The following is a 288358-nucleotide window of genomic DNA, read 5'->3' as shown; positions in this document are numbered from 1 at the left end:
CCTTTCAACTCGGGGATCTCTAGAAAGCTTACTAGCACTTTTCCCATCAGCTATCAGAAGGCTTTAAATCATCAAGAGATTAACAAAGAAAATTATGACAGAAATAGATGAACGGGGTTTTACAGTTGCAGCTTAGCTTGGGCAGGTTGTGTTTTTCTGTCTTCAAACAAAAAGTTGACATGGCATTGATATTCCAGGTTAAGTTCAGAAGGAATTTAAAGCAAGGCCACAGTGTCCTGCAGGGACTTCTATGTTCTTTCCCTTTGCTGTGTGCATTTGCCAACTTATATCTCTCCCCAACATTTGTCTATATGAAACTGACAGACTCCTATTTTTAAATTCTTTCTGAATTTGATGTAGACCCTATCCTTTAGAAGACACGTTGTGCATTTGAGCTGCTGAATTGGAACTTGTTCGCAGCAGACCCACTCATAAGCAAACATTGCTTTTGCATCTGACATATTAGCTTATGTGTCTAATAACACAGCTACAGTGAGGCACTGAGCACTTTGGAGCTGACAGGCTGCTAACTTTTTAAGCTGTCTCTCAGCTGTAACTGAGAACCTGACTGCTCTTAGTCAACTTTTAGGGCAAAGTTTATCTGAAGTCCTACTGTGGCTTCAGTAAACCTCTTTGACATGACCCACAATAAGTAGAAAGACTCAATGAATCAATTCTTCTGTGTTCTGTTAGCTACAGGTGAAAACAGGCAAGGTCAGATCTGATTCCTTACCTTCATCACCTCAGAACAAGAATGAAAGGTTGAGTTCCCTGTTACATTCTCTCCAGCAACCTGCCTTGCCTCAATTCAATGATGAATTTTCTACTGTGGAACATTTGTTGGGTGGATGTGTGAGCTCAGCCCCGAGGCTGGCACACACAGCAGCTAGACATGCTTAGGACTGGCACAGTTCCTCTGACTGCAGGGACAGAAAAAGAGCAGGAGGAGGAGGAATGGGATAGCAGGAAAATGTGCCTCTTCAAATGTCACACACCATTTTAGCTCTCACCTTTTCACAACGTTTGTGTTACATCACTTGAGGCACAGGGTGAAAGGAACACAGCAAAGGAAGGACAGTGGCCAACATCACCTCTGAATTAGAGCCCCTGTGCTTCACACCGCTCAAGGACACATTGCCCCAGCGAGGAATTTCCGCCAGAGTATAATGTTTGGATAAAATCAAATGTGCCTACAGAACACTTACTTGCAGTGAAAATAGAGAACTTACGAAGGTTTAAAATTTCCCTTCATATTTAGACAATGTATGTAAATAAAAAGATTTTTGCTTAATTCTTTCTTGGCACATGTTACATTTAAATTATGACATGTGACAGGATAAAATTAACAATGTGAACTGGCAGTGCTGTCTTCCAGTTCCCCTTTGAGGAAACTGTAGGACACCGTAGCAAAGTGCCATGTCAGTACCCATTCTGGGACACTGCTCAGAGACACCACAAAGCCTCTGAGATGCAGAGCCTCTAGCTCAACTTAATTCCTAGCCTGGCATCCATTTTTTCCATAACCATTTTCTCCTGCTTTCTGCCTCCTACTCCAAGTTAGACCAACTTTAATAGCTAATTCCAGATGTTCTTATTCAAAAGTGTTCCCTGGCAGGAAATCAGTACCCTGTTTTTCAGATGGAGAAAAAAGAAACCAAACTAAACATTTTCTCAGAAGGAATGCTTGCATCTCTCTTACCCACTCTAAATCCATGCATACATCAGTCATCCCACCACCTGCCTTCTGAGCCAGGCTACCAAAGACAAATTTAAGATGGATGAGTAGTCAATTATCTGCAAGAATGAAGTCTCAGTGGGTAATTGAACTCACCTACTCATAACACTTAAAAAGGAAGAAAACTGGTTTTAGATATGATGCTGTGTGTCAGCAATGGAGTCATAACACGTTTCAGTAGTCTTACCCTGCTAACAGTATGCTGACTCAACAGTTAAGGTATTGTACTGCATAACAGCGGCTCAAAGAATTCTGTAGTAGCTTGGCTATATGTTCTTGGAATGTACATGGTATGGTGTATCTGTGAGGCTCCTTCCCCTCCTGCTGGAAAGTTTTGCTCTAGTTCCTTGTTTCAGATCTTTGATCATATGACTCTCTTGATAAGGCATGAGAACATCATCATTCAGCTGTGAAACTTTCACCAATATTAATCTGCAGGGGGTAGCAGATTTGCTCAGCTGTTCTGATGAACCACTTCAGCAGATGAAATAAATATTAGGCATCACTTCTTGAATCTATCCTAGGTTTTTTTATGGTGTTTCTTTTCAGCACTGCAACAGATGGGTGTTGGTTATCACCATTCAAGCTGATTAAATTCTACTGGCACAGAAGTACAGAAACCCACGTATCCAAAGGGATCTTGTGCTCCATTAAGTAGTTGCAAACTAGTGTGGCTGTGGAGATGATGCACAGTGGAAGTAGAATTGTCTCAAAGCTCAGAACACATCCCACTAAATGGCTTTCTAAGCATCTCCTTGCTCCATCCAAAAAAGACTGGTAGTAGGAGTTTCAAGTGGGAGTTTCCACCCTTGTTATTACTTGCATTGTAGGGGTTACACACTGAGTGTGGTAACATTGTTCAGGGAAAGATCTTCAGGAGTATAATTATTCTTTCAAATCCATATGGGTAAAGAAAGGAAATGATTCTAAGAACAGAGGACCTCAAAGACCTACAATGCAGGAGGAATATCTCTGTTGACTTAGCTGAGAACCTATCATTAGAAACGTCAGCCAGAGAATCATGGCAGGGACTTTCTTTATTGATATGGTAACAAGTTATTCATCACTTCTCACTAGTCAGATGTGCTTACTCTGGAGTAGGTCTCTTCTTTTTTATTTTTTTTTTCCAGAAAATCTGCAGGTTCATTAGGCACAGTTGTCTTTAATCAACATTGCATCTATAAGTTCATAGAGTTTAAACACCATAGAGATGAATGCCTTTTGATAAAAATGATAGAAAGAAGGTTTTGCTAATGCTGCCTTGGACAGAATGACCTTGGCCTGCAACAGGGAGTGATTTGACTTCATTTTTGTATATGGTTTTAGTGAAAAAAACAGGTCACAGACATGAATTTGGAATGCAATTTACAAAAGCTGTAGTGTGCTATAGGCTATATTATATATTTTTGAAGTTCTATATGCCATTGAAAAACACAGAGAACAAAACTAATGCTATATTACCTGTAAAGCTTACAGAAAGGTATGCTAAAAGTAGGTCATACTAGAAGAGACATTACATACCAGTAAGTCTAAAGCTGATCAAGACCTTCTGATTTAGAGCAAGAGCAATGACAGAAAACATGATCATGCTCCTATGCACAGCATCTTTTTATAGAGATTAGTCAAGAATACGTTTAGACTTGTGAAGCTTTCGGATGTAGCATATGAATCAGCGATCTTGGGTTTTGGATGAACAGATAATGAATCATCAGTTCTCTTCCTCTATCTGTACCTACATTGTGTTACATAAAGGGGCCAGGTACACTATTTGACTTTCTGGTATTATACCTGCAGGGCATTCATAATTTGATTTTGGAGCCAGTAGCCCTGATAATAAAGTGTCATTTCTGAAACAGAGACATTCCATTGACCAACACCTTATCCCACTTTCAACATTGCTATGCTGTGACTAGCAGAGAAGTTGCTTCTTAAATACCTTCTTTTTGGGATATTAAATACAGACTGCATGAATTATGAATATGGTTATTATCTGAAGAAGCCAAATGTGTAATGCGTGATGGCAGTAATAAAATGCATGCATCATTTCTATGCTACCATTTTTATACAGAGCTAGAATTAAGTTTTCCTCATGCTCTATGTCCTTATGACTACCCTGAGAAAAAAGCTACAAATTGAGAAACTTTCTTTCCCTTGAGGGATGGAGAGTTTAAAAAAGTTAGCATTCTCGTTTGGATGGAAACAGATTTATTAAGCTTTATTTTGTAAAGTATTTACTTCCTTCCATTCCTTCTCATGTTCCCGAAGGACAGAATTGCAACTTCCTCTCCCAGAGCCATTTGATATGGCTAGGCACTCACTGGCTCAGGAGATAGCTTGCTCCTGCCCTGTCAGAGGCTGCAAACTACCTTTGCTGGAATCCACCTCTCTCAGCCTTCCCTGTTAAGAGCTGTACAGCTTTGCATACATAGATAAGCTGCAGAAAAACATGCAGGCTCAGGAACTTAAGGATGGGTTTTCCCTAACCCATCAGAAGGACATGAATGCCATGTCACCCATGCTATATGTTATTTTGCGTCCCATCTCATTCTCTGGGAAAGGATCCCTGGTAGAACTTCTAGCCTGGTAGAAGTTTGGGGTTGTTTATTTTTGTTTGGTTGGATGTTTGTTTGTTTTTTAAACCCTTTTGTTTTCGAGAAGCACTATCATGAATATTTATTCCTCTGATTCCTCTGAACTTTCCAATTTTGTAACAAAAATTTCTAACTACACCTTGTTAAGAGAAGCTTTTTTCTTTTTATTAGTTCGGGAAGAAGAACAGATTTCCTTTTCCTCTCCAACACACTCTCATTCAAAGAAAAGTCCTCAAATAACTACTCCTACCTTTAAATAGTGCATTTTCACTAGTAAATATGTCACTGATGTGAGATCTATGCCTTTGCAGTAGAGTGCATGTGAGATGAAGTTAGTGCATGAGCTGTGTTTTACTCAATGAACAAAGTCCATCCAGTTGCCTGATTAACACAAGGTGCCCAAAAAGAACTGGCCAGGAAGAATATGTGTGGGTTAGATTAGCATATGAGCAACCTTAGGTGGTTTGAAGCAAAGTTTTGTTGGTGTGGTGTAGAAACAGTGTGGTGAAAGAGCAGCTGTGATTTTTTTGCATTAGCTGACCTTTTAATGGGCTTCAGAAAGAAAACCAGAAAAGCTGCCAGCCTGAATGCTTAAGCGGCATGAGGTTAAAGTAGTAGTGAAAATCTTAGTGGCTTTTGCTAAGCTAACAGGGCAATAAGCCTTTGGTAATAGTTTGGGAGAACTGTGATGAGCCAGTTTAGTAGACTTGGAGCCAGAAAGGATGAGAATGTGAAGTGGAAATTGACAGCATGAGAAGTCACACAACCAAAATTGATTAGAATAAATGATAGGAAGATGGAAGCAGCAACATGTGTGGAAACAGTGATGTGGAAGATATTAAGATGTGGTGTCAGAGCAGAAGTCTCCAAAGAGGTGTGAAGTTCGCCTATCCATGACAGCAAGCAAAGCAATTGGTTTGTATATCAGCATTCTGAGGAAAACTTTTTTTCAGTTTTACATGTAAGTGTGAGCAGCTGTCATTTGGAAATGGAGACAGATGTTAAATCAAAAGTTCTGAAGGCCTGAGGGAAAGATTGCAATAGTCTGTTTACAGAAGTCCAATATCCATTCCATAGATGACTGAAATCATGTATGAGAGAATGATTTCCAAACCTGCCAGATTTGGAACAATGAATGATAAGAAGAGAATCCCCAATCTACAAATAAAGTGTAATTTATTGTATGCCAAAATAGCAGTGTCCAGTTTTGGGTCTCTCAATAAGAAAGCTTCATGGACTAACTGGGGTGAAAGCAGTGGTAAGTCATCAAGATGGTTAGGGGACTGGAACATCCTCAAGGTGAGAGGCTGAGGGAGCTGAGCTTGCTTAACTTGCAGAAGAAAATGCTAAGTAACAGTGGGTCAGAGTGCAGTCTCCCACTGCTGAAAGGGGGAGCAAAGAGCCAGGTTTTCCCCAAAAATGTACAGCGAAAGAGGCAGTGGTCACAAGCTGCAGCAAAGGAATTCCAGATAGATAAATGGAAAAAATTACAAGAGTCATTTAGCACTGGCACAGGTTGCCTAGAGAAGCTGTGGACTCTCTGTCCTTGGAGGTATTAAAAGCTCAGCTGGATAAGCAACCTGAGCAGCCAGATCTAACTTTGAAGTTAGTCCTGTTTTGAGGAGGAGACTGGATCAGATGACCTCAAAAGGCCCCTTGCAACCTCTGTTATTCTATGAGTAATTCTCCAGAGAACCATGCAATATTTTTCTCACTGATTAAACCCATTTTAAAGATTGCAGACTTACTGTGAGCATTATTGCATATATGAAGCAAGCACATTTTGACAGTAAATTCTCTGTGTTCTGGGAAGCAGCATCCAAGAATAACCCAAGGAAACCAATTTATTGCAAATATGTTATTTAGGCCACAGATCTTTCTACACTGAGGGCCCAAACTACTTTGCCTCCCATTATAGCGTGAAACAAGACTGAGGCTGTTACAGTACTTGGATTTAACAGCTTTATTCCTTCCAGCAAATCTAAAAATGAAACTAATCTCTGCATGAAATCTGATCCCTGTGAAACTGGGGAATATATACACACAGACACACATATATGATGTGCACCCAGAAAGGATAACTAGGCCAGATCCTAGGAAACTGATTTTATGACTGAAGTGATTAGAAATTAGGCTAAATATGAAAAAGAAAAGGTTCATTCATTTCTTAGACCTATGTCATAGGAGAGCTTATTCCCTCCACACAGCAAATCCAAGAAAAACTTGGAACAGAATGTCACTGTACTGATATCCAAGCCCTGTCTTCCCTTGACATACACAAGACAAAAAGAACCGTGTAAGAAAACCTAAAATACAGGAATGGATCATGTCTCTTGGGTGATGGAACAAGAAAAGGAGCATTATCCAGACCCTTTAAAAGCTTCTAAACATGCTGGATGAGCATATTTTGCAGATGTTAGCTGGGCTGCTGTCAGACAGAGCAATGCTCATTCAGGACGAAGGTTTTCATTCAGCATAAGTGTGATGGGAATGATGATCATATTGAAAAATCATGTGGCTCCTGCAAGGCTGTAGAGAATTATTCACATATGGATAAAGAAATCACTTTTTTGCTTGAAAGATTGCAAAGAAAGAGAATACTACCCACGTAGCTGATGGAAGAGCCTTCAACCAACATTTGCTTTGTCACATAGGGCTAAACATGAACCCAAATGCACAGAGCATCATTTCACTTACTGTTTTCTTTGGAAAAGACTCAGAAGAGGTAATTCCTCCACCTGCAGCTAGGAAAAAGAATAGAGAATAAACACTGATTATCTATACACAGAAACATGGTTTATATTTATGAAATGTTTGGCCACAGAATCTCAAAGTTTAGTCTTCTTGGGTGAGTGGTTGAAAAAAAAAATACAAAAAAGAAACCAACCTAAAAAAAAGATAAAAAGAAATGTATTTTCAAAGAAATTTTGCATCTCTTTAAAACATTTAGGAGGGTCTTTGCACTCTCAAAAACTGGCCTATACTCATAAGCCAGATTTATACTCATGTATAGAATATATACTCATATAAAATACATGTATGCATTCTGGACTCTCTTATTAATCCTTCATTGGAAGTTCAGATTATTCCAAGAATGAATATTTACATTCATGTTCTTCCTTCATTCAGTTTTTCCTTCCCTTTTTACTCTAAGTAACATGGCATTGTCTTTATTTCATCTGTTGCTTACTATGTACAACCAAAGTAACTATACTTTTAAAAGGCTTCATTTTGCATAAAAGCTGTTTAAGGGAATCTTGCTCAAAATATAATGAATTTAATATAATCACATTACACAAAACATTTGAACAGCCTGAGATACATTTTCTTGCTTTTTCTATGTCAGTTGTTTCAGAAGGCAATGCACTTCTCTTGCGCTATACATTTCCAAAGTGATGACTCACCTACCATTTGCTAATCTATCATTAATCAGTCTTAATAAGATTAGACATTTTACATCAATTTCTAGCTTCTAATTCAGTCAAAAAGTTTCAGTTTACAGGAATTTAAATGCCTTAAATTTAAATGCCTTTGACTTTAACCTTCCAAAGTTCTGAGACTCAGTGACTAGCAAGAACTTTTGATATTGACTTAAAAAGAACCAGACTTCTAGCCCCTGCCAGTGCTTGAAGAGTTAGGCCTACACTGTATCTTGGTGAGACTGATTATCCTTGTAACTGCTGTAAGAGAGCATAAACTGCATCCATCTCTGCATAATTTCTCAGTGAGTTTGGCTGCAGGCCCCTTGCCCATTCTCTAGGGTGTGGGTGCATTCTGGTGGGCAGATCTGCGTGATTTCTGCAAGCAGGAAATGAATTTACTGTCCTGTCCTGTCCAAGTCTGAGTTTTCTAATATTGTCTAATAATGCAGTATCTAGAAAAGTTAAACATTTCTGAAAAATTACTATTCCCATTCCCAACTTTATGTAATTTTGTCTTTGTTTTTTAAATCTTTCTTTCTTTTTTTTTTTTTTAACCTTCTTTCTTTCAGAATTTAAAGTTTATTCCAAAGGCAGCATATACCAAACAAGCATGATTTAGCAGCAATTTTATCCTAAATGATACCCACAAAAAATTTTCTTGGAGTCTCCCAAAGTGTAACAGTATCATCAGATAAAAAGGAGTTTTGTGGGCATTGGAATATTCTTTCCCAGACTTTCTCTGATTTGTCTGTTAAGAAGTATTCACAAGTTACTGATGTCCTCTTGGTGAGGATATTCTAAAGGCAGGGGCATGTTAAGCCTGGTTGAACCATGAGGAATGGGGTAATAAAAATTCTGAAAATATAAAAAAATTATTTGTTCCTCATATGGACTGTGCCAATACCAAAGAAATCCCTAAAACAACAACGGAGTTTCCTAGGACAAGTTTCCTCAGTTTATATTTGTAACCATCAGGAATTTGCAAAGTTCACCAATGCTCTGAGAATCAGATAAAGAAAATAACCTTCTATGAAGACTATGTAAGACTTCTCACTGTATTGCATTAGATAAATCACCAACTTTAAATTTTCAAAGGCTCACAGGCTCAACTCAGTTTGTACTTTACTAGCCTTGCTATGTACCTGAATAATTACTATTTACATCACAGTCACACTGATAGAAGCCTGCTGCTCAGCTTCAGAGGTAATACATGTTTACAAAGATTAGTCTTAGTAGCAGAGAGCAAATACTGAACAGAAGAGCTCAATTCAAGAAGAGGAAAAAAAAGGCTGTTGTAAATCTTGTGTGAGAGCACTGTCCCCTGACTAATGGACCATGACTATTATCACAGATATTCTTTCATTAACGCTGTGCTTCACTCGCAGGTGTTGAGTGATGCTGCAGGAGCCAAATATGTGCAACCCAAAAGAAGGCGGATGTTCTCTGTTTTCTGGTTACCCCAGTATTTTGCCTTTGGCACAGCAATTGATTTTAGTCTCAAGCCCAAAACAAAGTCAAAACCTTCCTTGTTAAATTGCATACTATAACTGCCTTGAGCTAGCATTGCTCTCCTACCCTGCAAACAGCAATGATTTTTCAAGGGATGTGTTACTATGCAAGTGAAACAGAGACTTAATTTTTTTTCTCTCTGGACTTTTTTTCCTATGAATATGGTCATGATTTAACTTTGCTCTGAGGAAATGCTTATCTTTGCTTCAGAAAGATTCAGTTACATGCCAAAGGCTGTTCAACTCTTTCTCAATCCTCAACTGCAATATACCTCTTTTCTTTCCTTTCCTCCTGGAGCTGTGCGGGAGGACAGCAGAGAAGCACAACAGCCTGAAAGTAATAAATTCAGAGTAAACCACAAAAACCTTAACTAATTACTCAATTTCAAAACATGGAGTGAAAAGAGTAGCTCTTTCATTCTACTCTGCCATAAAATGACCAGAGCCAACAAACAAATGACCAAAGCAGCCGAATGCTACCCGATAGCTGACAGAAATACACAGTCACCCATTATCTGCTCTCAGAGATGCTGATTGAAAAGCATTGGTTAATTCAAACAGGTGAAGAACAGTGAGACCTGGAGGGCTGGCTGCATATAAAAGCATTCACTGTGGAGCTAATTCCATATATTTGTCTTTGAACAGAACAATGCAATCTCAATTGCCTGCTTGTCACCAAGCAGGCTCTGTGAACTCCTTGCAAAGTGAGCCTGTGCCTCACATCACCTCCAGATCATCTAGGCTGCAACTATTTTTGAAAACATACATTTAGAGTTTACTGACACTGTGGTGACTATGCTGAAACTGTATTTACTATAACTAACTTGTTGCAATTAGCTTCTTACTATTAAAGTACAATGTTTTCAGGAAAAAAAACAAAGAACTAGTCTAGGTACTGAATTTGCTTTTCCTTGTTACAGAAGCAGCTAGAGGTACAACCCCCTTTATGGGGCTTGATTTTATAATCAACCCTGCCTCTTCTGGGAATATATTTCTGCCATTGCTTCTATGTGCACCTACAAATGTCAGGAAAGCTGATATGCCACAAAGTGCTGTCACATGCACAGTAAGACAATGATTTATTTTTTTTTTAACTCCAGTGCTCCCATTTTAGCAGCCCTATTTGAAAGGTAAGACAGACAGATCTACCTTTTAAGCTGCCAGTGACACAAGAGCTGCTGAACCAAAGTAACTGGAAACCTGAGTCCTCTATAAAAAGCGCAACTAGGGAACCATCACTTACAGAGCAAACTGGGGTGCTACCTCAGATAACCCTGTCAGTTTGCCTCAACGTGGAGACATCTCCTTGGATGAGGAAAGAGCTATCCTGGCTCACCACAATGCTCTCTGCTTGTATTGGCAACCGGAAGCTGGGACACCAGTCCATGGCCATGAACGTGCTCCAGGTTTAACAAGCAGGCACGAAGCTGCTGTATCCAGTCCATATTTACTGAGTTGGGCAATGATCTGCCCATGAAAGGCTCTGTATCTTACTACTGGTTTGTTGTTTTTTTTTCTAAGCATATTACCTTAAATAATCTTTCATGATGTTTTCCAAGTCAGGCAAAACAGGTATTTTAACACAATAGGAACAAAATGTTTCATAGCGGTAAACAGTGCCATGAACTACTACATGGTAGCAGAAATACGCGTAGCAAAGCCTTGAGGTGACTCCTTTTGTGCAGGTTTCAAGCATAGAATAAAATAATTTCCCAGGTCTTATTTAATGCCTGCACATAGGTAGTGTGATACAGCAGCCCCAGCTGCTGCATGTGCTCCCCAATAATGCAGCAGCCGAGCTAAGTGACAATGAGAGGGAAGCAGAATGAACAAAGATTCAAGTATCAAAGGCTCATAAAACATTTCCAGAGTTATTCACTCATCTTTTATAATGGGTAAATAGAGGAGATTTGTTATGTGCCAGCCATGTGCCCAATCCTCCCTTATGCCCATGGGGAATGTTGGGCCCTGCTTACTGCTGCCACACAAGTGGCTGCAGTTGGAAGTTACTTGTAGCTCTTCCTAAAGAGAAATAAACCCTTTGCAACTAGCAAGGCTTCCAGAGCACAGGTACTGTTTTCTAGCTCTTTCCCCAGGCAAACTGTGAGAAAATATTATCTGCGTTTGAGAGGAAGCTGGCAGTCACCAAGAGAGAAGAAAGATGGAGAAGGGAAAGGAGAGAAAAAGAATGTGAGCAGCAGTGATGTGACTTGAGAAGTGGAGGACCGGGGAAGGTCGTCCTGAATAACTGGCGCCAGAAAACAGAACAGTACCTTCCAAAACCTTGTCTGCATTGGCAGCTAGTGCTCCAGGCTGCATCTGTGTGACAGTGTCACGTACTGGCATGAAAGGCAGGAGCTTCAGTCACCAAGGGACTGAGTTAAGAAACTGGAGCCTTACTGTCTTATGAATACTCTCATTATATGTGCAGAGCCAGTGTACAGATCCATGAGCCATGTGTCAGTCAGCAGAACTCATCCTTCTCTATCCCTGTCATGACTGGTTTTTCTCTCTACCTCCGTGTAGCTTGAATCCAAAATGGAGGTGTCCTCATCACCACCTGCCATGCTCACATGCTCCCACACTATCTCCTAATAAACTCTCACACAAAGCAGTGGAGCTTTTAATACTTTTTTTCCTCAAAAACCAAGAGAAAAATAATGTGTGTGAGCCACAAAGATCCTGTGTGAACTGTTCATCACTGTAAACCCCTTTGCTTCACAGAGAGCACCGGGCTTTCAGCTTTTTCTTTGTGTATGGTCTCATCTACTGGTAAAAACTATGCACTCAGAAAATCACAGTTCACAGGCTCCATGTCATAGAATCATAGAATAGTTAGGGTTGGAAAGGACCTTAAGATCATCAAGTTCCAACCCCCTGCCATGGGCAGGGACACCTCACACTAAACCATGTCACCCAGGGCTCTGTCCAGCCTGGCCTTGAACACCACAGGGATGGAGCATTCACAACTTCCCTGGGCAACCCATTCCAGTGCCTCACCACCCTTACAGTAAAGAACTTCTTCTTATGTCTAACCTGAATATGTATCGCATCTTCTAGAGTGACTGCAAGTCATCTGTTTGCCCTTGGGAAAGAGCAGATGGACCAGCAAGGTGACAGTGAAACTGTCAATCCACAGAAGACCCAGAGAGCCAGTCAGCAGCCAGGGCATAGTCTTTGAAGAGCAGTAACTCAAGGATGGACCTTCTCTGGGCAACTCACAGCCTGCACAAAACAGTATGTGCTGCCGTGGGCGGTCGACCCCTCCAGCATCCGCAAGGGGCTTGTCAGCCTAGCGGATCCTGCACCTAGGGAGGCAGGGAGCGAGCAGCAGCACGGCGTCGCTATTGCTAACGCTGCCGGCGCTGCGTCCTACTGACTTCTGTCCCCTTGCTCCGGAATCAGGCAGTAGATAGAATGCAGGACCTACGGCAGGGCCTGTCGCATCCTCTGCCGGTGCACAGGTCACCAGGGGGAGAGAGGGAAAGGATACCCCGGGTGTCCCTGCGGGGAGAGCGGCACTCAGCGCTCCGCCGCCAGGCCCGCCGCGACACGTGAACCGGCCGCAGCCACCGCCCCGCGGCGCGGGCTCGACCAGCGGAGGGGGCCGCCCCTTGGCCGCCCGCCGCGGGCAGGGCACATAAAGGCGGCGGCGAGGGTGAGCCGCGGAGCAGACCCGAGAGCAGCAGCGGCTGCGCGGCCCCATGCACTGCAGCAGGTAAGCGCCGCCCGGCTCGACTGCGCTCAGGTCCCCGCGTTATCCCGTACTTCTGCTCCGGTTTGTCTCTAGGTGCGCTCCCCCAGCCCCTCGGAGACTGCTCTGCTCTCCTGCCCTGCGCCCGGTTTACAGCGCCTGCAAAAGCGTCCTTGTATAGCGCCTGTCAGCACTGCTGAACCCTCTGCATCCCGTGCTGCCGGTTCATTTGTGCCTCCCCTAGCAGCCTGCCTTTTCCAGGTTGTGCTGTTGGCGTTTGCTGGCGTTTTGCTGGGTATTGTCTCTTTTTTTTTTTTTTTGTCTCCTCCCTCTCTCTTCCGTACTGCAAAAGCTTAGGAGCAGTTGCCCTAGGACCTGGTCACAGAAATTAAGAGTATTGTTGAAGCCATTGTTTTTTTTTCCTGTTAAAGCAAAGCAAAATGTGGTTAATTTGATGCTGGTGCTCCCCTTGCCCTACTTACTATGGCAAATACTGCCACAGGGAGGGGAAAAAAAAAGAAGGCAAAGAGAAGAAGTAAGAGGCCAGTGCAGTTTCTGCCTTTTTTTGGCAGGGCTCTGGAATACCAGTGGGAACCCTGGGAAGGAGAAAGCCGTTTATTTAAGTGACGAAGCAAATGCTCTGCCTTCCCATGACTCAACAGAAGTCTGCATTTCTAGCAAGGGCTGCATCCTTCTCAGGAGTAATGTGCTGCAGTTGAAGCCCCTTTTTTCAAATAGTCAAGCTAGCTGGCTTTGAATGGGCCATGCTCTTGCACAGTAATTGTCATTTTCAACATCGAAGAGGCTGGGTTGTGAACAAATCTTTAAAAATAAAGCTGTAGCATTCTCACTGAATACTTGCAGTAGGCTTTTGCCATGGGCTTTGGAGATTATAGAAAGATGTTTTTAAACCAGTTCTTGAAGCACAATGAGGTGAAAAAATAGTGTGTGACTTCTGCCCTTTTTCCATACCCCCCCCCCCCTCCCCCTTTCACTCAACAGTCAAAGTTAACAGTGCAGGAGTTTTGTTACCTAGATCTGGGTTAACAGCTCATAGAAAAATACTTCCAAAGGTGCTTTAGCTTTTTATTCATCCAAATTAATCAAAACCCAGAGTGCCTAACAAATGCACTTATGGTTGTTCAGAGCCACAGCATGATGGTTCTGCATCAAGGTACATAGTATCCCATTTGATGCCCTGATGGGATAGGTGGCCTGCTTAATACAGTGCTGTCTCTACTCAGAGATGAAGCAACTGTTCCAGCTTGCTGGAACTTTTAAGACCTGTCTCAGAGTCTCTAAAAGGGAACCTGAAGTGGATGAGCACTTCTACTGCAACCGTTTTGCTTGTTACTAGGATGTTATTTTCTGTATTTTCAAGGAAATGTGTTTAATTAGCTATCACTAAAAGCTGTTTCAGAGATTTGGAAAAAGTTGAATTGAAATTGAAAGAGTTCAGCATTAGCAAGAAATGACTGAATAATGTCACCCTAGTTCCTTAGCTTGAACAGTCAATTTTAATTTAGGCTGCATTACTTAAAGCCATTCAAAGACAAGGTCATGAATAATTAAGACAGTTGAGGGAGCAAATAGCATTCTTCAGAAGCTTCTTACCTGATGTAACAAATAACATCCTGCCTTTCTGCTCATTTCAGAATGATACAGATTTTGGACCCAAGACCTTTGCCAAGTTCCATCATGCCCGTGGACGTGGCCATGAGAATTTGCTTAGCGCATTCTCCACCGCTGAAGAGTTTTCTTGGCCCCCTTGAGGACTGCCAAAGAAACAACTTTGTGAACAGATTGAAACCCCTCAGACCATGTCTTCATGTGAAACGTGACTCCGAAGCTCAGAAGAGTGACTGGAACCGCTCAGCAGCCCGAGCCAAGAAGCGAGTTGTGTTTGCAGACTCGAAAGGGCTATCCCTGACAGCAATACACACCTTCTCCGAGGTCCAGGAGCACTCTGGGTGGGATCTTCAGTTTGACCTCTTAGGGATTGAAAGCATAACATCTGGCTTAAAGCTACATGAGGAAGAAAACTTGATTCTGGGTTTCCCTCGGCCCTCAGCTGACTACCTGGACTTCAGGAACCGCCTGCAGAAGAACTTGGTCTGCCTGGAGAACTGCACCCTGAAAGAGAAGGTGCTGTCGGGCACTGTGAAAGTAAAAAACGTGAGCTTCGAAAAGAAAGTTCAGGTTCGAATCACCTTCGATACATGGAAGGCCTACACAGACGTTGAGTGTGTGTACATGAACAATGTTTATGGCGATTCTGAAAATGATACCTTCTCATTTACCATTGACTTGCCTCCTGCCATTTCCTCTGAAGACAGGGTAGAGTTTTGTGTTTCTTACCAAAGTGGAGGTCATACCTTCTGGGACAATAATGAGGGTCAGAATTACAAGATTCTCCATGCAGAGTGGAAGCCCGATGGTGTTCAGATACCGTCTGCCAACAAAGACTGTGGAGATCCTCAGCCTCCTAGGAGAGGACAAGAGAGAGTGCTTGATCAACTTGGTAGTCCAAGGCTGTCAAGGGGTCTCTTTCCCCAGTGGCAGAGCTTGGGTCAGTTTGAAAATTCATCAGCATATTGGTGATCAATATTAGCAAGGAAGCATTCTTTCATTTGGCAGTGGTGTTATCTGGTTCACACACTACATAACAAAACCATCTGGCAGGTTTTGTTGGCTGGCTGAACAAATCAAATTCACTTGTCTGTGGGACTTGTTAAACCATGTTATGCTACCGAAGTTCGTAGCCAAACCTTATCCTTGTAAGGAAGGCAAACTAGGATACAACCAGTGCATATGCCACCTACTATAGAAATAGCATGTCCGTATCTTAAGTATATGCTGCTGTCTTTCTGCTGTTGACTATCCTGAGTCACTAGAAGAGAGACTTGTGTGGAAGTATGGAAGGCAATGGTATCTTAGCAAGCTGTAGTAACTGCATGTGTTAGTACGTGCGTGTGTGCACACAGGGATGTTACATGAACGGAACATAATGAAATTTACACCTATTAGGTGTGCAGTAGAGACGGGGTGATGCTATCAGGATGGAGACTTGCTATGACTCTATATGCCTGTAGCAGAGGCAGATAAGAATGCATGGCTAGGATCTGTGGCTTCGATACAGGTTAAGAGACTAGGAGAGAGTAATGGGAAAGTGGGAAAAGAAGAGGTAGGATGTGCTGTATAACTTGGAGATGTGCAGTGTTCTAATTTGTACTTTCCAAAGCTGGTCTTCTAAATCCCAGAGGATGTTTTATGGGATAAAAAGGAGGATACAAAAAATGATGCAAAGTGAGTGTTGGAAGTGACTGCTGCTTTGGGAAGACAGCTCTGTCCTCATTGGCTTTGTGAATAATAAATGTCTTGCATCTGAGAACAAATCTAACCTCAACTTCATCATTCTACTCATCAGGCAGATGGTTACCTTCTAATGTTAAAGAAAAACATGCCTTTTAAGATTTAAAAACCACCTTACATGCCAAAAATAGGGTCAGGTGACAAAAAGTGATTTGTGAACTTCCCAGTCTGTAGCAGCATTAGATGATTTGATTCATCACCTGATCTTGCAGCTTCTGATGGGTGAGTGTCCTGCTCTCTTTTGCAAAGTCAGTGATGACTTTTCACAAGTGTGTAACATAGGCAGGGTCCTTCATATTGAAGACAGTGAGTTAGCTGCACTTTGTGAAAGCTATTTTCTTTAAAAGGGTAGGGTTGCTACTAGTTTTTTTTCTAGACTGAATATAGGCTTGCACATAAATAGAAAACTATTTTATTGTACCTCATTTTTTGAAGTGTTTCCTTTCTTAGATTTCAGTAAATGTATGTTTTATATCTGTATGCTTATAATTTAGCTTTCTGAAGTGTCAAACTGTAATGGTGATCTATGTTTCATGCAAGACTTGTGTGAGAAATTGTCCAAAACATACTCAGCAGGTGTGAATACTGGCACACATTTTAGCTGTACAGAAATGGTATTAACATCAAAATATAAATCACATTTTTGCCCATTGCTAAGTATAATATCTTGAGTCTGAAGCTACTCGCGGTGCAGCAAGATGATAAATATTAACGTGAAACAAACCTCCTCCACTAGTTGCACTTTCTCCCTACATAACCCCTGCTGTTATGTGAAAACTACCCATTTTAAAAATAAATTGTATTTTGATACACCTGGTTGTTACGGTGTCAGCTCAATCTGTTTTATCAACTTCTTTAAACAACTTTAGTTGTGATACAATGCTCAACTAGTTCTTTGCCATGGGATGTTGCTATGGTATATCTCAGGTTGGCAGCTGACGTTATTCTGAAGATTAAGTCCAAGCTCTTCACTAAATGAGAGGTCCTCAAAAGTATTCACCTCATAAGTTGTGTTATCTAAAAAAGCCAACCCCGTATCTCACCTGCTCTAACTGGAATATTATTGGTTTGACAGATTCTGTCCGGAGTCTTGCTGTGGCGTGGGATTCTGGCAGGAGCCTGTCTGGTAGGTGCTATAGCACATGTGATGTTTTTATAGGTGCATCTACACAGCAGCACCTTGTGTTTACTGCCTTACTTTCACCTGGTACTTGGGTCATTGTGGTTTGGGGCTGTTTGGGGCACTGGGAAGTTGGGTTTTCTCATCTTACACCCAGGAACCCAGCTGAACCAAACAACTCCATGCAAAATAGAGTGTCTGTCTTTGAGCCAGCCATTCACCTTTGATGCTACAGTGTGGATCTACCCTTGCAGTTGCTTAGAATGTCAAAAATGGTACCTAGTCTGCAGGTGGCAGAGGGGTTTGGTTACACCCCTGCTGCTCATTGGTGACAATTTAGATCAGCACAGAGCAAGAGCAGGCTAGCCAGAATCAGTTGCACACCAGATACGTTATGTGGGATTTCTTAACACAGCTCAGTGACAAGATTCAGTTTAGTTCAATCTGTTTCAAATGGTTTCAAAGCAAGAAACCTATTTTTAATTATGAAAAAGCAATTCCCAAAGGGCAAAATTGTGCTAACAGCATGTTTATGAGCTGGGGAATGAATTCAGAACTTCCACATTGCAAAGCCTGCACTAGACACAGAGCCCTTCCTTTTGCAATGCCATCTACCAATTTCAAACTCTACTCAGTAGACACTTTGGCCAGAGTGCTGGAACATCTAGTCTAGGTCATGTTTTCACAAGGAAGGTTGGACCAGATGATCCTCAACATCCCTTCCAGCATGGGATTCTATGGTAAGTACTACACTCTGTCTTGCTGTGCAGAAGCTCTTATGATCTATACTGCACCACCAGCTCCCTGCTCTAGAAAAAAAGTGAACTGAAGAGAGATTTCTAACTTTGGTGGGTTGAAGGCTCCTCTGCCTCAATGTGGGACTTTGCTTCATCAGAGATAAATGGCAACTGGGTAAAGCCAAACCTCCTAGCATGAGGAAAGCAGCATTTCTTATCTTCCAGCCAAGTTTTGTGACCGGCCATCACAACTGAAAATGCTTACTTGTTATCCTCTTGACTGAAACATAAATCACCTAAAAATACCAAGAGACAGATTCCTTCGACCAAGCTTTAGTTTTAAGTCAGTTTCTTTAAGATGTCTTGTAAGATCTTATTTGCCTAGCAGAGAAGCAATGTGGTGCTGCAGTTTCACTCAGCAGCTCCAAAGCCCTCCCTCAGTTGAGGGAGCAAAGGATTTCTCCTTTCTCCACTTCCTACCAGATCAATGCAATATCACTCCTTCCCCTTTTAAAACAGAACTTGTGTTTAACACTACAGCTCACATCCATCAAAAAGGGAACAAGTTCCTAGAGAAAGGTATTAGCAACACCAAGGTATATTAACTGGAGAAAAAAAAAAAAAGAAAATAGTCTTACAAATGTATTTATCAGACACTGGGGAAAAAAAAGCATCACTCTTAGAAAACTGCCTTATCCAGGGGATTCAAACATGCATCTTAGATGCTGCTCTTTCAGACACATCCTGTTTTAAAACTGAAGCTATAAAGCAGCTGCAGTCCTTGAAACACAGCTTGCAACCCTACAGCATAATCTCATTCCCATAGAAAGTCACTTTTACAGCTGCATTGTAGATTTGTATCTCCAGCAGTAAGGTGGCAGAATGGATGGCTGGATTCACTCCTATACCTCTGTATAACTTTCCTATAAGTTTCAATTATAGCCTATGGGTGGCACAGTATTTACAGATTTTATTCGTCAAACCTAAGTGTTTCAGGTTGGGTTCTTAATAATTGTAATCATTTTTGTGAAGGTAGGCCTCGTCTTACAATGCAAAATTAAAGTGAGATTTGCCAATGCTTCATATTAACAAGGATCTGTCACCCTGGAAGATCAGCATCTGAACATTTCCTGAGAACATAATTAGAATTTTCACAGGCAATTAATGAATGTCTTTTTCTGTAACTATACAGATCTAAACAAATTACCATAATTTATGTAGTAAATCTGGTAAATTAATGGTAATATGTTACAGTATTTACATATACATAAAGCAACAACTTACATCCCTCCCAGACACTTCCAAGCTTTAAAGTGAAATACAATCAAGAATAAAATGTTTTAGGAAGGCTGAAATAGAAGGAAGTAAGGCTGTGCTAAACCATCTCAAGAGGCCTCGCCTCCTGTTTTAAGATTCACCTGTACTTCAGCCACTCCTGACTGGCACTTTCTTAACCTGTTCTTACAGCCCTCCGGTGATGGAGGCTCCACAAGCTTTCCAACCATTCTTTCCTATCCTTAATTTAAAAGAGGCTGCTGAAGTCTTATCCCAATACAGATTAAGCTTCTAGTTGCTTGTTTTATTCTGTGTAGACAAGAGGAGGAAACTTGCTTTCTTATTGCAATAGCCAGCAAGTGCTTGAGAGCAAAGCACAGTTTTTGCTCCTCTCCCCACATCCCTTCTCTAGGCTATGTCACACTTCATTTCATGAAGAATTGGTATTTCAGCTTTTCATCCTTGTTTGGAAAGGAACTCGTTAGACCTTTGGATTTTCCTTAAGGCAGAAATATCATTCTTGGCTGGCTCTGGTAAAAGCTTTGTGGTGTGGTCCTCAACTTCACCAGTGAAAACTTAATACAGCTCAGTCCCATCTTTCATTGCTCAACTGACCTCATCTGTCTCATACAATAAGGCCTCAGGAATGTACGTATTGTTTCTGTAGCACTCTGTAGACTGTCTCTGAAGCTTATGACGGCAGGGCAGATTGAATCAGTGATATGCTTCACTGACGATTTAGCCTAAGGATGGCATTTCCTCCATTAAAAATACTCACCTTTTTCCTGCTCCTCCTTCCTGTATTGCAAACTGCTTCCAACAACCCAGCCTTTGACTAGTCCAGGAAAGAAATAAACATTATGTTGATTACTTTCATTTCTTCCACGTGAAGAAAAGTGTTTTCTGCTTCAGTGACAAAATCACAGCATCTTGATAGGATTTGTGCAGAAAAGGCAGACTGACTTTTAGTTTTGAAGTGTTCACTGCAGGTGGCCCAGTGTTGATCTCTGTAAATGCATCTTTCAAACAGCAAGGTAGAAAATACCAGGGTTAATTCTGGTGAGGCGTAGCATGAATAGAAGCTCTGTGGGTCAGCTCAGTTGCTGATAACATTGTAAGATACTCTAGGCGTTACAGTACACTAAGCATACAGCAGTCATGTGCCTGTGTTGTCCTCAGCTTTCTTTGAGCACAGGGGTAAAAATAACGTTGCTCAACAGCCAAAGACTGGGCTTTCTGACAGGAGTGACTGTCAGTAAGATTATGTTACAATAAGTTAACAACCAGAATTGACTCAGGGGAAAGGAACGAGTATCAAACAAGCAATCAAACATCATATACCAGAAAGCAGCAGTCTGCAAGAAAAGAAAATGGTCCATAATTTACTGTACTGTAAAAGAAATAAATGGGGAAAAATAAAAAACTAAATTATTTGTTTCAGAGGTGTTGTTGGTGAAATAGCTCTGCTATCTCTTCATATTTCCGGTAATCATAGTATTTTAAATACTTCTGGACTTGCTTTTAGGAGCAGTATGAAAGTGCCTTCCTTCTAAACAGCTTTCCAATACCTAGAGAGGGCCTACAAGAAAGCTGGAGAGGGACATTTTACAAGCATAGTTAGCAACAGGACAAGAAGGAATGGCTTTAAGATGAAAGTTGGTAGATTTAGATTTGATAATAGAAAGAAATTCTTCACTGTGAGGGTTGTGAGACACTAGAACAGGTTTCCCATAGAAGCTGTGGCTTTCCCATCGCTGACAGTGTTCAGGGTCAGGTTGGATGGGGCTCTGAGCAACCTGGTCTTGTAGAAATGGTCTCTGCCTGTGGCAGGAGGTTGGAACTGGATGAGCTTTAAGGTCCCTCCCAACCCAAACCATTCTGTGAATCTGTAAATGGCCACCATTCCACACTTGACTAGGTGGCAGTGGGACTGTTATGGCAACTCCTCTCTCATGCAGAAATGGTAAAACAAAATGCTTCTCACAGCACAGCTTCTGTCTTAAATAATCCTCCTTCCCTCAATCACGTACACAACAGTAGTTAAACATGAAATGAAATCTGTGAAATTGTAATATCAAAAGCAAATACCTGATTTTTTTTTAAGAATGTGTCTTACTGATATTCCTGTGATAAAATATTGTTTTAACAGATGAATCCGTAGTATGCAGCAAATATTATTAACCAAAATGAGGAAAAGCTCAGGGTGAGGTGGTTTTGTGTGTGTGTGTGTGTGTGTGTGTGCATTTGGTTTTTCAAAAGGCATTTCTTTGCAAGGCTTTGCTTTTGTCTGCTGCCTTCACACCCACAATCTCCCCTGAGTTTCCTATGCCTGGAGCTAATTCAAGAGCTAACCAGAAGACAGACAGCTTCTGAAAGCATCCGGCTGCCTTACTTTAACCCAACAGTTACAATAGAGTTTATAGAGATTTGCAAAAAACCTCCAACACAAAACCACAACATGCCAAACAAGCAAGGAAACCCCCTAGTTCTATTCCTCATTTTAAAGCTAATTACATACTGCAGGTCCATCAGGTCAGGTCAGTCAGGTCAAGAATATTATGGTATGGTACAGCAGAGATGTCTTTGACTTGGCTCTGAGCACTGCAGCAAATCCAGGAAAACAGATCTGTCTGTAAACCCGGAGTCGAGCCACAGCCATTACTATTCTCCCCTCAGCTACCCATAAAAAGCTCAGGCCACACACTGATACAGTGCAGAAGCACACAACAAATGGGTAACATTGTACAGTTAAACATGACTTTGTGTTCAGATGACAATAGTATGTCATATATGAATACCCTTTAAACTCTGCATCTAGCAAAGTGATAGAAGAGCTCCTAACATTTCCTGCTCCACTTTGTTGTTCCCTTGGAAGAGTCCCATCCTCCCTTTTGCCCTCAAAGCTGCACAGCCAAGACCAGCATATGGTCTCTGTGTCTGTAAATACCACCTCCGCAGCTGGACCAGCAAAAGGATTTACCCTTTGCTCTGCATCAGGAAGTCAAGAAATGTTAATTTCCAAGTCATTCCCCCCCCCCCCAATAGAGTGTCCTCTTTTTTTCTATCAGGCTATAAGATCCTCCTTTTCTTACCTAGCAGAATCTTCTGAAAGAATGTAGGTGGCTGAATTGCTGGACAATATCTATTTTCAGAGGTATATCATTGTCTTTGTTCAGGAAGGGCAGTAGGGCAATATGTAATTGCAGTGCACAGGAAGAGTCTGCTGATAGAAGACACACCAGCAATAGATCCTTAAGACAGAAGCTAAGAACCATCCCCAGCAGTAGGAGATGGAAATGATGTTTTAGGGATAGGTGTTATTGCTGAAGTGAATCTTCTGCAGGCCTGATGTCAGTTTGGGAGTGGCAGGTTGGTGCCGAGTGCTGCATTAGTAACAGCTGAGAAAAGGAGAGAAGCAGATGCTGATTGTATGGTATACATGGCAGCTATTTGCTAAATAACTGAATGACATTCATTCCCCTCCAAATCAAACTTTTACCATGCTGGAGAAAAACAAAAGAGGCATCAATTGTACTGGGACCAGGTGCCCAACTTACTACGTTGGTTCATACAGAAGCATAACATCAAGGCACATCTGAAGAAATACCTGGCCCTGTGCTGAATGCAGTGTGGACCTTGTTAGTGCAACAGGTGTGGGTACAGGGTGTTTCTGCTCAGGTGCAAGAGAGAGTGATAGGCCGATATAATCTGTGATGAGTATCAGTGAAGACTCTACTCCTCTATTTCAAAATCCATGAGGAGCTGATTACCGAAGAACTCAACTCTCATATTCCTTCTAGCTAGTAATTAGAAAAACATAGCATTTTGATATTTTCAGTGGACAGCAAATGTCAAATATTATGTTCTTATTCTCAAGATCAGTTACATACGTAACACTGCATTTTATTCTATCCAGTGAAAAATATGCTACTTCTTAAGTATAAAATGTCACACAAATGCTACAAATGTACATTCTGAGCATGTGCAGCTTAAGGTGTCATGTAGTTATAACCTCAAGCAGCTGACAGTGGAGGTTGTACTGGTTTTCCCATTCTCACACCTCAGTCATTGTTCAGAGAGGGAAAAAAGAAAGATGAAATTTGTTTCCAAGATCACACCTTGCTAGCTAGATATTAGAGCTCATGTCTTGCTCCTGACTGCTCTGGGAGGTTGCCCAGGGCATATACCTAATCAGAGTTCAGGGTCATGGTGGCTGTGAAGTTGTTTGCCCTGGTAGGTGCAGTCTTTCTTGTCTCTTGCTGTAATATGGGAAAGAATTGCTTTCTATTGGCATAGCAGTGATGGGGAAAGAGAAGCTGGTGTAGTAATTTTCAATAATCAGTCACCTTCTCTGGGCTAAAAGCTCCTTAGAAAAGGCAAAATGTTAGCCTTCAGGACCTATGGTTCACAGGTGTGGACTAATGCCTTCCTCTAATGAAGCCACTGACAAACATTCAGCAGAAATGCTTTTACAAGGAACAGTTAGGCAGAGATATATATTTATAGTTAATTATCATGTTAGGACAGCGGGAGCAGAGCAGAGTGAATTCCAAATGCAAAATACTTCCCTCCCCTTCCTTTTCCATATGGATTATATTAGCCGCTCTGGTGTTTGCTTATCCCTCTTGGGAGCCTTTTCAAAGAGTTCTCAGCCCTGGGATTTAATGCCAGGCACCGCTGACGTGAGGAATTAAAAATGTAAAGCGTATTTGCCACCTTCTGTTTTTAGATTAGCAACAGAGAAAATAGTCCTTGGCCTGCACGTAAAGCCCAGAGGACCCAAGGGATGCAGCTGCTGTGCGAGTGGAGTGGGGAGAGGAGAGCCCACTGCAGGCAGCCCAGAGGGAGTGAGGCAAAAGTCCCTCTGGAGCTACAGGAGCAGCCGGAGGAGGGCGAAACCATGGATAGAAGCTCTGTCAAATGCTCACTGCTGTATGTTATCTGGCAGGGAAATCTGTTCAAGTGTTATTTCAGGAGACAAGAGGAAAATGTTTTTCTCTATAGCCCTTTGGCCAGGAAAAGAACTGGGTAATAGCTTAGTTGATATCTGCACTTGTTAGCAGTCACAGTGGTTTGAAAACAGACGGGAAAATTATTTTCACTGAATGGTCCTGATGCACAACCAAAAATCTATAATTAAAACAAAAAAGAGAATGGGGAGTGTGTTTTCTCCACTCCTAACAGAACATTATTAACAGCTCTAGCCTTTGCTCTGTGAAGTGGCCCATGGACATTTTCCAGACACTATTCTACCTATTTTCCAATTCATCTTGTTTACTGAGTATTTTTTAAACCCTCAAGGCATAGCTATTAAAGTGGTACTTACAAAAATGGTCTCTCGTAACATTTGTGAAGGATCTTCTCAGACGTCAGGGTTACCACCACTCTGGCGTGACTAGAAACCAGTATAAATTCCTAATATTTTAACTTTATTTTTGCACTCTTCTTTTGTAAATAGAGCAGTGCAATTCATAGGCACGTAACCTGTGGTTTACGTGCCACAGGGTCATTTGCCACAGGTTTAAAATAACCTTGAGACAGTGGTGGGCTTTTTTTTTTATCTATGGTTTCAATTTTTGTCAGAGCAACTTCTTGCCTTTCCTGCTCTGACTCACAAGTTTGTGCAGAACAGCATGGGAGTCCCTGCAGTATTTTATGTAAGCATTTATTTGTGTGCCTTTATGGAGACAAATCTGCACAGTGGTTTGCAATGTATTTTTCCCAATTGATTTTAAATTCCAGCTTCCTGCAAATAATCTTTGATGTTACTACGCATATGCTGGTTTTGTGACTACACAATGGACTTGGTCTGACACTGCTGGTGAGGTTGAAGTGCCTGTAGAGCAATTCCTCTTGACCTGATGCCAGTCCTGCCAGAGTGACTTTGGCCCATTATGTCCAAGCATCCTTTCTTCTCCAAAGGGCATTCCTTTTCAATGCTAAGAGCCCACATGGTTTCCTGGACAGTGTGGATTTCCCTTCACATAATGATACAAATTAAGTGTGTCCGTCCTTCTATAAATGTGGGACGTGTGTGACTGACTGCCTCTCAAACTGGCAAGCAGCACTGAAGTGAAAAAGGACAGAGCATGGACTGGAGTCCCTGGATATTTTCCACCATCCGGTCCTTAATGTTTGCCATAGCTCCTCACTTCCCACACTGGCTGCCAAGCAGAGCCCAGCCAGCTCCAGACACTGGGTTAAGGGGATAGCTGGGTCAGTGAGGGTTGGGCTGCAGCTTAGCACTGATAAAGGAAATACCCCTCTACTCTAAGGAGACACTGAAATAGTTGTACTGCCAGCATCTGCTTCCTCTTAAACATCCATTTTACTCCTACATTTGACAGATGGTCCAGCGATGGGGAGATGAGTGCTGAGAGCCTCCAGATAATTTCACTGATTTGGAAACATAACTGAGAAATACATATATTTTTATCCCTTGCTATTTTCACAGGGGGGGTTACTCCATTCAGCAAGGGCCAGAGCTACAAATCAAATTTGAATTCTGTTCAGCAAGGAGTGGAGTAAAAGATGGAGGTGTAAAGGTGTAGCTGATCTAAACCATTTCACCCATTTTCATGTTTCTGCAGGCCTGCTGAATGTTTCAAACACAATTAACAAACATATTCTTACTGCAAAGATTGCTTCTGGAGTAGAAGGAGCTGGTTTTGATTTCCATCTGGATTTGCCACCCCATGCTGAACATGCTGCAAATAGTTAAGATTTCTCTCGGATAGCCCTTGTTGGTCAGATGACACAGTAATTCTGCAATCGTGCTCATTTCCTGTCCTGGACTCCAATTTTTCCTCTCATGCATCCCCAAATTCCCACACTTGAGCTATTCTCACCTTATGCCCTGCCTGGAATTCACAGGCTGAATGTACTCATGTGAGTCAGCAGTAATTACTCTTCATTTTTAGGAAAGACAACTGGTGAAGGAGTTGAAGGTGATTCAGCAGAACACTTTATTAGCAATATCACACTGGAAGTCATCACACCTGAGTCACCAGGTCCCATTTTCACAGTCACAAGTGATCCTGTAATAGGTAGTTATCCTGAAGGCTTTCTGAGGTGGCCTGAAATATGCTATCCCATTATACTTACAGACTGCAAATTAAAGCAGTATGGAAGGGTAAAGACGGCACCTAAGCACTCTAAGCAATTTCACATTTGTCTATCCTGTCAAATGTTCTTTTCTCAATTCTCACAAAACATAACACTGTAGCTAGAAATTGGTTTATTCTGATAAGTGCTTGTAGTATGTTATCCTGGCACAATTGAGACTCTAGCAATTAAACCTTTGCTCCAGTTTTCTGCCTTTTTCCTGCTTTCTCACTGTTTCTGGCTTATTACTTGCTCTGAAGAAGCTGGAGGCAGATGGACGATTAGGTATCACAGAGACATGCCACACTGATGTCAGTCTAACTGCAGAGTTAAAATCTACTGTCTGAACAAAAGAGATCGGATTTATATAATGAATCCACTATGGGGTTATGTAGCAGAATCCATTAAAACAAGAGCAAAATAGCACTGCATACCGGTATCGTAAAAGGACCCAGCAGTAAATTGTGTGATTGTCTTAGCAAATGTTTGTTATAAATTACAGTAATTAGCAATGCAAACTAAAGTCAAAAGCATTTCTCCCAAAATGTAACTATTTCTAATTTAGTTTTAAAATTGTATAGCTTAAGGGTAGCTATTTATGAGGCTGAGGATAAAACATCATGGGACTGAGCTGCACAGAGTAGACTGTTCTGCAGGATGTGTAAGTCTGCAGGCTTCCTCTACAGCACACTGACCCTGTCTGCCGATATCTTCCCCTTCTGGTCTACCTTCCCAAACAAAGCCTACTAATTATGTGATAATCAGTACGAATCAGTAAAGGGTCAGCATGAGCCTGACAAACTCCTAGCTCGTGGCAATGCTTAACATACTTTGCCTGTAAGTAGTTTACAGCAACTATGTGCTGTCTTCTCAATGTTTTCTAAGGCCAAGTGGATAATTTTTCCTTATGACCTGAATATGTGTTGTGTAATACCCTGAACAGCATTTGCAGCCGCTAATAAATACAGTATTTTTTATGGATATTCTAATTTTGCAAAATCACATTTCATTATTTGTTTACTTAAGTACAAAGATGTTACATTCTGCAAATATTTTAAGGCTGACAATAATTTGAAGGCATGTCAGAACGAAAGTGCTGGGTTTTCATGTAAGCAGAAGAGACCATCTGAATGCCAAGTAGGGAAAGATGCGAGTGGAATGAGAGTTTTGCAGCCATGCAGGGGAAGTCAGATATAAGAGCAGACATGAAGGGTCCTAAGCCTGGAGCTGGGTCTTGATCATGCAGTAACTTTTCTGAATTCAGAACTGAGACTGCATGTGCTCTTGTTAAGGGGAAATAAGGCTTTTCAAAAATCCCTCAGTAAAAGCTACATGGTTGTGTAAATCATTTAAGTTAGCCAATATGAAAGTGTGTGTCAAGCCTTGCTCCACAAACTTATTTTGCATTTTACTTAACTGTACTTTAAAATTGTTTCTTAATTCAGCACTGCCAAATGCCTTGATGCTTGTGGGGTTTCCCCTTTTGATTCCTTTCTCAAAAGTCTGAATTAAAACCTACTTACCTCCTTTCAAGATTCCAGTTTCTGTTAAAAGAATCAGAAAGAGGGATATAAAGAAAGACAGCAGAGAGAGAATAAGATTACATGGAAATGGGATTTTGGTAGCCTGGCTGTGATAACTCCACTGTTTCCTCCCTCTTTGCCTCTCAAAGACTGAATTGCAAATGTTGAAGGCATCAAGGCACCTTGATAACATAGTTATTGAGTTTTCCGCTTGGTACATTTCCTTCCTCCAAGACTGGCAAAACTGCAGGCATTACATACTGTATGAAGCATCTGTGATGCATGAATCTAATCAGTGCCCTCATCACCAGTTCAGGGTTAGCACTTCACTGAGACCACATAGAATGGTGAATAATTCAGATGACAAACTTGCCAGGTGGAACATAGGCTGTGGGAGCTCTTATGGCCACTGGTGTCTTAGACCTTCCATTCTGTGGCAGATTGTCACTAGCTCAACTTCAACCCAAATGGAGGAGGTTAAGTTTGGTTCCCTTTCACATCTGACAAAATTTAAACTAATGGCATTAACTGTGTTGCCCGTGAGCTAATATTCCCTCTGGCTCTGAGAGGAAATGCTTGGAAACACCTTTTGCAAGATATTCCACTCTGCACCACAGACATAAAGCTTCCTTGTACATAATTTAAAAAAATGGATATATCTTAACAGCCTGGTGTTAAAAGTACTAACCTGGCTGGTGTAGCCCAATGAATACCTAAATATTTTTAAATTGCCATTGGATAAAATGCACAAGCAATTCCTGAAGCTATCTGAGGGGAGTGTACTTATCCACTTACCTGCAACAGAAATGAGTTGGGAGTAGATGCTCAGTTGCTGGGGTTTCTCACAACTGAGGTACCTTTGGGGCAATCAGTTCCAGAACTAGACATTTGGGAAACATTTAACAACAGAAGCTGAAGCTGCTGCAAACTGCATGTGCCTGTGGGCTTAAGCAGCAGCTAAATGGAGTTAGGGAAGCAGAGGGATTTAGATGCCTGGATCTGGACCTTAAATGCAATGAAGCTTGCACTGGATTTCAGCAAGGGGTCTGTTGTTTGATCTCTGGTTCTCCCTTCACTTTTGAAAGAAAGGTAGATGCATAATAGGATTACCATATGCCCTTGATAATACCTGAAGTAGCAGTTAAAGAGATAAAGGGGATTCACGGATAGCTTCTATACACTCAGAGGAAATTGATTTTCACAGAGAAAATGGCAGAATCCTTTTCTGAAATGTGTACAGTATTTGTCTTTTCCAGAAAAAAATGCAGCTAATTTATTTACACGGTTTTACAGAGTTCTTAAACATTTTTCAGTGTGAGAAGTTTTTTCCAAGCATGCGTAGATTTATTGAGCATTTAACAATGCCTAGAAATAGTCTACTCTCATATATTTGTCCAAACTCTATTGATAAATATCTTGTTCTAAATGTAGTCAAGATGCCACACATCATTTTCCATAACAAGAAATAAAGCGTTATCTGATTTCAGCAATGCTGGTATAACAAAATATTCATAAATTCACTTTACTGGACAGTACCATAAGGACACAATTACCTTTCCAAGAAGATCCTGCAACAGATCCCATACTAAACAATGTTCCAGCTTCATTTTCAATGAACAGGGTTTTCTTTTTCATTTAAAAATGGGGCATCGTCTGGAATGTACATACACTTACCTAAGCTGTGGATTAATCAGGCCTTGCCTTCAGCTGATGCCTTTATTATGGAGCTCATAAGTGAAAATGTTTTATGCTCATCTAGACATAGCTTTACCTAATTTTAGTAAAAGCTCTTCTTCTCTTTAGAGAGCTGATGGTAAAGGTGAACACACTCAGTGTGTTCTTATAGCCTCATTTACATATGTTTTATATTGTCTTCTGCTATATCTAGGTTATCCCACCTCATCTTTACTCTGGATAATAGAGCAGTGAGCTACAACAGAATCGGGTAACAAAGAAGAAATTACATCTCTGGCAAAGACTGAACCCCAGGTGGCTTCCCACCCTTCCCAGCGAGGCTGAAAGGAGCTAAAAGTGCGCTAAGACAGCCTTGCACTGTCTGGATCTGGCCTCAGGGTAAAACCCCTCAGCCAGGTGACGAGGGGCTCTTGTTAACCGTGGCTTTGAGCAGCAGAGTAGGTTGCTCTGAAGTTACAGGTTGTTGGCCCACTGTGCCCTCATTTCTGGCTATCCAGCTTGTTTTCCAGACCTTTCCCGAGGTCAGTCTGGGGCCCAGCCTTACACATGGGACTGGAGGGGCAGTGCGGACAGGCAGACTGCCAGGCACTGTGGCTATATAAGGTTTCACAAACAGGGGAGGGAAGTGGAGGTTGGATCTTCTGCCAGGCCCCTATATAGCACAAAGGCTCCCCCCAGAATATGCGGGGTCAGGTTGCGGGTTTAGAAGCACAGATGTGAAGAGCAGGAGAAGGAATGTCAATTTTAACTTCTTGCAGGCTCAGAAGACAGATGCGGTTCTTTGGAAAATGAAGGGTATGAAGCCTTGCAGTTTGCCCTTTATACTCTGTGTGCTTCTGGGATCTAATGCTCATGAGCCTTTAAAAAAAAAGAAATAAAAGTCATTTAAGAGCTGAGGAGAAATGCCAGAAATGTCAGTAATAGACACAGTGATAGGCACCCTTCCCTACCCGCTGCCCCCCAGCCGTGCTCAGTGAGAGGTTTTCCTTGCTGGAGCTCATTGAAAACATGCTGTCCCAGGCTTGCTGTCTAGCAGGAGAAGGATTCCACATGCCCATGTGAGAGGTTGACCCCAAGCTTACATTTCTACTGCCAGAAAGTACTCTTCCATGCACAATGCACAACTTCATTTCAACCTGCAAACCACACACAGGCCAGTATCACGTCTGTGCTACACACAGAGTCCTAAGTGCTCCATGTTTCTTGGGACAGCACTGCTTAGAAGACCTTAAATAGAGGACAGCCAGCACTAACACTGACACTCTGCTGCAACCTTTTTTCATGGCAGCAAGCACAGTTGCATCTCAGCCATCCATCATACATACTCATCTCATCAGCATGACAACATAAGTTAGGATTGAATAACTGTGAGTAAGCCCTTATGCTCCCCTCCCCTTCTGAAAATTTCCCCTATGTATCACTAAGCTCAGTGCACACAAGTCTAATCCCTCTCTCCTCTCTTTTGAACCCCAGATGCACTTTTTTGGAGTTGTGGAGCTTTTCTTGCTTTTAATGAGGGAGTGAATGCATGTGAAAAAGAAGTGCTATGCTACGAGAAACATTCCAGTATCTGAAGGGGGCCTATAGGGATGCTGGGGAGGAACTCTTCATTAGGGACTGTAGTGATAGGACAAGGGGTAACTGGTTAAAACTTAAACAGGGGAAGTTTAGATTGGATATAAGGAGGAAATTCTTTCCTGTAAGGGTGGTGAGGCACTGGAATGGGTTGCCCAGGGAGGTTGTGAATGCTCCATCCCTGGCGGTGTTCAAGGCCAGGTTGGACAGAGCCTTGGGTGATATGGTTTAGTGTGAGGTGTCCCTGCCCATGGCAGGGGGGTTGGAACTAGACGATCTTAAGGTCCTTTCCAACCCTAACTATTCTATGATTCACTCTCTGTAGAGAAAATCAAGAAAGGGCCAGTGAGACAGCAGCATTCAGGGAAGCACTTTTGTAGAAGCCTGTGCTAACCTCCTCATAACTTGGAAAAATATCTTTTTGGGTAGTTCTGTGAAGAATTCATAGTTCCACCCAGTGACTTGAATTTATCCCATGTAAACCAGATATATATAGAAAAAGTTGCAGTCAAAACCATATGACACTATCATTGATTTATGTACAGAGCAACAAATAAGCAATAAAGTTAAAAAGTAATAAGAGAGGTCTAGCAGATGGGCAAAGCACCAAAATAAACATGTTTATAAAAACACAGATTCAGCAAACCACCAAACTCAACAGTTCTTGGGAGTTTGGGTTTATCTGGGTTAACTAAGTAAATTTGCTAAGAATATTGTCAAACTATTATAATACTAAGGCACAGAACACAACCAAGGACAGTTCAGGACAGTCTGGATATCAGAGTATCAGGATATCTGAGAGAAAATGCAGATCTAATTGTAGCTCAGTTACACTTCGCCCCCATCATGCAAGCTTAAAAATCCTTCTAGGAGAGCTGCCCTTTCCCACAATCTGTGTCACTAAAACTAGATCCAGCTATGGTATTTGTGCACCCAGAAAGCTCAGCTGCTGCTCCTCACATTGCCGCTTCACATTTTGTGTGAAATTGCTTTCATTTCAGGAAACTGGGCTCAGACTTGGGGAAAAGTACAGTAATGCAAGTGTTTACAATACTGTGCTGTCTTAATGGGACATGGCAACTTGGCAAATAACTTCTCATTAACCAGGTCTTTGGTCAACTTGGTTCCCATTTTCTGCTGCAGGATAGGAAATGTTAGCTAAACAATACTTCTGCTTTGCAGGATGTGGCCTCATTATAACTGGGCAATCCAATGCCATTACTGCTAGGGGCTTGGGTGCAGATTCTGAAAGTCAGCCGCTCCCTTCTTTCCCATATCCCGGTTTGAACCTGCTCACAGATAAGGGAAGTGGGTAACCGCTCCTTCTGATCAGAAAATGAGAGTCCCATGCTCTATTCTGTGATAATAAAAAATGATTTTAAGTGGGCAACAGTATTGCACAATCCATTGCAATCTGCAAATGGCATAAGGATTTTCAGCAGCATGGTCTTCTTGTATATACAGCCTGCATATAGAACTAACATTTAAATGTATCTTTTTAGGTTACGAACAACTGAAAATAGCCTCCAACTGCAATTATAACCTGTGGATGGCAGATGTATTTCCTGAGATAATCATCTGGCCTGGGCAGAAAATGAGACCAAGATCAAGTTTTAAAAACACTTTTAAAGAAATCATTTCTAGGATGATGTTTCTCAACAGCCCTAAGTCAATCCAAGTGAAAGGCGCCACTAAAAATTTGCCCTGTCCTACTCCTCATCTGTATGTTTCCTCCTGCGTGACCATATAGTGATAGGAGGAGGACACCTATCCAGCAAGAAAACAGACTTACTCGTTACTGGATTCAATTTTCAGCAGTCCAGGTTGGAATAATCCCAGAGCAAGTCTTAGTTACAAAAGCGCTTTTGAACCATGTACAATCCAAATACATTATTTACTGCTGTAAATAAGCAATTTGGTTTCTATTGCAGCAGCAGCTCAGGAGGATGGGAGTGCCAGTGTGCTAACCACACAATCTGTTGCCTATAACTCACTGCCTGAAGCCCTGCATCTGCTGATTGACTCTTGGTCTTGTGTAGAAACCCTTTGGGACAAGGTCTGAAAAGACCTGTCTGTATGCTTCCAGCTGTAACATCTGGGCCTGAGCAAATTTCCAGCATTTTCAGCATGAAAAGTCATGATGAATACAGTTATAAAAATATATAGCAGGCGAATCAGAAACAAAAGCTGAATGCTGTACAAATGGGAAAACTTGGGTCACGGGAGACTGTATAGTGGTTTTCTCAAGTATATGTTTGTGGGCTATGTCTGTCTCAGTCTATCAAATCAGTATTTTCTAAATTAAGAAGGATTTATATAAACAGAGAGTAGTCTCTAAGGTGCTGTTTAGGGTCTGTCTCGTATAACTATTTATAATCATTCTAAAAGTAGCCATTTTTCTAAAGAGTGCTTTTGTTTAATGTAGCTCATGAGAGTTTCTATGGTAAATATGCAGTTTTGTTTTTTAAGAGAGAAACAGAGGCAGCATAGAAACCAACTGTAAACAGTGCTACAATGGTGACCAATTAGCAGAGAGTTGTTCTTGTTTAATACTAAGCCTGCTTCTTGAGCACAGCCTATTTGATTCAGCCATAACTGGGAAGACTTAGTCTTGGATATGGGAAGTGCTCTAAATGCTTAGAGAAACAGTAGACTTCCATCTGACATATCTTAGTTAAAGAGCTGCTGTTACGGCATAACTTTGTATGAAAATACTGATAAATAAAGTAAATAATACACTTACATGGAAACAGTTTTCCTGCATGGAACCCTCTTTAGGCTGAGTGATCAGCTCCACCTTTCTGTTTGAAGGGGAAAAAAAAACCCAAACAACCTTAAAATTATAAAATTAATCATTCTGTGGTGTGCTGTGATATGATGATTAAAACTGGGCTGATCTGAAACAGCCCTTAGCATTATTTAGAGCTGAGTTTAATGTGAGGAGGGTAGGTACTTTTGCAGCTGCAGTTGTTGGGATTTTACCTGAGAATTCTCATTTATGGCAGTCCAGGGTCCTGCCATCAGCACTGCAGATATTCCATTCCCTTGAAAGTAAAATGTTTTTATGTAATATGTCCACAGAATAAACTCCGGCAAAAACTACCTTGACACAGGTTCTTTCTTTCCAGCTGTATATTCTACACTTTGCTTCTTGGGTCTTTTTCATGACCATGTAATTCAAAAGAAACAGTAGGAGCTGTCTTAACAGGGACAACAGGGACACAGGTTTTCCTTGAAGGGGTTTGAAACATGGAGTTCATTTTGCATCTCCCTTTGCTTTAACAGGTTGCTGCTTTGTGCAGTTCTGGATCTTTCTGAATTTACCTTTTGGATAGCAGTCTGCAGTGTTTAATGAGCTGTAGGCTGGCTGACATGATTGTCTGTCCTTAACAGCTGCTTAGGTCAGAACATTTAAAGAGCCGTATTTTGGTTTTCTTTCTAATCTGTATTTAAATATCTTGGTAAAAAACACACTCCAAATACTCTGACAGCAATAGCTTACATGTCCTATGTACAAATATAAAGGTACACCTAAATATTTGTCAAAACCCAGAAATATGGACTGTGCTGCCACATGTACACTGCACTTGCTGACCGTATAATTCAGCACTTGTGTGGTAAAATTAGATGGAAGTTTCACCTGTCTCTTCTGTCGCCTATCTGTAAACACAGCATTTGCATGCTCATGGTTTTACTATTTGACAAAAAAGGTCCACCTTTATTCTCTGTTTGTTAACTATACATTCATAAAGCAACCTATAATAACTTGAAAGTATATATAACTCCTGAGAAGCTGTTGTGGGTAGGATGCTTCCAAGTAATATAAGCAGTGTAGTTTCTGCTGCAAAATTGACAGATGTGTCTCAGATGTGCTGAGAAGCAGAAGCTACCTTTGACTGTACAGTACCAGGTTAGGGTTTCACCTTGCTGCAATAGAGAACACACCTTGCTCTAACATTGAGCCATGGCCAGGGTGCCTGGGTCTTGAAAAGTAATGCAGGATTGCTAAAATTAACTGTGCAAACTTTATTCTTGTCTTTCAGCCTCGTGGATTCTTTTCTGCCCCCAAAAAGTAAATTACTGTTGGCATTTTCATTCTTACCGTCATCACACTAGCAAAGGAAAAGTAGCTATAGATCATACCTTTGCTTGAAATTTTACTGGTGGCTTGTACAATTAGTTTTCACAAGATTATTCCTTAGTACTTTTGTCATTATTGCTGAAGAAATTTTGTTCCAGGAAAAACTGACAGATGTTTGCCAAACTGTCCACAACACTATGAAATTAGCTCTGAGCTTTGCTGGAGTCATGAAAAAAAGTTTATCTTTAATTACAATTCAAACATTGTGAATCAAATTACAAATAAAACACCGCACAGCTTCCCTGTCTGATCTCAGCAGCTTACCATCTCTCCCAAAGCCAAACAAATCACCTATGCTTCAGGTAACTGAGATTAATCTTGGGCCATTTTCTGCAGATAGCAATTACTAGATAATACAAAGAAAGTTGCTGAGCTTATGGAAGCTTGGCCATAAAATGAATTCCTGCTCCCATCACCTTTGCAGCTACTGGATCTAATCCAAATTTTATCCATGTGTGGTGCTGCAATACCATGCTGGACTAACTCTGGAAAGAAAGGACATTGCATTCTGCTCTTTTCCTCCTCTGGCAGGCACTGTGTGTACAGAGCTAATTCAGTCTGTTAACTTGCTGCTTCTTTCACGCTGCCTTCTCCCTTACCTGCCTTCTTTTTAAAGCTCTTTCTCCTTTTTATAGCACATGTACAATTTTCAATTGATTATACTCATCTTCATCTCTTTTCCCTCTGATCTCTTGTAGCAATTCTTTTGCCATGAGTTGCATTTTGCAGTGTTTCTCTCTCTTTGCTTGTTAGCAAGCTCTGTCAAGGCTTGCTGTTGCCACTGCGCTGCTGCTCAGCTCACTCTGTGAAGTGCACTTGTTATTACATGGGTATTAGTCAGACCTGGAGAGAAGGGCTGCATTGTGCTACCAATCAAGTTGAACCCTGAACAAATAAATCAAGGTCCATTTTGCTCCCTTTCAGAGATCAATTTGTTTCACTGCAGCCTGCAGCAGATCTAAAGGAATGGAGTCTCAAGCCCACTGGTAGACATGGAGATATCTGGAGTTTGTGTGCTTTAGCTGGCTCAGCATTACTCTCTTAAAATGGGACAAACACCAGAAAACCTCTTACGAACAGCAGCAAAATATTATGCAAGTAGAGGGAAAGCCCAGTTGAGAATTAGCTTTTACTGATTTGACTAGATGATGATTGATTGATGCCCAGCATCAGGAGAAATGTCTGGAGCTGACAGCAGAATTGAAATCCCCTTTCTGGGACATCACAAAAGAAACTGTGAAAGAAAAAGCTAGCAACTACTCAGAGAAGTGGTAAGAAAGGCATAAAAGTCACTCAGGCTTGAAAAAAATACTTCTGCTTTCTTGGAGATCAGCTCTTCCATTTTTAGAAGCAGCTCTGTCACCTGGTTGTGTTCAGTTCCTACCATTGAGTGATTCTGGATGCTGTGCACTCCCCACTTTGCCCTTCTTTCATTTTATTCCCTGTTACTCAATGTCAGTGGGCACATTATCTAGGGAAAGCATATATCAGGTTGGTTCTGCAAGCTCTAGGGAAAGAAACTGGGGAAGTAAGATGAAGGATATTGAGCATCTCCTAAAAGTACCTAGGCATTCTGCCCCAGTTCCATGCCTGAACCATAGTAGCTGAAACATCCTTCCCTGTTACCTTTCCTTAGCTTCTGAGTTGCTACCCCTCCAATATTAGCATGTAAAGCAATGGTTTATAATTACATCTTGCCTGCCTGGTTAAAACCAGGTCACAAGGGCTGCCCTGGTAAGTCCAAGGAACACTCCTTTTACTGAGCCGAGTTCACTTGAAGTACATCCCATCTGACAACAATGGCTTTCCTGACAGCTGACTAAATGAGCAGCATTGCAACACTTTCTATTAGGCTTTAGACCTCCAAGAAGGTTTCTGTTCCTTCATTTGCTAAAGATACAGTGACCATCACAGAAACAAGTCTCACACTGCTGCTTTGAGGAGGGGAGAAAGAGTTGCCACCTTCCTTCCCTTGAGATTCTACTGCGGACTGAAAACCAAGATACCAGAGAGACAGCACTAGCCCAAATCCCAGCAAGGAGGCTCCATTCTTCTTGACATGAAGGAAACGTGGAAAGCAAAGTTCCTGAACTTGGGGAACGAGATCAGAGTCTTGAAACTCAGGTTTGGAGAAGGGCTGGAAATAGTCTCAGTCCACTATTTATGTGTGAGAGTGAGACTGCTACCCATAAAAACTGCCTTTCATTTGTGTCTGAACCAAAATATTGGGTATTTTTGGGAACCAGTATCTTTTCTTCGTTGTTACTGCAGGTAGCATAAGAGACTGTATGCAACTCATGCAATTTATTTTCAGCAAGGACCTGCCAACTTTGCTCAGCTGTGAACTCCTGTGGACTCTTTCTGAGAATGATTTACTCTTACATACTTTTCCTCAAGCTACATGATACTTTTCCCACATGACCATGGAAGCATACCCATGCCACAGAGCAATATATATATATAGGAGCAGAGTACTGAGAGGAAGCACTGGAGTTTACTGCTGCCTCCTGCAACAGAAAGAATGTGATCACATGGAGTGCATCTACTTACTCAGATCCAGTGTCAAAGGATAATTCATGTCTTCTCTTCAGGAGTAAAAATAAATAGGGTTCAGGCTGAGTTCAACAACCTAAGGTTGCACATTAGCAGCTCACAGCTTTCCTGGGAGATGAGGCACTTTTCGAGTTCCCACCAACAGGAAAGCAGTCAGATTAAAGCCCATTGCATGGATGAAGGACAGAGGGATCACACTGACGTGACTCATACTTTTTGGTCGTGACTTTAGTGGGCTTTTGTGAGCCATGACGACAGCATCTTTTTAGCAGGGTTGCCTTGAGTCACTGGCCTATCTATTTAAGATCTATAGATTAGTGGAACCTGAGCATGTTTATAGAATAGACTATTCTGTTCATGCACTGCACTATGAATCGTAAAGTGCAACTGTGGGTAGACTGTCAGTTAATTTCTATCTTAATCTCTCGTTTGAATAAGTAGTATTAAAAGCTGTATTAATAAGCAGTAATCATCCCTTTGCCAGATCTTGTAAGTAAAATCTGCTTGTAGTGCAGAAATACCAAATGAGAAGAGTAAACAACTGCAAATTATTATGAGTCCCTGACCAAATTAGGTCATCCAATCAGCATCCCTTCTTCCTCTGCCTCTTTTCCATTCCTACTCTTCTCTCTTGTTACACTGCATAGAAACACGGACTTCAGAGGAAGCACAAAAACAAGTTTGGTACAGTCCTCCACTCGAACCACTTCAGCAAAAATTTCAAACACAGAAACAATTTAAATTCATGTATGACAATTTACCACGAAGATGGAGAGCTGGCAAACTGTAAAGCAACCATCCCATTGCTACAATTCAATCTGCATGAGCTGACAAGCTGAATGATTAATGTACATTTGCAAACGGAAGTAAATTTGTTCAAAACAGAAGAAGCTAGGCAGTAGTCACTGAATGGGGGAAGAAGCAGATTCTAGAAAGGACTTGACATCACAGAGAGTAATTAATAGAACATTGTATCATTATTTATAAATACCTGATGGTTGTGGTGTGGAGTAAAGAAGAATGAACCAAGCCCTTCCCTGCAGTGACAGGACTGCGACAGGACAAGAGGCAATGAGCAAAACCTGAAACTCAGGAAATTTCCCTTTAACATAATAAAACAGTTTTTCACTGCAGGGCAATTGAACCAGAGAGGTTTTGGAGTCTCCTTGGAGACTGACAGAGGCTAAATTTAGATCATGTATTAGGCAGAAATTCTTTACTGTGAGGATGCTGAGGCACTGGCACAGGTTCGCCCAGGGAAGCTGTGGCTGCCCCATCATTGGCTCTGTTCAAGGCCAGGTTGGATGGGGCTTGGAGCAACCTGCTCTAGTGGAAGGTGTCCCTACCTGTGGCAAGGAGGTTGGACCTAGATGATGTTTGAAGTCCCTTCCAACCCAACCCATTCTATGATTCTATGTTTTTTCAACTGGGAGCTAATTCAGTAAAGTCTCTGGCTTAAGCTGTAGCTTGTTTGTATTAGATTCTTTTTAATATTTTTTTAATTAATGGTCTATTCTATATAAAGCATATTCTTATACTTTATAAAAGCACATTGCTGTATGGGACCTATGTTACAATGAACTTAAGTATCTTAGCGCATCTTTTAGCTCATGATTTTCATCACGTTCATTTAGCTTCAGAAAATTTAAAATATTACCAAATACATGGGTTTTGCTTAGCATTGTCACCGTGTAGGAAAATCCTACAGTGAGAAGACCAGCTGATGCATCTTGTTAAATTCTTTCAACAAATTGTGTTTGAAGAAATAAAAATACCTTTGAAAAAGAATATGTAGCACAAAAGAGCCCTGTACAATCCTTATATATCCCTAGAGTGTTCTGCTGTATTGGCCTTCACAGAGGAAAAAAGTATGGGTACATCTTATAGACTGTGGTTTTACAAAGTTTTTAAGAATGAAGAAATCTCCTGAAGTACAACTGCAACCGTGATGCCAAACTTCAGTAATACTTGTAAATATGCGGAAAATGTGCCTACCTACTGGGACTGACTACAGGGGAAGATTTGGGTGTCATGGGCACAGAACTGAAGTTTACAAACATGTTTTGAATTTTAATTTAGGTCAAAAAGTGAGGGCATGTGCACCTGAGTGGCGCATGTTCTAGTTCACTGTGTCACTGGGGCATCAGTCAGTGTATGTAGTGTGCTGCACATGAACAGAGTGCCTTAAGAGACCTGCTTTGGTTTGAGTACTTATCTTGTTGATTGTACATTGATTAGGTCTGTGCAGCCTCTTTGTCCATCTACAGGGTGCTGCAAGCATTCAGGTCACAATGCCCACTTTGCTGCCTTTTCTGCTTCTGTGGAAACCAAAATATCCTCCCCACCCCCTCCCAGTCTTTTCCTTTGACTCTGGCAGTTTTCAGAAGTGAAGGTGCTGCAGGTTGTCAGCACTTTCCATCAGATACCTGGGCAGTGGGAGCGTGGGCTCCACACAGCATATGGCAGAATGAGAGGGAGCTGGGAGCTGTTTTTTGCAGCCTTTTGTCAGGCAGCCAGGCTAAATCCCTTTAGACACAAAGAGGACACTTTTAGAATAACAAATGCTCAATCAGTGACAGGCCAAAGTGATGTGTTTCAGAAAACTGCTGCTCAGGAAGGAAGACTGAAGATACTGCAGAAAGAGGATGCTCAGCTTTACAGAGCCATGTTAAATACATGCTAAATCTTTCCTGAAAGAAAATAAGTAAAACTAAGTTGGCTAAACCCACCAATGACTTCTTTTGTCATTGACATTTTTGTTGATTTCTTTTCCCTATAAGCGAAATCTTAGACTTATGCTGAGGTCTTCTTCATGTGAAAAAAATAAGAAAGAACTTGTTCCCTGTGGTACATTATTCCTTTCTAGAGATAGGGAGGGTGATGTTTGTAATGTACGTGATCCCAGCCTTCCACCCTAACTCAGATAGCCAGATACAGGAGTGCATGGCAGATCCACTTCCCCACAGAAGCAAACCTCTGCATTGCTAATGCTTTGGAGCACCCTGGACTATACCTTTGAATCTGTAAGGATCTGGGCTCAGAAATGGCCAACCCCTCCCCACCCCTTTCACTCAACTTTCATTAACAGAAAACCAAACAAAAATATTACACACACACAGAGGACTATAAAGAGCAGTTATCACTGTTACAATTGCAATGAAATTCTCAGATCCCCTCTTCCCCCCACACTCCCCAGCTCCTACACAAGAGATACTGAAGAGGCTGCAGAAACCCTAGTGCAAGAATGCAGAAAGGGTACAACTCTCTCACACAGATAAGTTTCTAAATACCCAGAGAGAGTAAATTAAATGCCAGAACTGGTGCTTTGTTTATGTGGTTCACCTGCAAATTTCATTTTGTAAAAGAAGTGCAAACAAGTACCACCATTTCTTGTTTTAGATCCGAGTTTGATGACTGGCAGAGCTCTGTACCAGCTTCTCCCGTTTATGGGAGAATAGAATAAAAGAAAGTAAAAAAACATTGCTGACTTTTAAAGTTTGCTGATTTTCTAAAACACACCAGCATAATGCTTAGCTAGCAATAGGGAAAGAATTCTTACAATCCATTAATGATGAAACCATTCCCATTTTTTACTAAAAAAGCTTCATTCAAAACTCAGGGGAGCAGAAGTTTCCCAGTCATCCTCCATATGTTTACTATACGTGCAGATATCTAAAAATATGTGTTTACCAATCACAGGTTACCCAAGTTTAATAGATTAGAAAGAAACTAATGTCAGTTAAAATTTAACAATCATCTTCTAGCTTGTGTGTCTGCAGACTTTGAAGCTATGACCAAAACAAAGTAGGAGTTCTTTGTGGGACTGACCTGATTTGAGCATAGTTAGAGGGTAACCTTTGGAGGGCTGCCAATACAAATGATCCCTCTTGATAACGTCTGCCTCGAGCATGGTGAAATGTTTCTTGGATCAAATTCACTAAAAGTTTCTGTCCTCTTTGAGCACCTTTCAAGTTAGAAGAAAAAAAATGAGTGAAAAGTTTACCCTAATGATAAGTGGAGATTGTTGACATAAAATGGGAATTGCCCAAGCCCTTTTTATGTTTTACTAAATAAAGATATTTACTCTAGTGTGGGGTTAATAACTATCTGATGGGCTGGACAACACAGGATGGGACTGAACAATCAAAAGCTGAATTTTTTTCTCATTCAAGTCTGCATTTGCTGCTGAAATCAATCCTCTGCTTCAGCTCTCTTAAGATGAATGCTGTTTTCAAAAATAGTGAGACTTGCTTGCTGGACCTGGGATATAAAGGCACTGACATTCTCATTCCTCTTTTTTCTCCTTCCTTTCCTAGTACAATAGTACCATTTTTTAAGCATGCAGCTTATGCTGAAAGTACCACAGAGCCCAGATGTGGACAGCTACAACTATGGAAGAGAGAATTTTAGTCCACACTAAGCTTTAAATGTCTGCTTTAGATAGTACCTTGTCAAATGGGAGCCTGAATGTGCACTGTATACACCTTTCTCTGCAGCTGGGAAGGTGAAGGTAAACACTAGGTACATTGTTTCAGGCCATTATTGTCAATGTAGTTTGTGCTAGTGCACAGATTTGGGAAGGTTTCATCTGGAAGACCAGGACAATCATTTCCCTTAATTTGCATTAGGATTTCCTAAACTTCTGAAGGCTGTTCCTCCTGCTTCAGGAAAAGGAGCAGGGTCCTTGAACATGGCAATTTTGCTGTTGACTGCTGGGGCCCTGCATGCTTCCTCCCCACCCCTGGGTCACCTTGGGTAATCTCCAGGCATGTCACCACTGCTTCGTGCTTTGTTTTTCATTCAGAAACACCACCTCAGATTGTCCTTTCAGAAAATGAAAATCCCTGAGATTTCCTCTCATGCCAATATTTTAGGAGATTACTTGTTGCCAGTGTCAACATCAGTGTTCACCCTATTTACGTGCCTTGTGTATGACACAGATTTCTCCTGCTATCCTATTAGTGAAATCTTATCACATTTAAATCCAATTATCATTAATTCAAAAGACAGCCAGCAGTGGATAGCTTTCCTATGTTTTTAGAGCTGGAGTGTAAGTATCATGAGTTCAACTCTGTTTCTTTGAAAGGATAAACCCTCCCCTATAGCTCAGGTACAGAGGCCCTATGCATCACCTACATTTTACAGGGATCTCTGAAGCCCTGCAGTGAATTTCAGCCTCTGCTCCATACTGGAGATACCACAAAGCAAATTTCCAGCAGACTGAAGAAGCTCTGCTTTCAGTAAAACGGTCCCTAACCACCAAAGCCTGTCAACATGTACACAGTGCTTCAATTCCATCTGCCCTGTTCAGTAGCATGTGTAAACTTGGAGTTTGTGATATGACACTTAACAACTAATGTAACAACACAAACCACTTATGAAATACAAGATTCTTCTTCCTCTTAATATATTTTAGAAGACATTTGCCCATAATGTCTTCCAGAAACACAGGACTACCCTTGCTGCAGCTTAATAAGCCATTCTTTTGCTTTGTGCTCTTTGAATTTCAACACACTTTCCCAGATGCCACTCCCAGCTGAGAGATGGGCTGTTTCTACATTTAGCAAACAAAAATGTAAACAGTCTGCAGTTTAATGAACTAATGTCATGAACTAGAGGTCTTCCCTTCCTCTCCTGCCTCCCCAACCAAGAATTTCAATTGGACTCTAAGCAAGTATTTAAAATTCTCTAAAGACAGTATTGCCAAAAATGAAATCGAAGTGGCCTTCGTTCTGCCTTCATCCCTACTAGCTATTAAATATGGAAGTATTCTGGAAATCATTAACTGAGAGGCAGTCCTATTGTCATTTCAGTCCCACGAGAATGTTTAGTTTTTCCAATCTCAAAGAACAGTAAAAAAAGATAGATTTTGTTTAGTAAATGTGTGTATGTTGTTCAAAACTTTCATAGTGAAGGTAGGAAAATATATAATCTTCACAGCTCATATATTATGGTTATTTAGCTAAGAGCCATGAGTTCAGGTGGCCATAGTTTTCCAGAAAGCTGGTATGTACTCAAATAGAGGTACCCACTTTCTGGGTACAGAAAACACAGACTCATCTGCAAACAGTCAAAGTACTGCCTAGTGCTGCTTTTAACACCCTGTCAGTCTCACCAGCCAACACTGGAACCAAAGCCAACCTTGGGTAGTTTATACTACATAATAAATTTTCACTAGCATGTTACCAATGAATATTCATATCCCAGAGGTACTCAGCTCTGATATGGACTCAGACACAGAGGGGATCCACACCAACACAAACACAAAACACAGAAGCTGAGTGTTATGGCCCTTCCAAATGCAGCCTGTCAGAGCATCCCTGAATTTTGAAGGATGCCAGTTAGAACCCATCTGTTGACTCTGAGTTTGATCAGAGCTGTTAGCCCTCATGGTTAAATGAACAGAGGCAGTTGTTTGCCATCCAAAAGCAAATGCCTTACCTGATTTGCCCTGAACTGTAAGGAGTAAGAAAACAGTACAATGTGTTTTTGCTTCAGTGGCCAAAATATTCATTCTGCATAATTTGTATGGCTAGAAATTACTGCCTTATCCAGTAGTGGACTAATGTAGCTTTGACTGGGATTAATTGTCTGGGTTGGAAAGATAAGACTTGATTGATAAGGCTTATGTTATGTAAACAAGCTATTTTGTATACTTTAATGTGAGGTAAATGGATATTGCTGAAAGAAAGGAAAAGACAGAGCTAGGGCAAATGTTCAACCATTTCAGGCAAAGAAGAGCTGGATGGGATTACCTATGCCATAACTTTGGTATCAAAATGTCTTTGCTTTCAGCAGGCAGATAAACCTGATTGTGGGCTGAGCCAGCCTGCTCACACATTGTTACTGGTTCATGGTGTCTCTCTTCCTTTTCCCCTAGTCATTGAGGGCATGGAAAGCACAGAAATCTGGTGCGAATTGCCAATACAGAAAGTCCACGAGCTCCTGATAAACAGGGGCTGCCCCCAGGAGCTGGAATCTTTCCTGACTGCAGTTTTCCCCTTTTGAAGCAGCTTTAGGGTTTTCTTCCCCAGACATTCCCAGCCCTTTCTGCCCTTTGCTGCCTTTGGCAACCTTGTTTTCTGGTTCTGTTAAACCCTCTTCAGGGAATTTTGTGACCACAAAGAGGGAATTTCGTGACTACAAAGAGGGAATTTCAGTGGTGTTAACAATCCTAGCAGCAGTGCCAGGGCTGCAGCAAGTGGGATGCCAGACCATCCAAACTTGACTGCACCTTACCGGTTGCTGTTGAAGAGAAAGAAGGGCTGTTGTGGTGAAGAAGGGGTGGCAGGCAAAAGGCAACCTTGTAAAATGGAAGGAGAGCAACTCCTGGCACCCCAGCACCGTGCTTTAACCCAAGAATAATGAAGGTTGAGGCTGGCTGGAAATGTGCGGTATTACGATGCTGACTCTTGCAGACTCAGGACATTATTCTATGTGCTCTCTGCAAAGCTTCACATGGAGAAATAAAAAAGTCTCCTGAGATAATGCTGGTTTATAGTAGAAACCCAGAATCAAATATAAAGAGGTAGGCTGAACTTTCTTACTATACAAACTATGTACTTGCCTGCAATGACTTCTAAAATAAAAGAGGGCAAGCTAGTGCTTGGAATGGAAGGAAGCATTTCCAAATCAGAGGATTTTAATACTTTACTTTGGCCAATATGTTATTTTGCTCTTACTTCCTGACTAATTTGTCTTGGATTTTAAAGGTTATTGTGAGTTACAAGAATGCGTCCAGGATTTTAATGGATTTCAGCTAAAATAATTTTGTGTAAAACATACCTGAATTAGGAAAATGCCACAAAAGGAAATCTTTTGAGAGTACCAGTCTTTAGAACTGATAAATAAGAAAATCTAACACATGCCAGACAAATACACATAGTGTGTAATGGTACACGTCATCCTTGTGTTATCCTGGTTTGCACAGAAAGAGTCTTTTCATGGGCACTGGTATGGGACTACACTGATATCATGAGGATGGAAAAAATAACAATTATTATTGCGAGCAGAATACACTGGTGACAAATACTGGTGCTGATTACATTATATTAACATTTCCCAGTACATTTTCCTCACCTGCTTTTGTTGCCTCTTTTGCTTGACTGTACCTCTGCTTCCATCTATTGCATCTGTCAAAGGGGTTTAACCACTGAACTTCTAATGCTGGAGAAAAAAACCCTGTGTTTAGTGGCACTTGTCATTGCAGAGAGTGGAAATGAAAGGTCATTGGTAGTCATTGCATGTGGCTTAATAGTCATGTACCATTTTGCACGTCTATTTGTCCTGGGTAAAGAGAGAAGTCATTAGTACAGAAAATGTGTGTTCCAGCTTCCAGACTTGTTCTACTTATGCAATGTTAACAGAGCACGTCCTGGAGAAAACTCTTTCTTTAGGGATATGAACACCCTTCTGCTTAAAAATGGTGAAGATTTGAACAAAGAATTATTCCATGTGTGAAAAAAAGTCTGCTGCTTATTTAAGAATAAAAAAGCTGGATATGGATCAATCTTAGGGGAGAATTATCAATAACAACATACTTCTCAGGGTGAAAAGAGGGCTGCTGTAGTACTTGTGCAGCATCACTCTTTTTTTATTGGCACTATCAGATTTCAAAACCCACTGACTAAAAGTCATTGGTTTAGCACCCCTTAAGCATAAAATTGTCAGTGCCACACTATTTTAAAAAATGACAAAGGATGCCCAAAACCACAAAGCTTGTTTCTTAATCTATGAAGACAAAACTGGGAGTAGGCTGAGCTAGACGCAGAGAAATATGAAACAACCATATAAAGGCAAAGAAAGTCTATTGTAATCTCTGGCTGAGTTAAATCTGCATTTGTAAGAAGCATGTCAACTCAGCCAGCAGAAGTTGGCAGCTGTATGTGCACAGCTAGTTTTCCAAAGGAAGGCCAAAGGAAAACTAGAGTGTGTTTATTTTGGATTCAAGACACTCTCACCCCAGCTGAAAGCTCAGCTATGTTTGCTATAAGACCAGAACGATCTTTGTTCTACTCAGTGCACTCTCATTCGTTTCAGATACATGTATGTTCTTAGAACAAATAATAATCTGCATCCAGAGGTAATGTTTCTGAGGAAGGTTAATACCGGTGAGGTTATCTGACTACTCAGCAAGCAAGAGGGCATCTTCCCCAGTTCTCCACCATCTTTCAGTATCCAGAATTTTCACCAAACCCCTACACTGGTCTCACTTTTTCAGATGGGGAAACCAAAGCGTAAGGAGATTATTTGATTTACTGTAGAGCTGATAAATTCCAATCTTGTTGCAGCCTCATTTGAGAAAATTGACAACACACTAATTCCCAGGTAAAGGCCTTTGGCTTTCAAAACAGAGTGATAATGAAGCACATGGATGTTTACAAAAGTAATGTTGCACACAACATTGCACCACAACATTGCAATTCCGGGAATCAGAGAATCACAGAATCAACTAGGTTGAAAAAGACCTTGAAGATCATCAAGCCCGTGATGAATAGATTGCCCATTCTAAGCCTGAAAGCAGAGTAATCGTGTTTGCCTTATTACAGAGAGATGTGTGGCTGCCTCCCTTGATGCAGGTGTTATCTGGATGACTTAGCTCAGAGCTGCAATGAAATGTGCTTTGAGATTAGAAGAGCATTCCTGGAGCTTTGGGAAAGGCTATGGGAGGGTGGTGGGAATATTGCTGCAGTTGGGATGAATTCCAGGGGGAGGGACAGAGCTAAAGGGGCCCCCACTGAGGGTGGGTGGGTGCTGCTGTGGGTGGGTCTGTGGCTCCTGGGGGTGTCCTACATGAGGAGTGTGGGTCTGCTCGCCAGCTAAACAGGAGCTGGGTCAGTGGAATGCTGGTGAGGCTGCCTAAATCAGGGTTAACATCAGTGGTGGTCCTGCCTGGCACAGCTCAGAGTCTCTGGGCATCACTGGGCTGCTGCTGCATCTCCCAGCTGGCAGGAGGGGTAAAGTGGAGCCATGGAGCCCTGCCCAGAGCCCCACTCCATGTCCAACATGTCCTGTCTGCTCTGCGCGCCCTGCAGGGCTGTGCCTGGGTGCCAGCTGCTGCCTGCTTTAAGTCACACAAAAGCTCTGGTACAGAGCCAGGTGCTGATTCCAGATCTCCAGAGCTTCAGACCAGTGACTTCATCACTGAAATGCTTCATTTCTTGTCAAACCACTCACGCTTGCTCTCCAAGGTGTACTTACGGCTGTGAACAATAAAAAAAAGAACAGAAAGAAACTTAAAAACTGTGATTACTTTATGAAAAAATCTCTCAGAATACAAAAAAGAAGCTGTAATTTTATAGAAACAGTCCCACAGAAATGATAATGTCTGCGGAATTTTACCAGGAATTACTACTCATTCTTTTCATTCAGACCTGTATACCTGCTGGAGAGTTCTGCACCAAGCCTGAAAAGCCTACTTACAAAGCATTAAATTATCATTTGAACTTTACATAAAGATTGCCAGGGAAATTATTTCCTTCTGCAAATCGGCAATTTCATACTTGAACTAGAATTCACCTTTAATAAAGTCCACTATTATTGTTATAATTGAACAGCTGTATGAAACATACTCTTTTTCTACCTTATAAATGCACTTCAGTGAAGTACTGCAAGATGGCAAAGATTACTACCTTTGTATCTTTAGATGTTTGCCCATTAAACACACCTGAAAACATTTTTTTTCCCAGGATATCTTAATAACTGATATATCATGTAATGTGAATGCACGCTGTCATACCAAGTTCCCACAAACATGGTTTTTGCTTATGGTATGAAATGAGTTAAATTCAGAGCCAGATTTGTATCTTAATTCATAAAAATGACAGCTGCAGTGGAAGCATTAGAATTAGTAACCAATTGTCAGTCCCAGAATACCAGTGAATTTCTCAGCCTACTAGGTGGGCATAAATAGTTAGATGCTTTACCAGCTTTGGTTGACATAGCCACAGACTGTGTGTGGTTGCTGGAAAGAAGAACTTTGGCATCTCAATGGTCCACAAGAGACTTCTCCCCTACAGAAGGCAGACACACAAAATGTATCAGGGCCTGCATCTAAAGTACAGTATCATTTTGCAAATTGTATTACCCAGACTTATCATGCATGTATCAGTTTTGCATTTAATCTTTGCATTAACTGACTTTCCTGCAGAGGATGCACCCTCCCAGGAAGATGTATTTTCATTACCTTCCTATTTGATTTTTGTAATACTATTTCGGAGGCAAGCTTGAAAAAGCAGAACAGCAGTTAGATCTCCATCTGGGTTTTGCAGAAAGTTTGTGGAGGTTAGAAAAGATAAGTTAGCATCAGATACATACCTTTTAGATCAGATTTAGCAAGTCTGCTATGAGAACTGGCCTTAGGGAAACAGGACAGGCCTTGCTAATGAAGTCCTTGCATAGTTACTGCTATATCCAAGACCTTACAATCTGCATGAAATGCTGCCTGTTGCCATAGGCCACTCAAGATGCTGATGCTTTGCTCATCAGTGGTAAATTTGCAGCAGAGGAATGAGCAGACTCCTACCACATGCTGTGGCTGATGTGTCAGATTAGCCATTTCCATCTGATGGGTTGTTTTTTCTTTCCTTGGCACCTGATAGAGGAGCTGGTTTTTGTTACCTTCTGAATCTTGTGGCCACGTGCAGTGTTACTGAACTGGTAACAATACAGGACCTGGGAATGCACAAGGAAAGAAAAGGGTATTTTACCTTGCCTGCCATTTTCCTCCTGGTTTGCCTATGCTTGCTCAGGAAGTCCTGCTGCTGCAGAGAGAAAAAGCATGTAAGGAGGCTCAGCCAAATACACTTTGCTCACAGGAGACTCAGGAGTAGTCACTGTCAGAGTCAGGGCCTAATGTGAATCTAAATTTACAGAGTAAGAAATTTTATGTAAAAAGAAAGTAAAATCTGGTTTGCTTCACCTCTTTGTAAGCTGTTTGCATGCTAGCCTCTGAGAGAAGCATCTGAAGTAAGCTGTGACAGTGAAAATATCTGAAAGGTGCTTCAAGAAAGTCTGAAATTGCATTTTCACCCGCCTAAAGTGTGCCCAGTGATTGCCAAATCACACAAACGCTGCTGGCAGAGCCTTGTTACTGAGAGGGCAGACAGACACCAGAGCTTGCACCTTCAGCTGCAAATCCAATCCAGCTCACAAAGAGGCTTTGGCCCCATCCTGGAGCAGCCATGGTGGGTCACCTCCATCTCTTCCCAGCAGATTGTTGCCAGACGACTTGGAGGAGTGCAGCAGTGCTGCGAAGAGAGCAACCCCTGGGATGGGGACCGAAGATGCAGCCCTCTGCCAGAAGAAAGCTTCTGCTGATGGACCTGATGGGACAGGGGAGGCAGAGCCCAACAACCCATCTTTATATAGTGGATGCCAGAGTCTGATGTCCATAATGCACAAATTCCAATATTAAGTGGAATCTCTACGGTGTTTCAAGAATGCACTAATTACAAGGTGAGGTAATTAGGTGGTGAATTGGCCTTAGATAATGGAATAGAAAACATTTCACAGTGATTTAAAAATGTGTAATGCAAGACTGCGTATGTTTCCATAGATGAAATCCTTTCAGGAGCTTTTAAGCACAGATTTATTTAACTGTCAATGCTCCTCTGAGCAAACACTCTTTCACATTAGAATGAGGGTTTAATGCGGAGGTAAAAGCTTGGGGCAGATTCTTGCCCAGCATGAACTCACACCTTTAGGATGGCTCTGCTTGTTTAAATAGCTGTCTTTCTGCTAATGCTGTGAATCACAGCTTTTGCTGCTGACAATATACATGACCTGAGCAATGAACATGATTTCCATATCAACCTATCAAGAACATTTCTTGCCTTGGACAGAATCCAAGTTCTTCAACAAGTTTAGAGGACAACTGGCCAACACCTAATCTCCTATTAAGAAAGGAGGGAAAAAGAGCAACAGACTAGGTGATTAGTGGCCCAAAAAAATCAGAATAAATAAATAAGTCTTTTAGCATTAGAAGCATTTACAAAACATGGTTTTGATGAAGTCAAAGGTGACTAATTCAGATACCAATGCAAACACCTACCTGCTGAAACTGCGAAGATTGCATGTTCTGGACATTGATTTACTTTATCAATTCAGACTGATCATTCGACACTTGCAACACTCAAAAGTAGACGGTTTTGGAAGTTAGTGTTCATATGCATGTTTATTGCCTGCAGATGAGTGACTGGGTCTGTACACCCTGCAGCAGCCACATCCTCGGGGTAATTGTGCAGAAGACAGTCATGTAGTATTGGTGTTTAAGAAATGCTCAAATTCATCTCAGCAGAATTTCATCTGCACCTAGGGAAGTTATATCAGAAAGGGATTAGGCACAATGCAGCCCTAACATAGAACTGCTGCAGCTAATTTATGGTACTATTAGTTCTTACTGAATAGGATATATGTAAAAAAGTTTAAATACATGCTGCATATATACCCACAGGAAACAGATGCACAATTGCTCATGCTGATTTTCTTTTTTCTGTTTTGATGACGTTTCCCTTAGTATACTCAGAACCACAGTGTTCCTGAAGCTGATTATGATCCCTCCCTCAGACTGCAGAGTTATAAGAGCATTTCAATCTATTTTACTTGTCTTGATAAAAACCAGTTCATTAAAGAATGAGACGTCCCTTGAAAAAGATGCATAATATTTGGTGTAGTAGTACTTCAATGCAGGGAGGAAAATCTACAGAAGCACATTTTACCTTCTGATATCTGAAAAATCCCACCGCCTCAATTAAAACGGACGGTATTTGTGTTTCAAGGGTATCCTAAGAGTAACTTAATAATAACGTAATTTAGGAATATTCAGAGGGGTAATGGCTTTATGTGTTTCTGGTGTGCTCTGTGTTTTGGGTATAAACCCAAAACATCCAAACATGATAAAGGGAGAAAATATTAGAAATTAAAGCTTCAGAAATGTCTTTTCATTGTGCAGATTGCAATTCTGTAGACAAAGTTATGATTTTCAAAAATAAGGAAAGAATAAATGATCAAGTTGTTAAGTTTGGGGAACATATTTTGTAAACTAGTGAGCATATAAATAGTTGTATTAAAGTCTTTGCCAATCAGGTTGTCAAACTGGAATTTCCACAGTCAAACACGAGTTGTACATTGACACATTTTTACAAGTTGGCAAATACGGGATTCATCCAAAGACTGCTTAAATCAGTGAGCATTTTCATGGGCTTCAATAGGACATGCTATGCTTCATAATGCAAATGACACAGTGTTCTCAATAGCTATCTCTGCAAAAGTGCTTCAAGCTTTATAATCAAAATGGATTAGTTTCAGTTTAGGAAGCTTATTAAAAATTCAGAGTTTCATGAAGATTCCAAATCCCTATTTTTCAACACATTATTCTTCAATACTGTCTATATCTCATTTACCTATATGAAAAAAAACCAACAAACCAACCCAAAACCAGCTAACAGGTAGAACAGAGAACCAGAATTCAGGAAATCCAGGCTGGGTTCAATCCTGTTTGTGATTCTGTTCAATAATTTCAGAATGCCATAGACATCTCTCCTCTAGCACTTGAAGTGCAAAGTTTTCCTGCTAACAAAAATCTGCAAAAACCATTCATCAAACTGAACAATTAAACTTCTTTCTTTAAATATCTGCAATCCAGAACAGAATTTTGCAGACAAAAAATGGCCTAGAAAGCATTCATAAGCATCCATTGGCTTGCATGGCTTTTGCAAGCACCCACTAAACAATTACATTTACAGATGTCTCCATATGCTATAGAAGGGGAAATTTTAGGATTACAATTGCTTACACAGACTTACTATACACTGTGCGGGATGCAGACCAGGATATTGAAAAGTAGCAGCAAGTAAGAACTGGTGATAAGGTCTGTTGCTCTCACACAAGAAAATGCTTGCAAATAAACTGGCATGAAGAAATAAACCCCACACCTGATGTAAAGGGCAGTTGAGCCTGGGAAACAGATGTTCCCTGCCTGTTCCACTTAGTGGCTTTCCAGCTCAAAGCCTGACTCTGCCCAGTCCTCCCCAGACAGAAGGCAGGATCCCCAGAGAAAAAAAAAAAGCCCTCTGATGGTCCCAGAGGCCAGGCCAGGCCTTATTTGAACGCTTATGATGTTATATAAACCAGTTAAATACAGCCCAAAGAATATAGTGTTAATAGTACAGTAAACCATGATGTTTTCTGAGTTTGATAATAAAAAAGAAGTTAGTTTACCATGATGGTTTTCACAGTGTTCTCTGTATTTTCAGCCAGTAGGTTCTTTCTGGCTTGTTATTTTTGCACATTGCTGAGGAAAATGTCATACTAAGACTCGAAGAATGATGGTACTTTAGTTACTGGACGTACCACACTGCAGAATACTTCCCATTCTCAGCCCCTTCTGTCCTCCTCTTAGGTCAGGACTGCCTTGCATGCAGGAAGGAGGTTTCCAGGCACGACTCCTGAACATGATCAGAATTTTGTTTTAACCACCAAACCACATTTTCAGAAAACACAGATTGAGATCAAATCAAGATAAAAGAGCAGTGGGGGCTGTTTTAGAGGACAGGGACTGGAGGAATGGAGAACTACCTGCTGTAAGATAAAATCAGTTTTGAGACCATCTAAGGAACCTGAAGGTGCACAAGTCCATGGGACCTGATGAGGTGCATTAGCATGTCCTGAGGGAACTGGCAGATGAAGTTACCAAGGCATTATCCATCGTATCTGAGAAGTCATGGCAGCCCACTGCTGAAGTTCCTACTGACTGGAAAAGGGGAAACACAATCCCCATTAGCCAAGCCCCACCCAGTGCCAAATGCAAGGTCCTGCATGTGGGTCAGGGCAATCCCAAGCACAAATACAGGCTGGGGGAGACTGGATTGAGAGCCTCCCTGAGAGGGACTTGGGCTTGGGGTATCAGTCGATGAGAAGCTCAACATGACCCAGCAGCGTGCACTCGCAGCCCAGAAAGCCAACCATAGGTGGGCTTCATTCAAACGAGTATGATCAGCAGGTTGAGGAACGTAATTTTTGCCCCTCTACTCTGCTCTTATGAGACCCCAACTTGCCGTACTGTGTTCATCTCTGGGGACCACAACATAAGAAGGACAAGGACCTGTTGGGAGCAAGTCCAGAGGAGGCCACAACGATGATCGAGGGCTGGAGCACCTCTGGAGACAGGCTGAGAGAGCTGGGCTTGCTCAGCCTGGAGAAGGTCCCAGGGGTACCTTAGAGCAGATTTTCAGTACCTAAGGGGCCTATAAGAAATCATAGAATCATAGAACAGTTAGGGTTGGAAGGGACCTTAACATCATCAAGTTCCAATCCCCTGCCCATAGGCAGGGACACCTCACACTAAACCATATCACCCAAGGCCTCGTCCAACCTGGTCTTGAACACTGCCAGGGATGGAGCATTCACAACCTCCCTGGGCAACCCATTCCAGTGCCTCACCACCCTTACAGTAAAGAATTTCCTCCTTATATCCAATCTAAACTTCCCCTGTTTAAGTTTTAACCTGTTACCCTTCTCTGCCCAACCTGTAGCTGTGCCAGGGATTGCTCTGACCCAGGCATAGGACCTTGCACTTGGCATGGTTAAACTTCATGAGGTTGGCATCAGCCCACCTCACAAGCGTGTCGAGGTCCCTCTGGATGGCATTCCTATCTTGAGAGAGACTTCTTACAAAGACATCTAGTGACAGCACAAGGCGGAATGGCTTTAACTGAAAGAACATCGATTTAGATCAGATATGAGGAAGAAGTTCTACCACGTGGATGGTGAGACACTGGAACAGTTGCCCAGAGAAGCTGTGGCTGCCCCATCCCTGGAAGTGCTCAAGGTCAGGTTTGACTGGGCCTTCAGTTCCCCATGGCAGGGGCTGGAACTGGATGAGCTTTAAGGTCCCTTCCAACAGTAACCATTCTATGATTCTATGGTTTATTTTCCTGAGGTGAGGAAGCAGAAGGCCCCAGTTCACACTGAACTCAGTGCGCTTACCTGGAATAGGAGGGGGTCAAGCTCCCTCTGCCTTATGCAAACCACGTATTTGGGAGCTTATGGCTTCAAGCAACACAAGTTCAAATCCTGCCCTCAGAAGACTTGAATGCCAATTCCCCCATGCCGGTAAACGCTCTGACCACCTGCGTGCTGAATGAAGAGGATGGAAAGCCATGACACCTCCCGCGCTTAGTGAATCAAATATTTCTCCCCACAAAGCTCATGAGTTGAAAGTAGCCATTAAATTTTACATGCAATTTGGAGCAAACAAAATCTCAGGTAGGTTCTGAAGAGGCAAAGAAGGATTGCTAAAGGTTTGAATAACTGCAAGTATGCGAGTATGTAAGTATGTAGCTGTATTTTATGGACACTCTATTTATCAAGTATATATATGTATATTAGCTTATCTTGCTGCAAAAATCAGACACATTTTCTATAACACTAAGCCACTAGTGAAATAAGCACTTACACTACCGGCTAGACATCTACTGAAGGTAGGGAGTAGTTACAAACTATAACATTGCCCTGGAGTTACCTCTTGTTTTTTATTTCCCTTCAGCCAAAGCCACCCTGGGCTCTGCTTGTGGGCAGTCTGGGAACCCCACCAATAAAACCACCAAAATAAAACAAATCCATCTACTGCCTTCAAGACACAAAAACAAACAAACCTCTTTTTGCTATGAGCAAGTTACCAATATGTGGTTCAGCGTTTTCTGTGGCTCTCTCTTTACAATCCACCTATGCTAAAAAAGTAGTTGAGGGAGACTGGAAAGGCCGTTACTCAATTTCACAAGATACAATGGACATATATCGCCCATTAGAGCATATTATCGTAACATCATAAATGTTAGGGTAATATGTGAAGTTTCTTTAGCTGCTCTGGACTTGTAATATTCAATAATTGTGACGAAGCTCTGTTCTAAGCAATACATTTACAGATTCTTTTTATATCACTGCTTTTAGGATTGATAAGCTATGTGAAAAATTCTTTACTAACAAAAAGCTCTAAGATAGTGCTTGTTACCTGTTGGCTTTTAATCTACTATATTTGAATTAAAGCTATGATTTCAACACTGCACATTTCCAAAACTGCCTTGATTGAAAAAGCTTAAAAAAAGTCACCACCTGGCTGACAACTTGGCAATGGCATCAGATCTGCCCAAAACACAAAAGTCTTCTGCTGTCTGGTTTTCTCCTTTGAACCCCAAGCCAAAAAGACACTGGGGTGCACACTGTGTGAAGTTATCACAGAGATACCTACATGCATCCAATTAAGGAAAAATGCTAATTGCAGAAATTAAGCACATCAAGATTTTGCATTTACTACACTCTCAGGACAGCTGTATGTCTATATGCTAAAAAGCATGAAAACTGAAACCTAAAAAATGCAGATTGATAATTTTTTTCGCATAATTATTTTCTTCAAAAGAAATGGCTGATATTTGACCTACTAATCCTACCAATTTGGTAATAAACCAAAATTTCAAGTTTATTTGCTAACATCCACTTACTAATTTCTACCACAACGTGGGGCACAAGGTTGGGAAATCAACCATGGAATACAGTGGCAAGATATTGAGGTTCAGCAGTGATCAAGCCTGCATTCACTGGCTCACACTCACAAGTGGTAACAACTCCAAAGTGAAAAAGCTGAGAAGCTTTTAGAGAGCTGAAGCGAAGGGCTGCAGCCTCCGCAAAGAGACAGCCAGCTTGTTTTGCCCTGGCACAGCTCTGCTGAATGCCAGCAGCCTGTGCCGTGGCTCTGCTGCAGCACAAGCAGTCTGTGGCATTCACTGAGTGAAGACAAAGATCTCCCAGTAGCACTGGGATCGGACTTGGTTAAACATTGGTGCACCTAGACAGACTTGTGATAAGACACTGTTAACTCTTTAGCTTTCGAAATATTGTCAAATAGAGAAGGATTTAGAATCATAGAATCATAGAACAGTTAGGGTTGGAAAGGACCTTAAGATCATCTAGTTCCAACCTCCCTGCCGTGGGCAGGGACACCTCACACTAAACCATCTCACCCAAGGCCTTGTCCAACCTGGCCTTGAACGCTGCCAGGGATGGAGCATTCACAGCTTCCCTGGGCAACCCATTCCAGTGCCTCACCACCCTAACAGGAAAGAATTTCTTCCTTATATCCAGTCTAAACTTCCCGTTTAAGTTTTAACCCATTACCCCTTGTTCTGTCACTACAGTCTCTAATGAATAGTCCCTCTCCAGCATCCCTACAGGCCCCCTTCAGATACTGGAAGGCTGCTATGAGGTCTATTTCATATGGTCCAAGACAAATCTTGGCTGATTTCTCATAAGTGGAGCTCAATTTAAAATTGATTCCTGACAATCTGAGAGCATATGAAAGCCATCACTAGTGGAAATTAAGTAAGCATAGGCTATGACAAGATCAACAGGAAAAAAGGCAAGCATCTCCAAGGTAATTCAAATAAGCAGCTAACTGCAAGAAAAAGGAAGAGGAGATCAATTTGAAATGACTGATCTGAAATGTGTAGTGCTATCTCATAGGGATTTTTCTCCCAGAAACGTTGTCTTCTGTATGTAACCTCTGTGTAGAAGTGAGAGATGAAGCACAGGAATTCTTTGTGCTCCGCTTGTCACTACCTTGAACCATTTAACCAGTCCTTGTTTTTTTTTTAAAGTCAAAGACACATTTGCAAGTTGCACCCTTAACACACAACACCTCATTGTCCTTTCTTGGCAGCTTTATCTGTGTTTTCTTCATTAATATTAGAATAACTTTGATTTATGAAAATGCGCTGCAAATAGAGGATTGACATTGCATGTGGCTATGATAAGGACTGCAAGAGACGTAGACAAATAATACATCTAAGTGACAACTCAGTTCTAAAATTTCTGTGAAAGTTTCTGTAAGTTATCCTATGTCTGTATAAAATATAAAATAAAAATGAGGTCTGGTTAAGAAAAAAAATGTGCATGTGAAATTTGTCACAAATAGCCAAAGGGATGAATAATTTTGTAATCTAGGGAAATTCAACATGAAAGCTTCCATTTCTTATCATTCTGCAATTACATATACATTTTATTCTGAATGGCAGTAGGTCTTAAGCATACCGAAAGGCTGCATCGCTATGCAAAGAATGCAGATTGTTGCTGCAAGTAATGACAGGAGAAATTAGCCAGGGATTGATTGTGCTGTGTGAAAGCAGTAATTTCTTCTTCACAGTACACCTACAAGCATGAAAATGCTAACCGAATTCATGATTAAGCATAACAGCCTTGCTTATGTCATACATAATTAATAAGCTCTACTAATAAAGTTAGCAACAAAAAAATTGAGAAGAAATTCAAGGGCAAAATAGAAACTGGGAGCACCTTTAGCACCATAAAATGTTGAAGCCTCAATGCATCAATTGGTGCCCCAGAGACAAGGAAGGGAAACCCAGGAAGCTCATTTTTTCTTTAGAAATACTAATGATATGAAACACAACACAAGTAGCTAACTTTCAGATTCACAGTTGCAGTGTACCCATTGTAAACAGATACTAATGAAAAACACAACTACAGCTAGCAAATGGGGATGAGAATTTAAGCAAAGAGCTCTAATTCCAACATTATCACTTTAATATAAATACTCCCTCCTATTGCATCTCTTACATTTTGGTTACATGCCAACAGTAGTTTAAACAAAAAAACATGGAATGAGAAACAGAAGAAACACCTCTCAGCATAGCTGAGTTGGTGCTGCCCGATCAGCTTTGATTATAGGATGATGTTAAACTCCTAAAATCAAGTATAGGAAAACAAAACTGGGTTCTTCTAAACTAATTTCATGGAGAATTTATTTCTGTACCTGTGAGTTCGTGGCCAACATCACAGACTACTGAAGAAACCAGGTTCACTTTTTGAAAGGAAGAATTCATGGGTATTGAATATTTCAGTGTAAGAAACACATTAAAAAAATCTGTCAGCATGTGAAACCCATCACCAGTAGAAACCGGGCAAGCATGTGCTCGGAGATGATCAACAGGACAAAACCAAACATCCCCAAGGCAATTCAAACACAGCTTGGTTGTAATACCTTAGGAGATTTCAGCCCCTGTCTGGCAACTAACAGAGCAAAGTAAGAAAATATTAACTTGGATCCTCTTCACAGATTTTCAGTAAAAAGTCTGGCTACTGGAACAAGAGTTTTCATCTTCCAGAATGTGCCATTTGGGGCAATAGCTTAATGGATTCCAACCAATATGCATAAATAGGATATTGACTAGATTCTGAATCCTAAAACAAAACCACCCAAAACAGAAAGAGATGAGGTTGTTTATATGCAACAGGAACAAATGTTATATTATTACTTCAAAAGCTGCAGTTTGAACGAATACCAAGTGCTTTCAGTGCTTGGGAAAGCTTTTCTTTCATTGTAAAAGAAATTCTAACATTGCCAGAAATTTTAGAATTCTGAAGGAAAAGTGATGCAGAACATTTTATTGATTTAAATTGAAAAATGCAGTAAGCACTCTACAGTGATGCACACAGGAAAATGTTACAGTTTACTCCAGTTTTAGCTTTCTCTTACATGGTAACTGAACTAAAGAAAAATAATTTCAGTTCTTAAAGTCTCTAAGATATTAATCACTAGAAAAAGAATTAAACTTCATCAGTGAAGGGAATTAGATTTCTGCAACTCAAAAGCAATTTAAAAGAACTACTGTATAAGAAAGTAGATTTTCCTTTTGCAACTGACCAAATCTTTGCTATGTTCATCTCTGTTTTACATAGGTCACATTTATTTGTCATGATTAATTTATTATTCTATGAATGAAGTGAAACATTTAAGAATTAATATGATGCATTTAGTATCACAGAACATGTTTTTGTAAGAGAATTTTAAAATCTGAGTAGGATACTCCTCCACCTTGGAATCCAGAAAGATCTGGGCAAAGATCCCTCTATAAAGTAGATGAGTGAGATGACAAAATAAAGTGCCTTCTCTGCTCACTGTGGCATATTACTGGCCCATCTACGAATTCCTTTCTACTAATCGAGGCCAACTATCAGCCCTGCCAAACAGTATACGTGCTGCCACCACAGTCCTTGAAAGTAAAGTGTGAGAGGTTACTTAAAATCACCAGAAGGCAACCAAAACCAAGACCCACAGGTCTGAGTTTAAATCAGACTTTTCAAAATGGCTACTTAATATCTAGCTAGATTGATCTTCCAGCGGACAAAACACAGTTCTTGCCTCCTGCAGTATTGCTGCTGACACAAAATGAATAGCAAAATAAATGAATATTCTATCTTTCTGCTAGAGCAAAGAGACTGAATGTACATTGAGTAAACTCACTCACTGACAAGGTGAGTTGGAATAATTTACACATGGCTATGAATAGCTCTGCTCTGATAATGCCTTGACTCATGCCTACAGAGACCAGCAGAGCCTGGATTGCTATTATCCATAGTGTGGTAGCCACCAGAGATGCTAGTGTAAAGATATTAAGGACTCCGTGAGAACAGATGCATTTCTCATGATTTATATGAAAGCATGCTATACAGTTAAAACACCGTATAAACACAAAGCCCATAAATTAAACCTGACCATTATACATCTACATAATCTAGGACAACTCTCATGGGAAAAAAACACTGTATGAAAAAGTCTGTTCATCATTCTACACATACAAAATCATAAAAGTTGATACCAAAGAGAAATATGGTAAATGAAACCTTGCTGTGGTAGAACATAAAACTCCTGAAAATGCAGTAAACCCATTCATCTATCTATCCTATTCTTACTCATATACATGTTATTTAACATTAGTACTGCAGAACAGTTCGGAAATGAACTTATGTTAGGTGCTGCCTGACTTACATGAATTTCTCCCACCCTTTCAGAGTTTAATGTGTAAGTACTCTATCAGGTCCTCAGTGACAAAATCTCTCCATCTTCTTTGACCTCAAGAGTTCTTTCTATATGCAGTTTGTTGAAAAAGCTATTTTTGAATCAAATATCCATCACACAGTTATGAATGCACTAACAATACCAAACTATATTAACCCTTGCCATACCTGTTCCCCTGTTACAGAAAGCTATTGAGATTTAAAGACTTTAATAAGAATTTGATTAACAATTTGAAAGGTGCAGTTCTTTGAAGGCCCATTTTTTTTTTTCTGATTAATTTAACAACAAAATCCCACCAGATTATGAATTAGAACATTTCTAACACAAGAAAAATAGCTGTGGTAGTTGAAACCATCGTGTTACCATTTTCCTAGTGTGAACGCTTAAAAATGCAAGCAACTTCAACAACAAATGCAACAGCACATATCCTTCAGCAAAACAAGTCCAAACAGAATTGAAAATTACTTGATCCAAAGGAAAACGAGATCTTCTTGAGAGAGAACTAGGTGTTCTAGAAGGTAAAACACATGCTCTCACAGTCAGTCAGTCAGGACACGCAAACAGGAGCTTTGAGGGACCTTTAATCAGTTTTTTCAGGGAACAGTCCTGAAAGAATATTATATACCAGAACTATGAAAAGTAACAACAGTTACAGCATTTCCTTTTGGAAGAAGTCAAGCAGTACCACCACCAACTACAACTACAGAGAAGGAACTTCACCACTTCTGGCCAAAATAATCAATTTCAAATTTAAGCCCCAGCCATCCGATCCCTAGATGGAACAGGATCAAGCAGTCTAGGTTTTATAACCTCTTTCTAATTATCAGTCTTGAGGCTATTGACTGTTTAGAGATCAGTAACAATAAGCCTCCTCTTCCTGAGGCTTCGGCAGAGTCTCTGTTTGACAATAACAAGACATTAGGGAAGCCCTCATGGAAAAAGAAAACATTTTTAAAACCTAACAGATAAAACAAACTGCTTCTCCCTCCTCCATATCCATTTGCTAGAAGGCAATTTGTATTTACTGATTTTGTGAATCTGCTATTATTTGTGATATACAAACTGTCCCCTCTAAGGACAGACTGGCATCTAATTAAGTGGTTTCAATCCTCATCTTTGCTGCCATCTGTAGGTAACGTGGAGTGGTACAAAGGAGACAAGAAGCAAGTTTTAACCTGGCCAGGTATCAGTCCTGTGATCAGGACCTGTGTCCATAAGAAAGCATGGTGTTCCTGTTACCTGTCCCTCCCGATGTTAGTGTTAAAATTAGTCAGAAAAAGAGAAAACATTTAAGAACTTGGCTTTGTCTCCCCTTGTACCTCAAAGAAACTCTGCAACTGAAGAAATAAAAAAATAAAGAAGAAAAATCAAGCTGAGGATCCATGCTATTTTACAGCACTGTTACACCATGGTACGCACTGGAACACCTGCAGTTTTGACTATAAATATGGACTATAAATATTACTGGGAATATGTCTGGTAGCTGAAACTATCTTTTTCAGTGGGATATGCAATATTTTAGCAAAACTGTTACTGTAAAGAAAACTCTGCATAAGAAAGATAAGACAAAAGCAAATAAGTTGATCTTGTTTTTAAATCCATTATGATGGATTACGGAAGTCTGAAATTAAACAAGTGAGGCCAGAAATTTAAATATTTTATTTAATGACTGCACAAATCTAATACATAAAAATAGATACTTAGTAATGAACAAGTTTATACAAACCAGATTTCTTTTGTACGGTACAAAACAATGATGGAGATAAAAAAAGATTTGCTGGATTACAGGGCAAGACAAGAACAGCAAAACATCATTGAATAAAAGTTTTAAAATGATCAGAGCTTATTTCATAAATACAGTGCAATGCTTTCATTTAACAAATACAAAATTTACTATTTAATTTATCAACATCAGGAAATATATAAAATGTCATTGAATGACAATCTTATTTAAAAACTGATGCGAATACAATAGCCTTTTTAGAATTCTGAGGTAATATTACACAGTAAACCAAAAAAGCTTCCATAAATAAAACTAAACCCAAGGCAAAGTGCAATTCAGTGAAAATAAGAAGATAAAAGCTTTATTTTAACAATAATAGATAAATAGTTATTAAAAGTGGGCTTATGCCATAAAAAAATATTTTGGCTAATTTGCCATGTTTTCAGATAAACTGTATAGCTATTTATTCATAAGCCAAACACCCATGAAACCAATTCTACAGAGAGGGGAAGGGGGACATGCCTTTGTTTCCAGATTTCTTACCTACTTCCACATTTTGCTATTAAAAATTTAACACTGCTTGAAGCCATTTAGTTCATTCAGTGCAATGGTGAAAGATTCATTTATTTCTAAATATCTGACATCTGATGAATCAAAATTTATTAAAAAAAATCTACATTTGGGAAACCAATATAAAATGCACAAGTGCAAAGTGCTGCTTTTAACACCCTCCATGCTAACCTAGTTTTCTTCCAGGCTAAAGTCAATGGAAGCTTTCAGATCAGTTTCAAAGAGAGCACAATGAATACAATGACAAATATTTTAAAATATCCTACTATTTATCTCTGCTTTAATAAAACAGTAAAATCACCAGTACCTTCTCTATGAAAAAGAATAAAATTTACATTTAGCTATTGCAGAAAATCCACAATGGCTTTGAAAATATGAATTAGGAAGATTAATTTGTTCATCATATATAAATATGTTGGTTATATGCAAATAATACAGAAAGGGAAAACAAGAATAGTAAGATATTTTACTCTTATTGCAAATAAGTAATTGAGTATAGACTCCACAAGATACTTAAGCATCCATACCCCAGAAGATCAATGTGGATAGCTGACAGATGCCAAAGTGCCTTGAATGATCCGGGCCTCATTCAGCTAAAAGAAAAATCTATAGAACACACAGCAGCTATTCATATTTAAGAAAGTACTGTACTGCATGCTGATAAATTCTTTCCATTTAATGAATAAAACCCAGACTTATAATTACATCTGCATTTTAGAACCAGTTTTTTTCCCAGCTCCTAATCACTAACTCAGAGCAGGCACACCAAGAATTCTTTTCATGTAGCTTATGCAGTGAAAACCACAAAACATTGTCTTTAAATGCTGGCCTTCAAGTTAGTGAAAGCTTCAACATTCTTCAGAAATGTTATTGTACTCACTTTTGTCACAGCTTACTTAAGACTTTTAAGAAAGTTGCTGAAAAAAAAAAAAGCATGATATACTTTCAGTTTTCCATGTGTTGTAGATTTAATTCTTTTCCTGAAGTATTTCACCATATGTAGAATGTATTTTAAATATCTAGTTCCGTTTACTATAACGCTACAGTAGATCTGGTTAGTTTGCTGTCAAAGAATGAACACACAAGCTGCTTAACACCTGTAGTTTGAATCTGAATCCCCTCAAACTGAAAAAAGTTTTCACTTTTAACACTCTTGTACAGCCAAGTGTAAAAGCTGAATATAGAACATCCAAAACCTCTTATTTATAAAAAAAATGATTTTTTAGCAGTAAATGGCACTATCAAAACCCTATTTTTTTCACAGGCAGTTATTTACATGCTTCTTAGATAGCCTGTTTTGTTGAGAAGGAAAACCAGAATATTAAAACTGCATACATTTTATAAAGACTAAAATTCCTACTTGCCTTTGTGAAAATATGGCTACATGCTGTATGTCGTATTTTTTCTTATTATTCATGTTAATTGAAAACATTCTACCACTGGGATTAGCTAATAAAGAAATATTCTGTATACTATATCCCAGTAGGATACCTGCAATATAAAGCAATTATGATTAATGATAAAGTGCTATTAAATAAAACCAGAAATAAACTATAACTTAGAAATTGTCTTAGGTTTCGTTTATCAAACTGACTAGCTTTTTGTACAAAGAAAGCTACTTTCTGTGACAAAGCAAGCAGTAAATGTATTGCCATTCAGGAAAAAAATACACTTCATATTTAATTAAAAGAAAAAATCTACACTAGGTAAGACTGGCACAGTATCAAGAGACATAACAACAAAAAGCTTAAAGGCACAATCAGAAGAGTGAATGCTACATAAAAATGCTGTTCTTGAAGTATTTCATTTTATTCTAGACCAAACCCCTCAGCATTTGAAATTCCAATGATCAACTTCTGCTTCAGTTCCTTCTTGTTCTTGTAAGGAGGGAGACAAAGCTGGTTGAAGCAGGTATGGGCCACAGGTAACCTAAGATCATTAAAACAAGCCCCAGTAAAACAGATATCATAATAATACAACAGTAGCAGAACACTGCCAACTGCCTACATGTTTTCAGTTAAACATTACTTGAATAAGAAGCCCTGTAAAAGGGAACATTTATCCTTATGTTGTTGGTTCAAGTTCTGTTGAACACAAATAACATTGCTGGTGGCCATATGCATCTCAAGTGAGTTTGCCTGGAACTGCCTGCCTTTCTTTTTTTTGTAAGTCAGCAACATCTCCTTCAAGGTTTTGGAAACTTCTGGTACCACATGACTTCAAAATCAGTTTTTTCTCCAAACACAAAATCTGAGTATAATCAGAACCCACAACATGAAGAAAGAAGGTGGGTCCTGCATTAGGAATAAAGGCACCTAGATGAAACAAGGATATGAAACTCCAAGTTCAGGTTGGTAAAACACTCCCCTACAGACACATGCCTCAGTGCAAAGTACTGAGGAGCTGATTAAAGCCCTGGAAAAACAACAGTTCATAAATTTTCATCTTAGCCATATCAACACCTTCAGCTGTGAGTTTTTTCTGAGAGCTGAGTTTGGATACATATTGCAGATACCTCTTAGGATTGCCTGACAAACACTAGAAACTACACTCACTTGAATGGATTAGTTTGACGAGAACTGTTCTTCACTAGCAGAAGCATTTGTTTTGCTATCAGTATGAGATGCCACTAACATCCTGCTTCATAGCTACAGGCAATAACCTATGTGATCTTTTTGCCCTTTATATTCTCAAGTGACATACAGAACAACACTGAGGATATAGACTTGTCCTTGTCCTACAACTGATTACTTGTGGGGAGAGAGGAGAAAGACAGTGACCTGGATCTCAACCTGAGATTTGGAATTAACCCAACACTGAACGATTTCTAAAACTTGGACACTTAAAACTTTTTAGTAGGTGACTCAAAATCTACTTCTGTTTTCATTAAAGCTCTTAAATCTTTTGAATGGCAGCATCTTGGCCTTTGGTCATTAGCAGATGTTCTTGAAAGCGGGTGGAAGTCCCGCAGATTTGGATACCCAATCTACTTCCCCCCTCCTCGCCCCTTAAACAAGCAAGCAAAAATCTATTATCAGACTGGAGTCACGTGCTTCAGAATTTGGAAAACTGAGAAACTGGATATTCATTTGGCAATTCTTATTGCTGTTATATTACTTGATCCTATTGTGCGAGCAATGCAATGCCACCATGCCTACATTCATCCCTGCACAGGCAGTCTGACTGCAACAATTATCTTGCAAAATACAGACCCTACATGATTTTAAAATGCATGCTAGTTCAAAACACTCTTTCCCATTTTTAAGAAAAAGAACAATTTACAGGAGAATGGACTTAACAGATTCAAGTTGGTTGATTTTTCTTTATTTTTCATTAGATATTAATGTTCCTTTAACATGTTACTGGAACCAGTTATTAGCTCATTGAATAAAGCATTATAAATACCACAGTAATGAGATAAATCAAATTTAAAAACAACCCCAAAATTTATTTTGTTTATGCATTTAATTCAGCTCCCCACAGAAAACCCAACAAAATTTTGTCTAAAAATATAGTTCCATTTAAGTATTTTGATTACCCTAAATGTTTGAGAACTCTAGGTAAAGCCAGTAATTACTGCTTAGCAGCAATTACTGCTTAGCAGTGGGCTTTTCTATACAGCTTTCCAGATTACTTAAACTGACTTTCTAGAATCTTGAGAAGGAAAACAGTAGCTGGGACATACATAGAATTTCTTGAGTCAATTCAATACAAAATAAACCACTACCAGAAACATGAGAACTTGGCACGAACAATTAAACCTTCACAACAAAATTACAAGGCTACTTTGATGCTGTTTCTTTGGAGCAACCTGTGTATCAGGTGTATACTCAGCAGAGACCCTAAAGAAATGCTACAACTTCTCAGCCATACATGTTAAAACTCTTCTTTAGACCATCAAGAAGGAATGCAAGCATTTTCTGCATCTTCGGGGGCTACTATACATAGTGATAGACTTGAATTCAGAAAAATTCATGGTGATTCACAGTATATTTCCATTAGCTCAGCAGTCATGTTAGAAATAATAAAAGAAGGGATCTCTACAAATAAAGAATTCCCAGCCTCAAATGTGAACACTGACTGAAGAATCAATATTGTAATAGATGGTCACCTGCAGAATTTATGCAATCAATAATAACATTCTGAAGACAAACTAAAGAAGTCCATGCAGTTTCTTCCTTATATATTAGCTTCCTGCTCTTTAAAAAACACATTCAAGAGCAATAAGGGTTCTCAGGAAATAATGTAACAAAAAATATTTAAACATCCAGAATATTACTTACCAATTAGTGGATGTTTCACTCTTTGAAATTTTGAAATTCAAGTCAGCCATTCCTCCCACAGGTACTCTATCACTTCCAGTAGCAAAATGTAGCAGCTTCTTTTGAAGGTCAAGAGAAAATCCAAGCACTACATCCCAAAAGTATCTATGTTCAGGGCAGAGGGAGAAGAAAATGGTGTAAGATGCAATATCATGACAAAACGCTATGAGGATAATACAACCACAAGTACTACATGATGAATGTCACTTACTGAGAACTTATTATAATATATAGGACATCAGTATTATACTAAAATGTAAGGTTAAATGAATCCCTAGGGACTGGACAAGTAAAATGTTTTAAAAATTCTGGAATGTTTTCTTGTCAAACGATGCCCAAGCCTGTTTTTCTATAAAAATACAAATGCCTTCTACTAACTAATACAAGCATCCTTAGTATTAAATAGACTTGGAAGAGAACAAGCATTTTTAGAAGTCTGAGTTTTATTTCTGTTATCCAGACTTCACTAGGCAGGATTTAAAGCTACTCTTTTCAAACTGTCTCCATTTCAATCTCATTATAGCCTTTTAAAGGTATCCAGCAACACATTATGCCATGAAGGATCTAACTCTTCCTACTTGCAGATAATTTGTGTCTTTGTCTTATTTGGAAATAGTTTATAAAACTTCAATCATTCTCAGATTATTCTTGCGGAGATTATTCCCAACCTAGTCTACCATTCTATGATGTTTTTAAACTCAGTAATTACAAAGAAAAAAATTAAGCCTACCGTATAGTGAGATCAGTTTTTTGGTAGCCCTCATATTGGGTACTCCTCTGTAAAGCAGACATATCCAGTTCAGGACTGCCACAGACAAGAATTTCAACCTCTTCTGGACGAAGTAACTGCCAGAATTAATTTATTTTTTTTTAAACGAGAAATGATTCTACCAGATTCAGATACTAGATCTCATAGCAGCCTTCCAGTATCTGAAGGGGGCCTATAGGGATGCTGGAGAGGGACGCTTCATTAGGGACTGTAGTGACAGGACAAGGGGTAACAGGTTAAAACTTAAAGAGGGGAAGTTTAGATTGGTTATAAGGAGGAAATTCTTTCCTGAAAGGGTGGTGAGGCACTGGAATAGGTTGCCAAGGGAGGTTATGAATGCTCCGTCCCTGGCGGTGTTCAAGACCAGGTCAGACAAAGCCTTAGGTGATATGGTTTAGTGTGAGGTGTCCCTGGCCATGGCAGGGGGGTTGGAACTAGATGATCTAAAGGTCCTTTCCAACCCTAATCATTCTGTGATTCTATGATTCAATTTTTCTTTTGGCATTACAGAAAAAAATAATCTCATTCAATATAAATCTATAACATAAACTGTTTTATAGAAAAATTAATTCCTTTGTACTTTAAAGAATCTTACTACTGTATATAGTAAAAAGCAAATTACTGGATAACATAATATTTTAATACATTTCTTTTTTTCCTCACTGTTTCATTCTAACCTTTATCACACTGACTCAATTGCTGTATGATTAGATTACAAATGGGTCAGGAAGAAAATTAAGTTTGTACACATATGGAATGCAGATGGAGAGTCCTGATCTCAATTTCAGCTACAACTCCCATTCCATTTACACTGAAAAGTCCCAGTGTAGGTTGCTTAATAGTGGTGGTTGACAGAACTTGACTTTTAGTTGTACACACTGCTGCGCAGAGCAAACACACATAACAATAAACTGTGTTTAACAACTGCTAAAGGTACACCTGCAGAATCTATTTATTAATTTATTACAACATTGTTAAATTGCATGGGAACACATAATGGCACTTCAGTGGATTTTCATTCTCCTTCCAGAACCTTCCCTGCAGTTAGTCCCATTTCACTTTGCTGAAAGTGTGTCATATGCGGCTAATTTCACAGGAATGAAGCAAATCTCATGGAAATTGCAATTTTCTTTCTCTTCTTACTGTACAGGGCATGATGTAAATTACAGAAGGCATTCCAACCACCAAACAGAACTGAATACAGAAGAATGTTTAATCTCAACCTCACTGTGTGCTCTGCCTGCAAAAAATAATATGCTTTTTCAGAGGAGTCACTTAAGAGCACAGACACAGTTGCTCTGCTGTTTATAACTGTAGGGAATACAGAGAATCCTTGTAAACATGCACATGAAGTGTCTGTGAATGCATACTAATAAATCTAACCTGTGGAGCTTTATTTATCTGCTTTCAATGGAACACTATGGAGAACAGCTGGATTACCTGCTTAATTTCTTCTGTTTACGTTGAATTAATGAACTACGTTGATTAATCAAAATTATTCATGAATCCTAAAATTATCCAGTGTAATTTGTGTAATTTAGATGTCATTGTCACATATTTGAAATAGAAAAGTTACATTTAATTTTATTCTTACCAGTAATGCATATGAAGCACAGACACTATGAAATCCGTAATAGAAAGCTGCAAATTGTTTGTAGATTGATTTGTTGATAAGAAAATCAACATAGAGCTGCACATACTCTAAAAAAGAAAAAACATTTTATTTTGTTTTACAATATAATAATTTTCAATAATCATTTGTTGTGCTCTCTCAAATTATACTGCATTAAGAAAAATGGATACATTCCATTTTAGTTACTACAAAATTGGTAGGCATACCAGAAAGGGCCTACAGTAATTTCATTTTCACACTTTGTTAAAGAAAACCTAGGCTTATAAAGAAGGAAAAAAAGGACAAACTTAAACCTGACAAATATGTGTAATTAATATGTACTGAAGTACCTTTCCTATTCTGATTTGTGACTGGGATTTTATCTCCATTTGGCTTTAAGTTGTAAGATTTTATAACACCAAATTCTTCCTGAAAAACCTGGAGAAAAAGAGGAGGCAAGTTCAATACTGGAAAATACATTTGTATACCCACAAATTACAAAGCTTGTATTTATTATTTCATGTATTTCCTCCACCTCTCTCTTTAGCACAAGCTGTAATTCTGAGGGTTGTGGGGTTTTTAAAAGTTAAATATTACAATTTTCAAAAATTGCTCAAGAAATTGGTATTCAAAGTAGAAAAACTGACCCTGTTACACAGTGCCATATCAAACCAACCTGCAGGCTCTGAAGCCACAGAGTTTTTAACAGAAAAGAACAATTTTGAAGCATCACATACAATTAAGAAGGTACTTGTTGCACTGCAGCTCACCTAGGAACTCAAAAGTACCCACTTAAAAATTCTCATATGGTCTGATAATAATGTAATTCAAAGCCAAGGTAAAAAAAAGGTCAGTACTAGTCCAATAAACATTCACTAACCAGCAGGAAATTTTACTAACTGGTATGTGTTCTAAAACAATGAATAAATGAAAAAGGCTTTCTTGATTGAAGTAGCAGTTAGACATACAGGTCAGGCAAAATTACTGTAATTTGAACAAGCTATTGTTCAAGGCAGATTTCCAGGAAAAAAGTATGTAAAATAACCAGAGCAAGCTTTGGCTAGCATCTCAGTTCGGGAAAGGAGTTGTTTTGCAGCCAAATAATTCCACAGACAAGGTCATCAACTGCAAGGCAATTTCAGATCAAGCAAAGAGCTGGAAAAGCACCAGCAGCTGGCCATGCGACCCTGGCAGTCAGCACTCAGATCAACCTGCACTGCCAGGGAACAACAGCTTAAAGCCTCTAAAGGGAACCAGCATCTATATGCCTTGATGCTCCAGGACTAGACTAGTCATGAAGGAAGCTTTAACGTCCATGCAATTATATTCCAAACAATCAGCAATCACAGAGTCGTAGGCCACTCCACTGCAGAAACATTGGTAAAAATTACTGACCGAGTTTGAGAATCACTTATAATTGTGTATTTAATGACCTGAAAGGTTGAGTAAAAGTCCTCTTCAACATTGCCCTCATAGGATAGAAGTTCACTTAGTCCATGAGCCAGTTCCTACAACATGAATAAAAACTCTTCAGTAAATCTACAAAACTAAGTGATGCACTTTGCAAGGATGTGCCAGAATCACTACTTTATACAGAAAGGATTTTGGGAAAAGCTGTATATTCAAAACATGTACACAAATAAAATTCACTGCTTAATTAATGTATTTGTTTATTTTTATTTAAGTACAAACTCACACTTTTACTATGGAAAATGTACCTAGAATACTTGTATCATATTTTGGTATTCTAACTTCAAGCAGATCAACAAAAATTCTGCTATGCTAGAAAACATGAAGGATTTCAGAAGAAAAGGCAACTATCAGCCTGCACTGGAAAAAAAAGATGTTTTCAAACAGATTATAATTCAAACATTGAATACAAATAAAACAGGTTTCAAATCAGTAATTTTTAGCCTCTTAAAAACATTATACTTACAGGCATAATCTGAAACAGGTCATCTAATGTGACAGCACAGATGCCTACAAGTGTGTTATGATCACAGGGAACAATGGGAGGACTCAATAATTTCTTGTAACAGCAAGGTGGAAAACGGATATCCAAAGTGATGCTATTATACACAGCAAGTCCCATAAGCTATACAAGTGAAACGTTAAGGGCAAACTCCACACATCTTTATTATAGTTAATATTTTAATGAACTTGGAAAAATATTTTAAGATTTTACTTAGCATACTCTAATACACGCTAAACAGAAGGAATTGCATTTATATTTGTTTATGACTGATAATTCTAACTGCAGTTCTGTACTATAATTAAGTAGTTGTTGAAGTGGTCAAATGATGCACGTTGACAGAACACTTGATAATCTTTTTCATAATATTCTATACAAGCATTTCCAGAATAAATTATTAAAAGTATTGTTATGAAAAAGGTTTTTAAGCAGAACTTCAGATATCTATTTTTTATCCCAAAATTCTAGAGAGAGCTCAATATAGTATGTTTATGAAAATAAATCTAAAAGCATAAAGACAAACCCGCACTGGCACTACAGCTCATCAGCTAGCACATTTAAGTGTACTCATGAAACAAATCTGAAATTATACCAAAAAATTATACTGACTAGATATAGTCACATAGATATAGATACACTAGAAGTGAATAGTTCAGTTGGAAGAGACCTACAATGATCACTTGGTCCAACTACGATCAGTAAAGCTGGGACATCACCATCTCATCTTGATGTAGTTATAATAATATCATTAATCATTTGTGTCTGAGAACTTAATATATGAGTGCAACAGAAAACCTATGAAATAAACTTGCTTTCAAAATAACACATGGCTTCCATTCAGTTACAAAAAAAAGAGGTGTAAGTACATACATCTTGATTTTCTGACTGTAAAATGTACCATGTACCCACATACCACCATTTGCTTCCTATTTTTAGTTCACTTGCTTCTATGACATTCTTTTTATACATTTAAAATGGAACACGCTTGTATATACAAAACTGAATGAGCTTTAATTGATGCCTTATTTCTCCCCTGCACCAAGTCATTTAACGACTGTGTGCTTAGTACTGTTTAGCACACATAAAAGGATACAGCTCCAACCAGTCTGAATTCAGAATAGTTATCACACTTAAAGCTGCTGAACCAATGGCAGTGTGAGTCCTTGTGGTAGGTGAACATGCCTGCAGAACAGGAACAGTGGTCTTTACAGAGCCTGAGCTTCCATAAAAAGTCATACAAAACCTCACCTTTCTCAAACAAGCAACTTTAAGAGTGCTTCTAGGAGCACCCTTATCTCCACACTTGTTCTGAGCCCATCTTCCCACCCACATCAGGAGCCTGCAGGTGCTTGGGTGAGAACCATGAAGCGTAGTGCCAAGACACCAAAGCAGGCTCAAGCCCTTCAGCCCTTTGGGGTGAAAGAAACCAAAGTTCTTCAGTGCCTCCAGTCGTGCATATTCTGCACTGTCTCTGTGCAATCCGTTTCTTCACTGTACTTCATCATCAGGGCAGCCAGAAATGTTAACTGTCTAACCAAAAATTTTCTTGCTGCAATGTAAACCATTTCTTCTTCCCTTTCTGGGTCAATAGCAGATGACAGTCTTTAAAAATGCTGGCTGGAGCACCATAGTACAAATACCATAAGATTTACCTTCTTAGAATAGAAAGCTCTAAAAGGTTTATCTTATACATACACTAGCAGCAAAGGGGTATGTTTCATATTTTCTGTCAAAAAATATCAGAGAAGTAAAAAAAAAATTACAAAAAATCAAAACACAAATACCCTAGAAAAGCCACTCACTGGTCTAAATGACAAGCTACATCTTATTGAAATCATCACTATAGACTAGTCTGACTGCTATTTGTGGACCATTCTGTTTTAAAGAGTGATAGAAAGTAAAAACCTATGTAATGAAACCACATACCAGCTTTCCGATGCCTAGATGTACTGGTCAGAGAAGCAAGAAACACTAGTTAAGTGAGCACTAACAGTGAAATTAACTTCAGAAGTGCAGTATATTGGATAAAATGTGATAAGTGGTTTTAATTTGTTGGGACTGAATGGCACAACAGTTTATTATTGTTTCCACAGTCAGTGTACAAACCAAAGCACTGAACAGCTCTAAGAACATATTGTAAGCAGTAGCTCACTGCATCTGTGTTTGAAGATGAAGTTGGGGAAAAATAATATTTAAATGAAAAATCAAACTCCTTTGGATTAAAAAAAAAGAAAAAAGAATAAAAATCCAAATGATGACTCAAGGACATCTAGGTCTTATGAAAATTTACAGGTAAAACTCTGCCTTCATATTCCCTCCTCCGCTACTCTCCTGAACTTCATCTTTTGAACTTTAGCTCAAAAAGGTGCTCATCATAAAAGCTTTAGACAATGCCTTTACAAGAAGCAACAAAACAGTTCCATATAAGGACGAGCAAGGTTCACATATACTGAAAGATGGCAGTGATGCTGGAACAAAACAGATCTCATATACCACTTATTAATTGTCCACACTGAGACAAAGAAAGCACTGTAACAAACAGGAGGGCAGACAAATAAGTTAATTGGGAGTTCTTTAATTTTAGGAGTTATATCTGCAGCTAACCTGCAAAGGATAATAACAGTGATGTTTTTCTATGGTTTTCCTTCCAAGCTTCTGACATACATTATTTGCAACTTAAACATTAAAGACAGCAGAGTATACAGTCCTTTTCCAAGGGACGAGAACATTTCTGAACTCCTCCTACACTTGGCTGATAGATGTATCAATGAAAGAATTTACACTTTAAACAAGGAAGTCTGCCAGAGCAGGTGAAAAAAAATAATTACTCACAAGCGTTTCCAAACTCATCAGTTGCCAAGCTCTGTTGACAACACGTTTTTACTAACAGAAATGTAAAACTTACAAAATGCTTTCTCCAGGATAAATTATTTCCTATAAAGGTTATCACCAATGTCATTTCTCCACACAGCAACCTTTTTACTAGAAAAAGGGTTATAGGCAAATAATGACCTCAGCAGATTTGAGGATACATTTATGACTTAAAGCTCTGGACCTTTAAAAGGAGTCCTATAAACAACAGAGTACCACGCATTCAAGGGACATAAACACTTCCAGCAAAGACAGACAAGCTCTTGCATTCTGCCAATGACTATCAGGTGTTATGCTGAAGTCCCTGGAAATCAATGCTTCTAATTTAAGAGCCAGCCTGGAAGTACTTTAACCCATTATAACATCAGTAATTTCTCCATGCACAGCTGAGGAAAGCTGACTCATTTGAGAAATATTAGAGTGGGGAAAAAGCCCTGACCCAAATCCATCTAGAACAATATAAAACAAGAAGATTGAACTGCTGATTTGTGAATGCTAATTCATGTCTTCCCATCTCCTACCTACTCAGAAAATCCTTTTTTTTTTTTTTTCATTATGGGCTCACAGGTCCTGGTAACAGCAGAGGCAGGCTATTTCATTCTGTCTCACATCAGCCTATACCATCCTTGTACCTGACTGAAGGTCCTTTCTCTTCTGAGAGCATCTCAGACCACTTTTAAGAATACTGGCTATACAGATACCCCAAGCAGAATATATCACATCAAAGGTTAAACCTCTACCGATACTAATCACAGAAATAGTGCTAGAACTTGCAGACTATCAGTGCAAATGGAAACCATTGATACATGGGAAGCCAGAGTCAGCAGTTTACCAGAACTGAGCACAGAAACAGCATCCAACTGTGGCTACTTACAAAAACAAGGAAAACTAGCAATATGAAGACAGTTGAGGGCAATGTAAAAACAGAAAATGCAGTATGAGAAGAAAGAGGCAAGGATGGCAGTGGCATACAAATAATTTTGGTCTTATCTCCACTTCAAAATTTGATAAACCATTGTGTTGCTTTTGGCTGGGATAGAGTTAATTTTCTTCATGGTAGCTAGCGCGAGGCCATGTCTTGTATCTGTGCTGAAAATGGTGTTTAGTTTAGTTACTGCTGAGCAGTGCTTACAGGGTCTAAGTCTTTTCTGCTCCTCACACCACCCCACAGTGAGTAGGCTGGGGGTGCACAAGAAGCTGGGAGAGGACACATTCAGGACAGCTGGCCTCAACTGACAAAGGGATATTTGATGCCATATAATGTCTTCTCAGCATATAAAGCTGGGGGAAGTAGGAGGAAGGGGAAGGTTTTCAGAGTGATGGCGTTTTGTTTTCCCAAGTAACCTTTACATGTGATGGAGTTTTGCTTTTCTGGGGATTGCTGAGCACCTGCCTGATGACTGGAAGTATGAATGAATTCCTTGTGTTGCTTTGCTTGCATGCATGGCTTTTGCTTTACTTATTAAATGGTCTTTATCTCAACCCACAAGTTTTCTCACTTTTACACTTGTGATTCTCTCCCCCATCCCACTGGGAAGGGGGGGGGGGGGCAGTGAGTGAGTGGCTGTGTGGGGCTTCGTTTCTGGATGAGGTTAAACCATGACAACCATCTATTTCAAAGGCTGCTGTATGTCTCTTCCTATTTTGGAACAAGAACATCATATTCCAATTGCAACCAGACAACATATTAAGCTAAATGGAATAAGCTTATTTTTAAATCCTAACATATGAATTCACACATATATTCTAGAATATTTCCAAGGGCAGACAATTGTCAGTGATTCAGTGGCTTGCATTTTGCTTATCCTTTTTAGCTTGTTATTAGGTCTAGCAATTCACTAAAACTCATAGAAAACTTTAATAAATTTTCTATTCAGAAGAGATATGGAAACAACCCTTTCAAAGTCCTGATTCCATCTGAATTAAACAGATTAAAATTATCCTTGACCTACTCCATGAAATTATGTCCTTCTCACATTTGCCCAAAGGTAAATCAAGATCCTGCCTCTGATAGAGATAGAAACACTGTAACCACACATATATTTGGGAAAAACTTCAAGGAAAAATCTACTGCTAGTCTCAAATCCCCCTGCTTCATATCCAATATTCTCACTAGCCTAGGGACACTAATAAACAATGAACATTGGAGCTTCTGATTTCTGAAACAAGGTTTAACATGACTAAAGTTTTGAAGAGCTGAATCCTAATTCTAAACCCTTCAATTGATCAGAAATTTGTCCACCCTCTAATTTTGCCACAACACTGAAGCAAAATCTCACTTTTTCAGCAATGCTTGAACCTCCTTGTCCAAAGCCAGCATCTTCAAAGCTCTTCAAAGACTTTCCAGTCTCTTCTACCTTCCTCTATGCTAAAACTTCTTGTCTATATGCAATTCTAACTTGCCTGCTTGGTTTTCTCATAAATTAATAACAGGTCTGCTTAATACCAAATTAATGAAGAATTCTTATCCATCACTGTTTTTTTTTAAAATGAAAAAAATATTTTCATGTGGCATTTTAGAACATGTATGACTCACCATAATCTGGATGAAAAATCTGGCGAATCAGAAGAAGAAACCATTCTTTTGTCAGGCCACCCATATCAAGACCAGCCTCCCCTACAAATGTGACTTTCAACTTCTTTTTCAGATCTGCTCTCTTCCTTGCTAGCTATTGCAAAATAGGTAGGGAAGAAGAAAAAGGACATTTAACTTATTATCACTACCTGTAGCCATAGAGAATGTATCTTTGTCACTACCACTCTCACTTTGTTTAAACTAGTAATTGGCATCATCTCCTACTAATAGGTCTAAACTATATTAAAACAATGACTGAACTGCAGAAGCAAGATGATCATGTGGACTGGAGCACCTCCCGTATGAAGACAGGCTGAGGGAGTTGGGGCTGGTCAGCCTGGAGAAGAGAAGGCTGCATGGAGACCTCATAGCAGCCTTCCAGTATTTGAAGGGGGCCTATAGGGATGCTGGGGAGGACCTTTTCATTAGGGACCATAGTGACAGGACAAGGGGTAACGGGTTGAAACTTAAACAGGGGAAGTTTAGGTTGGATATAAGAAGGAAATTCTTTCCTGTAAGGGTGGTAAGGCACTGGAACGGGTTGCCCAGGGAGGTTGTGAATGCTCCATCCCTGGCAGTGTTCAAGGCCAGGTTGGACGAGGCCTTGGGTGATATGGTTTAGCATAAGGTGTCCCTGCCCATGGCAGGGGGGTTGGAACTAGATGATCTTAAGGTCCTTTCCAACCCTAACAATTCTATGATTCTATGACTACTTGATATCATAAACTACCTTGCACATGGTGCTGCTCTCCAGGTTTCAAAAGAATGATGTGCAAGCAGACTTAATAAGCTACTAGATGCAGAAGACATTCTGCCAGGAAGAAATGATAGATTAAAAAAAAAAAATTATGAAAATTAGACAACTTTTGGAGATATTTAGAAATAAGGAGCAATCTAAAACTTTCAATATTTGGACAGCCTTACTTTCAGCTTAAGATACCTGACAGCAAGTTTGGGAAATACATAAAAATAAAACTGTTTTTTAGACAATGGCACCAAGTTCTTTTCATTTCTTTATCCTAAAATACTGGATTACAACCAGGTGTGCAAAAGACCTGCAATGAAATAGATTATAGCCTTTCACAATTAGCAGTGATCCTTCAGATCAAGTCCCTACAAGTTTTTTCTCTAAACCACTAATTACTATCCAGCTCTACAGAAAGTGTTTACATCAGTCAGGACGATGCATGTGCTAAAATAATTTCTATATTAGCAGCTCAAGAAAATCCCTGTTCAACAAATTTTATGACACAGGTATTTGTATTACCTGTCATAAGCTATTTATTAGCTAAAGTCATTTTCCTTTGCAATTTTTTTTTTTAAATTTGAAATACAAATAAGACATCTTTCCCCATCTTCCATTCTCCACACTTTTGAGAATATGGATAATATAATGCATTCTTACACATCCCCAAGATGGGCAAAGGAAGTATCAAAAATAAGTATGAGAATATTTTGGCTATCAAAGCTCTTAAAGTGGCTCCTGGTAATTCCAGTGGGGTAAAAAAAACAACCCACAATGCCCAAGAGAAAGCAGTATTACCACTTATATTTCTTCTAACTTTGGAAAGGAGGCCAAAATAGGCTTTAATCTAGGAAAATGTTAGTTTAAATTTATGTTTTCTAAAGATTAGCAATCAGAACTTGTTCGGTCTTGTTTTTGCCACCTGGACAAAAGGTGAGCACTAGATTTTATTATGTAATGTTAATTAGCAAGATCCAGTGGATACTGAAGAACTGCCTACTTTAATGGACACATCTGTTTCATTTCTAAAAAAGGAAAAGATTACATGAAGAATGTGAGGAATTAGTTAAAATCAAGATAAGAACTTAAGAAAGCCTAAAATAATTCTTTTAGGACAGAGAAGTTTGTGAAAAGAATAAAAATGTTCCAAAAACTGGAACAGAACTAAGTCATTAGTGATTAGTCACTATTCCTGCTCCTATCATGGAACCAAGTCCTACATCACCTAATAATTATTCATTGTACTCTTAAAACAAAAATTGCAAACACAGACTGCATGGCATGCAAACATGTATGTTTATTATGGGCTTCGCTATGGAGCATTGTGAGAGTGCAAATAAAGTTAATGTCTGACCCAATTTATTCTGTGGCACTGCTATTGTGACAGTGATGCAGTTCTTTTTATTTAGCATTATATAGTCATATTCCCAATCTCTTAGCACAGAAAGATTTAAATATGACTTATCAAACTGAAATCCAAGTGCAACAGCTATTCTGCAGCAACACACCATTTAATTACATTTTTGTTACCTCATCAAGTGAATCACTAACAAGGTGCGTCCTCCTCACTTTCACATTTAGGAACAACATGTTCATGTCAGGTTTCTGTCTGCGAGATACTTTATCCACAAGGCTTTGCTATTTGAATGAAGAAGAAATGTCACACATGCAGTACCTTCTTTTATAAGCCAAAGTGCTGCACTTCTTAAATGTAAAAAGGCCTGAGTATCTTGCATAAAAGACATTATCCTAACATGCTAGCTGCTTCGGTACGTTCTAAGGGATGGAGAGCAATTTCTTTTCTAGTATTTATACCATATTTGAACTAACTTATCGGGAAGTTTAACAAGAACATGGCAACTGTACAGCCACCTATAAAACTCCACAAAGTTAAAAATATACCCATAGGACTTCAGAGACTGGCATGTGCCTTAATTAGCTATTCACAAAACACATCCACCAAGACAGGAATGATGCCACAGGTGGTGGTGCTACATTCAGCACCAAGGAAAGCAGTATCACCTAGCACCTGAACAAAATGACCACTGAAAGAGGCAGGCAGTGTCTCCTTCAAAACAGAAGAGGCTGGCCAGAAGCAATACCTCTCCTATGACTTGTGGACATAGTCTTACATCTTGGTTTGCCATGACAACATATCTTCATGGAATTATATAGGTAACAGTCCAAAATTCTCATGGAATTTCTCTTCCTTAATTATCCTGTTAATTTAAGATGCTAGAACATTATGCTGGTTTCTCAAAAAAAAAAAGAAGAAAAAGTAATTACAGTCATTTTCTCCACAGCACTGGCATTTAGAAATATCCTGAAACTGAGAACATTAAAATAAAAAAGCCTGAGAGAATCCAGCACGGACAGTTATAGACTGGTAAGAGTAAAATTGCTCAAGTTCTTTTTCAGGGTAGTCCAAAATTCTAGAAGTTGTGATGAAAGGTTGTATGTAATATCGATCTAACAAAAACTTATAAAATACCAATTGGATGAGACAAACATTTATCACTAAATGACTTACCCGTGCAATACTTATCATCTGTTGTTCTGAGTCCCTTTGAATAATAACTTTTTTTGCCGCTATAGAAATAATAAATGGGTATTGACAGAAAGAAAACCTAACAAGAGAAAAGAAAATAGAGTATTTCCTTTTTTTTTGCATCTAGCATATTATTTACTTTTTAAGAGTACAGGAGTGAATCGTTGCATTATGATTCCCGAACTACTTCCCTCCACTGTTAGTAATTTGCAAATAGCTGCTGGGTTTTTTTGCATTGCATACATAACTCAGTAGAACAAACTTATCTGCAAATACTACTAGAAATTGTATTCGGTAATAATACTTATTCTCAATAAAGCTCTTTCTTATTGTTTATCATTATCAACAGACCTAATAAAAAGTCACCTGCTTTAAATACTAAATTTTAATTGCTACACTGAATTAAAGAAAATTATAATATGTTATTAAATACAAGAAAAGCAGCTATCTCAGTGCAGCATGTTTAGGTACTGAGTAGAAATAATGTTGGTTTGGCTTATTTACTGCAGAACTGACTTTCAAAGGAACTGATTTTCCACAGGTTCTTTAGATTTAACTTGAAGTTACAACCATCTAGGGCTTCTAAAATATCAGATCCCACATTCCACTGCAATCAAATAATACAAATAAATCTCAAAAACTGTAGAAATCGCCAAGGTAAAAGATTTTTTTTATTGGTTACTTTGGTAAGTTGTTTGTTTTTGGTGATTCAGCTCATGCATCACCTAGCAGAAGTTCATACTTAAATACACAGAGCTTCAGACTCTGTGTGTGCGTCTTATATCCAAACTGCATGTGCACCCTGAATCCTACCTGTTAGAAGCTCGGGATTCAGATGTTGCTAGGAAAGAAAGGAAAATGAGCAAAATATTCTCATTTGGTCTCCTGGATATCCTAATCCAATCCAAAATGTTTTACCAAGGAGTGTTAACTTAGTTTGAATAATTATGTATTTCAAAATATTTCATGTGGAAGGTAAACCAGGACTTGCTCCTAACTTGACCTTCTTAGTTCTAAGCATATAGACTTGACTGTGATTCTTTGTTGGTTTGTTGTTTTGTCTGTTTGGTTTTTTTTAATGGAATGACACAGAGTTAAAAGATGTTAAAATTAGAATAAAGTGTGGCTGCAACAAAGTAAAAGAATTAAATTTACTTTAAGAATAATACAGCTAGTCTGCATTTCAGCTACTCCAGAAATTATGTACCAAGCAAATTTTGTTTTGACATATATTGAATTCCCAGTGTCCCAGCTAACTGAAAAGAACTGGAGCAGGTGGAAATCTTGCAGCCCTTTTGTAAGTTTGGATGTGGGTGCCAAAACAGCCAGATGGTGCCAGTGGAAAAAAAGTAAATCTGAAGCTCAGCAGTATCCAGATTCCAATACTTGTACTGAGACTATGCAAAACCTACTGAACATTTACTGCTATCATGTGTCATGGGGTTTGATGGGGCATTTTTTTGCCTTCTTTTCCATTTATTTGTTTTTAATTCCTTCCCAAGCAGAATATCAGGTATCAGACACAAACCTAGCCTACAATACCTGCTTTAGTGGAGCAAATTATGCGAAGTTTTCCTCAACTGCTGCTAAAGACAAGGAAAACCGCACATGGAATAAGCAAAAAGCTACATTTGGTTGGCTGTTGTCTTATATTAGCTTACTGAAAAGTCTTGAAATATGAGGAATTTTAATTGATCTTGTGATTCAAGCTGTAAAGACTGAGTGATACATACTAATATGCTAAAAGATACAGCTATACAAAACATTTTTATTAAGAAAATGTCACTGAGATTTTAAATTTTAGCAGTAAAATGAAATGCCTGTTTCTCTAGATGTTTCTAAATCACACTGCTGGCTGCCTCTTACAAGAAGAGAAATACCTTTGTAAGCTTTGAGTCTGTAAAGATTTAACTTGTATGTTATCTTCATGTAACAGAAATAGTGCTATTGATTTTAGTGGAGCAAATAGGATTGGAGCCACATATATACAGGTAGAGACATTTTCATCATTAAGTAGTAAGTATGCACACAGCACTTTCTAGGAACATATTTGAGGTTATATTTTTGTAGTAAGACACAATTAGAAGTCTATGCCAGTAAATAATAAACTCATATTATCATCTATATTTCACATCTTTTCTCCAGTTTGCAAAGTCAGAATGAGATCTGTTGCATGCAGTCTCGCACCCATGCAATACCAAGTATATCAAGTAGCAGCTATACAATGTTTTTCCAATAAAATACAGTATTTAATGTGGTTATATATACACACTACATACATGCTATAAGATAGATATACATGATATACATAGTGTAGACACAGTGCTTTGAAATACTAATTAACAAGAAACAACCACTTATTTTACCTGTGAGAATTTCCGTAACATTGCCAGTTATGATATTCTTCCATAAGATCAATATGATCAAGTGTAGAATTGTAGAAATCCGTATATGAAATAATAGGAGGACTGATCAGACAATTTGCAGCATCTACAAAGAAAACACAAAAGTCTTTTAAAATACTGCCTGGATTCAGCACGTTTGTTGTCTAGGTATCCTGGGCACCCGCACCCTCAGAAACTTTAAGCCAAGTCGGATACTAATAACTTTGTCTCAGTCTTACCTGCAGGTTAACAAGTGTAACATGACATCACACTAACTGTTGTGGAAAACAATACCTAGTTCAGCCCATTTATGATAAGAGAACGTCCATTTGATGCTTAATGACACTTAATGACATAAGCTAAGTTAAGGTTTCATGCATAGAGTTCTTTTCTGCTGAAATCGATGAAAAAACAGTTTGATAGATGGATTTCTTAATTATTGTTGTTTAATTTTAAACTTAGCTATGGATACAACATCTACATGCTTTTCAGGTAACAATTATCTCTCTGAGTTTGATGCCTGTTTGTAAAAGAGATGGAAAGAGAGTGGCATAAAACATAGTACTCAAAGATACACCTATTTCCTCAGGTAACTACTATACCATCTAGCCTCACCAATACAAAAATGACCATATCAAGAAAACCAATTCACATTCAAGCTGCCTATCTCATTATTTAATATTCGTATAACAACATGTGTTTCATTCACACAATGACAAATATCTAATAAGTTTTCTGTAAATCCACTTAAACATGATTAATTTTTGATCAGTCAGAAAGTAATGTATTTTGAATTACTAAATATTTCTTTTCCCAGAAATATGGAACTACAAACTCTTTCACAGATGACTAGACAACACATGTTTTTTTTCAGATACAGGTGAGCTTTATCTAAGCTGTCACTCTGGACAGGCAGGACTGTGCAGAATGCTTTTAAGCAGTTTTAAGTTGACAGTGAAATGAAAATGTCCTCACTCCAATCTTAATTTTCACTTGGTGGTTTCATCTTCTCTTAGAGAGAAGAAAATGTTTTTACCTCTAAAGAAAAGCGGACTGACCTTAAGCCTTTCATCTCCATAGCAAATGCTCTAATCACTAAGCTGTTTGGGATGAGTGGAGGAGAAGGGTTGCATTTGCAATTGTCGTATTTTCTGTGTTCTATGGTTGAACTGGACAAGGATTTACTTTTTCTAAGCTGTAGTTTTGGACATATGCACTGCCAAGCTTCTCTTGGATGCCAAATATTTCTGTGGGGCTAAGCCACTTACAGAAGAAATTCTGGGAATTACACACTTAAACCAGTTTCTTTTACAAAACTAAGGGAAACCCTAAGCATCGGTTACTTCCATGGACTTTTGTTTGAATGATGAGCACTTGTTACAGGAAAATTATGCATAGCAATTACCCTTTACCAGAAAACAACTACAAATACTTCCCAATAGAAGATGCCTTTTGTTGTTTATTACTTTTTGGCATATTATTCTAGTTTGTACTGTGCCACTATCATTGTCAATCTCACCCAGAAGAGGAATAAACTATTCCTCCTCATATGTATACACATACAAAGAAATATACATATATATCCACATACATATGCATATACAGTTCAAGCAAAATACCTACTAAATAAACCCAAGACTTTGGCTGCTGATGGAATCCACCAGGTACATTTCACCATAGGTGGAAACTCTTCAGGTTTTGCAGGAAACAAGCGTAAAGAAATAAATTGCAGTAACCTGTCCACCAGCTGCTTGAACCTCTTCTGCGAAATCCTAAAACAAATGTGTTGCAGTTACTCTCACGTGATCACTGCCCACACTAGGGCTTTTATTATCAGATTGCAATTTTATTTTTTAAAGAACATGCCCTATACGTAAAAACAAATGCCAAATATAAAGTTTAAGAAGCATGCTTTTAAACACTGATACACAGCAGTGCTCTTCATCAGTGCACCGCTAAGCTTTTTAATGCCTGTGACTTGAAAAAAAAAACACCAAAATGCAGTAGAATCATTAGTTCTTGACTTTTAGTAAACAAAAAGAAAACAAAACTCCTTAGCTATTTCAATCCACAATCTGAATAGTGAAGAAGTCTGATTTTTTTTTTTTGAGACACTTGGTCCTATTGAACAAAGAACGGAAAGTACTGAAGCTTGTGACAAGTGCACATTTTAAATTATGTGCACCAGTTCCATATCACAACAATACACATGTGTACATGTATTAGAGAATGCTTTTGTAAATAAGAGCTCTCTTATTTTAATGGTTTAGACTTCTGATACATGTTTTAAAAATAAAAATATTGATATGCCTATTGCATCCCTAATCAAGAGGGTAAACATTATTTGTAAACACTGATACAAATGAAATAATATCACATATTTAAGCAAATCTAGACATATTAGAGGGTAGGGAGAGGGGAATATAATTTCCAACCTTGCAGGTAAGAAAATCCTTTATTAACAGATTCCCTTAAAGGTCAGGGAATTGTGAATATGGCCATTCAAATTTTTCATTTTTACACCACACTGAAATTTTTGCACAATTATTATGAGGAAGGCAACCAGCATACCAATTCTTAAAACCTGCTCTTTGGGTAGTTACCCCATATGACTTTGTTAGTGACATGCTATTAAGAATTACTTGAATTAATTAAAAAAATCTAATGCCCTAACTACAGTCTCTCACCACTTCCATTACACTATGAAGCAGGGACTTGATTTGATTTGTGAATTTCATAAAACACAGTAAAGTTACAGTATCTTCTGCAAATTATCCAAGACATACCTTTATTTACACAAAGATCATAAAGATGTTTGTATTTATAATAGCATTTAAACATATACCTAAAAAATTTACATACATAAGTATTTTGCATGTGTTACAGAAAAATAACTTTAAAAAGTTATTTTGGAATGAAGGCTATTTTGCATAAAGATATTCATTTTTATACATTATATACAGTTTGCATCTATAAATCAGTATCACTTAGTGGACTATGCCCAAATGTACTTTGAAAACAACAAAAACAATCTCTGTACTCAATTAAATTAACTTCCATGTAATTTATAAAACAGTCAACATCAATGGAAATACAGTAACAATTGTAATCCTAAAAATGGAATTTTTATTTTTATTTTTTTAATTTTTTTTACTTTTTAGACCAGTGCACTAGGAAATGATGGTCAGCTTCTGTTAAGGCTGCTATCTGTCTTAGCAAGTGAGCATAGATGACATAAGTAGAAGTGTTACTAAATTGAGGATTCTGAAAAAGATTAAAAAAATGTGTTAGGTTAATAAACTGCAGAAAGGGAAAGAAGTCATTAGGAATTTTTCTTATGTTTGTTCTTGTTCAAATGAAAAGTACATATCTTCTATCTTGTAAAAGTGTGATTTTTTTTTTCTTTTCTTGTTTTAGTTTCAAAAGAAAGCCCAAAGGTAATAAAGGCAGTACCCAATAGATTTTTCTGGATTATCATTTAATGCATAGCACATAAATTATACTCCTTTGAGTGATGTGCTTTCCATCTAAGTAATAAGGATTCTCATAGCTCCTGTCTTCCTGCATATCAGTCCAAACCTATTTCCTCTTATGTATGAGTTAACACATTCCTACTTTTCAGCAGGATATATCCCTTATAATTCACAGCTAGCATACCACCCCAGAAAACTATTGTCTCAAAAAATTAAATTACCATCTAATCATCTCAAATAGCAGCAGAAATCTCTCCTTGTGTGGAGAGATGTTATCTACACTTGTAAAATTTAAAGGGCAAATTTGCTACAAACGCAAATCAAATATAATAGTAAAGGTAATACCCTAACACAGGCAGAAATCAGACAATGTAGCCAGTCAGACTGGGGAGAGTCTACTGGATATAATGCAATTCTGGAGAAAGTTACAGCAATATAAAAAAGTGCATATACTGAAACTTTCTGGAAAGATCAGTGTTACAGAATAACAGTAAGGCAAATCTAGGAACAAGGAAAAAAGAACAAATAATCTGCTAAAACATTTGTTTTTCCAACCCACAAAATGACAGGAAACAAATACATGTCTGTTACTTCATAGTTTTAACCTATGTAACATTTCCCCATCAACTATATTCCATCAAGCTCCCATTCCCATCATGCATACCCTAAACTTCTTCTCTATTTTAATGCATTCTTATAACAGGAAATTAAATGTGAAGTATCTTTTTTTGCAGAGTATACTGGTTTATAGATTATACACTAAGCAGACATACACTTAAATAAAAATATTGTATTTTTCTTACCTGTAGAAGTATACAGTATGCTCTAAGATCATCTTTTGTTCGTGGCCTATGAACGAACGAAATAATAAGCAGAACTATATGTATACATGATATACACAAAGAGCCATGAAATCATGCACCTACAATTTAACTTTGCTTTGCAGAAGTGTTTATTTGCCTTATGCTTGATATTTCCTGTCAGAATTATTATACACTTCTTCCACTGCAGACTCTGTACTTCTTGGTGTTTATCTGTTTCAAGGCTTTTACATTACCAAATGCAGCAACAGCACAGAAAAAGGACTATAAGGTAGAGAAAGGAACAGCCAAAGGTTGGGTCACAGGCGAGTCACAACAAGGCACTGACGCTTGCCATATCTTTTCATGAATCAAACTCCATTCTCACTTCTCTTGCTTCTTGCTAAAATGTTGTCACCTCCAAATCATCTGCCTTTGGGCTATCCCTTTCTGCATCCTGCACTGCCTTTTCTATGCTGGTGTCACACATGAACAGTATTGTGAAGTAAACTTTGGATCAAGGAATTACCTAGGTTAAAATCACCTAGTTGCTGTTGGAGGGTGAGCAGGGAGAATATATTTTACTTTAGATAAATTCCTTAACTCATCTCACAGTTCAGATGCTCAAAAGATTGCCCTGGCAACAGGCAGCTGAGATTTTGTGGAGGAATGTATTGCTGGGCCTGGGTCTGCCTCTCAGGGGTTGAATGTCAGCTTAGAGAGTTCAAGATATATTTCAGCATATTTGCCTGCCAAAAGGAGACAAGTTCTTAAGAGTCAAACAAGTTGTATCAAATCATATTATTTCTTTAGCTAAAAGAATAAAAACAAAATGTGTATCAACTTTAAGTGCTGACACGGCACTGAAGCAAGCACTTGTTATAATTACCCTGTCCATTCTTGTAGCAGACCATTAATTACTCCTTTTAGGACTGATTTCTGAACATCTTGAGGCTATGGAAGAAAGAAAGGAAAAATCATATCTCATGTAATTATATATATGCTATACAATGTACTGTATGAACAAGCAAGCTTGTTTTGCTTGTGATTCAAGCCAGCCAAGAAATCTTTGCATTATGATACCGTACTCCTAAGTATCTTTCCTCGCAGACTATTAGCTGAGGCCTGGAGTTGTGTCAATGACTGCTTTCAATGATTTAAACAACTTCAAAAATGTAAATATAATTTCTAAATTACTCCCATCCTTTGTTGAGTAGGCACAGTACCTACTTTTTACTACCACATCCTCACTTTTTCCTTATTTCCCAACATGCAGTGTCCCATCAGTCATGTTATATCCTGCAAGCAGTCTTCGAGATCTAGCACAGTATAAACTGTTCATTACTAGTAGCAAAAATATCCCCTTTACTATAGCCGTTTTCACGACTCTGGTCATTCTCATGGGGCCATTTTAAGTATGTTTTGAGAGATTCTTCAGAAAAACTTTTGGTATAAATTGCTTCTTAGCATATTTCTTTGCTGAAATAATTGCTACAATGTTTTAGAACATGAACTCTTTCCTTCTACTTACAGTATTTAATAAGGCATCATAAACAACATTCACAAAATTTGCATCGATTCCAGAGTCTTCAGTGGTATTAAATGGAGAATTGGCATCTTTCTGTAAGTTAGACAATACATGAAGCAATTTGATTTTGAAATGTTTTGAATATTTTAGCTATCTTTGAGAAATAAAAGTTTAACAGCAAGCTTAAACAAAACACAGATGTAATTATTTTTCTTATCAAACCCTTAAGAATCTAAGATGCTTTTATTAATATGTGAAGGATGTAACTAAACAACAGTAATCATACACATTGGCAATATTAATGTAACACCATTATCATATCATTCTATTTTAATAAAGTAACAGGGTTTCAAATAATGAATTACATAAAATTTTCATTTTTTGTCTTTATTGTTGATCTATTATCAGACAAGAGCAATAAAGTCATAAGCATTCAATATTTGTTAAGTAACTAGAAGTCACAGGTTATTTTGTCTAGGGTCAGGCACTACTGTCCATATTAAATACCATAAGCATATTTTGCTCTGTAACAGGCAGGAAATATTAATTTAGCATGAATTCAGAAAGTTTTCAGACATGAATATGATCTTTCCCAAGGAAAACTGAGGATGCCATCACAACACAAGAACAGCTATATTACTTGAACCCATATCACATGTGTTTTGGCAACAGGGAATTTCTATTTCCAGATTTGCCTGGGTCTCCATATTTGCTGCATGTTTTTAAACTGTAGTTTGTGCAAAAATCATCTACACAGCCATACTGCCACAAAATGAACTACATACTGGAATTTTAAAGTTCCACATATATTTGAAATAGAGTCGCTTAAACTGGAATCTATAAATCAATGCAATAACAATTGTCTACCAAAGACAGGTGAGATTGTGACAAAACGATCTTAGCAGCCTTGAATAAGTTAGCTACAAGCCCTTAACTGACATTTTTGTAAACAATTCAAAGATACAAAGCACTGCAAGTACTAAAGAGTATTATGAATTATTTTCTACCTTAAATGCAGCGTTTATCTCCAAGAAAGAATCAAATGTTGTAGTATAAAAATCGTGTACAGCTTTCCAATCTCCTGATGACTTAGCCTTTTCAACATCATCCCTAGAAAGGATATAGTAAAATATTGATAATAAAAGGGTTCAATCTTTCCAACCTTCCCACTTAGACTTTACACTGCACTGTAACTCTAAGCTTTCCTCAGTAAGTACACTTAGAAGAGAGACAGGTATAATATCACTACTTTGCTAACATCTTCCTTGTCATTTTAAGATCATGGTATTACAAGAGAACAAAAGCATAGTTTGTGTTTGATACACCTGAGCAATGTCTTTTATTCAAAATGTTAATTCATGGTGTCACAGTTCAGTATGTCAAGACAAATAATTAGCAAAACAGAATTATGCTGAAAACACACTGACATGATAAAATTTCTAACTAGTTTATTAAAAGCTCCTTAAGTAGTCAAATCAACTCTCATTTGTTCAAAATATTATTTCTCTTCTTTGTATGCAACTGTACACATCTACTAAGGGACTCTTTAAGTATTGGACCTTAAAGTAAGTATCTGTATATGAACTTTTGTATAATACCATGCATTTAAAATAAACAAACAATCCCCAAACAACCTTTAATGCAGATTTTTTTAGCTATCTACAGTGCTGGTGATACAAATCCCAGTTGGATTCCCCCAGGTAATTTCTTAGTACTAGATATTAGTATCTAGATACTAGATATTAAAAGTACTAGATACTTAGTACTAGATACTAAGCACTAGATACTTAGTACTAGATCTAGTATCTAGATACTAAAAAATAAATATCAGTGTACATACCAAAGATGTTAATAACTTTTTAATACTTTATTTGAAAGAATAAAATTCTTGGTAATTACTTAATTAAGCAGCAGTCAATCAATAAAAAAAGCCTGAATATAGAAAAAACATCAGCTCTTCAGATCACTCAAATACCAACATAGGATCACCTCTTACCAAGCTGTGATACCCATTTCCTTTTCCACCAAATACACACACACACTGAGTAATCAAAAAGCATTCCTTTCCTCACTGACGGCACAAAATTTCAAACACGGAAAAGAGCAGTAAAGAGTATATGCTCATACGCTTCTTAAAGCAACTGTGATATTTTCTTAAATTTTTTTTTTGTCCCCATCTGTTTGAAAAAATAGAAGAATCAGGCTTCTTCCTGGGAATACTTCTCCCCATTCTTTGATGAAGATAATTCTACTGTAAAACACTTGAGGGTATTACAGAGCATAATGCTGCTCTGTGGGTGCTAAGGCTAAAAAAAAAAAAAAAACCAAAACAAACACCATACTTCCAATGAATTAGTAAATACTCACCTAAGAATACTCTAAGAACATATCCACACTAAAGAAACACTGCCAATGTATGTCCATGTATTGCAGGCAGGATTCCCTAGTACAGACACACTTGATGCCCTTTTGTTTTCCACAAAGTTACACCATTTCCACAAATGACAGTGCCAACATCATAATTTTGGGGGATTTATGTGAAACAGAGAAAAAAAGTTCCCTATTGCCTTGCGTCCACAACAAATCAAGCAAAGCTAGCAAAACTCTCTAGTGTACACCTGACATCATGGAAACAAGCTCTACTAGTTAAGAGCAACTCAGGTGATTTCACTGGGGACTCATGCTAGCCCAGCTCAGCCAATCAAGCATCATTGCTGAGTATCATCAACAGAGCTGAAAGAAATCTAATGCAGATACAGTTTTGATTAAGGGTCTGTACTGATTTGGAAAAACAGAAGTGGAACACCAGACACTATTTCACATCAATTTTACTTCTAGCTAAATCACTGTTATAAGGCAGCAGCATAAATATTGTGTACACAGACTAGTTGATCTTAAAACTTTTTACTTAGACAAACTTAAAGCATAGGGAATCTCAAAAGTGCTAGAATAGCTTACACTGCTTATGTGATCACAAAAGCAGCAAGGATATGTGAAAAAAAGTTTTTGCCATAAAACTAATATTGAAAATTAACCCTCTAACATAAAGCATGAACAGTGCAGTCCATGTAATCACCACTCGGTCCTCAAGTACATTGTTATACATTCAAGTAACTGATGTGCAGTGCTTCAAAGACTGAGAATGCCCAGTACCTCAAAGGACACACCAAACTGGCAGTGCAAATAAAACATTAGGATTGAAAGGGATTTTCTAGCCCACAATAAGCCATACATGGGTTTTTTTTTAAACTAAACATCCCCTGAATGTCAGTAACTGAATTTCTAACTCTGAAATACAACCTTTGCCATTTCTTGAACAGAACAACACTTCAAACTACAGAAAGTATTTTGGTAATTTTCACAGTAAGTTATCAATCCCACCATCACAACCCAACTACCTGTCAGCCTTACTAAACTGTTTCCTCATTTGAGATTAACAAAATCTAGTGTATGAATCAGGACAACACAAAGCAAGTTCAAAGGGATAAAGTATGCTTTCAGAAACACAGGGTGACTTACTGAAAATCCTTCACAGTTTTGGTTCGGATAGGAAGGGAACGTTCAGGAGGAATTGGTGCTTTCAGTTCTTGGGGTAGTGTGTCTATAGAGATGCGCTGCTTTTGTCGTACATCGAGGCATATAGGTGGTAAGTCTCTCACTTGTAAAAAATAACCCAATAAATAAAATGCAATCATATGCAGTTAGTAAAATACAGATATAAAGAAACTAGGAAAAAAAAGAAAATGCACACTGATTAATTCTACAACTTTAAACTCCAACTCATTCAGATACTTTCCGTACTATGTGCTCAGACCAGACATGCTAGAAACTTCAACTAATTGAATGGAAATACAAACTTCGAAACAAAAACCATGCCCTGAGTTTGTAGCTGTATCTTTGTGAACAATGGGTGGAGAAAACTGGCCAGTCTGTCTCCTACCTAAGGTCTTCTGAAAGAAGGGACTCTACTATTTTATAAATGAGCTTTTCCACCCAGTTGCAAACAAATGATTTGCTTATTACAAAAAAAAAAAAGAAAACTGAGACACATTTTCACAACAGAATTGCTGACATGCTGCTGCCAAAAAAGAAAAAAAAGGGGGGGGGGGGAAGGCTGGTGGTCTGTGTTCCAACTCATTATTTGGAAAAATAGCAAAATATTGTACTTACATAAACTTACGTAAGACACATAGATATTACACCAGTAACACACACTGGTATGCATACAGCAGTACTCATATCACACGAGAAAACCTCAAGTTTCTTTCACATATACTTTTCCCATGTATACTTTCACTTTTAGAAATGAGTGGTGCAGGATTTTCTTTAAATCTATTGTAGCTGCAGATACTCAACCTTCTGAACATAAAGCCAAGTGCCTTCTAAGTCAAATGCATAACGTGCCTATTCTAAACATCACATCTACCTGTGAATATGAGGAAGTCAAGCAAAGCAAGTTACAATACAATTACAATAAAATAAATTTAAAAAAAAAGAAAAAAGGATGTTATGAACTACAGCGTTAACCCAGACTGATCCTGTTATGTTTGCTATCTGAAAGGCAAACAGAGCAATCCATGAGTGATAGCTATTAGTCATGAATAATAGCGTTGTCCATTATTGCATTTATAATATGCATTGTAAACATTGTAACACACAAACTGTAACACCTAACGAAAATCTCAAGCACAACTACACCAAAGTCCAACTATTTTCTGAGGTAAAAGTTTGTCTACACTGATATATTAATTTTACCTAGAGCTGACTGTGGATCATCTAAAACCTCCTAAAGCAATCTCTCCAATAAATTAAACGGGAAATATAAGTTTTCTGTCCTGCAGAGAATTACTGCTGAAACAGAAGCATCTGGAAACAATTCTCAATAAATCTGTCTGCCTATTCTAAGTACAAATAGCAGTGCTTTAAAAGATCTTTCTATTCTACACCTTTCTATTTGATTTGAGAATGTCGTATTAGGTTTATCTAGGTTTATGTGGCAAGGTTTTGGCAGCAGGGTGGCTGCAGGGGTGGCCTACGTGAGAGGACATGGGGCTGCCTCTACATGAGACACAGCCACCTACAAAACACTTTGGCTACCAGTGGCCAAAGCTGAGCCCCTCAGCTTTGAGGGGCTCAGCTCAGCCTTCTTTTTCAGTGGTACTCATAGGACCTCTGTGATAATAAGAGTAAAAAACATTGCACAGCAGCTGAAAGAGAGGAAGAATTGGGGGGAAGGCGGGCCAGAGGGGATAAACCTCCCTGCAGACACCTAGCTCAGCGGAGAAGGGGAGGAGGTTTTCCAGGCACTGGAGGCAGGGATTTCTGTGGAGAAGACCACACTGAAGCAGACTGCCTCCCTGCAGCCCATGGAGGACCACAGTGGAGCATACAACCAACTGCAGCCCATGGAGAGCCCATGCCTGCACAGGCTGCTGGCAGGAACTGTGGCACATGGGGAACCCACACTGCAGCAGTCTGTTTCCGAAGGAGTGTACCCTGTGGAAAGGGCCCACATTGGAGCAGCTAGTTAGAAGGACCTGTGTTAGAAAAGTCTGGTAAAAGACTCTATCCCATGGGAGAAACCCCATGCTGGGCAAGGGTAACTGTGTGAGAAGTGAGTCACAGAGATGAAATTTTATGAGCTGACTGCAACACCCATTCCTCACCTCCTTGTGCTTTTCCCTTGGCAGAAAGGAAGTAAAAGAATGGGAAACAAAGGGCTAAAGCCTGGGAAGAAGGAATTTTCAGTTTTGTTTAACTGGCAATAAATTCATATCCTCAAGTTAACTCTGTTTTGCCTGTGACAGTAATTGGAAAGTGGACTCCCTATATTGACCTCAACTCATGAGCTTTTTCATCTTATTTTCTCCACACATCCTGATTAGGAGGGGAAGTGATAGAGCAGCTTGGTGGGTGTCTAGCAGCCAGCCAAGGTAAACCCACCAAAACCATGAAAAAATATTCCAATACAGTATACACAAACATCCATTTTTTACTGACAGTGTCTTCCCAAATATCCTTAAAATGCTTTTTTAGTCTGATTTATGCTGCATGTTTTAAAAGTATTTATATGAATTATGACATATGCTTGGGATAAAAGGCACTATATAAAATAAAGATGTCTTCAGAAGTCAAACATACTAAACTAAAATCCTGTATGAATTTCTAAGAACCCTCTAAGCCTTTTTCAAGAGTTGTTTTTTAAAATTAACATCAAAGTAGTATTACTACTCTCCTGCCTCCTCCTTTTATCACAGTGGGGAAATAAATGCTAACAAAATCCCCAAACCCAAAGGCAGATTCTTTTCACTCATGCTAATGACAGGGATACTGCCATTGTGACTTAACACAGACACCATTCATCAGATGATAATAGATCAGAGCTGCCCTCAATCCCATGAGTATGGCATCAATTATAGATATGGAACCTTGCCCACTCTCACAGCAGGAATTTAAAGCTATTTAAAGAGAAGAGCAGCAATTTAAAAAACAAAGTGGACATATAGGTACTAGATTAATTCAAAGTGTCAAACAATCCTGCCATGCAAGTGCTGGCTATTGCACAACATTATCTGAAAGCAGGATGGGCTGACTTAAAAGAAATGAATACTACATTCTATTTTCATACTCTGAAAAACATAACTAATTTCCATTTAGCTCTCATTCTGTCTTCTCAATTTTAAATTTATTAAACACTGAATTATAACCAGCTGAATACACTGAAATGAGGAAAATATTCTCTCCACATCTGTAGAAGAGAGAGCTGCTGACAGAAGCTGCTTCTCATTTCAGTAAATTGAGGCTGCAGGTGCTAAGCTGGCAACATGCACCCTGCCAGTGATGCAATTTTCTTAGAAATATATTCAGCTTAAATTAGATAGACTAAAATGGAATTTTAATAGTATGTTAAATAAATACTGACAACTTCAGTATGTTTTGCCATTATTCAGGTTTATTTGTAAATAGATTTATTTGTTCATCTGACATTCAAAAATGTTAATTAAGATCTGTCACTTGAGTTCCATTGAGGAGAAACTTGAAACTTCGTGTATTAAGCTAATAAGAGCAGTAACACAACATTACAAGACAAGAAAAAGCAGTCATTGCTGGCTGTTTGCCTGGTTATATCAACTAAAAAGATTCAGCAATGAATGACTTCTTAGGGAACAATCAAAAACGTTGAGGAAGAAAATCTCATTGATACAAAGCAGAATTGACTGATACAAAGAAATTTAGGTTGAATGAATTTAGAACAGCAGTTATTTTCAGTGACCAACACAGCTGCTGAGAGATGAAAATTTTCAAAGTAAAGCAAACAAATCTTACAAATAAATTTGTAACATTATAAAAGAACTAGATCAATCTAGTTTATATACAAATTTCATACCAGATCACTGTTGCATTAAATTGCTATAACAAGTCTTCTAATCTCTGTGGAAGATGCATAGCAAACAAACATCACCCTAGCCTTCATGCTGTATTTACCAGTACTACTTTTTCTACATTTGTGCTTTTCAATGAAATTAACATTCTTTGAACTCAAGCCTAAAGTATTACCAGTACGTGTACATATATATACACACATATTGAGAGAGATAGCATGTGTATAAACCCCACCAACCACGCATCATTCCTCAATTTCAGAATAGCAGAAGCAGCATTTTTAGCCAAGAAGTCTGTTTCAGTAATTATTTTCTCCATAGAATACACATATCTCCTCAATAAATTTGAGTGCACCTTGGGCTGTTAGTAAAATAATTAATTTCTATATAGGCAGGTTACCTGGCCTTAGTCTTGTTTCAAACTCACAACAGTCTCTTAATTAATGCCATCTCTTTCTAGCCTCAAATTCATTGAGTGCTATAGAGACTTAGAGAACCAGAGAATAATGAGGCTGAGAGGGATCTGCTCAAAGGTAAGATCAATACAAAACTGACAAATGCTTGTGCAGTCTTTTATCAAAAGTCCCAAGTTACTGAAATTCTGTATCTTAGCCCAAAAATCTAATGAAAAATTCAGGTCTAACCACAACATCATCTAATCAGGCTTCCTGACTCTAGCCTTTCCTAATGATTACACAGCTCCACTTTCTATCTTTTCATCAATTACTGTTACTTCATCATACCACAACCACCTTCTTTCTTGCTTTTAAAGCTCTTCAGAAATTAACAATCTTTGCCTGTGAATTTTATTTTGTGTCATCACTGGCCTTCATTTTCAGTGAAGAACAGCAATTCTCAGCAACTGTCTCGCTTAAAAGCCCTAGATCCCTCATCCCTGCCATCCTTCAGAATGTGATGTAAAGATTTTCTTCACTTAACTTCTGACACAATTTTTAGGGAAATTGTCATCTGCCTGCAGTTAGACAAACTGCAGATGCACTCCTGAATCTGTAACTTTCTTTAAACTTCAGATGATTATTTCATCCTGCAGGTCTATTTCTTTTTCTTATCCAAATTGTCTCTATGACATAAACTTTACAGAGGATGAACTATCACATTTATCACTTCCGGTACACCATACAGCACACGTACATTAATAAAATCTATATTTATAGATTTTTCTGGCACTACAATACAAATATTGGCAGAACACCGAGCACCTTCTTAAATTGGTAACTAAGTAACACAGGGCTTTTATTCTCTTACCATTTTTGATGTTGGGTATAACAAGTTGCGTAGGAGAATTTCTGTTTCCGATGCCTTCTTTCTTTTGGTTGATAGTTGTGATGAAATTGCTGAAAGTCGAAAACTGATTTTTGGCTCCTCTCTCCAACCCCTGTAATTAAGATGACAGCATGCTATAAAAGGCTAATACATGACTACAAGGGTAATCTTACTCATGAGGTATTACACAGAATACTTAAATACTTTTTATCTCGCAATCAGTGTGGTAATACTTAAATAAGACATAAATAATGATTCTGCAAGTTTGTTTCAAATTGAATCAGGAGAAATACCATAAAATTCCCTTTTACTACATTCAAAAACTTAAATATTAGTTTGCAGGATACGAAGATATCCTTGGATTACTGTGAGGAAAACACAACACAATTAAAATGCTTTCAACAGCATCCTAACTTTCTGTATCCTAATTTCTAACTACTTTTATATTCCTCACTACATCCAGCTCAGTTTATACTGATGAAAGCGTTACATACTCCTTTTCCCAAATAACCCTAATACACTGAAGTAGTTAAGACAAATTTCCCAAGACTTGAAATGTGGGGCCACAAATTCTCTGTGAGCTAACTCGATAATAAAATTTAAATACTAGCTACCTGTGTAAACACCCCTAATTGTTCAAAATTAGCAGCACCAGCTGCCACTGAAAAAAGGCCAGTCAACAAACATTCACCAACACTGCTAAAAACACCTGCTTGAGTATCTCTGTGCGCTGCCACCAAGGAGTCTCTGCACAAGCCTTTGCTAAGAAGTGTTGAGCCCTAATATGTTTTAATATATAGAAGTGAAATCACACAACAGTCTTCCAGAGGATAATCAGTCTGTTTGATACTGACTGCTATTAGATACAGCTATTTACTCTGGAGAATTTGCTAAGCATTGGAGGGTTAAGGGGGTTGCCCAAGATGACAGAAGTCACATGATGGAGATTTCAATTTCCACCTCAGCTCCAAGTCATCAGGTTGATATCAGGCAAAGGCAGATCAACTCAAGAATATATACAGACTCTCCCCGCACATCATGATTTTCAGCCTTACAATAAGGTAAAGATTCATTTGCTTGATATCTACTATCTGTGCTCCCAGATAGGGAAAAAAAAAAAAGTTTTCATGCAAATCAAAACTGTAATTCCCCAAATGAGAATAAAAAATCTAGAATAATTAACATAATATTCTATCATTTTTTTAAACCCATACATTTCCCTTTTCCCTTAAGTGTAGTAAATTTAGACTAAGACATGCCATCAGAGCTCTGAGGAAAGTACTTCACTTCCACCAGAACATCCTGAAATATGACCAGGAAGGTAATAACACAGCCCATAAACCTGCCACACCACAGTGTACGCAAGCTGGTACACTGCCAGGAATTTTAAATTACTGTGGCATAAACAACCATTTTTCCATGGCTTATAACTCTGCAAATTAGAAATTTGAGCAACCAGCAGGACTTCTGCCTTTAAAAATCCCAAGTTTCAATTTTTAGCTCCAAATTCCTTGTATGCAACAAACATTCAAAAATAAAATGTAATTACTGCTATAATTTTCACATTTTTTTAATTATTATTATTCTATAACCTTTGAAAATGTCACTAAGATGCTTCTGAGAAAAAAAAAATCATGTGGCACATGACTGGAGAAAACCAGACCCTGAATAAACATGCCACGACATGACTGACTAAAAGAGGACTTTTAAATTCAGATCTGAGGTTAGTCTGCTGTGTCATAAAATGTATCCCCTAGGTAAAACCCCCCTGGAGCGCAGACTAGTCTAATTGTGATTAACAGGGAAGAGTTATCACAGATAATTGAGAAAAGGAGCTTTTATGTAACAGACTTACTGTAACAGACCTTTTTGACTGACTCTAGAGGTTTTACTCCAGCCACCAAAATAGTATAGACCAGAAAGAACAAAAATTGCACATGCTATTTACCTCCATCATCCTGCTCCAAGTGCAGTTCCAACAATATTAAACAAACACATGGACAAAGGCTGTACTGGAAAGCCCTGGAGGAATACTGGGAAGCTACATGCTCATTAGTGAGGATCTCTGACATCTCTTGGGAGAGTAATCTAGGACAGGTGTACAGCACAATGCCATACTTCAAAATTTTGTAGGAGGTCAGTGAGCCTCTAGAGTCCAAGACTCTACATACTGCCATCAGGAAACTGAGCCCCCGCATGAAGAATGAGTATGCTTAAGGGAGTAAGTGGATCAAAGTAATGTTAATGCTCTGTTAATAGCATATTAATAACTCGCAACTCTGATGGCTTTTTAGTGGAAGTTTCCCAAAACATTAAACCCTCCATAACACTGACAAGGGACTAGCATTATACTTCATAAACCTATGCTTTCTATTATTGAAGTTAAACTTGATAGTGAAAGTAAGTCACACAGAAACTGTGTGCCAAAAGCACGTACAGAGTGCTTTCTGGAAAAAGGCAAAAGACCACCTAGAAGAGTTTCTTGAAAATCCTACTCTTTAGCCCTAACGTAACTCCCTCAAGACCCATTTACAGGTAGCAAGCAAAGGCCAGTGAGTAGTAAAAGGCTTCCTGTGCAAGCAGACTTGGGGGCTACTCAAGATTACCTAAAGGCAGCTGTCAATGCAACAGCCTATGCAAGAAACAGGATTGTTCCCTTTCATTTTTATCTTGAAAGGTGTAACATAGGACCGGTTTTGCTTTACAGAAGCCTCTACTTATCCCTGCTTACTAGGGGGCAAGTTACTTAGCTTCCTACAAGTTTCTTTTCAGAATCTGAATACTGACCTCGAATCCATTACCCCTTAGGGCACTGTCTCTAATCACCATCTGGCCCATAAGAAAAGCCTGAACTCCTTGCAGGAGCATCATGTTAATTTATTCATGGACTAATTGAATCTCCACAACTTTCCTTAGAAATAAAAGCCCTCAACCCCACCCCCAATCCTCAATGGCCCTTGGCCCGAAAAAGCCACAGTATGAATGATAATATCAACAGTCACATAATCCCTTTATTCCATCTTGCAGCTAGATGAGACATCTTTCTTGCACATGAACTTCGAAGAAAAGGATTACCACTATTATCTACTGACTTACTAAAATTCTGATTTTTTCCATAGCTATTGTGGAAAAATGGAAACTGCTTAAAGGATGTGTCATACCTTCATGTTGCTTTTGAGGAAGCTCTAGTCATGCTATGTCAGTGCACAAATCCATGGTCTTTAGTGCACTGTCAAATACACAAAGCCCAGGGAGATGTTCAAAGACCAGGATATCTGAGGCTCACTTCACATATAAACAGGGTATAGTATCTGTATCACCATAGTCATCATGTGTGGCTATACATTTAGAAATAATAGGCAGAGAGAATATGAAAATTAAGGTCACCTGGCATATCACTGTATTTGAACTAGGCATATATTTTTAAAGGAAAGGAAAGGGGGAGGGAAAAAAACATGGACAAGCAAAAATACTTTTTTAAAAAGACAGGAATTTCCCTCTGTTGTCATCATATTATAAACTCTTCCCTAACTTAACAAGAAGGAAGCTAAGAACGTATTTCCCTCTTTAAAAGTGTTTGAGAGGACTAAGTAACACTCATTTTTTGATGTTCAATCAGAACTTCTAACACAAGAACTTGTGTTGAGATCATGCTATGTATGATGAATCACACAACATACTTCACAAAGCTCTGAAACTGGATGTGTAGGTTGGTCACAACTAGGGTTTAGCAGACCGGTAGTCCAACATCTTCTTTGCAGCAACTCCTAAAGGTCTGGCAAAAGTATACCTACATTCCTTTTTTGGTATATTCGGATCAAAACCCTCATTTGCTACAAACACAGAAATCCAGGGCTATGGAGATGTCTATCACATCTGCCGACAGAACTCTCTCTCTCTGTAACATACTGTTAAAACCCATACAGAGCCCTTAACATATCAAAGATCCCACACGCATTAGACAAGCAACTGTGCCTAGCCAGACCTGTGCTCCTCTCCAAAAGGAGAATTTCAACAGCTTATGTCTGTGGACAGCAGCTCAGAGGTACATGAAGGATGGTCAGCTACAAACAAGGTTTCCCGATTCTTTAAGGCAGGGGGAATTTCACACAGCTGCCCTCTTGCACTCATTTTCATTAGCTGAGATAAGCCTAACACATTTTAGACCAGCAATTATATCTCAATTCTAAGGGACTGCCATTTGCCATTCAAAATCTGAACTGGAGATTTTCAAAGGTAAAAATAACTCCTGGGCACTTGTCCATTACCGACTTCTCCCACCGAATCTGTGTGTGAATCACAAGAACAAACACATTCTTCCACATTCAGACAGATCTGCAAAGCTGAAAGTCTTTCAAAAAATTGGAAGGTTGTAGGCAAAACACAAAATTGGCAGAGCTGCTCAAAGCAGTTTGCAGTTTGCCTATGATTACTTCGTTTAACATTGCAATGATTCCATGACAGTCAAACATCAGGCGCTGAATCTTTAAAATTCAAATTATGTAAAATGATAATTTCTAGGAAGTCGGACACTTATCAGAACCGCTGAATTAAAATCTCCTAACTGCATTACTTACTACAGGATTGGTAAAATTTTTATGTTGTTGAACTGAAGTAACTTGCAGGAAGCTTTAACACTGAGCTATGCAAGATATTCAACTCATGCCAGGAAAATTTTATGTTTTGTAATATTGTATGGTCAGCAGAAAGAAAAATCATAACCCCAGTAAAATTAAAAATCTCAGACGAGGTTTCCGAAATGAGATTATTCTGGCAAACATCCTTCTCAGAGTCTTTTACCCGTGTTAACTCATTCACCAGTTATCAGTGTTTTCTCATCTGTTTCAACACAAAGCAAAAACCAGAAAAAACCTCTAAAGAAAAAGTTAAAAATACACAAGTATTTTGCAGTTAGCTGTCTTGCTATTAAGTGTGCTGAGAGCTGAAGTCCTCCGCCACCGAGAACCCTTAACGAACACAGAGCTGCAAACCCTCAGTCATGACTAACCCAAAAGAGCAGACCGTTGTAAAATGTTAAAGAACTATAAGTAGATGGAGAATTTATAGCTTCATTATGTCACTAGTTACAGACGCACTTGTTATTTTTAAGAAACTTGAATGAGAGCCTCTCGACGGAAAAGAACATGAAAGAAAAGGAACACGATGATCTCCCACCACCGCGAATAAAGCGGCAAACACAGTAGATGCCACCGCGGACCGCAAAGCCGGTCCCGCTCCCCGGGGCCAGGCCCGGGGCTACCCCGGGGGGGCTGACGGGTCGCCCGGCCCCGCCGGCAGCAGCAGACCTACCCCAGCAGCCGCGCTGGACGCCGACGGGATGGGCAGCAGTTTCTCTCGCTCTTTCTCTCCTTCTTCCTCCTGCTCCTCCGCACACCCGCCGCCCTCCTCGGCTGACGGGGGCTCCGCGCTGCCATGGTTCAGCTCCGCGCCCGGCGGTAGCTCCGCACCGCTCTGGTTCAGCTCCGCGCCCGGCGGTAGCTCCGCGCCGCCCTGGTTCAGCTCCGCGCCCGGCGGTAGCTCCGCGCCCGGGTCGGGGGGTAGGTCGGCAGTCGCCGTGGCCGCCGAAGGGCTCTGCAGCGACATGGCCCTGCTGCCCTCTGCTCACGGCAGCCCCTCAACTCCCGCCGGACACCCGAGCCCTCTTCCTCTTCTTCTCCTCCCTCCGGCCGCCGGCTCCTAGGAGCCCGCACGGGTACTCCCTGCACCGCCGCTCCGCCCGGCTCGCCACGGGGCCGCCGCGGCAATGCAGCAGCCGCGCTGCTCCCGGGCGCTCAGACACCCCCGCGCGGCGGGGCGGAGCGCAGCCCTGCCGCCCCCGCCGCGGCCCGGCGAGGAGAGGGAGCGCGGGATGCACGGAACGGAGGCGGCCGGCGCCGCCGGACAGCGCTGCCCTAGCGCCCCCTCAGCCACCGCGCCACCTACAGACCGCGGGCGGAAAAGGGGCCGCCACCGCCATGTTGTTTATAGGCGGCTCATAGAAACGCGCTTGGCGACCTGAGGCGCCGCGCGGGGGCAGCGGAGGACACGGCTACGGAAACTCCGTAGCGCAGAGAGAGCCGAGGTGCCCGCCGGGCATACGGCGGCGGGAGCTGACTGCCGAGCTCTGCGCAGCCGCTGCAACCGCGGCGCCGCCGGGCTGGCCGGGGTTGGGGCACCACTAGGGGCGCCCTGCGGCACCTACCTTCCGCACCCCGGTAGCGGTGCTTCTGCAGGGGGGGAGCGGCTGCCTCCCGCTGAAGTCGTGCGGGCGGCCTCCTGCGGGGCGAGGGCGGGGGGGCAGGCCGGTCACGGCAACAAGTAAACGCAAGAGTAGAATAGAACACTGCGGAGAAAGGACCTCGGTGTGGGGACCGGCGGGATACTCCCGCTCCTCCTTCACGTTGAGACAGGGTTGTGTGCTGCATCGCTGGCAGGGGCTGCGCCATTAGTGACACCTCACACTGCCCCATCACCTCGTGGTACTTTCATCACGGCTTCAAGTCATGCTCTGACAGGGAAAATACGGGCGTGAAGTGAAAAACCTTAGTCCTGCCTGTTCCACTGGCAAAGCCAGAGTGGTGCCAGGGCCTGTGCAATGGTGGCAGGTCCTGGCCCTTCATTTGGACAGGTCTTGGGAACCCACTGTCAAAGCCCAGGCTTGCTGAAGCTTTGCCGCAATGATATATATTTAAAAATCGTCTTCACGAGGTGTGATATATTGAACTGGTTGAATACAACATCCAGACTAGATGTAATGCAGCATTTATCTGTGGGTACTGACCTACCACGTGGCTGTATATGTACAGGTATGGAAGTCCTTCTGCGTGTCAGGGATGCAATGCTTGTGTATGCTAAGCTACAGAAGATTTAAACCCTTTAAACCATTCTCTGCCAGAATGAAACAAGTTTCTCTAAAACCACTGTAATTTTGTGTCTGGAGAAGAATTCCCCTCCCAGCTTCAGGATCAAAGGAGTGTGAATAGCATTACAGACCACTTGAAACAAACCTCCAAAATTGTTTTTCAGATAGAGGTAAAGCCACATGATGGCTTTTCTCAGTATTGGCATTACACAAGTAAGCTCCTGCAGATTGGAGCTGTGGTAAAGATCTCTGTAAGCTGCATAAAAGCAAGGGCATAATAGGTACTGCAGAGTTAATCTAACACATAGAAAAATGCTTTCCTTTTTTGAGGGAACTGGCAGACCTGGAGTTTATTAGGTTTCATTAAGAAATCACTTTGTCTTCTTACCAAATTAAATACGAGAGCTGGTTTTCCAAGAAGTTCAGTCCTCACTGTGCGTACTTCTCGGTTGCTCTCAGTGGTTTGCATGAATAAGTGACCTGCTGTACTTAAACAAAGCCCTCCAAACACTCACTCATCTTTTTCCTCTCCATGCCAAGAAATAACATAATGATAGTAATTGCAACGACTTGAGTACAAGCAGCTATACATCCAGTGGCAGTCCCCAACTGGAAGTAATTGGCACAGCTGTTTGGTGGAGCTGTGCCAGTTTGAAACATGGAAGGATCTGCTCCCTTGAGCCTGCAGAGAGAGATGAAGCAAAGAGAGAGATGAAGCAAAGATGAAGCAAGTGTACAGATGCATTCATAATGCTTCTTTTTTTTTTTCTTTTTTAATTCCAATGAGCAATAAAGGCCTGATTTTTGATAGCATCAAAATGCTTTTCTACCAAGATTATTTCACAAAAAGCTAATGCATCATCAAAGACATCAGTTTTTACTGTCCATAATGTCCTGTGCTATTTGAAGCAGAAGTACTATGTTGAATTAAACTAATTCAGGTATTTTGACCCATGACAATTATGGAAATAAGCAAAAAAAAGTGCTGTTAAATTTTTTTCTTCCTATTTTTATAAGAGAGCAAAAAGACCACATACTGAAAGAAGCAAATGCGTTTTCCTACTTCTAATAAAGGTAGCATGCCTCTGGTGCCTAGGGTTTGTAGCTAAAAATATTTCAATTTAATTTATAGCTCCACAAGGCAGTCAAAGATGTAACCACAGCTGGGAAAGGCATGTCTAAACTGGCTTTCAATCTGCTAGCGCAGCTGGATGCTAGCTGGGTGCAGCAGTGCTACATGTAATGAGGCAATGCACATAAACCCTGCAATCATTTGTTGCCAAAGTGATAAACCAGGGTAGCGGGCAATGGAGAAGTCAGAAAAATAGGATAAAGATAGTCTGTCTTCTCACAGAAAAGGTTTGTGGGATATACAACATTTTGAAATACTAAACAGGTATGCAACTACCATTTTACAGGACTTCACCAGTATTTTTGGCCAGATGGCCTGGGAGCTTTGACAAAGGGTCATGCACGCTCAGTGTCTTTTTGAAAGTGCAGGCTTTTTGTTTGCATCACCTTTCATAATACTTCCAGTTCTTTCTTTGAGGCTAATAATGCTTTTGCTTACCTCAGTGGTTGCTTTTCCATCTCCAACTGTTACTGTATTCCCTACTTTATCCTTCCAAGGGCTCTTTCCTTTATTTTTTGTTCTTAATCTCTTCTGAGATGCTTAAAAATCTTAAATCACATGGTGCCAGCTACTTCACAGTATTTTTTGGTGAGTGGGGGAAAGGTGAAGTTCAACCCAAACCTGTTTCTCATGCTGCCTGGGCCTACACATCCACATGGGTTCCTGGATGAGTTTGCAGCCTGTGCTGGACCCCTCACTGTCATGCCATGCTACTGGCTCAGGTAAGCGTAAGTACACCCCTGAATGACTACAGAAGGGGTTGCAGGCAGTATGTGACCCTAAACATATTTTCTTGTACTTATGGGAGCACAGTTCTGCTTTAGCAGGGTGTTGATCCTTTCAACCAGAACAAAACCTTCCTGACAGCTTATTTTAAAGCCATTCATAAATATGTTCTATTCTGAAGAGTTTGAGCTGTCAGGAAGGGGAAGAAGTCAGCGACACATCTCTGTGCAATGACGTGGCCAGGCGCAGACCGCCACTAGGAATGACAGATGGAAACAAACCAAATGCTAACATTTTTTCACAAATGATTAGTAAATGCTTACAAGTAATAGATACACTCACAGAGACTGGCATTTGGGAGTGATGCACAAATGAAAAAAAATAAAAAGGGCTAAATTCCCTGGCTAGTATTTTCATGACAAATAATTGAGTGTACCTCACATGTTCCTCTGCAGTCAGAAGTCAAAATGCAGCTGTAGTCAAAATCAGACCTGGTTTAATTCAGAAGTTTTGGCCCATTACAGGTTTTTCCCTGGCCCTCAGATGCTTTACTAGTGGTTGCAGTCAAAGAGTGTCAAAGATCCCTGGTGCAAAGTGGCATTTTAGGAACTGAAGTAAGTGACCTGTGTCCTTGAGAAAAGGTAAGCTGAATTTCCTGTTCAGTTGATGATACGCTTTCATCATGCAGCAACACTGTGTCTCTCTCTTTTATCAAGTAGTACTGTTTCTTTCTCTTTATACTGTTTGAAGATCTTGTGCACTTCCGTGTACAAAATATTTGGGCCATTTAACAGATGTGTGCTTTGTGAGATGGACCCTCAGTGGGCTCAAGGGGAAGCACAGGATAGCTGAAATGTTGAAAGAACCAGCAATGGCTGGAGACAATCCATTTTCTCTCTGTGGGAGTAGGAGAGATAGATGGTTGGGAGTTTTCCAATACAACAGGTTTTCAGCAAAACATTTCAGTTTCACAGAAAGACCTGATTCATTGAACTGGAAATGTTTTACAAAGAAGCATCTTTTACAATGACCTTTTAGCAGAACTCAGGCAAGATGCCACTGAAATCCACCTGTTTATTCATCCAACTCAGTTGGAGAGCTTGTCACACTTGTGAATCAGAGACTGCATGACTTCTGGACTCCCTGGTCAGCTAACACCCAAGCTGCTCTACCCTTCTGTGTGCCACCTGCACACATCACCCATTAGGAAAGACGGAAATGCATGTCTGCCCACAAGTCATGACTGTTCTGAGAATGCATAGCCTCAGAGCTTGTAAGGGATGAGCCAGCCTTGTTCAACCTAGCCTGGCAGCCACCCACTTCCCTTGAAGCTGGACTAAGGTATAAATTTGGGGAGTTCTGTCCTAAGGAATCCAAATGATTGTGAATCCACCTACCACTGCTGGCAAGCTAGCCCAATTATGTTTATTATTCTTGCTAGGAATAGGAAATTATGTAAAAGTTGATCTTGTCTGTCTTTCAGTCCTTGGATCAGATGCCTTCATATGTTCCTGAAAATGTCCCTTTTTTTCAGGAGCATATGTGCAAGATGCACTCAAACTCTCCTGAGCTAGGTCCACATTATTTCCCCTATGACTAACATTAGATTAATTAATCTATAGCTCTCTCTATATAATCTATATATACTTACCCTTTGGCTGTCCTCCAGTACTTGGAAAGCCACATTTTTTAAAGAGTTTATAAACATTTAGAAAAGTGGTTCAAAGGACTCCTGAGCTAATTCACCAGAGGCACTTACATGCAAGTTACCTAGCTGTTGTTTTGTCTTGGCAGATACTCAATTACATCTTTCTCTTTGGCAAATGGTAAACTTCTGATTGAAGGTACATCATTAGCTGGGAAGCATCCTGCTTGGGCATTCCTAGTACAGAGAAGGAAAAGGTAATCAGAGGTAATCAGCAGTTATATCTTATCTGCATCATAATACTTGCACTTTGGGTTCCTTGTCATTGCTAACTGCTGCAATACAGCATCTGTGCCAGGTAACTTAAGAGGCTTATGGACACTGACGCCTAGGCAAGAGCTTAATTTTTATGTTAGTAATTAGCTCTTTTTTGTTTGCCTGAATAAGCTTGCCATAGAACAGGAACTTGGGGTTGAAAGAAAACATTATACTCTAGTTTAGAAACATTGTGGCTATTTTAGTGATGTCCAGAGTGAGGTTATCTGTGATAATGCAGTGTATGCAAAGACTGGAAGACAGACACAGGAAGAGAAAAATTCACCAAGTGAAGAGAATTAACATAGTGACCACACAATATTTACTACGATTTCCATTTCTTCTCTCCAGAAAGTTGGTGTTTGTTATTCTATCTTTAAACTTCAGTTAATTTCTCTTAAACTCTTATAAGATACATCAGTAGCATGATCTGCCCTGAGATATAGCAAAGGACAAAAGTTAAGGGTAGGAAATAACCCTCTGTCATGTCTGATCTGGAAATTGTTTTTAAGTGAGGTAGAGGCAGATATTACATACAGAGTTTTGTCCAATTTCTATTCAAACAAGTATGCCATGCTAAAGAAGGTTCAAATGAGGAGGCAGTATGTAACTGTCATGGTGTAAGCCCAGCTGGTTAAGTACCACAGAGCCACTAGCTCACACACGGTCACCTCCCACCCTGCCCCAGCTGGCATGGGGAGAAGACTTGGGAAAAGATAAAACCTGCAGGTTGAGATAAGAACTGTTCAATAGTTGAAATAAAGTAATTAGTAACAATAATAGGAAATACAGACGGAGAGGAATAAACCCCAAGAAAACCAAGTCATGCACAATACAGCTGCTCATCACCTGCTTGCCACTGCCCATCCCATCCCTGAGCAGCAAGTGGTTGCTTCCAGGTAACTGAGACAAGGGTGGCACAAAATCACAAAATGGAATGTATAAACCTTTAGAATCAGTTTTAAGTAATGTTAAGTTTGATGGCTTTGTAACAGTAGCAATGGAAAATTACTGAGGTGCATGATATACAGGAAAAAAAAGAGTACAACTAGAGAACACACTTAGAATTCTTGTACAAGCTAAATCGTTATAGTTGACATAGTTTTAAGAAAAACAGTCTAGAAGAACAGGACACAGGGACAAGGAGTATTTGGGAACCGCAGGTGTCCAGGATGGGCTACAGTTAAACTAACTGATAAGTAGGAGGACAGGAGCATTATTATGTCTCTGGTGCTAACGAACCAATTAAGCTGGTGTAAGCATCTACTGCGTGTGCTCCAAAGGCAGCCAGAAGTGATGAAGATTGTTGGAAGAAGTAAACAACCTTCAGAGACCACCACCACAATTCTGTACGCATGCAGGGAACTTTCTGGAAAATGATGTAATCCATATGTAGCCTCATGAATATGTATGTATGCCCGGGGACCATATAAGGACGGCTTGTGTACGGGGACACACGTTAGGAGGAGCTATCTCCTGTGTCTCCCGGCGCTGCAGTGAAGAATACTTGCTTGTCAGCGTGAAAACTTTGCTGGCAAGTTAGTTCCTGGAGTTTTCTCCGAATCATAACTCCCCCAGTTTATGTACTGGGCATGATGTGCTGTAGTATGGAATATCCCTTTGGCTAGTTTGGGTCAGGTGTCCTTTCTCTGCTTCCTCCTGGCTTCTTGTGCCCCTTCTAACTGGCAGAGCATGAGAGACTGGAAAGTCCTTAAGTCAGCACTACTTAGCGAGAACTAAAACATCGGTGTGTTATCAGCATTGTTCTGAGCCAAACACAGGAGTGTACCAGCTACTAAGAAAGAAAAAATAAATCTATTCCAGCTGAAACCAGGACAATAATGTTTAATTCAGAGAGTTGCTTCTGTACCTGTGTCATCATGTGACCCATAAAATTGTAAACCGCTGATAGAATTAACGTTTCTGGTTAGCATTGCTTTGTAATTCTTTAAAAAAATTGCCCAGTTGCTTTAAAAAGAGAACATTCTTGGACTGAAGTGACAACGAGGGATAATGTGTGTTTCCAAGATACTTCGCTTGCGTGGGCAGCGGGAGGGTGCTGGCGGCGGCGGTAGCCGGGGCTGCAGCTCCCTCCAGCGCCAGCCCGGCACAGCGCACGGGAGCGCTCCTGATCTTTGCGTTCGGAAACTGCTCATTAGCTCACAGACATGTTTGACATCGTAGAAATTCGTAGATTTAGAGCTTTAGAGATAATAAATGTGGGATCAGATCGTTTATACAATAATTTGTATATGTATCCAGGGAACTGATAGAGCAAATGGCATAGTCAAAATTAATCTCTTACGTTAGTTTGGGCAGGATTAAGAGCTGGATGTTTGAAGACTGTTGAGAATTTTACATCTTTAATGAAGTATGTGGTATTCCCTTTGTAATGTCTAAAGCAGACAGTCATCCCTGTGCTGTGCAGCGTGGATTCCAGTGGAACACCCTGAGCAGCTGGCACATCACTGCAGGCAGGGTGCTCCAGTGTGGGTCACACTGATGTACTCCCCAAGGGACTTCTGAAAAAAAATCCACCAATGTAAGTAGTATCTGGATATGTCTTACGGGTACTGGCTGGCTTCTCTTGCATAAATACTCACACTCACTCATAACTTGTACCTTCCTAAACCATTTTAGTAAAACCTCCTTGTCCAACACAGAGAACAAAAACCTCCAGTTGGTATGTGTGGAACAAAAAGAGTGATGCAAACACAATGTCATGATGACTCAATTGTCTTAATAAATGAACAAATAATGCTGTTTTGTCATCTTCTGCTCTTGCCCCACACAGAATCGCTGTATAAAAAAAAGATACCCACCACAGTGTTTGACTCTAGTGGCGGAGACTTTATAAAAAGCATAGCATTGGTCTAGATAACAGCATTGATAATGTCTGTATTCTTCCTGAATAATTCCCTTTTAAGATATGTTTTGCTTTTGTACTTTTCTTGCACAAAGGATCCTCACTTCTACGTAATCTGTAATAGGGTCATGCTCACTGGAGTCCCTGAGACACATAGTAAGGCAGCAGAGAATACTATAGTTACAAAATACTTCTCATATAGAAGCAAGAGATATTAAAACAGCTGTACCAGGTCCCTGTATAAATTACTGCAATTTTTTAAAGTGAAAACTCTGTCTAATGACAATAAATCTGGAAGCATTTTTCTTGAGACTGCCTTCTGCTCCTGGCTTTGTTGGCCAATGCTGGTAGCATGAGCAGGACATCACTTTCCTTTTCAATCTGACTGACAAAATAGCCTCATCCTGATCTTCTACCCTGCACTGCTCCATCTGACTTCTGGAAAAAGAAGAGGGACAGAGGAAAACTTTGCAGAGCTTCCTGTGAACCCTCTGTCCAGCAGAAGAAGCATTAAGATGTGCGTAGATCCTTCCCATGCTGCAAAACCTGAATAGGGGTGATCAGGCATGCCCGCTCTGGCAGGGTGCAGAGGGGAAGCCAGATGAGGATTGCCCTGCTCCCTCCAAAGGGCTGAGCTGGTGCTTATAGCACAGTCTTCCACATTTTCAGCTGATATTGTGGAATTTGCTGTTATTGAGTATAGAGGTGTCCGATTTGCTGAAGAAGAGCTTTGCAGGAGTACAGGCTCCTTCCTAAGGCACTGGTGCCAAGTTATAACGTCATTTGTATTCAGCCAAGTAGTTCTATTTATAATAACCTTTCAAGTGACCCAATCGTACACTTGGTAAAGCACTTCTAAAGAAGGAGATTAGTTTCTATCTTTCCAGGATATGAAGTAGTGTACTATATAAATACTGCAGCTTAACTACTGTCTACTTTGAATGTCAGTTAGGATCAGGTAGTGTTTATACACTCCTAAATTTTAGCAGTTTTTATTCAGGACTTTTCAAATATGCATCAAGCTGAAACTTGGCATGTAAGCTGTCAGCACAGATGCTAGTTTTATTCCAAAAATAGACTAAGTTAAAGCTTTTTAAGGTGTCAAATGGATTATTTATGCAGTGGTTGCAGATGCTTTAGTTTTCTGGCTCTTTCAACTATACAGAAGCTTACTGTGTCACATCCCTCCCTCTTCCATTCTCCAACATAACAGTTCTGAACAGTGAGGAATAAGAAGACAAGTGATGACACTGGAGTAGTTATCCAGAGATGGTGTGCCCTGGAAACAGGCATAAGTAGCAGTCATTTTTGGTGAAACAAAACTATCCTCTTTGAGTCACCATAAAGAAAAAAAAATCAGAAGACATCTGAAGTGTTATGACACCAAATGATGAGATAGTTTGACAGCACAGTGAAAGGGAAGACAAAATCCTCAGTACTGTGGTGGTTCCCTGTCAATCCCATTTAGAAAAGCAAGAACCTTTTCCCAGGGATTACTGCAGAGGACAGCTCTAAATTCACCATGGTATTTATTGAGTATGTGTATTAAAGTCTAAGGCACCACAATTCAGAAAAATTATCTCCAGAACACTCTTTGAATGGTAAAAAATTGCCCCCATAGAATAAACCAAACCACAGGTGATCCCATTTGCTCCATTTTGCACAGGCAAAGAAAAGCCTGCTGCCATATCGTGATAACAACCCTGCGCTCTGGCAGACTAGAAAACAAAACCAGGAGATTATAAAACACAGGACCTTTCTTGCAGAATGTCCTGCCAACACCTTCAGCAGAGGCCAGACTGATGTAAACACAATCTGCCCTCATATACTTATTATATACTCATATACACATAGAATCATAGCATAGAGTTGGAAAGGACCTTAAGATCATCTAGTTCCAACCCCACTGCCATGGGCAGGGACACCTCACACTAAACCATGTCACCCAAGGCTCTGTCCAACCTGGCCTTGAACACCAGTGATGGAGCATTCACAACTTCCCTGGGCAACCCATTCCAGTGCCTCACCACCCTTACAGTAAAGAACTTCTTTCTTATATCCAATCTAAACTTCCCCTGTTTAAGTTTTAACCCATTACCCCTTGTCCTATTGCTGCAGTCCCTAATGAATAGTTCCTCCCCAGCATCCTTATAGGCCCCCCTTCAGATACTAGAAGGCTGCTATGAGGTCTCCACACAGCCTTCTCTTCTCCAGGCTAAACAGCCCCAATGTTCTCAGCCTGTCTTCATATGGGAAGTGCTCCAGCCCCCTGATCATACTTATTTGCAAGCATATTTAAATATAGTATCTCATAATATGTAGGGTTTTGTTAATTTTCTATGTCTTAAGAATACTTACAGGATGCAAAGATTGTGATCAGGTTTCACCTGAACTTACTTGTTTAACATGATCTTCAAATTCATAGTTATACTTCTTCCAGTGAGCAATTTACTCTTGGTAGAAGCACTTGTGCCAGTATGAGTTAATGTGCATGACTACTTTATTCTACCCCTCTTGGGGAGGCATGCTCCATCTGTTTGTAAAACAAAGAGAATGGTTACAGACAAATATTTTTAAGTTTAGATACTTTCATTCCACTGAAACCAACCTGACCTATGTATGAATAAAGACCAGTCACAAGATTATAAACTTGAAGGATTTGCTTATACATAATGCATATTCAATACTCAATCCTTTTCCTCTGAGGAATGGTAGACTTTCAACACTTTTTCTGGAGGTTTTAATCAGTAATTTCTCCTCTAAAATTTACTCCATATAATGATCAGCTGCATAATAGCTATAAATAAAAGGAAAATAATAGATAATGATACCATATCAAGATCTATTTAGTAGTCAAGACTTAACAACACCTACCTACAGTACTCATGACATGCAAATGTTTTAGTCCTTCCTCTCAGAATGAAACAATGTGAAGAACCCAAGCTAATTTCTTTGGGTTTCAGACAGCTGTTGATGAGAAATGATTTATGATCAGGTTTTGAAATCATGCCAGCAGGAGTTTGCTCTTCAAACAGATGCTCCAGTATACTATTAGGAAGGTCATATATCTCACGTCATCATTTGATGGGAACCCGGTCAGAAGTCTCTTTCCCTCCTGCTAAGTTTTCCTTGTGAAATAGCAGGCATGTTTTCTGGTCACTGTGTGCTCTGTGAATTATTTCTCTAAAAGCTTATTTATGGAAAACTCAGGGATCTGTTTTCTCAACTCTACAAACCTGGAGGTTGAACCAAATCATGTTTGTTAAATAAAACAAGCCTCAATGTGGCACAAATCTGAATCTTTTTTAATAATTTCAAAATGTTACATTAATTTTACAAATAAAAAATCCAAACCCACAAAGGATTGTTTTTTATCAAACCCTTTGCTTTTGAGAAGATACATGAAAATATAGAGATTGCATTTTTTTTCTAATGTACATAAAAATGAGACAGCCCAGCAAATTCAGGCAAAAGAATCAGTGTTTGTTTCAGTTTTTGCCTAGACCATCTCTAGGAGCTCTGTGAATGTGGGGATCTTCACATCTTACATCATCTGCTGCTGCTGTGTCAGCATAGAATCACAGAATGGTTTGATGGTTTGGGTTGGAAGGGACTTTAAAGATCATCCAGTTCCAACCCCCCTACCATGGGTAGTGACATCTTCTGATAGACCAGGTTGCTCAAAGCCCTGTACAGCTTGACTTTGAATGCTTCTGGGAATGGGGCATCCACGACTTCTGTGGGAAACGTGTTCTTATGTCTCACCATCCTCATAGTGAAGAACTTCTTCCTATACCTAATATAAATCTGCTCTCTTCTCCTTTAAAGCCATTACCCCTTATACTATCACTACTTGCTCTTATCATCCTGAGACATCATTTACACATAATTGTTGCATTCATACATAATTGTCATTTGTGTTTCAGTGATTGCGTGTTTTTTTTCTTTTTTCTTTTATTTTTCTTTTTTTTTTTTTTTAAATTAGAAAGCACCTCCTTACTCCATAATGAGAATTGCTCATTAGAAAAAAAAGAACCCAAACCAGACCCCAAAACCAGCCTTGCATTGCCTTTTGCGGTAGAGCTAGCAAGGGCACAAAGATTATTTTAGTAAGGGTCCAGTTCTCAAGGTATAAGCCACCCTTTTCTGCACAACTTTGAAACTGACAATACCTGCCCATAGATTTGTTTCAGGCCCACATTACTCAATTAGTTACTGCAGTTTCTTTCTTTCTAGCCTCAAATTCAACCCCAGGTTGCATTGTAATGTTTCCCCTCAGGACACATTATGGTTGATGCCAGAGCATTCAAGTTCGCAAGAGCTTCTTCTGTACTTGTCTCCAAGTGAGACAAATAGAAGCTGGATTTTTTTTTTTTTTTAGGTTACTCATACTTTGCTAGCCAGCAGTGCTGGGGTTTCCTGAATGCTTTCAGGTAGAATAAACCATTTCTGATGTTGAAAGAAGCTTTCCACCCCTCCCCACCCTCCAGCAACCTGCTGTCATCCCACCACTCCCCTTCTGTGGTGTTTTGTGTGGTCATGTGGAGAGCTAGTTATGTTTAAATCAGGGAAAAGCCAAGAAAGGCTGGCAAATAATTCGTAAAAAGACAGTGAGGGCCAGCAGCAGGGCCTGGCTGAGCGGTGGCTCAGTGCAGCACCTGAAGGTCAGGCAACAGCTCCAAGGCTGGAACTCATCACACTAATGTAGGTGCTGTACAGGAAAGGGCAACTAAATCAGTCACTGGGGGAGACTCAGGCAGGTCACTTCTGAGATTCAGAGCCCAGATTCAGTTCTGGTGCCCAGCTGCCTACAGCACAGAAAGGGAATGTACACATAAATTCTATTTTGCAAGAACTGCCCAAAAAAGGTACATGAAATATCTTTTGCTTGTGGTGTGATTTGACACATGACATACCACAGTAATCTTCCAAGGGAAAGAATGCTTTCCTAGTATATATCTGATATAATTAAGGATGTATGACTTAAGTACCAGCTCCTGGCAGTGGTCTGAAGTGATACCACAGGACTGAGATACCACACTGTGGTTTTGCTTCCCATCTAAGGAATTGCAATATGTGCTAAAAATACTGTTGGGCACTTGGAAATGCAGAGTGTTATCACATGCAGAGGGGGAGATGGAATGTCAGTCCCAGTAGAAGTCACCACAGAAGAAGAAAAATACAGCACTGAGCAATTTAAGGTAAGCCTTTTTGTGTTGCCAGCAAGATAAGATGGGACTGGGTCGACATTCTTTATCCCTCTCTCAACTCTGTCCCTTGCAGGATAAGAGATGACCTGCTTAGAAGTGAGTCATGGGTAAATAAAACTTACATAGGTAAGCATTTGCACCATATTAAGCATCAGTTTTCTGCCACACATCATACCTATGATGAAGAAATTGAAGTTGTTGTTTACCTCCCTGTGTTTTGCCACGGGAAGACATTTATATTTTATCTGGTTGAAGTCACTCATCTCTAAGGAGGAGTGGGAGGGGATGCTTGACACGCAAGGACCATGGTGACTCATCCTCCTCTCCAAATCCACTCTGTGCCCTGCCTCTGCTATCCCAACTCTGGGTGGCACACAATGACTGTGGTTTAAGAGAGCAGCCAGAAAAGGAGTTGTTCTGACAACCCTCTTAGAAAAAAATACCCATGGCCCTGTTTGAAATGGTGGTTACAGACAGTGGCATCTGCTGAATTATTTAAATTCATACATTCAGGTTCTACAGTCATACAATCAGAAAAGAGGGAGCCAAGAAATTTATACACAGTTACTTGTGAAGGACAATAAGGTAATAAACAGAATGCTCCAGATAAATAACAAACTAACCAAAGTGATTAGATTTCAGCCTTAGAGAGCTGTAAAGCCAACTCCTGCCCATTTTACCCTTATGAGTAGTTTCATTATACAACAATCTGCTTCTTAGTAAATTGCCAGTTATAAAAAAAAACAAACTTGTTCCTTTGCTTCTCTGTTGTTTTGCATTTTAATAATTCTAGTCATAACCATTAAAACTTGTGCTTTTATACTCCCATGTTGCAAAATACACATTACTCTTAAGCTACTCAATATCCATTATTTGCCTGAGTGTCAGTATAGCACCCACAGAAGAGGCAAAGTAAATAGATGCAGAACAGGTGCACGAGCTGGATGATGCAACTGTCTGTTCAGTCTGCCCATAGGAGCAGTGTGGCTCCTCGGGGCCATGAGCGCGGATCCACAAAGTGGGACTGAACAAGTTCCATGCCAAAACATTGACAACATCTGATATGCGCGAGAGGGATGCTGAGTGCACAGAACTGCGTGTCTTGCTGAATATAATACCATGCAAACACCAGCAGGGTTAGATTTGCACACAGTAATCGTTTATTCGTTATAAAAATAGATGTGCTTTGTCATTGCATCTAAAATATGTGCCCCCCAAAATTAACAGTACAAAACCTGTATGAAGGTAAAGGTTTGTAACTTCAACAATTAATCTGGAAAAGTTACCCTCTGTTTTCTTATACTGTAAATATCAATTTTAGTAAAGTGCTGAATGACAGCTATGAAGGGTTTTTTTAGTATTTTTTACTTTATCACGTGTTTATGCTTATAGCAACTCAATGCTACCAGGATAAAGGAGTGGTTGTGCATGCATTGGCTTAAGAGTGGTGAGTTTTCTTGAAAAGAGTTGTTTGTCTATTTTGTACTATCCATGAAGTACGTAAGACTATTCAGGAAGATAGCTAGCTAAAAAATCATGATATTTCATATGCATGTGAACAATACTTACCCTGTGAAAACAATTTCATGTGAAGTAGGCACCATCTCTTTCCTGGACAACGGTACATTTAGGAAGTTGCTGTCAGTTTTTTTATTCTGCCCATGAGAAGTGACACTCCAGAAGATTCCCTTTGTGCCCATTCTTCTCAGGAGCATTACTGAGAGGGCAACTGACTCTGTGGTACAACAGCTCTGAAGTGAGAGATTTCACTCTACAGCCCCTGTGAAAGGGGAAAAGTGAGGTAAAACAATATCAATTTGGATTTTTGTCGACACTCCGAAGAGTTACATTTGAGAAGCTAGCAGTGTTGTGTACAGGCATTATTCATCTCTGCTTCTGGAGTCCCTAAATCCATTGTGCAGAATGTTGTGCAGAACTGGGATAAAAAGTCAGACTCAAAGGAAGCTGGCAATCTGTGTGTGATACAACAGATGACAAATGAGTGCTAATGGAAGGAAATAAGGAAATAACTCTGCTATAGGCTGCTCAGTGATCTGAAGAATTTGTATGCAGGGAAGGTGATGGGGGTAAAAAAGCTTCTTGTTTTCTTGCAAAAAACGGTTTCCAAATAGAATCATAGAATGATATGGGGCAGAAGGGACCTTAAAGATCATCTAATTCCAGCCCCCATGCCATGGGCAGGGACACATTCCCCTAGACCAGGTTGCTCAAAGCCCCATCCGATCTGGCCTTGAACACTTCCAATAGAAAGACTTTGCTCAGTACCTTTTATAGTCTTAATTAGAAATTTCCCTTGACACTGCTGGATATTTAGTGAGTTTGAAGTATTTAATCATATAGATGAACTGTTGTGGAACCCTCTTGGATGGCCACAAAGTTGTGATCTATGGATTAATGAGGAACCCCTAGACCTTAGGGGTCTGTCCTAAGGCTGAATCTGGTCCCACCAGAATTCATCATTGTACACTGTGATGGTGCTCTCTGCAGACAGAAACCCAGTACCTCTGGCTCCAGTGTAGATTTAGCAAGAGAATAAGCCATAGTCTGGGCTGCTGCCAGTGTCCATGAGCCATGGCAAATGCCTTCCAAGCAGAAGAAAAAGTCTTTCGGATCTTTGTATTTCCCCAAGGGTAACACAGTCCTGATGCAAACTGGAGCTCCGCAATACCCAAAAACTTACTAATCGTAACAGACTGCTGTACAAGTGAAAACACAGGTCAAGGACAGAAGATGTCCTTGCCTCAGTAGTTTTCCATTCGCTCATGATGCAAATGTCTCCAATGACTATCTGACTGTTCTCTTGGCTTGTTCTAGTCTTGTGGTCAAAGTACTAACTGTGATGAACTCGGGGTTCATGTGAGCTCAGCTCACGTGGTGAGTCAGACTCCAGACTCCCAGTCTGTGGGAGTAACTCCACAGATAGCACTTCCTTAAGCAGAGCTGTAGCACTGTGCCCTTTGTTCTCTGCTGTATAAACTTGGGCTCATATAATTTAAGGAATTCTACTTAAAATTGGTTGGCATAGTGAAGTTTCTGCTGAAAGATGATTGAAAAAGGAGAGAAGTGAGTGATAGGAAGCAAAGCCAAACTGTAAGTGGTGTGAACCTTGTTTTCCTTTCCATAGTAAAACTAAATGTATGCAATCTAATTTCAAATGACAGGATGCTTTTGAAATATATATAAAACATTTCATTTTAGTAAGAAGAAATGCTAAAAACTTTTTTGCTACCAAGCAGACATGTGGATGACGTTGGCTGGCAGTCTGATACAACACAGGAGTATCAAAGGGAAACTTTTCAAACTGCCACAGTACATGCTTTTTTTCACTTGTGAGTTTACTACTATAAAGTCAGGCAAATGAGAAAAATTAATGTTTTGGGTGGTAATAAATCTTCCAGCACAGTGTTAATCAGCATCTTACGCGGTTTTGCTGGTTGATATTACTCTATATCCCACAGTACAAATTATTGAAACAGGAGAAGGGGCTTAGGTACACATTTCAAACATTTCCTTCCTAGTTTTGGTCAGCATCATATGACTACATGAGAAAAATAGCAAGGAATTAATCAGTAATATAAGTATTTCTCTCAGGTTTTAGGTTAAAAAGAAACAAAACCAATAACTCTTCTTTCCCTGCTCCCCCTCCTTATTCCCATCTAACTGTTCAACAGACTTTGTGAGAAGCTTGGAACAATTTCCCTTTTCAACACTTCTAATTTAAATGACTTACTGGAAATGAATATTTCATGGCATATCAAGACTGTTCTTCAAAGCATCGTCTCTTTAGTGCTAATTATTTCAACAAGACCTATACTAAAGGCAAATTCTGTCACTTCTCTATATTGTCTGCGTTAACACTATAAAACTAGCTTCATATGGCAGTTGAAGTTTTTGTCTCTGGTATTCCCTCATTTTGACTTTTTAGTGTCTTCCACATAAAGAAGTGACACAGTTTTCTATACTGGAAATTCCCATAGCGGTATCTGTAAATGAAGTAATGCTTAACATTCCAGGTCAGTCTGAAATAGTTGCCTGAGCAAGGAAGCAAGGTCTTAGACACCCATATGTTTGGAGTTAAACTTAGAGAATTTCCACTAGACCTCACTTCTCTTGTCATAGCAAAAACAACCCCAAACCAACCAACCTTCCCCCTGTATTACTTTCACAATCAGATGCGCCCAGAGATAATTAAATACTATCCCCCTCCAAGCCAAATAATTATGTCACTTAATCAAGTGGAAAAACATGCAGTACAAAGCTGGAAATCTTTTCCGTATACCCTGGCCAAGGTCAAGATGAGTTGTGTACAACCTGTCACTTGGGGTGTCAGTGTTTCAGACACACTTTCAGAGGCTTTTACCACAGCTCCTTCATGCACTGTGCACACTGAGGCAAAGTCCAGACTCTTCTTCTCACACTTTGAAATTCCCTCTTCTTCAGCCTTCAGCAGCCCATCTCTCATCAGCTGCAATTAGGAAAAAGAGTCTTCCTATGTCCTGACTTCTGCCTGCTTCTCAAAGTCTAGCTGAGCATCCAGGTGGATCCTCACATTGAGAAGTCAAATAACAAAAGCTGCTGCAAATGGCTTACAAAAGAACAGCACAAGGGGCTCATGGTCACATTCTGCCTGCTGCTTGCTGGTACAATTCTTCAGGTGAGGGCATTAAGTGCTGATGGCTACTCTGTATTGCCAGAGCAGAGCAGCATAAAGTAAGACCAGTGCAGCCAAAGAACAGTAGATGATAGGAGAAACGGGCAATAATTTTTCCAGACTACTCTTTGTGTCACTGATCAGCCTGAAGATGGGGAAACACCTCAAAGGAAGGCAGAACCAGAGTTTCAGCCTTCCACTGTTCATCCGCCAACCTCTGAGCTGAGTGGCGTAGATCAATTTTGTCTTTCTAAAGTTGGCATTCACAAGAACCACACTTCAGTTCTTCAGATACTCAAGGCAGCTTTTCCCTCAGTACCTACATATGGCCTGTACTCATCCATGCTATGTTTTCTGATGGAGAACTAGAAGGCTTTGCATACCCTTACCCATTCCCACAGCCAGTCTCCCAGGTGCCTAGCATCCTTATTCACAGTAATCGGTCATATAAAGCTGACAATTCAATCCCAATTCTATGAAGTTCAGATTTCTGTGAGGATGGAATTAACGTCACAAAAGAACCTGCTGTTTATTATCAAGCCGCATATGTTTTGACAAGTTTATTAGTTTTGGATGTGGATCTTAACTAATTCCCATTCCTTGACTATTGCATGAGTGACTTTGGCCTCTTAAACACTTAATAAACATGATCAAACAATAAACTATCTGAAATGAAAAGATGCTGTGGGATTAGCTCTGCATTTGAACTGAGCTCTTATTGTATTATTTAGCAAACACAAGGATAAATGCTTGTAAGGTGGTTCTTTCGAAATAGCAAAACAAGTAGGACCATTTGGGGAGACGTGTGAGTAGGATTAAGTCTTACAAAGAAAAATCTGTCATGAAAAAAAAGCTGAAAAAAAGCAAGGCTTAAAATTTTCTATTTGTCCATACAAACTATTGCAACAATTTCTGCAACAAAGCTGAAATGTTATCTGCAGACAGCCATTGGGGTACGAACTTAATGTTTGTATGTATGAAGCACCTTGGCATGCAGAGATGATCTTCAAATGCCAAAGATGCTTCTCTGTTTTGCATTACAAAACATTTGCAGTAGTCCTACAGCATTAGGCAGCACTGTTTATGATTGAGGGACAGATTTTAATATTTGTGTTCATAGCTATTTATCTTTTACCCTAGCCCTTCCAAAGTTTTCCTTCATTTTATCCTGCTTCTGTTGGGCTTGTGACCATATAAACTATATGAACAATTGTACTTTTGTCAGGCTAGGCACTGTGCTGGAACTGCCAGAATCTCACTGTGCTGATAAATTGCAGTTTGATAGCTGTTGCCAGACATAACAAGGATGTACACTGATGTCAGTGAAGGTATTTGTGAAGCAAGGCATTGTGCTCAAAGGGAAAGAGGGTATCTCACAGTTGATCTGCTTGCTAGGAATGTGGAAGTTAGGGGAGTAACAACAGACAGAAATATTGAAAAGTCTTTCTGTATGGTTAAATACTTATGTTGGGATTGCAAAATACCGGAAGAGGGAACAAACGTATTCATTAAATAAAGACTGATTATTGAAAATGATTCTTCACATGAAAACTGAAGCACAACAATGAGAAACTATATATTCCAGCAGAATACTCATTGCTACCTGTTTCTGTTGATACAATGATAGCTTAGGCTAAACCCATAAGTAAGACTTAAATGAACTGGAACTTTTTTGCCTCTGTTAAAAACAATTGAATACAATGTAAGTTTGCCATCAGCTTTGGCAGCAAGTTCTTACTTGTTTAAACTCCTGTGTACACACTTTTGACTCTTTTGTCACAGGGACTTTTAAAAGTCATTAATTTGGCTTTGTTTGCATGGGAATGATGCAATCTGGACAATGTGGAGAGCGGCGTTTGAAAGGCATTGTTTGCAAGGTTGCGCTCGGTGACAGCAGCACTCTGATCTTCCAAATGCTTGAAACGTGCTCACTCTGGGAAAGAGTGGAATAAATGAGGAAAAGAGGGTGATGTTGGTCACTCAGGTGCCCCTCCAAAGTCCTACCTGGCACATGCCCAAGTTTTTTGACAGGCAAAAGGCATGCCAGTGTTGTACATGAACAGAAAACCCAGGATCGATCTGGTACTGGACACAATTAATTCCCACTTCGTTTACAGTGCTTAACAAACAAATTTGTTTCAGTAATTTTTCTTCATTAACATTCTGAACTAAAACAATTCTTGCTTCAGTGAAACTGGAATAAGGAATATTCTAAAAGCATGAATAACTGATAAGACATGAATAAAATTATTTCCATGTGTATGTGATTATTATAAATGTGAGTTCTCTTTTAAAGAGAGTACTGTAAACAAATACATGATCCAGTTTATTAACTGAAATTGGCTGGATTACAGTTTGAAAATAGGATACACATGTTGGCAATTACTATTCTTCACTATAGCTAGGCCTTTAAAAAATATACTTCATGGGTTTTTCCTGTAGAAATTGTAGACTTTTTAGCTTGCCTTAATAGAGGATTTTGAGAAGTACCTTTTCAAAATGTATATACAAACCTGACTTCTGAATCCATATTCAGACATGAGAGGGCAGATCCAGACTCCATCAGTTACATGGGCTGGGGTAGAAGTTAGAAAGTCCTCCAGACAGATGGGGTATACCACAGAGGGGGACTAGGTATAACTCTTTCAGTGGTTAGCATGCTTTCCCATAGCCTCTGTCACTCAGGCTATGAGACCAAGAGATACACGTCCTGTTCAATGAGAATTGCTGTGTCAGTGCTCTGTTTCATTAGGACTATTGTATCTTGCAGGATGGTTTTTCTCATTGCATGGTCTGTAAAATACTGACAAAACAGACCTTCCTTACTTCCTATAGATGTTATTACAGGAACTTAAACTGCAGGCTCTTAGGTACCAGTTGCCAAAGAAAGATTTTTTTGTTGTTGTTTTTTAGAGTAGCTTTGTGAGAAAAAGCTGCTCTGCTTGTTATAAATAGAGAAAGCTGCTGCACAACAGCAGCATGGCATTCAAGACACTTGTGGGATGTCCGGGCCAAGTCCTTTCTTCCTGCCAGGCAGAGCCCTTGGTTTGCCCTGGGTCTGCTGTCTTGCTGGTCCACAACCCTTAAGCACTAGGCTGATGGCCATTCTGGAGCAAGTCTGTCTCAAAGTCAGAGCCTTCTCTTCCTGACACACAACAGAAATGTGATTTAAGTTCTTCACAAGACTTGCAAGAGCTCTGTGCTGCAACGTGCTGGTTACAGTGGAGGGGGCAGGTTAGATTCCACGGAAAGGAACAGCAATACAGATCTTAACCAGAGCACCATATTGAGCCTAAATGAATGATTAATGTACAGTTTGGACACATGGCTGGCAAAAAAAGACAGAGGCAATTCAAAGGTATTATTTATGTGATGGTTGCACTTTGGCATGTTAAGGAAATGCATGGTAATCCTGGCACTAATCCAGTACTGGGCTATGACATTACAAGGACATAGGCAGCAAGTAGGAACATGTCTGCAGAGATCATTAGGGATGATCATTCACTCTCACAAGACAAGGACTTTGTGTAGCAGATGTAGCAGAAAGAAGAGGAAACCTAGGCCCTGGACCTCTGCTTCAAGCCCATGATAATTTCCAAAGAATGCAATCAATGATGACAAAGTGTTTTGCAGACATCATGGGAGCATTTTGGATTCTGTTTGTCCCATCCTGGCATAAGTAACATGCAGGCAGGAGAAAGACAGACCTTACTTCTGCCTTCCCATCATGCAGCCTAGAAAAACAATGAATTATCACAACAGATATGAACAACACCACAAATGAACATCCTATCTAACTGACTCCAGTACTGGTGGCTCACAGTTAAGAGTTAGAAAGACATGAAGATAAAAAGTCAAGTTTAAAAGCTAAAGAGACTACCTCTGGCCTCAGCTAAGATTCTCACACAGCAGCTCCTCAAGTAGAGGATTGCCACAGTTCAAGCATTGTTTATTTCAACCAAAGTTTACCACATTTCTAGTAAGAAGGATTCTCCCAGTGAAGGAGCTATGCCACTGCTGTCAGTGGAGGAGCTGTGTCATTCTTGTCCCTCCTTTCAGCACAGCAGAGACAAAGATGGCCAGGTGATGGGTTAGCTTAGTCTACAGCACTTCAGGCTTCATCAGAGGTGCAACAAGGCATCACTTTTCAAGCAAAGCCTGGGATAAAATTACATCAGATGCCATACCAGTCTTCAGCTGCCCTGAGCAGGCCAGTAACACAGGAAAACTTTTTTCCCTATGTTACAACTTCCCCCAGAAAACCTCAGATTATTGTTTGGTGCCAATTCTAATGTCACTGTTTAACAGCATGAAATAATTTGTTACTTGCAAAAGGAATGGAGTTAAAATTGAAAAAATTATAAATCTTGCTAGAAAAAAAAAATGGTTAAATTACATGAGATGGAAGTATGTCCTGAAAACTCTTTAAAGAGTCTTAAAAATGCAGTATGGGGAGAGAGATTCCATCCACTTAGACCTTTAGTCCTAACCACCACCATGACTACACTAAACAGCAGAATAATCAATTTAGGAGGCATCAGAAAACAGGGGGGGGAATGAGCAAAGCACCCAGCAAAGCCAGTATTCCCACCTCTCACTGTGATTCATTTTGTTCTACAAAGCCAAAGATTGTTTTCTTGTTTTCATAAAATGAAATCAAGCTCTGCCCTTTTTTGTTGTAAAATGTTGATCTTTTTACAGCAGCTGTCTGCTCAGATAAGCAGAAAATTTCAAACAAATCCTTATAACAGGCTCTTTTTTTACTGTAAGACCAAATAAATGGTTGAGGTATTTATTTCTTGGAAGAATGAGAGAAGCATTTCTGCTCTGCCTCTGCGTTTGTGGCTGTTAACTGGTGACAGCAATTAAAAATTATTGCCTTGTAAATTGTTTCCATTACCAGCCTAGTTCATGTGTTGGAGGGAGGCAAAGGTGAGCAGGCCCACGCTGGTCAGTGTATTTCTCAGGTTGGCAGCCAACACTAGCACTATTGCTGTTATGTATTTCCCCCTGTGATGGATATGCACTGGAGCTGAGCAACATCAGCCTTTGCAAGATGAGACTGGCGTGCATCACGTATCACAGAAGCCCCAAAGGGCTGACATGATTGGCTCCACTTTGACATGTCCCAGTCTTTGCTGCATGTTTGGCTAAGCCATAAGCCATCTAATGGCCTTATCAGCCACCTGCAGAGGATTAGATGGACATCCCATGACCAAGGTTTCACAGCAAGCCTGGGCAGCTCATGGTGGCAGCAGCTCTGGTATGTGGGGAGCTGAACCACAGGGTCCCATAGCCACAGCACTGCATTTATGCAGCCAGGCTTTACAAAACAGCCATCTGTCACTGTTCAGACACAGGGAATTTAGATGAGTTTTGGCAGCTGGCTCCAGTCCTCATATGCATTGTCTGGATGCGACCAGGCTGTAACCAAACTGTTACAAGTCAGTGATGGTGACTTTGGGAGCTGCTCCTGAGAGAGAGACCCTTCATCACAGCAAGCCAAGAACTACAGCAATGCATGGAGAGATGCATTCATCTTACTACCTATAAGGTAGTAGTTTTGTGGTTCATACAGTAAGCAAGGTATTATTAATAGCAAATGTGACCCTTGCTCTCAGACATAGAATTTGCAAAGCTGTTAAGCCTGGTATCTGATACTGTAGAAATCACATCAGAGATGACCACCAAAACTGTTTTTAACTGGCCATTCTGGAGGTGTTTCCAAATCTGAAAGCCTTTGTTTGGGAAATCTTCTAAGTTGCCAGGTGACAATAAGGTTACGTAAAATAGAATTTAGAGAATCTGGGTGCTTTGCACAAAAGTGAACAGATAGGATCACAACCTATCTTATGCTAAATACCTCTGTTATTCAGTGACCCCTCGATTTTAATGTTAATATTTTCTAATGCTTGACTTCTGTTATGGAAGGAATTATACTACTGTCATTTGGTCAACTCTAGCAACTATTACTTTCATTAAAACCAATGGAAGCAAGATTTGATGCAAACCTATTTACAGCAAAGTCAACCAACCAACACACCCAAACAAACCCCAAACCCTGTAATTTATAGAACGCTTTCCCTGATGCAGTTTGTGCACAGCTCCATTAGAACCATGAGGGAATATCCTTTTCAAATCCTTTTCAAGGCTGAAGAAGGCAAGTGCCAGATGGAACACACTTTATAGTGGATCTATGCTGACTCTTTCTAAGTCATTTAAACTTTAGCAACTGCTTGAGATGTCTTCAGGTTCTCTGATTATAATCTGTTCGTTTTAGACCAGACATGGATATTCTCAAACTGAAACAGTTTTCCAACCAGCACTGCAGAGGATTAAAAAAGAAAAATGTCCTTTCTCCCTTACACAGTTAAGGGAAAACCCACAACGAGGAACTGAAAACCAACACTCTGCTTTCATAGAGAAATTCCAAGAAATGGTCTTTTAAGAAGGATGAAATGTTAGTTTTCAAGCTTATCTCAAGCAGGTATCGTTGTAAAAATGGCTACAAGGCACTTTTGTTAGTGTTACAAATATAACTGGAAGCAGGATTTTGTCACAGCAATGACACTGCTACTGCAAGTATTTTGCAATGGAGAAAGAAGCTCTAGTAGCTGATAAAAACATATATCTTGAAAGAAATGGTACATTACCCAGGTCAGCATTATATTTCACCTCTGATTTCCTTCTCTTTTTCCACACTCTCTGCGCATTTCTTTCTTGCTGAAGGCTATAATTCTTGAGAGAGGAGGTAGTCAGGCTCTGTACAAACCTAATAGTCTAAACCTGCCTTTTTTTCTGCAGATAGAGACCCAAAATTCAGTGATTTACAAGACAGCATCTCTGCTTGAGGCCTTCTTTCAACTTATATTAATTAAAAGTATGGCCTTCATAGAAAGGGGAATCAGTGAGGTGCGAGGCATTGCATTCTATTTAGCAGAGAGCAACATAATAGATGCAATTTAAAGTCCTTCTATACTGTTCATCTCTGATGGCATAAATATAGCAAGTGTTAAAAGGTCTAATGCCTGTAAAACTTAGACATGTTACAGCAAGCCAAAAAAAAAACAAAACCAAAAAGAAGGGGTGATTATGCATTCTCTTAGGAATCTGTCTGAGGAAGTGATGGGTGTAGCTGCAGTGTTCTTTGGCTTTGGTGAGTCTAGAGCAGGAAGTATTGTGGGATGTCCCTGGGGAAACTTACAGAAACAAAAGCTGAAAATCAGAGAAAAATAAAGATAAGAGAACTGATAGAAATCCTTGGGAGAAATTAATCTCCTATTGGAATGAGAGTCTAGAAGAGCAATATCTTCCTTCTGGAGTTAACAGTTTATCGCAGAAGAAGAAATGAAAAGCTATAGCAACAATGGGCTCCCCCAGAGCAGTTACTCAGACCTCTAACAGAGAAACAATAGAAGTTTTCTTTTTTTATTCTGCTATTTTGTTAGTTATGGCTGTAATGGGAATTTAGGCAACAGAAAGAATTTCTAAAACACTTGGGGAAGCTGTCAGCATTTTGCAATTATTATTTTGTGACTTATGGAAAATGAGTGGGACCTAGTGCTGTCCGAATCTTGCCCTCCTCACTGCTGACCCCACTGCCACTCCTAAGGTGGTGCTGTGAAAGTCTACACTTAGTACTGGAAAGATCGATCACTGACAAACGTGGTTTCGGCAAATGTTCAAAGTAGTCTTGTGGCCTTGTGTTGGACTTCCTTTTCTAAAAGCAGAAGTTACCTGCTTAGGTCTATTCTGGAACAGTGTCTTCGGTTGTTTTCTGGGTATTCAGAAAGTCCTGCTTTGTTTGCAGAAATAGACCAGAGAACAAACAAAAGTAATTTGCCAGCTTCAGCAAAACTATGTATTTGAACTTGGAGGCAAATATCAGGATAACTTCTTGCCTGAACATTTTGGGCCAGACTACATCAAATGGTGGAAACCAGAGTTAAGTTCAACAATGCTATTTTGCTAGTTCCTAGTAACTGACCATCTGACTCTGGGCTGAGCTGCCCCATGGTCAGACTCCTGGGCAAGGTATTTGCTCCCCAGATGCTGCAGAAGGGTGCAAGTGACCAGCTGCCCTGCAAATAGACATTTTAAATGTAGCTTCAGCATCTGCAAGTGGCGGCCAACACCTTCACCGGTTTTGCAAGAATTAACGATTATCGTGTTAAGTTTCCTGAGGGAAGAGACTAGAATTAACCCTCTTGAAGCTATCTATTCTGCTGCTGCAGCTTTTTTAAGCATAGAATTTCTTGCTGTAAAAAAAGACACGTGCCTAATGCTAAAGCTGCAGTGCCCAATGTTTTATATCCCTGTTTATTTTGCAGTGTCATTCAAGCTTCAGTGCTGACTGGGCCAAGTAGTCTTAATAATAACTGTTTAATAACATTAGGCCAGCTTCTCATGAAGCTTCCACATGAAAAATCCACTGCTGGCAGATTGAGGAGGGAAGAGGTTCAGATAAAAATCCTCCCTTTTGCATGGACATCTTTAGGATTGTTTTTAGACCTAAACTTGTAAAGAATATAGCTTTCACCCACAGATGGCAATGAACACAATCTATGCCTTCCCAAAGATAGAAAACTACATATTTAGACTCAAAGAAATGCCAACATACAGCTTGCGGAAGGGGATCTAGTTTATGTCGAAACAGTATAATCAATTTGGCATGAAAAAAGTGAGAGTCAGATCAGTATCTACCCATTCATCAGGCTCCTGAGAACCAGGAGAGTGCAGACTCTGAGAAGAAAACTGCCTCATCCTAATAAGGCAGAGCTGTTTGCTAGAGACATAGCCCGGATGCCTTCTATATGAACTAATGCAAGCCATCAGGAGAGCTGCTTCTGTGCGGCTGAGGAGCAGTATCATCTTTCCATCAGTAACAAAGTAGGATCGTCTTTGCAGGATTATTTGTGCTGAGTTGCACACAAACGCTTTGCTCATATGCGTGCTGCATGAAAATCTCATGTTACAAGAAAAGCCTTCTTCCTGGTGTCCTGGGTTACCCTCTGCATCTCCTTCAATATGAAAGCACAGTAAGGGAAAAAAAAAAAAGCAGCCATCATGACTGAATAGTAAGCATTTTTTTCTGCACAGGGAATATAAAATTATAGCAAATATTTGAGTTACTTTTGACTCTGCAGTAAAATGATGTTGCTTCTTAGTTTGACTTGTCAGGCCCTTCCTTTGTTTAGATTTAACCTTATATGACTGAATCCTTTAGAAATAATAGCTGTGCTTCGAAACAGAATCAACAGCTCAGAAGAAGAGCATCTATCCAAACAGCCATGCTTCTGCCTATTGCTGAGTGGAGGTAGCAGGGTGTCCACTGAGGTAGGAGCTGCTGCTCACATATTTTGAAGAAATGCCTTTATTTCTTGATGTATTTATAACATTCATATCCAGCACTTTAATGCATTTCAGGGAGAGCCATATCTCCCTGCTGACGTCAAGAGAAGCAGCTGAAAACAGGCCAATAACAGCTTCTGGGTTTTAAAGCAGGCTCTGTGGCTGTGCAGGAAGGAGGAGATTTCTTGTTACAAACACAAATAAGAAAAAAGTCATTTACAAAGAAGAAAGTAAATCATGACAAAATTATTCATGTTTTGCTGTAGCTCTTCCATTCTGTTGCCAAAAAATGATCCTTCCTACAGCAAGATTTCCATCTGAATTATTAGGAGATTTGCTTGATTGAGGACTGCAAGATGTGGCTTTTGCACCAGAACTTCATTTTGGCCTATTAGCATTGTAGGCTTTTCGAATTCAATCAGAAATACCCAGTATGTTAAAATGAAAATGAACATTTGGCTACATCTACCAAATCTCACTGTTTTCTCTCAATAATTATAAACACCTACCCAAAACACAGAGACATTTCATACTTTTGCAAAGAACCTTTTCCCACTGCCTGCAATAATCAAGTATGGCTCCATTGGCTTCCTAATCCCGCTCCATGCCCACCTTCCAGATTTCTTCCTGGAAGAGGGTATTAGTGGCTTTACAGAGAACAAGAAATTGTGGTGAGGGTAGGAGAACACGCTGTGGTGCTCTTGGGTAAATAAATAGTGTGATTGAAAAGATTTTGTTTAAACAGAGTTGTGTATCTCTGAGCAGAAGAAAGCACAAGCTTATTCAACTTGCATTTTTATGAGGTGGTTTGCTTATCATCATTGGGGCTCCCTAAAGTTTGGCTACAATTAATTCTCAGTTTGGAGGAGATTCTCTCATTTGCTCACCAATTATTCAGGAAATGAAGGCAGCCCTGACATTCACATGCAAAGAGCCTCCACTACAAACATGCTGGTTACTATAAGCAGCTCCTTTAATAGTAAAAATACAACATACATAAGAGGTGCACTAGACCGAGCACCTCTACAGCTAATAACGCAGAAAAGAAGTGCAATTATGAAAGGGTCTTTAAAAAACCCTTCTAATGAATGTATATACACAATTCAAGGAAAATTATGATGGGTACCTATGATGTGCCATCTCCTACAGACATGCATTGTCTCTACCAACAAACCACACATCAAACTCTACCCGTGACAGGAAAGAAGCTGGGTCTGACTAGGATCTACACTTTACTTACAAAGCTTCCTATTTCACTTGCAATTTTTTAATAACTAGTTACGTGGTTTCAACAGTGGCAACTTCCTTGCATGAGTTATGGTTGCCAGTTCAAATTCCCATATTTGAGTAAATGGACAGACTCAGTTATTTGGTCATGGAGCAGTCCATCTCCATTGGAGCAACAGAGAGAGGGATCACAGTACACCCTGCAAAGAGATCAAAGTGTGAGCAAGTGTAGGCCACTCGTGTGGCAGAGCACCACTGAAGCATTGTCAAGGTGCTCTGCCAAGTCCTTATAGATTACTCAGTACAGAAACCCACCTGAAATTTGACTGGCATCTTCTACAGGTCAAAAAAAGAATCATAGAATCATAGAATAGTTAGGGTTGGAAAGGACCTTAAGATCATCTAGTTCCAACCCCCCTGCCATGGGCAGGGACACCTCACACTAAACCATGTCACCCAAGGCTTTGTCCAACCTGGCCTTGAACACCGCCAGGGATGGAGCATTCACAGCTTCCCTGGGCAACCCATTCCAGTGCCTCACCACCCTCACAGTAAAGAACTTCTTCCTTATATCTAACCTGAACTTCCCCTGTTTAAATTTGAACCCATTACCCCTTGTGCTATCACTGCAGTCCCTAATGAAGAGTCCCTCCCCAGCATCTTTATAGGCCCCCTTCAGATACTGGAAGGCTGCTATGAGGTCTCCACGCAGCCTCCTCTTCTCCAAGCTAAACAGCCCCAACTTTCTCAGCTTATCTTCATAAGGGAGGTGCTCCAGTCCCTTGATCATCCTCGTGGCCCTTCTCTGGACTTGTTCCAACAGTTCCATGTCCTTTTTATGTTGAGGACACCAGAACTGCACACAATACTCCAGGTGAGGTCTCACAAGAGCAGAGTAGAGGGGCAGGATCACCTCCTTCGACCTGCTGGTCACGCTCCTTTTGATGCAGCCCAGGATACGGTTGGCTTTCTGAGCTGCAAGCACACACTGCCGGCTCTTGTTCATTTTGTTGTCAACCAACACTTTCAAGTCCTTCTCCTCAGGGCTGCTTCTGAAAAGAAGTTTCACCTCTCTGTCCCAAGCAGACAAGACAAGGACAAACACTGAGACATCAGCATTTCACATGAGACAGAAATTGCCATTTACGGCCACCTCTGCATTTTTCTCCTTTGGATAAAGGATTTCACTCCTCTACACCAGAACCTCTCAGCACACATGAAACAATAGTGATGTATCCAAGCATAGTTACTCAGCACTGCGTACCCGAGTACCTACAGCTGAGCGAGGTATTTGCTTGCTAAGCCAAATTTGGAGCCTTGTTCTCCTTACCCTAAAGAAATGCTCTGTCATTATTCCACTGCTTACCGCCACAGAAAGCCTGGTGACTCAGAAGTGCCCACTCTTGGGCAAAAAAACATGAAAGAAAGACATTAGAAAACAGAGGTACAAGAAAAGAAACCTCCTTAAAACCAGGAAAGGTCATTTTTAAATGTTTATTTTGAAGTTGGCTTGCCATAGAGGAAAACTTCTTTCCTCTTCCTCCATGTGGGTTGAGTTCTTTAAGCATGCTCTGAGTCCAGACTGTGGTTGGGAGGGAGCTCACTCATCTTTAACGTAATGTAGGTTTACTAGACAGAGCTTCTGCATTCTGGTTGAGAAATAGTTCCCTCATTTCACTGCTCTCTTCACTCCCTTAAGTTTCTCTCTGCTCTTGCCATGGCAGTGTGATGAGAGAACAGTGACTCCAGTCCCAAGCAATCATTCTGAGTATGTATTTCAACATTGTTGTGGTTAATTAACTTGTCAGATAGCAATCTAGGAGCAGTTGAATATATAGGTCCCTCAGGCATGCTGCATATTTTATCCTCACCGTATCACTAATTATAACCATAGTTGTGATTAGAATGCTGAGATTCACACTTTTACACCTCGCTCTTTCTTTGCCAATCCTAAGTTTCATTTCAGCCTTCTCTCTCTGGCTCCAGCAGCAAAGAAAACAGGCATTGGTGATGGGGAATGCCTGCCAATGCAGCAGAGGCGAGCCAATGCTGATCCTGCTTCCAGTAACATGTCCTGGCTGAGCATGTCCAGACTAAAAAGTCATTACAGCCAAACTTACACATCCTCAGAAGCAGCTAGTATCACTAAGTACTGAAATGAACAATACTGTCATCAGAAGCTTCTTGAACAGACAACCTTTAGATTAATGGGGAAATTGGAAAATGGTATAAAACTAGCTTTTCCTTATACTGGAGGGCATTTCTTATGCTTAGTTGCACTAATAATACCTAACCCCTTGAAATGCTCCTCCTTTCAGAGAAACATTGGGGTCCTTGCAAAGGGGAATTCAGACCAACAGACACAGGGGGTGCATGTGTGTGAGGAATGGAAAAGAGAAAAAAAGATACAAGGAACATCAAGAATGACTTATGCAAGATTCAAGTACCTGATCACAGGCTCCCTTTGCTTGGTTGCCTCCTAGCACTGGAAAGAAGTCAGTTTGACAGATACTTCTTCCATTTCGCAATGCTCAGGTGCCCTGACCTGCATCACTTTGTACATCGAGAACTGTCTCAGCTCAGACAGAGCAGAGAAGCTCAGCATCCAGTTCTGCTTCAACCTGCTCTACGCCCAGACAGATACCATGGTGGTGCTTGTCTGCCAGGTGCAGACAGATACCATGATGTCTTGTAGAACAGAGGATGAGGTAGGGTCCTCTTAATTCATTACAAGTCTGATGCTTGCTGCTTCTGTCTAGGGGCACGAAAGCTGTGATTCTGAGCAGGATGTCTGTCACTAGGTGACAGGTTTATCCTCCCTGAAGCAATACTCCTCATCCCACCTTCTGAAGCCTTGACACTGTTCAGGGAAGCACTTGCCATACTCAGGGCACTCCAGTGCAAGCAGAGAATTCTGGTTACTGTCTCTGCTGCCAGAAATGCTTGCATATATTACTGTTTAATTGCCAAACACAACTCATCTTAGGGGCAGGAACCACAGCTCACAACTCCCCCTTCCTCACAAGTGCCCTAAGCATTAGCTTACAGTCCTGCAGCTTTTTTGTTTCTTTGTATTCATGCTTTTAATTAATTTTGGTTTGGTGGCACACATTCAAGAGGAGAGGGGAAGGGTGTTCTTTCAGGATAAGCGGTTGCCTTGAAAATAGGACGTGTGGATTTGAATTCTCTCAGATTGAGAAAGGAACTGAATGTAAATCTCCTGCTTTCTATGCACAGGCTGTAACCACCCACTGCTGGGAAAGGTGCACACCTGACACACCCAGCAAGCCATACCCAGCTCCTTGAAGGAATGCACCTTGGAAGCGTCCCCAGGGCAGAGCCAGGACCAAGTTCCAGCAGGAAGGCTTCTCCCTGAAGCTTGAAGTAGGACATTTCACTTAGGTAATTATTTGGGCAACTTCTTGCTGAGCATATAGACTTGGCACAACCCTTTCCTCGGTCTTTTTGACTGCTAGACTCAAATGTTAGGGAAAAAAAAATAAGTGATTTTGTCTAACAATCACTATGATCAAACTGGTGCTTTCTGGATTGAGCCAACATGTACAAGCACTACACTGACCTTACAGCTCGGGTAAAATGGTCTCATACTTGATTCAGCTACTTGTTTGGCTGAAAAGCACTTTCCTCCCTGTCGTGGTTTAAGCCCAGCTGCCACACAGCTGCTCTCTCACTTCCCCCCTTCCTCCCCACCCCACTTCTGGAAGGATGGAAAGGAGAATTGAAAGAATGTAACTCCCACGGGTTGAGATAAGAACAGTCCAGTAACTAAGGTATAACACAAATCACTGCTGCTGCCACCAATAATAATAGTGATAAGGGACATAAATAACAAGGGAAGAGAATACAACCGCTCACCACCTGCCAACCGATACCCAGCCCAACCCGAGCAGTGATCTAGCCCTTCTGGGTAACTGCCCCCAGTTTATATAGTGGGCATGACGTGCTGTGGTATGGAATATCTCTTTGGTCAGTTTGGGTCAGGTGTTCTGAGTCTGCTTCCTCCCAGCTTCCCCTCCTCCCTGGCAGAGCATGAGACTCACAAAGTCCTTGGCCAAACCAAAACATTACTGAGCAACAACTAAAAATTTCGGTGTTATCAGCACTGTTCCCAGGCTGAAAGTCAAAACCACAGCGCTGCACCAGCTACTAAGAAGGAAAAAAATTACTGCTACTGCTGAACCCAGGACACCCCCATAACTTCTTTTCATGCAATGTTGGCACCAGGTCTGGGTTACTCAGAGCTCATCAAACTGCCAAAAAGCTGGCTGAGGGCATGATCTTTCTGCAAAAATGTCAAGCGATATTCACAAAGTGGGCTTAGATCATGTGCTGAGTCTCGTAGGCTACTGTGAAGGTCTCAAATGATGACCACTTCAGGCATCCATAGCAAAGGCCTAGGAGCTGGAGAGGCTGTGACCCTGCCAGTCCTTTAAAGCCAACAGCCCTGTGTGCCAAACATCAAAAGAATCTGAAATAAGTTACCATGTTACATCATGTTGATTCAACACAAATACACATATTTTCACTTCAGCTTTTCCTGTGCTTTGAGAAAAGTGCAACCAAAAGACCCCAAAACAAACTATGAAATGGAGTATGCCCAAACGCCTCCTACGTTTTGCTACTTTCAGTTGATTTACACTAACAGGATTTTTAGAAGTTCAACCTACCACCACTGTCCTGCAATAATTACTCAGACTGTGGTTACATACACAGCCTTATTTTCCTTCTCGGCCCAGAGTGAATGATTCAGCATTGCGTGTTTCATAGTCTGAGTCATAAATGTTGAAATTGATTACACAGAGGAATTGGAGCAGTCTTTCACTTTGCTTGCTTAAAGATCTACTGAAATTCATTGAGACATTTACAGTTCCCATGAAACTTGGGCTTCTAACTTGAAGCTTTTTATTTTTTACCACCCACTGTCAGGACAGCAGCTCCAAGGCTGCAATACATGTTCAGAAACCGCAAGAACACTGAAAACCCCTGGTATTTAATGAGGGGGAGTATGTGATGAACAGTGCTTAAGCTGGCTTTCTTCTAGCAGTAAACAGGTATTACCAGAACACAGGCATATGCTAATCCTCAGTGCTGCGTAACCCCAGCGAGAGCCCCCGTTCCTTTGCCTACAAAGAATTTTAGTATTTAATAAAGTTTCTGTTTACTGAAATTACCTCCTTTAGCTCTCCAGCACCTCTGGGTAGCAGAATAATGCAGTTAGAGCCCCCCAACCCTTTCTGTTCCAGGATGAACAAACCCACCACCCCCTTAGCTCTTCTTTTGTTGTATGCTCAGCCTCCTCCTCAGTCCCCCCATTTTAATGGCTCACCATTGAATTAACCTATTTGTCAATAACTGCACTTGATTAAAACAACGTGCTGGTCTTGCTATTGGAAGTAAGCCCAAATACATGAGAGTGCAGGATGAAAGACAATATAGCGTGTTGGTTTTGGCTTTTGATTGTTTGTTTGGTTTGGGTTGTTTTTTAATTATTTTATTTATTTTTATTTAATTTATTTTTATTTTAAAGGTGGGATTTTGTTTCTCGCATATGGAACCAGTTGTGGTCAACTCAGCAAGAGTCATTTGTTCCTCTGTTGAAGTCTGTACAGAGCTGGAGTAAATCTACTACAGGAAATGCAGCAAAGCCAGGGTTATTTGTTCTTCATACACGTGTAACTGACTTGATCCCTCTACACCAAATCCAATGCCAAAGCAGATTAATGTTTGCTATTTTGGAACAGAGATCTGGAGTGATACTTTTCTCACTTCCCTTTAACAGCCTCAGGACAGGAGCTAGCTACTATCTAGCTAGCGTGTAACAGAAAGGGCGCAGCTCAAGGCAATGTGGCTAGTGTAAGAAGAGCGCTAGCAATACCTACTTCAAATTCTGAATATGCTGCCAGTGGAAGATGTTAGGAATTTATAAACACGGTGGCCATTTAATGGTTGTGGTACATTAGATACAGTAGTGCAGATCTTCATCCATCTGCAAGTACTGTGCAAATGTTTTATGCAATACTTAATTATTTTCTTTTCTTCTGCAAGCTGATGGGCACTGAAATGGAGGCTTTGGGGCAGACCAAAGGAGCTGATGGATCAACCTCAGCAGCCTGCTCATTACACTTCCTACATGACCAGGACTGGGCAGGATTTTCTGCACAGCATGTTCCTGTTCCCCAGCCTCACAAGGCAAATTAAAGTACATCCAATTAAGACACAGAGGAAGCTTCAGCTAGAAGGAAATAACCTAATTTGTATTTCACTAGGACATGAGGGTGATACATCCATCTTTATTAAAGCAAACAGAAAAAGGATAACAATGCTCTACAGTCCAGGGCCACAACACAACCCTTACTGTAAATAGAGGGTTTAAATATTATTCTTAGAAGGATCATCTTTTAAAGAGTTGCCAGAACCCTCACTGTCCAGTACTAATGTCCTCTGACATGTGGGCAGTTGTATTTGTTTAAATGATTTGGGTTTGTGACAACCTTTGTCCCCAGTGAAGGGTCATCCCCAACACACCCCATTATAGTTTGCTGTGCGTATTTCACACCTTGCAATCCTTCCTTTGCTGGTCATTTTTGCAGCACTATATTTCAATACTGCTCTCATCAACTGGTTTCCTGTCATAACCTTAGGAATCATATAATTGTTTAGGTTGGAAGACATTTAAGATCACCAAGTCCAACTGCAAACCTAACACTGCCAAGTCCAGCACTAACCATGTCTCTGCATGCATCTACATGTCTTTTAACCACCTCCAGGGAAGGTGACTCCACCACTTCCCTGGGCAGCCTGTTCCAATGCTTGACAACCCTTTTGGTGAAGGAATTTTTTCCAATATCCAATCTAAACTTTCCCTGGTGCAGCTTGAGGCTGTTTCCTCTCTCCCTGGACTGTATTCCACCATCTCCCAGTTGCAGAACAGTTTCATGAAGAGGAGCACGGATGTGAGGGAAATCAGTGCCCACCAAGAGGGAAGAGACGTGCACATGCTGATGCCTGGGCACAGCCACATCACTTGGTCCTTCCCAGTGCTGTGTAGTTGCTCAGCAAAGCAGTAGGGCTTGCTTTGCTTACTGCATGCATTTTCAAAAGAGGACTACTACTGCTGTTAGAGATGTCTATACCACACAGCAGGGTGGGAAGGGATTTGCAGTGAAAGTGAGTAACACTGTTGTAAACCTTTTATAACTTCCCGCCTAAGGCCTCAAAGCATTTCCCAGCTGCTACTGTAGTCGCAGGAGCTCCCCAGAACATGGCATTCCTGAGCACGGGGGCTCCCACAGCATACCCAGAGTGGCTGCTCACCCCTATGACATCTTAATGTGAACTCCTTTCTGGTGCTGAGATGTTTTGGTTTTAGCTCTGGCCGGGAACATTTTGGTTGCATCAGTGCAGAGCTATTCTGTTCCATGGGCAGCCTCCCAGACTAATGCATGAGATTTAAAAGCTTACTTAGTAAATATCAGATTTCATATTGTTTTAGCTACCATTTCCCACCCCAGTTCCAGGGCCAAGCACAAAAGCAAGGATGTAACTTTGCATCCAATTGCTGCCAGTCTCCTCTCCCACCCTTCCCTCTCCCAGAGTTTCCAAACAGCAATCATTATCACTTCCCCAGCAGTCACTCTAACCTCACATCATCATAAAGCCAAGCGAGGCCATGGCATCTCTTCAGGAACACAAGAGAAAATGAGACCCAAGACATCCACGAACTAGCAGTAGAAGGTAGAAACTATTTCAGTCTGCTCCTGGGTTTAAAGAGCCAGCTGCCCGGACAAAAGACTATTGAAAATGTCCTCCACAAAGACCCACAGCAAATGAGAAAGGTCAGTGGTGGCAAAGCTGCTAAAGAGACACTAACCGTAGCTAATTAAATGGGCTGCTGCCTAGCAGTCTGAAACCCAAGCATTTGTCTGAGATAGTTTAATTTTAATTCTCTGAGACTTTGCCAGCCTTGCGTACTTTGCTGATGTAGTTCCTATAAGACAAAGATGTTTCTTTTCCTTTCTGTCATTATTCATACCTTGAATGCAACACTGTGTTCTCCTTTAGGTCTTTTTTTTCTAGGAAAAGTAGGTGAAGGTAGGTAAAGGATAGAACTGCAAAACCTCACCTACCGGCCATTAGTGGACACTTATGAATATAATTTGCAGGTGCACAAACATTTCAGTGCAAATTTTTTCATTAGGAAATGTTTTAGCATTTGAAATGGCCACTTCCAACATTTTCCTGATTGATTTTTCAGTTCAAAATTAAGCAAGATTCCTGTTAGGGCCATTTTAGCTTGCCGTCTCCAAGTCAGCATGTCTCCCCTTTCTAGCATGTCTCTGTTCGTTCCCTGCTGCAGATAAACTGGGGGATTTGCGTGCTATTTTCTCAGTGACTCATTTTCCAAATATGGCCATTTAACAAATATTATTTCTGCAGGCAGCCATCCCCTTCAGATCCTTTATAAAGGAAATTACTCAATCAATAAAGTTAATTTTCACTCCCCCCTGAAGCAGCCACCTACCCCAGCAGATGTTCAGAAACAGGCTAGAACAAAGCCGGAAACCTCCTCAGATCCAAGCATCTCTTGCCAAAGTCCTCCTGCAGCTAAGGTTGAAATTAATACTTTTTCTATAATAGGAAGCAGTGCAGAGAGCAAGACCATGTTCTGCTGCTTTAATTATTGAACAAAATTTAACAGCAGTAATGAGCTCTGGTCCATTCTCACTATGCTTTGAGTCAACCCACTTCCACTATAGATAGTGTTTTCATGTTGAAACAAATTCAAAGGTGACATTAACCCTAACTAGGTGTCTGTGCACAGCACAAATTACCACAGTTCTGAAATCAGTCCAGTGGGACAGAGGAGCTGGTCTCATTGCCCTGTTTCATCCCAGGAGGAGGTCCATACTGGAAAGAGAGGAAAGCCTTACCTGAAGATCCTGAGGAAATCTTGGAGCCACGTTACTTCAGCTTCGGTGTGGATGTCACTGGGGACACCCTCAAAACTTCTTGAGTAGGGTCTGTTTTTGCAAACCTGCAACCTGTGGCAAGTAACACACAATAGCATTAACCACAGGAGGAAAATACAGAACAACAGTCTTTCTACATCTCTTTTGTTTACAATAAGAAAACCAAGGTTCAGTATCACATACACTAAAAACATGATCTTGGGATCTAATTAATCTGCTTTACATGAATATGATGTTCAGGAGCAAGTCCAGAATTAAGCTAAGAAAGCTTAGAATTAGGTTGTTCTCCAGAAGGTTCTTACCTGGTCCTTGCCACATGCAATCTCCCTGATCCCAACATGCTGGTAAAGTGAGCACAGAAGTTATCCCCAGTTTGAACATCCTTGGGAATGTTCATCACACTGGGGTAGAAGGGGCACTAACACCCTTAAGCAGGATCTAGTGAGTGCATTAGCTGGCCTTAGATAAAGTTTGGAACAAGACAGGAAAATGAAGGTTTAAATTTAAAATTTAATTAAAAATGTAAAAAAAAAATAGAGTAGTTCTCAGGCATAATATCAAGACACTAACAACTGAAGCAGGCCTCCAGAGAGGCAGGGGGCATGGCACGGAGGGAAATAAAAAGGAAAAAACATCACTCAGTTATGGAAAAGGGGGTTTTGTGATTTCTTGAGTGAAATAAATATTATGAAGTGACTCAGAAGTGCAGTACCAATGTAGAGCATGATGTAAGAGAGGTGTAAAAGACCTGGGACCAATGATTATAAGCCTTTGATACGAAGCTAAAACCAAAGTAAAAATACTGTGAATGCTTTGGTGTTATGCTAATAAGGAAGGAGCAATTGAGTGCTAGGACAGCTTTGCATTTAGTCCTTAGCATCTGCATGTACCTGTGAGTGCTGGCTTTTCCATCCTCCTGACATAACCAGCACGAGGAGAAACAGTTGCAAAGAAATAAACCACTGCAATTTCAAGCAGAGCTGTTGCTATTAAAAGGGCAAAGACATTTTAACGACGATCACAGTAAAATCTTCTGTAAGATGTGCTAAGTCAGTATCTCATTTGATCCAACCTGAAAGGATAGAAACTGGTAACCCAATGCAGCTGGCTTCTCAGGCGGGACTTCTGGTGCTGAGGGCAAATAGAATAGTCACAGTTGCTGGTAAATCAATGGCAAAAGCTCATGGCTCCACAAGATCACTGACTGCTTGAGTTGAATTGGTAACAAGAAATCATGAGCAAAATCCTTCCACGATTTAAATAAATGTCTGTGATGTGTCATACGTAATGAGTATAAAATGTGGAGGTCCGCCACATTCCTACCAACAGCTTCTGAAATGAGTAACTCTTTGCTTATTGCAGAGTGCCAGGTCAATTTACCTTAGTTTTTCTACACAGCATGAATGCTATCAGAAGAGTCCTGCTCCAGCTGCATCACCTGTTGAAAATAATAGAACCTGGAGATTAAGGATGCCTTTAGAAATCTTTACCACATAAGAGAGCTGGAGCTGCAGTGGTGTTTGGTGTGTCATGACGGCTGGGTCAGCAGCCACTCTGTTTGACTAATACCAAGCTCCTAAAGGTCAGGGCTGATGACAGACTGCACACAGATGGAACTTCCAAACCTTAAGATAACTCTCTACACCTCCTCCCAGCTAGAACAGCTGATCTACAGCAGCTGTCTCCTGCATTTAAGCTCAGTTTTTGCCTAACCACTACAAAGGTACTATTTACAGTTAAAAATCCTGACTTGGACATGTCTGAGACAAAGGAGTGGCTGCCATGGACAGATCGTTAACAGCAGTAAATTCTATGCTAACAGCTTCAGGCTCAACTATTCCTTTGTACAGGAAGAAGGACAGATATTAATGCACATGGAGAACATCTATAAAACCCCTAACAAGCTCCTTTTTATTTTTATTCAGCTTTTCTTGGCTTGCACTGTCATGTAAAATCCAATGAGTTGCTTTTTAAATCTTCCGTAGTTTTTCTATTTAATTAGACATTTTCCAGTCACAGAATCCTCTTTCTTTTGCTGCTGCCATATTTGCAGTTTCTCCATGCTGCTGAAGGACTTGGTGCTAAGGGAGGAGCTTTGCCTTCTGGCCTTCCAGTATTGAGTTTTACCATTAAATTTAGGGCTTTTGGGAAATCGGCAAAAACTAATTTTTCTTTGAATGCAAAGAACAAACTCTCCATATGCATTCCACCCTTGAGAAAAGCACTTGGTGTGGGTGAAAGCTAAACAAGTATGGACAGCCACGGAGGAACTTTTCCTCCCATTCCTTGGGATTTATTCTTTTGCCCTATGTCTCAGTCTGGAACCTGGGCCTTGCATACATCCCCACTGTTCTGCTGATAGCACTGAGCTGTGTTGCTGCTCTCCATTCTTACTCAGAACCACTTCAGCATAGGGGCATTGCTGATTATTTGTGGAAGTCAGGGAAAATCTTTCCACCTCCCTTTGTGAATTTGGTAGAAGCAAGACTGGAGCATCTAAAATGCTGCTTGGAAGGAATCTATGTCACTTTGAGCATTCTTAATGCAACCTTCATGGGTCATCACTCACCAAAGCTGGATATTTTCTCTTCTAAATATTACTGACGCATGAAGAGATACAAATTCAGTTCACCTTCAGTTCCTCAAATTAGAAATGTGTATGTGCCTTGTGGTCTGTTGCATTAGAGGTGTTTGTACCTGTAGGCTTTTAGAGATGTGTATAATTGATTCCGTACTGAAGTGGAAAAAACACATTTGACTTACAGAGTAAATGGAAACAATCATCAGCCTCTGTGGAGACCATGTTTAGATAAGTTCTCTCTGCAGCAGACTACAACTATGCTTTTGCTCTTGGGACATGGTATCTTTCCTTAGAAGCTATTAATAGCACGAAGTACTATCTACTGCTTACCTTCTCACAAAAATGTTTTATCTTCACAACTGTGCACTCCTTAACATGTTATTTTCTACCACTACCATTCCAAAATAAATATTCTTATTTCAGGGGTTGCTTGCTGGCAAATAAAAGCAGACCAGATAATATAGCTGCTTCAAAGCTGATGGCTTTCCTTCCCATGACCTATGCTCCCAAGTATTTAGCAACAAGAAACCTGTGAATCTACAAGGTCAATTTCTTTAGTAATGCCTAATGTTGGACTGCAAACAGTAGCTGGAACTAAATCTAAGCTTCCTAATAATAAAATGTGAGTATGTTTAGAAAACATGGTCGTATCTGTCATTTATTTTAACTTCAGGCATGGCTTAGCAGCAATTAGTAAGATGGGTGATATCAAAAATGTATTTATTGGTGAGAGGTAATATACACTGAAATACAGTTTTTGATATATAACCCATGGGCAAACATTCCTTCATATGGTGCTGTGACGCTACATGTTTGGAAACTCTTGGCCTGACCTGCTGCTGTGCAATCGAGAGAGCTGAGAACTGTGAGATCTGAAGACTGAATTTCTCACAGGCTATTCAACTTTGATTTTAGCCAGTCTCCTCCTGTGACTAGCAGAAGATGACATCAGAATAAAGAAAATTAGTATATAGCCCTCTCCCTTAGAAAGATCAGGTAGTCTTTACCACCACATCCACCCCCTGCTCAAAATTCAGCAGTGATTATGAGGAACTTAAAAGAATTCAGCTTCTCTTCAGCTTCTTTAAGCAGTGATTACTGTAGTTTCCCAATGTTGGGAAATGAGCCTGTATTAAGACTCGTAGTGGTGGAGCATTTTGCTCTGTGTTTCCTGATGAAACAATTTTTTTTACTCCTAAGAATTTGTCTGCCATAGAACAGATCTTGGCCAGGAGCTGCAGGCAGAAATAAGAGCGATTGCAGATGGTAAGCAGCTCACCCTGCAGTCACTGAAAGGGTTTTTCTGGGTACTTTTCTCCAGTCAGGGGACAGACCTGAATTGATTTAGAATTCTGATTTCACATTACTGTTACCTTGAAAACTTATCTTTCAGTTGCAGCTGTATTATTTTCTTGTGCTAAGTTGCTCTATTTTACTTTCACCTATGGCCACGTTGCCATGGCAAAGTCACTCCTGCATGTGTATGTTTTAAATACATAACCAGCAAAGCACTGTGGATTCCTTTGACAGCTATTACCTGTGCAGATCCATGCCTTTTCTTTTCCCCTCTTGTTCCATGGATTTTCATTACTACAGAACAACCTGACCTGAACATTTGCAGAAAGAGAAAGGGCCTAGAAGAAGTCAGTGAAACTGCTGTTTAACATCATAAAGCAATTAACACTGGAGATGAAGAAAGGATAGAGTACAGGTGCTAGTCTGGATCCTGTTTGCCTCCAAGGGGTAACCATTGCAAGTAGATCCTTTTTTCTTTCCTTAAAAATGGATTCAACTCAGAGAAAATGAATGCTGTCCAGATAGCCAATTCTGGATGCTGTACCATAGAAAATGTATGCAACTGTTTAATATATGCATTAGAAAACCTAAGACATAGTCTATACACAATATAGTCAATATAGTAGCTTTTACAATAGATAGTGGGAGATCCATTATTTTCAGCTATGATAGCACTCCTCAGATGTGCACAAGTGCCATTTTTTGCAATGATAAAATTCTTTTATGTCAAGGCTGGTGACAGTCAAATTGTTCACACAAACCACATTCAAGTTACTGTGTTCAATTTTGTAAGTCCTGCGGAATTAGGCCAGTAGACCCTTATATCAGAATAATTTATCTCTTAACATGAGTCATGCATTATCTGTCTCAGAAGAGATCATTACATCTGCTGTTCAAAGCCATTTTTCTGCTGGGAGTTATTCACAAGTAATGAGGTGGTTTACAAATTCAACATCATAAACCAGTGAAGCATAGGAGCTGCAGTGAACTTCCTGAGACCACCTTTTAGGATCTTCAGAAACCTTGAGGTCGGATGAAACACAAGGACAAGAGGAGCACCCAGTTCTCTTTATGTCCGCATCACTTTTAGTAGTTTACAGGGAGGAGCATGGAATAAAGCACATTATAGAAAGCAGTGGAGATAAAATTATACCACTTTGAGAAATATATGGGCAGAAAAACTAAGGGAAGAATACAGGCTAATACAAGATTTGCCAGTTCTACAGATGTACTAGGACATTGAAGTCTGTTGAAGCTACTGGCAGCAGAACTGGAAGTCTGCAGGGGCACTGTCACATACATCTTGTTCATCTTCAGTCACCAAAGGATGACATTAAATCCAAGGAATTTATAGTCTCCAAAACTGGTATTAAGTAAAGCTTTTCTTAAGAACAGGTTCGTTATTGTAATTATTTACCATATCTATAAATGCACTTACTGTATTTATTTGTGTACTGCACGAAAAGGACAGAGCTTCACCTATAGTTTAGAAAAGATGTACAGAGTGTTTTTGAATATAAGAGTGTTTTCTCTTCCTGTGTTAGTTTAATGGGATGGATGCCAATGCTTTTATGAATTATGAATGCAGCAGTCTTCTTTCCAAATGAGGATGTTGGAAGTCTGCCACTGGAATGAGGTGCTCGTATTACATACTGCCAGCAAATTTCTGTTTCTTTAATGAAAACTAGATTACTAAAGCACTTTTCTTTTGACAAACATTACTCTTGCCTATAATGATGTTTCATAGCATACTCTCCTCTAGAATAAAAGAGAAAAAGTAATCAGGATAGAAAACAATTTGAATCACAGTTCTAATAGGGAAATTCATATGTTGTTCCCCTAATGTAAATAGCTATTTGTATACCACCTACTTTCCTCCTTCATTAGAACATAATCCAGGTTGATGACTGATCAGGCATTTGTTACTAGTCCTATGCATGTTTTTTCCCCCCACAAGGATTCTCTTTTTAGCTACCTGAAACAAAGTAGTTATTAAAAACAATTTAAATACCAATATTTTTAATTGAAATCTTGCTGAGAAAACATTGCTCGCTATTTAGGGTCAGAATTTTGCACTTAAATACAATTCAATTTCTGTTTCATAAAGAATGTAGTAGCATTATATAGAAGCATTATGCAAAGTTTGGGTTTTTTTTCCATTGACTCTCAAGAACACTTTTAGAAGAAAGGAGAGTATTAGTCTATGACCGTTGACAAATCTGGAGTTCAAATATTCAACATAAGAAAGGGTCAAAGAAAGCCAGTGAGGTTGCACTGCTCCTGCTGCCCAGGTTACAAGGCAGCCAATGATGCCACAACTGCTCTTTGCCTATGTATCAGCAAATGGCAACACTACTAACAAATCCCATGGACAATGAGTTTCATTTATTACTAGGTACATATTGCAATATATTATATACACCTTCATTTTGTTTTCACAAGCAATTGTTAACTTTTTCGGCTAACATCAAGAAGGATCTTACAAGAGGATACACTATTTGTCTCTGGTCATTTTAATTCAATCTGCAATCCTTTCTATCATTTCCAAATGTGAACCACACCTCGGATCTCCTGTGGTGGTGCTGCAGGTTTCACAGCAGCATCTCAGATAAAAGGTATGAGTTTGTTGGGGCTGTTCAGCCTGGAGAAGAGAAGGCTGCATGGAGACCTCATAGCAGCCTTCCAGTATCTGAAGGGGGCCTATAGGGATGCTGGGGAGGGACTCTTCTTTAGGGATGTACTGATAGTACAGGGGGTAATGGGTTAAAACTTAAACAGGGGAAGTTTAGACCGGATATAAGGAGGAAGATTTTTACTGTAAGGGTGGTGAGGCACTGGAATGGGTTGCCCAGGGAAGTTGTTGAATGCTTCATCCCTGGCGGTGTTCAAGGCCAGGCTGGACAGAGCCTTGGGTGAGATGGTTTAGTGTGAGGTGTCCCTGCCCATGGCAGGGGGGTTGGAACTACATGATCTTAAGGTCCTTTCCAACCCTAACTATTCTATGATTCTATGATTCTTGAATAACAGCTCTCCCTCCACTGTTTTTCTTTGCAATAACTCAGTATATAGTATGAGGACTGCTGGTTCACACCAAGGGCTCATTTATAAGGATATCCTCTAGCTTCCAATTTGCATCCACATTACGTTACCTTAGAGTTAAAAACCCCAACAACATTGAAAAGGGTAATCAAAGATAATTGCATAGAACAATAAATACCAGTGAAACCATATTAACTCAGTAAAGCATCAAAAAGAGAGAGAGCAGAAAGGAAAAAATAAATCTGACATGATAAAACCCAGTGAAATTAAGTAAACACCCCCCCCCCCCCAAAAAAAAAAAACCTGGCAGAAGCTCTAAGGGATTGTTTAAGCACTGAAATGTACTTTAAAAATAAAAGCATCCAATACAGTTTCCCTGTGTAACACACCTGGCTGTATATTGCAAACAGGGTGCCAAATTCAGTAAACTTCAGTGTTAGGCAGGCTTTGCACCCACAAAAATCATGAAACACTCTCTATAGCATTAATGAGAACAAAACTAGGCCATGTAAGTATATTCTGATTTTTCTGTAAGGCAAAATATTACTGCATTCCATTTTCTAGTCTGCATTTCTGTCAGCTGACAGTATGCCTGCACGATTAAGATATAAAGCTAATAAATGTTTTAATTCGAATATTATTACAAACTAGAGAGAAGTCAGATAAAACCAGAGATTTTTTATTGCACAAAATAAATTATATAGAAACAATGCAACAAAACAACTCGTATTGTAGGCTGCACAACAGATGTTACAACATGAATATATTTATTGCTTTGAGAAAGGAGCAATTCAGTGCTAGTAAGCAGATTAGTTATACTTCTTGCTCATCTAGATTTTTCATAAAATTAATCCAGCTGGGCTAGAGGCATCTTGCAGCATATCGGTCAGATCAAATTGTCACTTGTTTTCCACTGTTACAAAGGTGCTGTGAACATTCTTGACATTAGCATGGATCAATTTCATGTCACCAGTACTGAGCCATACAGGTAGTTACATATTTAGAACCGTCATTACATATCAGTATAGTTATGTTCAAAACAAAAGGTCCATTTACACAGTTTGCATGAGCCGTTGTTCTAAAATAAATCTTGCTTGCAAATGTTGATGCAGCTTTGAACAGGCACACTTCACTCTACATCAAGAGGCAGGACACCCCTGACTATCAGCACTTCCCTTACCTAATTGCAAAACTGCTCACTGATGTTAACTCAGTAATAGGTGTCTCATTTTTTCCAGGGCCACACTCAGCTTCTAAGGACTGTAGCACGGACTAAAAAAAAAACAAAACAACGTCATTCCTTTGGTAGAACAGGGTGAAATTTACAGTGCTTTTGAAAAATACTTCAATCCAGAACATATTTGGTTCTTTAAAAGATATAAGGCTGCAATACTGGTATTGTACTCAGCTCATAAGGGCTTAAGTTTTTAAACGGCTACTTTGTGGACTCTGAGATGTTGACTCCCAACAACAAATAAAGAAATCAGCTCTTAACTGAAGTTAAAAAAATTGACAGTATTCAAATAATAAACCACATCAAAATCTGATCACCTGCAAATCTTTGTGAAGCATGCATATTAATGAGATAGTGCCATTACAAGTGTTGATAGTTGAGGGAAATTCTCCTCCCAATTTGACAATTAATGCAAGCTGAATTCTACTGCTAGAGTACATATTCAATGCAAACCTTATTTTCTTATGGGAAGGTTAAATCATAAGATTAAATTTCAACAATATTAGCCACCCATGAAAGGAAATTCAGTGAGGAAGTGGGAACTCTGGGTCATTCCAAGTCTCACTTACAAAGATAACTAAAGAAAGTAACTCCACTGAGGTCAGGCTGAAGAGCTTAACTCTAGTGTCAGGCCCATGGAGCAGACCCCTGTAGAATCCCACTGAAATAAGTAAACACATTTTGGATTGTATAATAATAACTACAAACAAATGTGGTGGCTACTTTTTACTGTATTTCAAGAAAATTCTTTGCTTTAATGTTTGTTTGTTGCTGTTTTTTTCCCTGAAACTGTTAATGCACTACGTTGAATCAAAATACAGCTGAGTGAGGTTGCAAACAACTGCAAAATATTACAAGAAATGAGCTATTCTGATTTTTAAAAATACTATTTGTACAAATGCTCAGAAACCTTACAGATGCAATCATGGTCCATGCATGTACCCAGCAGTAGTTTCCTTTGTAAGGAAAGTATTAAACTTGACCAATTTGGTGTAGTTTTTCCATCCGGGAAGCTGCCGTGAAATTTTGCCACAATTTTCTGAAAGTGTTTACAAGCACAATAAGATTCAACTGAATAACCAAAGATACCCTGAAACATCCATTAAAACACAAACATCACAAAAAATATTAGTATTCTTTATAATTATTATGAAGTAGAAATGTTATAAGGCAGGATGAAGCTAATATCAAAGATGAAAACCAGCACCACCGGTCTATGTTTTTCAATTAGCTTTCTGATCGGACAGCAAATATATTATCATAGTCAGATACAATTGATTAAGAAATGCATTTAGCCCAGCTGTACTAACTATACAGCTTCACACAGAATAAACATTCCATAAATCAACAGAAAATGCATTTGAGCACAAAAAATAAAAATATGTAAGTGATTCTCTAAGCAGCATTTTGTTTTCTTTTTTCCTTTTTTTTTCCAAAACATTAACATAGATAGATATTGGACTGATTAAATATCTACAAGTGCTTTTCCTTTACAAAAATACATATATTCTTAATAGTAGGATAGACTGTCATTAACAATGACCTGTGTTTTTTTCACTTCAATTTGAATGATTTATATGCTAAATTTTACAACCACAAAAAGGTTTAGTTGTAATATGATGTTACCACTTTTGACAAAAAGCTTAAAACATTTTATATTTTAAAAGAAATTAGCAACATAACATCACAATATGTTCTATGAGCTCCTAAGTACTGTGAGGGCTGCTTTATTTAAAACTGGTAACTACTGATCAAATGCAAGGAAGCATTAGAACATTATTACTGCTCACCGTAGGCTCCTTTCTTAATTGTAACTTGGATCACAGCTTATATAAGGACACTTAGGCCCCCATCCCTAAAAAAATCCATTGAGAGTAACTCTTTATCATCTCTTCAGTAGCCTGGAACATCCAACAATTCAGGCTTTGCATTAATTTTAAAAAATGCAAAATATTTTCCTTTCAATAGTTAAGTCTGCAATAAGGGAAAAAATGATGCATTGCTTCATGTTTATTCTAAGAAGCTTGTATTTGAGAAAAAAAAAATACGATCAGTAAGTTTTTAGAATGAAATACTGTAGTCAGCTAAACAATTAAACTGTCCTATTACTTTCCAGTTTAGTTAATCACTATCCTGGAAAAGGAAATAAAGACATTTGTATTTCTTCATTCTTTCTATTACACACTGCACAAGTAAAATAACCAACTTCTTGCTAATCAATAGTCTGATGTCAAGGACAGCGATGCCATTTGCTAAAAAAATATCTATAAAAATCTGTATAACATACTTAACAACTTCTCATTATCCTCCCAGTCTGTCCTTTCCACCCTCCAAAATATCACTGAACTACAACTAGAAAACCCCAAAGTAGCTTGGTGAATATTTTGTGCTTTGGAAGGTTTACAGGATTGACAGCGCACTGAAGTTTTTTGTTAGTTCACGGGCCAGGTATAGCAGACACATCAGTAATGCAAGCCTTTGTGCTTCTCACTGGGAACATGAGCTACGACTCAAAGAGCTACTCTGTTAACTCAACCTTTAGGCTACTCCTGCTGGCTTTTTTCCTTTCCTATTTTGTCCTGGAAACTGCTACGCGTGCCTAACCTTTCAGCTTGGTGACACAGGCAGCTACCACCGGTTAAGCTCTGCTTGACTGATTCCAGGTGCAACTCTAGACCACTGTATTCCAAGTCAGTTTCTGGGTGGCTTTACCTTTGGTATTAAATAGGTCCCTTAAAACTATTAGGCAATCAGATTATCCATAAAAATAGTTTATTAAAAAAAAACCCAAACTTTTTTTAACGAACAAAACTAAGTATCTGACAACAAACAGTAATTTTAAATCAATTAGTATGGGATTATTTTTCAGAAAAAAGGGAGAGTGTTTCATTTTACTGCATCAAGGTTAATGAGAGAACAGCAAAAAAGTCTACTATACTCAATGTTATACAAACCAGAATTTTAGGAGTAGAATACCATCATAAAATATATGCCTTGCACTTTGATAATAAACATCTTTACTACAAATCAATTATTAATACAAACCTCAGTATTTTGACTAGCAGCACAAATGTTTTACTGTTGCAGTAATGTTGTATAGCAACTTACTCTCAACTTGTACTTCGCTTTCCACTCACTGTCATGAAGAAAAAGGAAAATGCACAGTAACTACTTTGTTCACCTCATCCTGTCAACTGTCACATTATTAACCTTGTTAGAAGCATTTGCTAAAAATACATATAGAAGTTACTTCAAAGAAAACTACATTTAATGGTTCAGATAAACATGTGAAGTCAAAATGATGCCTCTCTTTGGTTGAAATTAATGTGATGACAAAAACTTCCACTTGCAGACATCTTTCATTCTAGACTGTTTCCTCTATCCTGTGCCTACAGAACTGGGCCTTTTACTGCAATTACAAAAGATAGCCTAGACATTTCCACCTGTCCACACAGCTCCTCCATTTCACTACTACACTCCAAAACTGTACAGATCTAAATTGTGAGCTAGAGAATGAAACAATGTCCTTACTCGATTGTAGCAGCTACCTAAATTCAGAGGATTTATGGCACATACCTTGGATGGAAGAATCTGTCAGGAATTAATTAATTAATCATTTTCTTATGCTGAAATCTGATGTTTTAATTTGCTCTACAGCCAGAGTAGATGGTAACTTAAAAAATGCACAGATCTGCTTATATATTACCATAAATATATTTATGGTAATAAATATATTACAAGATCATTTTTTGGAGGACATCCTTCCAGAAGGATGTTTCAGCTGAGGTCTGAAGGCCTGACTATCCATATATGATAAAACTAGTGGTAAATGCACAGTTGGAGGCTTTTCACATTTCCTTTAGGGTGAATCAATCCCCTTGTGTCTTGGAACACATCCTGGAACATGCTCCAGTAGACTGCAAGCACTCCTCAAAGAAGTGTCTTTAGCTGAACACCTCATGGAAGCATTAACTTGCTCAAACTAGGTAGAAAAGATTCAAACTGCAGAACTGTGAAAACTTTGCTGAAATCCGCAAGAGCTGCTTGGTGAATGAAACCTATGAGCTGACTCCTCCTGTGCAATTTCTCCTTTATAACTCCTCAGTGTTTTTACTTGGTGGGCATTAAATAGCGTGGTGTATAGGAATGGGCAAAAGATGTGTCAGAACCTAGAATTAATTACAGGACAGAGAGTGCCTGAATAGACATTTTAACTGAGATAACAATAAATTAACATAGCATGAAGTACAATGAGGGCAAATATTCTGCATGATATATGCATTTTTGATGGAAGCAGACACCTTTAACCTGGCTAGGTTAAGTGAAGAAACTGGATCAAGCTCTTGATTTAAACATCTCTGTTTATATATTCATTGTGGATAAGAATATGTGTTTTAACTGCCTTTAGTCTTTTCCAGGATAAAAATGAGTTTGATCAGTCCATGTAATTGACCAGTATTTTATGTAGCCCCTCTATAAACAGTGCTCAATCTGTTTATTTTGAGACACAGGGCTTGCTTTGAACAACGATTTGTTCTCTAGTATTTCTAGCAGGCACAGTGGCTGTCTGAGCTGGAAGCTATTCCTTATGTTGCAAGTCTTCACAAGAATATTTGTGGGGAGTGAATGCTTCTTGGTGTTTTCAGTGATATAAAAATGCAAAAAAACCCCACAAAAGGGACAATACAACTCAGCGATTGATTCAATGAAAGGACTAAACCCTGGCCTATGTTGTTATTTTAGAAAACAGCAGAGAAGGAAAAATTGTTTACTTTTCTTACAAAGTCATGTCTAACAATTATACATGGGAGAGATGAGATGGAACTCTGGACCATTGCCTTGTCTGCAGCAGGGAACAACAGCCTAGCTTATATCTAAAAGGAATATGATCAATCTCTTTTCTCCTGCAGATATACTGGAACAGTTTTTGACAACTGCAGAAGAGAAAAGTCAAGTCGAACTGTTGAAACCTACGTAGAAAAAGACAAGAGATTCAGAATTCAAGGGTTCTGCATTCAGAAAATGAAATAATTCACATAAAAAAGTAATTCTTTTCATAATAGTTTCTACTGAGAGAGGGTTTTTTGTTCAATTTTAAATTATGTTACAGAACACATTTCTTTTTCTGCTTGTTTCCCATGAAAGAAAGCTTCTCAATACAGCATGTTTATGAAATATTCTTGCTGAAACTATTCAGATCATAGATAAAATACAGAAGCAAATATTACCCTGCCAAATGCAAATAATGGGCTTAAAATGTATTAATAACCAGGCACTTTGCTTTACATAACATTTTCAGTAAAGTCAAAGTAATACTTTTTGTCTTTTTTTTTTTGCATAATAACTGCAAGCTAGCTGATTATGCACAATATAGCGCTGCATACTCCTAGGACCCAAATCGTAGAAGCTTTCATGTGAACAGTACCTACTATAGTGATGAGTCACTTAAGATTATTGTAGTAATCTTATTTGGTATTTCATCCAAATAAAAATATGTTTCTAGGACTAGGCCCTTAGCTATGAGCAGTGTAGTAATGCGTGGTGGAAGATACATTTCTTGATTAACCATCTCATTCCATACCATTTAAGATATTACAGGATCTCATCTGTAAATTCTAATTTATGTTTCATTCCTAGACAAATGCAGCACACAGCTAAGCTCAACAAAAAGTTACTTATGACTTTCATTAATGAGTTACTCCAGAGTTAAAATCAGATAGAAGGTTTTCACTTTTACGGTAAAAAAAAAAACCGAACACCAAATCTACTAAATAAGAGATGGCAAGGTTAGGTAGTAGTGTGTAATTTTTTAGGTCTTCTTCCTCTACAGCTAGGTACTGCCAATATGGGAAAGCCATAGAAACATAGTGGCAGCAACACTTATTTTATATTCTTATTCTTTACAAGCATGCCGTTATGACACTTTGTCATGGAAATGCTCAGAAAGTGTGACTGTATACAGTCATCTGCTCTAAGATGGCATATGGTGCAGTTTTAATGGAATGCTTAGGTACTCATCTCACTTTACCCCATCTTTGGCACACACAGAAATCTATAGACACATTAGCATATTCCTATCCTGTTCAGATACTCCTAATTGGCACAGATGAATTAAATATGCATATCTGTAGACACATGGCACATATGTAGTATATGGGAGAGAAACATCCTGTAAAGAAGGCAAAGCCTGTGTCACACAAGCTGCCCAGTTAAGATACATACTTCACTGGCACTTTACTGCTACAAAACCTATTAAATTGTAACAGCATTCAGGCACTGTGCCATCAAATCAGAAATGCATGAAGTGTAGGTGGCTAGATCATATGCATTTAATGCCATGATTCTCAGCTGGGAACATTAAATTGTATCTGTCTGTATATTCCATGCTTAAAATGAAGATTTGCCTTCTGCAATCTAGCTTTTAAGTTGCATCAAGATAATATCATGAACTAAACCAGTACCCATGTCCAATCAAAAGAATTCATGGTTCTCTGAATTGTGAATACAGAAAGCCATTAAACAGTCAAATCTTCTACTAGTTGCCATTGAGAAAACAGTATAAAGTAGTCCTGTTTCAGGGGTCTGTTGGGTGGATGAAAACTTCTGTGTAAGGTAACTTAAAATGGATTAAAAATCGATGGTTTTCTCCTTTTAAAACAAGTTTGCTCAAACTTGTCAAAACAGTAAGCACAACTGTTGAGAAAAAAAATGTCCCCTGAACCAAGCAGAAATCATACTTAAGTGTACTACCATTAGTTTTGTGATAAACTGAAATAAGCGTTTTATGTCAAGTGACTCTACAGTGAAGATTCTGGTATAAAAACACGTGAAATATATAAAAACTGTAAGGTGTCATTTGTATGTGCATGTAAGTATTTACAAATAATATCTTATTTCTACTGTACAAAACAACTGTGTATACTAAAGAGAAGAATGCTTTGCAATTAGAATGCATGCTCTGCTCTTCCAAGCTGCTCCGTGAGGAGGACCTCTGTACACACAAAGAATCTCTGCTTCCCTACAGATTCTGCAGAGAAGGGCCCTCCCTACACGGAGTATCTTCTTGTTTCTGTCAAGTAGCACATCATAGACTGGGTGGGCAAAAAGATGACCGTTTCCTGCAGCCAGCACATGCACCTATCTACAGTGTGGGCAAAGCAGTGCCTGTAACAGTCAGCACACTATGCCTGCAGTAAGGAGCAGCAGCTGCCTTGACATTTTGCTAGCCCAGGTTTCACTGGCATCTGCACAATATGTGCAACCTTGACCTGCAATGGCAGGTTTCCTAAACAGACTGCTACTGACTGCATCTTTATTTCTGCATGTCACATGGGCTTTGGAGTGCAAGGGTAGAATTCAACCCAACTACATATGGATTCCTCAAGTCATCAATGCTAGAACTCCTAATAACATTAGAGGGGGCAGATTTATCCAGAGCATGCTTAGTTCTCCTACAGAAACATACTAAGGTACATGAACAAAAATTCACAAAGGAGTTACAGCCTTGCATCTATTTTTTTTATACTTGATCCCAAAATAGAATTTTCACTTTGTCTTACCTAAGGAGAATTAGTTCACTCTATTCTAGCTTCTGAAAAACTGATTTGGCTCCTTTTTGCTGTATGCAAAAGGCCTCACAAAGTAAATTGTTATCTATGATACTAGCAGGTGTGCATTAAATAGAAATTACATAAAAGTAAGTATCTCCATAGAATTTAAAGTGAAAAGCTCAACTGAATTTTAAGCAAAGACAACAGAAGACTACAGAAGACATATGCATTACCATGCTCCCTGCAACACTACCAGAAACCCCAATAAACGTTCTACACTAGAACCATCACGCTTGCAATACCTAAGGCAACAATCACTTTATCCAGCACTAACAGGTCTTAGAAAAATAATGACCTGAACAATTATTTTGGTCAGACTGCTTATCTTCAGTATTGCATTACCTCTAATTTCATGGAAATATTTTATGATGTGACTTTAACTAATGAAAAATTCTGTAATGAATTCTAATCTCCAGGTAGTCACAAGAGATATAGAATGTAATTAAAGCTATATGTTATTTTTGTCTTATATACCTCCAACTAATCTTAAAAGGAAATGCCTACTATGAAAGGCAATAATTATGTCAAATTTTGCCTTTGTTGTGGTCTTCTAGTGAAATTTATTTGTTTCATAGACATCTACATTATTTTTAACTTCATTTTTTAGGGAGGGTTTATTAGAAGAAATGTAATCTGACCAGAAGATATTTTCCAAAATTAGCTAGTATCCCAAATTCCAGTCTTTAGGGAAACCACAGAAAAGTGCAATCACAAAGGCTGCGATGCTTTTAAGCAATATTAGCAGAATCTATTTAGAAGATTTTAAATTACCATTTTGAATCACCATGTTCTACATCTCTTGCTAAGGTAATTAATCTTCATTCACTGCAAAAGGACTGTTGCACACTCATGAGTGAGCTATACCTGGACCCATGAGAAACTTACCAAGAAAAAAGTAGTGGCCCAATAACCACTTTTCTAAATATATTTTCTATACAAAATATTTTCAAGGTATAATCCTTAGTTATTTGTACAGTACTCTATGGTTTAAACAACAATATCCAGTAAAATAGTAAGCGTGTGAAACTGCAACACCACATGGAATGAGCACTCTGCCATTTTGCTAGTGTAATCAATATTAGGACCAGAAAAATTTTCTAACACGCAAGCAAAAAATGTTCCATAGTTTTTGAATCTCGACTGTACACGTCATGATTTTGGCTATGATTTGCAGCACACTCGTAAGAAATATCTTATGCACATTTCAGTAGCAGAATGGCACTTGGCTTGCTCTAATAAAAACAACAGAGATGCAACTGACAATTTTAAGAAAGACAATGTCCTTATTTGCATGCTGAAAATCTGGTTGTGTCCCCCCCTAATCCAGGCACATCCATTCATTGTGCAATCTGTCGATGGGTAAACAAATAGTGCAGGATTCATCTCAGTGGGATCTGGCCCTTTGGTCTAACCGAAGTCAATTCTAGGTCGATACTGAAGTACCATAGGGTAAGACTGAAAACAAAAGCAAGAGAAAAACAACAACACACACAGACAAGAAAAAATGAAGACATAATTCATAAAAAATAATAGTAAAATGCAGTTAAAGATTGCCTTAACAGCCAGAGATTACCAGTGTGTATGACAATCAGTTTTATTTATATAAATTAACTCTATATATTACAACAGTTAAATTCCTACCCATAGTTCATAATCCATATTCAATCTCTAAGTCAGTCAGTTGTAGTTATTTGTAATTAATATAAAACTCCTGTATATGCTTTTATATATTTTGTGATTGTTTTGATTTTGAGACATGTACTCAGAGGGCTCAAACAACTGCTCTTCTTTCTGTGTTGCTGTGTTTGAGAAAAAGCAATCTTGAAATTTTATACTTTCTAAACCAAAGTCTATTAACAGATGATGTACCTGGTTTGATTTTAATAGATACACAGATTCATCGCTATACTAGTAGTCAGCACTAGTTAACGGGAGCCAGTATTAAAAAGAAAGATAAGAAAGGTCAAATAGCCGTCAGCTGATTTTCTGAGAGCTGAGGCTAACTTCTCCCACAAATCCAAATCTTCAACTTCAGATCTATTGATACATTTTTATTAGTTCTTACCAGAAAAAAAAAAAGGGGGGGGGGGGGGAGGGCAAATAAACTACTTGGATCCCTGAATTGGACAAAACTGTTGTGGAAGGGGAGGCAAGAATAGGTGGGCTTCCAGAAAACGCTCTGAGTGCTTGTTGCTGTGAAGTCCTCTTTTACTAAACGTCTTATTTTTTTCAGTCTGTTAGCATTTTACATAAATCTGCTGTTTTCCTATTAACTTCATTAGGGCACTGGATGTTTTCTATAGCATAAACCCCAGGAAAATCTTACTGTCTCAGCCACGAGGCAGAGGAGCATAGCTGATTTGAGTCTTTGTTATTGCAAACTTGGAAATATAAAAAATTGTTACAGAAGCTATCACTAAACCCAGAAATATTTTACTGCATCATACAAACGCAATACAGATGAACTCCAGTGACCAAAGAAAGATACATTGCAGAGACCTATACAGGTTTATAAAATTTCCATGCCGTGATAAATGATCACCAGAACTAAATGTGATCATGCTTGCTGGGGATTTACAAACTGGAGTGTAGAGAAATCACAACATAAACCCAAAGGTATTCATAATAGCAGGAGCATTTAGGACAGAAGACAGGGAGCACGACGTGCAGTCTGCATTTGCAATTAACAAACATATGATACTACAAATGTAGTATCATAAACTACTTGATCTCTGTTTTCCTGGCACTGCATGTGAAAACCACATCACTTAAATGCTATTTCACATTTTTCATTCTGATTATATGAAGTCTAAAAAGTACTAAATATATATAAAGTCTCTAAAAGTACTCACATTAATTGGAAGTGCACACAGGCACAGTCACATCAGTGAAATTGCCATGTAAACCAGTGAGGCTCAGTGTTTTTGCACACAAAATTACAGAACAACTATACAAGTAAAATGCTCCATGCTGGACAATTCTATTTATTGAAGTAGGCATGACTGCAGCAGGTCATTCCCATGATGAAGTGACCCTCCATCATTAACGTCAGCTTTTGGCTCAAGCAAAAATACTATTTCGAACTTCCAAAGTAACTTTTAGAAATTAGTTCAAATCAAAATTCTCAATGAGGAAACTGAAATACTGTTTCATATGGGTATGAACCAGACTGATTAATGAAATTTAGAAATCAACATCAGTCTGCAAGTTCTGAAGGTTTTGGTTTGCTACGTTCTAGAGATAAGGTGTTATTCATTTCTAATTTTAAAAGACGTGAAAGGAATACAGTATTAGAAAAATATAACATTTCTTCACTCTATTAAAAAGAACATATGAATTGCCATAAAGAGATGAAACCAGCATAGTCTCTTTTGACCCACACTCTTTAGTTTTGATCCCTTGTCAGTGCTGCCCAATGCTACTAGTAAGAAGGATGAAATAGAAGAGGCAGATAAACCTTCCAGGCTGATGGGGATATCAGCCTACAGAATGACATCTCTCTAATAAACAGACAAATGGCATTATGTAAAGTAAAAGAAATCCCTAAACCTTCTGAATGGGTTCTATTTATTCATTCAATAAAGCTTTCTCTGAAGGAACAAAATGCTCAGGCCTTGTTCAGAGAGTTTTAGCACTTTCTAGTAAGGAATTATAAAAACTCCACAACTTGGATTACAACTGAAGTGCTGACAGGACCTTAATGACTGTAGTATGTACAGTCGTGAGTGCCTCTTACCTGATAAAAAGTGCCATCCTGTGAGCAGACTTGCGAAGATGAGCAGTTCTGACACCGAAACTGCGAAGGAGATGATTTTCTGATCAGATAAGAGGCGTCCACAGCTGGACATACACATTCACCATTTAATGCTTTTTCTTTTTTTAAGTTTTCAAATGTAAAGCTTGAAATTAATTTACTTATTTAAAAAGGAAAGACCTCTCTAATGTATAAGTGGGTGTTTTCCCTTTGCTACGCCACCTCATGTAAGGTCCACAGGTACATCCCATGATGCAAGCTCATGGCGAATAGTACCAAAGATGGAGATAATGGAATTGATCTTCATCCAAAAGAAAAGATTGTTAATTAATTAAAACTTCTGTTTTGTAACAAGACCCAACACAGTTAAGGAAAACAAAATCATAGAAGCCCAGATGTTAATGGATTTATTACCAGTACAATGTCATTTGTACAGGTTTTATTCTGTCATCTCTTGATTTCAGGGGAGCGAGTTAATGTTGAAAGGAAAAGGTGTACACATACCTGGCTACGCTATGTGTATGTAAACACAACTTACAAATTTTATCAAGAGTTGTCAACTTTTATATTCAACTTCTGTTAGAAATGATAGTTCTGAGAATTTTTAAATATTTAAATAGCACAAATAACATCCTTTTTGTCAAGATGATAGTTACAGTTGCTTCCAAACCCATGCAACTCTCTAAAGTCCATCTGTAGGCAGAGGTGGCAGTATTACATGTCATGAAAGAATTCCATGATCACTAAAGTTGTTGCCTCAACGCTTCCCAATAGTACAGCCAATGCTAGCTAAAATACAAGAGGGCAAGCCAAACAAACACCCACTGGTTTCAATGCAGCATTGGAAAAAAATACTACTTCAAGCTCCATTATTGGTACAGTATTGGGGTTTCAGCAATTTCAGTGCAGTATTCCTTTCAGATTTAATGAATACTTGCCTATATGTATTAACTCCCCTAATTCCTATCAAAAATCTGTCCTCCTCCAGATTAAAGCAAAACTTTAAGAAACTTGGGAACTGTTAACTCTACAACGCGCTCAGTCCTCTGTCTTTTCTGTCTGTGCCCCAATGTTTTTTATTCTGAGTACTAGGAAGCTTAAAAAAAAAACCAAACAGGAAAACCCATTCAGCTATGTTATCTGGACGTTAGTGTTATGTTATCTGTATGTGAGTATTAACAGAAATAGTAACAAAAAATTAGATTTCACCAATAACATTTCAGTGTCACTTTACTGACTGAATAAAAGAGATTCTTAATAAAGAACTGCTGGATACAGATTCCCCAACTACTGGGGTTTAGTATTCCCTGACCTCAAAAGGTCACTAAATCCAAATTCAAATGCAGAAAAAGAACAAGTGCTTGGGTTTTCAGATACCTGACATAAAACTCTGAGCATAACTTCCACGTAAACTTGATCCCTTGTATAGTATACCTGCTATTTTTAAGTTTCAGAATCCACACAATATATGTGCTTCAGGGTTTCACTTGCAGGGTTTAACACAAGAAATCCAGAAAACATGCAAAATGCATTTTTAAATAAGGATTTTTTGAAGGATCACAGAATGTATTTTGGACCAAGCTGTGAAAGCACGTATACTTTCTATAATAAATATACCAAAACATCATTTAATAATGTAACACCATTTACGTTTTCGCCTCTTAGTCTCCATCTTGTCATATAGATGAATTCCATAGTATGATCCTTCCCCATGATCTCTCCATTGCATAGTACATCCAGCTTAAAATACAACAGAACAAGCAGTAAGACACAGGGACACAAAATTTTAATGCCTAAATGAACTCCTAAGTGAGTATCATTATACAGTAATTCCATTGAAAATCCGTATCAACTCTGAAGAAATACAACATACTGACAATATGCTATTTTGTACACTAGTATTCCATTTTATTTGCACTTCTAAGTTTTCAATTAAGTGTCAATAGAAGAAAGTCTGCTAAACTACACAGGAAATCAGTAGTAGATAAACACTCCCTGTATTTAGCAATACTACACAGTATCTGTTTGTAGAGAAGGCCTTGTGCTGTATTTTGAAGGCCTTCTTGATATGTCAACACTTTCATAACTAAAGATCTACAGAATTACTGTAGTTTTCACTAAAAAAAGGCAATATAAAAAAGTTATTTAAAAAGAACTATAAATGACAAAGAAAATACACTTCTGAGTATACAAATGTTACTCTTCATTAACTGAAGGCAAAATTAAAGTAAGGATCTTACTGTGGAAAATAAGCTTGACCTGTATTATAACATCTTACTTTTACCCTTCACTGAAAACATTTGACAATTCTTTCATTACTGTTGCCATAATGCTTTTCTGGTTTTTAGAGGAAAAAAAAAGTTCAAAATGCTGAAGTAAGCATATACTATGTAACACCATAGCCATTAAGGTGCCAAAGATGGATTAAATTAATATAATTAACAAAACCAAATAAAAGCAAAATGGCTGATCAGCATGTCATGAATCTGACGGACTCCTGCATGTAGCTCTCCAATAACCTGTGCGCCTGACCCAACTCAGCCCTACCTCTGACCAAAGCTGGGAGGCTGCCATTTGTGCTAAAGGCAGCCGGCAGTTTCTACAGTCATTGCCTCCTGTAAAAGAACTAGATGAAGAAATTGTGCTGAGGTCTAAATTCCTGCATCCCTGCAGAGGCAGGAGTCACACGCTTCCCAGCTCCACCATGCATTACAATTTCAACCATGTTAACACGTCCCCACAGGGAACAGCCTTGGCCAAAATCAAATCACTCATGCAGCAAAGTGCTTGATTCTCTCTCCATCAAATCCCAATTAATTCCAGAGAAGATGCAAAAAAGTATCTGCATTTAGAAAAATTCAAATGCTGTTATTCCTCATTTCTTCATAATTGTTGGATAGTTTCTTATATCTAAAGATAAATTGCAGAGTAGTTTTGTGTATGTCTTAATTGAGCTCTCCTTTACCTCAATAGCTACTAGCCCAAAACTGTATTAAGTGACTTTTTCATTACCCACATGGAAAGGGAAAGCATTTCTTTTTTGCAGAAAAATATCAAAACCTAATGTACGTGTCCCTTCACAGGTGAGCAACAAACTGAATTTACAAGAACTATATGAATTCACTAACTAGAAACTTCAGTCACTGCGATAAAATGATCACTTGTCATTTAAGGGCAGAAAATGTAACTTGGAATATTGAACAGTACTTAGTGATTGGGCTAAAAGAAATATTTCTCAAAATGTTCAAGTTTGAATATGATAAAGTTTCATAAAACCTTAATACTTTGCAGGGAAATAAAAATACAAGCATCATTCTTTCAAATGTACCTCATAAGAACTTGGAAGTTTTAATTTTAAGCTGAGAAACTTTTTGATAGTTCCCACAGTCACTCGAGTGGAACAGCGGATAAATTTCTTCATTAAACCCTACAGCAACAGCAACAAAACAGAAAAAACGGGTTAGAAGTTTTACTGCAAGAACAGCTGTAACTGATATTTTCCTCAACCAGTAACCAATTTTACTGCACTCTCCTCTAATTCATATTGGCACGAGAGGTTCATTTTTCTTTACTTTTTAGCAAAATGTACAAGATGACAAATTCATTTGACTCATCCAAAAAATACAGAAGGGAGGGAAAAAAACTCCAACAAACCACCCCACCAAAACCACCAAAAGGAAGAATTTAAATAATCTGTGTTAGTAACACTGGGGGTCAAACAGATGTGACATTTCTTAGAATTTCTTTAGTAGTCCCTGAGAGAAAAAGGAAGTAAAAACATCCTCAGATAATCTAGGTGAAATACAAGGAAGCTACAATTCTGAGAGAGCCTAGCAGTTTTGATTCAACAGGAGAGCTGGAAACCTGAGACTCCTACATGGCAATGGAGATACAGATTTCTTACTATTTAGCATAAACAGGGTGATAACATACATGTATATTTTCTTGCTGAATCAAAACTTTCTTACTAAGAAATTTCAAAATTATACATGTAACATAGCGCACAGAAAATGTAAGTAGTGTTTTATTAGACAAATTTTAAATATCTTTTATAATTCTTGTCTTTGTAATTTAATAATATTATATCAAAATCTAAGAGGATTTCTAAACACTTTCTTCTAGATTTGATACCATTAGGTAATCTTCCCTTCATGAATAGAGACCAAATACCCCTAATTCTTAAAACAGCAGTTAGCAGGTATTACTTTACACATTTTACAGATGGAAGTGACCTGTCCAAGGGCACAAAAGATCCAGATCCCAGTCATTCAGTGCACAACACATATGAAAAGCAGCTTCATGTTGACATGGGAAGAGAGCAGTCCTGAAAGTGTGGGGCAGCTCCCCTACAGCTAGCTTTTTAAGTACATCTGTGGTATGCTGTAATCAGTTGTGTAATGCAGTTATATACCATCAAGGCTGTAGACTACAAAACTATACTTCATAAAAAGAAAAAATAATCCATGGTCACCAATAGATTTCTGTATGGAACTGTATTTTTTGCAAAATTCTAAGATGCATTGAAATGCTTCAAACAAAAGAACTAAATAAGTGAGGAGGTAGAGACAGATCACCACATTAAGGTGTCTTATGAAAGGTTATAAAATTATTTGGTTCCTGCAAGATGCTATTCTGCAACAACAACAGCACAGATTATCTTTACCACTCACTTTGACAACATTATCTCCCGATTGCCCATTGTTTCGTAAACAGTCAAGGCAGATAGCAATCTGTGGGTCACTCCTGTGGTAGTCTTTATCTTCTTCATTTTCATCACACTCCTCGTCTACTTTGGGTTTATCAGCTTTTGGGCTTTCATCTGTAAAATATGAAGATCATATTATTAAAGTGCAAGACAATGAAAAGTCACAGTAGCAATAAACATATTTAAAGTGATACATCATTTTCAAGTGTGTATTTTTTTCTTCAAATTAACTTAATACAATTTTAATTCAGTGCATTCTTAAACCTACCAATTCACAGATCTCTGAAAACAGTTTTAGTATTGAAATTAATAGAATATGTGACAACAGATTTCTGTGTGTGACAGAAAATTATTAGGCTCATGGACCACTAATGATTATGGCTGTCTACTTCTGTTTGTGTCCAGTGATTAAAATCCCACAACTGAGCATGCATCAAGATCATTCAACCTACTCTATGGCGAAGCAGTTCACTGCCAAAAAATAATGCTTTTAAATACATAGTGGAATAACTAATCCCGACACTTCTATATCAAAATAACATGGCCAATCAATTCATATTTTCTATTTTACTTTATTCATTATTGTCTGTCACAATAATCCAGCAGAGACTGAAATGTTAAGTAAGCTAAAGAAGACAAAACTTAAATTTCATCCACTTTTGACCCCATCTAGGAAATGTCTTTGTAAGAACTCCAAGTGACCCTCTCCAGAAGGATTTTATAACTAAATAGCCATACACATACTTATTCCCCTGTATAAACAAAAATAAGAGGAATGGTCTCCATGTTTTTCAGCAGGGCACACGTAGCCTATATAATCACATATATATACACCATGTTATCTCTTCACTGATGCTGTTACGTGCTCTATTGATTCCTGGTTTAGAAATCTAACTCTTTAGCAAAATGCAATCTCCTACAGTTTTCAAAGGTGTAGCACAGTTAAACACTTGAATGCTGAGACTAGCTCGTACAGCTAGATAAGGCTGCAATGTATGTAAGTAATAACCATAAAATGAGCCATAAAATGGAGTAATTTTTACAGATTTGGAATACAGTATACAATAACCCTATTAAATACATTTGTGGTTTTCTGTATCCCCAACTTATTTATCTTGATTTAATACAGAGGCTGCTCTCTGTCAGAATAAAATATTATCACAAGTAACTTGAATAAGCTACTTTTGCATTTCCTGAAAACCTTCCAGATCAGATTCTGTTTTTTTTTTTTTACATTTACCACAAACTTCTAAAGTTATTTAGTAGAGTTAGAATGAGAAGAGAGAATTAAAACTTTAACAAGTACCAAGCCATGCCTAAGTTCCTAGACACAGTGATTAGTTCATTTTGTTCAGTTTACATATTCAAGATGAGATTTAAGCTACGGTTATTTCTTTCCTTGCATACAATTTTGGAGTATTTTATAATTGGAAAAGATTTGTCCACATGTCCCTACTAGCTATTGACAGAGTTAGCTGAATATGTATCATACATATATTTTGTTCCTATCACCTTGTTATGAATAGAATTTACAGTATCAAACTATAGATATATTATTTTTTTCTTTTTGTGAAAAAAGAAACTCTTTTAATCAAGCAGGCACAGTCTACCTGCCACAAGCATTTGTCTTGGGAGTCTGTCTATGATTCACAGATCCTTCAGCAATGCAAACACACCCACAACTTTAAACAGTTATCGCTGCTGAGTAACAGAGGAAGATTTAGTTACGCACTTTAAAATGTCTTGAAAGGCAAAGCAACTACAGAAAGCTGTAGAGAAAACAGAAAACGAGGGAAACTAGCAAATACCCAACTACAAAATCATTCCAGACAAAGATTCCACAAAAAAAATCTCATTTTTCAAAGTATTCTAACAGAAATTCAAATGCTCCTCCAAGTAAATGGCACCAGCCTATTTACTAAAAAAATCCCTGTAGATACTAGAATTAATGATGTTTGTACAGGCAGCCTCAAGGAATTAATGTGATGGTCTTTTAGAGGCATGTTATTAGAATTCAATATGATTTAAAAGAAAACAAAAACAAAAAAAAACCAAGAAAATGAGAAGTTTGGATCTCACCAAAATGGACTTGGTGATTTCCAAGTCAAAAACATCAAGCCAAGAACAGAAGGCAGAACAAAACAAACACCCACCCTCCCCCCCCCCCCCCCTTTCTGTAAGGAGTAAACTGGTGTCTCATTTTTTAATCTCACCTTTCTTGCAAATCTTGGAAATTGTCTATTTCCTGTTCTTTTCCTTGAAATTTAATAGAAAACTGATTGCCAGAGAGTGACTCAATGTAAAGCTGTTTGCCCTCTTCCTTTTCCAGTTCAGACTGGAGTGGCCCAATACAGATTTTTCTTCTCTGAATCACAGTATGTTTCCTGTCATCACCCATCAATTCTCTCTGGTAACCAATCTCCTAGTGGAGTCACCAATGCCTGAGATATGCTGTTGTCTGAGGGTTTTTTTCTTTTGAGATGTGAAAATTTTATGCCCTGCAATTTTTTTACAGATCCTGGATGCTAAGGTTGGGAACTGTGTCGTGACCTGCGGATTCTTTTGAACTGACTATATGACTGCAGGGCATGGTATTGATAACTGAAACAGTCCCATCTTACTGAAATTATTCTCAAGCAAGATTCTAAATGCTTTTTTTATGGCAGAAAATAGTTTAAATGCTCATAATTTGTCTCATGACTTTTGAATGGTTTGCAGAGTCAAATTTCCATAGCCCAAGGATACAGTCACTAACAGAGCTGGATACATCTGTAGCTACTTAAAAGTACATTTTGAGAGTTAGACCAGCCTTCTGATTCACCAAAGAATCCAGTCACACATTACACTGAGTAACTGATTGCCATTAGGTTTGCCATTGAGTTACGAGAGAAGGGTAAGGACAAGAAGAATAAAGAGGTCACATTCTACAGATTTGAAAATTATATATTTTTTTATATATATATACAGCAGAAATACTTTTCTGAACAGTCAAAAAATGTCTATATTTCATAAAAATATTTGTAAGTATTTTAAAAAAAGAATAGGTATACACTATACGGTATGTTGCAGTATACTAAAAAAAATATCATATGAATTGTGCTGCAGTTCTTCATTTAATAACAGAGAAAAGAACCTTGTCCCTTATAATGGATGCCAAATGCAAATCAACAGAATTAGTGAGAAAGAAAATTAAAAGTTATTAAGTTGAAAAGAAGATATTATAAACAATTGAATGCAGAAGAGTATTGCAAGACATTTACTTGACAGTGATCCTTTACTAAAAATAGCTATAGCTTAGCAGAGACTTTCAAAAGTTCTTTAAAATGTCTGAACCAAACAGACTATGGTTTCAAAATCCTAATGTCAAATTAAACAGACATAAAACCAGTTGAGTGTAGTCCTCACTTAGCACCTCGATAATCAGCTCCAAAAGTGCATAGGTGAACTACCAAAAAAAAAAAAAATAAAAAGGAAAAAGAAAAGAAGACATTAGAAAAAAACCCAAACATTTTGGAATCTATATAAAACAATTGTTTAGCATGTGTGGAAAGCTGTTTTACTACTTGTCATAACTAATTCTTGACAACCTCCTACTTAACAGCTGGTCAAAGTCAGTAACAAAATAATCTGTAAAAAACTCAAGTAGTTCTGCATCTTGCTGTATTAAGAAAAGTAAGAATTCAAATGTAAAATCTCGTGAGTGTGGAAAGTGAGAGCTTAGGGAGATGCAATTAAAATTATGGTAGAACAGGTAATGTTTGTAAAACAAGTGGTTAATAGATAAGCAGCAGTACATGAAGGCCCAGCCTACGTTTATGCAGATTTGTTACAAGTTTCTGTAGTATCTTTTGTAAAAACAATGTACATGTGTAACTGTTTAAAGAAAAAGGGCGTAATCATCAATGTTACTTAACACACAGATGAGAGAGAAAAAATAAAAAAAAATCATCACCTTGTCCATTTTCTTGAGGTTTATTTTTCTTCCAAAATTCGATCTCCCGCTGCAGTTCCTCTAGTTAACATCAAAGAACAGTCATGTGAATTTTTAAACCAATACTACAGGTATATCACGAGAATTGACCATATGCCCTCCATCAACCCAAACAGGTAGCCCAAAACCAAATGAAAAACTTACGTTCCCGAAGTCCAGGCACCAGCTTAAATATAATTTCCTCTAAGGTGTTATCGAGCCTTTCAAAGGGAAAAAATACATTTCACATTAAGTAGAAACCAGCATTTTATATATTTTCAGCCATTAAATAACAGAAACTTCTGAATAATGAACTGCATATTTCTCTTAAAAATGTATCCTCAAAAAATCAGCTGATTTTAGCTTGAGAGACAACATCTCAACCACCTATCTCAACCACCTCCTGAATGGATTTCTTTTAGAATTAACCAAGGAATTTATTTTTTAATGTATAAAGACAAAAAAAAACAACCCCCCCCAAAAACATTATACTCTAAAGTTTTCATTATTTTAATTTTTGTTACATGCAAACAATTGTGTTACTAAAAGGAACAAACTTGAAAAAAAGTATGTAATTTTAAGGTCCAGATTATGAGTAATAAGCATGAAAACTGTAAACTCCAAGATCATATTAAGCGTTCAAGTGCTTTGGTAATAAGGCTGTTATGAAAAACTGAACAGACTATTGACTACTCATTACAACACAGACAAACCAGTCTTGGCAGGAGAAAGGGGACCACAGAGCATCCATGCTGCTCTGGCTAGACAGCTCTCAGTGCCCAACATAATTCATTTAAACTATTTAAATCTGCCATGAACTTGTCTACCAGATGACAGAACGCAGCACAGGCATGTCCTCTGTTACCCTGATATTAGTGCCAAAAACAGCTATTACAGTCCCTTCCAGAGGACATGGTGCATTTTCCTTTGTTGCTGAGGCTAAAATATTTTGCTTCCTTTTTCTCTGAATTTTACCTACTCTCCTATCCTTTTAATTTATCATCCGCTTTCTAGTTCCACTTCCTTTCCTTGTCTCACTTATCATCTGGTTTCCTCTGTCTTACTCTTTTTCATTTCTCTCCTCTGCCCTCTTCATCTTCTCTTGTGAACAGTACCTCCCACTGTCCACAGCCTAAACAAAAACCCAGGACAAAACCAAGTACTAAGCAATATGGCCAGAGAAATTAAGTTATTTTGATACACAGTCAGAAGCTACAATACAATAATTGACTTTGTTATATCTTTGATTCCCTTAATTTTTAATCTCAGCAATGAGATATCTATGCACACGCTTGCACATATACAGATATGTATGTGTACATGTTATTAATAATACACTATTTGCCTGTTAAAAAACATATGACTGTTCTCTAGCTTTTGTTCACTGGCAGTGGCAAAATAGGAAGACTGAATGATTTTATTGTTGAGGAATGCCTAAAAGCCATTTTAGTAGACAAGAGTTCTCTTCTTATACCAAATATACAAGCAGTACAGGTTCTCCTTCTTTACAGAATTTGCTTTTGTAATTGAAAGTTTACAATCAGACCTATTACCCAGTTACCTTGTTCTGAGAGTAGCTTCCTGTGTTATCTGTTAGTTCATAAAGACAGTCATACCATAAGAATATTAATGTTTAAGCTACAAACACAATGCATTTCTAATTGCTTCTTCTTATAAGTACCCCCAAAAATAAAAATAAAAATAAAAAAAAAATCTTTGGCAAGTGAAACAGGCCTCCCCTAAAACGAAGAAGCATAGACAGTAATTTCTCACAGGTAAGGGTACCAAAACCATGGGATGTCTGTGCACTCAGTTTCTGATAGAGAACAATATAGGTCTAGCTTTCCAAACGGTATGTTACCTCTTCTAGCACCTCTAATCAATATCATAGAATCATAGAATAGTTAGGGTTGGAAAGAACCTTAAGATCATTTAGTTCCACCCCCTTGCCATAGGCAGGGACACCTCACACTAAACCATCTCACCCAAGGCTCTGTCCAACCTGGCCTTGAACACTACCAGGGATGGAGCATTCACAGCTTCCAGTGCCTCACCACCCTTACAGTAAAAAACTTCTTCCTTATATCCAATCTAAACTTCCCCTGTTTAAGTTTTAACCCATTACCCCTTGTCCTATCACTACAGTCCCTAGTGAAGAGTCCCTCTCCAGCATCTAATGCAACTAGAGGGTACTGCTTTCTATGAAGTTCCTGCAGTAGAGCACTGGGAACCTGTCTTGGAAATGGGATTAATTTCACACTGTAAGAAAGCTCTACTCTTCATAACTTACTCATTAAGAGAAAAGAAATAAGAAGAGAACAACACCAATTTAATTAAAAATCCCACTAACTATTCCTCAAGATGGCATAATACATGCTGGGTTTTCTACATTTATTTTTAAAATTCCCTTTTAGCACTTTCTAATTTGTCTTCAATGCCCCAAACCAAAAGTCTCTAGTAATGCTAACATAGCAAGAAAACCACTATACTTAACAAATCAACAATGCTAGCAGCAAGAACTGGCTTGATGTGCTATAGTCAATAACTTCATTTTCTTTCAAAACTAAACAAAAAGAGCTATTTATCCTTATGGAACAATACTACTAATCAATACTTTAAAAATTTAGGAAAAAACCCCACTTATCTGATTTTTAAGTACAGGAAAACTCAAAGGATAGGGGAAAATAATAGGAAATTATAAAATGAATCTTAATTTTAGATGCATCTTACAGTGTTCCTATTATCCACTCCTATCAGGACTCTAAACAAAAGATTTGTATTTCTGTGACTTGCATCAAATCCATTCCAAAATGAAACTACTTGACATAACTCCAAACACAGTCTCAGTCATTTAGTATGATACTTCCTGTTAATGCCGAAACATTAACATTTTAGACATGCTTCTTTGCACGCTCACATCTTCCAACCTCCAAACTTCTCTTATTCACCCCTTCTATAATACTGAATGAGTTATAAGATCAAAGCCATTCCCTGATAAATGTTAATTATCTGAAGTGAGGCAAATGAAGACTATCACTCAAGAAAACTTGCTTTCCAAGAAGCGTGCTACCAAGAAAAAAAAACAGCCTGCATTCATGGCAGACCACTGCAGACCCTAGTGAATACTAATGATTCAGAATTCTGCTAAATCAGGAAGGGGAATTCTACAATTTAGCACTCTTCCTAGATTTTTATTTTGGAGCTCAATGTCGGATTTCAGACTTTGGCTTATTGTTTCAACATTCCTAATTGCTGCCAATGGAAAGATACATCTAAAAACCTCACATAGTTATGAAGTTATTCAGAACTGAGTTTATAAAGTGGTTTATATAGTTTATCTGAAAGATTTCAGTTAAAAATACTATCTAGAGTGTTCAACACCATTTCTCAGAAAATGACTGCATTCTTGAGCAATGATGGGGCTGGCCTCTACAGTCAGAGTGTAAGACGTATTAAGTTAGGCAGGCAACATCCAAAAAAGATAATTCCATTACACTGTTCATGTGCTTTTCTGATTATTAGTTTAGCAAATGTTGAAAACTGTTTCATAAAATACAACCAAACTCCTTGCTATATGCAGTTTGCTGGCAAATAAACACGGTGACTCTAAAAGGAGTTTCAGGAAATAATTGCAGAGAAAATAGCTCTTCCCACATTTCTGTCTTGTGGTCTCAACTTTTCTCACCCTCCTATCATTTCCTGCTTAGAGCATAGTATTAATTTAGTAAACATCTACTAGAGGCTTCAGAAAATTTATTTTTTTAGATTCTATGAAATGGTCCTATCAGAATAAAAGAAATATTTCTAAAATGCTTTTATTTTCAGCCTTATGCACTCTACATAGAATCTTCTATTACAACTGACCCAGCAGCCCAGACACTGACAGATCAGAATAGTACTTAAGGTAAACATCTACATAAACCCTTTTAGCCCTACCCTTCTAAAAAATATTCAGATGGTAAAGACTTAAGCTAATAACACCCTTTAAAGCTGTTGTATTTAATCTCTCTCACCTACCCTCTCGGTACATAACTGAAGTACGGGAATTGCCATGCACACATGTATCAGTCAAAAAGCAAAATATGATAAATTGTAACAAACACAATATGTAAATATTTATTGCAACATTGATGTAAGGATATTTCTTCCTAAGTTCCCAACAGTATTACAAACTAATAAAATCGGGGGAGGGACTGCTGGGAGCGAGGGCAGGGAGGGGCTTCATCATTGTAGGAAAATATCTATTTCTTCCACTTACGATGACATTTCTCAGTTTCTCTGTACTATACTTGTAGCAAATACAGTTTCAATATAACATGGCAAAGTTTGTTTCAATATAAAAAAGTACAGTTTGTTTCAATATAACATGGTGAAAAGAGAATCTAGAATTTCAAGAAAAATAATTGTTTAAAAAAAGCAATGTGTTATTGTGACATAAAAAATGCAAACTCTCAAGAAAAGGTACTTTTGGTGTCAGAATTTTCTTTCATGAGTGTCTTTTCATTAATCTGACAGCAGATTTCAATTCAGATTGGTAGGTCTACACACTGGAAAGCATTCAGTTATTTGCATGATTCATTTTCTATATTGCTCTATGAATTAAAAAAAAGCTGCACAGTTTGGAATGCCCTAAATTGTTTGAAAAAAGAAATTCTAGAACTTAATTTCATGTAAAGAATAAAAGGCATCTGGTTTATTTGTTTGAGGCATTAAATAATTAAATAATAAAATTAAACTTGCACAATACACCCAGTCTTTCTGCATTACTCCATTATCTTTCCTCCTTTTATTATATCTGAAAAGTTAATTTACCTTTTACCAGGAGATAAGAAATTGGTAGTATCTATGGCCAAGAACAGTTGATATATGTATTATACAAAGAAGCAAAAAAAAATTTATTTCCTTTCAGGATAAAAATATTAAGATTATTTTTTATTTTTTGTTCTTCCATTTCAGCAAATGCTGTGCAATGTCATCTTACCTTAACATTTCTAGTGGATTAGTCTCATGCACTTGGTTGCCACACCTGGGGCAGTCATTGCTGTCTTCAAAGTGTTGAACGATGCAAGTCTTACAAACTGAAGAACAGAAGAGAAAAAACGGCAAAACCAACTTAGTGTAAGATCTGAATAACATTGCTTGAGCATGACCTAATGATACCAGCTAACTACTTCATGCATCAGAGTATTATTTTAAAGCAAATAAGGAATGCATTCTATCCACTTCTTCCTCAAAGTTGTAGCTAGTTCTGCTCTGCCAACACACTGAGTTCAGCAGCACAGGTTAAGCAAGTGCTGCTTCAAAGTATGCAAGATTTTTACTACTTAAAATTCTCCCAGCACCGTAAAATGCAAACCCCATACCATACAGCACATCTAAAGAGCAGGTTCTGAGAAAGTGCATGCTGGGTTGCTCTAGCCCATCAAAGCCAACCATCACTTCAGATGATTTGAGAATGACTTAGGCACATTGTTTTCTTTCCAGCAGTGTTGCTGGCAGCTAAAAATACTGTTGTAAATACTCACTGTAAGATAAAGGTTCACGGAAATTGTACACAGGTTCAAAGCAGCTATGTTTCCCTTTTGACATAGCGCCTTCAAAAGCTCTGACAGAACTTACAGGGAACATTTAATAATTGAATCTTGCAATGAAAAATCAGGATCATAACCATGGCAGGTATAAACAAACCCAAAACAACAACAGTGTGAATTTAAAATCCGATAAACTGAAATTAAACCAAACAAGGTGCTACACTTCTGTTGTTTCTAAATGATTAACTGCAGACTGATGACTTTAATGCCATTAATAAGAAAATAGAAGCCAAGCCGAGGACAACAAATATGCCTGCTATTATTACTGCATTACAACATTCTGCATGGAGATAAACTCCATCCTCTGTTTATTATTACTTCACCTAAACTGAGAACTGCAAATTCATCAGTAAATGGACTGAAAAAATAAATGGACTGCTGCAATTACAATATGCTTTCTGCTGAAACACTGCAATTTCTTTCATCAATTACCTAATGAACTAAGAGTACCTCTAAACATGCTGGTAAATCCTAATTATATGAAAATCTTTACGGAATCTTGACATTCCTTTAACAAGTGTCACCTAACAAGCAAAGCCTGCATTTATCTTTTCTCAGAAGCGTTAGTGCAACTCAGCTGACACTGATAATACACATACATTAAACCTCTGTGCAGATTTTTTTTCCAACTCCTTTAAAACATAAACTTAAGGATGTTAACTTCATAGGTTTGGCTGAAATTACATGAACTTTTCCCTTTAAGTTAGACAGACAGATTTCAGAGCTCTCTGGCTGGCTCTTGGCACCTTCCCCAACCTAAATGGCTCTAGTAGAGCTAGATGCAGGGCAGATTTCCGATGATCTGGTAAAACAAGCTCAGGAAGCTCCTGAGTCCTGCCAAACAATCCCAGTAAGCGGGCGCATTGCAGTCCTCTGCACATAGGGCCCTCTAGAACAGCCAAGGATGCTGATGCTGTGAGAGTGCCATTTAACCCTCATTTTTTTCTTGACCTAAAGTTGTGAGGTATTTAGCACTGTCACACAAACGCAAGAATCTGTAATTACAGAACTCATATCACAGATCTTTTATAATTTGTTAAAATACTAGACTTAATTGATTCTTGCACATGCATTCCCTAACACTTCCACAGGGTAAGAAGCAAATGTGATGTTCCGTATCTACATGGTTTCTTCCTTTTTCCATATACTTTCTATAACTAATACTAAAACTGAACATTTTGCTACTACACTTACAGAACATAAAGAACTTCATCACCCATAGAGAAGCCTTCGTGCCAGGCCAAAGAAGCACTTCGGAACATGCTTAAATTAAAGCACAAGTCCAAATAACTTAAAAAAAAAAAAAAGTAGTAAAGATTTCTATAATCTCTCCTCACTAATATGATCATGAATTTCCTCTATAACTGAAAATAACTTAAGTTATCCTTGAAATTGAAAATACATGAAGATTCTCAGATCACAGTTTTCCTGAAGATGTAGCATTTGCACATGTTTAACCCAGGGGCAAACATCACAAGGTGGAATTATTCAGCTGATCAGTAGCTCCTCAGCCATCCCAGCTCCCATAAGTATTTGAACTATCTTTCCTTCTTTCACCTACTTGAAATACAAAGAAGCACAGGGAGCAACTGAAGGCATAGTTCAGTTCTGTGAGTAATCAAACACTAGCCACACACATGCAGTGATAAAGCCTACCATATCCTGGGCTGCATCAAAAGGAGCATGATCAGCAGGTCGAACAAAGGAGAAGGAGGTGATCCTGCCCCTCTACTCTGCTCTCATGAGACCTCACTTGGAGTATTGTGTACAGTTCTGGTGTCCTCAACATAAAAAGGACATGGAACTGTTGGAACAAGTCCAGACGAGGGCCACGAGGATGATCAGGGGACTGGAGCACCTCCCATATGAAGACAGGCTGAGAAAGTTGGGGCTGTTCAGCCTGGAGAAGAGAAGGCTGCCTGGAGACCTCATAGCAGCCTTCCAGTATCTGAAGGGGGCCTATAGGGATGCTGGGGAGAGACTCTTCATTAGGGACTGTAGTGATAGGACAAGAGGTAATGGGTTAAAACTTAAACAGGGGGAGTTTAGATTGGATATAAGGAAGTTCTTTACTGTGAGGGTGGTGAGGCACTGGAATGGGCTGCTCAAGGAACTTGTGAATGCTCCATCCGTGGCGGTGTTCAAGGCCAGGCTGGACGGAGCCTTGGGTGACATGGTTTAGGGTGAGGTGTCCCTGCCCATGGCAGGGGGGTTGGAACTTGAATGACCTTAAGGTCCTTTCCAACCCTAACTATTCTATGATTCTATGAAAAAGCCCTCTCACCTGTATCTAGATGGGTGCATGCTTGGCTAGGAAGTCTCACAAGTGTGTCTCAGAGTCATAGATGAAGAAGCAGCATCACTTCCCCAAAGTTACACTTTTTGAACAGGCATTTTTATAAGACATAATGCTATGTAAAAACATGTACTAAGGAACAAATAGAAACTCTACAGGTGTCCAGACCTGAGTTACTTGCAAAGAGTCACCAACACCGTTCAAGTGCTCAGACAGAATTTGATTAAGTGGTCAAACAACATATTGTAATATTCTCCAAAAGTGCCCTTGCTTATTTTCAAACTCTAATTATGGTACCTTTACTTTTTTGATACTACCAGTAGTCCTGAAGATTGTCCAAAAGAAAACAAAAAAAACAAGCCTCCATCTAAATCAAGAGCATGCCACATCACTGAATTCGACAAAACCCAACAGGCAGTAAGACCAATTAATATGAAATTCAGATACAGTGCTCATCAGAAAGCTATGATGAAGTGAACTTTTCTTTTCAAAATAGGCCATCACAGTATCATGTCATTAATTTATCTTGCTTTTCTTGAGAAGTGAAAAGTGAGCCAAAGTGAGTAAAAGGTCCTACTCTAAACACGACAGAGAGATCAAAATAGCAGACAATGTGACCAAACCCAGGCTCTTTAAATATTGCTATGAATGGGAGTAGTTAACATTGTTGAAAATGGGAGTAGTTAACATCGTTAAAAACTGTACCTTTCCCATTCATTAACAGAGATGTCTTCTTTCTACTTATTAAAAGAAAAAACAAAAAACAAAGACAAAACAACAACCCCAGGACATTTTTAAGGCATGATTCTTCTACAGTATTGAAGTAGAGAAAATTAAAGCAATTAAATGTAAAGATACTAGATCTGTGTGAAGTAAACCAAAGGACTAAATAGGATTAATTTATTCAATCAGATACAGCAAAAGTCTGAGAGTCCTAGAATAAGCACTTCCTGGATGACTTCAGTGAGAATGTAAATAACTATATTCTGCTCAAGCTTCTCAAGGAATCTGTAAAATATGCTATTGACACTTGAGCTCTTCAACTGTAGCATTTGATATCTCATAATCCTGGTATCTATATTGTGCTGAAGGGGGAGATGATACACTACTTCTGTCAGGAGAAAGAGTGCAGATTAGTGATGGGTGATTACAACACTGATGAGAACCACAAGGTTAAGAATCATCTGCTATCTCAGAAATACCATTAGTTGGAGAATCTCAGTTTAAAGACCATAAGGGAAAAGGTCTGGGAAGCTAGTATGATGATGAAATTGTGAAGTCTAATACAGTTGTGAATAATGGCCACATGGAAATTCATCTGAAAGTCACTGACGTTAGTAACAAAAGGATTTGGTATACTCTACACCTTTTCTGACTTGACTTCATAGAAACTGTGCTTAGGGATAACTCTTTTTCAATGGAGAGCTGCAAGGGAGATAAAGTTCCTCTTCTGCTAACTCCTATAATAAAGGAAGGAGTTGGTCTTTAATTTTTTTTTCTGTTGTTGTAAACATCTTGTCTGGTATAAACAGCGGCATCTTTATTAGGTCAGTCTTTCTAATCTGACACCAATTTTAATAGAATTATAAAAAGAAAAGAAATGGAAAAATGGCATAAATGCAATTGGCATTGGTCAATATTAATTTGGGAACTGATAGGCCTAACTACTGATCTTAGTTGGGAAATTTTTAGCAATGGAGACTCTGAGATGATTCACACAAAATTTTTTCAAAAGGATTACCAGAGAGGTTCCTTTCTGTAAGCAATCAATACTAGCCTCCTTCCAAAAGGACCTCCCTGTGTTTTAAGGAAGCTATGCCTAAAATTCTTTGAAGAGAATTTAATTCCCTTTACTTGCTCTTGGGATCTCTGTTCCATACACATAAGAGAAGTTCTCGTAGACTGTGACAATGAGATGACACTGATCTGACTGCTTTGAAAAGGACTGAGCTGAATGGTAAGGTATTTTAAATTTGGCTTTGCTAGGCTTTTTGTTTTTCAAAGTAAAGACAAATAGGATCTACCTGAACTATGGCTTTAATTTACTGTATGAAATTTGTTACTATTCAGAAGAACTCTGTGCCACAGGACAGATAACTGACATACTTATTTGAAGTCAGAGGACTGACTCCCCAAAACCTCCCAAATACTAAATGCTGCCAAACATAAAGCCTGCTAAAATCCACGGTAATGTTACTTGAAGAAATATTTCTAACTAATATTTCTAACATTTCTAATTAATATTTCTAATATAAACCAATCTATGGAAATAAACTGAATTCTTCAGTCTGAATACATTTACATGATCTCCTTATAACTTTTCTTGAGAGAAGATGGCACCCTTGGAAGCCATGCATGGTTCAAGAAAGTGACTAATAATTAATGAAAAGCTTAATCTCTAGTTAAGAGAGGTCTTTAAGTAGAACATATACAGACAAAACATTGTAACGAAGCTAGGATCCTCAGCCAGTCCTACATGGATATATTCCCTACCCAGCAAATTTACAGATAGGTAACAAGTCTTCGTGCAGCCAGCTCAAAAGATGAGATCATCTTATATAGTGAAAAAAAAACCTAAAACTGTTAAATCAGTACTGCAGCAATCTAAAACAACTTTTGCTTTTTCTCATGTAAAGCTATGGTGCTATGAGGATTTGCCTGTCAAAACTAAATGTGATTTACCGATAGCAATGTGAAAGTAAAAAATATACATAAATTCTAGCACTCAAGAATAATGAACTGATACATAATACTCCTAGTAGGAGTATGATCATCAATCAGTATTTTCAGATATGATAGGTATAATCATCCTCTGTCATTCTCAATATAAAACACTGAACATTTTTCAAAGCCTTACGACTGAAGTTTCAGAGAATGGGATGAGGTCCAAGTATTGGGTGAAAAGGGTAGGGAAAAAGGGAGTCTTTAAATACAATTTAACTACAGATACATTTAATTCACCATCTAAGGGGGAAAAAGCCCCCAACAACAACAACAAAACAATCCAAACCCCAAACAAACAACAAAATAAACCAAACAAAACCCAAACAAACAAACAGAAACGCTAACAAAAACTCTTTAACACTTCTGGTGCAGGTTAACAAAATGACATGGTTTCACTTACTTTACAGTAGGTCATATTGTGGTAGCAAATAGACAAAAGAACCAAAATGTGCACACTTTGCAGAATTTTGAGGTATGTGCTACACATGCCAGTGAAATAAGGACCTGGATTTCATGGTTGTACTATGACACTTTAGATGAGTCACAATAAAAGTTAAACTCACATAAAAGGTCCTTTACTACAGCTGATAAGAGTACTTGCATGACATGCTAACTGGCTGGCAACCATAGCATAGTTCACAATACTGCTTTTGCCAGTACATAGATACCTGGCTCACACAATCTTTTAGACCTTTTTAATCAGCTGTGCTGTTATCTTGTGCAAACAAAAAAAATACCTATCTTATGTCTACCTGCACACATATTGTTCAACGAGAAAAACTTCATATTATATTCCATTCATAAAAATTAGTATTGGATTTTTAAAACGAAATATTTTACATGAGAAAGTTTAATTAGTTAACTGTGGCACAAATTCTTTGTTAGAATTCATCCTTTGAGTTCTTTCAAGGATCCCGTCTCTCAAAGTCACTCTTTAATCCAGTGAGCAAAGGAGGGGCACAGGATACGCACAGGTACTGGAACATCAAATTCGTCTCAGTGATGGCACACGTATTTGCTATGTTTAATGAAGTATTTAATTAGCTACTTTAAACCTGCTTAAAAGCACTTTATTTTAGGGAAAGAGTCTGCATCAAAACAGGACAGAAAACTTTTAATATACTTAACCACCCTTTTCAGAAAATATACATGTGAGACTACTCACTCCTCTGTTAATTACAATTACCAGAGAAAGTCAGACTGGATTCCCTTCTGTTAAAAAGGAGAGATAATTTCACTACATGGTGGTCAAAAAACACTTTCTGAGTTGAAATCTTCGATTTCAGAATGAGACATATCTGCTAACCTTTAAGATCGGTGACATGCCATTGACTGAAGCTCCTGAAGGCGGAGGAGTATGAAAGCAGATCAGTTTGCCTGTCTGAGGGTGGGAAGTTTTGCTGCAGTATAGTTCTTTTGAGAACTTTTGGTGAGAGCATAAGTTTTTTTAGCAAAAAACTGAAAAAATTCTATGCTTGTTTGATTATTGGTTTGATATTGAAGATTACAGCTCTGGTCATTTTCCTGCATGGAATGACATTTCTCAAAGTTCCTAGACTGCATCATTTGATGATTTCTTAAGCAAATACTAGAGAAACTAACTAGGAGTAATGCAACACTTGATCTGCTGTTCATAAACAGGGAAAAACTGGTGATGAATACAGCTGCAGACGGCAGCTTGCCTTTCAGTGACAGGAAGTTCCGACAAAACATGGGTCTGGTAATGAATGAGGGGAAAAACTTAGGAATAGATTATATACGAAGGTGGATGTATTCATACTATAAGCCAGGTAGGATTCACTAAGCTGAAAGTTTATCATGATAATTATGGTGATCATGGGAGGTGTCTGATGACTGGAAAAGGGTAGTGTGTTATGCACACCTTTAAGAAAGATGGGAAGGATGACCAGGTAACTATAGCTAAACAGTCTCCCCTAGCTCCCTGAAAAGATGACCGATCACATGATGTCCCTTGGAATCAATTTCCAATCACAAGAGACAAAAATGTAATCAGGAATAGGCAAGATCAATTTACCAAAAGCAAACCATGGTTGAGGCTAGTAGGTAAACTAACCACAACCTATACCACTTGAACAGCAGTCACAGGAGTGACAGAGCCCAGCTTTCCTTGGTAGTGGCAAATAGTACCACAAGGAGCAATGGTGACAAGTTGTTTGGTAGGACATTCAGAACTTCTCCACTGTGTAAATAGTGTAGCACTGGAAATGGCTGCTGAGAGAGGCTGCAAGGTCTCCACACTTAGAAACTGACAACTCAGCTAAACAGAGCCATGGCTTTACCTGGCACAGTGTTGTGTAGTTTTGGCAACTAACCTGACTCATGCATGAAGCTGGCCTAGACAACCTCCAGATGTCCCTTCCAACCAACACTTCTAAGACTGTGTAAACAGTCTGATATTTTTTAGGACACTAAAGAACATTCCTGAGGAAAGTTTATTTTCCAAGTAAGCCACACTGCACTAAACAATGGAGTGACTCAGGAGACAGGATGGGACATACCCTTTAGCTCACATCTAGCCTGCTTTAACCAGTAGTTCTTGAACATCCTTGACAGCTGTTTAACAGACTAGGAAGAAAGGTCTTGGGTGGGCCTTAAGACAAAGCCATTCTGTTGCAAATAGCAAACAAGAAACAAATTGCTGAATTTGCAGAATAATTAATTATTTTGCTGTAATACAAGCATTTCCTTCCCAACAGAGACAGGAAAATTTGTAATGGTGATTCCCAGGTTGTGCTTATTCTCCCCAGTAAATAAATGGTGGACTTGTCTGTCCAACATTTCCAAAAAACCCAACAGAAACATCTCTTATTAAAAAGAAACATATTCCTCAGAGCAGAACTTTGCTACTTAACATTTTTCAGCAAAACAGATTATGGGAATTAATACTGGTTTAGTTACTACTGATCATATTAGTTCCTGTACAACTGCTGGAGAACATCTAGGTCAATACTTCAAGGCTTTTCTTCTCATCAAGAGAAATACGTTGTACTCATAATATCGAATGAATTCATGCTGCTTCTTAAACTGTTAATATCTGCAGATTTTGATCATCTGTGCAACACTGTTTTGAATTACCGCAATTAGCAGTACAAGACAAATACTAAAGGACTGTTAAAATCATTGCACTTTGTGGTAACTATTTGGATATGATTGAAGGACCATACCTGTACATAAAAAAAAACCCAACCAACCAACCAAAAAAAACCTCCAACCAACCAAAAAAGCTTAAATATTTTCTACAAGCCAAAGTGTAAAGTAATTTATCAGAGTATCTTCCTCAATACTGCCACATACAGATCACCTTTTACTCTACAAACGTAAGACTTCCATATCACCACTTTTAAGTTTTTCATTTTCCTTTCCATCTTTGTAAGCTTTGTATTTTGGCAACTTAACTTTGCTTTAAAGAAACTTCACCTCCTTTCCTGCAGGTCTACTTAATGACCAAAACGTGGCATCTTTTCTGTGAGGAGACCTGTGCAACTATATGGCAGCTCTGTAAAATTCATGTGTGCCAATCTGGGGAGTAGGCAGTAGCAGAGCTGTTTCAGTGAAGAGCTCACGATCTACAAGTGAACAAAAGAAACAGATGCTGCTGACAAAAAAAAAAAAAAAAGCTCCTCCTGACACTGTTTTATAATGGCAGCAAAAGTAAATACACACATAAATTATCTAAACAGAAAGATACCATAACAAAACCTACTTTTTACTAAGCCTGAGCTAATTTCTAATGCAACTGTTTTCCTCTCACCCCAACCTTTTAAAAGTTACTACTGTTCATTAACTATAACCATAAAAAAAAAAAATAGCAAGTGCTGGAATTTTTCCATTTTCTTTAAAGGGAAAGATAATTCAATAATAGGTAATATACCTCTCTCCTTCCTGTTTTATTTCAAGTTCTTATAAAGACACTTTGCTTAACTTCTCCCCTCCAGAACTTAAATTCTTTTACCAAGTAACTCAAAAAAAAGAAGAATAATACCATGAAACACATAGTAATACTTAGCTATATTATTTCTGATATGGGTCAGGATGCTGTTGGCCTTCTTGGCCACCTGGGCACACTGCTGGCTCATGTTCAGCTGGCTGACAACCAGCACCTGGCAGGACCTGGCACTGAGCCCACACAGAATTAGCCTCAGACCATTGATCCAGCCCCTCCAGATCCCTCTGTAGAACTTTCTTACCTTCCAGCAGAACAACACTCTTGGCTCAACTTGGTGTCATGTGCTAACTTTCTGAGGGTGCACTTGATGCCCTCATCCAGATCACTGATAAAGATACTAAGCAGAACTGGTCTCAATACAGAGCCCTGGGGAACATCACTTGAGACCGGGAACCAATTGGATGTAGGTCTACCATTCTTTGGACTTGGCCATCCAGTTAGTTTTTTACCCAGTGAAGAGTACACCCATCCAAGCCATGAGCAAACACTTTCTCCAAGAGAATGCTGTGGGAAATGTTGCCAAAGACTTTACTAAAATCTAGGTAGAAAACATGCACAGCCTTTCCCTCATCCACTAAGGAGGTCACCTAGTCCCAGAAGAAGATCAGGTTGGTCGGGCAGGACCTGCCTTTCATAAACCCATGTTGACTGGGCCTGATCACCTGGTTGTCCTATATGTGCCATGTGATGGCACTCAAGATGATCTGCCCCACAACCTTCCCTGGCACCGAGGTCAGACTGGCAGGCCTGCAGCTCTCCAGATCCTCCTTTCAACTGTTCTTGTAGATACGCATCACATTTGCTAACTTCAGTCACCTGGGACCTCCCCAGTTAGCCAAGACTGCTAATAAATGAAAATGGCATGGTAAGCACTTCCACCAGCTCCCTCAGTACCCTTGGGTGGATATGATCCAGCCTCATGGACATGTGTGTGTCTAAAAGGTGTAGCAGGTCACTTACCTTTTCCCCTTGGATTATGGAGGTTTCATTCTGCTCCCCATTCCTGTCTTCCAGCTCAGGGGCTAGCTACCTGGAGAACAACTGGACTTACTGTTAAAGACTGAGGCAAAGAAGGCATTAAGCACCTCAGCCTCTTCCTCATCCTCTGTTGCATGTTTCCCACTGCAGCAAATAAAGAATGGAGATTGTCCTTAGCCCTGCTTTTGTTGCCAAGGTATTTATAGATACATTTTTTTGTCTTTTACAGAAGTAGCCAAATTAAATTCTAGTTGGGTTTGGGGCCTTCTAATTTTCAACCTGAATAACCTCACAACATCCTCATTGTTGTCCTGACTTGCCTGCCCCTTCTTCCAAAGGTCATAAACTCTCCTTTTTTTTCCTGAGTTCTAGCCAAAGCTCTCTGTTCAGCCAGGCCAGTCTTCTTCCCCACCAGTCTGACTTATGGCACATGGGGACAGCCTTCTCCTGTGTCTTTAAGATTTCCTTCTTGAAGAATGTCCAGGAAGTCCTTCCCAAACTCCTTTCCCCTTCAGGTCTGCTTCCCAAAGGACTCTGTCAACCAGGCTCCCAAACAGGCCAAAGTCCACCTGTTGGAAGTCAAAGGTAGCAGTTGTGCTACCTTGCCATTCTAAGAATCAAAAACTCTATCGTGATTGCTATGCCCAAGATGACCTCCAACCATTACATCACCCACAAGTCTTTTTTCTGTTCACAAACAAGAGGTCCAGTGGGTGCCTTCCCTAGTTGGCTCACGCACCAGCTGGTTCAGGAAGTTATCTTCCACACCCTTCAGGAATCTCCTAGACTGTGTACTCTCTGCTGTACTGCATTTCCAACAGACACCTGCAAAGCTGAAGTCCCTCATGAGACCAAGAGACAGCTATTGTGAGACTTCTCCCAACTGCATTATTTCATCTGCCTCTGCATCCAGGTTGGGTGACCTATAACAGGCTCTCACCATGATATCTGCCTTGTTGGACTTCCCCCTGATTCTTACCCCTAAACACTCAACCCTATTGTCACCATCATTAAGCTCTCGACAATCAAAATGCTCCCTAACACACAGGCTTCCCCACCTCTCCTTCCCTATCTTTTCTGAAGAGTTTATAGCCATCCATTGCAGCACCCCAGTTGTGCAAGTCATCCCACCATGTTTTCAGGATGGCACCCATGTCATTTTCCTGCTGCACAATGGCTTCAATTGTTTTAATTTTCTAGTGCTTGACATACTAGGAACAGAACACCATAATGTAAAAATTTAACAGTGAAGACAGTAACAACTGCAAGAACAACACTGCACAGAACCAACAGGAAATGCTAACACAAGGCTTTCAATTGGTATTTATTAAAGGCTTAAAAATGGGAAAGCTACCAGAAAAACATATAGCTCCCCTTATTCTTCTTTTAGAATAATTTAAATTTTATTTGGAAAGATGACAAATTCTCAAGAGGTCCAAGCAAACTATCTTCTATTCAATAATGAATGTTAAAAAAAAATAGTAAAATAATTTAGCTTGCGTAAGACTGTGATAGGGTATTCATATGTTTAATATTTCATACACACCAATGTTTTATAAGTATGAGGAACATAAGACAACCTATTTTTTCCCAAGTCAGTTTCATTCAAAGAGACCTACTCCTTAAATAAACATTTTGCCAACTTTCAAGTATTTCTATGCATTGTGCCATGAACACACTACAGAGATATGTGAGCCAGTACTGACTGAACTGGTGTATCCATCATGCACACTGCCAACAGATACATAGCTCTAGTTTCAAAAGCCTAGTTACATTATCAAAATATCACACCCAACCTAATGATCTTACTTGGGATCAGCCAGGCCACAGCGATACATATTTCCTTCTAGAGCCACCATAATCACCACTAGCTTGGGGGAAAGAAAAGGGGTGTTTTTACTCTGCAAGGCGTTAAGCAGAGTTGACATACCCTCAAGATGACCCAGATGGCAGATTAGCATCTGGAAAGGATGATCTGGAAACCCCATTAGAAAGTACATGGTATTTCATGCAACACTGCAGAAGGAAACAAAAACTGGCATGGAGGGCATATTAAATGCTTCAAGGAATCATCGCTTATGAAGGAGGGAATGTTTTGCAAAGTACTACTTACAGGTATGGAGGCACTCGGTTACTGTAGTTGGCTTGATGAGATAGCCTTTACAGATATAGCAGGTGATATGAGGATTGAAATCTTTCACCAAGTGCTTCCTCTGAGTAGCCATTCGTGGAGTAGGAAATGCTGGCAGAGTGCTCGGGACCAGAGGAGCAAGTCTGAGAGATGATGATGCCCACGGTTCACAAGAGCTGTGGCGCTGCTCTGTGCAACTGGACTTCTCCAGGCATTTGCTCTTAATTCTGGACGTCTCACAGGGCCATGGCTCATATCTCCTGCTCCTGTGCCAGGCGAGTCATCTTCCTACCTGTAACACACATGGAAATACAGAGGTGCGTGAACCCGGCAGCACAGCGACGATGCCCCAGAGGACACGAGTCACCGTGAACTTGGCAGGGGCACGCAGCCCGGCTGTTATTTACATAACAGCAGCGGGGCGCCCGGCAGCCGAACTCCCGGCAGCGCCCTGCCCGCGGCAGGCTCCGGCCGGCGGCGGGACAAGCAGCCTCGCTGACAGGTGCAGGGGCCGCGGGCCAGCTCCGCCGCGCCCCGCCGACCGGCTCCGAGCTCCGCAGGCCTCGGAGGGCCCCGGCGGGGCGGGGCCCTCACCCCCCACACCCCGCCCCAGCGCCGCGAGAGCCCGCCGGCAGCAGAGGGCGGCGGCCGGGCTCTCCCCCGGCTCCTGTCCCCCGCTCCCCGTACCTGCGGCGCCTCCCGTCCCGTCCCCCCCCCAGTACCTGGCGCCCCGCGGCCGCCCAGCGAAAGGGAAAGAGAAACGGCGTGCGCCTCCCGCCCCCTCCGAGCCCTCCCTCCTGCCCTCCCCGCTAGGCTGCCGCGGCCGGTCCCAGGGCGGGACGGGCGCGCAGGCGCTGCTCCCCGGCCGAGCCCTGCTGCGCCACGGCCCGCAGCGCCGCTCCGGGGCGGGAGCCACCGGCAGCCCCTCAGCGGCACCTGGGCGGGCGGAGGCGTTGGGTGCGAGGGGAGAGCAGGCAGAAGCGGGAGCGGAGCTGCTGCCGGTCATAGGTAAAGCGGCGGAGCGGCCGCCCCGCAGCCCGCGCCCGGCCACACATCACCTCTTGAAGACAACTTCAGCTCCTGCCCCTAAAGGGTGAAACTTACACCCATTTCCATCCCTCCAGAGGAAATACCAACCCCCTGGGCTAAGTTAGGCCCAAATCCTGTAAACAGTTACACACGTTACACATGTGCTTCCCTCCAGCCGGGACCGCCTAGCCAGTCATGAAGCACGAGTGAATGCTGCCTCCGTGGTTCAGCGCATCTGCTTCTTGCTCCCCTGTTATCAGAAATGCACCATATTACCAGGAAATTATCCATAAAACTAAAGCTGCCTTAATGATAGTTTTCAATGGCACTATTTCTAGAAAATTTCTTCTACACTCCTTTTAATAATAAAAATATAAGGAGGCATTTTCTGTATTGGCTGCAATACCCTCACATTACCTGTGACTGTGTTAGGTCTGCTTTTCCATTCTGCATTTGAAATAAATACCCATTTTGCCTTAGCCCTCCAGTACAGTCTCCCTTTCATCCTCGGGTATGTGCTGCAACAACAGAAGTAACTTAGGCCTGCTCCTGCATCCATTCCTACTTCTGGCATATTTACCCTCCAATAGATCTCCAGTTACATCAGGTCAACTGCAGGGCTGAGTCAGGTGCCTTACAAACTGACAAAGATACTGTGCAGTGGTGAATGCGTGATAAACCTGACACGGAGTAACTCAACAGAACATGCATAATTTTACCTGACAGAATGTTCCACTTGGATGAGATTATTTCTCCACAACAGGAACAGAAGTTTATAAAGCTCTTTCAAAGTCGCATGTGATACAGTTCGACAAAAACTTGCGTTTTGATGGTTTTGGTCTGCTGTTGTTAACCATTGTTTGCATTATTATATTATAAAGCACACACTGCTGACTCAAAGGTTAGAGAACACTAAACTCTAACATAGAAACTAGACAGCATAGACTATACGTATCTCTCTTGGGCATATTTTAATTAGCAGTCATATTCTGTCAGTTTAGCAGAAGTTGATGTTTTTCAGAAGGAGCATGAGAGCAGCTCCGCTTGAATGTAGACCAAGCATGATACAGCATTATTATTTAAAACAAGCAACTGCCGATGCTCTCCTGGATGTTTCAGAATGACTGCGTGTGGTAAGATTTGTTTTAAAAATAAACTGTGTGCTAAGTGAGATTTCAAAGCAGAGTTTATCCAGTGTCCATACTGGGGAAAAAAAAGATCTCTAAACAAATTTATCAGCTAGCTCATGTTTACACAGTAACACAATGTTCTATTCAAGCACATTAAAAACGCAGAGTTACAATTTATTATGCTGTGTAGTCCATACAGTAATAACTGCACAGCAGTTGTGACACTTCAGACATACACCACTGGTGCAGATTTCCACAAGCCATACTGAAGTCCTTCTTTTAAGGCCTACTAGTCCCATGCCAGGTAAGTGACAAGGGTACATGACAAATTCATGCCTCATCTCTTCACAGTGTAAGAGCTTAGTCCTGCTGGCATCAAGCTGTATTTATAAGATGCTGAGTGCCCTTCACTCTCACTGAACATGATGAAAGTTAAGGCATTTGGCACCTTTCAAGAACACAACACAGAGAACAAACAAGAAGCTGTACAGAAGCTCTCAATTCATTATTGGAGGAAAATAGTGTAATAAATTTTCTTAAATAAAATACTTGCTCCTAACTTTATATCATGAGGAAGTATACTATGTTAATAGACACTTATGAATTATTTCAGAGGTAGTTAACTCCTAGCATACAATAGTGTTGTTCGGGGTTTTTTTAATATAGGACTGTATAAGTGATGTGATCATTTTGATCTACTTGCAGCAGTTAAAAGGTACAGAGAAATAGTGTTTGAATCAAACAAGGCAGTCATTTTCATATTATGAAGGCCCTTGCCTTGACTCAGTGATGAAAATACAGCTGCTCCCACTTCTCCGTGTTTCTTAAACTTCTGACTTTCCTACAGGCTGACTTGTACTCAGCAGTTCTCTGTGTCCTTACTTACACAGTACTTACTTTTTCAAAAAACTAAGTCCTTTTGTACATACATGTGCTCACCTAACACATAGCAACTAAAGACTGCTTCCTAAGCATTATCAAAGAAAAGGAGTAGTTTCTTGCAATCCCCCAAGAACTACTGGATCATCCTAATGTGAAACAGGGTAATTATTTACATTTAATAGGAATAAAATGATTCTTTTTAAAGGAACAGCCAAAACACATAAGAACTTCTCAACTCCAGGCATTTCACTAATTTTACTCATTAATGCAACTCCAACATTTTTGAAAAGTACCAACGTTTTATGTCAGTTCTCAAGTAAATTCCAGAGAGATAACCATTGATCAATACAGCCAAGTTCTCAGTAACATCTGAAATACGTAATTCTAATTCTGCAAGTAGCTCCACATGAGTAGAACCTTACATCCCTAGAGAACTACACCAGAGTCTGTTCATAGGCAAGTCTCCAACTACCCTCCAGTCCTCCAAAGAGTTACTTGTATTTTGTAGATGGAAAAATTACTAGGACACATATGGACTGGGAAAATAATGGGGAAAAAAAACAAATCAACAACAAAACCACCGAACCAAGAAACCAGTCATTGAAACAAACCAACAAACAAAACAATCACTAGTTTTCTTAATAGGCATTGTGAGGCAATCTGGATGATATTTAGTGGGAAGCCACAGCATTCACCTTTACTGAATACTGAGTATCTAGACATCTGATGGAGATGCCATTTTGTGACTTCTAAAATCTTGAAAACTTCACAGAATTGCTTAGGTTGGAAGAGACCCCTGGAGACCATCTAAACCTCTGGAGACCCTCTGTTCAAGCAGGGTCAGCTAGAGCAGGTTGTCCAGGACTGTGTCCAAGCTGAGTTTAGCATATATCAACAGATGGGGACTGTACCACTTCTCAGGACAACCCGTTCCAGTTTTGATCATCTTCATAACAAAAAAAAAAGTTTTCTTGTGATCATGTGGGATTTCATGTGTTTCAGTTCACAGCCATTACCCCTTGTCCTGTCAGTGGGCACTACTAAGATCAGTCTGACTTCACCTTCATTCTCTCCCATCAACAATTTACATGCTGGTTAAGATTCCTCTGAGCCTTCTTTTCTCCAGCTGAGCAGTCCCCACACTCTCAGTCTCTTCTCATATGAACAATGCTCTAGCCCCTTAATCTTCTCTGCAGCCCTGTGCTGGACTTTCTTTCTCCTACAGGAGAGTCCACAACTGGACACACCACTCCAGATGTGACCTCATCCATGCTGAACAGAGAGGAGGATCAACTCCCTCAAATTGCTGTCAACTTACCTGAAATTACTGCATATTTATTCAGGTATGAAAAACAGACCAAATATAATCTTTGAATTCCACTGTTAAATTCCCTATACACTAGAACAGTATCTGGGCTAGAACCATATAGTGATTGGGTCAGAGAGACATTTGGACACCATCTGGTCCAATGCTCCTTCCCAAAGCAGGTCTAACATTAAAGTAAATCAGATTTCTTAGGGCTTTATCCAAATACAGTCTGTATATATCCAAGGATGACAATTCTACAGCCCCTCTGGACAACCTGTCTCAGCCTTTGGCAATACTCATTGCAGACTTTTTTCCCTGAGGCTGAGGTCTAGTTGGAATTTTCCTTGCTGACTCTTGTGTACTTGCCCATGTAAGTGAATAATTTACTAGCAGCAAGTAAACTTAACTGTTGCTGTCATTATCACTGTCTTTGGCATTACCTTGGGATCATGCATCATATTTCTTTGCTTTTTAGGAAGAGCAGTAACATTGTTTATCGTATAAACAATATTACTATGCTCAGTGTGAAGACTGTATTTGATTTTATAGGAAATGATAGGAATTACGTTATTCTTATCCCCATCTCCTGTTTGTGAAAATGAGATTTTGCGTTTCTGTTGTGAGGGCTTTTCTTCATCCCTGCTGAGCTCTATGTAAGATGCTGTGTTATTAGCACATAATAGTTCTTCTGGGATATACACAGCATTTCTTTTTTTATGCTTACTCTTTTTTTATATCCTAAAGTAAATTAGCAAGGCAGGTAGCAAAATGCTAACATCTGTATTATTACACCACTGACGAATAAGTAAAAAAGACAAATGCATGCAAGACACATTTCAAGAGTAAGTTAAAATTGTTTCACAGTGTTCCAAATTTGTTGAACTAATTCCAAGCAAATTTTAAAAAGAACAGAAACTGTAAAATAAGTTCCTACAAGTTTTATAGTAATTGGTTGCTAGAAAAAGAGAGGGAATTAAAACATTGACACTTTCCCTCTACCAAGGGAGAGATAAGCAGATCTGTATTGTTAAACATTTCCCTGGCACACTAAAATGCTGATAAGGCATAGCATAGACTGTCTCTTTTCAGCTTAGAGAAAGACAGAAAACAAGTAAGGGACAAGGCCATAGCAGAGGGAAAGGGAGACTGCTATCCCAGGGAGGTCTGTCAAGTGGGTCACAAGATTCTTCCTCAGCACATTTAACGGCCAGCTAATAATATGTTCTATACAGGTATTTTTTCACTTCAACCTCTGTGTTTAAGTGGCTGAAGTTAAGACTGTTTCCTTCATGCTTGTGACATTTTCTACTCAATTTTATTTCACAGTTGTGATTTTATTTTTTTTAATTCCAGTGGCAAACTCCCTCTTCCACTACTCACGTGATGTCCTTGTGTTGTCTTGTTCCCTATTATGTATTTTTCTATGGAAGAACAGTTTTAATAGTCATGATTGTCTGCATCAGACACAAAAATCTACATATCTACAGAAACTTCTCAGAGAAAGTGAGATAAACTTCTCAAACATTACAGAATCATAAAATAGGGTTGGAAAGGACATCAAGATAATCAAGTTCCAGCCCCCCTGCCATGGGCAGGGACACCTCACACTAAACCATCTCACCCAAGGCTCTGTCCAACCTGGCTTTGAACACCACCACGGATGGAGCATTCACAAGTTCCTTGAGCAACCAATTCCAGTGCCTCACCACCCTCACAGGAAAGAACTTCGTCCTTATATACAATCTAAACTTCCCCTGTTTAAGTTTTAACCCATTACCCCTTGTCCTATCACTACAGTCCCTAATGAAAAGTCCCTCCCCAGCATCCTTGTAAGCCACCTTCAGATACTGGAAGGCTGCTATGAGGTCTCCAGGCAGCCTTCTCTTCTCCAGGCTGAACAGCCCCAACTTTCTCAGCCTGTCTTCATACAGGAGGTGCTCCAGCCCCCTGATCATCCTCGTGGCCCTTCTCTGGACTTGTTCCAACAGTTCCATGTCCTTTTTATGTTGAGGACACCAGAACTGCACACAATACTCCAAGTGAGGTCTCATGAGAGCAGAGGGGTAGGATGACCTCCTTCGACCTGCTGGTCACACTCCTTTTGATGCAGCCGAGGATACGGTTGGCTTTCTGGGCTGCAAGCACACACTGAAGCCGGCTCATGTTCATTTTCTCATCAACGAACACCCACAAGTCCTTCTCCACAGGGCTGCTCTGAATCTCTTCTCTGCCCAACCTGTAGCTGTGCCTGGGATTGCTCCGACCCAGGTGCAGGACCTTGCACTGGGCATGGTTAAACTTCATAAGGTTGGCATCAGCCCACCTCACAAGAGTGTCCAGGTCCCTCTGGATGGCATTCCTTCCCTCCAGCGTATCAACCGAACCACACAGCTTGGTGTCATAGGCAAACTTGCTGAGGGTGCACTCAATCCCACTGTCCATGTCAGCTACAAAGATGTTAAACAAGACCGGTCCCAACACCGATCCCTGAGGGACACCACTCATTAATGGTCTCCAGCCAGACACTGAGCCATAGACCACAGCTCTTTGCATGCGGCCATCCAGCCAGTTCTTTATCCACCCAGTGGTCCATCCATCAAATTGATGTCTCTCCAATTCAGAGACAAGGATGTCATGTGGGACAGTGTCGAACACTTTGCACAAGTCCAGGTAGATGATATCAACTGCTCTACCCCTGTCCATCAGCTCCGTAGCCCCATCATAGAAGGCCACCAAATTGGTCAGGCAGGATTTCCCCTTAGTGAAGCCATGCTGGCTGTCACCACGCACCTTATTGATTTCATGTGCCTTAGCATGCCTTCCAGGAGAATCTGCTCCAAGATTTTGCCGGGCACAGAGGTAAGACTGACTGGTCTGTAACTCCCTGGGTCATCCATTTTCCCCTTCTTGAAAATGGGGGTTATTATTTCCCTTTTTCCAGTCATCGGGAACTTCACCTGACTGCCATGATCTTTCAACTCTGATGGCCAGTGGCTTAGCAACTTCATTTGCCACCTCCTTCAGGACCTGCAGATGGATTTCATCAGGTCCCATGGACTTGTGCCTGTTCAGGTTCTTAAGATGGTCTCAAACCAGATCCTCTCCTACAGTGGGCCTAGGGTCTTCGTTCTCACAGTCCCTGCGTCTGTCTTCAAAGACGTGGGTGGTGTGGTCAAAGCCTTTGCCAGTGAAGACTGAGGCAAAGAAGTCATTCTGAACCTCAGCCTTCTTCAAATCCAGGGTAGCCGGTTCTCCTGATAGCTTCTGGAGAGGGCCAGTGTTGTCCCTACTCTGTCTTTTACTTGTAATGTAACTATAGAATCCCTTCCTGTTATCCTTAACATCCCTAGCCAAATTTAATTCTAACTGGGCCTTAGCTTTCCTAACCTGGTCCCTAGCTTCCCGGACAACATCCCTGAATTCTTCCCAGGCTGCCTGTCCTTGCTTCCACTTTTTATAAGCCTCTTTTTTCCTTTGAAGTTTCCTCAGCAGCTCCTTATCCTTCCAAAGAGGTCTCCTGGCCCTTCTGCTGCACTTCCTTCTAGTTAGGATGCAACGCTCCTGAGCTTGTAGTAGGTGATCCTTGAATATCAACCAACAGTCTTGGGCCCCCCTGCCCTCTAGGGCAGCATCCTATGGAACCTTCCTAAGCAGGTTCCTGAAGAGGTCAAAGCCTGCTCTCTTGAAGTCCAGGGCAGTGAGCTTGCTGCATGCTCTTCTCACTGTCCTGAAGATCTCAAATTCGACCATCTCATGATCGCTGCATCCAAGGCTGCCCTAGAGCGTCACATTTGCAACCAGCCCTTCCCTGTTGGTGAGCACGAGGTCAAGCATGGCACCTCTCCTTGTCAACTCCTCTATTACTTACAGAAGGAAGTTGAGGAACCTCCTGGATTGCTTGTGCTGGGCCGTACCGTCGCTCCAGCAGATATCAGGGTGGTTGAAGTCCCACATGAGAAAAGTGCCTGCAAGCATGAGGCTGTGCCTATCTGTCTATAGAGTGCCGTATCTACAGAGTCCTCTTGATCAGGTGGTCTGTAACATATCCCCACAGTAATGTCTCCCATCACTGTTCTTCCTTTAACCCTGACCCACAAACTCTCTGTTAACTGCTCACCTGTCCCCAGACAGTTCCATACTCTCCAGCCTACCCCTAACATAAAGGGCAACTCCCCCTCCCTACCTGCCGGGGCTTTTCTAAAGAGCCTGTAACCTTCCATTCCAACACCCCAGTCATAGGAGCCATCCCACCATGTTTCTGTGATTCCTATTATATCATACCCCCGTAGACGTGCACACATCTCTAATTCCTCGTTTGTTCCCCATTCTGCGGGTGTTTCTATAGAGGCATCTGAGTTGAGCTCCAACTGAAGCCGGCTCATTGGCTGGAGCGGCTGGAATATCTCTACATTGCTCTGAGCATTTATTATAGGTGCTGGCAACTGACTGGGTGTGTTGGGATGGAATGATGCCCCCCCATCTAGTTTAAAGCCTCCTTGACCAGTTTGGCAAGCCTCCTACCAAAACGGCTCTTTCCCTTCATCAGACCAGCTCCGTCAGCCCCCACTAGACCTGGCCTACAAACTTGGGTCCCGTGTTCGACACCCAAACCCCTGACTATGGCACCACCCTTCAAACCATTTATTAACCTGGCTGATCATCCTAGCTTTTTTTAGGTCCTCCCCTGTATCCTGCAGAATTGACGAAAAGACAATCTGAGCTCCAGAGCCCCTAACCACCTCCCCCAGTGCTCTGTAGCCCTTCTTTATGTTCCCTGGGCTACTGCTATCTATATCACTGCCACCCACATGGATCTCTAAAAGTGGGTAACAGTCGGTGGGACTTACTAGAGCAGGCAGCCTCTCTGCCAAATCCCTGATCTGTGCCCCTGGTAGGCAACACACCTCTCTCAAGACTGGGTCAGGCTGACAGATGGGTGCCTCTGTTCCTTTCAAAGTAGAGTCCCCTACTACTACGACCCGCTGCTTTTTCCTGGTAGCACCAGTAGAGATCTTCTTTACCAGTGCATCAGCCAGTTGTTCATGGTGTGAGTGTGTTTCCCCGTTAGTCCCCTGCAGGACAGCAAAGCAGTTCTGCGTGGGGACATCAGATTTAGGAGGAAGCCCCTTGCTTTTAATTGTCCTCTTCCTCCTTTTTTGTTATTTTTTTGTTACTATTTCCCAGCTTCCCGGGTTAACGGCCTCCTTTCCTGCATGAGCTACAATGGACGTTTGAGGCCCCTGCACACTGTGGGCCTGAAACAAGCATTCCTGCTTCCTCTCAGCTTCCCTGACATCTTTCAGCCTACTGACAGCGTCCCGCAGCTCAGCCCCTGCTGCAGGAGGACCTCCACCAGGGAGCACCGAGTGCAGCCCAGCCCGTTGTGCACCATTCCCTCACCAGACCAGTGCAGGCACTCTCCTCTCTACACCCCGAGCTCTGCACCGCAGCCTCCCCTCTCATCGGCTCTGTCTGGGTGCCTACGCTGCCACTGCCGGGGCAGCCAGAGCAGAGCTCCCGGACCGGGCCCTGGTCCTCAGGGGCGCGCTCACCGTGCCGGTCTCCTGCCCGCGCAAACCCTCTCGCCGCGCTCCCTGGGGCAGGTTTTTACCCAGTCAGGGCTGGTGCCGCTGCTCCAGGCTCCGCCCCGTGTGAGTCAGCTGCTCGCTCTCGTCAGCTGAGCTGCCGGCTCCCGGGCAGGTCCTGTCGAGGACTTGAGGCTCCCTCGGTGGCTCTCGCCGCTCTGAGTTGAGGCTCCTGGACGCTGAGCTTCGCCCCGCACACGTGTTGAAGGCGTCCGCTCTCGAGCTACTCACCTCAGCAATTCATTAGTAGCAAAATTCCCTATTCAGTTACTCCAGAGTGCAGCTCTGTGACTGTTGCTTTCTGGTTTGTGGGGGCGGTTTACTTTTGTTTCTTTGTTTTGTTTGTTTGGGTTTTTTGTTTGTTTGTATTTGGGTTGGTTTTTTTTTAGCACAGTAAAGGTATAGTACAAGCTGCTGTGTAGGCAAGCTGATTCTTCATGTGAGAATGACCTAAGTGACATTATTTTGGCTTCAAAGGCAAAAGCTCTTCCTTGTGGCACAGCGGTTGTGCCACAACAATTGTTTTCTTCATATGTAATTAATTTTGGTGACATGGTGAAGAGGGGTTTGCCTTTGAACCATCAGAAATTGCTCACAGGGAGTGGTGCAACAGTAGGACGTACAGAAGATCTGCAGTCAAGAGGCTTCTGTGCCCCTGTTTGCCTGTGTACTTGGTTTCAAAACAATGATCTGCACTGGAGTTAGGATCTGTAGGGAACTAAAATGCTGGTGGTATCCTTAGCCTCTCCTGGTTTTGTCTTATGGCACACTGTAGTTTCCATGTGCACTGGTCTCCTGTACTATATTGCCTTTAGTTTTTTATAGGGTATTTAAAAAAATGTTTTGTGGTTCGTGGTATGTTCTGTAGGCTGAAATGGAGTAGGCATTATTTCACAGTTGCCTGCAATTGCGGAGAACCACAGAGAATGACCAAAGTAGTTGTTTACAGTCCTACATTTTATACAAATTTACAGAAATTCTGTGTAAGTACTTAGAGCAAGTAATGGTCAGACATTTTGGTAACAGTTTAAAGAAGATGCATAATTTGAAACAACCCACTTTGGTTCTAAATTAGCTGCTATCCATGAACCACAAATCTCTTGCATCTTCAGAATTACTCTTTTGTCTCTGGCCTGTTATTTCACTTCGACTGCATAGGTTGTTAGACTTTCTCTGAACTCATGGAAATCACACTTGTGTTGCCATTTCTATTATCATATAATCTCTAACACTTCTTAACTACTTCACCTGTATTGCTATCTCATCATATGCTTCTGCCAGTTCAGTTTCCTTTTACTCTGCTCTCTACAATAGTATTATCTTCTTATTCTGTGGCTTTTCCAGAGAAAATCTACTCAGGAATTAATGCTACTTCAAGTCTTCCTGCTACTGCACAAAGGGGTTAGAAAAAAAAAAATAAAATCAATCAGGAACAATCAGAGCCACATTATCAGAAAACTTCCAGTGCTGTAACATGCACAGGCCAGCCTGAATATAGCTGTTGTCTGCATAGCAAAGGCTATGTCTTCTCCATAGACTTCCAGGATCTGTTGGTCATGGGGCAAACACTTTGCTAACTCTATGTGTGTATCCTTCCAGGGAAAAAGTACCTCTATACCACTATAATCATAGGTTTCAAATTTTCTAATCAGGTCTCAATGAAGTCTCTGCTTTTCCACAAGACATCTTAATAGATATTTGCTATAATTCAGTGACTTTTTTTTTTTTAACCCTTGTCTGTCAGCATTCCATTGCTTCCTGTATTCTATACTGCATTTTATATGTATTAAAATACATATTTTATATATTGTATTTTTCATTATTCTTCCCTGAAAATATCAAAGCCACTTATATCAACATACACTGCTCAGCTAAACAATAGTGTGAAGTGTTCAAATAGTTTTATAAGAGTGCCATCTTTCCATTTCTGGGAAATGGAAAACAAACTGTAAGAAGCCTCCAATGACTCCCACTAAAATTGTTACTACAGATTTTGTTTCTTACAGTTGAAAACTGGCACGAATGCAAATCAAATTGTATCACACATGTCAAACAGCTTCACAATTACGCAATCAACTTGTACTGCAAATTAAAAACAAGACTTGCTACTAGATCTTAAGTCAAAACAAATTTAAAACTCCAATAAGCTCAGCAAAAGCAATCCTCAAGAAACCTACTCATGCCCATTATGATGGCAGAACCAGCAAATAAAGAGGCTTGAAAGGAAATACAAAAGTAGCAACCAAATTGCCTCATCTTTTACAAGACAAATTAATGCCATTCACAATGTCTTAGGGAGTTAACTACTATACTTCAATCGATTTTCAAAAGGAGTTCTGCTTCCAGCTTGCACAAGAATAAAACCTTTAATTTAATAACACAATGTCGGATGGAGTCCATTTCATATGAACTGAATGGGAAGACCTTCATTCATTGGAACCATCATTTTGCTTATTAACAGTAGGCTTCATTGGAGGAAATCTTGTGAAGGTACTCAAGAATTTCGTTTTTAATTTTTACCTTCACATCCTCATCATTTTTTGATGGCAATTTAGCATATAAAGAGTCAAACTCTGTGCAACAAATGTGTTCCATGTGATCCAGTCCATCCAATCATATGACCACAGTTACAGCTGAATTTGGCCTCATGAGTTAGATACAAAGCATGATCTCTGCCTTTCCCTAAGAATAAGCAAAAAAAAAAATAAAGTTCTTCATGTAATTTGGACATTGTAACAGTTCACACTAACAAATAACATTCTACTGAGAGCATTATCTCAAAATACTAATAATTTGTATCCAGTATCATAATGGAAAAAGCTTAAGCAAAACTGATACTTTCAATTAATTCTTCATGTGAATAATACACTAATTTTAGGGAGAGATAAGCTCAGGATTCTAGCTAGAAGATATTTTCAAGTGAACAATCACTCCTCAGCCCCTAACTTGGCATCACATGCCAGTTCTGCAGTCACATTAACTTAGGAGGTTGACATTGCTGGTTTCCCAACTGCAGTCCCATAACTTCAGTAAATCAGAAAAGTTTGCATAAATGGTGCCTGTGTCTGACATTAGCACCACAGAGTCTTCTAAAGGAAAGATGTATAAAATAATTCTCAAGTATGCAAAAAAAAGTTTAAATTTCTTTTGTAATTACAAAATTATGGCCTTCAGACTCTGCATGAAAACAGCATATTCTGGGTTGATGTGCGTTTAATCAGATCAAGCACAAATCAACCAACACCTGTGCGACTATGTTTACCATCCCTGCATCTTGAGCTTCTGTTTTGTAATGCCTGGAAATCTGGTTTCAGCACCATGCTAATGAGATCACGTGGCTTTTAGCCAAGTAGGCTATGGCAGTTTGGACTCTCTTTTTGGGCTCTGGACAGAGTAGGGCTGAGTCCCTCCCAGAATACAAATAATATACAGAATCCTGCTTTTAAAAACCTGTACTGTCTGCAGAATTTCATTCTCACATTACTAACTTGTCCAGTCTCATCAGCTAGACAGGATCATGAACTACTTTTGCTATAAAATTCTGCAGGAAGAAAACAATGCTAAGAAATGTAGGTAATACATCAGGAGATCACACGCACTTGAGTCTAAGATAGCAGTTCTTAAGCACACTAGTATAGGCAAACCCCTTCTACAGACAGTTGTTGGAATATAACAAAGCGATGTCTGGTTTGGTCCTTAAAAATCTAATGGCATTTACTGAAAAGGTCCAACAAGTGTGCAAATTAGATTCTATTAAGATTCTTGCTTTATATTTAGAAAAAACATTCCCTCCTTAAAAATCTGTCAGTTAGCAAGAATCACATTCTTGCTGAATTCACTACATTCTCTTGCAGGTATATCTGTACTTAAATGGCAAGTGAATTATGTTTGTATTTCATACTCAGGTCCTGATTCTATAAACACTACTATTCATGCTTCACTATGCATGCCTATAATCCATGCAAGTCTACTATCCAGCTCATTAAAGTGAGTGACTACTTACTTGCATCAAGCTTAGTACCTAAGTCCATGCAGCAGTGTACCTACATATTTAACAGTCATCTCCTTATAGTTTTTAACGGCATATAAAATTAGCGGAGAGCATGCATCATTCTTTACTATTGTTTCATACCCCACTGCTATTTCTAATCTCTACTGCAAGAGTTCCAAATCCTACAGTCACTGACAAACACTACAAGATTCTAAGAGATTAGATTTATCTCAGATACAATACCTCAGCTTCAGGTTGCCAGATGCAATTTTTTTTTTTACAGTATAAACACATTAAAAAAAACAACAAACAAACAAAAAAACAAACCAAACCCAAAACCCCAATAAAATAAACCCCAAAATAAAACAAGCCCAAAACTTTTTCACTTTCAAAAATATTCACAATTGGTAATGAACCAAGCTGCCTGTTAAATACATTTCAAGATTGTTTTTATAAAGTAAAATATAACCTATGCTAAAGATTTCATACAGTATCTGGCCATTCTATACTATTACAACATCTATACATTTTGCCAATTTTTTTTAGAAGTGACTGTTTTCTTCAGTGCTGTGATACATTTAGGTTCCAGAGGCTTAGAGCTAGAAGGCGGCACCTACTAATTTACATGGCAAATCTCACTCCATTCCCTAATCTAATACCCTTGGTAGGGTTTAAAGAATAAAAGGCAAAATACTCTTAAAATTATTTCCCTTTATCATAAATCCATAGATGGGAATATGAATTTCTGACAAGGTATTTGGCTTACGATGACTTGTTGATACATATAACACATAGCCTCTCCTGTTATCATCATGCTGTCTATTTAATAATTCACATTTAAATACAAGACCTTAAGTTGCCACAGCACAGGAGGAATAAAATTAAGGAGATTTACATTTTTCTGCTGAGAAATCTGGAATGCTGTCTATAGTGTTTTATCCATGTCTTCTAAACTTGTCAGAAACACTGGTGCCATCATAACCCTCCATCAGTCAGGAACTAAAATATGTATTTCAGAGCTATGTCTTCCACTAAGCAGCAACTTACCGAAATCATGAGAGAAACCACTGTTACAAAATACGTCAAAAGGAGATACTTTCAAACACAGACTGCCAATTTACACTTTTATCCTCCGTATTTTAAGTCTGTGGTACAAATTTCTTCATCACATTAGATGGTCTCTGCATTTGTACTAGTGAAGCAATTCCCCCCTCCTTTAATAAAAAGTAAGTAAATCAGAGAATAGTGTAAAATATGCAAGAACACCTGAAAACCCTCAAGGTGAGGTATTGAAACTGCTTCTTAATAGTCCTATTTTATGTTAGTGTCCCTCATTCAGTAAGAACAAACTAATGAATTTTAGCACAGAGATTCAATAATATTCCTGAAAACAACAATTTTTGGTACAATTATTGTGGTGTTAACAAAATCACATAACAAAGAGTTTTATAAAGAAGAGTATATTGGCAAGTATACTGGATTGCTGTAGATGGATTACACACAGTCACCTTTCTTATGAAGGAAAAAGTAGCCCTTAAGTTTGTCTGGAGTCTAAGACCACCTGTCTGAATCTTTAGAAACATACATTTTACTTACTAGTAAGATCAGTATTATCAATTTTAGGGCAAACATCCTCAGTATGAATGTGACCTCTCAATGAAGTTACTGTCCGAACCACTGGCACTAGTGTAAACAGGAGCCAACTTAAATGGTACTTAATGACCAAAAAATAATAAACTTGTAACCACTTACAAGAATACTGTCAATAATTTATTTAGCATAGACAAAAGATTATGAAGATCTCTACTTCTTTAATTAATGTCTCTTCTTAAAGCCACAGAACACAGTAATATTAATCAGACAAGATGCAAATATTGACAATAGTGAAAAGTAACTGCTACTCTATCACATTATTTTCTCCCTCAGTTTACAATTTTAACACACAAAGCGCTTGAAGGTTATGATCAGCAACAGAGTCCAGCTGGAGGTCAGTCACTATTGGAGTACCCCAAGGGTACTGAGTAGGGCTTAACATTATTATTAGTGACCTGGTGATGGTGCAGAATGCATACTGAGCAATTTTTCAGATTATGCAAAACTGAGAGGAGTAGTTAATATACCAGATGGTTGTGTCACAACTCAGAGAGACCACAAAAGGCTTGAGAAATCAGCTTACAGGAGTCTTACAAAGTTCAACAAAGAGAAATGCAAAGTCTTGTACTTGCAAGGAATAGCTCCCACATGAGTACATGCTGCGGACAGGCTTAGAAGCAGGTTTGCAGAAGAGGACTTGTGTACATGAAAAAACATGAGCCAGCAATGCATCCTTGCAAAGAAAGCAAACAGTCACCTCAGCTACATTCTGAGGAGTATTACCAGCAGGTCAAGAGAGGTGGTGTGACACATCTGGAATGCTGTTTCCAGTTGTGGATTCCCAGTAAAAGAGACATGGACATACTGGAGTGAGTTTAGTGAAGGGCCACAAAGATCACTGGGGAGACTGATGTCTAGCACATGAGGACTATAAATTCCCGATGGAGGATGCAGGGAAGAGTAAAGAACACTGGACAAGAGTCTTCTCGGTGGCCAATTAAAGGACAAGAGACAGTGAACACATACTGAAACACAGGAAATGTTTTACTGGTTTTACTGGGAGGTTGGTTGAACAGCAGAATTGTTTGCCAAGAGAAACTAAGGAGTCTCCATCCTTGGTGATTTTCAAAGGTTCTGAGCATCCTGCTCTAGCTGAGCCTGTTTTAAGCAGAAGCAGTGGAGCAGTGGAATAGATGATATCCAGAGATCCTCAGTCATTCTTGGATTCTGTGAAATACTAACCATAACAGGTTTTGAATATGCTCACTACATGCAGTTCTAGGCTACTTGTGAATGTAAAGTACTAGTAATTCCAGTTGATTCTGAGCTGTATCAAGAGATAGATGGTGAATGCTGGGGTCTTGTCTTACAGCCATGACATCAGTCCCTCGTGAGTGTGCAGCATGCATACTAGGGGTACATGCAAGCATGCATTTGGTCTGCCAACTCCATGTCTTCATTATCCTATGGGATCCACTGTGGTGAGCACCATAATGTAAACTAAACAAAAGCTACAGTGTTTTCCTAAAATTCATTACAGATCAGTATCACTATATTGCACAGCAGCTCGGTGTCTGTTCCCATTTTCTACACAACATGTTTAAAAACTTTAAATTATGAAGAAGCTACTGTACAGGCTGAATAATTTAAAGACAGATTTACCATTACAGTCATCTTCCTGGAATAGCGTGTAACAGCAAAATACAGTCCTGTTAAACTGGGTTAATAGCTGCTTCACATGTCCCAACTTCCCTCTTCTTTCCCTTCATTCAGGCTTTTCCATTTCTCTTGTCCCTTCTACATTCCTCTGCTTCTGTGGGTTGCTACATTTCTTAGAGACACCAAATTTTAACTCAAAATCTGATGACCAAATCGACCTGTTAGCTTCCAGAAAAATAACTGTTTTCAAATATTATAGCTTTGGGGTAGATAACATGTTACTCCATGTTATGCATGTAACAGGAGTCTGTATCCTTCCTGAAGATGTAAACTCAACAATCTCAAACCATAGAATATGTCCTTCCACAGTACAGAACTCCATTCAAGTTTCATATTCAGTGCACTAGCTGGAATTTGAACACCTATAGCCTACTTGTCATAGAGGAGAATATAATTTCAGAAGTGGGTAACTTGTGCAGGAAATGGGCTCTTTGTTAGAGGTGGTTGAGGATGAAAATAAGAACAACTACGTTTAGGGCCTGGGCTATGTATTACCACTACGTAGCTGTGGAGAAAGCTATACTAATCTGTATTTACTCAAGCTTTAATTATGCTTATTTCTTGCTTTTCTTAAAGCACCAAGGAAATCATACTGCTTGGGAATTCTGGGGAAACTAGTATTCCCCAGCAAAACAGCTTTGCTGAGCAAAGCAGCCACAGAGGCATGCCTTCTAGTCTTCTGTGGGTAAGAAAAGAACCTGTATCATGAGGCAAGGGGGACCTCATAATTCCTCCATTCCTCCTCCAGGAAGATAGAGGATGGGAAAAGCTTGCTTCTACAGGAGAATAAATCAGAAGAAAATCTAAAGGTTGAGTGCAGAATTTAGTAAAGAAGTAAACTAAAAGCTGATCAAAATAAAACAGTTCTTTTCACAGGGAAAAGCAGATACACTCTTTAATTTAGCTAACTCCAGTAATTATGGAAGTGAAGATACAGAATGTACATCAGCATAACCTAGCCACACAAGGGTCCAGGGCAAGCTGAGTCCCATTTACTGAAATACCTTGATGTAGAGTAAGAACTGAGTTGACCATGATGATAACAGTGTCTAGCTGATTAACAACATCACTCAGAAGAACAAGACTTTGTATAACCAATACATTTCTTACTACCTCAACCTTGGACGAACAGCTAAAGGACTGATAAAAGGTGAACATTTGCACCACAACTGAAAACAAAATAGTAATAAAAAAGCAAGTAGTCAACAAGAAACAGCAGTAACTGAGTGAAGGGTAAAGGTGTCAGGGACAGATTGTGACAGCTGACTCAATTCAGGATCAAAAAAGCTTGCCCCCCTCCACAAGTGTCAAAGAGCATGTGTGCTAATTTACATGGCAAGAGAGAACAATTTCCCTAATAGAAGATGGAGTACTAATTAATCATACATTTGGTAATTTTTGACCAATGAAAAGTAATTTCTTCATTCTCTGAAAGTTATATAATCTGATGTACAAAAAAAACCTAAGGCTTACTAGCTTTGTGGAGCTTCCATCTAGCTCCCTGTTTTGTAAAATAGCTGAAAATAAAATACCTCAACTGTGTGTAGATTGGCATTTTGCACACAGGGTAATGATCCCACTTTTGTGACAACAACCTCACACTATTTTTATTGCTATTTAACAAAGCTGGCTAGATTACACTTAGCGCAAATATATCCATTCAGCTAATACACCTTCAGCTGCAGTGGAAACATACCCTTCTGAGAGATCATCTGGTCTAAGAAGTCCCCAGTCTAAACTCTGTGAAGAAATGGATGCATTACTAAGCCTATTTTTCACAGAGTAAAATATTTCTAAGCTGTTTTCCTAATAAATTTCTAAGGTCAGCCAAACCAATAGATACGACTGCCTAGGTATTAAACTTCCAACTCTCAGATTCCAACAGAATGTGTTAATCACAGCACTGTTTTCCATCTGAATGCTCATTTGACATACATTTAAACCAGACACCTAGTCTTTGATGTGAGAGAAGTTATTTTGAAAAAAAAAAAAAAAAAGCCATATTGAACACTTAACCTACATGTTGCCTCATGTTGCTATTGATCCTAGATCCTGAAAATAATCAAGGTAATATGCAGTTTGTCTTAGAACAGGACTGGTAGGCAATTAAATGGTAAATTTCAAATTTTCAGCATATGGAGGCAAGTATAACATTTTGCAAGCTAAAATACTTGAAGATAAAAAGCTGGATTCTTCACAATTTCATCCCTTATATAATGTGTCTGTGCATTTATAGATATACAATTTCACCCACTTGCAGAATGGGAGTGAAACAGAACACTGTGTTTTAATTGCATTTTTGCATTCAGTTTTAAGCAAGAGTAAACATCCACTTAAGATGACAAAGAATCAGACCCATCAACCCATCTTTCTTTTTCATGTTAACAACCAACTCATGAATGTGAATATTGCTGTTTACACAGCCTAATCCCCTACAATACCTTCATGACTTCCTGAAACAAGTTATTTTTATGTCTCTATGATGTAATTAAATATACTTTTACCTCTGTGATGTGATGAAGATGTTGTTGGTTAATACACATCTAGTATAGATAGAGTGTTTTACAGCTACACATCCATTATTAAAAAGGAAATAAAAATGCACAGTTGCATTCATTTCCAAAGCAGCAGTTAATACTGACAATTGCTGAAACAGAAATACTGTCTCACTAGATATTTGTAATTAACTAAAAGTATTTTCAGTTGCAAATAAAAGAATGTTATTACCAATTCAAGCATACACATATATTGTACTCTGCAGCAAGGTTTAAAGATAATACCTCCTTCATTGTACCCATTGCAGCATAGTTAGAAACAAACTACTCTTGGTTACATCTAACTCGTGGTTAAATTAAACTACTCTTAACTCCACACATGCACAAGTACCACAAATAACTAGGAGAGAAGATGTCAAATAAAGAATACCACCGGGGTCCACAGTGTGTTAATAACTCTGGGAGAACACAAGTGTCACTGCTTCTAACTCCTGTAAGCATTTCTATGTGAGAAAATTACATCACTACATTACCTATTAAGAAACGTCCTGGAAGCACATGGATGCTATTTAGAAGTGTTCCTCAGCAATATTACACCTCTGAGTCCTGAAGCCACAAAGTTTGTTTTACAATCCCATGGATGTTTTATTATTTTTGGTTAGGTTGTGATGACCACTGCATAGGCAGAAACTGCTCATATGAAAATGTCAAATTTCCATTCTTTTTTCTAGTCTTTTCCTCACACCTCCCAAACCCAGGATGATTATATACTCTAAGAACCTTCTACTCTGTCTAAACTAAAGTACTTCCATATTTCATAAGCATTCGAGTGAACTCTTTTACTTTCACAGTACAGTGACTCATTTCACTAATGATGTGAGCAGAGATGAGGAAAGAATAAGGTTTTCACGCAATATTCAAATGTTGTTATAGAAGGAAAACTGCTCACATGAGGAAAGCTAGACTGCTTACATCCCTACAGATTCCATGTCAACAAAAATAACAGCAACCTTTTTGCTCTATTCCCAAAACATCAATGCCAGCTAGTAAACCTGCAAAACTCTTGGTAGACTAATGCCAAATATGATATTTCAGATCTCATTTCTCTATAAAAGGAATGCATTATGTTAGACAGGAGTAGGTGGAAACATAAGACATTTAGGCAAAACATCCAAAAGACTCTTGCACAAGAAAATAAACACTCTAGTTTGAGAAAGTTGAGCATTATGCAATGCCACAACTGTGTACGTAGTCTGTTTTCTGCAGTAAAAGGAATGAAATGGAACACTTACTGACCTAAGTACAAATTTATTTCCAAGACAAACCTAAATTCTACTTTTGCCAATTCATTCAAGTCTTAGGCAACTTCAGTGCGACACACTACTTAAACATGTACCTTGAATAGCACTGCGGTGTGGATTCCCTTCTCAGTCTGAGTTAGAAACATTCATTATCTCCTCCACCATAAGAACTCTAAAATGTATTCAAAAGCACTAAGGATATATAGAAAAGACTCTCTTCTTCCTTCCTGGCAAATACTTTGTTATTTTGGTGCTACTACAGGTTTTTATAGTTTAAGTCTTAAACATTTCCTAGGTTATCCTTCTAAATAACTGGGCCTGGCTAGGATAGAGTTAACTTTCTTCATAGTGGCTCATATGGTGCTGTGTTTTAGATTTGTGACCAAAACAATGCTGAAAACAGAGTAATGTTCTAGCTATTGCTGAACAGTGTTTGCACAGCATCAAGGCCTACTCCCTTTCTCACTAGTCACCACAACAAAGACTGCAGGATGTGCAATAGGCTGAGACGACACAAACAGGCAGATGACCTGATCTTACCAAAGAGATATTCCATGCCATATAACACTATGTTAGAATCACAGAATAGTTAGGGTTGGAAAGGACCTTAAGATCATCTAGTTCCAACCCCCCTGCCATGGGCAGGAACACCTCACACTAAGCCATCTCACCCAAGGCTCTGTCGAACCTGGCCTTGAGCACCACCACGGATGGAGCATTCACAAGTTCCCTGGGCAACCCATTCCAGTGCCTCACCACCCTCACAGTAAAGAACTTCCTCCTTATATCCAGTTTAAACTTCCCCTGTTTAAGTTTTAACCGGTTACCTCTTGTCCTATCACCACAGTCCCTAATGAAGAGTCCCCCCCCCCCCATCCCCATAGGCCCCCTTCAGATACTGGAAGGCTGCTATGAGGTCTCCACACAGCCTTCTCTTCTCCAGGCTGAACAGCCCCAACTTGCTCAGCCTGTCTTCATACAGGAGGTGCTCCAGTCCCCTGATCATCCTCGTGGCCCTTCTCTGGACTTGTTCCAACAGTTCCATGTCCTTTTCATGTTGAGGACACCAGAACTGCACATAATACTCCAAGTGAGGTCTCACAAGAGTAGAGGGGCAGGATCACCTCCTTCAACCTGCTGGTCATGCTCCTTTTGATGCAGCCCAGGATAAGGTTGGCTTTCTGGGCTGCAAGCGCACACTGAAGCCGGCTCATGTTCATTTTCTCATCAACCAACACCCCCAAGTCCTTCTCCGCAGGGCTGCTCTGAATCTCTTCTCTGCCCAACCTGTAGCTGTGCCTGGGATTGCTCTGACGCAGGTGTAGGACCTTGCACTTGGCATGGTTGAACTTCATAAGGCTGGCATCAGCCCACCTCACAAGCGTGTCAAGGTCCCTCTGGATGGCATCCCTTCCCTCCAGCGTATCAACCATCCCCTGGGTTCCGCAGTAGCAGTTGTTTTTCTCTTTCTTAGTAGCTGGTGCAGTGCTGTGTTTTTGACTTTCAGCCTGGGAACAGTGCTGATAACACTGATGTTTTTAGTTGCTGCTCAGTAATGCTTACTCTGACCAAGGACTTTCTGAGTCTCAAGCTCTGCCAGGGAGTAGAGGAAGCCAGGAGGAAGCAGAGACAGAACACCTGACCCATACTAACCAAAGAGGTATTCCATACCACAGCACATCATGCCCACTATATAAATTGGGGGCAGTTACCTGGAAGGGTGAGCTCACTGCTACTGTAGGACTAGATATCAGTTGGCGAGTGGTGAGCGGTTGTATTCTCTTCCCTTGTTATTTATGTCCCTTATCACTATTATTATTGGTGGCAGCAGCAGTGATTTGTGTTATACCTTAGTTACTGGGCTGTTCTTATCTCAACCCGTGGGAGTTACATTCTTTCGATTCTCCTTTCCATCCTTCCAGGAGTGGGGTGGGGAGGAAGGGGGGAAGTGAGAGAGCAGCTGCATGGTTCTGAGTAATTGGCTGGGCTTAAACCACGACACAACTGAATCACACAGCTTGGTGTCATTGGTAAACTTGCTGAGGGCACATTCAATTCCACTGTCCATGTCAGTGACAAAGATGTTGAACAAGACCCGTCCCAACACTGATTCCTGAGGGACACCTTTTGTTACTCCTTAATGTTCAGCCATAAAAAGGGAAAAGAGGGGCATTTAGGGAGGTTAGCTGTCTTTTGGTTGGTAGCTAGCTGGTCATCTCATCTTCCACTTATTAAACAAGTTTTCTTTTTTTTTTTTTTTGTAACTCAGCCCACAAGTTTTCTTGCTTTTAACTCTTTCTTTATTCTCTCCTATCCTATTGGGGGTCAAGGGTGAGTGGGCAAGCAGCTTGTGGTGCTTAGATACCTGCCAGGGTCAACCCACATTATCTACCAAATTAGTAACATCCAACCTTTCTGTTGTGCTGTTCGCTGATGTGTGAGTAGGTATTGAGGATTTATGCACACTTGTGACATGACTAAGCTTGTATCTGTGTTACAACCAGATGTGTGCTGTCCCAATTTCTCCATAGCCAGATACAGATGTGCATTGTATGACATACCCAGCACCTCTGAGCAACAGAAAGAATGTGGAAGTGGGCTGGGTGCCAGGCAGTACCCAGCTCAGTCTGCACTTTGCCTATATGTCAGTTACTTATAGGCAACTGCCCTGTAGGCAACTGTCCTGTAAGTAGAGAAGGTCAGTTCTCTACTAATGAACTTTGTAGAATTTAAAGAGAAGAATTTTGTGTAACACTATACATTCATTATGTGTTGCTAACATAAATGCTTTCAACACACTTGCCCCCAAATAAACAAAAAAGTCCTCCAAAATATGGCCATCTACTGTACATGCTTCGCTCCTTGGGGAGAGGATGAGTTAGTTAAAAGCATGTGGCAGATGTTAGGCCCATTGTTTAGTACACTGCTGGAAAATGTTTCATTTTTATGGCAATAAGAAGCCATACAGACTAATGACATGATCTCGTAACAGGCAGATATTTATATCAAGATATTGACCTTTTTATGTTTTAGAATGGGAATACACTAGATAAAAATGACAGCATTTTTGGGTGCCACCTCAGGGATAACTTGTTGCTTTTACTGCATTCATAGTAAAGCACCATTTGTACCACTTAACTTCTCACTGAGCAAAAAATGCTGTATTACATCAAAAATTAAAAACCCCTTAGCAGTAGATTTTCATACAGAAATTTTATGGGTAAAATAAAAATCAAAAGTTAGAAGTTGTTGCAAGCAATTTTCCCTATTCACTTTAGGAGTATCTGAACCTGTGGCTTCAGGTTCTGGCTTTTGACTCTAAAAATAAACACTGCATCACTGTTTCACATATGAAAGATGCCATGAACACTGAAGTGTCTGCGGAACTAGTGTAATCTGCTTGTTACAGTAAACTGAGTATCTCTTAAAGGGGTTTAAAGATTACAGTACATCTGAGGCAAAGCTCTTTCTTGCACACCACTGGAATACAGTACAGTACAAAGATGACTTGAAGTTATTAACAAGGCTAGTTATCAGTTATAACAAAATATTTATTTACCAGCAGTGGTATGAAAAAAATTGCCAAAAAGAAGAGAAGAAGCCTGAAAGATAGGAATCCTGACTTCTTAGGGTAGGTAAGCATCTTTTAGTTCTACTCACTCAACACCCACTCTTGTGTTACCTTAGGGAAACAGAGGCGTACACTTCCACAGAAGATTTATTTTCTCTAACATTATTTGCGAAATAAATACGAGACATTCACTCAAGTCTGGCTTTCTTCTTTGAGAAACGCTGATCTTGGTACGTTTTGCACCTTAGCTAGTTTGCTTTTATCAGTTATTAAAACTACACATCATTTTCATGTTTATTTTTAAGAAACATAAAAATATAAATGGAGAAGTATTTAATACAGAACAAATAGGACACAGTATTTTTACAGAAAAACAGATGGCCAAGTGAAAAATCTAACCTCCTTTGAGATCAACAAGTTATGCAAATACGGGACATAGCTCTCCCTTGTATGCAAGGGCTATCTTTTACAGGGCTAGCTGCTGCTTTACTTTCCATATACTTTTTGAATACCCATCACAAAATGCTAATCATGTCTTTTACAAAGGACCCTGTCATACCTTTATGAAGTGCTCAAAAAACACACTAGATATTCTGTTCTTCAAAACATCTCATCTGCCTAATAGCATCCTACCGCCTTCTCAAAATATATATCCTTCTACTCTGCTTTTATTGAGTTAGCAATCTGAATTCTGAAGAATTTCAGCTAATTGCATGCAGAATATTTTCTGCCAGGGCTGTGTATAATTAAACACCCAAATGCTACAGTAAAGACTGACTGCACCACCTTTACTATAATATATATTAAGTAAAAAAAAAATAAAAAAATCAGTGTGATCATCTCGTCTGAGCTGCATTTAATAAAAACCACCAACCATAGGACTTACTTGTATCAATTCCCACCTGAAGTTTAACAGATTACTTTGACTAAATCATCCTTCTTATTTTCAGATTACCAGCACTGAGGAATCATTAGTAGTTCCAAATAGTAACATAAAAAAAATGCTTAATTGTAGTCTGAATTAGTCTGAATTTATCACCAGATTTGCTAAACTACAGTAATTTGATTTTCTTTTAATCTGCAAGACTGAACAATCTGGTTTTGGGTATCAGTTACTTTATCTCAGATGTTTCCATTTAGTTTACCAAAGATAATGTTAAGGGACAGCTTGATTAACGGCTGGAAGTGCCATCATTGCTTTAATTTTACTAATCTGTGCCCCAGTATTTCATGATAATGCATGTGTCCCAAGTCCCGTATCATTCTTTAAGCCTCCTATATATCCTTTTCAGTTTTTCTGCATCCTCCTTGAAGTGCGATTGCCACATCCAAGTTCAGGATTTGAGTAGTGATCACAGCATTAACAACCACAGAAGCAATGTAATTCGACAACTGCTTGATATTCCCCTTGCCCATTCATCCAAGACTACATTCTTTTGTCTCCCCTTGACACTGGAAGCTGATTATACCATGACCCTTCAAAACTCTTTCAGAAGTCTGTGCTTTGTGAGTGAAGAATAAGGCACTCAGTAAATAGAACCTACAAATAGTTTTTACATAGCGATTTCTCTTTTGCTGTATATCCTATTCTTCTATTTTATTACCTCAGACCTTAGAGAGATTTGGACTATGCCTGTGGAAGTGAATGAGATTTCTATTTGAACTCATCTAATGTTAGGCAGATTAACTACATTTATATGGAATATACTGATTTTAGAATTTACCACCATGGGTTTTTTTTCTGTTTTCCTCATGAACACCTAAACACTGCATACTTATTTCTGTGGTTTCAAGGGAGGGCAGAGTTGGTAGGATACGAATGCCTAGCCCTCCTATATGGATTCTCTGGCTTCTATCTCCTCTTTGATGTCTTTTAGATTTGCAGTTAAACAGTATTCTAGTCTAACATTTTAATCAAATGTCTATTGTAGGGAAATCACAATTGCATTACCTTAAGAATATTGCCAGATTATATCTACGTTTAATTTCTGCTGACACACTAGTCCTTACTCAAAGTTTTGTGTCATCTAGTTAAAATACTTTTGTAATGAGTTTCTCCTCTCTGCTCCCTGACCTTTTTTCTGGTAGCCCTGATAACAGAAATAACAAACTTCTAGCTGCATCATTCTACACCAGCTGAAGACAGTACTCAGCAACAGTGAGATCATAACTTGAATTTTAGTTCAGCATACAATAAACTGGTGTATTTAGATAACAGCACCTAGGATATTGGCCTAGAAAACATATATGGCAACCTTCCAGTCTTCTGTCTTGCACTTACAAAGAGAAAGCTTTTGAAATTGTACCAGTAAGTCCATCTACATTAGAATAAAAATAATCAAGCCATTTCTCTAGGATTAGGTGACTGATTTCAGCCAGTCAACTTGTAATGCCAGTATACCTGGTTTTAGCCTGACAAGCTTCTACATAGCCAAATTCTGGAAATAATTACTAGCTTAAAAAAAATGCAAATATAATGCTACAGAGGTAGAAAAGGAGCAATTAAGGTTTCCTAAATTTAAATAAGCTTTCTTGGGTTTTAAACAATCTGATTTCAAGGGAAAAACCTTTTCTTCCTTTCTTCACACAAATTCACACATCCAAATTCAGAATTTCCACAATAAGTATAAACAATTTGGCCCCTTAAATTAGCAGCTTGCCAGTGCCTTCAGTGGAAATATGGAGTCAGAAATAGATCAAGGTATTCTCCAGGTGAATACTGTTACAGCATTATTTAAACACATGAAAGATTTCAATATCTTCAATATTAAGGTAATTAATTGCCTCTTGACTTCATATTGTGGAGATGGAAGACTACATCTCAAGTATTTATGTATGATTTTCCTTCTGATATCTTAAGGAGAAAAAGAATCACACTCAAAACGTTTCTAACAGTGGCAAAAAAAAAAAAAATCTAGTACTAGAAACATGTCCTGACTGTGGTTAGTTTTCATGCAACCAAGTTTTCTTACATATTAGACGCTTCAACATTTGCATGAAGCATGAAAAATATCTGAGTGGACACCATATACAACAGAGTAGGAACTGTGCTAGTCTGAACCCATTTAAACATAGTTTTTCTTGTAAGAAGTAATCTTTGTCTGTCCGGCACAGACTCAGTGGAACTATTTTACATGCTATAACTCCATGATAAGTGAAGTTTGTCAACCAAAGCAGACAGTGACCTGAATTCCAAGGAAAATATTTAGAATTTCATACAGAACTTGTAGTCTAGATTCTTCTCCACACTCCTTCTGTGGTTTCTTTTCAGTGTACACAAGTTCCTTCTTATTCTGAAATGAATATGAAACCTTGCTAACGCAGAAGCAGAAGTGTTGCAGAGAAAAGTGAAAGTGTAAGACCTAAAACCCTAAAGCCAGTAAACATATGTTTACATAGACACCAACTCCAGCCCCACAAACTGAAAATATTTAGCACCTACTTGCTCACAGAAAAGCAACTCTCTTAGAAGCTAAACCCAGCAGGATCTTGGGCACAGATACAGGTAATAGACACAGATTACAGGTAATTGCAATGCAGTCTGCTCCTGCAGGGATCTCCTAACTACTTCAGACTGGTATCCCCCACAGAGCATATCTGCTGCCTTTCCTCTAGAGAAGGAAAACAGCCCAAGCATCTCCTGCATCTGTGCGTGGTAAAAACAAAATAAACACAAACAAACACCCTCAAAACAAACCACAAAAACAAACAAACAAAACAAACAAACAAAAAAAAAAACACTCACAACACCACCCCCAAAAAGTACAACAGGTAATGCAACTATTCTGTCATGGAGTTTTCTTTCTAGGTTAGTAGTAGCACTCAAAAAAGTTATAGAGCTCCTGCTCTATGCTCTGTTTCTGGATATAATACATGGATTGATTTTGGTACATAGTGAGACAAGGGCAGCATCTGCATAGTCAGCAGTTGCATCTTCCTCGTGCTTATACGGATTCACTGCTTTCCTGTGTTTGGTATAGGTCCAGGGGCTGATGAATGCAGAGCTGGTGACTTCCAAGTGAATGTTGCTTATGGTAACATGACAAAAGGAACAGTGGTGGCTTATCAGGTTTTTTAGCCACTATTAAAACCTGTGCAGCCCACAGGATTCACAGAAATGAGTGATTAAAAAGGAAAGTTACTACAGCTTAGCACGTACATTAACGCATGGGACACATGTACCACTTCATGTAACACTCCATTCAGGTATCTGATGGAATAGTTACAATCAGTAATACCAGCATTTTACTACTCACTTTTAGAGCAATAGCACACAAATTTGTCTGATTTATTTTGACAAAGAGCTCAGGTGGCACAACTCCTGAGATATCTATCAATACAGGATGCTCAGCAACATTTATGCTTTTTTTATTGGTAGGAAAGTACAGGAATCAAAATTCAATTATCAGTCACCACTTTCAAGGAATGTTTAGGTTTATTGCTGTGAAGAAGGTAAATCTCACCCATTCCAATAAGCAGGATCAATAACATCTCACTCTATGAGGTATAAAAGAAGAAAAGGTTTTGCATTATCCAGGTTTAAGTATTGTGGTCTTCTTTCTATTAACTATTACTCTACACTAGTTCTTTCCTAAACTCTGCATGTCTTTTCCCACAAACACATATTCAGAACTCATCTATAAGATCATTGTCACAGCTTCCTAAAAAACAGGTTTGGTTGTTGTGGGGTTTTTTCTTAATAAAATATTTTTCATTATATTTCTTATGCTAATGATAATAAAAGTTGCAAGCTGTGTCTACTAGCAGTGAGATATGTTTGTGTTGTAGACTGACTAGAAACTGTATACTGGTGTTACCATGGCACTGAGCCACAGGTAATATACTCTGTCTTGATATTACACTAACCGTAGGCAGGTATCTTCCCAGTTTCTTCAAGCTCAGGCAGCAGGAGCTTACATCTGCTAAAAATCACACAGAGGTGCCCCAATGCATATTCAAGGAATAAAACACCACCCTTGTACCTCCAAGCAACACACCAAAGTATGTTATGGGGAACTATACCTGACTAGTGCCTTTCACTGAACACAATTTGTCTATTACATTCCTTTGTCTAAATACACAACCTTTGGGCAAAACCAACCTCTTATATACCTCCATGACATGTAACTCAACAGAACTCTGTATCTAGATGAGGACTTCCACGATTAGTATAACTTCAGCAAAATTTACAGACTTCAAAAAAGTTGAAGAAAAACCTGTGCCTTTGCATATGTGAACTGTAGCACCAGTTTCAATACTATGAATGCATATTTGCTACCTAACAACCTAGTATAAAAGGCAGTTATAGTTTTTTATTTTACTCCTAGGTGTTTGGTATCATACACACACATATGCACTCATTCCTCTAATATTTCAGTGCTCCACAAATAGTAAAAAAAGAATCTTCTCCATAATCTATTCAACAAGACAGCACTGCTAGCCATAATTTACAGGTACAGAAAGAGAAGACACAGTAGTCTTTAGTTCTGTATACCTGATGTAAGTTTTCAGGTTCAATTTTTCACAACCGTCAGGACTGTTAACAATAAACAGCTCAGTTTCACATGATTTCAGCTGTACTGGCAATGTCAGAACGCTGGCAAATTTTGATACGTGTGTCTTACAAATGTTTGAAATGTTAAAAAATGAATGGCCATCTGTGAACCCCCGTTACCTACTCAGGATAAACCAGTCATCCAAGATGGGCAGAAACTAGTCCTCCAAAGTGGCATGCAACTTCCCTAAGCTGAGACCATTCTTCATCTTCCTGCATTCCTCTGTACCGGTTCAACACTACTGTAGGCAACTCCTACTGATAAATCCCCAAACACTCTACAACTGTGAAGTGAATAAGGGGGTACTGGGGGGAAAACTTTTTCAGAACAGAGCTGGAGAGCATTACAGCAGGTAAACTATGGTCACACCAACAGCTTAAGATAAGAAATGTCCTGACATTTTAGACCTTTAGCCTCAAAACAGCTAAATTAGAACAGTCTAATTTTTATACTTAACCATGCCAAAAATACAGGAGTTCTACTGCAGAGTCAGTATGACTCCACGCAGTGAAGTTGTCAGCAGTTTGACTGCTGCACCCGCCTAACAGACCTCACATGTACGATTAAACAGAATCAATACCAAGCCAGCATGCACTGAAAGGAAAAAAATGTTCTTCGCCTGTTGTTCTCTCTGCTATTTGCTGACAGCAGAGAAAAGAAGAGGTTTAGGAAGCATGCTCTCTACTTGTTTTAGAATGAGCATCCTCTCCTGAGCAGGTGACCCTTCCGGATCACTCTATGTCCATCGCCACATTTCCCTAGACTCTCGTAATGGTTTTCTAACTTCTTTACCCTCTGACACTTCCAAACAGAACCCACTTGCAATTGTCACTCCTCTGCAGAGCAGTCACCTCTTCCTTCCCCTTCATGATGTCCCTGCCTCTAACAGCCTAAGTAGTGCTACTCTCCTTTTTAATACTTCAACGGGAGTCCACACTGGGATTGAGGGAGGAACAATGGCAAGGAAAGTTCCACTCAACTACTTGGCAGCAGATCCTGTCTTTGGAAAATTTAGCTGGCAAACTTTCATCAGACTCTTCTAAGAATATATATATAAATTTAGATTTTTTTTTCAAAGGCTTATACTTAGATCAAACACAGTTTAAGAACATGAAAAAACACGTTCACAATACAAGGACAATAATTAAGCCAAATTTGAGGTCCTGGTTTAATGAAAATGTTACAAAAATTTGTTTAAATGGGAAAAATCACAACTTTCCCCTAATCTTGTTCTTGGAATTATTTAATAACTGACAATTTTATAATTCAAAGCAAGGTCTATCGTAACTCAACTATGGCAAGTACAAGCAGTATTCGTGTTAGGCTTTCCTCTATCTACAGGCATATTCAATATTGGCATAAAGTCAAATGGATGAACTGAAGTTTAAGTTACAGCAGTTTTCATCAGCTAGACTAAAATTCTAAATTACTTGTATTTTTATGGATTCTACCCTGGATTCATGAGACTCAAGACACTGCCTTTGAAAATATGCAGTAAAAATAACACGGTAATTGCCTCCCAAAAAAGATGAAAACTATAAATCCAAAGGCCAAATGTTCAGCAAATCTTTGCAAATATTCTTTATATGTTAGAGGTGTTTGAGAAATCTAGGTATAGGACAGCTAGATGGGGGAAGCAGGGAGGGTTTTCCACTTTCAAGAAAGAAGTCAGATACAGAGTTTGTACCTAGTAGTCCAGAAACAGAGAACACTGAACTTGCTCCAATAACTCATGTCCATGTGACCCAAACCCACTTCTAGTGCAGAAGCCTAGCAAGCATCCAAAAAAGGAGCAGCAACTACCTTAAATATTTAAGAGCTGTTTTCTTAATGTACACTGTTCTATTAATGCTGTTCTTCTGTCAGTGTAATTACACACAAATTAGTAAGACTTCTAGGTGCCAGAACAAATTCCATTAGAACACTTTTCATTAGAAAATTCCATCTCTCACTTCTCAGTCCTAACCACCAAGTCAAGGCTGGAAACAAAGATTCACAGATCTTCTAGACATAAAAAATGATATGACTTACTGCCTCTACTGCAAGATCACATTCCAGGTAAAACCTTCAGTGTTCTGGGGGTAATGACCAATTTTCTTCTTGCCCATGATGGAGCGCTATCTCACAACTTTTCCCTATGCTAATATCCCCTTTGTTTTACAGATGATAACCATACTTTTCCTTCAAATTAGCTACTTGATTGCTGTACTTAAAACAAATTCAACAAACTCCCAACTTGTCCTCGATCCACAGTTAACAGCAGACCTGACCTAGTGGACCAGTTGTACCAAAACAGAGAAGCATCACTCTGGAGCTTGTTAATCCATCTGCAAGTCCATTTAACACACTAGCACAGCAGAAAATTTGGGCTTATTAGTTCCTTGCTGGGTTAGTTAAACTTTTGGGGATTCAGTGACTGCCAAGGCTCAGACAGAATAAGAGATGGCAGCAGCACTTCCCTCATTCAATAGGAGGGCCTATAGATGTCTTCTGAAGCTGTACCCTTAGCTCAAATTTTGCTGCAATTGTTTTGAAACCTGAAGAAGGGCTTGTGTGCCCAACAGTTTGCGTGGATTTCCTTATTATATCAGTTAATGTAATAAGAGCTATTATACCTTGAGAAGCCAGATGTCACAGAAAAGCTCCTCTGTTACAAACTGGTTACAGGTTTCATCCAGCTTCACACTGAATTCACCAGAAAAGCTTCTCTGCAATTAATAGAAATTTTGAGTTGTAGACCAATCCCCTGTAAATTTACATTCTAAATTTTCAGCAATTAATAAACAAAAGTTATGCATGAAGAGCAGATTTTAAACACTTGCCTGTGTGAGACACTAACTGTCCCTCAGTACATTATTTCAAATAAATCCATTTGAATTCTTTGATTACTGCCCATAAAAATACTTGCAAATTTTGGTAAATATGTATTTGGAATGAAAGTACGAAAGTTTACATATCTATGATATATCAAAAGAGTTAAGATGGAAAGCTGAAAAATATTGGTTTGATTAAGTAGCTCTTCAAAATCACTTTGTATGCAGAGAAATTCTACAGCCAGAATCAACCAAGAGTACTTAGTCAAAATATCATTTATAGCATATAAAGGATCTTTTGCCTCTGCAGCTAGTACTGATGATTCTTCAAAAAAGTAAATAACAGTTTTACAAAACCATGAAAGAAAGAAACATCTTTAACTTCATTCAATCCACACACTGGCTACTTAAGACCTGATCTTCCATCTGAAACAAGAACTGTGTTTTCATTATGAAATTAATCAAGAGCCTGCTGTCTTACACATTCCATTCTTCGTGAGGGAGGAAATAAATATAATTGCACTTGCTTTAATTAGTGGTGATGCGTCTTTAAGAATCACTGAAGACTTTCATCCCAAGATCAATTAACTTCTTTGTGGCAGAGAATTTGTCTGTCAGAGCTGATGAGTAGTAACTAGCACTGAAATTTATCCTCAGAATATTTAAGTTTTGGGTTCTTTTATTTGAATGTGCTTTTTTTAGTATACAAACATTCTAAGAGATGCAACGCGATACAAAAAGTGATCTGAAAAAATCTAGGAAAGTTAGATAGACTCACAATTATAGATACACAAGTAGCTTCAGCTGGAAGGGACCTTCAAAGGTCATCTAGTCCAAACCCTCTGCGATGACCAGGGACATCTCAGAACCACATCCAGCCTCCCCTCGAATGTCTCCAGGGATGGCGCATCCACCACCTCTCTGGGCAATCTTTATCAGTATTTTACCACATAATTTTTTCCTCACATCCAGCCTGAATCTCTCCTCTTTCAGTTTAAAACCAGAACCCCTTGTGCTGTCACAACAGGCTCTGCTAGTAAGTTTTTCAAACAGATAAACCCAGCACATTTTACATCCCAAAGAAAAGTGATAATTTCTCTTTCCAATCCAAATTAATTTAATAAGGTGATAATATTGTACCAGTACTGTTAAAAAGAAGAACCAGAACTAGGAAGTACAATATGAAGACTTCTGCTATTGAAAGGAACTCCAGTGCTTTTCCTTTCTTCTACATAGAGCTTCAGATTCAAGAAATTAATTTCTTGTTATAGGTCATGTCATCAGTTTTACATTGTATTGTTACGTCAGCAACTGCTAAAGAGACTCAGTGTTAAGTCTTGGAGAGATGCTTTTATCAATCAAGCCCTGCTACTGATCAAGGCCAGCATGCACTATCACTGTACTGACAAAGCTAAAATAAGGATTATGGCCATACAAGTAATTTCAATTTGCAGGTACTCCCTTTCTGCATCATAAATTCACAGACTATGAAAAATTCAACAATTAGGAGAATGCCAAGACTGGAAACTGAGACTGTTCTTTAACAGGAAACTTTTCATGGGTTAGGATGCTCAGTGGAAGCACAATACATGCTACATCCTATGCTCCTGTCTTACATTTGGGGGGATGGGGTGTCTTAAGCTCTTATTTACATAAATTATCATCATTTTAAAATGACTGAAAACAAAAAAGAAACTTCTATAGACAGTAAAAACGTAAGAATCAATCCAAGCGTGCTTTAATACATCTACACTATCTGTATGAGTATGTATTAAAATACTTTGACTTCCTACATGATGGTAGAAAATCTTAAAAAATGTAAATGTTAATGCATATTGAAATGTTTCATTTTCTAGTTTTAAAGAGAAATCTCAGACATTCTACTTCTGCAAATTACTTAGCTGCAGCCACTAAGAAATATCTGTTACTGTCTCATTAAGCCATCAAACCATACATATGATCACACAACTACTAACTTACAGTTGTTGTAAACTTAGTTTTGTTTAGTGAAATGGAATTCACTAGTACTGACTGAAACTGCTACAGAAAAATTATACTAGTCCTGAAAAAGTAATCCATGAACTTGAATAATTTTAAAGACCATTACAAAGTAATGTAAATGTACTAAGTAACGCTACATTGAAAATCCATATATTTCCTATACTCTGATACGTGCCAATGTGAAATCACCCTTGTAATTACAAGGTGAAGATAAAGCACCTGTCACTAAGCTGCAACCACAGCATTTGGTTCCTCATGGAAGAAGTCAATTGTAGCAATTTCAAATGTCTATAATCAGTGTAACCAGTCTCTAACTCCACATCTCTGTGAAGTGAACCAGGATAGCTCAGGTACCAAAAGAACTATGTGATTCCAAGTCCACACAGAATAAATCTCTACTATGGGTACCACAGGGTGTTTTGGCTAGGCAAGAAAATCACAAATAGATTGGGGTTTGGGTTTGGGTTTTTTGTTGTTGTTGGTTTTTGATTGTTTAGTTGCTTTTTTAAGAAGGACCAGAAGACACTATATGAAAATTACAACCAATCTGCCCCTTATAGAAGCTTATCACATTTGAGAATTCCTGTGAGATTTTTCCAGCTGAACTATGTTAAAACAAAACTTAAGTCTTATTTTTCTTAGGGCTTAATTTTGCTCTTGGTAGTATTCATTATCTATTCATGATCTCCCTCACTGGAACATCACATGAGTCACAAAAATGTGAATTTAGATTTGTTATTCTCTTTCATTCATACTGATGTATACTTGGAGTCATATTTTACTTACAGTGTTGATCTTTGGACAAATGTTCTATAAAAACTGCAGAAGAATTGTTTTGTTTTTCTTTGCACCAGGATAGAAACACAGTAAAGACATCTAAAATGAAAGCTATTATTTATTACCTATTTCCATAGAGACCGGAAGCCAAATCAGCCAGGATACTAAAGTGCTGCAGAATTTACAAGCACAGAATGAATGACAAATGTTACCTACAAGCTCATAATACAAAACCTAAGCTGTAACAGGTGAACCAAACAAGTGCAGGGCGGAGTCTGGAAGATGGAAACAATAAACTGGATGCAAGCAATTTTATGGCAATTACAAACTACGACCCTCCCTGCTGGCATCAGATGGTACTCACTGATTCAGCTGTCTGCTATCCATAAGCACAAGGCCACAGATCTTCTGAGGAAGCTGAAAACTGCCATAAAGTTGCCAGAAACAATGTATCTTTGTCAGAAAATTTGTAATGCTGCCATCAATAATATGCATAGAATGAATCATACTCATGAATCAGGAAAAAAAACACAGCTTCACCATTTAGGTCCCAACACTATTTCTCAGTACATCTCCACTAGTGATTTACTGTGTAGGCACGGGCCTTTTTTGACAAGAATTTGCTTTGAGTAGGAGTGATATGACTACGAAGTGGCCTTCCTCCAAAGAACCAATATTGACACTGTGCACAATAGGTCACCGAAGGCACCCCATCTGCAGTGTGGATACTTGGTTCTTCAGCAGTCAATGATCAATGGAGAGTGATACACTCTCCAAAACAGCTAGCACAAACTCAACTGTCAGTGAAGAGTCAACGCTGGAATCTAGCAGTTCTAGATTCCTCACAGAATCTAGTGACATGAAGCCTGGTGCCTCCTTCTTTGCAATGTATCAGTCGGTAATAGAACAGTATCTTAAGTGAAGATCCCCCCAGTAACTTTTAGTCTCATCTTTAGCCTATTCTGAGAAAGTAAGTCTTCTCAATTTTTCCAAGTTAGGTCTTTTATAAAAATAGGACTATGCTAGCAAATCAGCAAGCTACTTTTTAATTTCAGCCACACCTCAAAACATATATAAAACAATGACAAAGGAAGAAAATTATTCCGTAACATAAAGAAATGACCAATACACAGTAGAAAATAAACAGTTTAGTCAGATGTTAGGAAAACTGCTGTGACATGCATGAATTCAATAATGGGATATATGGTTTCGGTTTTAGGTAACCAGTCAGTTATTTGTAATAGTGGCAGCTGTTGAGACTGTTGTGCTCAAGTAACACTATGTATCTTTCATTCCAGAATTGTCCTACGCTTGGCAGGAAACAATTTTTATTTTATAAGCAATAATTAAGATAGAGACATAACACTGATATTTCCCACCTGCACACATGCAGCTAGACACAGTCTGGTCAGAGAATGGTGGAGCTTGCTGCCAGTGCTACACCCCCTCTGCTCATTACGGATTTCAGTCTCAAAGTTTGTCAAGCTGTTACTTTTCATAGCAGTACATTTACTGGAAATCACCTTGGTATAGTACCCACTTTTTATAACTTCTTTTTAAAAAAAAAAATACTACGACTAGTAATAGAAATTAATTTCCTCACAGGCAACTGCAATAAATGTTTTTAACTGAGGATTTGGGGAGCAAATGGCTCCCAGAGGAATGTGCACTTAGCACAAAGTTTTCAATAGTTATAGAAAAGATTCTCTTCTTCAGCACCAACATTGTGCCTTTCTACAGGAATAGTTCACAACTTTGCTTGGGACTGCTGCATCTCTCTAGAATGGGTCTTTAAGGCAAAAACTGAAAAAAACAATCTTTCTTTCCTTTTCCTTCCACTGGGATATTAACTGTTAACTTCCAATTGAGATAGCAGGGAGGCCATATGAAGGTGATGTCAGCACCAGTCCTTCAGAGCACAGAATCTCCAAAGTAGGTGATAACTTGAACTTTTTTTTTTGTCAAAGTACAATTTATTCCAAATAAAGATTATAACTTATTATACAATCATAGAATGGTCTGGGTTGGAAGGAACGTTAAACATCATCTAGTTCCAGCCTCCCTGTCATGGGCAGGGACACCTCCCAGTAGACCATGTTATTCAAAGCCCCATCCAACCTGGTTAAAACTATTCAACATCATCTCTTTTTGTGGATTTTTTTTGGGGAGGGTTGGTTTTGGTGGTGTTCTTTTTTGTTTGTTTGGTCTTGTTGTGGATTTATATATATATATATAAAAGGCAGTGTAAGATTATATATATATTAATAAATGTATCATGCTAAGAACAAAGCCTACATATCCCAACATAGCAAAACCCAAGATACAAAGTTCAGACACTCCACTTTTATCTGCATTGCCCTCTTCTGTTCTCAAAGTTCTGCTGTGCATCCTACAGTAACCTGCTTAACAGTCCTAAAAATGGTTGCACAGAAGCAACCTTAAACCAATCCATTTTATCTCACTTTATTTTGCACATTCTGCAGGCTTAAAAGTGAAACCTAGAATTTTTCACTACTACTTTGAAGCCTAGAGTGCATATAGAGCAGGAGGAAACAGCTGGAGCAAAGTAGTGAGTCCACTTGCAGTATTACTTGCTGTACTGCTTTCAGCTGAGATCTGGCCACATAGAATGCCATACACACTGTAAGTTTCTATCTTCTTGTAAGGAAATTAATGAATGCTATTTGTTGATTTAAATGCACAAATACAATAGTATTTCTCCTGTTTGTTATCTTGACCACCCAATATACCTAATTTATGAGAATCTCTATTACAGTGTGTTGACAGTCATGTGCAGTCTTTATTTGGTTATCTTTAGAATCTTCTTGTAGTGAGGTGTTAAAAGCCACACAATGAACCTTGAAGTACTACAGTTTTCACACACTTAGCTGCTCCATTCCTGTAATTATGCTATAAAATTGTTTCTGAAGTGGCAGCGAACTCAAACAAAACTAGTCAAACAAAACCGGTAACACACCCTTTTTCCCCCCAACAGTAACAAATACCCACACCAACCCCTTCCATGACCGATGCATTCATCCATTCCTGTTTGGAGAACGACTAGAGATACAAAACACAGGCGGCGATAAAGGATACTCGATGCCAAATGAGACACAACGGTTTATCAGTAAGTCATACAAAGCTGTTCAGATACTTTTATACTGTAAAACCAAGTGCTTGTATTTGTAAAGCACTACCTCACTCTTGTAAACAGCAACTTTATTTCTCGACAGTGGCAGGTATGACGAGAAAAAAAGGGGAATTAATCTTGTAAAATTCATAATTCTGTCCCTGTACAGAGACAGGCAGACATGTCAAGAAAATATGGAAGATGGAAATTCCAGTTTGGAACCAAGTTGAAATTGAAGGAAAAATTCTATATAGGTCCCAGCCTCAATCCCATTTAAGACAGCAACAGGCAAGAGGATCAGGTACAGAAGCCTACCTAGGTACAACTCTAACGTGTTTATTAAATAAAGTGGCTCAATTTGTTTTCCAAATATGAATTTATACATTTTCACTTTAACAGAGACAAATTATTTTTGCTTAACAAAACTAAGCAAAAAAAAAAACCCCAGTTTAAAAGCATCTGGGATCTGCCTCTGGCTTCAGGGTACATAGTGCGGTAACATTTGTGGGGGGGGGAGGGTGGTGTTTCAATTTTATTTAAGAAACAAATACACTCTGAATAACATAGTTACTTTAATCTGACCATTAGCATCTCCCGTTTTGAGAATTTAAACTAAACTAAAGGGCATCAAGCAGATACAGAAAGAGGTTACTATTCAACCACGGAGCCAGGAAAACTGCAATGAAGTGTTGCAAAACTTTCACAGTTCACAGACTAGCCCCGGGAATCCTGCTGGGTTTCTGAGCAGTCTATACTTCTTACAACCCACCACTTATCAGAAACTGACACTAACCTTTCTCTGTCTACAGTAACAACTATGCTCCCTCGCAACTGTGTGTATGAGAGATGATTCACTTGCTTCTATTCCATGGAACTGATGATTCATTCAATCGTCTCCAGATCATGTTAACATACTAATCATAATGGCAGCAAAAATCAAGTTCTTAAACTTTGTTATGCTCAAATGTTTATTTTTTGGAGAGAGCACAGAAGAAACCCAACACGCGGAGAGGAACGAGGACAGGTTACGTTTCAACTCAAAGACAAGGTTTGGGAAACACACCCAACCCACGTGTAAAACGAGCTGCCGTATTTCACCAGCGGGCTGCGAGGTTCGCTCCGCTCCTCGCCCTGCCCGGGCCGCGCCGCCCGCTCCGGGATAGGGCAGTTCCCTCTGCCCCAGTACCTGCTGCGGGATGGCGCGGCGGACCGGGGTGTACCGTGTGTGTCCCCCCCGCCGCCACGCAGAGGAGTTGTGCCTCTCCTCCTCCGGTGACAGCTTATATAATAAGCCAAGCTAATCACGACGGAAGCGAGCCAAACTGCCACGGAGCATTAGGCAGGGATAATTACCCACAGGAACAGATGCTTTGGACCAGAACCTACTCCTCGCTAACTAGCCGCCCAGGCGCCTTGCTAGAAAAATCCTCGCAGGGGTGGATCGGCTCCCGCCGCAGCCAGCAGCGGAGCGCTCGTCACCCTCATCACCCAACCGCGCTGCGCGCCGTCCCCTCAGGAACACACGAGCATCGCGATCGGCACCAGCCTCCGGCGGGCGCGCTCCGCGGTCCCCGCCGGCCGGCGCCCTGCCCCGCCGCCCTGCCCGCGCAGCGGCCGGCTCCCTCCTCGGCGGCGAATTGGTGGAGAAAGTTACTCGTCGGCCCCTGCCGCAGCGCGGTTCAAGAGCAATGTCACGTTCAACAACTTGTTATGACACATGATCCCCCCCCGCACGCATCCACACCCCGCCGCTGCCCTCCTGCCCGGCGGCCCCCGCCCGCCCCTGCCACTGGCCGGCCCGCCGGCCGCCTTACCTTCCCCTCGAGAGGCCGCGGGCACCCGCGGGCGTGTGCGGGAGTGGGGTGCGTGTGGCAGCGCGGGCGGCGCCGGCTGGGCGGGGGGAGGGGAGGGCGGTTGAGGCGGTTGGGCGGCGGGAACGCGCGCCTCGCCGGACTTGTTGGCGGGCGGCGGGGGAGGCTGCGGGGCGGCGCGGGGAGCGACGCGGGGGGAGAGCGGGGGGCGGAGGAGTTTCCCGGGGCTTGTTTACGCATTGCCGCCCCGCTCGGTGCACGCACTTCACTCTCTGATTGGACACAAACTGGGGCACAGCCTGGCTCGGGCCCTGCCGGCACGGCAGCGCGGCAGCCCTCGGCGCCACTCAGCCGCCGCTGGAGCCCGTACCGGACTGCGCCAGGGCGAGGCACGGGAAGCTCCACTGCCCGCCCGCCGCCCCACGGGCTCCACCGGCACCCGCCACCGGCAGTAATCCCTCCTCAGCCCCTGCGCGGCCGCCGGCACTGCGCATGCGCCGCTCGCTGGCGGGGGGCGCAGAAAGCGCATGCGCCCTCATGGGTGCGCATGCCCATTGAGCCGGGGAGGTCGGCGCCAAACAGCTGCTCAGTCTGTTCCCTCAGCTCGCGGCGGGGGCCGGTGGCGGGGAGGCTGTGGGAGTAGAGCGGGTCAGCGGTGTGGTGGAGGGGGGGCTGCGACGGCGTTGTCCGCCTCCTCTGAGGCGGAAAAGTGGTGACTGAGCGGGGACCGGCGGAGCTGTGAGCTCCCCTGCAGGCGTTATGTAACCCGCGTCCTTGTGAGGGCCCGGGTCGGCCAGCGGCTGGGGGAAACCGCTTCAGCTCTGCTCGAGCTACGGCGGAGACAGCCGCCTCCGGTAGTGCCGCCGCTTCTGCCGGCGGTAACGTCTGGGGAGGGGCTTCCCCTCGGGGCTGCTCTGTGTATGTGAGTGCGTTTCCCTACCGGGGAGGTGGATATACTCTCCCCGGCTCCAGCCGGAGGACCTGCCCCGCCGTGTAGCGGGAGCGGCCGGGAAACGCTGCTGCCGTCTTCACGGTGCTACGCTGCAGGTGCGTCCCTGGCGGCTCAGTTAGTGACAGGAGCACAACATTACCAACGGGATAGGAAAAGGACTCCTCCGCGTTCTCTTAGCGCATAAGATCAGGAAAACTTGGCGGTACGCGGGCGCAGCGGGCGTCTGCAGGCAGCAGGGTTTACCGTTATGTGGGCAACCTCCGCGCCAGGAGCACCGTATTGTTCCGTTTGTGGAGGCAAAAGGCCATTCCAGCAATGGGTATTTTCTCCTTAGTTTATTTCTGCTGTGTTCATTGTGACTCGTATCTCATCCATGCTAATTTCCAGCGAAAGAAAGAATTTAAGCCAAGGAATTAATGAGAGCATAACTCGATTGAATTACATTACTCATGTATTCATTAATTCTAATTAAGTAACCCCTTACCGTCCCTTTTACTCCCACCCTACAGTTAACAATGGCAATAAATATAATATCAAAAAGTATGCCATGAGAGCTCTTTGCAATAGGAATCCCCAGTTTGCACACAGTATGCACCACAGGAATTTCCCTGACTCATTTGCTGATGAGTAAGCTGCTCAGTCAAGTTTTCCTGAGATTTAATAGTAAAGCACTCAACTTCCTCATGCTGGTAAAAGAATCAGTATTCCCTGTAACCTTTGTCACTTGCATGAAGTTTGGGATAAGACTGCTTGCTAGAGCCACTTTCCTGCAAGCCAGCAGAGCAGTTGGCCAGCTGTCAGGATTCCTAGTGCTAACTTAACAGCTGGGCATTCACCTGCAAGTTAGTACCTCTCATGAGTTCAACTTTCATGCTTGGGTGGGAATTCAAAGAATGGTTTTGAGGGGTTCACTTTAATCTGTGATACTTTTCAAGTACCACTGCATTTTAAAAAACTACCTAGAGAAGAGTTTTCTTGTACCTGCTTTTTTCCTCTTAGCCACCTCAAGCCTTCCTGAGAGCACTTACCAGGACATCTGAGTTTAAGACGCTTTAGCAGCATCTGACCAGGTTGCAGTATCACGGGTATTTAGACATCAGTGTGCACTGTCAGGAAGTGGATATTCTGAGGCTTTGCTGGTCAGACTAGTACTGATACTGACTGTCAAGTCATCTGCTGGTTATAATTGGGTTTGTGATAATCACTCAGATTTGTGGTATCAGAGCAGTGTATTTAGCTCCTTCGAGTTTATACTCAATGGGAGTCACACAATGCACAGAGGATATTTAGAGATTAAAAGAAACTTCACTGAAAACAAATTGGACTATCTATACTATCTATTGAATCAGGCTCACTGAAAACTCTGGCATATCTGAATAGTTTTACCTGGGTTCTATCCTTAAAGGCTTGGGGTGGGTTATTTAGTTTTGTTTTGGGAGGCTTGTGCAAGGCTGCAGTGAGTAAACTTCTGACTATAGTCAGAAGCTTTCATTTGCAGAAAGTAAACAGAGAAATTTATTTTATTTATTTAGTAATTTATTTAGAGAGTAAATAGAGAAATTCTGGATCATGAAAGAACAGTTTCCAGGAGAGTCAGTAGTTCTTGCTGTGGTCTTTGCTCATCTGAAAAAGGGTAGAAAGAGAAAAACATGCCTTCCTAGTCCTTCATGTATATGAAGATTCTTGAGCATTGAGTGATTTTACTGGAAAATCTATGTAGTCTAGATCTGCCCTCTTTCATCATAAAACCATTCCCCCTTGTCCTATCACTACTTGCCCTTTAAAAAGTCCTGCTCCAGCTTCCCTATAGGCCCTCTTTAGATACTGGAAGGCTGCTCTAAGGTCTCCCTGGAGCCTTCTCCAGGCTGAGCAATCCCAGCTCTCTCAGCCTGTCCTCAGAGGAGAGGTGCTCCAGCCCTCTGATTATCTTCGTGGCCCTCCTTTGTACTTTCCTCAACGGGTCCACATTCTTCCTATGTTATGGTCCCTAGAGCTGAATGCAGTACTGCAGGTAGGGTCTCATGAGAACAGAGTAGAGAAGCAGAATCACTTCCTTTGATGCAGCCTTGTTGCAACCCAGCATACAGTTGGCTTTCTGGGCTGCGAGTGCACACTGCTGGGTCATGTTGAGCTTCTCATTGACCAACACCCTTAAGTTCTCTTCAAGGCTGCTCTCAGTGCATTCTCTGCCCAGCCTGTGTTTGTGCTTGGGATTGCAGTAACCCATATGCATCACCTTGCACTTGGCCTTACTGAACTTCGTGAGGTTTGCATGGGCCCACCTCTCAAGCCTATCAAGATCCCTCTGGATGGTATCCCTTACCTCCAGCATGTTGACTGCACCACACAGCTTTGTGTCATCAGCACACTTGCTGAGGGTGCACTTGATCCCACTGTCCGTGTTGCTGACAAAGATGTTCAACAGTGCTGGTCCCAGGACCCAATGCAAAACATGATTTAGTACTATGACATCTCACCAAATGTTTTCTGTCTACCTAAATAATGGATGTGGGTTTCCCCTTTAAAGATTTTTGTTCACAGCCAAGAGGGCTACATACTTAAACATAAGTCCATAAATATAATTTATAATTGTGAATTTAGATTAAAGTTTATCTTCTCACATGTTTTCTCATCTCCTAGGAGACACCAAATAGCAAGAGACTAATAAAGCGCAAGAGTTGGCACCACTCACTCGTATTTATTGCAATGTAAGACATAAAGGTCTAAATCCATTAAGTGGCTGTGAAAACCTCAACTGCAGATTCCAGTTTTATTTTGTATCTTAGATGATACTGAATTTTTAGTGTAAACAGCTTTTACAACTTCACAGAAGAAGAGGGTTTGTCTGGTTCAAGATTCAGTTTTCTAACTATATTTCTTTCACTTCCTCTGTTGATCTTATTTCTACTACAGTGGGGAGCCTTAAACCGCTCCCTCTGTCTTTTCTTTTTGATCTCAAGCTTTTTAACATGTACGTGTTTCCTCAAGATGATGGCTTTTAAAAACTCAGTTAATTGTGATTGGAGCAACAGCCGCATCTGGATCTCCTCTTATGATGACGTATCTTGGGAGAGCTGGTATGAATGTAGTCCTCAAACATAACACATGTGGTTGGGAAATGATTTTTTTTTTCTAACTAAATATAAGCAAAATCAAAGTGTTTAAGTTGTTTCTCAGCCATTGCTACATTTAGGGTTGTAAGATAACTTCCAAGTCATTAGCAAATCTCTTAACAAGCCCACATAATTTCCACTGAAGGACAAGCCATAACTTTTTGGTATACGTTTATCTTTCAGATCTCTGGCTCTCAATTTCTGACTTAATATATGTAATTATCAGTGAGTGCTCTTCTTACCTCTTTAGGACTATTGCCAAGGTGTATTTTTCCATTTCCAAAGCTTACACAGGAATTGCAATTATGGCTTTAAAACATCTAACATTAATTAGGCAGCTTTCTTATGAGCTAGGACTTCTTGCCAGCATGAGTGATGAATCCCTCTCCCTTTCATCCAGAATTTGACTACTAAGCTGTCTTGTTTAGCAGAGTAATAGGGCACTACAAATGACTACTTCCATTTGAAAACAGTATCACCACTCCTAATTCTATATTTAGAACCATTCTGCTATTTTAATTACTATTTTATCCTATGATTTTTCACTTCAGGCATTTCAGTTTCATTCATTGTATATGTTACCATGTCATATGCAGTTGGCTCTCCAAGCCAAGTTATCAGTTGTTTACTGGTCAGCTATAGGCACCCTTGCGTTTTAGTTTTACTGAGCACAGCTTAGTAGTACTCTTGATTCTAGAGTATCTCATACCAGTGGTGAGATTAAATTGTGAATTCTGCTTTTTGGTGTATTTTCAACTTGAGCATTGTTTTATTTCTATTGTATTAAGTGCCAAAACATACTGAAATATTAGTTACATACAATGAAAACAAGTGCTCTCTGGCCTTTTGACTAGACTGAGTTTTGACTTAGTTGCAGAGGAGAAGGAAAAGGTGTAAAGCACCTGCTTAGCCTGGCTTCAGTTCCAGCAGGAGGAGGAGTTGCCAGATGATCTCTCTATCTTCTGTCAGCTAGAATAACTGCCTAATTGCAAAGCTGCTACAGAGCCTACCACAAGATAGTATCAGTTTCCTTTCTGCTCAGGACAAAGCTGTTGAGATCAGCAGGTGAAAAGCATGTAATCTATTGTCGCATTGTAAATATGTAAATAAATGACAAACATCTTTGAGCTACCAGCCAGAATCTGGTACTAAAGACAAACAAACATCTTCAGTGTTGGAGCTGATCATTAAGCACAGCTACAGCCACAAGGCTAGACTCTCAGCAGGCACTCTGCACTTCTGCAAAGGCAGCAGGAGTCTCCACAGACCTCCTCTAGTGCTTTGAGGCAACTTGTATCTCATGTCCAGCTGCAGTGCTCCAGAAGCTTTCTTTACTTTCTTACATTTCACTAATGTTTGGGTGGGTTTTTTTGTTTTTTTTGGTGGTGTTTTTTTTTCTTGTTTGTTTTTTTTTTAAGCTCAACCATGTTCTATAGCTTAGTATTGTGAAGCATTTAGAATCATAGAATAGTTAGGGTTGGAAAGGACCTTAAGATCATCAAGTTCCAACCCTCCTGCATGGGCAGGTGTCCTGGGTTCAGCAGTAGCAGTCATGTTTCTCCTTCATGGTAGCTGGTGCAGTGCTGTGTTTTGACTTCCAGCCTGAGAACAGTGCTGGTGAAGCCGATGTTTTCAGTTGTTGCTAAGTGATGTTTACCCTGACCAAGGACTTGGTGAGGCTCATGCTCTGCCAGGGAGGAGGGGAAGCTGTGAGGAAGCAGAGACGGGGCGCCTGACCCGGGCTAGTCAGGGAGGTATTCCATACCACAGCACGTCATGCCCGGGGTGGGGGGTAACTGGGAGTTACCCGGAAGGACACAGGCTTCCGGGTGGGACTCGTTTCTTGGCCGGTGGTATCGTATTCTCTTCCCTTGTTATTTTCCCTTATCATTGTTGTAGTTGATAGTAGCAGTGGTGATTTGTGTTGTACATTGGTTGCTGGACTGTTCTTGTCTCAACCCGTAGGAGTTGCACTCTTTCGATCCTCCTTCCCGTTCCTCCGGGAGCGGGGAAGGGGAGAGCCCCGGTGAGGGGGGGACACAGACCTCGATTGTTGTCAGCTCGGCACCACTCACTGGGAGTGAGTGAACAAGTTACCTGACTGGGTTTAAACCACGACAGCAGGGACAACTCCCACTAAACCATATCACCCAAGGCCTCGTCCAACCTGGTCTTGAACACTGCCAGGGATGGAGCATTCACAACCTCCCTGGGCAACCTATTCCAGTGCCTCACCACCCTAACAGGAAAGAATTTCCTCCTTATATCCAATCTAAACTTCCCCTGTTTAAGTTTTAACCTGTTACCCCTTGTCCTATCGCTACAGTCCCTAATGAAGAGTCCCTCCCCAGCATCCCTATAGGCCCCCTATAGTTTTAATGTCAGAGAAAGGTGTTTCTCAGCAGGAGTTTGAATTTCATCATTTTACACAATATGAACTAAGGTATAACTACATTATATAAGAGGCTATTATAACATGTTGTTTTGTAGGCAGGATAAAATGCTTGCAAATGACTATGGGCAATCTCCCTCTGAAATGGAAAAGGATATACATACAGGTTATCTCCTAGTACTGAGCTGTATTGTTTCACATTGGAGAGTTCTGCTTATAGGGAACTGAGAGAGGATTTTGATAGACTAAACTATTAATGTTCTGTTTGAGGAGGCTGGCAGGACAAGGCTGATACCTGTGCTCAGTAATGACAGCAGCTGCTTCTGAGGAAGTCTCGGTCCTGTCACTAAAATAATCCTTTATCAAGAGATTAAGAGTATAATTAGTGAATACAGTCAATCCTTGAGCAGCCCAGAGACCATGCTAGGCAGTCACTTCTACTCTGCCAAGCGGAATGAATGAAGGAAAGCAGGATGGCAGAGAAAAATCTCCAGGAACACTTTTCATTTACAGACAGGGACATAACTGGTCTTGTACGCTTCCCTTCTGTAGCTTGTGGTGTGCAAAACAGCTCACAAATCAATTGAGAGAAGTAGCTGCTCAGGAGGAGGAGGTGAAGCTACATGTCTCAATTCAGATTATGTGCATATGCTACCATGTAAACATTTTTGGACTAGCCTAAAGAAAAATATTTCCTGCATTGACTTGTTTGTTTGTTTTTGATAATGTTGATCTGAGCCAACGTTGAATTTAAACAAAGTAGGACTGGGGTATATACATATATATATATATATACACACACACACATATGATACCCAGAAATCATTTTTTTTTAAATTTATAGAGTTTCTGCTAGAACACCTGCAGTGGGTCTTACTGGCAACACAAACAGTAAGATAAATTACAACCAGTCAAGTTCATGTATCACACCAATTTCTAGATTAGCATTCAAAATCCTTAAGATCATAAATGTTTCATCTGGTATGTTTTGTGTGAGTCCTCGCTGGAGCATCTGAACATGTTAGTACTAAAAGGACAAATATATTTTTAAGTCTTATTTGTATGTCAGCCAAAATGTTGGAATAAAGATTTTTAAAGGTAGAGAGAAAAAAAGTTCTGCTTACACAGCATTTATTTTCAGTCTAGCCTGTGGACCTTGTTGAAAACAAGCAAGTTGTAAGGGGTTTATAAATTTAGGGTGGAGTAATGGAGGTCTCCATGTAGACAACTAGAGCTGTAGATACTGGAGATTTCCTTTACAGTGGGATACACCAGTACAAGGAGAAGAGGAAAAAGAGGTGCATGGCAAATCCATCCCACAGATCAGAGATCTTCCTTGAGTTTCTTTAAAAAGAAGCAGTCGCTAAGAGTGCTTCCCACAGGATAGAGCACAGATGGATTGAAAAGTTCCTTTATGAGAAGGAGCTTTTCTAATTATTAAAGCTCCACCTGTTCCCTAGCGAATACTTAGGATGACACAGCAAGCACAATACTGTGTTAAAAAAATATCTATTTTCTAGCACATACTAAAATGTGCAGTACAAAACTGCATTTTTTCTGCCCTATAGCATGAATATATTTTATACATGCTTTAAACCCCTCTGCATGTACCTGATGGCATCATCAGTTGGAACACAGTAACATTGCTGATAGACTTCCTCCCAGGCAGCAGGGATCCTGTAGTTTTTAATCCTGATTCATTGTCAAAACTGTTAGAAAAACATATGTGAGTAGCCCAAACAATTGCTATTAAGCGCTTAAATTATTATTAGGCAATATATGTATTTTGAAAGTGAGTCAGTGAAATATTTACTTACCAAGCGGTAGTGTACTACTGTATTTTCTTGGCAAACATAGAAAAGATTTTAAATGAAGAGATGAGGAAGGAGAATTTGACAGACTGCTCTTTATACTTCTAATCAGAATAGTTACTAAGATATTTTGGTTCATTAAATGCATAAAAACTCTCCCACTATGTGAAAATTTTCACTCATTAAAACATAAAGGGTTTATAGCTGCAAATCCATGCAGAAAAAATACAGTGCTTTCATAATTTGTCATATTCAAAACTAAGTACTGCATAGTTCCTTAATGGTCAACTGAGCATTATTTATTTTTATCTCATTTTACTTAATGAGGTGTACGATTTCTTATGTTTGAGTTCTGCTGTTTACAGATGAATTTATAGCAATCTGAAAATGTTTCAGTCACATGTCCAATGGTTATTTCTCCTGATTTCACTCTGCTTAGGCAGAGCTACCCAGATCTTGTCAGTGGGACTGCAGCTTCATGGTAGGCAATGAAGGTGGTCACAGGTGACTTTTATTTGTTCAAGGCAGACATGTCAGCACCTTGGACTGTTATATAGAGTAGTTCACAGAAGACCTTAAATATCCTGTTCTTTCGATTAATGTTTAACCTTGCATATGAAAAGCTGGCACAAGCATGACTGCTGGGGAACACAGGGAAACCCTGATGTTCCTCAAAAAACTGCTCACAGGCAATTGCTTGGGTACTCGGAGAGACCACAGAATTGCAGAAACACTGTCCATCAGATTAATGAAGTTTCTTGCCAGAGGAGCATGCCTGAAACAACCATCTCTCAGGTCTGGATAATTAGTCGGTAAAGACTAAGAGAGGGAGGCCACGTAAAAGTACATCTCTCATCACATACCCTCTTCCTCTTACTGTGTTCAGCTCTGGGGCTCCCAACACAAAAAGAACATGGGTCTGTTCGAGCAAGTCCAGAGGAGGGCCATGAAGATGATCAGAGGGCTGGAGCACCTCTTCTATGAAGACAGGCTGGGAAAGTTGGGGTTGTTCATCCTGGAGAAGATAAGGTTCCAGTGAGGCTTTATAACAGTGTTCCAGTACCTAAAGGGGGTCTAGAAGAAATCTGGAGAGGGACTTTTTAGAAAAGCAAGTAGTGATAGGACTAGGGGGAATGGCTTTAAAATTAAAGAGGGGAGATTTTCCCACTTTTCCCAGTGCTCCCAGATGCCCGTTTCCCCTTCCAACCACAGCACCCAAAGCGCCACCCGCTGCCCCTCTGCATCCCTTACAGCCCTCCTTGGAGCTAAACATATCAGGGACTACCTGGACTAGCTGCTGTTAATTGGAGTGGCATTAATCGGGGTTGTACTCTGACTAGTTGCTGGTTGTTGTGGTTTAACCCCAGCTGTTAACGGAGTACCACACAGCCACTTGCTGTGGGGAGGAGAGCTGGGAAAAGAAAGGTAAAACTTGTGAGTCAAGAACAGTTTAAGAATTGAAATAAAGTAATAGTAATGAAAAGGGGAGGCATGAGAAATAAAACTCAAGGAAAAAACCTAAGTAAGTGATGCACAGTACAGTTGCTCACCACCCACTGACCGATACCCAACCCAAGCAGTGATTTGCCCCTCCCTGTTTCTATACCAAGCATGACATGCTGTAGTATGGAATACCCCTTTGGCTAGTTTGAGTCAGGTGTCTGCTGCCGCCCAGCTTCGTGTGCCCCTCCTCACTTGCAGAGCATGGGAAACTGAAAATAACTTGATTTGGGTAAACAACATCAGTGTGTTACCAGCATTATTCTCAGACTAAAGCCAAAACACAACACTGCACCAGCTACTAAGAACAAAACAACAACAAAAAAAGAACAACAAAAACAAACAAAAAAAAACAACCCACCAAAAAACAAAACACTGTCCCAGCTGAAACCAGGACACTGTTTTTCATGAAGCTTCCAGGAGCCTTGTGTTCTCAGTGTCTTTCTGTCTGTAAAATATAGCTGGAACTTGTCAGTAAATTCAAACATCATTAGGGAAGGGAAGCCAACAGATGGACAAACTGTAGGATTGTAGGTCTTATTTCCTTCAAACATACCCAGCTGATCTCCAGTTAGAGCTAGCCTTCAGAAGTCCTCTTAATAGTAACCAAACAATTTTCTATAATGCTGGTTAAAAGCCCAAATTATGTTTTCAGTAACCTTATGGTATGCATATTGGTGGTTTTAACTGAAATTCAGATTTTTGAGAAAGCTTTAAGGAATCAAATTTACAGACACTCTTAGTGGTAAACCAATGGAAGCAGGTAGACATCTAAACTTAATATTGAATCTATTTTCACACAACCAAATCTGTAAATAGAATCTGTAAGATGAATTGGTGAAACTGAAATACTTCATGCCCCCAAATTTTGTGCAATGGAACCTTCAAGATCTCATCTAAATTACTGCTGAATTCAGGATCCATATGCACTGCTATGGAATTAATTTGAATTCTGAAATTAAGGTGTTACTTCTTCACTGGTATATAGCATGTTCTACAAAGACAGATTCATAGTTGGAGAGGTGAAATGAGAAAGAGCAGCAGAGCGTGAGGAAACAAAGACGAGAGTAGAGAGAAAGAGGATGCATGTCAGGTGGCTGTATAATTTAAGTCCTGAGCCCTCTGCCCGTTGGAGAGCTAGCTGCAGGTACAGTGGCAGCAGCAGGCTTTTTCATGCTGTTAGGGGAAAGAAAATCAGTGCTACTTTTTTCATTTCGTTGCCCACAAAATCATGTGAATGAAATATGCCAGTGATGCTGAACGGCTCGCCAGGCTGGCTGACTAATTACTGCAATTTCCTTCTTCCTCCCTCAGTGTTTAGCTTGTATTTTTTCTGCTACGTTCTATCCAGCCCCACATATCCTTAGTTACTGATAGGAGTCACTAATTTTAAACATACTAATTAAAGTACATTATAGGGAATCATGTAGACCAACCAGAGGGAGAGAGAAGCCTTTATAATTACTTAGATATAGACATTGGTGGAAGAGTAAATAAAAACACGGATGCATAGGCCATCTGGTGAGCTGCATGGGTAGGTTCTGCCTAAGCTTCAGGTAGTTTTACTAATATTTTAAGATTTGCTTTGACATATGGAGATGAGTAAATTTAATTTTGCTGTGACTGTAGCACTTTAGGTCTCAAAAGCCCAGACGTAACTAGCTGGATTCTCATGGAAAACAAAGATCCTGCATGATACAGTCAAATTCTAGTTTCAATTTAAGATTAATTCTTTCAGTTCCTGAATAAGGACAACTGAAACACCACAGTGAGGTACTAGGAAAGTCTGGAAGACTTTGAATGTAAAATACACCTTCTTTCTTATAAAAAAAACAAGTACTGATCTGTTTGCTTTGACTCAGGAGGACTGCAAAACCACGTAAGAGTGGCAACTGGAGCTAGGTGTGTCCTTTCTGCAATATCACAGCTGCCTTGCTCAGCTAGGTGGAAAAAGGCATATTGATGTGACAGGATACACTTACCAGTGGCATTAGCTATGCTAAGCCTGTCTGGTACATAGAAGACTTCTGTCTCCAGAACAGATTTTATGCACGTTTCATCAGCCCAAGTTTAATCCCTCCTGACAGCATGCCTACTTTAATACCATCTTTCTTTTCGGAAAATTTCACCCATCTTCCCTCAACAGCTTTTACCACAGAGTTCCTAGGTAAGTAGGCCTAGGGGTATGAAGGGTGCTGGCTTGTTAGCAAGGGAGGTCAGATTCCTTTATCCAGTAGATTTGATGCAAGTCCCACAGGACATTCAGCTAAAGGAGGGGCTTCATGACTATTGTGATTAGATGGTGCAGTTCATACATGCTTCATGCTTAGCCAGACTCTTGAGGCCGACAGAAACTTCTGGTAGCCATTACTGATATTTTATCTTCTGAGAACATCCATCAGGCTTTTCCAGTTGCAAGAGAGACACCAAATGAGGATTGTTTTTTCCTTCCTATTACCAGTATAGTCCACAGAGCTGACAGCTTAGAGTTGGGGTTTTTTTATGGCTTACATAATAGCTCTGCCAATTTCAGTAAGCTCCAGCATCTTGCTTCCTTCTCCCACAATCTCCGATAAGCATCACTGCAGCACACACTGCTGGTAGCCCACACCTCTCCTATTCAATCTCTGCAGCAGCTTCTGATTTGTTCATCTTTACTCTCTGCAGGGAAAGTACCTTAGCTGCCTTGCATTCATTCTTCACTCAAAATGTGGAACAAATGTTCAGTGACAGCCTGTTGCACACCAGTTTAATAGTGCATAAACCAGAAAGGCTAATGATAGCTGCTTTTGGAAATTCAGCATTTTGTATTTAAAGCTGTTCAGCTTTGCAGTAATGCGATGGTTCATTCTGCAGCTAGATTTCCAGAGACGTGTGGCTTTATGTAAAGCAGTATTACTGCATTTTTAGACACTTTTGGATTTCCAGTAGAGTCCTTTATAAACTACTAAAAAGTTTGTTCCAGATACTACAGTAGGAGGGGTTAATAATGTAAATATCCCACTAACCTCAACAAAGTACTTTATGCTTCATGTTCTGCAAGAAATCACTAAGATATTTTTGAAGATGCAAAAAACTCCACAGCAATTTAAATCAATAATAATAATACATTTATCTTGTGGATATGTGTTTCCACCTAATAGAAAATTGTAAATGATGTTTAAGCATTTCATTACCAGACCATATACATTCTGACCACTAGTGAAACTGTGTTGCTGTATTAAGGAAAGAGGTGTTTGTATTAGGGGGGAAAACCACAACCAGTTTTTCAAACTTCAAGTGCAGACTTGGAGATATGTTGTCCCAAATTTCCTTCTGTCTTCCCAGCCTTTCCTTCAGCAACCTGTTCAATTTCCTTTTTAGGACTCTGATCAGCCCTATTCTTTTTTTTTTTTTTCCCCCAGCTTTGTCTCTCTTCAACACAGGTTTTATTTCACTGTCAGTTACTTCCTCTCTGTATTTCTGTTGTCTTGCCATACCTTGGAGGGGTTATATGTTTTCCTCCTATAGCACCCATAGTGGCCACATGGAGGAAATCCTTCCATCTCTTCCTGTGTGACTGCTGAGTAGTTCAGTGTGTGATGAAGAGCAGTCGAATCTCCTTTCCTGTGAGGGTGTTTGGTGTCCCCATGCCCGAGTTTGTGCCCTGGCTGCTGTAAGCAGGCTGTGGGGTACCCCACATAGCCACATGTTCTGCCTGCTACATTAAAGACCTCCATGTGTTGCTGGGGCTGAAGACAGCCTATCCATTTCTCTTGAAATGCCTTCATAAATATTTTGGGTTTGGTTTTTTTTCGCCTATCACAGGATAGCTGCTTTCCCAGCAGACTGTGCTGAAGGCTGCAGAATGCAGGCCTTTCTCCCTGCTTAAAAAGCATCCTTGGAATTGCAAAAGAACAAATTGGGTCTTTTCAGTTGTTCTCCCTCCAGTTGCACTAATATTCCCATTGACAGTCAGCTGTTCTGAGCCCAGTCAGGAAAAATTCTTGTAAACAGAACAGAAGGTAAAGAGCTACAAAAGCCAAGAGCATCCTTTTACACATAGTACTTAGTTTTATAAGAGCATTTGGGGGTTAGGCATCATTTCCTGCCCATATCCAATTCCTGAGAAAGTTTTTAAGCATCTTTGAAGACAGCGCTTAGCAGAGCCTTCCTTTTCAAACTGTACATTAAACATAAGCAATAACATTTGAATAAATACCTTCTATGCATGGTTAGCCTCTAATCTTCTAAGAATAAGCCAATCAGATGCAAATCTATTTCCCAACAGCATATGTCATCTTAATAGAGACATCTTTCCAGCCAGTGTGGTTTCCCTAATAGCAAAAAACAGAAAACTGTCCTCATGGAGAGGGGTGGAAATAATGAAACATTGAGGAAGTAATCGTATTGCAAGACAGTCAAGAAGTCTTAAGACTGTAACTTTCCACTGAATCCTGATTGTCACCTGCAGCTGGTAGCAAAGCTAATAGTGCTAATCTCTGAAAAGTGGCCCTCTTCAGTGGTTCATCTCTGTTTACCTCTGGTGCACTGTGGATCATAAGTTTTGACATTTCCAGTCCTTTGTGAGCACAAAGTAACTATACACAGAACAAAAACCAGTCTCAGCTAAACTTTCATCCATGCCAAGAGACTGAAGTGAAGCAAGAGACAGATCGTTAAAGAGTCACCAACAGATGAAGTAAAACAGAAGAACCTAAGTGACAGCTAGCTCAGTGTTCTTACCATCCATCAGTAGTGTAACTGGGAGGTGAGCAACATGAAATGAAAATGTTTTCTGTGTGCAAGCTTGCTTTCAGTGGCAGGTGAGAAGATCAGTTTTGTTTCAGGTATAAAAAATTATAAGCATAGAAGTATGTTCTCAGTTTTCCCCTTTAAGACTTTCCCTCAGCAAGGAAGTAATAGTAGAAACACTAGTTTTGTCTATAGAAAATGATAGGAAAACTTCACAATAATTAGCCAACACTAAGACGTTAAACAATGTTATATGAGAAATATCATCTTTTGACTTTTCATGAACATGTATTTAACATATCTGGAAAATAAAACCCAGTAGCTCAACAAAAGATCTTTCATGGATCACTGTGGCTGATTTTCTTCAGAACTATTGGAGTGCTGAACAACAGAATGAGAATTCAAACAGCAAGAACGTGCCAAAAGGATGATTTCATTAACAGTTCCATTTATGCAAAAGTGAAACAACAAATGACCCCCATCAAGAGAAAACCCATGCACAGAGTGTAGGAAGGAGTCTGTATTTCTGCCTTTGTTCATGCAAGGGAAGGTTTGTAAAGTGCATTCTGGTCTGTCAGAAGCACTTACTTAAAAACATTTGAATCACCACAATGCCTGAGACCTGGAACCCTCACTACTTCTTTTTATGCTGATTAAACTTCATCAGAGATGAAAAAGCTGCATGGTGTTGCAAGGGAGGAGAGATGGAGGCACTAACAGGCCACTTCCCAAACAGATTTCACAGAAACAGAGCAACTAATAAAGGGCCCTAGAAACGATTTTTTGTTCGCTTCCATTTGCTGTGTCACAAAGTGTCAACTAAAAGCTTAATGAATCATGAAATGCAGCATTTTTATGATTATTTCTTCACATCTAAGCCAGATATGTCTAAATACACTGGGTAATAATAATGTGCAGGAGCATTTGGATCTAGCTTCCCCTTGACCAAGGTCACATATACAAAACAAATAGTTCTGTGAGCAGAGGAGTTAACGGAGCCTGTTTGCTAGGGAGCTGAGTTCACTGGTAGCAAATGGGTGTGAATTTTAAGTTTTTCCTGAATTTAGGATATTCATAACATAGCTCCTCTTGTGCTAAACCTCTGGTGTCCTACATGAACTGAGTCCTGAGAAAGAAGGCTTTCCCTTATTAGGGGCACTCTTACAGTGCCTTTCTCTCCCCTATGTAACTAACCGGCTCTTGATTGTCATAAATTTGTAAGAATATGAATTGCTTGGAGACTGCTGCTTCTCTCTCATTTGGTTAAAACTTCTTAGTGGGTTATACAGCTGCCACAGCAGGACGGACAGAGGTGTGACCACATCCAAATCACACGATCGCAAAAGCCTTGTTTCCTTAGAAAACCAGACCAATAATTCCCAGACCCGCAAAAAAGGAAATTGAAGAGAAAGAGCAATTTAAACAACATATTGACAACAGCTAAAAAGGACCTCCTCTTTCTATCCACAGCAGGTCTGCACACATGAAAGTTCTTGAGGCAAATATTGTTCACAGATTATAAATATCTTAATTGGCTCATCTACAACAATAGTTTTACTTTTTCATACAGCAAACACAGCTGAGCTTCACTAAACTGCCAAAGGACATGCTTCATTACCACACTATCAATAAGGCAATATATTGCATTAAAGAAATTTTATCTACTGAATGACATTTCTTATTGTAGAAGCAAAAAAAACATCAATAGATGTCTATCATAATGCCTGTGGGAGGGAACTATGTCAGGAAAAAGTATTTCTCTTCAGATAAATAGGAGAATAAGGATTCAGTCTCTTTAAAGGTTTTTTTTTGTTTTTTTTTTTTTGGTATCTTGTAAGCCGTACAGTTTTCTTTTAAATAGTATTTTTCACTAGAAACAGGGTCAAAGTAAACTTCCAGAAAACACTTCCTCAGTCCTGCAGAAGTTCTGCTTTGGAGAATATCTCCTTTGATTCTCTTACTTCTCCCTCCCTATGGCTATTTTCAGTACTTCAAGAAGTTGTTAGCCGTAACAAGTTACTGAACCTGCAGGGTATATATTTCTACAATGAAGCAGAAACAAATCACGAGGTTCTCTCCGGATAGCTTCATCATATGAATGACACGGGAATCATACCACCCTGAGTATACTGGTGCATATTTTGAACCAATAATTTGATCACATTTTTAAACAAATATATATTTCTGATGAAAACTCTAAATGGGTCTCTCTTCCACAAGAAAACTTGGCTCTATTCTAGGAACATTTACATGCGTGATAGAGGAGAGGGTTATATGGCACCAGGAAGGCATGTTTGCCCTAAATTAAGATCTGTAATGCTAATTATAGCATGACAGCAAAACTTGTACTCTTCTCCCAGTTTTACACACACCTCCCATCCTTTTTTGTCTTTCCTCGTAGCTGTAGTTCTTGCTTGGGCTTCCTCCCTACGCCTTTTTTTCCCCTCTTTCTCAGCCACTACTGTGGAGTAGAGTGATAACTTAGACACTAGCAGAGAGCGTTCAGATTGCCCAGCAGCTGGTGCAGATGCTCTGCCATCCCCACACTGGAACAGCAGCGCTGCACAGCATGATCTGAACTACTGTGTATCTGCAGAAAGAGTGACGTGTATCTGCAGGAAGAATGACACTCGGCATTTGCATATGTGCCAGGATTTTGCATAGACTGAAAAAAGCTCACTGTTGTTTCCACTGGAGTGAGCTTAGGTGGGTGATGCTCAACGTAAAAAAGCCTTGAGTTGTGGAGCCCATCCCTACCAGCTTTTACAGCCTTTTCCACTGCAGCTGCTGACATGAATGTCTGCACTGCACAAGCATCATTCACCTTGGTGCAGCACTACTTGAGGGGCTCAGTTTAGGGAGGCTGTGCTAAGCACTGGTGCAGCTGAAGAAGGTAGTGCATTTGTGAATACTGAGGTTAGTAGGCAGATTAGATCTGATACTGAGAGACTCTAAAACCCAAAGGTTAAGACTGTCTGTATTGTCACTCAAAGCAGCAAATTGCATTATTATTTCTTTGCTTCCAAATTAGCTGCAGTCTCATCATTAATCATAGAATACCAGGTTGGAAGGGACCTCAAGGATCATCTGGTTCAAACTTTCTTGGCAAAAGCACTGTCTAGACAAGATGTCTGAGCACCCTGTTCAGCTGAATCTTTAAAGTATCCAGCACTGGGGAATCCACTGCTTTCCTGAGGAGATTATTCCAATGGCTGATTGTTCTCATTGTGAAAAATTTTCCTCTTTTGTCTAATCAGAATCTCCCTGGAATTAACTTATACCCATTACCCCTCATCTTTTCTATGTGACTCCTTGTAGAAAGGGAACTCTATCTTCTTGGTAGCCACCCTTTAAATACTGGAACATGGTGATAAGGGCTCCTTGAACTTTTTTTTTTTGTCAATCTGAACACACCAAGTTCTCTTATAGGGCAGATTTCCCAGTTCTTTGATCATCTTTTGTGGTCTTTCTCTGGACCCTGTCCAGCCTGTCACGTTGTTTTTGTATAGCAGGGACCTAAACTGAACACAGTGTTCCAAGTGTGGCCTGACAAGTGCTGAGCAGTGGGATAATGATATCTGTATCTCTGCTGGTAATGTCTTTGTTGATGTACCCGAAAAACTTGTTGCCTGTCTTTGCTACAGCAGCACGCTGTTTGCTCATATTGAGCTGCTTGTGCACCAGGACCCCCAGGTAGCTTTCCACAGAGCTGCTCCCAGCCAGGTAGATCCCAGCCTGTGCTGCACTCCAGGATTATATTTTCCCAGGTGCAAGACCTTGCACTTGTTGAACTTCATGAGCTTTTTGTTAAACCACTCTTCCATCCTAACCACGTCTTCCTGCAGGGTGGCTCGTCTTTTCAGTGTCCATTTTCCCACTCAGTTTGGTACCACCAGCAAACTTGGTCAGTATACACTTGATCCGCATCCAGATCACTTATAAAGACATTGAAAGCGGTAAGCCCAATATCGATCCATGAGGGAACCCAGTAGTGACAGATCACCAGCTGAAAAAGGAGCTATTTACCACTACCCTCCGGGTGAGGCTGGTCAGCCAGCTCCCCACCCTCCACACAGACCACTTGTCTGGTCCATAATGTATCCGTTTATGCAGAAGGAGGTGATGGGAAACCATATTGAAAACCTGGGAGAAATCCAGATGGACAATGTCCACTGCTCGCCCCACATCAACTGAGCAGATTATGTTGTCGTAGAAGACACCAGGTTTGTCAGGCATAATTTGCCCTTGGTGAATCTGTGCTGGCTTTTCCCAGTCACATGACTCATTTGACTTGTGATAGCCCCCAGGAGGATTCATTCCATAGTTTTCCTGGGGATTGGGAAAAGTTTCTCTTAAAGTTCTCGTAAGGTTCGCTCCTTGCAATATATGCTGGTTAAATTCAAGTCATGTCACTGGGTTTTTAGGTTGCTTTTTTGTCTGCTTGAGAGAACACTGTTTACCTTACAAGCAATACAGACATCCTCTAACAAACATATCTGGATTCTTGTTTTTTCCGGGGAGGGGACAGGGGGACGGGACAGCAACGATTTCTTACCAACTGTCCAGGTGTGTATTACTAGTCGGTTGTGAGGTTTGTGTGTTCAGAGAAGAGCTAATGGAGTGCCAGGTTCCAGGACTAACGTAACTGCTCATTACGGAGGTAGCATTTCTCACAACAGTCATGCTTTGTCTGTTTAGCAGATGGGCTGTACTAGCTGCTACAGGTTTGTTTTTCTGATGGCCTTCTCTCCCTGGGAAGCAAAATCCCCAGCAAGCAGTTGTGACTGCTGTAATTGCTGAGAGCAGAAATAAACACACACTGAGGGCTGATCTACCAATAACCTTTACCTTCCTTGCCCCCAGCCTGGCCCATTATCCGTGTTTTGCGCCACTTACATGGAAGCCTAAAAGTAACCAGACAATTCTGAAACCTGAGCAGCAGAAACTGCCGCAGTCCCCACAAACCAGGAGCTTGAGCCATCTCTGGCAATTACAGTACTGATAAACCCCAAACTTTGTCATTCAACTGAACATGTACATTTTTCAGAATAAACACACTGGGCTTGGAGTAACCCAGAAATAGCAAGGTATTAATGCAGACAAGAATTTCACTGCTCTCACATGCAGGGCGTTTGTAACTTTCTTACCACGTTTGAATTATTATTTTCTCATTTCTTAAATGGCAGTCTGCCAGTTGATTGTCTCTTGAACTGCTCCTTTGTATGCTAGATTCAATACAAGCATCACCATGCATTAATATTTCTATTTTTGCACAGAACACCAGCTCGTAAAATTACAAATATGATAACAGAAACCCAGAATTTAATAGAGGTTGCTGATGATCAGAATCATATTTTTTTCTGGTTAAAAGCAAAAAGATTTTGGTGAGATCTAAATGAAGTTGAGTTTCTTGTCATGTGCAGCTCTGGGGATTCAGATGAGCACTGACTAGCATTTGCCCCTTTTTTATTTCCTTAATATATGATATTAAATATCTCTGCTCAGGACTCATCTTGTTTTCTTGCTAGAAGAGTAAATGCTCTCAAGAGACTTGGTACATTCCAACCTCCCTGTCCTCCCACTTGTGGTTTTATCTCAAGTTCACATACAAACAGTTGTCTACCATTATTCTACAATGAAACAATATTTGGCACTTGAGTGTCGTTCAAGATGGGAGGATACGAATCCACACATTTTAAAAATAAAAAAAACCTCTGTAATTTATAGTTTGAACACTTCATAGTGCAAAGGGCTTATTTCTAACTCAAGATCCTACCCTGGAGAATTTTTTTCCCTCCACAACATTTTTCTGTTTCCATTCAGCCACAAGAAGTTAGGATTCAAATCCCTCCTTTATCCATTTTTCTTTCTTGATTTTGCAGCAGCAGAGCTCACAGTATAATCTGCATCAAGTGTTCCTCTTGTTTCTGCCTTCATAAAGAGGCCTTTTAAGAGATGTGGAAGAAAATACAGTTTACACTGCCTACTGAAATGGAGATAAGAGAATGACAGGCAAGGGAAACTGCAACCATGCAAAGCACTGCATCCTCTGTTTCATTCTAAGGGGTCACTGACAGGAGCATATCGTCGAAACTGGTCAGGTATGCAATTGTATTTTGGGGCAGCTAAGCCTAACTTCTAATCATAAGAAGTTAATATTTCAGCCTTTTATTTTAAACCAGCATCAGAACAGCTAAGATGACAATATTAATTCCTGCTGCTGTTACTAAAAGCTGAGATTGTCACACAGGACTGATGAGCTCTTTAATTAACAGTGGCATTAGCTCTCTTTGGAAAGATCCACCCAGTGAACAAACTCAAACCTAAAAAGGCATGTCCAATTTAAATCCCAGATGTAGCCCCAGAAGTTATACACATACAGTTATATACTTAAATATTAAGATTAAAAAAATACATATCTAAAGACATATAAAAGGATAGTTAAAACAGCCTTGCACTTCTCCATGCCCTTATTTAGCTGTCCTTATCAAAAATACTGTGAGAAAGCAGCTGGTATTTAGCATATGTACAGCACAACTTTGGATAGCCTGTGTTTGTCTTTAGTCTAGATTTCAGTGTCCCAAATACCTTGCTCAGATTTGGTTCTCGCTGCTTCTCTCCTTTCAGACAGCCTTTACCCATATCAGAGTTCCTACTTTTCCTTTTGGATGTATCTTCAGGAAGGCACTTTTTTGGCTGGTGTTAGGCACGCAGTCATACAATCTGCTGTAAGTCCTAAAGCGGAACTCCAAGAAAATATTTCTTACTACAGCAAGAGCTGTAACTTCACCACTTTTCAGAAAGCAAACAGCGTAACTTTTGGAGGTGTCCCATGTCAAGAACATGTACCACTGCCATCTGCAGGAATACCAAGGTGTGATTCAGCTACCATGTCAAATCTCTCTGGAAGTACAAAGGCACAGTCACACTGTTGCTCCTTACTAAGATTTCATGTGGCCCTGATTTCAAGGTAGTTCCAGAAAATGTTGTTACCACTCCAGAGAACTGCAGTCACAATTACACTAGAAAGAAGAGTCAGTTTTAAGAGTCAGTGTTCATAAGGCCATTTACTTGCCACGTATTTCAGATAATTTTCTGCTCAGTAAGGAAATATCCTCTCTGTGAAGCAAGGGTAACCAAATCACTGCAGAAATCATATGTTGACATCACATGAGAAGTCTGCTACCAAAGCAATTTTTCTGATTCCCAGGGAGTTCCTTTATTCCTCAGTAAGACCATTCTCCTTTCTTTTCCATCACAACTGGTCACTCTGGTGAGTTCTGTTTATGGTCAGTTCATAACCTGAAGCTCCTGCTGACTTCAGTGGGAGTTAGGCCAATATTGATGCTATCCAAAACCGATGTCTGAAAAGCACCTGGATTTATTTTTATTTTTTTTTAAAGGTAGTTTTCAAAGTAAGGTAAATGAGAACACAACCGTATCAATTTCTATTAGAAGGCTCAAACATAGCCTTGAAGCATACTTCAGTTATGATTTGGCTTGTTTTGTAGTCTTTAGCTTAGTGAATGAGTCCTCTCTTCACTTAACAATGTAATGCTGAATCTGAGTTCTGTACAGAATCTTATGCTCACTTCAGGATTTTAGTTGCCTTCTTATAATCTGATACTGGGTTGAGGAAGGAACCCAGATTGACCTTTGAAATTTTTGGGGGAACCAGAAAGTGCTGAACTTGCTGATCAATATTGTTTAAAAAGCTTTTCACCATTGTCATGGTGAGTAGAAACAAACTTTCACTGAGACTTAACAGAATGGAAGTAAAACTCCAATTAAGTTCAGGAGAACGTAGACAGTCAACTCAGATAATCCTTCCTCAGGTTCAAAAGATAAGAGACTAAAAAAGGCTTTGACTCACCTGTCATTTATTCTACCCTCATATACATGGACTACAGAACTCCTTCTGAGAGCAGACTCAGATAAAGAGGAGTTCTCAAAGCTCATTATACGGTACTTGCAAATGAGTTGAAGTGCCAAGTCTTTGATTTCTGGAGTTGCCAAACACTGGCTCAAATCCCGACCCCCTAGCACACAGCCTGCATAAATAGGACATACTCTCAGGATATCAACAGAAGAGACTTATTTTTCTTCTTAAGAGTTCAGAGCAATAACAGAACCACTTCACATTTAGAATCATACAATCATAGAATTTAACCATTTAACCATAGAATTTAATCATTCACACTCAACCATTCAGTAACTGCATCTCTAATAAATCTCAGACATATCTTTTCTCCATGGCAATGGCAAGCATGGTTATGTATTGTCATCTGAACATGGAGAATTAAATCCTCTGCTAACATAGACTGACATGAATCAATTGCCTTAAAGCATTGTAGCTGCATTAGATTTGGCCCAGAGCTTCTTCAGTCTTCTTTTGGTCATCAGATAATGTATCGTTAGTTACTTTTGGCATTACTGGGACTCCTTCATTTCATTCCCAGGAGGCAAAAACTGATACAGTTACATGACTGAATAGGCATCCTCCATGTGATTTACTTTGTGATCACGGACCACTTGATGTATGAGCTTTGTCTTTTTGTTTGCTTTGTCAGATTGAGCTGCCATAAAACTCAATAGCTGAGTCAGATTTTATAGCTAGCAACTAAAATGCAGAGGGAAACCTTCCACAGTCTCATCAGGAAAGAGTCTAAGGTAATAGCTTTGGTGTTTTCCTTAAGAACTCAACTACACAGTTCTTCTACTCGGGTTCAATTGTTTTTCTTCCGATCACTAAGCTGAGAGCATACTAGATGGAAAAAGGTTTGTGCATCTCAAAATACCCCAGAGGAAGTGGCAATTTACAGCCCAAGGGGGCAGAAATCATCCTTTTAGTAAAGCTCTGCAGTGGATTCTGTAGACACCACATAGGATATCCGTTACCAAGGGGTTTCCAAGAGGAGAGAGAAGGAGGGTATGAGCACCAGCAAGCATATTGTCAGTACAGTTTAAGAAAGTACTTTCTCCTGCTTTGTGGAGGAAGAATGGTCTAGATTCCCTGTGAGCCTTTCTGTCTCAGTTGTTTGGGGTGTTTTTTAGGATAAGACCTAATTTATTCCTTTAATCCACAGCTGAGGAGCTACAGGCTCCCTAAAGGTAAATCACAATTCATTCTGTGGCCATTTTCTGGATTAGTAATTACATGTGGAAGAAAAAATACAAGCCTCTCATGAATTATACATGGTTACTGGTTTGATTTCAAAAGCTCTTGACATTGAGGGTATAAGTAATCTAATTAGTCTTTTGTCCAACAAACCTTTTCTTTCTTCTAGTGCATATTAATTATTGTGTTACCAAACCAGGCCACAAATTTAAGTAAAACTTGATGCAGTTGGTTGGTAACATTAACGTGGTATTTCCATTGAGCGTTAACACATTAAATGTTGAGTTTGGGGAACAAGTTCTGCATGCTCCTTTACAATTTCTGCCTCCTCTTCCACAGTCAGAGCTATGAAGCAAAGTGCCTTTCTGTTAAGCAGGGCAGGAACCATCCAGGGGACCTCATGTACTTACAGGATGTCTTTACAAGCTTTTTTTCAAAGGACCTTTCTTCTGTAGTTCCCTAGAGGGAAAATAATGGTGATGTTATCAGGCTGATCTTCATGATTCTAGTCATCTGTCTTTCCTGCCTGTGAAGAAGGATATATACCACCAGATACCATTGTAGTCACAAAGAGAAGCTGGTAACATCTCACTGATCTTTAACTATAGTTCATGCATTCTTTTCTAAGTAATTCACTATACCAGTTGGTTGCTGTCCTGGGTTCAGCAGTAGCAGTCATTTTTCTCCTTCTTGGTAGCTGGTGCAGTGCAGTGTTTTGACTTTCAGCTTGGGAACAGAGCTGATAACAAGCGATGTTTTGGTTTGGCCAAGGACTTTGTGAGCCTCATGCTCTGCCAGGGAGGAGGGGAAGCCAGGAGGAAGCAGAGACAGGACACCTGACCCAAACTGACCAAAGAGGTATTCCATACCACAGCACGTCATGCCCAGGATGTAACTGGGAGTTAGCCGGAAGGGCTGGGAGACTGCAGGGTTGGAGGAGGTATCGGTCGGAGCTTGGTCGGGCTTGGGGGGCGAGTTATCGGTCGGCTGGTGGTGAGATGATGTATTCTCTTCCCTTGTTATTTCCTTTATCATTATTATCATTGGTGGTAGCAGCAGTGATTTGTGTTATACCTTAGTTACTAAACTGTTCTTATCTCAACCCGTGGGAGTTGCATTCTTTTCGATTCTCCTCTCCGTCCCTCCGGGAGCAGGGGGAGGGCAAGAAAGGGGGGAAAGTGAGCGAACGAATTACCTGACTGGGTTTAAACCACGACAGTTGCTAGGTTTTTCTTCCCTTAAATATAGAGTGGAACAAAAAAAACACCTTCCCCTTTTCTTTACAGTTAATGCTTTTGGGGTATCTCTTATTCTAATTGAGGTCATAACTTATTAATAGTCTAAAAATACACATTTTGTTTCTCCTGCCTACAGCAGAGAATGCATCTTATGTCATCCTCAGCCTTCTGACACCCTTGTGTCCCACCAAGTACAGAGCAACTTCAATTTTGCTCCTACTGCTAAGTAGAATGGAAAATACACTGGTTGGCAATCACTTATAACAGAACTTTCTCATAAGAGGAGTCCAAGGACTATTATTTAATAAAATTAGGAAGCTGTGAAGATAACGGCTGAACTAGCAAGAGACAAGATTCATACCATGGGTTTACAACTCTTAACTCCAGGCTTCAAAGCCTCTTGCTGAGTCCTGAATTTTAAAAGACCTTAAGCAGTTTGGCACAGTCCAGAGTGCTTGGGAAAACTTGCACTTCAGGTGCTTTCAACCTATATGAACAAAGGAGAGGGGGTCAAACTGAAGGAAGAAGCTACATTTGGGGTTTGTTGGATCAGGAAGATGGTGGAGGCAGAAGCAAAGCAGGCAGAGGAGATCACAGCTTTGCAGCAACTGGGTATGTTGTGAACAGGTAGCAGGTAACCTAAGGACAGAGCTGATGATGTAATCATAGTTTAAGTTACCCAGAACAGTGAATTTATTTTCTTTGACTGTGCATGCTGCTTTGCAGCAGTTCTGTATGGCAGCTTAGCATTCACCCTCCCCTTAACATCAATTGTAAGCTGCTGATGGCCTTTCACATAACAGTGAGTGCATTTTAGAACTTCAGAAGATCAATCTAAACAAACAGGAAACCCTCATGCAAAGTTTTTCATTTTGGGCTTTATAGAACAGAAGATATGTTCAAAAGTTGCATCTTTCTTCTTTACCCATTTTTTTAAGTGCTAAAATATTCTGACGTGATAATTCATAGTATTCCTGATTAAAATTCTGCATCAGCCCAACTTGTGATGTTTAACCTTCCTCCTGAACAGGCAAGTCTATGAATTGAGTGTTTTGATGAATCTATTCAGTCAAATATTCCGCATCTACAATTCAATATTGAAAGAAGTCTGTCGTTTTCTCGCATTCTTGTTTCACAGTAATTATCAGAACAGAAGAATAATTATTGAATCACTCAGTTTACAAATTTGGCAGCCACACTAATGAACGCATAAAGCCTTGTTGCTAAATAGAAGTTAGCACTGATTAAAGCAAACAACCCTTTTCACCACTAAAAACTACATACGCATGATCTGTTACACACACTTCCCTGTTGTTCTAAAAGCGCTGTGAGAAGAACGCTTTAGGAAGTGCATAGCAAGTGAGGTGGGGCTTCTTTAAGGTTTGCACAGATGTGCAAGCTGGGAACTAAGGCTGTGTACTTCCATGAGATATCAAACACTACTGTGTATGCCACTGTATAAAACTGCAATAAACTACAGCTTGGATTCCCATGCACAAGAACTTTAAGGAACCAACATTTGACCTGAATGCAGTACCTGGGCCACATCTCCAGCCAGAATCAGAAATGGACTTCATATGCGTTATCCTCCTATTCCCCAGATCCAAAATGTGTGCCCATGCAAACCACAAAGAAATCAGGTTTATTTGATTAGTGTCTCTTTGGGCAGTCATCCTAACACGCTGGTAGAAAGAAGATGGTTTGAATTTCTGACCTCTCCCATCTTCCAGGACCCCACAGACATTGGAAAGCTGGTTCTGCACCACAGTCAGCACCAATGTTGCACACAACTGTTTGTGAGTTTATTTTTCCCCATCTAACCAGCTCTTGTTCAGCTTTCCTACACAACAGAATGGCTTGATCTGCTAACAGCAATGGGCATAAAGGCTTCAAAGAGGACAGGGAGATGTGCTGTCCTGCCCTTAGCAGAATAGCACTGTCAGCCTCCACTGCCCACTGGAAGTTTCAAACAGGCATTTCTATCTTTGCCATTCTGCCCTGCAGGCTTGAGGGGAGATGGTTTTGCCAGTGTTTACAGAGAGGTCCTCATCCCCTTTTGAATCCTCCCTTCAAGCCCTTCTCTTGCTTTAGCACCAACACAAAGCTGACAGCTGTTTGGCACCTGGATGTCACTGCCGATGCTCCCCATGCAGTGGTTGCTGCTGTGGGTTCTTATATTTCTCACCATTACCTATATGCACACCTGGAGAGGTAATTCCACCTCCCTGCTGCAGCAGGGACCAGCTTTATCCTCTGGACCTGGTGCAACAGGACCCTAGGCAGCAACACTAGCTATGGGAACAGTAATGTCAGCCCCACCTGAGGGAAGTCAGAGCCTCTCATGCACCAGGCTCTTAATGTACAGAAAAAGAGCCATCTAAATGTTTAATCAAGCGGGTCACTGGAGGTTGTTTGAATTCATCTTCCTGTGGACAAAGATTTCAATGCCCAACCTGTTCAAAGGCCACAAAACCTACTTCTGACGGGAATTCTGCAACTGAAGTTGTAAGCACACTTCAGTAAATATTTTGTTGAAAAATTCCTCCTTTGGGAAGAGGAAGTAGGTAGAGAAAGCTTTCATGAATTCAGTTCAGGTTTAGCATGTAATGGTAACCAAAGAGGAAAAAAGGAAAAAGCTATATACTTTGACATTTAGCTGACATTTGTTTTGAAAATTGTCAAATGGATGCTAAAGCAAAGCAAGCTTTCTGCTTTTGAGTCAAGTGAAACAGTTGCAGGGAAGGAGGTTTCTTCCTTATTTTACTGGGAAAACAAAACCAAGAGAATTTCACTTTGAGTCAACACAACACTTTCCTGAATATTCCAGCCCATTCTGATCCAAAGCCCCTGCTTATTTTAGGCAGCTCTAATTTCAACCCACTCCCTCAGCTTGTTTCTAGAAGCAAAGCTCTGAGGAGGTTTTTGTTGAAGCTCAAAGGGGAATGTTTCACAGGGCTCAATTACAGGAGAAACTGCATCGGTTAAAGCAAAGAAAACAAAACAAAAAAACCCTCAACCCTAAAAACCAACCAAACACAAAAAAAAACCCACCTCGTTTGCAATTTAAGAATGTAAATTTAACTTATTAAGTCATTTTCATTGTAGAACCTATTTAAGCTACATGGGCCTTCAGGAGACCAGGTATTCCTCCACTTCCAATGACATTTGTAGAGCTGAATGAGGATTAAATGTTTGAATACTCATTTACCAACAAAAGAAGAGAAGAACTTTCCAAGAAGTGTTGATACTTTTCTTGCACAAAATGTCATCTTTCTATAAATGGTGAAAAGGTTGGTAAGTCATTGTTTCCACAACCGAAATTTTATTGGCAGAAACAATTTTTATGAAGGAATTGTACAAAATCCATATCCTTGAATGTCATCTTTTCAGAAATAAGATGCTAATTTAATCAAACTTCAAAACTTATTGGTTTGTCTGAATTTTACCCTGCTATCTTAATGAAGTCTATTTGTATAAAACATGCACTTGTTCAAATGTAAGGTTACAAGAACAATTTTGGAATAGCAAAAGCTGCCTAACATTGAAAAGAAGTTTGGAGACCAAGAGAATTTATCAGTCACCATGAGAAGAAATGCTGTCATGCATCACTGAGGCTTTTTCCTGCAAATTAAATTAGGATGAGTGGTAATTATTCTGACTTCATAAAATAAAGAAGATGCTTTTAGCAGATGATTCAGTTTCTATTGTCACTCAAACTTGTAGGACTAGCATGGGTTTGACAGTAACTCAGTAATCCTATACAGACACCTGTTGAATTGGTAGTTTTCTTGCAATTTCTGTATCTTCTGACCCATATCCCTGGTGGGTTTTGTCGCCACTGGTAAGCAGATACAGTAATTAGCATCAATAAAGAAAAGTTCACCTTTGACTGTTGGTCCAACAGCAACTAAATGCAGTGACTATATGACAGTTTTCAGACAAATAAACAACCACCCTTGGAATGGATAAATCAACTCTTTCTACCTCCTACAAAATACTTTTACTTGTCTGTCTAGTGCTGGATTGGGTGGAAGAATGAAAGAAATTTGGCTTTGGGGAAAAAAAAAAACAAACAACCCAAAAATGAGGAAATGCTTTCAAAGCTCGGATCTAAAAGCAGAGTAACCATTACTGAGGTTTCCTATTTAAATCTTCCCCCTCCTAACACAGGAATTCACATCACACACACTTGTGCCCTGTAGCTCTTGTAGTCTCAGCTGATGCTTGGGAGAGCAAACCTGTTATTTTGAGGTGGCAGCTTTCCTGATTTCTGCTGAAGTTAGCATGGTTTGAACGCATCCTCTTTCTCTCTGCAGCCTTTGGCTTTGGTTTCAGGGGGTGAGGAGGAAGGGGATGTCAATTGGGCTGCTGTAAATTGATTTAAGATGTTACCTGAAGCATTGCTCTTTGCCCCTCCCCTTCCACTTTTTTTGCCTCAGGTTTAAACATAGCATAAAAAAAATAGAAGACACATGACAACACAAGCTATATTTTGTATTAGCTACTACCAACAGATGAACTCCCAGCTGTCACAAACAAGTAACGCTTAGCATCATCTTTCCCAATGAAGCTACTCAGGATTACAGTTTTAGTATTTGTTTTCTAACCACATTCCAAAATATTTATTTCAGAGTCAGATTTGGTGACCATTCCTGGCATTAAGTGCAGACGCAAGGATAGGCACATTAAAACAAGAACAATGTATTGTATTTGCACAGTAGTGAGTTTTAGAAGTGAAATGACTGGTCACAGAAGCCTGCTTTGAATCTTCCCTCTCGCTTCAGTTTCACGGGGTGTCAACACAAGCCTGCAATGCCAGGATGTACTTTAGAATGAGTTTACAGCCATGTTATTTTTAGGGAATTGCTGTTGGGTATTAAGTGAAGGCCCCCACTCCAGCCAGTACCAATCACTTTATGTAAGAGAAGAGGCTGCTGTGAGCTTCAGTTCCAGTTCTCTGCCTGTGCTGTCCCACTTGCATCTGCAATTGCTGCTTTTGCGGTATGGCCTGCAACTGGTTTATACCCAATTATTTCGAACTACAATAAGAAGTTTGCATACCTGTCACAACAGGTGCAGGGGAAAGAGGCTTGGAATGGAAATACAGAATGAGACATGGAGATGGTTTTGGAGGACACACTAAGTTTTTTTTCAAGGACAGCATGAAAAAAACAGCAACTATTTTTTTTTTGCTAGCATGAGGACTGTCTCCTTTGAATAGCTACAGATGCCACGCATGAAGTTTTGTCTTACATGGGACTGGAAGAGAAACTGCATCTTTACTGTCAGCATGGGCCATGACCCTGCAAACATGTAAGTACCCATACTCCTAGAGCATCCAGTGCAGATGAAGCTAGACAAAGCTATGGTCCTTCCATGACAACCTAGCATTCCCATGGCTTCACTTTCCTGGCAAAAATCAGCAACTTTTTCTGTCAGCCTTTATATTACAACTATCACAGGTACAAAGCAGAATAAACTCTGCCTTCTCAGCAGCCTGCTAACCAGCATTCAGGGGATGTAATGAAAACACAAACCTGTTGCTTGCTTGGAGGCCAATGTTGCCTGCAGATAGCTATGCTATTATCATTATTACTTTGAGACTGTTGCAATGACTGTCCTTTATTCACTGGAAGACAATTATTTCCATTAACAAAGGGTAAATCTTTTCTCTCATCCTTTAGCACGCTCTGTAAGCAACAGAGATCATCAGCACAAATCCATTAGAACAAGTTTACATCTATAATTTTATGCTTTACTACTTGTTGACTTACTGGAAGGGCTGACTGCTAAAACAGTGCACAGATCACCAAGACGAAGTTTCGTTATTTATGTGTATGACTTTAGTACCTGAAAGCCTCAGCCAAGAATACCTGTTGCAGTGCCCAAGGCCTTATTTGAGACACTTACCCAGCTGTCAGCTAAGTAGTATTCCTTAGTGAAGGCAGGCATGGTTATTATGTGCAGCAGGTTCAAGTGAGAGTGAATTCCACAGTTTGTGACTGTATGTGGCTATGGATGCGTTAATGAATTGGTGCAGCAGAAGATTGTGAGATCACATGGCAAAAAAGTGTTTACAGGGAAGCAAAGTGTAGAGTCCAGGGAGTCATCACAGCAATGAAATGAGATCTAATTACTTTGGCAAGGCATGCGGTTTAGGTTGTTTCTTAGTTTATGTTCCCTCTTCTCCACTAACACATAATAAGGAATGAGGTAGATGTATGGTGCAGTCATGGCAGGAGAAGATGTAAAAAAAAATATTTTATTTTCAGGACTATGTCAAACTCTTCATTTTTAGTTGTCTCTTTTCATTTTCTACTGTGACCATTTTCATTCTTGCCAGCTTATCTCTGCAAGTTCATACAGTATCCTAAGTGGAACATCTGCTTATCACTCATCTTACTGCTCATTTATTTAGGGTTTTGATGGAAGAAAGGCTCAAAACAGAAAAAAAAAGCAAGTTTTTTCAGTTGTAGTTTTTTGGAAGGAGTATCCCCAGCTGGGAACATCTCACTTTCCTAAGAAGGGATCACTTTGGAGCACCCCACATCAGCAGATAGCCAAGCATGCATCAGTGGAGTTAACTACCTTCCTTGCTGGAATTTAAACAAAGAATTAATGCCAAGCATCACATGTAAATGACACAAAATGCTTTACATTTCTTGTCTTACCTCTTCACAAGTACTTATAATTGATAGAGGTAAACCCAAGTGTTCATATTTTTGTATTTTGTTTACTACAGTACTTTTTCTTGGCAGGAAAGCAACTGTTTGCACAGAAAGACAAAGGTAATAGATGCATTTTATCCACATGAACACTTGTCTAGGTATTTGTATGGCCCCTGGCTATATAAATGTGTTCTTACACAATAAAATTTAGTAATCTGCAAACACATTTAACAAGCGCCAACCAAGAGCTCCCTAAGCAAACCTCCACACATCACAATTCAAATATTTGATTCAAAAATAGAAACTCAGTACAAGGTTAATAGAGATTTTTAGGGGGGAAGGGGAGGAAGATTCCTCTGTTTCTCTGTTTTGTTATATAAAACCCTGAAAAGTGAAGGAACAGATGAAACTAGTTGATAAATGGGCATAAAATTTCTATCCTGGAATAATTCAGTGACTCAGGAACTCACCTGAGGCACCACATACCCAGGTTCACAATCTTACCAGGTCCTATTCTGACAAGAGCTTTGAACCTGTTTCTCTTTGGTCAGGGAGAATGTCCTAATCAGCTGCTGTTTGCTGCTCTGCTTTTGCATTCTGGTAGTGGCAAGGATTTAAGGAAGAACAAGTCTCCACGAAAAGATGAGTCTTAGTGAATCAATGTTTTTGTATGCAAAGCTGATAGATAAAGTAAAAACCCAGCCCTCCTTATCAGTTCTACTCCTAATGACACTACGGGACTTCGGCGCCAGGGTGAGCAGACGGAGACTCTGCTTTCCTCACATCCTGCTGCAGCTCGAGGCCAGCAATGCAGCCCCCTCCTGGAAGATGTCTCTGCTTTGCAGAAAGCCCCGGAGAGAGGGTGTCTGAGTGACTACAGGGTCCAGTTTAGGGCCAGTGTCAGGAGCAAGCCCAAAGAAAACTCGGGAAGATCTAAAGAGAAAACCAGCATGAAAACACGGCAGGTAATAACAGTCCATCCTAGGGGATGTTTAAGATCTGAGGGACTGCAGGAGAGGAAGAGTACCTAGTTCTTTACTTGTAGGCAATAGACCCAGGGTACTTGAGATTCTGCCATTTGGATTTAGGTTTGAGAGAAACTGGGCTGGAGAGAAGGTGACATTGAGACTCTGAATTGTAGCAGAGCAAGGATCAAAAAGGGATGAATAACTGTGTGGCTGCTATATAAAATTTACTGTAGGCAGAGGGGAAAATGGAAAGCAATCAAAGTGGAATTGCCACACATGTAGCAGCAAAACCTAAAGCATGAGCAATAGAGGCACAAGGAGAAGAATAAGCTTATGTTGTGCGAAGTTGGAGTTATTGGGAAGCTAGAGTCTTCACGGAAGGTTTAGCCTCAAGTTTTTAAAAAGAGAGCAGATTAAAATGAAAAATTATTTGGAATAGGTGAAAAATTGCAGCACCTTCTCACCCAGCCAAGGAAGTTACTTACACATTTACATTAATGATAAAGTTGTCTCTAAAGAAAATAAGATCACCAGGATAACATCAACAGGATAAGAGCAGCCTGCAGATCATTTTCAGTGAAGACCTTAAGACCTGACATGACTCTCACTCTTTACTTTGGACAAAAGATGGTTCCCATGCCTGCCCCGAGTTGGGCATTTTGATAGCTCCATGCTATTACCATAGAAATTACTTTTCACTTGACCTGAAAACAAACAGGACTGGCTTTTACTGTAACACAAAGTACTGGGGTGGGTCTTGCCTCAAAGACTGGCTGCAAGAAGTTTTATTGCACCTTAACTCAGGGGCCAGCAACTTGGGACAAGCGTATAAAAGCTTTTATCATCACTCTGATGAGTGTCACCATTTTAACACCACAGCCCATTCACATGATATTAGCAAGGGAGCTTTACAAGATCACCAACAATTACCTTTGGAGTCAGAAGGGGATCACAATCCACACAGTAGTGCACGCTTTAAACCTGTTGCTGGCTGCTGTATACTCAGCAATAATTGAACTCCACTGAATTGAAGGAGTCAGCCTGTCACATCAGTACAGCTTGCTGGAAAAGGATAAGCTGAAGCTAAAGCAATGAGACTTGTCCAAGTGGATACTGACTATTAAGCTGAGAAAATACAACATGGAATCATGGTACAAATGTAAATGTAAGCTAATGATTACTGCATTCTTAGTCAGCTACAGAAAGATTGTAGGCATCCAGACAAAAGCAATGCCACAAGGACTGCACCATGATGTGAGCTCTCTGAGCACTAAGTAGCTGTGCATCACCCTTGTGTTTTTCATCATAACTGTGAACATTTCTTTTCCTTGTTCATTATATGGCAAGTATAAATGCACAGGTTTGGTTCATTATGGGATGTCTCTGATACAAATAAGTTCAAAACATTTTCTTCTAGAATAAATTGCCAGGATATTTTCCACATTGCAAATCCTTGGATCCTCTAAGCTCTGAAGTCTGTCTCTTGAAAATGAGAAAAATTCCCAGGAAAGCTTGTCCCAAGACAGGTACCAGCATGTGAAGTCTGAGCCCAAGCAGTTGTTATAGTTTTCTTAAAATTCATTTTAAGAAGTACCTCGTGACTGCCATCTCCCCGCTAATCCCTTGTGAGACAGTTTGCACAAGCTCAACACTTTCTCATCATACCTCTGTCGTCCACAGAGAATACCTCAGTGTGATTCCTGTTTCTCCTACTTATCACATCTGGTCTATGCCAGGTTATCAAAACCCCCATAATAGCATGAGATTAAAGAATGAAAGGAACAAGATGAGTTGTTCTGACTAAAGAAACAGGACAGGCCATACCTGTGAAGATGACTCTAAGGTAAATATTTTCATAGCCAGTTGTTCACTGTTTCAGATGACTCATCCTTAAGAAGATGAATCACTGCAAACAGGTTGAGGGGAACCTAAAAAACAATTTCTGTGTCATGAGTAGCAAGCTGTCTTCTCTGACAGCTGCTGTGCCCCCTTCTCTCCTTCCCTCCCTCCCATTTTAGACACCTGCTTCATAGGCAAGTTTTCTCCTTTCCACTTTTTCCTCTTTTGCCACGCTCAAACCTCATTTAAAGAATCATGGGTGAGTGCTTTTTTTCAGGAAACACCACCACATAGCAGAACACATTGCTAATCCTGAGATAATGCTCGGAGGTGTGCTTTGTACAGCTGACACCCTTGACCCAGGTCCTCTCCATGTCCATCCAGGAAGATGAAGACACACCTGAGAAATCTCATTTAACTTCCATGAGCAATTTCAGAGATGGATCAACTCTTATAGTCTTTTTTTTTTATTAAATTTCTAAGAGTACTGAAGCAGTCTGCTTAATGCCTGGTAACCAAAGCGCATTGATCCATGAAAATCTCCTCAGTGCTGTTCTGTCTAGGTTCCTACATCCAGCTTATCAGCTGAGTGCCTTCCAGCCTGGCATTAGAAAACACAGCTCAGGTCTGTCACATGCTGTTTGTTTTCTCTCCCCCCACCCCCCATATGTGGAGTTTACTGTATGCCTTGTTTTGGTAGGTTTTATTCCCTGGGAATATACATACTGCTGTATGTTTGTATTATAGGCTGGAGGCTGCATGTTTTGTTCTTGGTATTTGTTTTGTTGAAAGCTGCAGAGATCCTTAGCTTGCAGAAGAACATGCTTCACTGCCTAGGAGGCCGTCCCAGGGAAGATTCATCTCCTCTGCAAACTTGCATGTGAAAAAACACTTAATGAGCATGAGAGACCTGGAGGCTTGGCTGATAACTTACCAAGATGCCAGTGCAGAGGAGTGAGCAATAGGTTAACAAAGAGTCTAAGACAGAAATCCCCACCCAGTTGCTAAAGGTGCTATGGGTGCAGCTGCTCTGCTGCAAGACACAGGGGCTACACTGTGCCAGCTTGGCTGGTGCCTCCATCACTGTGGGAGAGCACAGGTGCATAGAGCCAGGTAAGCTTCACAACAGAAGCAACATCCATGAAGAGCAGTGCCCACACCAGCTGCTTGCAGCTCTCCTAACAGCACCACTGCATTTGGGGTCCAGGGGAATGGTCGTGCTGCACATAGCTGCCCCATGTGAAGGCCAGAGCAGTCAGGGATAGCTGAGCATGGGTGTGTGGGGTTAGCTGTACACTCTGTTGCATGAAGCAGCCAGACCCTTTGAAGACAAAATAAGGGTATCTTCATTTTTTTCGCCATCATAAAACACGACTCCCATTCAATTTCTGAAACACAGAGGAGGAACTACTAGCTAGGAGTTTTGCTTGTTAAAAATGAGGGTCTACAGAGGCTTATAGAAGCACCATCATGTCACACGTGGGTGCAGCAAGAGGATTGCTCCCACCCTGAGAGTTGGTGTTGAGAGGTCTCACTTGCTATGCAGTACATTGAGGTATTTTGTTCACAACAAGGGACCCATTTAATAGTGTTGTTGCTGTACCAGATGACAAGGTTAAATAACTTCTCATCCCCGAAGCTGCTAACCAAGCTCTGTTACAGTTTAATGCTGCTCTGGGAAAACCTGAGACATTTTCTCTAGTAGTCTATTAGCAGAAATTCCTCCCATTCTTTCACTGCTCGTTGGGATGCAGGGCCTGAAAACCCTCCCAAAAAGCTCTGCAGAGCCGAGCAGGGGCAGAATTTCATATTTTCTGCCCCAGGAAGCTAACACCAGCAGACCTCGCCCACTCCCCAGCGCTGAGAAACAAGAGCATTTCCAGCGTAACAGTCAAAATGTTGCACTGAGGTGTTGAAATCGCTTTCAGCATCTTTTCCTTGCAGTGACCTAATAAGAAAGTTTTCACTTGCCAAAGAGTTTAAGTTAAACTGAATTGGTTTCCCCCTCCCAAAGCCATCCATGACATCTTTCTGCTTCACACAGCAGCACACCGCAGGGCACCAGTTCAACTGCCAACCAGCTCCTCTGAGATACACTTTAGGGCATCTCCCTTAGAGGAGATCCTGCAGATGATTGAATTTGAACTCCAGATGTCTGCAGGCACAACCTACAGCGGCAGATAATTAAACTACCAAGCAATGTTGTATGGGTTTGAGTATGGACCTGCAGGATGTCCTGGCCTAAAGCCAAAGCTGTGTAGGCCCTGCCAAAGATGAAAGCAGAGGTTTATGCACTCAGTGGTCAAAGCTGAGGGTAGATTTAGAGACTGACTAAAAAGTAAAAATTCAGTTTCAGGTAAAGTAACAAAAAATAAGGAATACCACCACAATGTTGCCATGAAATGAGTATGCCCTCTAGGCATAACCAATAGATGAGTACCTACACAGACCACTAAGAATCAGTCCCATAACCCTTCAGCTATCCCTTTCAGAAGCAAGATTACCAATACACTCTCTACAAGCCTCCAAGATGTACAACCAGTTGTACCAAGAGATGCTTCCTTCCCCAGAACCTCTAAGCAAATGTACTTCATAAGTAAAAGAAGAACAGAGCCCCTTCCCTATCTTCCTCTTGTCCTGGACATTACATTTCATATGAAGCCACAAAAGTTTCTCAGACTTCTTTTCACCACAAACCCTGAAAGCAGGCAATGACCTTGATAAAGTCCCACCAGGACCCAGAGCTACAGCTGAGCTTCCTACCAAGGGAGCTGCCAAAGATGCTATGCATGAAATCCATCCGCGGGTCCTGAAGGAGCTGGTGAATGAAGTTGCTAAGCCACTGGCCATCAGATTTGAAAAACCATGGCAGTCGGGTGAAGTTCCCGATGACTGGAAAAAGGGAAATATAACCCCCATTTTCAAGAAGGGGAAAATGGATGACCCAGGGAATTACAGAGCAGTCAGTCTCACCTCTGTGCCTGGCAAAATCTTGGAGCAGATTCTCCTGGAAGGCATGCTAAGGCACATGAAAATCAACAAGGTGCTTGGTGACAGCCAGCATGGCTTCACTAAGGGGAAATCCTGCCTGACCAATTTGGTGGCCTTCTATGATGGGGCTACAGAACTGATGGACAGGGGTAGAGCAGTTGATGTCATCTACCTGGACTTGTGTAAAGCATCTGACACTGTCCCACACGACATCCTTGTCTCTGAATTGGAGAGACATCAATTTGATGGATGGACCACTCGGTGGATAAAGAACTGGCTGGATGGCCACACACAGAGAGTTGTGGTCAATGGCTCAGTGTCCGGCTGGAGACCAGTAACAAGTGGTGTCCCTCAGGGATCGGTGTTGGGACCGGTCTTGTTCAACATCTTTGTCAGTGACATGGACAGTGGGATTGAGTGCGCCCTCAGCAAGTTTGCTGATGACACCAAGCTGTGTGGTTCGGTTGGTACGCTGGAGGGAAGGAATGCCATCCAGAGGGACCATGACACACTTGTGAGGTGGGCTGATGCCAACCTCATGAAGTTTAACCATGCCAAGTGCAAGGTCCTACACCTGGGTCGGAGCAATCCCAGGCACAGCTACAGGTTGGGCAGAGAAGAGATTCAGAGCAGCCCTGCGGAGAAGGACTTGGGGGTGTCGGTTGATGAGAAAATGAACATGAGCCGGCTTCAGTGTGTGCTTGCAGCCCAGAAAGCCAACCGTATCCTGGGCTGCATCAAAAGAAGCGTGACCAGCAGGTCGAAGGAGGTGATCCTGCCCCTCTACTCTGCTCTTGTGAGACCTTACCTGGAGTATTGCGTGCAGTTCTGGTGTCCTCCACATAAAAAGGACATGGAACTGTTGGAACAAGTCCAGAGAAGGGCCACGAGGATGATCAGGGGACTGGAGCACCTCCCATATGAAGACAGGCTGAGAAAGTTGGGGCTGTTCAGCCTGGAGAAGAGAAGGCTGTGTGGAGACCTCATAGCAGCCTTCCAGTATCTGAAGGGGGCCTATAGGGATGCTGGGGAGGGACTCTTCATTAGGGACTGTAGTGACAGGACAAGAGGTAACGGGTTAAAGCTTAAACAGGGGAAGTTTAGATTGGATGTAAGGAAGTTCTTTACTGTAAGGGTGATGAGGCATTGGAATAGGTTGCCAGGGAGGTTGTGAATGCTCCATCCCTGGCAGCGTTCAAGACCAGTTTAAACGAAGCCTTGAGTGAGATGGTTTAGTGTGAGGTGTCCCTGGCCATGGCAGTGGGTTTGGAACTAGATGATCTTAAGGTCCTTTCCAACCCTAACTATTCTATGATTCTATGTAAGTTTCAGTGTAGGCCAGTGGTTTGCCTTCAGGAAGTTAGACCCTAGAGGACTAGATAGGCAGAAAGATGCTCATTTCAGAGGGCCATGCTGGTTTCTCAAACCACCTTCCTCAGAGTGTCTCAGCTGGCATTAGCTTCTGTCACCCTGCACAAGAAATGACTCCCTACAGCAATATTTGTTGTCCATCCCTGCAGAGATTTTCTACCTCTCATTATTCACATCCCTGACCATCTACATTATTATTTCTGCAGCTTGTCACATTCATTTCTCCCTCACCATCCTTCCCTTCACACTCTTACTGTTATGGAAACACTAGACTTTCTTGCCTAACTCACAAGCACTTCCAGTTCAGTGCCCTGCTCATTTTGCTCCATTTACTCCAGTGCCTTGCAAATGGCTTTTTCCTTCCATGTTTTCAGTAAGCAGATCACCAGATCATTCTCATAGAAGCTGCTACAGATATGGCACATTTGGAGAAGATGATGGAGAAGCAGCTGAATGAGAATGAGATGAGGGGGGCTCTATTTCCTGATGCCATTTATGTTACAGTGTTTGATAGATCACTTTGCTACAGAGCTTTTCATGGCAAGACCTCAAAGCAGTGATTTTGACTTAGAAACAACTGTGAGAGGCAAGAACTCAGTTAAGGTAACAGGGATCCCCATCTTCCCATTTCTGCCACAGCCTCACTCTACGGCCTCTAGCAAGTCTCTGAGCTTTCTTTAGTTTGGTTGTTCAGCTCAGCTTTGCATATGCCTCCCCAGAAAGATGGCAGAGAGGTAGTGTTCACAGCAGAAGATGCTTTCTTTTCATGGTACATGTTTAGCATGAGCCTTAGAGCAGTAAAGGCAGATCCTCCTCCTCACACTTATTTCAAGAGCCAATACCTCATCGATCCAAGGCTGTATTTAATGCATGTTTTTCCTCTAACAAAAAAATTCTAAAGCCATCTACCACTTGTGACAAGTGCTGCCAAGCTGAGTCATTTTTATTACTATCTTAAAAGGTAGGTGGAAGATCGTATGGATCTTTACTGCTTCAGGAAAAGGAATCTTATTACAAACTGCTGTTGCCTTTTTATTCTCTGTTCAGCATATGTGGCAATGCCATCTGAAGTATTCACAATTAATTTATTCATTTCTCGAAAAGTAGTATTTTATTTTATAGACTTGACACAGACACATTCCCACGAGGAAAATACACACATGGGATAAAACAAAACAGCTTCCAGAACAGGTCTTCTGAAATCATTGATGTTAATTGGAACTCATTTCCAGAGAGCAGGAGGAGATCTCCATCCTGGAACCACATATGCTCTTCCTCCACAACGTTTGCTGGACATGCACCGAAATGCAGGTCCACAGCTTCCATATCTAAGACCTGCCAGGAGAGCTGGCATGTCAGCAGAGTAGATGCAGCTGGTGGGACATCAGAATAAATAAAGAGAAGTTGTACTTTCTTTGCAGAGAAGGAAGAGTACGGGGCACCTTACGCCGTGCTTTACAACTCCCCTGCTCCCAGTGTGAAACTGATTTCTTACACCAATCTAGTCCTGGCTGCCATCCCACCCTGGTTCATACTCTCAATCTCCTTTGCTTTGCCACAGATCAGCCTGAAACAAGCAACCCTATGAACAAGGACACCCTCAGATAGTCATGCTGTGTTAGATATTACATGTCTCTATATTACCAAGTCATACACAGAAAAAAGAACAGCCGATCATAAAAGGAGGAAAAGATCCCTGGGGTGCGAGATGGCATTGAATGATTCCTGCCCAGTTCTCTTCAGAGAGAAATGTATCCCTCAGTACAATGCTTACTGCATGCACCGATATATTCTAGCTCACCTTTTGCCTTTTTTAAACTCAAATTAGCAGGTAAATACATGCTTACAGGACAAACAACCCAATCCCAGACTAAAGCAGCCTGTGTTAGGGCTGGATTCAGCCACACCACACCTGCCAAGCTGCCCTCAGAGCCGTCCTCCTCACATGCCAGCATCAAGGGGGTGAGGATGCCTGGGGCAGACAGGGTAGTCTAGACTTTCCTGCCCTAGGGTACATGCAGCCCTGCCAAGACCATGCTGAGACTGTTTAATCCTATTAAAGCACAAGCTGGGAGTACATGATGCTCATTAAGAGAGAATAGCTTGCTTTGTTTCCAAGATCTAAACCCCACAACAGCAGACACTGTGGGATAACCCACCATTATTGATCTCCACGGGCAGGGCTTAATATACCCAGGTTTCATGGCTTGAAGAAATCCCAGAGCCCTGCTCTTTCCTCCCATATGAAGACACAGATCTAGGATCCCTTATTCAGCACAAAGGGGTTTTGCAAATGAGAGCACAGCTAGTCCTCCAGCTGCTGCTTTACAGGCAGACCTCTGCACACAGAGCCCATACAGAGTCAACAGCCAGTTGTCACCTATCTTCCTGCTATCAAAGTACCTAACTGACCAAAACAGAAATGTCACATTTTCCACCACACTCTGGATGTTTCTAAATCTCTCACTATGGCTGCTAACTTTGCATGCACACATGAAAGTTAAAGGGTGCAACCTTCAGGCTGTGGAGGAGGAAAAGAATTAGCTGATTGTGTAAGTCAGCAAATAAATCTGGTCAGGAACAGTAATAATTTTTCAAAAGCTGGGGAAAAAGGTCTAGGAAGATGGGCTGTACAAACTCAGCCAGATTTCTTTGTGTGGGGAAGGTGCAGGTATTCCATAGCACATGAAGGTCTTTTGCAGCATCCATCTCAAGCACGGGATTCAATATTTCCAGTGGTTCTAGCTGTCCCCAATATTAATAGGTCTAAAAAATTAAAATAAATACCTGAAACATGAAGAAGTTTTCCCCTTACAAAACTGCTTATTTTTGAGATAGTTGTGCTGCAGTGCAGCACACCACAGTTGATTTGATAGCACCTTGCTAAGGAAGCGGTGAAATCAGCATTGTTACTTTTATTCATTCCACCTATAATGAGCTGAAGCAATTCCTCCCACTCTCATGCCATCCAGAAAGGCACAGCCGTGTGTATCCAGGTAACCACTGCTGGCACCACAGAGCTCACTGCAGATGTGTGCCCAGGGACACATCTCCTTGGAGCTCATGGAAGAGCCAAGAAGGAAGGGGCCAATCCTCTTGAAATGGTAACACACCTGAGCCTACCTAAGACATATCTGCCCATCTTCCCCTGAGAATCCTGGTGAGGCTGTCCAGGTACTGGACTGCTTTGTGTATACATAGAGCTATGCAACAAAGAAAAATAAATAAGAGAAGCAGGAGGACAACAACAGCAAGGGGAAGACAAACTTATGCACATAACCAAAAATTAAGTGGTTTTATTCTTTTATGCATATTTCCTGTCTTGTTTTCTCTGCACCCCTTAGTACTAAAGCATTGCCGCCCCATTGTCTGATAGCAAAAACCTGCCCCCCAGTAATAACCATAAACGCTGTTATTTAAAGAGACTACCAGCTGATCCTGCTTCCCTCCCCCCTCAGTCAACTGAGCTGTTATCTTCCTCTCCCCCTTGATGCTCGCCTCAGGTAACTCCCCTTTAGATCTTCAGTAAGTATTAATTCACTGTGCTGCTGAAGAATCACCACAGATCTTTCCATGCTGTTTGCATCCACTAACAGTTGGCATAGAGCAGAAGTCCCGGTTCTCTATACCCAGGAACTTGTTTTTTAAAAAGTGGTGATGTTTAAAACAAAACATGAACATAATGTGGTTTTTTGCCACTAAAAATTAATGTTACACAACGCTTCCTCCACATATCCAATTGTGTTTTTTTTCAGAGCCTGTGTAGTCAGTTATTTCTTAAGAAGGTACTTTATATGCTCTCTGAGGCAGTATTCATACTATGCCACATATCCTTGCTGTTGCTATGGAAATCATTCCTCCATAAGCCAATGTGCAAATGCAGGTCTCATTGCCGAGTACAGAGGCTAAAGGTGTGCATGAGTCAAACTATTTTTCTGTGCATTATTCCTCTGCAGCCTCACTGCTGCTGGGGCACGGGGGAAGGAACAATTAGTGTCTTTAACAAGAGCACCTATAACAAGGAGCTCTGAAGGGAGTTAGCAGGGTATTAGCAATACTGGATAATCACAGGAAGGCTCTGGCTGAGAACTGCAGCCAAGCATGATTTAGTCATCCAGCTCACCTGCTCTGGGTGCTGCAAAGTGACGGGACTCGGGCACAGGAGGTACAAAGCATCATTTGTGGCATTTTTAAACAACTGAGGGGGAAGTAAATCATGATGCATCATTGTGGATACAAGGCAGACAGTATCCCACCCCCTCTGCAGGCCTGTAGCCACTCAGAAAGGTCAACGATAAAATTATGCTTTTGACAAGGACCTGCTGTTGGCTATAGAGAGCCAGAGACTACGGAGCTTCCTGAGAGCCATCTGACTTGGGCGAAGCAGCAGGACTAAAAGGAAACACACCTGCAAAACTCAAGCTTCTTCACACCTGCCATGTTTGGTACCTCTTCTAATCATGGTTCTTGTGCTCCTTGAGACCAGCAAGTACTAATATGGGTATTGGAGCGCTCCCAGTCAGAACACAGCTTGATGTAAGCAGGCACTTTTCAGCAACAACCTCTGCCCTCTCACAGTCTAACAAGAACAGAGGAACCTGCTGCCCCCAGGACTCAGCAACTCTTCACCATCAGTGGAAATGAAGCCCTTAGAGCAGAGGCCATGTACTTCTAGCTGCAGAGCTCCTCCATGCCCACTGCAGCCAGACATGAGCATCTGTCTATGGGCGTTTATGAGCATTTCTGTTTCTAGAGCAGACAAGAACCACCCTACACACTTCTTTCCCCCTGCACTAGAATACTTGGTAGTAATTTCCATAGATGTATTGCAGTACTGTGTCTCAGAGCAGTTCCTCTGCCTTGATGGTTTCCTAGTTCAATGTCCTTCATCCCTTCTGCAGCCTGGGGGGAGACTGGGATCAGGGAGGAAATAAGGGAGAAAAGGAACTCAGATCTATATTAGGGTTTTCAAAGCAGGGGTGTTTGGCTTTATTTTTAATCTGACAAACATTATAGTACCCATCTGAGGGCTCAGGATTGTTTGGGTTCAGGTTTTTCTGTTTGTTTTTCCCTTCAAATGAGGAATTAGAAGGCCATAGCAGAGAAAAGCAGATTAATCAAGAAAACAAACATGAGATTTTTTTTTTCCCTCCACTCCATTGAAAGAACTGCTCCTGCAGAAGACCAGTGAGTGGTCCATCAATCACACAAACTAAAGGTTTCTATTCACATCTTATCCCCCTTCTCACGGCTCTACGAGAAACACAGGTATCATATCCATCTTCTTAATTATCTTCTGCCCTAGACATTAGGGAACTCTTTAAAGCACAGCAAATAGCTTAGAGTTAGAGAGACACGGAAGTTCATGAAGCTTTGAGTAACTTTTTGTTTCACCAGTTACCCTGGGGAAAGGCAGCCAGATGAAGAACAGATTCCAAATATCCAAACAAAATCTAAACATCTACATGACAGCTCAGATGACACAGTCAATAATCTCAAAGCGTAACTCCTTTGAGGCAGCATTATACATGAAAATTAAACACAAACAGGCTAGAGCTATTACTGTAAACAAGGCAAGCAGATCTTCCTCAATCATAGCCCAAAACAAAGGTAGCACTTACTTCAGTTCAGAGCTAGAAAGGAAACTACTGTCACCCAAAGTTGCACCAGCTTACATTCCCAGATGGGGCTGATCTGGTTTTCTCTCATTTCCTCTTGTTAACTGCCTTCCAGGAGCTCAGCTGGTCAGTGGTCCTTAATAGAAACACCTGCCAGCTCTGCACAGCTTTGTTAGCAGAGTGCAGGGATGGTTGGGATTTAAATAAAAGAATACAGTTAATAATTCTTCATAGAATTTGTTGTAATTCTAACTATCCATGAGCTGCAATGGGCATTTTTATATTACCTTTCCAGCTAAAACCAGCTGCATTCAGACTTGATCAATACCATCCTAGTATTCTAATAAATTGTTACACCATTTTATGAAAATACAATAACAAACAAATAGCAGTGTTTCCAATTGCTTTAAGAAGATATGGTATGAATGTGAATTAAATCATGCTGTCATAGAGAAATGTCTTGTGATTTATAAGTACCTACCTTATGCAAATTAGTACCACACAATTCTGCAGCACTGTGGATACATGTCTTTTGTGTCATGGTATGAACACATATTATGCCTCAAAAGCTTTCAAACATGTGGGTGGGAGCTGGAGAATACAAATGACATAAGAAACTAAAGGGTTTTATTTCAGGAACAGTTTAGTATGCTAGAATATAGTATCAGGGATTAGAGGTTATGGATTAGAGAGTTGCTTTCACTGTCCTGTTAGAAAGGGTGTAAAATGGTGAAGGAATAGCAGAGGAAGAGATGTATGTAAATGTATAAGTTTGCATTTATTATAATTAACCACCATTACTTTTATTATAATGGTGTTCATGATTAATCATATTCTGAGTGTAACTTTAAGAAATGTAATTGTGAATAGATTTGGTATGATCTGTTTATGACATTCATAAGCTCAGACACAATGCCACTGTCAGAAGGATGGGAAGGAGTTTTTGCATGTATATGAAAGCCAAAACCTCAGATCCTCTATAAATTCAAACTCTGAACAAGTTCTTGAATTTGATAATCCATTAGGATTATTTCTTCTTTCCCAACTGCATCACTTCATGTAAACTGCTTTTCTTCTCGGCATCCAGTTCAGAGGGGCAGTTTGAGCTAAAACAATCCTTAAAAATATTTGATACTCTCCTGTAAAAGGTGTAAGTGAATTCAGAAATCCAGATCAGTCAAGTGACAGATTGGCTTTAATAGTTTTCTATGATGGTTTCTTCAACAGAAACCCAAACCAAAGCTCAAGTAAAATTCAGATGAGATTTTTGCAAATGTTAAGAAACCTTACCTTTGCAGTGATTGCTTCATTATGAAATGAAAGATAAATTAATACATGAGAAAAGGATGACATCAGAGAGAAGAGGCGTTACTGACTCAAAGTTGTGCTAACCTTTAGTTCTCACCTGGGACAGACGCTATTTTTTGCTTTGCCTCAGAAATTACTCAAAAAGGACTTTTACATCTCATCTCTCCGTAACAATTGCACCTTAATTTATGCGTATGATGACAAAAGGGGACACAAAATACACATGCCAGTGCCAAATCCTGGAATTAAACTGCAGGCGGGAAAGAGCTTGTCAGCATTTGAGAAGCTGGATACCTTACATCACCCTTCCCGTGAGGTTTACCCTCAGCTATCAAAAACCTCTCAGCTGTGATTAAGTCCCATTGGAGACTAGTGGCTCAGCACCAGGCAAGTGATCTCAGTGCATTTCAAGATGAGGCCATTTCCCTACTTGATGACAAACATTTCAGTGCCTCTTTATACTGATTCTACACACATAAATACACACTAGTAAATCTCATCATCAGCACGTCACACCAAAATTGGTGTTCTCTTGGCTGAACATTATGCAACTTGGCTTCACTTGACCGGCAACACACCCTGAGATACCAATATAGGAAGGATATTTTCATCTGACTAGACTGTTACTGGGACCAAATGCTATTCATCTTTCCCTGCCACTCCCCTTTGTTGCTGGATTTAATTTGTGAGAACATTTGTCCTGAGACAAGAAAGAAATAATGTGATTATTCTTGTCATTTTAAAAATAATCCCAGAATCTTTTAAGGGTTTATAGCATTTAATGCAATGTCTTGTCCTTTCACAGGACCAGAACTGGACTTTAGTATTCTTTTCTGTTACAAAGCAGAGAAAGAAAGTGATATTTCCTTCTCTTCAGTATGAGCCTTTGGCACTGAGTTCAAATCTCCATCCATCAACTCTAGATTTAGAGCTGGAGAAAGACAGACAATCATATATGTTTATCAGATGCATCAGTTCTACTGATTTGGGATAGCAATATGCATCTTCCCACTTCAAAGAGAAACCTCTCAGTTACTTGGCTGCTGAATATCAGGAAATCCCAGTGAAGTTGTTGCTGTGCACACAATGGAGTTGTTCCAAATACTTTCATTAAGTCCAGCATATTCAGGATGTGTCTGAACATAATACGTGATGACGTCATTTGTGCCACCCATTTGTGTTTGGACTGAAGTGCCCTGAAGGTGCTGGGGCCCACATGGTGCTGGTGCAGTGTGTGTCCCTAACAGGTCCCATGAGTAGGATACATTGCACTTTCTGGTCACTGGCTTGCACTGGCATCCCTACACGGTGTAGTAGTTTCTCTGTGTGCTTTACAGCTTATGAGGCTGTTTGTGGCGTCTCATTATATCTTAACAAAACTATTTCTAACAAAAAGCAGATTTTTGTAAGATTGCAAAATGCTGGGAGTTGAAAAATTGGTTAATTTATGGAAATATTCTTTCAGATTAGTTCTGTACTGTAAATCAGTAGAAAGGCATGTTCTTCCCAGAAGGCTGATTCAGGATTACTTGAAGAAAAGCATTTCAGAGCGATCCAGCAGAAACTTCACTTCGGCCAGCAGCAGCTCAGCTGTCTTCATTCATCAACAATATAAATCCTCATATTTTCTCCCAATGACACCAAACATTAACGTGCTTCCTTAGGAAGAACAGACTTGCAGTGACTCTGGAATGGGATGTGCATGTCCTTTGTCCTGCTGTAAACTGGAATCAAACCTGGTTTAAATGCAAGTCATAGACAAGGCTAGGGAGCTACCTGGTTCTGGTACAGCTATAATGTTAGAAAAGAGTAACTTGGTACAAAGAAGGCATCACCTACAGTCAGAACTTACATTCAGTAGCAGCAGTTCCTGTCTGGGAGAATGGCTCTAGATGATGTTAGGATGACGGCTTGGTATTCCAACCACAGTGGAGAATACACACTTGTCCCGATGTGACATGCAAAATGACAGGGTCCACAACACAGCACTGTTTTAGCCATTAGACATTTGTTATGAATACCTAGCAGCTGAAGCTGGGAATAGTTTCTAGTGTGAAGGGCTTGCATTCCCTGTATAGACAGAGTAGAAGGGAGAGTCAGCAGCTGCTGAGATTATTAGTCCTCAGCCAAAACTCTGCAAGCTTCTGACCCTGCATGTTTTTTCTGGACTGAATGGCTCCACGAACATGCAGCTGCAGAGGCTGCAGAGGCTGCAGAGGCTGCAGAGGCTGCAGAGGCTGCAGAGGCTGCAGAGGTGATGTTGCATTTGCTCTGGTAGGGAAGTGTGTAGCTCCACCATGTTCAGCTCCTTAGAGCAGCTGAGTTTCTAACATGCTTTGCTCCTCTTTCTCATTTGGGACTAGTATGACTAATAAATACCTCATGTCATTTTTTTAAACATACTATTAGCAGCTATTCCCTTTCACCCCTCATGCTCAAGCCATCTTAATGAGGTAGGAAGTATGCTAAGAGTTCACTACACTAGTTCAGCCTAGCAATATTCTCACAGATGAATGTCCTTGCAATTAGGAAGAGATGATTATGGAAACTCATCTATGCTTAGAGCAAGCAGCACTTGGTGACTTTTTCAGAGAAGCTGTTTCCGTTTCTCTCCTGTGAGCAGAACCGGTATTTAGAAGTTGTTCCTGTCAGCTGGGAAGTCTTGTGGTTGAGTTTTTGTGTTTAGTTGACTTTGTACAAATATTGTCCTGAAAGAGAGGTGAAAAGGCTTGACTCAGAGACAATCCATGCACTGCAACATGGTGATGTTCGTGGTAATTTTATTGCAACTAGCAATGCCTTCCATAAGGATTCTCTGATTCAGTGACAGTACTTCATGAGCTGTCTCACTGGCTCACAACACACAGCCAGCAGGATGTAAGTGCAGCAAATTTGCTATGTGGTGGTGAAAGAGAGGGTAAAATGGTTCGTTGTCATCTTAAGCAAACTGGGGCTACCAGGGTCAAGTCCAGTGTAACTACGGCACAACCTTCTGCAAAGATGCTGAAGGTAGCAATGGAATAGCTCAGCAGCTTCTGTTAGCATCATTTCTGTTTTGGATATATTAGCTTCAGCCATCTGTTTCTCAGCCAGCCTAAGGTAAGAGCTGATTATGGGGGAAGCTTCAAACTCGTCTATGTCACCTCAGGAGACTATGGATCTTAGGCACTAGTTTAGTTATGAAATGAAAAGCTTACTACCTGGAAAGAGAAATAGAAAGAACATCCTCAAATACAGATAATCCGTAAGTAAAAATTACCAGTTTATTCCAAAACCTTTGAACTATTTGCTTGAATGAAATACTGGAAGTATAACAATTTAAAATGAGTTGAAATTTCCAATCAAATATGTTTGTAAATTCTGGGTTTGAAGTGACTTTTAAACACAATGGTTTTGAGTACTCTGACAAGTGCAGAATTATAGCTCCTTCTAACAAGTCTAGAGCCATAAGATACACAGTATCTATAGCATAATAATGCAAAATAAAAGACAGGTTATACCTGGGATAACACTTCACAGTGAATAGATCATTAGGTCTTGTTATGTTTCAATAATGTATATCCTATTAATTCACTTACATTTTATAGACTGCATACATAGACTGAATTTATGTAATTCGTGCTTGTGGCTATTTCTGTCAAGATGAAATTGGCAGGTCCTAACACACTGTGATTAGTGATCTGCATTTCGAATGTCTGTCAGCATGTGGTCAAAACTGTCAGCTTATAAAGGAATGGGTCTGCCTCTATTGCTGGCTCCTGCACAAGGACATGACTTGTGATTTGTAACACAAAAGTCATTGTAACGATAGAAACAAAGCAATTCCTATGTGCAGAGTGGGTTTTCCCCTACGTAACTCTCTCAGCTAGTGGCAAGCATGTATGCCCTATCCTTACGTGTTCTTGAGGCCTCTCTGGGTATGGTTACACTGCCCACTTGGTGCAGCAAGTGTGGGGAAGCAATCGGGTACAATTTGCTGCAATGTATTATGGCTCTGGGCTATATGACAGCATCACACCTTTAACAGCAAAAAGGCTTCCTGCCTTAAGCTCACATCATGCACAACTAGTGCTGTGATTACTGGGGGGACCCTGCATCCACACAGGCAGGGAACCTGTTTCAAGGGGACACTGGGGTGTGACTTGATTTCGATGCCACCAAGGAAGGGAATGCAGGACTCCCAAGTATAGCTGCAGGGGAAATTTCCCAAAAAGAACCTCTCCAGTGCAATAAATAACTCATGTAAACAAACCCTAACAGAGGCATGTCGTGATCTGTCGGGAAGTATGATTGTAAAGAAAGATTACAAAAGAGTTAAGAACTGGCACCTGAGAAGACAACAAACTTTCAGCAGCAATTGTTAAAAAAATCAAACATCTCTCAAAATAGATTTTAGTCCTTAGCAATTCTGGGGGAGAATGTGAGTCCAGAGTTGAGTCTGGAAGTAAACATTGATCATTTGATGTGCACAGTGCATGTTCTCAGATCAAAAGTCAACAGAACTTAGCATAAACTTGTATTAGTCCCCATTTAGTGTTAAGAAATGCTGTGATTACTGAAGTAACTGCTGTAAAGGAAAATTAGAGGAAAAATTTTCACAATAAGAACAACCAGCCCCTGGAATAATCTCCCCATGGAAGTGGTGGATTCCCCAGTGTTGGACACTTTTAAGATTCAGCTGGACAGGGTGCTGGGACATCTAGCCTATGTCATGCTTTGCCAAGTAAGGTCAGACCAGATGATCCTTAATGTCCCTTCCAACCTGGTATGATGAAAAAAATCCATGCCTAAGAGAAAAAATTCATTAAATTATCCATCATTTTTTTTTTTTTTTCCAATATAAGATTATTTCTGCTGAGGTCAGATCTTACATCTGCTACCTCACTCTATTTTCTCAAGATCTATTTTCTTGTCAGCTGTCACCCACATTACCTGCTTTCATATGTAGGGAAAAATCAGGTGGTCATGCTCACTGATTGGCCTGTTTCTTCCTCAGACAAGTGCCTGTGTTGAAAGAACAGGATGAGGTTGATAATCCATAATATGCGAAGTAACACTTGGATTTGAAATCCAAAAGAGACCGTCTCTAACACAAAGGAAATGGGAGGTGATCTTTCTGAAAGACTTGAAGTATACCTCTTCCTCTGGCTCTTAAATTGCTATTGTGATCTGAAGCCACAAAGATCACAGTGCCTTCCATGGAGAAGCCACCTGAGGAAAAAGCAGGTAATCAAGGTGTCATCTGTTCTCATGGTTCCAGCCTTGACCAAGGCTTCACTCTCTAGCATTGATAAGAAACAGGAACAATCATGAGAGAAAACTGCCAAAGAAAGAAACAGAAGTTCAGATGCTACTTTTATACAATATAAGCTTTTATTGTTTCATCTGCAGTGATGTGGTAACAGTTGAAATAAGAAAAACTCCTGCATAGCAATGCTTCTTTAAGATAAGCCAACATGCACATCTTTGTATGGTGATTCATTATGGGGACCTGAGGAGCAAGGATAGGTCACAGTCCAAAACAACACACCTGTCTGCCTAACACTGGTGTCCTAGGGATAGCTATGACCATCATGACTAGGTTAACATGGTGCAGTCATTTAGCTTAGTTGTAGAATTGCTTGAGTATTCATCTGATCAGTTAGGTATTTGTAGGTTTACACTTGTCGTGGTTTAAACCCTAGCCAGACAGCTTGTTCATTCACTCCCAGTGAGTGGTGCTGAGCTGACAGCAATTGAGGCGCCTCCCCCTCCCCACTGGGGCTCTCCCCTTCCCTGCTCTCAGAGGAATGGGGAGGAGGATGGAAAGAGTGCAACTCCTATGGGTTGAGACAAGAACAGTCCAGCAACCAATGTACAACACAAATCACCACCGCTACTATCAACTACAACAATGATAAGGGAAAATAACAAGGGAAGAGAATATGATACCACCAGCCAAGAAACGAGTCCCACCCGGAAGCCCATGTCCTTCCGGGTAACTCCCAGTTACCCCCCACCCCGGGCATGACGTGCTGTGGTATGGAATACCTCCTTGGCTAGCCTGGGTCAGGCGCCCCATCTCTGCTTCCTCACAGCTTCCCCTCCTCCTTGGCAGAGCATGAGCCTCACCAAGTCCTTGGTCAGGGTAAACATCACTTAGCAACAACCGAAAACATCGGTATCACCAGCACTGTTCCCAGGCTGGAAGTCAAAACACAGCACTGCACCAGCTACCATGAAGGAGAAACATGACTGCTACTGCTGAACCCAGGACAACACTTTAAAAAAAAATAATCTATAGACACCACATAGACAGATCCCACCCAAGTGTTACTTTGTTATGACCATGGAGGTGCATTCAGTCTAAGAACCTGCAAGTTACCTGATTCTGTTTCCAGGTTGGCACCTAAGTCCGTTGTGATTTTTGATGGCTAAGCAATTGCTACGATCCACTGTGCTTGGTTTTAATTTCAGTAAGAAATGGGTACATCAGTCTCTGAATGTATTACATTTCAGAAAGTTACTGTTTTCAGGAGTGTATATTTCACTGGAGTACTTCCGTGTCAAGTCAATGCTTTTCGGACAGTCCAACAATAAGAAATGCCTTACATTTGTAAAGAAGAACAACATTTCAGTGCAAGTATGGAACAACAATGGGATTGCTTCAGAATTGCCCAGGCCACTTACCTTGGTATTTACAGGTAGAAGAGGTTATACCATTTTCAAGCTCTTAGTCTGAGGTTCAAAACTTTCCCTTTAAACCCCTTTTTTTTTTTTATATATATATATATATATATACATATATATGTAAATGCCATATAGATGTCAATGAAACACTCTGTGAAAGCTGCTACCACATGTCCCTGCCATTATTCTCAGAGAGTAACAAGCAAGAAAATGTTTTATCTTTTCTCCATGTTTTGGAGGCTCCATTAATATAGACAACTGAGATCTTTCTGAGTCTCAAATAATCATATTAATTAATGAACATGTGAAACAAAATACAAAGAAAATATACAGCCGAAGGGACTATTCATATGTATGCGAGTGCATACAACTCCAGTGGAGACAAATGGGAGATGCACATACAGCCAAAGGGAGAATACATTCACCATTCACCAGCCTGAAACACAGTAGAATGCATAAAGGATTTAAAGCGGGATTACAGATGCCTGTGGCAACTGCTGTCAATAAATTATAGATAGACCAAGGAAAAACAATGTTTTGATAGATTAACAAGTACTGTTCTCAAAGGTACAGTTGTAATTGAAAAAAATATGACATTTTAACCCCTTCCTCAAGGTAACGCGGTTTTCTTCTAGTTCTACTATGAATGACTTCAGGCACCCAGGGCTAAAGACAGCTTTTTCAAAGTCTTCATTCGTAAACACACAATCATTATTTTTATGCATGTACAGAGTTCTGATACATGACAATGGCTTGGGGAGGTGGTGTCAATTTTAGAAAGACTAGGTGACATGCTGCAGCAAAATGGTAAAGAGATAATAAGACAGCAAGGCTGCTGCTTTCCTTGAGTTGCTAGCTAAGTATTTACCAACTTGTCATGAAGAATAGAAAAGCAAAATTGGATTTATCTTAATCTATTTTCTAGCACCATTTCTTGGCCTAGAACATAATGAACACATGCACATTGCTGCTTACAGAGGTCAGTAAAAAAAGTAGTTCATTGAAAGATCAGTGGAAAATTAAGCAGTAAAGTCACAAGTTATTATAAATGCAAATTTAAAAAATCCATCATCTTATATGAAATATGAAAGTTGCTGCTTTTTTATTGATAACTTACAGTTAGCATGGGAAAATGTGTTCTGACAGTTCCCTTTCAGCATCAGGAAAGCAGGAAACCCAACATGCATTCTTCAGTGACTGAGACAGCAGAAGTATTTTCAGGTGCTTGATGCTAACCTTAGAGCAGAAAGGGTAGGACTTCTCCAGCCCTGAGCATTTTAATAGCTGTCTAGAAATTCTGTCTTTGGAAAAATCACCTTCACATGACTATTCCTCATTTCTGCAAAAATTGTTCAGGCAGTAAAAGTCAAATTGGCACTACAGCCTTATGATTTCATACCTGGAAACTGCTTCATCTACACGTTTTCCATCTGAAGGTAGTCTCTGCCATTTTCTCCCAGTAGTTTCTGCTTGTGCAGATCATAAGTAGAAACTCCTCTGCACCTGCAAAGTGCATTTAGTAGCTGACTTGACTTTCTCACTCAACTGGCACTGACAGATTTAATACTTTACTTGGAATTAATGTCTTTGGTTCAACAAAGTCTGTGTCACAGCTATATGTGTTCCCATGAATGATACTGTAATGCCTTGAGAGCTCATTCTACCACACATACATTTCTGATGAGAAGATACTTTCGTCCTCTCATCAGCAATTTATGGTTGATATAGAATGTGATGCTCTTCCTCCCTTAAAAATCCCTAGTGAAAGCAGCATCATTTCCAACTCTTCAACACAAAGCTATACAATTTTCTACTAAATGTGAGGCATTAAAGTGAGGGAAGCATGGATTCTTGCTCTTAATTTCTTCAAGTTTACCTAGAGGTGGTATCACAAATTCAGTGTGTGAAGTCCCTGTGTTTGTGCTTCTGGGATAAAGGCTGCACATGGCAGTAGCCTCAAAAATTGTAGGATGTAAAATACACTAATAGTGTTTTTATTGCTGGGTAGATGTTCAAAGCACATGTCAGTGGTTTATTTCGGCTGGTTTTGGAATATATTTTTCTCTTGTTGCAGATTTGTTGACTGACTGACTTTCAATCAAAGAAACAATTCTTGTATATTGGCAGGTCTCTAGGTCACTTAGCAGGGATTTCTGACAGGAGGTGACAAATGGCACATACATACCTCTCAGGTGATTTCCCCCCCCCCCCCTTTAAAAGAGAAGTAAAAAATTTCCCCTGATTTCTACAATCAAACACTAAAAGAGGGAATCCCTTAGGAAATTGCAAGGAAAACCACAAATTCCTCTGTACCTGTCTGCAAACTCAGCAGTCTGGCATGCCAAACTAGCATGTGCAAATATAGGAGTTTGACTGTTACTGTGAGTTTGACCTTGGACAGATAATGATCAGTAACATTGACAAGTAAAGAAAAAAAGGTTTTCTAGATCTATTTGGGCTGGAAATCAGAAAATGTTCTCAGAGGTGTCCTTTACTTCCTCACTTCAGGAAAGCTGGGAGTTGAGTGGAATTTAGAAGGACATACAGTGCTTCAATATTTCTCTTCCACTTTCTGCCAAAACTAAGAATTGAAGAGACACTTCAGAAAGAAAAGAAAATAATTAGCCAAAACTGTGCTACGTTTCACAAACTGCAGTTTCTTGGCAAAAATCCTGGTGATTTCTTGTTTCCTCCACACCAGTTCTCCCACTCATGCTGCTAAGCAGGACAGCAATGCCCTTTCCCCTCCTCATCATGCAAAGTGTTGCTAAAGCTTAAGGTTACTCAACAGAATTGAATGGTCACACACTTGAAAGAAAGGCAATACAGTGGTTTGAATCACTGTCAGAGAAGGCAGCAGCCTCTTTGTTCCGTTCAGATGGGAACATTACTGAATGTATTCACTTTTGCAGTCACCTAGTGAGAACTCCTGGCCATCTGAAAGGTTGGGCAAATGAGAATGCCCCTCAGTACTCTCAGTTTCTTTACTTTTTTTTGCATCTATCAGAAAAAAAGAATGTGTCTATTTTTATGTTTCTGCATCATGAAATGTTTCCTTTGGATTAATGTCCTCTGTCCTCCCCCTTGATGTCCTGGGGGCATCAAGGTTCTCCCTGGTGTTTCTGTCATGTTACAGTGAGAACAGCTTACCCATACACTGGCTTTGCCACATGTTTATGAAGACATGAAAACCAAAGCAAAGCTCATGGAAAATTTCTTACAGGGTATGTGAGCTGGATATGGGCAGAGCATGGGCTTAGTACAGCCTCAGCAAGAACTGGCTAGTCACAGTATAGTCATCTTTCTATCTCCTAAAATTTGATAACAACAGATTTTTTGGGAAAAGGCTTACCCCATGGTCTCCTTATCCAACTGGCTCTGGTATGAAGATGCCTTTGCTGAGAGAAAATAGCGATGGGAGAATTTTTTGGTGTTTTGTGAAATAACAACTTACTAAAAATAACACCTGCAGATGAATATGTTGCGGTTTGCGGGCCCAGAGAAACCAATTTAGACCATTCACTCCTCTTTCCTCCTTTTTTCATGCATTCCCTAAATTTTCTCCTGAAATTAAACAGATTACAGAAATCCCATACCAAAGTGTGGTAACAAACTGTGTGTTACAGAAGGGCACAAGGTTTCTTCTAAGTTCATCTTCTGACATAAATTTGCCTCTGATTACGATACTTTAGAGGAAAAGGTGGGGTTAGGTTTTGTTTTTTTTTCTTTGTTTAGTTTTTAACTACTCTCTTCTCTAAAATTAAACTCAAACTGCATTTTTAGTATATGCACTATACCTGCAACAGATTGATAAAAAAGAGAAAATTGATTTTTCCATCTGTGTTTGCAGTCACAGAAATACTTACCCTCTAGCCCCAAGAGGACAACCAACATAACATGATGTAATATAAGTTGCATCAATGCCTTCCCACCCTCACTGGTATTATGGCAATGAAAAGAAATATTTGTTAAAAATAGCTTGGATACAAATCCAATAATATCTCACTGCCAATGAAATATTAACTCATGAAAGTGGGAGAAAAGCTTTTCAGCAAATTTAATGTGAAGCAGATTTAGCCATTTATATTTTAATTGCAATTTGTTAAAAAAAAAAACTCAACAAAACAAAATAAAAAACCCCAAACCTCAAAAGGTTGGATTTTCCAGGTAATAGTGATTTTCAAAATCTCCTCAACCTGTTTCTAACATTATAAAGGATATGGTTTCAATAAATGAGAAACAGAGAGGCTGTTGTACCTGAGTGCACATATTATACCAATGCTGTGACATGCTATTTTTTTGCTAAGAGACTACAAAATCAATGTTCTATGAAAACATTCCCATATTTTTGAAGCAAAATCCATCCAATTCTTTCTCACCTTGATTTCCTGAGCTCCCTTTCATTCAGAAGATGCAGGAACCTCCTTGAAGCACAGCATCCACTTGGGTTGCATCCAGAGAGCTCTCAGTGCCAGTAAAGCAGAGAAGTACCTTCCTGTTTTTCCTTAGCTCCCAGATATTTTGACTAGTTGAAAATGCTGACAGAGAACAACAATCAGGCTGACTTTAACATGGTTCTGGGAAAAAGGGGGGAAGGGTTAACCAAAGCTTTACCAAGAAAGAATCAGGCATGTTACGCGCAGCAAATGTGAATCCATGTGGCTGGATGCAAAGCAAATCTCTTAAACCCAGTCTCTTTCCACAGGATGAAAAATCTGGGTGAGAGGAGCGTTCATGTTAATGCAGTTCACTTGGGTCTTGCCAAAGCATTTCATTTCATGGCATCTGTCGGTATGATTAAAAAGCATGCATTGTATGGAATTAAAAGGATGCACTTTGGAAGAACTAAAAGCTGGCTCACTGACAGATCACAAAGTGGTGAGAGTAACGAGTGGAACTATTTCCAGAAGATTCCCACAAGGATCAGTTCCTGCTACAACATCATTTAGTATTTTAATCACGTGTCCAAACAATGATGTAAAATCAGTCCCAAGATAGTTAGGGGCTGGATCATTTACTGTGTAAGAAATGGCTGGGTGAGGTGGGCTTGTTCAGCCTGGAGAAGATAAGGTTTCAGGGAAACTAAGAGCAGCTTATGAGGAGGTTACAAACAAAGCAGAGCCAGGCTTTACAGAGATTTATACAGAGGCTTATGGGAAAAGAATGAGAGACTATGAACATGCATCGAAACAGGGGAATTTTCAACTTCACATAAGGGAAAAAAGCTAACTATGAGAATATTCAGCCATTGTATGAGGATGGCCAGGGAGGTTATGAAGTCTCTATCCTTGGAGGTTTTCAAGTTCTGACTGGGTGAGGCCCTGAGCAACCTTACCTGAATTCAATTCTGACTTTGTTTTGAGAAGAAACTTGGACTAAATGACCTCCCAAGGTTCTCCCTATTATCACACTTTATAATTTGGTTGATTTCATCTGGAGAGTGACTTGGGAATTGCATTAGATAACTGTAACGTGCTGTGATGTAATGTTACAGGGAAAAGCAATGGTTGGATATTATTTGGCCACTGGTAAGCATCCCCACACAAAACTTGCCGCCTTTGCAGGGTGAAATTCCAAAACTAGGCAGCATTTCACAGGGATCTTTGCATTACCCAAAACTATAGCATCCCCTTACATTTACAGAGCAAAAAGGCATTGCACTACTGGGTGAGAGGGAGCACTTAGGAGCTGTCAAGCAAAGGTATACAAGATTCAATAACTACAGTCTTTAAGTTAAGAGAATGTGCAAATCAGAATAAAAATAGAGTTAAAAAATGTCACAGCTTCTCTGGAGTGAAGCTGAATTCTCCTCTGCTGCCAGTTAAAAGCCATGCTTTACTGCAGAGCAGGTTGTCAGTGTAGGTACCTGTTGGGTCATGACTCAAGTGACCAGGGTTTGCAGGCATGCTCTCACTGTAAGGGTAGTAACTTTTTCTGTGGTTGTCTACTTCAAGTACTTTTCCTTTCCTGACAGATTCAGAGCTGTTCTGGAGTACTTATGAAGGGCAGAAATCTTTTCGACAACTCCACATTGAGAAAAGCCTTTTTGCAGCAGCTGAAAGTATATTGTACTTCCTTGACCACACAAAAATGTAGTCAGAGGTAATTTGAACAGAGCATCAGCATGGGTATGCTGGAACTGCAGGACCTTGACCTATGTTGCTGACTATGAAGGCCAAGTGACCAGTAGATAAACCCATTTGACCACAGATAACAACCCCTCTGTTGTGTTTTGCTGCACTTGCTTGTTAACTGAGACCCATTAAGGTGAATTAGCCAGATTCATGTTTTGTACAAATGCCACAAATTTGAATTTATCTGAAGCCGTGATTAAGCTTATGGCTTCAGATAAATTCAAATCCCTTCTTTCGAAACAGAAATTACAGTTGGTTTTTGTTTTGTTTTGTTGTTTATTTTTCTGTTACATGAAATCCCCAACTCTAACGACATTTGATGAGGGGGTTTTTAGGCCCTACAGTAAGTGATGCAACTATTGACTCATTGTTGGTTTGGGTTTTGATACCAGAGGGCTGTGCTAGACAGACCAGCAACACGTCAGACTATGACTTCTTTCTTTCTTTGATAGCAACTTATCTGAAGAAATGGAATTATAACCTCATCCTTTAATTTGATAATTTCTCATAATCTAATTTTGTACTTAAAAGTAACTTTATTTTCCTAGGTGAAATAATTTTGGCTTTTTTTCCCCTAAGAAGATAATGTGTTTCTCTTTAGCAGTTATATACACAAAAATATACATTGAGAAGAAGTCTCCAAGTCGTTTTAAACAGATGTTGTATCAATTCCCTCATCACTTTCAAAAACACACACAGACTTACACAGTACTACGTTGAAATAGTTAAGATTTTTTCATACTCTTACTTATTTAGCGGGAGGAAAAAAGACAGAGACAGCCAGGCACAGAGGTATGCCAAAGGGCAACATCTTCAGATGCAAGGGCAGAGCCAAGGGCAGAGTGCTGGAAATCATAAGATAGCCGAGTACAGCAGTGACGACATTGGGAGCATGATGGTAATACGCATGACAGGAGGTGGCAATATCATCTGTATCACACATAATGCTTTCATTCTACCATTAACCTCTTTAAAAATTAATTGCAAAAGCTCTTTACACTATTCAGACAATTTCTCTATGGATAGCAGGGAACAGGGCATGCCACGTTTTTCTCTCTGTCAGGCTGAGCCTACGGCCCTTTGGTGTTTTTCCCTGTGAAGCTTTTTTGTGGCAATATCCAATTGCCTTACACCTTGCAGATCATGGCTATGCCCTTATCCTTCTGCAGAGTGGCAAGAGTTTTTCAGATTCCCGTTACAAGTCTCCCACTGACCATCTGCTATAACCACCTTAACGAGAAATCACTTGTTGAAAGATGATTAAGTGGTTACAGTCCAGGACAAGGTTCCAAGCTCATTATAATACTTCCCCCTCCACTATTAAGCAGTAGCGATAAGCCAAGAGTCTTAGCTGTTATGAATCAGTGCATTTCTACTATTTCAGTAAGGTTACCTTGGTTTACATGACATTTAGCTTAAAAGCATTTAGGTTAATTTATATCCCAGCCTTTGGTTAAAGTGAGTTTCTGTGTGCCACCATTTTTACATAGAAACTCAGGATAATCAAGGAAGATTTTTTTCTAGTCTTTATTATTCTTTTAGTCACCAGGGATAGGATGTTTTAGAGATAATTACAGAATTATCTCTATATAAGCTAGTTTTTTTTGTAGTATTGATGGTGTGAGAATGGGTTTGTGTTTCCTCTCAGAGCACAGGTTTCCTGTAAAGCTACTCTGGCTCTGGATTTACGAACCATTTGCAGAGGAAGATCTATCTGCTTAAACCTTCCAGTTCAGGTTTTGATCAGTCAGTTTTTTATATCAGTTTGAAGTAAGCTTCAAGCAGTGGGACCAGAGACAGCTTCTGAAATAGTTTTTGTTCTTAAAGCAAACCTCTACATTTCTCTTCTCACATCAGGTCTTTGCTGTGATCTGTTTCAACTAAATTAGAAGTGGTCTTTGCAGCCACCCTGTTAGGGCTCTGGATTTCAATACAATCTCCCAGATAAGCATCACAAAACAAAACAGAGGGAGGGAAGCCATTACAGAACATTCATAAACAAGAAAAAGCCAAACCAAGCTGCCTCTTATCATAGAGACATATAGCAGGAGTACAAAACAGCTGTGAAAAAAAGCCTGGCAGTGTGATTAAGGACATATCACTTGGGGGGAATGATGTCCTGGCTGTACTTGGGTTTGGAAAAAAATGTTTTGAAAGGTTCTCCTGCTGCCACATACTCTATTTTAGTTCTGGGGCTCATCCTCTAATGCCGTATATATTTTGAGTAGTAAAGAAACCACCTGATGTCCAGCTTCATTTCAGGGAAAGGGAGGGCATAGGTATAATGGGCACTAGAAGACAAGTTTGGACGTACTCGGATTACTGGGAGATAGTTCAGGGAGACACCTTGAAAGGTCAATGTCAGGAATGCAGAATGCTAATGATGCTAATGATATAAACAACACCCGAGATACTTAGATCTTGATTTGGTGAAGCACTTATGTACATGTTGTACTTGAGGCACCTGAGCAGTTGTATTCATTTCACCCAGGTGACTTGGACGCCTACAGCCAGTCTTCTACCTCACCAGACAGGAGATCCAAACATTGCAGAATGACATGGCACAAGAAGAGCCTTTCCAAAGGACTCAACAACTCCTTTTCCCCCAGACACATACATCATCTGTATATATTTGTCTGTACTCCACCTTATCTCCAAAAATGAACTAATTACATCTGCACCCCTATTCTCTCATATCCAAAAAGAAAATACTGCCTGAAGAAACACTATTATTTTTATCTTCTTTTTTTGGACATAATTCATTATTCTGCTTATGATCACTGACAAAGGCCCAGAAAGAAAAGCTTACTGTTTCGAGATCTTACATTGATTGTAACTTATTGTGTCATAGGCCCTTTTAGCACCACAGACATCATTCCGGCTTAGTAAACCTGTCAGAG

General features: G+C 40.0%; 3 protein-coding genes and 5 long non-coding RNA genes across 15 annotated transcripts; 4 read left to right on the top strand and 4 right to left on the bottom strand.

Annotated features, from left to right (window-relative positions):
• The first annotated feature begins 12838 nt into the window (after window positions 1–12838).
• On the top strand, window positions 12839–17134 carry PPP1R3C (protein phosphatase 1 regulatory subunit 3C). 2 transcript variants are annotated; one of them, XM_062606657.1, is made up of 2 exons: window positions 12839–12974; window positions 14606–17134. In XM_062606657.1, the coding sequence occupies exons 1-2, from the start codon at window positions 12961–12963 to the stop codon at window positions 15549–15551; spliced, it is 960 nt and encodes a 319-aa protein (XP_062462641.1). In that variant the 5' UTR covers window positions 12839–12960; the 3' UTR covers window positions 15552–17134. The 2 variants fall into 2 exon arrangements, with proteins under 2 accessions (XP_062462641.1, XP_062462642.1); XM_062606658.1 differs by lacking the exon at window positions 12839–12974 and adding an exon at window positions 13023–13046.
• A 45411-nt stretch (window positions 17135–62545) lies between these two features.
• HECTD2 (HECT domain E3 ubiquitin protein ligase 2) lies at window positions 62546–103208 on the bottom strand. Of its 3 annotated transcripts, none has more exons than XM_062606857.1 (22): window positions 102982–103208; window positions 102781–102903; window positions 97453–97582; window positions 92324–92462; window positions 89812–89914; window positions 88808–88897; window positions 88166–88230; window positions 87280–87325; window positions 86158–86267; window positions 84627–84775; window positions 82986–83109; window positions 80602–80698; window positions 79602–79709; window positions 77288–77420; window positions 72974–73062; window positions 71845–72003; window positions 71342–71416; window positions 70259–70346; window positions 69891–69997; window positions 68258–68373; window positions 67489–67632; window positions 62546–65134 (listed from the first exon to the last, which is right to left on the bottom strand). In XM_062606857.1, the coding sequence occupies exons 1-22, from the start codon at window positions 103072–103074 to the stop codon at window positions 65014–65016; spliced, it is 2409 nt and encodes an 802-aa protein (XP_062462841.1). In that variant the 5' UTR covers window positions 103075–103208; the 3' UTR covers window positions 62546–65013. The 3 variants fall into 3 exon arrangements, with proteins under 3 accessions (XP_062462841.1, XP_062462840.1, XP_062462839.1); XM_062606856.1 differs by having other exon boundaries at window positions 102781–102942; window positions 103015–103208; XM_062606855.1 differs by lacking the exon at window positions 102982–103208 and having other exon boundaries at window positions 92324–92505; window positions 102781–102933.
• A 1890-nt stretch (window positions 103209–105098) lies between these two features.
• On the bottom strand, window positions 105099–140618 carry LOC134157607 (uncharacterized). Of its 2 annotated transcripts, none has more exons than XR_009962391.1 (3): window positions 140428–140618; window positions 107950–108072; window positions 105099–107087 (listed from the first exon to the last, which is right to left on the bottom strand). It is a non-coding gene; the product is annotated as an uncharacterized LOC134157607 (long non-coding RNA). The 2 variants fall into 2 exon arrangements; XR_009962390.1 differs by lacking the exon at window positions 140428–140618 and adding an exon at window positions 112190–112258.
• Window positions 106848–112368, top strand: LOC134157606 (uncharacterized). The gene is made up of 3 exons (XR_009962389.1): window positions 106848–106945; window positions 107940–108102; window positions 112230–112368. It is a non-coding gene; the product is annotated as an uncharacterized LOC134157606 (long non-coding RNA).
• Window positions 133992–138966, top strand: LOC134157605 (uncharacterized). Its single transcript, XR_009962388.1, has 2 exons — window positions 133992–134878; window positions 137543–138966. It is a non-coding gene; the product is annotated as an uncharacterized LOC134157605 (long non-coding RNA).
• Window positions 140619–147362: 6744 nt separating the features above from the next.
• On the top strand, window positions 147363–149374 carry LOC134157604 (uncharacterized). Its single transcript, XR_009962387.1, has 2 exons — window positions 147363–148697; window positions 149217–149374. It is a non-coding gene; the product is annotated as an uncharacterized LOC134157604 (long non-coding RNA).
• On the bottom strand, window positions 148041–187077 carry PCGF5 (polycomb group ring finger 5). 4 transcript variants are annotated; one of them, XM_062606711.1, is made up of 10 exons: window positions 187030–187077; window positions 186325–186634; window positions 173637–173733; window positions 168821–168876; window positions 168638–168697; window positions 164651–164799; window positions 163309–163407; window positions 161631–161720; window positions 159963–160022; window positions 148041–157681 (listed from the first exon to the last, which is right to left on the bottom strand). In XM_062606711.1, exons 2-10 carry the CDS (start codon window positions 186434–186436, stop codon window positions 157634–157636), a joined length of 771 nt encoding a protein of 256 aa, XP_062462695.1. In that variant the 5' UTR covers window positions 186437–186634; window positions 187030–187077; the 3' UTR covers window positions 148041–157633. The 4 variants fall into 4 exon arrangements, with proteins under 4 accessions (XP_062462695.1, XP_062462694.1, XP_062462693.1 ...); XM_062606710.1 differs by lacking the exon at window positions 187030–187077 and adding an exon at window positions 186750–186881; XM_062606709.1 differs by lacking the exon at window positions 187030–187077 and having other exon boundaries at window positions 186325–186735.
• A 60611-nt stretch (window positions 187078–247688) lies between these two features.
• Window positions 247689–271399, bottom strand: LOC134157616 (uncharacterized). The gene is made up of 3 exons (XR_009962392.1): window positions 271351–271399; window positions 251065–251113; window positions 247689–248439 (listed from the first exon to the last, which is right to left on the bottom strand). It is a non-coding gene; the product is annotated as an uncharacterized LOC134157616 (long non-coding RNA).
• Window positions 271400–288358: the final 16959 nt, after the last annotated feature.

Source organism: Pezoporus occidentalis, unplaced genomic scaffold (assembly GCF_034315485.1).
Source record: "Pezoporus occidentalis ecotype Australia unplaced genomic scaffold, CSIRO_AGI_Poc_V1 ctg98, whole genome shotgun sequence".
Taxonomy (NCBI): Eukaryota; Metazoa; Chordata; class Aves; order Psittaciformes; family Psittacidae; genus Pezoporus; species Pezoporus occidentalis.
This window is presented reverse-complemented; position numbering and strand designations above follow the sequence as displayed.

What these genes read in the sequence shown, in the direction of transcription:
- PCGF5 (XM_062606711.1), bottom strand. Translation starts at nt 186,436, where the DNA reads ATGGCTACTCAGAGGAAGCACTTGGTGAAAGATTTCAATCCTCATATC. An exon ending in GGTGCCTGGACTTCGGGAAC is followed by an intron (nt 168,698 to 168,820) that starts GTAAGTTTTTCA and finishes GATGTTAACTAG; the next exon opens with AGGAACTGCAGCGGGAGATC. An exon ending in GGAGACTAAGAGGCGAAAAC is followed by an intron (nt 160,023 to 161,630) that starts GTAAATGGTGTT and finishes TCTCCTTCGCAG; the next exon opens with TTTCGGTGTCAGAACTGCTC.
- HECTD2 (XM_062606856.1), bottom strand. Translation starts at nt 103,074, where the DNA reads ATGTCGCTGCAGAGCCCTTCGGCGGCCACGGCGACTGCCGACCTACCC. An exon ending in TGTTACGGAAATTCTCACAG is followed by an intron (nt 80,699 to 82,985) that starts GTAAAATAAGTG and finishes TTCTCTTGTTAG; the next exon opens with GTTTTCTTTCTGTCAATACC. An exon ending in CACAAATCAGAATAGGAAAG is followed by an intron (nt 69,998 to 70,258) that starts GTACTTCAGTAC and finishes TTTCTTTTTTAG; the next exon opens with AGTATGTGCAGCTCTATGTT.